General features: G+C 38.8%; 6 protein-coding genes and 3 pseudogenes across 9 annotated transcripts; 5 read left to right on the top strand and 4 right to left on the bottom strand.

The window, feature by feature from the left end:
- Positions 1 to 7564: 7564 nt before the first annotated feature.
- Positions 7565 to 20208, bottom strand: brms1la (BRMS1 like transcriptional repressor a). Of its 3 annotated transcripts, XM_088354282.1 has the most exons (10): positions 19753 to 20208; positions 19610 to 19660; positions 18440 to 18593; positions 18276 to 18366; positions 18080 to 18207; positions 17929 to 18008; positions 12018 to 12114; positions 9945 to 10034; positions 8136 to 8200; positions 7565 to 8055 (listed from the first exon to the last, which is right to left on the bottom strand). In XM_088354282.1, the coding sequence occupies exons 3-10, from the start codon at positions 18576 to 18578 to the stop codon at positions 7957 to 7959; spliced, it is 789 nt and encodes a 262-aa protein (XP_088210408.1). In that variant the 5' UTR covers positions 18579 to 18593; positions 19610 to 19660; positions 19753 to 20208; the 3' UTR covers positions 7565 to 7956. The 3 variants fall into 3 exon arrangements, with proteins under 3 accessions (XP_088210408.1, XP_088210409.1, XP_088210407.1); XM_088354283.1 differs by lacking the exons at positions 19610 to 19660; positions 19753 to 20208 and adding an exon at positions 19403 to 19561; XM_088354281.1 differs by lacking the exons at positions 19610 to 19660; positions 19753 to 20208 and adding an exon at positions 19395 to 19560.
- On the bottom strand, positions 15417 to 15562 carry LOC148351415 (5.8S ribosomal RNA; annotated as a pseudogene).
- ralgapa1 (Ral GTPase activating protein catalytic subunit alpha 1) lies at positions 19861 to 148799 on the top strand. The gene is made up of 47 exons (XM_088354277.1): positions 19861 to 20264; positions 23951 to 24061; positions 27193 to 27242; positions 27994 to 28051; positions 28133 to 28176; positions 28264 to 28441; positions 29636 to 29751; positions 30055 to 30193; positions 30272 to 30480; positions 32271 to 32594; positions 32718 to 32888; positions 34149 to 34220; positions 34311 to 34459; positions 34652 to 34775; positions 34902 to 35048; positions 35168 to 35258; positions 36319 to 36483; positions 40119 to 40265; positions 43264 to 45015; positions 48843 to 48967; positions 53966 to 54200; positions 55861 to 56028; positions 56102 to 56272; positions 58461 to 58654; positions 58726 to 58824; positions 60347 to 60502; positions 60598 to 60726; positions 61065 to 61190; positions 62240 to 62298; positions 62701 to 62809; positions 67380 to 67490; positions 67579 to 67647; positions 67745 to 67882; positions 69502 to 69685; positions 69818 to 69936; positions 71554 to 71673; positions 72635 to 73238; positions 73331 to 73446; positions 79665 to 79789; positions 88378 to 88449; positions 88547 to 88670; positions 89063 to 89218; positions 101351 to 101509; positions 102282 to 102409; positions 135197 to 135321; positions 141968 to 142076; positions 144523 to 148799. The coding sequence occupies exons 1-47, from the start codon at positions 20159 to 20161 to the stop codon at positions 144608 to 144610; spliced, it is 8271 nt and encodes a 2756-aa protein (XP_088210403.1). The 5' UTR covers positions 19861 to 20158; the 3' UTR covers positions 144611 to 148799.
- Positions 113251 to 113375, top strand: LOC148351413 (5.8S ribosomal RNA; annotated as a pseudogene; the record flags this gene model as incomplete).
- Positions 123690 to 123835, top strand: LOC148351412 (5.8S ribosomal RNA; annotated as a pseudogene).
- A 672-nt stretch (positions 148800 to 149471) lies between the features above and the next one.
- insm2 (insulinoma-associated 2) lies at positions 149472 to 160265 on the bottom strand. 2 transcript variants are annotated; one of them, XM_088354278.1, is made up of 2 exons: positions 159190 to 160265; positions 149472 to 152128 (listed from the first exon to the last, which is right to left on the bottom strand). In XM_088354278.1, the coding sequence occupies exons 1-2, from the start codon at positions 160233 to 160235 to the stop codon at positions 151678 to 151680; spliced, it is 1497 nt and encodes a 498-aa protein (XP_088210404.1). In that variant the 5' UTR covers positions 160236 to 160265; the 3' UTR covers positions 149472 to 151677. The 2 variants fall into 2 exon arrangements, with proteins under 2 accessions (XP_088210404.1, XP_088210405.1); XM_088354279.1 differs by having other exon boundaries at positions 159310 to 160265.
- Positions 160266 to 184597: 24332 nt separating this feature from the next.
- nfkbiab (nuclear factor of kappa light polypeptide gene enhancer in B-cells inhibitor, alpha b) lies at positions 184598 to 198166 on the top strand. Its single transcript, XM_088354280.1, has 6 exons — positions 184598 to 184919; positions 193278 to 193383; positions 193492 to 193702; positions 195968 to 196056; positions 196143 to 196397; positions 197873 to 198166. The coding sequence occupies exons 1-6, from the start codon at positions 184696 to 184698 to the stop codon at positions 197906 to 197908; spliced, it is 921 nt and encodes a 306-aa protein (XP_088210406.1). The 5' UTR covers positions 184598 to 184695; the 3' UTR covers positions 197909 to 198166.
- Positions 198167 to 200912: 2746 nt separating this feature from the next.
- Positions 200913 to 228851, bottom strand: prorp (protein only RNase P catalytic subunit). The gene is made up of 10 exons (XM_088353727.1): positions 228210 to 228851; positions 227980 to 228118; positions 226907 to 227141; positions 226529 to 226815; positions 224063 to 224110; positions 223812 to 223944; positions 216576 to 216686; positions 213540 to 213688; positions 213268 to 213466; positions 200913 to 206802 (listed from the first exon to the last, which is right to left on the bottom strand). The coding sequence occupies exons 1-10, from the start codon at positions 228613 to 228615 to the stop codon at positions 206674 to 206676; spliced, it is 1836 nt and encodes a 611-aa protein (XP_088209853.1). The 5' UTR covers positions 228616 to 228851; the 3' UTR covers positions 200913 to 206673.
- Positions 228852 to 228996: 145 nt separating this feature from the next.
- ppp2r3c (protein phosphatase 2, regulatory subunit B'', gamma) lies at positions 228997 to 248303 on the top strand. The gene is made up of 13 exons (XM_088353728.1): positions 228997 to 229195; positions 229260 to 229384; positions 229624 to 229728; positions 231748 to 231857; positions 240197 to 240294; positions 240944 to 241014; positions 242336 to 242468; positions 242735 to 242790; positions 243462 to 243537; positions 243645 to 243781; positions 244822 to 244959; positions 246015 to 246074; positions 246145 to 248303. Exons 1-13 carry the CDS (start codon positions 229129 to 229131, stop codon positions 246343 to 246345), a joined length of 1377 nt encoding a protein of 458 aa, XP_088209854.1. The 5' UTR covers positions 228997 to 229128; the 3' UTR covers positions 246346 to 248303.
- The last annotated feature ends 1385 nt before the right edge of the window (positions 248304 to 249688 follow it).

Here is a 249688-nt window from a genome sequence, read left to right as displayed (position 1 = left end):
TCCAGACGATTACAAATCAAGCCTTTTATTAATTCAATATTGCTGATTCTATCTTTTATGATATCCTAATACCTTGAGATAGTATATTGGAGTTTTGCCATAAACTGGAATACTAAACTACAAACTACGGAGAGTCAAAAGCGACCAATTTTTCTTCTCATATTTTGATGTCAGCTCCCTAAAGGCCAAGGTCACGTGACATAACATAACATTTATCCATTAAAAAATGCATGAATTTTACTTTCCTAATGTAGCATTTAAAATACTAGGAGGCGCTAAAAAATACAAAATGACCCCTTTAAGACAATAAAAGAATTTCCAGAAGGTAAAGAACTTTATCACAAAATTCAGATGATATGAAAAGGCCATGTATAGACATCAAAGACATGGTTGTTGTGTGTCCCACAAATGAAAATCTGACAGGCACCACAAATAAATTACATACCCGGAATGATACCTACAGTGGCTTGAGAAACTATTTGGCCCCCTTGAACTTTGTGACCTTTTGCCACATTTCAGACTTTGACATCAAGATATAAAACTAATTTCTTGTGAAGCATCAACAATAGTCAAGTCAAGTCACATTTATTTAGGGTACATAGCCCTTAATCACAAAAATGTCTCCAAGAACTGCACAGGATTACAATTACACCATTACCTGATCTTAAACCAATAAGTGGGACACAACCATGAAGTGGAACACTCTTAATTGGATATTTTAAACTTTTTTAACAAATAAATAAGTTGGTGTGCAAAATTATTCAGCCCCTTTATTTCAGTGCAGCAAACTTTGTCCAGAAGTTCATTGAGGTTCTCTGAATGATTCAATGTTGATCTAAATGACTGACGATGATAAATTTAATCCACCCGTGTGTAATGAAGTCTCTGTATAAATGCACCTGCATTGTGATAGTCTCAGAGGTCTGTTTCAAGCAGAAAGAACATCATGAAGAACGAGAAAACACACATGGCAGGCCCGAGATACTGTTGTGGAGAAGTTTAAAGCTGGATTTCGATACATAAAGATATCCCAAGCTTTAAACATCCCAAAGAGCACTGTGCAAGCAGTAATATTGAAATGGAAGGAGAATCAGACCACTTCAAATCTACCAAGATCGGGCTATCCCCCTAAACTTTCAGCTCATACAAGGAGAAAACTGATCAGAGATGCCAAGATGCCCATGATAATGCCGGATTAACTGCAGAGGTCTACAGCTGAGGTGGGAGAATCTGTCCATAGGACAACAATCAGTCGTATACTGCACAAATTTGGTCTTTGTGAAGGGTAGCAAGAAGGAAGCCATTTCTCAAAGAAATCCATAAAAAGTCTCGTTTCAAGTTTGCCACAAGCCACCCAGGAGACACACCAAACATGTGGAAGAAGGTGCTCTCCTCAATGAGACCAAAATCGAACTTTTTGGCAACAATGCAAGACGGTATGTTTGACGTAAAAGCGGCACATCACCCTCAAAGCACCATCCCCACAGTCAAACATGGTGGTGGCAGCATCATGGATTAGGCCTACTTTTCTTTAGCAGGGGCAGGGAAGATGGTTAAAATTGATGGGGAGTTGGATGGAGCCAAATACAGGAACATTCAGGAAGAAAACCTGATGGATACGGAGGGACGGAGATTTGTCTTCCAACAAGACAATGATCCAAAATATGCGGCAAAATCTATAACGGAAGGGTTCACCAAAAACAACAAGGTATTGGTATGGCCAAGTCAAAGTCTAGACCTCAATCCAATTGAGAATCTTTGGAAAGAACTGAAAACTGCTGTTCACAAATGCTTTCCATCCAACCTCATTGAGGTTGAGCTGTTTTGCAAGGAGGAATGGGCAAAAATATCAGTTTCTTGATGTGCAAAGGTGCCAAGGTCACAAAGTTCAAGGGGGCCAAATAGTTTCACAAGCCACTGTAAATGCATTCTCCCCAAAACACTAATGCACTATGATATATGATAAAAAAATTATACTAAGATTATTCTAATTTTAATTATTTTAATTGTATCCATCGCGGAGGAGTGTATTGTCACTGCCTAACCGTAATTATTATAGTATATTATTGAAAATGTGTAAACCTGCAGGACATTGGATTTTAAATGATTCTGAACCCGAATGGATTCTTATAAAGCAGGATATGACTTCCCCTTCAAGCCAATCGAATACCTTTCAGAAACCTCTGAAAATAAGGGAAAAGGAACCCTCAAAAATGATTCGGCCTGGAAGTACACAAAAAAGCTGTATTCTGTCTTCAACCTCTTCCTGGAGAGGATCATGTCTGAAGCTCGGGAGTAGCATGAAGGTACAGTCGGTATTGAGGGACACAAAGTCGCTAACCTCCGTTTTGATGGTCATATTGCCAGATTGGCAGGAGATAAACAGTAATTTAGAGATCTGGTCAATTGCCTGTATAAAGCGTCAAGACAGAATAGGATGGAAATCAGCACAGAAAAAAATAAAGATAACGACCAACAATCCCTGAGGTATCACCACAAATATCACCATTAACTACCCAGAGCTTGAACTGTTAGGAATTTAATATATTATAATGTACCATTTACCAAATTGTTCGAATTAGTTATCTGACTCCATTAACCAAACACAACCTTCATTCACCTAACAATGCGTGCTCGTTTCTTGATGTGAAAAGATGGACAATAGACCGGCATTTCCACAAGGGGGCAGATTTCATTTCTTAAATAATTTAACTAAGTGAACTCCATCGAATTAGCTGAATTAGTGTCACTTGAGTCTCCGTCAAGCCTCCTCTCTCGATTCTCCCTCTCGATCTTCTGAAGTTCTTCTCTCGACCCACGTCTCTCCGCCAGCTGGTGTGCCGGCTCCTCCCATGGGCGTGCCGGAAAAGCCCCCTTGCCTCGATGTCTGGACCCCGAGCATCTCTGCGTCACCAGGGCCCCTCTTGCGTCGAGAAGTGCTGATTATCATATCAGCCCTTGTCCAAGTTCCCGATGTTTCTGTAAACATCATTCTTCACAAGGTTGCATTGACCTCGCCCCACAGCTCAGCCAGTGAATATCTTTTGCATTTAAATGTAATTTTGTATTTGATCGTACAAAATCCTTTATAGTCAAATGTATAAAATCCTTCAGAACCCATCACCAAATTTAAATATCTTGGAGCTGTCATACTAGAAGAGGGGTCAGAACCAGAAATTATGGCCAGGATAGCTCAAATCGCAGCCGCACTTGCCAGACTTAAACCCATCTGGAGGGACAAGAACATAAAAGTGAAATCAAAGATCAGCCTCATGCAAGCGCTGGTTACTTCCACCCCCCTCTACGCTTGCAAAACATGGACTCTCACAGCAAACTGGAAAAGAAAATCAAGGCCTTGGAGATGCGATGCTCCAGGAACAGTCAGGATTGGGGAGTAACCAAATACATGTAACGTCATTACGTAATCAGCATACCAAAAAATTGAATTGTATTCTATTACAGATATTGTCAGAACCAGAACCGATACAGGACCCAATCACGTGACGTTCTCACACAAGCCTTTATTTTACGGGAAATGGGAAGTCATGCACGTTAGGAAGCGGGTCTGGCGTGGAAGGACAGGAAGCCAGAGACCGACAAGGATAACGAAAATAAACAGGAGAAACTACACGGGAACGAAAACTGGAGAAAATATTAAACAGGACTAAACAGACGGAAACTAAACTGGAACCCGAAATTAAACAGGACATCAATAAACGGGAACAATACCGGACTGGAAATATCACAGGAAAACAGGACCAAGTCAGAACCCGTGTCTTGTGGGGCAGAAGTTCGTTTGACGGGCTGACCCTGAAGCAAGAGAGTGCTGAGCTTTATATAAACAGAAAGTCAATCTCTCAACGAGCCGCAGCTGGCACCACACGGGCGGGGCCAATTGGGAAACATGGCAACTGTGACACACATGGGCGGGTCCAACTGGGAACCATGGCAACTGTGACACACACGGGCGGGGCCAATTGGGAACCATGGCAACCGTGACACACACAGGCGCGGCCAATGGGGCGCCATGGCAACCATGACAGATACAGAAAAAAAGACAAACTCAAATTACACTAAAATTAAGTTCAAATGAGGATTACGTTGCAGTATTACAATTCTATCCAAAACTATATTTCGTATATACAATGCCTTGATAGACGAATCGTTTCATGATTTAAATCTCTGACACGAGAGAGACAGAGAGAGATTAGGTTTACACACACACACACACACGCACGCACACACACGCACACACACACACACACACACACACAGGAACTAAGTGCACAAACTGTGTCTGTAATGCACAGATTGTACAGACCGGCATTTTACCAACACTAACGCGTGTTTGTCAGAGTGTGTTGCAGTGAACTGAGCGAAGTTGCTCGCTCGTGATGCGTTCAGGGACATTTAGTAAATACGATTGATTATCTCTTTTTTTTCCAGTTGATTGGGGTTCAAAATTACTATAATATACTGTATTCTTACACGGTGAGAATGCTTTACTTAGACTAGTGAATGTAAAAATTGTCAAGAGGTTTGGCATCCCCACTTTAAACAAGTAAAATATGAAACTGAACACGAGACATCCTAGAGTGTGATGGAAACAATATTTGGTTCTTAAAGTGCTCTTAATGTCTGCCATGTAAAAGATAAAATTATCATTTTTCTTTGAAGGGAGTGTGTAATATTTAGTGCCTCCTAGCGGAACAAAAAAACTTTCATCCAGTAAAAAAAAAAAATCAACAACATTGATCTGGATACTAGGTAAAAATACATGAACTATCATACCTAATGTCATCCATCCACCCATCCATTATCTTAACCGCTTATGCTCAGTAGGGTCGCGGGGGCGCTGGAGCCCATCCCAGCTACCTTCAGGCATTGGGCACCCTGGACTAGTTACCAGCCGGTCGCAGGGCACACAGAGAAAGACAACTCAGTCGCTCATTCACATCGAGGGGACAATTTGGACCGGCCAATTAACCTGACATGCATGTTTTGGGGAATTTGGGAAGAAACTGGAGTGGGGAGAACATGCAAACTCTGCCCATGACCTCAAAACTGTGCCGCACATGCGCTAACCACTGTGCTGCCGTGCTGCCCACTGCCATACATGTTATTTATTTGAAAAAAAATCACAAGTGGATTTTTTTTTTCTTTTTTTTCATCGTCTCATTGTCTTATCCTATATTCCTTCTTTTAACCAGTCATAACATATTTCAAATGACATTTTAATTTTTTTTTAATCAACTATACAACGTGGGTAAAATTTCAGCACCATTTTGTAGGACTGCAAGCAACTACCTAACTTTGGGTGTCCTCCAATTCTTTTTCAAGGTTACATTGTTCGTTGATGTCAAACACAATTTTGTAATTTTATTTATATGGTTTTGTCTTTTATCAGCATATTTGTTATTTGGGTAATCCAAAAGTAATCCAGTTACATTACTTTAATATTACAGTATTCAGAATACGTCACTGATTACATTTTTGAACAGGTAACTAGTAAATTGTATCGGATTACATTTTTAAAGTAATCTGCCAAAAGTAAAATAAGATTACATGGGCGCCGTGGAAAATAAAGCATACGGTCTCTTTAAAGTCACTTGGGGGTTGTTAACACATACTTAATAGAGAATGGGACAAGGCCATACAACCTAATGCCAGCTGCAGTTAATCCTGAGGGGAGAATCGCAATGGCAAAGGGAAGCCAACAGAAAGCCGTGTCTGCGTCATTTTTGAGAAACATGGCAACAATTTCAAGCATTTGCAAGCATGTCACCGAAAATTCAAGCACTCTATAATTCTTGAAAACCGAACATTAACCAGTGGACGCCCGAGCGTGCATCTTTTACGTAGGGCGTACCAGGTACAAAACGTCTCTTTTTTTAAGAAAAAAAAAAATTATATATATATATATATATATATATATATATATAAAAAAATTTAAACAAATAAAACTTTTTATTCCGAACTCTTCGTTCCTTTTAATGAAATTTGGGTTCGTTTGGGAAATTTGCATACTCAGCAGCCAATCAGAAGCCTGCATCAAATAACTTCGTGCTTCCGGACTTTCCCGAGCGTTATAAGGTCGTGCCTTTGCATATCATTTTCCAAAGTAGACGCACAGAGAACACAAAAAAAATGGATAAGTGGTTAAGACTTCGGGACTTCTCCCCTCCATTCAGGACATTGGCCAGAAGCGCTGCCTATCCCAAGCCAAGAACATTATCAGGGACCCCTCTCACCCCCATCATGGACTGTTCACTCTGCTAGCCTCTGGGAGGAGGTACTGCGGTGTGCGGTGAAGGACCACCAGGGTTCACAAAAGTCTTGTCCCCCTGGCCATTAGACTGTTAAATGGTCAATCAAACACATAGTAAATCTAAACTGCTGCTAATCTGTACATCTGTTGGTTTTGTTTGACTTTTTTGCACTACTGGCAGTTCTTTATAACTAGCCACTCCTTGCACATCTGTTCTCCTCTCCTCGTACTACAGTGTTATTGTTACTGTTTACCTGACTTGTTTACCTGACTGCCCATTTTGCACATCTGGTTAGCTGCTCCTCTTGCACTCTTTGCACTACTGTAAAATACTATACATAGCCATAATTATTTAGTATATTATTAGCACTCAATACTCCAACTAAATATAACATTTATATCTGTACATTCAAGGAAACTGTGCGGGTCAGATGTATCGACATTTCGTTCTGTATACACGTGTACTAGAATGACAATAAAGTAGATCTGAATCTGAAGAATTGTTAAGATTTGTCAATTTAATAGCGCTCTTATGTGTGACTTCATTACGCACGCACCATTTTTCGTTCTGCTAATTGTTGATCACCATGTTGTATTGAATGGAGCCGTGTTTTTATTTGCTTGCTGTTGAGGAATAAATATGCTTAAAGGCTGAACCACAATGTCCTGCTTATCTTCTCCCGCATGAGGAAACTGCACACTCTGACATATCCTTACCAGGAATCAAGCCAAAACCTCTGCCACAGAAGAAAGATTCAAACGAAGCTAACAAAATTTATGACGCTACAAAACATAAACGTACATTAAGAGCATCGTAGAAAGAGGAGTTCACGTGGTCTGTAGCAGACGACGCAACGCAAACATTGCATGAATGAAGATGAGTAAATACAGGTACATACTGATGGAAAACAGCGATGTCATATACATGCAATGAATGTTATAAGTACATTTATAATAAACTTAAATTTAAAGTGTCATTCTCTTATATATTCTGATTATCAATCCTTAATACTTTGTAAAAATTGTTTTTTTTTGTGATTAGTCATCTTATTGTGTTTCAAGTTGTGAAAAATGGGGCAGGCAACTTTATGGTGTCCGGTAACTTTTTGTCATGAGTTTCAGACACTGCTTAACATTCAAGAATTTTCAAGGATTTCCAGCACCAGTATGTACCTTGATTATTGAGGCAAGCGTATTTTCATTCATAGCACCCATCTGAGTTTATCAGTGGTGAGTTGGTTCAGATGTAATTCTAAATTCACTCAACTGTTCAAATCAATCAGTTAACGCATTCAATGCCAAAGATAAAAAAACATTTTATTCCTATTGTTTGTAAATAAATGTGTTGCGCTTAGAAAAGATCCCTTATCATCATACGCTACAAATGTAGGCTTAACGTTAAAGCATAGTCATAAAAAACAAACCTAAATACAGTATTTTGCGTTGACATTTTTCTTTTACTGATCCGGCCCACCTCAGAACATAAGAATCTTGATCCAGCCCCTGAGCCAAACACAGTTTGACATGGCTGATTTACCCAAAAGAAGCACAGACGTTCTTGTCAGTCTTTTCTGTCATCTTCAAAAGTCCCAATGACAAAGTTGAAACTTATACAGTTCAGAGGTTTACACGGTGTTGAGCCTTGCTTGTGATTTCAAGGTTGGCCACAGGAGGCATCGTAGCAGCTCTCAGCAGTTGAGAATGGGACGGCTTCTGTCTGGTCTGAACGGAAAAGCGGAGCCGTCAGCCTCTGCTTTTCCTCTGTGAGGGCCAATGGTGGCGACAGCCTGGGTGACAACACACACATGCATAGTTGCTGAAGTAACACTTAAAAGAAAAACCTTTATTAAGTTATAAGCAACACTACTTTTCTGATCGCTGTCCAGTCTTCTAGGATGTCCAAGTCAGGAAGCATGTAGACAATATAAGGGCGTGAGAAAGGTTAAGGTAACACAAAGGGGTCATGAAAGGCAATTTCATTCACTTGTAGCAAGTGCTGTCACAATTAGGAATTTCTAGCCGCGATTAATCGTCACACACAAAAAAAAATCACAATTGACAAATACACTGTCAATTTTTCCCCCTTTGCATTATATGCTACAATTATAAGCTTAATATTACACATACTGTTCACCTTAACAGCTATGTACAGCTATGTAAAGACCAAATAATCAAGAAATCATTAGTAACTAAACATTCGGTTCCTTTTATTAAAACAACTGCAAACGTGCAGGATTTCAGCCTGTTAGGTCAAAACCTTTGAGGAACAAGGCACAGGTTGAGGTTAAAGGCCTTAAGGTGCTTGACTCAACTTTTCGGTAATAAAGTGCAAAAATAATTTCCACACTCCCACTTAAAAGTGAAAAAAGCAGCAGAGCAGATAAATGTCTCTGTGCTTCGTTTTAAGTTTTAAGATTTCAACACATTTAAAGTGAATGTAACAAACAGCAGCGGACAAATTCCTCTTTTCTATGCTTCAAGTTCCAAGGGTTTGAAAACAAAAGACTGGTACACAATAAAAGAAGATATGGAACCATGTAAATATCCACTTTCTCTTAAAAACTTTTAAACAAAAAAAAATTACAGCTTAAGCTCTGTTAACATGACATCAACTTGAAAACAAATTTGTAAACTTAGGATAGGATATCGGGATCATACTAATATTTTATTCCTGCAGTCCAAATTCTTAAATTTGGATAATTTAGTAAATTTTTCACTTCACAACTGCTATTTAAGGTAAACAAAAACACATTGCCAGAAAACATCCAAAAATGATTCACTTGGAAAGAGGGAAGTTATAACTTAAGGGGCTGTAGTAAATTCAAAATCCCAAAGGTGAGAACCATCAGGAAAAGTATGTGTGTGTCTGTGTGTGGAGTCAAACTTGGAACAATTTACAAGACGGGATAAAACAATGTCCAGCTATTCACGTGTTCAAATATAAATACAAAAAAACATTACTGGCAGAATACAGAGATGAAGAAAATGGCGTATGAGTGATACTCAAGATTGGAAATACTGCGTTTACAACTATAGTTAACCTTGTTGTTATTGTTACTATTTTTATATCAAAACTGTTATTATTGCTATTGTTGTTATTATCATTGGAGTCAAAATGATATTTAGTGACAAGTAGCATTATAAAGTTGATAGTTAGGTACTACGATGACTAGTTTATAAAATATGTGACTATTATTATTATTGTAATTATTGATATCTGACACATGTAATATGTATATCCATGAGATTTTGTGATATTAGACACAAGAGGAGCTATCTGTAAAATGTAATAGGGAAGATGAAGGTGTAGGGAAAAAGCGTTCTTACTACCCATATGTTATGTTAACATTATTTTTGTTGTTGAGTCAATGTTTTTGTCCTGTTTTTATTTTATAATGTTTGAAATAAAGTTTTAATTCATTCATTCAAAAATGCTCAGGCTTAACAAAAATATATCTTGTCCTTTTGGACTCAAAGCTCAGTGTAATAGCTCTGCATGACAAGGACATTTTTCTCGCAAGAAAACGTGAATAGAAATTGAAAACAATTGGTCAAAAAGGGGGTTGGAGAATAAAAAGAAAAATATTCTCAAATTGATGGATGTCACATTCGTGACAACCCTTCTTGTAGCAGCAGAAAAAAAAACGTATTTTCACAAAAAACAGCCAAAGGATATCAGACACAACTGAGGGCCGTCTTCTCTTTTTGTCAAGATTCAAAGCGTCTCTCCTCTTCTTTCTCCCTGAAAGTTCGTCATTCCACAACTCTAAATGAGGAGCACACACAAAAAAATCCTTTGATTACAAGGTTCCACTTTACCTCTGACAAAAAAAACAATTTACTCTGCACACAGAAGATAACTGAAATTGAAATATTATCTCATATAAGCCAATTTTAAAGCCTATTTCTAATTCTGGTTTGTACAGTTTCACCAAGACACGTCTTTTCATCCCGAGGCCATCACAACCTTAAACAAGCGCGCAAAACTGAGAAAAATAATATCTTGCCAGTTGCATTGAGAAATGTTTTGGTATAGAAAAGAAGGTATTCATTTATCGAGCTATTTGGGAATTTTGTTGCTGCTGCTGAGAACACTATTTTGCATTGTGCTATTGTTACGATGGACTATTTTTCATTGCACTATTATAACAAAAGTAATTAGCACTTCGAAGTTAGGGCAGTCTCCTAGCACTATCTTTTAAATATTTTTGCCATTTTATCCGGCCATTCTATAATATTTTTCCTTTTGAGTCTTTATTATGTGTTTATCCTGGAGTGCCATGTCTAATCTCATTGCAAACAAAGTTCACTTGGTTGTTTTCAACAAAGATAAAAGCAACTTTATTTTGTTTTTTCCCCTTTTGTTGAAGCACAAAAGCATGTTATTGTGCACAAGAGCTGTTCTTTTGTGTAATGCATGACCGAGGCATGCTACAAATAAGAGGAGTTCAGATTGAAAAGCAAACAAACATTCGCCTAGTGCAGGGGAGGTTAAACTGACATGCTGCCATGCACGATTTTTAATCCGGCCTTTCCAAATAAAACTGGTTAAAATATCATGACAATAGTAAATAAAGTGCTATGAATAAAACTTTTTTGGTGCCAACTTTGTCTCCATTGTCCCTTTGAGTGTACACAACTCAAATACTACTACAGAAATACTACAAAACTAAGTAACAAATTTAGTCGTTAAAAACAGGGACCTCATATAATATTTTGCTTTCATTTAAAAAAAAAAGAAGACAATACTACAGGATCATACTAGAGTAAGATTACAACTTAATGACTACAATGATACAACCACAGTAATGTTACAAAAATACTAAAGAAATACTATAATACACACTACAATGAAAACACTACAAAGATACGTCAGAAATACAACAATACACCCACGGTAATATTAGAAACATTGTAAAGAAATACTACAATACATACTACAAAATTACTACAATATAAATACGACAGAATAATACTAGAGAACTATTACAAAAATACCACTACAGCAATACTATAACAAAAATATACCACTACGTAAATATTACGAATTACCACAAAATACTACTACAGAAATATTTTGACAGAAATGCAACAACAGAAATACTACAAATATACTACAAATATACTGATATGGAAATACTACAAAAATATTACAGGAATACTAAAGAAATACCACAAAAATAAAACAACAGTAAGACTACAGAAATACTACAAAAATTCGAGGGACGAATACTATAAAATACAAAAAAATAACAACTACAGTAATACGACAAAACAAAATATTAATTTAAGTGCTTGAAACGGGGAATTTAAATTTTATTTTACTTTGATTGTGAGTGCTTCAAAACACTTTGATGAAACTATTCTATTTAAAAAACAAATATAAAGAAATATTACATGTAGATATCTGCATGTATTATTCATAAATGAGAAAATCGGATAGGTTTTACGGATCGCCCCCTGGACAACTTTTTTAACCCAATGTGGCCCGTGACTCTAAATAGTTCCCCACCCTTGTCCTAGTGCAACATTTGCAGGAAGAGGATATTGTGCAGTCATATAAAGAAACTGTTCCCAGCTTAGCTTAAAGTTACAATCAGGTATCTTACTCATTTTGGCTCTTACAAGGACTGGATATATGAGGCTAAAACTTAAGTCACACCAACACAAGTGATGTTGGGGCTAGCCACACTTACGCGGAGCTACAAGAATTTGATCAAGTTTCATGAGCCAGTGGAGACCATTTTACCTGATGTTATGTCAATGCTGTGTCTGTCCTCCTCCAATCTTCTTATTTTCTCCTCAAGTTCACTTTGAACTGTGTCAAACAACAGCAGCTTCTCACTCTGTAGGCACATACAGTAGACATGAAAATCAATTTCAGAATAACTTTTCATACATCTAATAAGTGATATGCCCTGCGACTGGCTGGCACCAGTACAGGGTGTCCCCTGCCCACTGCCCGAAGATAGCTGGGATGGGCTCCAGCACCTCCGCGACCCTACCGAGGATAAGCGGTGCAGATAATGGAAGGATTGATAATAAGTGATGTTTCCATTCACTACAGTACAACGCAAAAGCTGTCACCACTATTGTAATCTGCATTCCATTTTTCTTGACTATGCCAGTGAATATTTCTAAAGGGGGAGTTCACAATTAGGGTGGCATGGCAGATGACTGGTTAGTGCGTCGGCTGACTGTTAAATACAACCCACCCATCAGTGCAGAGGTCCTGGGTTGGATTCCAGCTACCAGCCAGATGCAGAAAGCGATGTGGTGCAAGTCAATTACACTGAAGACCTGATTCAGTAGAATAATTTCCTCCACAGATTTTGTCTCAATCCTATTACCCCCTCCCCTTAATTTTACCCTTTATTGCAGCAAACAATGCTGTTGTATATTTTGTTGTTGTATTTTTTAACAATTTTTTTTCTAAACTACTTGCACTGCATATCAATATTTTTTTCATTTGTTATTTAAATGTATTTAAATTATTGAATTACAATTATGAAATTACTAATCAACAAAATAAACAATCATTTGACATGTTCCTCCTTGCTGATAATTCATTTTGGAATTTATCATGGCAAGTTTTATCGGTAGGTTAATATTGAGCACTAATTCAATTCTAATAAATGTGAACCCTCCGATAGTGAATTTAACAGCAATGAATCAATTATTTTTTTCAATTTAAACTCCAGTAAACTTGTATCAATTTGGCGCATTCGAAGCGATACCTAGCTGTTGCTGAAACATCAGTATTTTCCAGAAAAAAAAGAATGTATTAAATGAAATATAATGGAAAATACATAAATAAAACTGTTCAAATAAAAAAATCTAATCTAGCAAACTAAAGCAACTGAAAAGCTACCAAAAAAACCCCAGCAAAAATAAGTGTTGCTACAGCAGGAGACATGGAAAGTCGTGCATATCCCCGCCAAGGGCAAAGTCTCATCGGCCCCACTAGCCAATATGTCGCCTCTGGCATAATCCCCCCAAAATCCACCTGAGCCTTGTTTAAAGTCTGCCAGATGGCAAAAACCACCACTGGTCTCACATGCCTTAGCCTGGGGTGGGGGGATATGAAGCCAAAGGCATCTGTGCACGGACGGAGTAGTCACAAGGGAATTGGACTGCCCGTGAGGCCAACAACAATCTGACCAAGGGCTGGGAAATAGCATCCATACGACATTTAAGATTTCAAAATGCCATACTACAGTAATTTCAAACTTCCGAGTAAGTTAACTCTGAATAGTTATGAAACGCATCTTAAAAGATTAAAACAAAACAACAACACAAGCGTACGGGATCAGGTCTGTATGAAGGGGAAATGCACGTGGTAACTGGCACAAACTGATGCTGGAGATGACAACACTTGGCCATCTAGGGGCAGCGTCTGGAAATTCTCATTACTTGGATTTAGAATCACATAACTCATATTTCTCGTATCTGGAGTAGATTGTATGTAGAGGGGCCACCAGGGTTAGTACACCCCTTTCATGGCCAAATTCAAGCACTTTCAAGGCCATTTTTTCCAGTACCTTCAAAGAAAGAAATCCAGCGCCAATCAAAAGAACGTTTTTTTTTTGCTGACTTTGATGACTGAAATAAAGTCGCTACCTTGCTGATTGCACATACTCAGTGCTACAATATTTTGAGATGTTCCTATCTATGATTTATAATATTTTTGTGTCAATGGGCTGCTATAAACTGACATGAATTCTGCCTCAACAATGCCTGTGCAGTTTCAATTTGTCACACATGTTAACAAAAAAAAAGGGTTCTATAGGTGTTTGGTGTTATTGAAGTTCACTATGGAAGACAAAAAAAAGAAAGTACTGTCTGTATTGTTTAAAAGCAAAAAATGAGCCACATTTGGATTCATTTTAATGACATTGATTGCACTGAAGCCGAGCACATTCATTCTTTCAATCTTGGAGACTGCTGATCTTTTGCCTTTTGTTTTACTTATTTTCATTTATATTTATTCTGTGTTTTTCAGAAGATCTGTCTAAATTGGTTAAAATAGAATTGTAAATATTTTTTTTTCATTATATAATTTCTTTATAGCACCGAGTAGTTAATATTTAAAATTTGTATCTTATTGTTTTGCATTTTCAGGGATGTTGTGTCGTTGTTTGACTTTAAATCTCTTCAGTGTTTGAAAAGCTAAAATAAAATATTTTACTTTTTTTGTAGATCTGTGAATATTTTTTCAGGGATCCCCTGCAAAACATACAAAATTACTTATTACCAAATAATTTGGTGCAAAATGTTTTATAATTATTTAGGAAAATATCAAAAAAAGAAAAAAATCTGAGGAGCTGTTTAGGAGCCAAGCCGGTTTTCTAAATACAGTAAGACCTCGGTTATCGTGGCTAATGGGGACCAAAACAGCCCGCGATAAATGAAAATCCACGAAGTAGCGGTGCACCTTCAAAATAAGTAAATAAATATATATATATATATATATATATATATATATACAGTAAGACCTCGGTTATCGCGGTAAATGGGGACCAAAACCACCCGCGATAAGTGAAAATCCACGAAGTAGCGGTGCACCTTCAAAATAAGTAAATAAATATATATATATATATATATGATTGCTGGGATGGGCTCCAGCATCCCAGCGACCCTACTGAGGATAAGCGGTGCAGCTGATGAGATGATGATATATATATATTTTTTTAATTATTATTTTTTAGACCGGGCAGCACGACGGCGCAGTGGTTAGCGCATGTGCGGCACAGTTCATGTCATGGGAACCTCCTGCGTGGGTTCAAATCCAGCTCCAGACTTCCTGTGCGGAGTTTGTATGTTCTCCCCGTGCTTGTGTGGGTTTTCCTCCGGGCACACCGGTTTTCTCCCACATTCCAAAAACATGCATTTCAGGTGAATTGGCCTGTCCAAATTGTCCCTAGGTGTGAATGAGCGAGTGAGTTGTCTGTCCCCGTGTGTCCTGCGATTGGCTGGCAACCAGTTCAGGGTGTCCACTGCCCGGAGATGGCTGGAATGTGTCAATGGGCCCGGTTAATGGGGACCAAAACCACCCGCTAAAAGTGAAAATCTGCGAAGTAGCGACGCCCCACAAAAATCTCATCTCAATATCTGCACTGCTTATCCTTATTAGGGTCGCGGGGGGGCTGGAGCCCATCCCAGCCATCTCCGGGCAGTTTTCAGGGGACACCCTAAACTGGTTGCCAGCCAATTGCAGCTGCAAATCACATTAGTTCTCGCAGCTAGCTGCGTTCTTCATCGACGCACGAGCCGAGTGATCCACCACTAAGAGTCGTACAGCTGGGCGATTTTACGTCCGCCTGGGACGATCGGAGACAAATTCACGACAGGGTTTTTACTTGAGGGCACCGCGGGTGCCGTTCGGGCGCTCCCGCGAGCAAGCCCCTAACCCGAGGCGTGGGTACTTTCGGGCGCGATAAGCATGACACCGACAGTTACGGGGGTCCCGCGCACGTTCAACCCCCTTTTCTTGCGTCACGCCGTGTGATGCCGAACTCGCTCCGTCGCGCGGCCCGGGAGTGACCTCCGCCGACTCCCCCATCCCCCCACCCGTCCCATCCAGCCGGCCGCCTTATCCCGCGTCCGCTGACGTTCCGCCGAAAAAACCCGCAGAAAGTGAAAATCTGCGAAGCAGCGACGCCCCTTTAAAAAAATAAATAAATACAATTTTAACCATTACAGACCGCGAAGCTCTGAAGCCGCGAACGTCGAACCGCGAAGTCCCACTGTACAGCTGTCCTCTTGGGTGCCACCAGTAGGGAGCAGTGACTCCTCACATGACAACGCCATATTGACGAGCCACCAGAGCAGGCATTGTCAGCGTTACTTTTTTTTTAAGCACCTGTACGAACCCTGAGCCACTGTAATTATATAATAATAATTAGGTTCTAATTATTAGAACAATACCTGCACTATTACCCAACTCTTGCCCGGTTACTGATACACAAAAAGACAATAAAATAGGTTCGTCTCCGCCTTAAATTTGGTTTCTATACCTGCATGTATTTTAGTCTTTTTTGGTTCGTTTGAATGGGGCACATGGCGCCTGGGTTGTTAGCATGCAGCCCCACGGTGCAGAAGTTCAGGATTCAAGTCCAGCTACCGCAACCTCCCTGTCTGGAGTTTGCATGTTCTCCCCGTGCCTCCCACATCTTATGCGACCCTACTGAGGATAAGCGGCGCAGACAATGGATGGATGGATGGTTTGTTTTAAAATCAAAAGAGAACTAAAACAATTTGCAGGTCAAGAATTTTTTGTTCAAACAATACTTTAATCAGTAAATATAATTATTGAAAAAGGTGAACTTTTTAGTTGGTGTTTTCTTAATGGTTAAACGGACACTTTTATGTTTGACCAATAGATATCGCTGTAATGTGTAGTGCAACCAAAAACAAGTGCTACAAAGTACAAGGAACAAACAAACTATGGGAACTGGAACCTAATACAAATTTCTCGACCTACGGATATCCAACAAAATAATGTTTGTGTGATAGTTCATGTATTTTTGCTTATTATACAAATCAATATAGTATTTTCTTTGTTGAATTAAGTTTTTGTTCACCACTAATAGGTGATAAATAATACACTATGTCACTTTAAATAACGAATTAAAAACGTATTCAAAACTCAAGTGGCGGTGCATTCATTTTTCTCTAAATTCTAATGAATAAACTACCATAATTTCTGAACTACAAAGTGCATTTGATTTTAAGCCAAACCAGCTACTGGTAATCCACAAAATAAAAATAGAGTAGAGCAGGGGTGGCCAACCCGGTCCTCAAGAGCCGCATGTCCTGCATGTTTTGGAGGTTTCTCAGGTGATGCAAATTTTAAGATTGTTTGCAAGCTGTGCGGGAGCTTAATAATGACCCAGGTGATTGGGATCACCTGTATTTGAACAGAGAAACTCCCAAAACATGCAGGACATGCGGCTCTTGAGGACCGGGTTGGCCACCCCTGGAGTAGAGTTACTGATATCATAGAAAAGGACACAATACTTTGGTGTCAAAGAAATACAAGTCAAATGTGCATACATGTTGGGATCAAAAAATCCCCAATAAACAGTAGGAGGTATTTTTCAAGAAATATCAATATAGTCAAATATAGCAGTTTTAACCTTTATACTAGTTTAAGTTCCTATTCCTGTTCATAAATTCCCTTACTGCAGTATTGATGCCTTAACATTAGGATTGGTTAAACCATAATTTTACATTATATCTTGAATTATCATTCTGGATTTTAGATAACATAATTAAATGCAGAGGCCTGGCTCGTTTCCGAAGAGCGGAAAGACGCTGGGGAAAAAAAAGAAAAAAAAACATGACCAGATGAAAAAGGTGCCGTATTAGAGTAAAATCAGGAGGCTTCTTCTTCTACTAGTAAACATGGATTCTAGTACTATCTGTTTCATTTGGGGGAGCAAAAACCCATAACCCGAAAAATGGCTTTAGAGGGATGGGCGCCACCAGGCTGTACTTGCCCAAGACACACTACATGAAGTGGTGCCCCAACGACACAGGTGGTTATGGGATCTGTAAACCGTGACTTATGGTAATCCGCATCATGTAATTTAGACGCTTTAATGTACCACATAAATGACAAGGTAAAAAAAAAGGTGTGAGTGTGTCTTCTCTCTAACCTCCCAATGTTGGCAGGCTGCCTGGATCTCACACTTGTATTTATTCTTTACAGACTCCAAGCACAACTCCTTGTAGATGCCTGACAAGGACAGACAAATTGGTAATATACATACACAGGTTACTGCAAAACAATACCTATCGACCTATTACCTGCAACTTTAGTGCGGACTTGCATGTTCTCAAGCAGCACGGCCAGCGGATCCAAATACTCTGCCGCACGGCCGGCCTCCACCTCCGCAAGCTTGCCACTCACCTGAGTGAGACGTTCCCGATACAACCTACCCAGAGAAAATATTTTTTCTTCAGTTACCGGACAAAATATCCTCCTTGAAAAAAACGGTCTTACTGGTCTTTTAGATCTGTGAACTGTTTCTCCAGAGTTGACATTTCATCCAAACACTCAACCCTTCTTCGCTCACAATCCTCCTCGTCCATTTCTGTGAAATACAAAAGTAGAAAACGTATTAATTTCTTGTAGTGTTTGTGCACAACCCCATCAGATATTATTACCAGAGCTGTCTCCATCTTCAGAGACAGAAGAAGTTTCAGAATCTTCCTCTTCTGAACTAGATCCGTCTTGCTCCTGATCCTCAACCTCCATCTCCTCTGCTGTGCTCTCCTTCTTCTCTCGGTCACGATGCACTGGCATGGCAGCGAATACACTCTGTTGGAAGTGAGAAAAAGTTTCTTCATATTGTGGTTCACCCCAAAGAAACATTATAAGGATAACTTCTCATTTTAAGTACTTTGGCTACAAGACTTCGGTAAGGGTTATTTGACTTTTTTTCATTTTCCTCACCCCTGCCACCACCTATTTAACCAGTTGCCTCCCAACAGGCGCTAAAAGTCCCTTAAAACAAGGACAAACAGGCTTAGAGACAATTTCCTTCAAAAGGGCTATAACCACACTAAACGAGCACGCAAATATATTAAAATATATATTGGGATCTTGTGACTTTTGGGCAATTTTTGTTGCTGCAAAACGTTGTTGCACTACTTTTCATTGCCCCAATGTCGGGATGCACTATTCTCTAAACACTGGGGTGGGTCGATCTCTTAGCCATTAGGGTCGTATGGGCACCATTTCCTGTGGTGTGTCTTGGGCAACTACAGTCTGGTGGCGCCTATCCCTCCCTAGGCCAACATATTTGAAATTATTTTTGCCTATTTATCCTAACAAAATTTATTATCTGACTCTTCTCTTAAAACTCTTTATTACGTGTTCAACAATGCTTCACAATTAAGAATGCAATTCAATACTAACATCAATGCAAACTGTAAACATATCTTTTGTAAACTCTCGTTTCTTGAGATAAATTCATACGCAAGCATTCTTTTCAAAATCAGTGTCTGGGAAAATATAAACGCGACAACAGATAGCGATGTTAGCCTCTTAGCACGTTTAACAAAACAAACTGCAATAGAGGAACTTGTTGAATAGTTCAATATTAAATGTATGACTTACACACGTACAGGCAGTTAGAAGTTTGTTTTGCAGCGCTGCTTGCTTTCAAAACTTTAAAGTAAATTTAGGAAAAACTCTAAACTGCCGCTCAGAAACCGAAGAAATGCTAAAAACAAATCTCTCTGGGACTAACTCAACGGTGATGGGAAATGTAGTTCTCAATGTAATTAACGAATCGTTCAAGGTTTGACAAACGGCAATCTTTACTACGTTACCCATGATTCAGTAGTGTTTCAGGGTGGTGGGAAGGCGTTACCGTTGAGTCGCTGTAAAAATGAAAAATCGTTGCAGACAAAACATTGAACATAATTGTGTTATATAACTTAAGAACATCATTTAACAATAAAACAGTACTTACCACTGAGTGTGTTTGTAGTATTTTTACAATCGACATTACTTTCCTCCTCCCTGTTCCGCCATGATGTTTTGTAAGTGTGCGCTAGCTAGCTACCTAAGATTACTAGCTACATGAGCCTTGAGGCTGCAGACTGTTGGGGAAAGGAGATGCAATGGATGGATGCCACACTCGCTGCATTACACTAACCATGAAGATTAACATCAATAAAAGATGTCCATTTGGACACAGGTTACTATCAAGTCGCGCCAGTGCTCAAACCGCAGCGCGGTGTGCGTGATTGCGTGAGGAAGGAGGAGACGCTTCATTATTTGAAGATTAACGCTAACCCGAGCTGTCCAAATTGCTACATTCTGGAGCTAGCTCCGAACCACTTTTGCAAATTGAAAACGAGACTCGAGCCTCGGGAATGTTTTCCAAAAAACCTCATGGGGACGTCAGAAAATCAACACTCAAAGTGTTAGATCCGAAGAAGGACGTCTTAACGAGGCTCAAACATCTCAGAATAGTCATAGGTGAGTTGAAACTCCTCGTTGAGCAGCTTAATGTTCATTTTACTGTGTGACAGTTTTGGAAAACTATCCTACTGAAAGTAACTGGTGTTTAACGGTTTATATGATATTTCATGAATGGATTATTGCCGTTACCAGATTGTGCTGCACCATTTATTCTGTTTCAATGTTGACAATTTGATGCTGCACAGTTTTTAGACATACATTCTCATTATATCTTTCTTATTATGAAATGATGGGAAATATTTATTCCATATGCATTTTTGACTTACTTTCAGGTTTAAGGACATTGTTTGTATTGTTTATAACTAAATCATGCCAACAAACAGGAGGGAACCAGGTAACATCCCTTCTATCAGGAAAAACAATTGTTTTATAGGAATAACTTAAAATATTCAACATTCTTTTTATTTACCGGGATTTTGACATTCTTTTTATTTGAGATTCCTGATTTTTAGATGCCATATGGAAGGCAGATATTAGCCACCATCATAATAGCACGAATATTAATTTGTTTATAATATGCAACGACACTAAGGCCTAGTATTGGCACCCGCCCATCCCCAGTAAATACTTAAATGTGGGGTGCGTTGTCTAAGGTGTCCTTAAAATCTTGAAAGTATAATATTTTCTCTATTCAGTGTGTTACCAATGCCCAATTGAGTTCAAAGAGCCTTTATAATTTTTTCCCACGGCACCCATCTGCTATTATCTTACCTTAAACAACGCTGTTCTGTGATGTGCAACACATTAGATAAAAGGGAAGAAGGGGAAAGGTTGGAAAGTGACTTTATGCTTGTCATCGCAGTTTTTTTTTTCAGTATTGCATAAATATAATGAACCTAAGAAAATACCTGTTTCAGATTAAGGAACGACGATGTGGGTTTTTTAGGACAGATTCCGAAACGTATGAGCATTTAGAGGAGGCCGATGACCGACATTTGGAGCCAATATTAATATCCTTTAAAAGCCTAAAAATTGGCGTAAGAAAATTTTAACAATTCAAAAAGAAACAAAGAATATTTGTAATGAATTCAGATCAAACTTTAATAGCTCTCTGAAACATTTTACGGTAAATGAATTAGAATTTCACCACAACTAACATGATTTATCTTTCATTTCAACTAAAAAGCAACAATTCTTATAAAGGTACATAAAAACTTCTATTATAGCTCCCTTATTATTAATATTATTATATTATTTTTTACAATAAATAAATAAAAATGTCAATTCAACTAACATGGCTTAAATTAACTTAAAACAAAAAGTGCATCGAAATTTTAGTGTTTTAGAGGCAGGTTGACAAACTATTGTGCTGGTAACAGCTAATTACTCAGCCTTCCACTTAAGCGTGCTTTTTATACTCACTCTCAATCACAAACACACGCTTTATTGGTGAACTAATGTTATGACAAGAGCTAATTGACCAGTCTCCATCTGAACCTGCGTCCCTAAAACATCCATCCATCCATTATCTGCACCGCTTATCCTCATTAGGGTCGCGGGGGTGCTGGAGCCCATCCCAGCCATCCTCAGGCAGTGGGCAGGGGACACCCTGAACTGGTTGCCAGCCAGTCGCAGGGAACACAGGGACAGACAATTCGCTCGCTCATTCACACCTAAAGACAATTTTGGACTAGCCAATTAACCTGACATGCATGTTTTTGGAATGTGGGAGGAGACCGGAGTTCCCGGAGGAAACCCACGCAAGCACGGGGAGAACATGCAAACTCCACAAAGGAGGTTCGATCTTATGACCTCAGAACTGTGCCGCACACGCGCTAACCACTGCGCCGCCGTACTGCCGTCCCTAAAACAAGTTAACAATTTTTTTTGTGCTATATCCTAATCACACACACGCTTTTCCATCACTGACTTGTTAAAATCTCAATATCATCAGCGGTCTTGATTCACAGGAATTTCGGGACGAGTTAGCAGAGCTGCTTCTCTAAGATTATTCTTCCTGCTTCAGTGGCTCAGCGTGGGGTGGGTAGGAAGAGGGAGACTGAGGCTCGGCTGCATCTAAGCCTAAATAACAGAGCTTTAAATATATTCAATTGGCTTGTCGAATAAATAAAAATGGCCAGACCAACATCTGTCAAATTCTTAAATAACAGCGCCGATAATCGTTCTGCATCATGATCGACCTTTATTTCAAATACAGCACCAACCCAAACTCATAAAAGGTTAAAGAAAGAAGTGTCTATTCAAGCACGTCTTAAAAAAATGCATTTACTTGATGAATGAGCTGACTAAAGCTGCGATCATGACTTTTAGCCTTGAAATGGCGGCATAGAGTAACAAAGTTTTGAATTCCAGGCAGCACCTTTAACTAAGACAACTGCCTTTTTCACGTTTTAGGGGTACCAACAGACTGGATTGCAAATTATGTTAGCATAACTGATGGCTGGACCAGAGTTCTCGCGCATGTGCGATGTAACTTGCAGACTGACTGAAGAGGAAAAGAACTTTGAGTATTTCCCCTGTACAGTAGCCCGACTTCCTTTTTCCATTGTTAAGTTTGCCACTCACTCTCTGTCCCTAGAAATAAGGGTGTGTCCCCTTGCTCTTTAAGGAACACAAAACATCGCACTGTAACACAAGCAGACACTAGGTCACAATTGCTTCAAAATGAACTCACGGACATACCAATATTCACATGCATAGGCAGTGGAACAGTCATGGTGTGATATCATTTTTGCAACAAAATTCGCACAGGCCACATAACAAGTAAGGCCGCAGGAAACGATTCAATGAGTCATTATTCTGTCAATTTTTTTTTCAATTTATTTACAAAAGTTATACTTTTGATCTGATTCAATAAAGGTTAAAAGCAAAAAAAACCCAGCAATAAATACACACCATCCATTTATTGAATATAGTCACATTTTTGGTTCGACCATGTTTAATTAAATGATATAAATACTAGAATAATAAAGTATATAATATTACAATACTACAATATAATACAACTAAATATATATATGTATGTATGTGTGTAATATATTTTTTGTAAATAACGTTCAGAATTATTTCTCTTGTGTGATGAATACCCTATTAGACTGTTTTGAATACATGATTTGATTTATGTGAAAAGTGTTTGGACTGTCAAGGGGACGGGACCAAGATAAGCTTTTACTGCCGGCCCTTTTTTTTAATCTGTTTTGTCAATTGTTTATCAAAGTTGTTGATTTTGAATTCATTTTAACCTTGTATTTAACGATCAGTGGAAAAAAAGGAAAAATGTAAATCAATCAATAATAATCGAAACACAGTTTATGATGCACATTGTCTTGATCTTTCAGACACAGATGTTACTTCATTTACAAGATTTATATTTAATCTGTTTCATGGCTAAATTCTTCTTCAGTATACTCTTATCATAAATACATTGTCCCATTTTTGCAAAGCCATAACACAAATTTGTGTTTCAGTTTTCACAAACTGTATATAAATCTGAAAAGTGAATGTAAAGAATAATGGTCCATGTGTCACTTCATAGTATTGTGAACATCTCAGTTCTGTCTGGATTTAGGGGGATTTATTGTTATAATTTATCCCAACTGATAACCCAGTATACTCATTATGAAGACGAAGTAAATGAATATGAATTTGTTGATATTCTAGGGTGGTTTTAGAGTGTCTCTGTAGTCATTGAAATATCAGCCTCATTTCTTTTTTCCTTACAGAAAATGCAGAGCCACCAGAACTGAAGCAGTTCTTTGACCTAAACTACTCGCATATCTACTATGTTTTCTTTGAGAATTTCGTCACCATTGAGGTCAACCTCAAACAAAAGGGTGAGTCAAAATGCAGTAGTACTATTATTTTTATAGTGCCACTGTTTGTACTTTCAACACCAAGAAATGCATTAGCATACTTACAGTGCCGTGAGAGTTTGCCCTCTTCCTGATTTCTGTGTTTTTAAAATTTATCACCCATAAAGGTTTCACATCATCAAACCAATTTCAATACCACACAGACATGACCCGAAGAAATACAAAACACATTTTTATAAAGTTGATTCCATTTATTAAGGAACAAAAAATCAAAACGTATCGGGCCTTATGTGAAAAAGTAATTGCGCCCTGAACCTAATAGCGAGTTGGGCCACCTTTGGCAGCGAAAACAGAAATCGAACATTTACGATGAATAGTAGAGTCTTTCACAACGCTGTGGAGGAATTTTAACCCACTCGTCATTGCAGAATTTTTCAAATCTGCCGTATTGGAGAGTTTTCTAGCATGATCTCTGCGTTTAAGGTCACATGACTGCATCTCAAAAGGATTTCAATTGGGACTTTGACTTGGCCAATCCAGAACCTTTATTTTGTTTGTTTTGAGCCATTCAGAAGTGGACTTGCTAGTGTGTTTCGGATCGTTGTCCTGATGCATGATCCAAGCGCACTTGAGTTTGAGGACACGAACTGATGGCTGAACGTTCTCCTTCAGGATCTTCTGGTAAAAATCAGAACTTACTATTCCGTCAACCACAGAAAGTTGTGCTGGTCATCAATCCAGCCCCAGTCTAGCAGCCTGCCACCACCATACTTTACTGTTGGCATAGTGTTCTTTTTGTCAAATGCTGTGCCATTTTTACTCTCGATGTGACGGGCTGTACAACCTCCAATAATTGTAATTCTTAAACCATCAGTCCACAGAATGTTTCTCCAAAGGTCTTGAGGATAGTAAATATGCTTTTTGGGAAATTTGAGACGACACTTTGTGTTCCTTTGTGACAGCAGTGGTTTTTGTCTGGGAACTCGCTCATAGATGCCATCTTTCTTTTAGTGGAGTCATGAACTGAGGCCAGCAAGGCCTGCAGTTCCTTGGAGGTTTTTTGGGGTTCATTTGTAACCTCCTGGATGAGCCGACATCAGAGTCTTGGAGTAATATTAGTTGTCCGTCCACTCCTAGAGAAGGTTTTCCACTGTTCCCAGTTTTCTCCATTTGTGGAAATGTCTCTTGACAGTGGTTTGCTGGAGCCCTAAGGACCTAGAAATTGCTTTTTTACCTTTTCTGGACTGATAGATTTCAATCCCTTTTTTTCCTTATTTTCTTTGGGATTTTTGGAATGTAGCATGTCAATTGTGTACTTGAGATTTTGTAGCATACTTCATTTTGTGGGGCAGCACGGGGGCGCAGTGGTTAGCGCATGTGCGGCACAGTTCTGAGGTCATGAGATCGAACCTCCTGTGTGGAGTTTGCATGTTCTCCCTGTGCTTGCGTGGGTTTCCTCCCACATTCCAAAAAACTGCATGTGAGGTTAATTGTCCGGTCCAAATTGTCACTAGGTGTGAATGAGCGACCAGTTCATGGTGTCCCCTGCCCACTGCTTAAAGACAGCTGAGATGGGCTCCAGCACCCCTGCGACCCTACTGAGGATAAGCGGTCTAGATAATGGATGGATTTTGGGTGCGGCCTTTGGAATTGAACTCCGCTTTCCCCAAATTATGGCCAGTCACAGTTACTTTGTGATTTAACAACGGGGAATTACTTTTTTACATAGGGCCAGATAGGTTTTATTTTTTTGTGCGTTGATAAATGGAATTAACATTTCAATATTGCATTTTGTGTTTCCTTGGGTTGTCTATGTGTGTCATTAAAATTGATTTGATTATCTAAAACCTTTGTGAACATGCAAAAAATGACAGGAATAAGGAAGGGGACTAATAATTTTTCACTGCACTGTATTCAGTGATCTTGGGAATTCTTTAAACTCTTAAACGACATCAAGCGCAGACTCTAATCAGAATTTCTTATGCTCATAAAAACATATTCCCAAAACATTATCTATGCAGCAATTTAAGACCAATTATGTTTTTTCTAATACATTAAAGGGACATTGTGTATTATTCAGCACCTCCTTGTGTTTAAAAAAACTTTTCACTTGAATAATAAGCAAAAATAAGTTAACTATCATATCAACGTTCATTTTTAAAATCGTCTTAGGCCAAGAAATTTGTATTAATTAACTCTTTTGATTTGACATGCCAAGCCTGCCTCACACTAAAGCCTTCACAAATGGGTCTTAGCCACTTGCAAGTTAGCAGGCCCATTAAAAATGCATCGTGCATTGTGTTCTGCATTCTGATAAGCTAAATAAAAAGTCTCACGAGTTATTATTATTTGACGGTACAGTAGTAATTTGTAAAGAAGAAATTAAAAGATATGTGTAGAGTGTACTTTTATTTGTTAAACAAATGCTTAATCCTATAAAAGGGTTTGTTATTTGGTGTCTGTGTATAATAGAGCATTTAAACAGATAGATAGACAGATACTTTATTCATTCCCGTAGGGAAATTCACACTTCCAGCAGTATCCTTGTGTTGAAAATAAAACAATAATAAAGTTAAAGGAATATAATACATAAATACCCAATTTAACGTGTTGATATAGAGTATTTAAAAAGTGCTACATAAAATACACACTGTAATAAATAGGGTAATATGCAATGTGGGGGTGTGGTTTAATGTGGGCTTTTACTCCTCCGGGTGGAGTTAAAGAGCCCATGGCATGAGGAAGAAATGATCTCCTCAGTCTGTCCGTGGAACAAGACTGTGACAGCAGTCTGTCGCTGAAGCTGCTTTTCCGTTTGGTGATGATGCTGTGTAGTAGATGTGATGAATTCTATAATTGACCGCAGCTTTTTCAGTGCCCGTCTCTCAGCTACTGTTGTCAGGCTGTCCAGCTCTGTGCCCACAACAGAGCTCGCTTTCCTCACCGGTTTATTAAGACGAGAGGCATCCTTCTTCTTGGCGCTGCCTCACCAACACCCTGCCGCATAGAAGAGGGCGCTTGCCAAAACAGTCTCATAGAACATTTGTAGGAGCTTTTTGCAGATGTTGAAGGGCACTGTCAACTTTATTCATCCTGCAGTTTGGTTGTATGAAATGAATCCATATTTTTTTTCTCTGCACTTAATATTTTAGGTCATAAGTCTCAGAGGGAGGAGTTGGACTCAATCCTCTTTATTTTTGAGGTATGGTACATTGATTATTTTTTAATGCATTAATGCAGGAATGTTTTACCTTGCTGACTGATTCATAAGGGCAACTGATTTATAAAGCTAATACTGGGCTCCTAAATCCCAATTTGGTATTTGGTTGACACCAATGAATGACTGTAACTATCAAATTAACTCAAACAAGTTGCTGATAACCATGTTTTTGTTTTTTTAGTCATATAAATTCGAAGTTTAAATAAATAAGTGCACTCAAATTTCCGTACAATGTCTTAAATTTCTGTTACAAGGTCAATTTTACTTATTTTAAAATATGTTTAGCAGACCCTCCTCCTTTTAAGCTACGGAACAGATTACCTGTTTAGTTTTAATTGGCTTCCTTCAACTACCGTAATTCCCTTTAAATTGTTGCCATAAGGCCTTGAATAGACAGTTAAATAACAACAAACTTTTTTTTACAAATAAATATCTAAGATGGTTTTAATATTGTTAACTAGTGTACCGATACATTTTATAGTTTCATTTAAGATAAGTGTGATGAGAGTTAATGTTCATATCTACTTGATATTAACAATGTACGGTATGTACCTGGTAACTCAGATTGGGCCAAATTCACTCATACTACAGTTTTCGTTTTTTAAACCACATTTTGAGGCATATTCATGTATTCCATCCAAAAACTGTTGTTCTAATGATTAAACATGACTTTATCAGTAATGTGATGGCATTATTTAATATGTTTGTATCTTTTTCTCTGTTTTTGTTTCAGAAAATCCTTCAGCTCCTTCCAGAGAGAATTCAGAGCCGATGGCAGTTCCACAGCATTGGTAACAAATGCTTGTCAACTGTCTAAAAGTGTGTCTTTATTTCCATACGACTAACTGTCTGGAAATATATTTGTTTTCCAGGACTGATTTTGAAGAAACTGCTGCACACTGGTAACTCTTTAAAGGTATTTAATTTAATCAATCCAAATCAAGACTACAATCCTTCTCTCTGTTTTTGACACACGTTTATATATTTCACATATGCACTCCAGATCCGGCGAGAAGGTGTGCGCTTGTTCCTCCTGTGGATGCAGGCGTTACAGAGTAATGCTCAACGTGAGCAACTCTGCATTTTTGCCTGCCTCATTCCCGGCTTCCCAGCTCCCCTCTGCCATGGGACTCCACGAACGTTGGACACTCTGATCAATCCGCCGCTCAGTTTAACTGAAAGTGAGTAGAAGGGAATTGCTGTTGTGATTATCTAGGTTCCGATATACTATGTTTTTTTGTGTGTTGGATATGAACCAATTCCTGTTCAATCAACAGTTATTCCATCATTTTTGGGTTATTTGAAGGTTTAGAACTCTATCGCTTCCCCAACCACATTCTGCTTCTCTTTAAGGCTTCTTTTTCGAAAACCATTAATACCGACGGTGTTCTGATCAAAGGGTTAACAATTATTTATAGAGAGAGAGCGCGCGAGAGCTTACGTTGAATTGTCCTCTATTGTCGTATGTACAAATTTATGCTCCTAACTATAATTACCAGATGGGAGATTGGAGCCCAAACATTTGCTGAATTTATCTTGGACAGACGATCAGAATAAAAACAGACCTCAATTCTCTTTTAAGTGTGGATTTTAAAATGTTCAAAAGCTCTAAAAGTTAGATTTAGCCAGATACAATATGTCTGTTTTTTTTTTCAAACCAGGACAGTATTTCAAATGATCACTGCAGAGAAGTGGCTAGCTCTTCAGATTTGTACATTTTCAGTCCATTTTAATGAAATTATAATACAGGGTTTGTACAGGTGCTTGAAATCCTTGAAATTACTTGAATTTTAAGGTTCTGTTTTCGAGAATTGAAAATTGCCAAAGAGGACATTGCATTCTACACTTAAACAGGGCACTATGAAATGTCTATTGGCGCAAGGATTATGTATCAATTATGGACATTTATTTTGGGCCATGATAAAAATTAAGTTACGGAAAATGTTATCCAGTGGTAGACTGTAATGGAAAGAACTTCCTGCCACTGAAAATGTAAGTTACATAATTTACCCAACACCTATGTGGGGAGAGATTTGTCTCCAAAACATTTACCCACATACTGTTCAGATACACAAATGTATTTGCGATTTACTCAAGTCCTAAAGATCCAATGTCTTCAAAAATGGACGCACATGATTAAAAACGCATATGCATATCGCAGATATATTTGTGGCTCTGCAAAATACATGATTAACTCAAGATTTCGTCTTTTATTGGTACTGGTGGAATTGAAACATTTGAAAGTCCTAAAAAGTTCTCGAATTTAGCCATGAAAAATGTGTACCGACTGTGATAATTGATCAGTTGTCTTGTAATAAAATAAACACTGCCCCTCTTAATGATCGTTTGTCTATAATTCAAATTCTTCTATTTAGCTCAAGTCACCCCAGAGGAGATTACTCCATTGGTTCACCCTCAGTCAGGTGACAAGAATCAGGATGATCTTACTGCTTACTTTTTGGAAGCACTCCTGAAATACATGGTAAACCAGGTATTATCATTACTTTTTACTAACACAACTAACACCATATAATCATACAATATGACATGTATTTGGCATTGTTTGATCAGAAAATATTATTTATTAACAAAATGTTCTAAAAATCTAAGGCCCACGATACAGGCAAAACTAACATTTTATGCTGTTCTTATTATCCCTCAATTAGTCTTTGCATTTCCCATGTACCATCTTAAAACACAAGAACCTCAGAAAACAAAGAAGTTGTTCTCTACCCTACCCCATTTTTGTCGGTGTACAAAACAAGCTTGTATTGTGTTTGTGTCTTCCGACCAGGCCAAATCTCTCGAGTGGCGTTGTAAGGAGAATCACGAACGAGGTTTCAGCTTCCTATTTGGTCACTTCAGAAAATTATACCTTCCTCACATTTTTCCCAATTTTGCTTTGGAAACCAGTCTTTACAACCCCATACTAGGTCAGTAAATGTACATTAACTAATGTATTTTTAGGTGCGGCATCTGCATAATATTTAAACCCATCCTATTTATTTTAGACGTTCCTCCAATGCGTTCAAAGCCCTATTACAGCGTAGTGCGCAAGGAGCAAGATGGTGGTGAAGTTGTCTATTGTACCAAGGAAAGTTTCCTTCAGGCCCGAGTCATCTTCATCCGCTGGCTGGTTTCCTTTTGGGTGGAGCCACGACCCAACACACAGACATTGATTCCAGGGATAGAAGGTGAAAATGTCCCCAAGAACATACAGGTAATGCATGAAATTATCATATGCATCAAATTATCATATGCATCAAATTAAAACAATTTTTTGTAAGACAAAAGTATGAATACCCAATGTTATGATATTTATTTAGAGGTTTCAAAGTAAGTAGTAAAAAAAAAAACTTACTAGAGATGAAAGCGCCTGGCAGTACATGTCTCTGCAGTAGTGGTGTTGGATCTGTCCATGGGGATTTTCTTTGAAATGATTGCATTTTTTATATTGTCATTGATAATAACGTAATAAACATTGTCTGTTATGAGGTTAGTCATGGCACTCCAAATTTTTGTTGCTGCTAAATGTTCTTGCACTTATTTTTAAAACACTATTCTTACCATGCACTATTATTTTTCATTGCACTACTATTATAACGTAGGCCAGTCTCTAAGCACTATGTTAAAAATATTTTTTGCCCATTTATCCTGAAGTTTTGTTATTTGTGCTGTGTAAACCTCGGGAATTGCGTGGTAGTTAGTCATTCTTAAGGCCCTAATAAATCCGTTAATCTTTTACATTTTTGTTTTCTGAACTATAACAGCTGCCTGATTCTGCTCTTTAAAAGTCCGCAACAGCTTTGTTGTTTTTGCTGACTGAAGTGGGGTGTCCCTTTAAAATATCCCATCGCCCTCCTGCGAGAGAAGTTCCTTTAACCAAAACGAACCTCGTGCATTCTTATTCTGATACATTATTGGCAGAGACTTCTCAAAAATGGGGAGCAAAGCAAATGATGAAGAAAAGCACCAATGCACTCATGTCCTTGACGGGTTAAACCAGTGGTTTGCAACCTTTTCTGCACCACAGACCGGTTCATTCTCCGACAATATTTTCATGGCCCATGCCAAGGGCAGCATTAGACTCATTCTAAAATAACAATGAAGATAATAATAACAATTATAAATTTATAATGACAACGGAATTAATAATAATATTTAATGAGAATGAATCCCCGTGTTGTCATGTGAACCATTTAGATGTCCTCGTAACATCCCGCCAAAATCACATTCATTAAATTTCCGAAGGAGAGTTGTTGGGGTGCCACTCAGTCCATGTTTTTAGAATGTGGGAGGAAACATGGGGTGCCTGAGGGCATGGGCAGAACATACAAACTCTACACAAGGTGGTCGGTAGCTGGAATTGAACCTGGCACCTGTAAACTGTGAGGCAGACCTGCTAATAGCAATACACTCCGGTCGCTATCGTAACATTTAACATCAAGTTAATCCGCTTGCGAAGTAATTAAAAATGAAAGTAACCGAAAGAACTCTCACCGCAAAAAGCTTGTTGGTGTTATGTGGCCTCTGTGTTGTGTTTTTGACCAAGAGATCAATGCATCCTCCAAATCTGTTGCCAAAGGTTTTTCAACAGCAGCAGGTTTATTTATCACGCCATAGTTGACCATTCTCAACGATGATTGGCTAAAAGCGTAAAAGTTTAGTTTGATTCATCCTTCACTATATCTTCGGCAGGTTGAAATCCTTATTTTAATTGTTACAGTTGCGCCGCACGACAGGTATATGGGCCTACCTGTGCGAACCTCACTAATATAAATTCAAACACAACACTTCAAAGCCCGGTTCAAGTTCTGTCCAAAACGTATCAGTGTCAGTAAAACAACAATAGGTGAAAATAATTAACTTATTTTTCTCTCTTTGCAGCCCGGTACTGGTCCGTGGTTCGGTGGTTGCTGACCACTTGGTTGAACTAAATTTTGTTGTGATTGCACTTATTTGTGTTAACATGCATTCAGCAAACAACAACTACTTTGGTTTCATTTACAGCGTGCAGCAGCCGGGCTTGCTTCTCGCTCTACTGGCAGCTCAGAAGATGGCAGTATCTCCGGTTTTCGGACTGATAACCATCTGGAAGGGAACGGAAGCTCATCTGGTGGAGGGGGAAGCAGCACGGGGCTTGGTGTAGGTAGCGGCCCTATCGGGGAATCAGAGCAGTGCCACTCCAACACATCCACGTTAACAGAGCGAGAGCCCAGCTCGTCCTCACTGTGCTCTATGGATGAGGAGCAGCTGACTGACATGGAGGTGGTTAGGAGAGTTCTGACCAGCTCAAGAACCAGCATCAACTTCATCACTGAGATCTTCAGACAGGTGAAGAAGCAATTTTATCTGCAGTGACTGCATCACAGAACAAAGTCCTTGTTTTTTTTTTTTTTTTTATAAAAGCTACACAGTTATCATAGTTTTTTTATACTACTCTCGCCATCACTCTAGGCATTTCTCCTTCCAATGTGTGAAGCTGCAGCAATGCGAAAGGTAGTCCGTGTTTACCAAGAATGGATCTCAATGGAGGACAGACCAATATTTATGAAGGAGCCAGAGGAGGGCCCCTACCCTATAGGAACAGCCAACAGTATGGACACTGGCTCAGAGAAGGATGATGAGGTGAACTGAATCCGATAACATCACTCCTGAGTTAATTATGTATTACTTATAATTTTGTTCACTATTGTTTTATAATTCTCTAATCCTACAACTGTTTTTTTGGTGACCGATATGGAAACGGCAATATCAAATGGAAAATTATATTACTATTTCGTTAATTGTATGCAAGTAACATTGCACAATATTATGCAGTATTTATCAAAAAAGTAAAACATACAAAAAAGTAAACAAGGTACATTATGTATGTAATAGTTAAATCAATTGAGGGTTAATTTAGTTTTGTGGGACATAACTCATTTGGCATGACCCATCAATCCTAACTGAATCATCCATCATGATTGGTTTGGGAATTATTAAAAAAAATGCTGAAATGTCCAAGAGTACAATTAACTATAGATTTTTTTAGTTAACAACAAATAAAGATAGGACCGCTGCATATCTATGAAAACAAATGTTCTTAAGAATTCTCAAGACCAACTGATCATTATGCAGGTGTTAAACCTTTTTAAGATTGATGCACTTTCTTGTGCAAAAAATAAATAAAAGGCTGTGTCCCTGTATTCAGCAATCCCACATGCATTTATCTATAATGAAGATCTGATTAAAGCCGGTGCTCGAGGTATTTTAGCCACTGAAATCAAGTTGAAGCCGATAAAGCATGTAACAAAGAGGGGAATCCTGTAACATGTGCAGTCAATAAAGTGTACTGCAAAACACCCCTTAGGAAAATGTCCTTTGACCACCTTATATACATGCTTCTTCATAATGTTATACTATTATCCTGCAATCCTTTTTTTTTACAATTCACCTCCAAAACACCGTACTGTACAAAATATTGTGTTATATACACTGAACAATTTAACCTAATTGACAAGGAAAAGGACACCCTTATATTCAGAGTCCTTTTCTATACATATAACATTCGATTTATGACTGGTATCAATTCTGACCAACTGATCGCAAATCCATTGTATTGGCGGCATCTGCTCCCGAGACAGTATCTGGTTACTAAGTGTAATGGTGATATATTTTTTTGCCGACTCGCTGACAAAGTTGTTGTACATGTTGCTGGGCTGCTATGTGCTGTGGTGCTAGACATTGATTAAAAAAATAGCATGTGCAAGAAAAATACACATCTGCCATGTTTGTAAGTGTCTGTGGATGTGGGTCGATGAGCAGGTCGTAAGTCTGATTTGGCCTGTATACTGTTATCAGTATATTACTGTATTTTAACTTTTATGCCATGTTTTCTCTCTTAAGGGAATAAATAAAATCATCGATAGTGAATTGCTGGAGTATAGTGTTCATGCAGGAATTCAGACTACGCTACAGGTAGGAGTGTCATAAAGACATTCTTAGAAGGACCTCATTGAGCAAGGCACGGTGGCTTCTTACCAGCTAATATGTTTGTCTTTTTTGTAGGTATTTATTACCCATTCCGCCAATGTTTTCTTAATGGAGCCAGCCAACGATATCAAGTTCCTTTTGGAGGAGCATGTCGACATGTGCAAGCGAGTCTTAAATATATACCGCAGCCTTGTCATGCATGAGACCATGGATCAGAAAACATGGTAAGATACACAGATAAGAAAAATGGCATATAAGTATATAAAATGTACAGCGACAACTAATCAGAATAATGAAATGTTTATGCATTCATTCATTCGCCATTAGGCTTAAGATCCTATCTTGCGTCTCTGTTAAAAATACTTTAGATTTGTAATTAGCTTATTATGAAATAACATATTCAATATTTTTTGTAGGGAGCAGATTTTACTTGTTCTATTGAGAGTCACAGAGTCTGTAATGAAGCGGCCACCATCTATTATGCCCCAGGGCAAGAAGATCCACACACTGTCAGGAAGGTTGGCTGGTCCTATCTTTCAGGTACAGATACTCGGCACAGGTTTGACATTAAACAATGGTTCCAGGTTTAATTCTTGTCAGAGTAATAATAGTCACTACTTCTTCTGAGAAACGGTAATATTATTTCTCACCTTTCACGCTACACAGACATTGATAGTAGCCTGGATTAAGGGGAACTTAAACGTCTACATCAGCAGAGAACTTTGGGATGACCTCCTCTCAGTCCTGTCTTCTCTTACCTGTTGGGAGGAGCTGGTAACTGAATGGTCCCTCACAATGGAGACCCTTACAAAGGTAAAACAATGTAGAAAATAATCAATGTATCATTCATTCAACACAAGGTATAACCCAAATATATTATTGTCTTCACATTGGATATACGCTTTAAATCTGGGCATTTTTTTTTTGTTTAGGTTTTGGCCAGGAACCTTTATACTGTTGATTTGAATGAACTACCACTGGACAAGCTCAGCGAGCAAAAACTGAAAAAGCACAAAGGGAAAGGTAAGTTTACCCCTCAGAGGCCCTGTTTTGTTAAAAGAAACAATGAGGTAGCATAATTAGATTTTTTTTAATGTTTAACGAATCTGTAAGTCAGGAAACACCTTAGTTTATAATATTTTATACTGGATAAGTGTATACATCAATAGATTTTAGGGAACTCAACCCTCAGATAAGAATTTCCAACGTGTTCTGAAATCCCTCCCCAGAAGGCTTTTTTTAAATGAGATCTACTAGGTTACAAAGACGGGTGAGGGAATTAAAGAACAGCAACATGATTGATCGATAGTGAAAATGATGTAAACAGTGCATAATAGTCATAATAACAAACAACAACTGAATTTTGTATTTTTTGGCATATTTATCACTTACAAAGATCTCATCTCATCTCATCTCATCTCATTAGCCGTACCGCTTATCCTCATTAGGGTTTAAGATCATCCCCCAAAAAATTGAATGTCACACAGACACAACCCAAGGAAATATGAATTGCAGTTTTGGAAATGTCGATTCCATCTATAAGACACCAAAAAAAATCTCACTATTAGGTTCAGGGGCATGTCTTTTTCACATAAGACCAGATAGGTTTAGATTTTTTTTGTGACCTAATAATGGAATTGACTTTATAAAACTGCATTTTGTATTTCCTTGGGTTGCCTCTGTGTAATATTAAAATGGTTTTGATGAGCAGAAACCTTAGTGAGTAATACATATTATGGAAAAAGCACAGATTTTAGGAAGGGGGCAAATACTTTTTCACGGTACTGTTATAGGCAATAACAAATTGCCATCCTATGCAATCTCCTTTGTTGGTTTCCATTAAAAAAAAACGTATCAATACTATTTAAAAGAACTATCAAAATTTAAATATTACAGGGTATTTTAAAGTTAGCTCAAACCCATAATGCCACAAGATGTCACCAGATGTTTACTGGGCGCCATCTATTCATTCAGTGTTTCAGAAAAAAGATAAGTTCAGTGATTGAAGTTTTCAAGCAACAAGAGAGACATGTTATTCCAGTTTTTAAAGATGTACATTCTTATACTTCTCACTCTTTTTTAGGTATAGGTTCAGAAGGCCAACGGCAGATAGTGGATCGTTCCTTCTCCAAAGGTTGGAGTAGAGACCAACCAGGTCAGGCAGCTGCCATGAGACAACGCAGTGCCACCACAGCTGGTTCTCCAGGCATTGAAAAAGCCAGAAGTATTGTTCGCCAGAAGACTGTAGGTGAGTACCCTCACTTGTCGGATGAATCTCCTTATCTTAAAGTTTTGTAGTGGTCTGATTCATTGCAGAGATGCCCAGATCTCTTGATTTTTATTTTCACGACAAACATTTTCATTCAGGCGCTGATAATTTAACACTGTAGGCTTTTAAGAGAGTTGCTTAATAATCATTGCACGTTCATAAATGTTAAATAATGTCTGGCCAATAATATTTTTCTGTTATTGGAGTGGAAACCTTTCTGTAATGCCAGGAAATAGGAAATAACTTGCCTTGTTTTCTAGTAAACTTTTTGTCTCGATACAACATTTTCCTATCTGATACTGATACTTGGCCAAGGCATGAATCGATAGATATTGATCCTTTGGTTGGTTGGTTGGTTGGGCACCATTTCCTGTGGTGTGTTTTGGTCAAGTACAGCCTAGTGGCGCCCATCCCTCTCCAGGCCAAACATATGTTTCCACCCGGTCTTTAGCCGGGGACCTTTTGCACTGATCCTTTACAGATTTGTCAGCCAAAGAGTTAGTAATTAAGCAATTCTCCTCCACATTGTTATGGACTGCTAGGTTTGTGTTTAACCAAGTTATAGTTTAAATGGCTTTGACAACCGCAACTGCAGTATGAATACGACCATTTGCCCGTTTCCCATTGGTTTTATGGTGGGAAGGAAGCTCAGAACACAAAGAACAATTGCCAGTTCAACAAGGAAACGATTGCAACATGGCAGCAATCATGTCTGAAGAATAATGAACGTAAAATTGAGAATATGACATTGTTTTGATCAATGAATTTGATAAGATGCTTTTTGTGATATAATTCACCCTAATTGAGCCATCCGTAGATTGGATCATTCTTTTTTTCAAGTTCGCTAAGGTAAAAAATATGTGCATTTTGTGAAGTACATTCAGTGGTCCTCTGCAAAGGCTGCAAGAAAAGAACCTTACGATTCTCAACAATTTGATATCAAACGGTTTTAAAAAATGGCGTTTTTCGTTTGTTTTCCAGACTGCATGCATCTAATTTCAAATAACATTGTCAGGCACAGTCTGGCATAACGCTCAAGTTGTATTTGATAGTGAATTTTACGCATATAAAATGTCCAATGCATGCCATTACAACTGTATTGGCTTGAATGTTACTTGAATCTTACTGAGGCGAGTCGGACTTCTTTTTGTTCAACTGTCCGACGTGACCTTTAAATTTTCCAGGGTCACCTAGCTACTACCATGATACACAGGCAAGGTCTCTTGCAAACTTTGCAAATAGTCTTTATGTGTCTCTAGGCTTAAATGCTTCAAATCTTTGAGTTTTGGTATGTTACTTAACGTGCAGGCCACCATTTTTGCATGTTTAAGTTACCACTTGAGACAAGATAGGCTATTGCCGTGAGTGACTCAGCAGAGATTCTATTTATGTAGAGAGGCCTCACTCTCTAGTGAAAAATGTTTCTGGTTACAATAGTTGACAATGTATTTCATTCTTGACTATTTCTAATATCGAGTTTTGTCGAGAATGTCGACTAATCGTTGCAGCCCTCAGTAACTTTGTCCTATCCTAAAATGTACAACATCCATGATAGAAATTAAAAAACTGTTTTGCTTAATAAATATATCAGCATGAACTCAACAGACCCTTTCATTAATATAACAATGAGACAAAGATTAATTTTATAGTGTTCAACATTTTTTATTTGTTTGCAAGAAATAAGAGCAGTCAAATACAATGGTGCATGTGAAAGCGTTGAGTTTTCATTTTAAATCTCTAGAGCTTTCGCTGGTGATCCCAGCTGTTGCCTGCAGGCTAGCAGCTGAATCCAACGGGCACCATAGCAGAGGAAATTTGCCAGAATGTTTGGGTGTGCACCCTCAGGCGTCACCAGGCGATGTCACCCGTTCCAAGCAACTTACTTCCTGTGCACAGCTTATGCACAAACACAGTGCACACTTATGCAGTGTATGAAAACAGAATATCCGAACCAAATTTTGGCATCGAAAACATATTCTAGCCTTTTTAAAAAATTGTCACGAAACCTGAATAAGTTAGCATAAAAAAAAAAAAAAATCCCAAGATTATTTTTGGGGAGTTCTGATTCATGTACTCATTGAGTGAAAGTGTGTACTTGGCCGCCTGCCGACTGCTCGATATCGATAACAAAGCTCGTTAATAATGTCATCCAGTGCCCATCTTGAAACAATAAGAATTAATAATATAAGTTGCATTCTATCTTAATGCATTTTAAAAAATCTTATAAAAGATAGTAGTTTGTTTTTGAATGAATAATTTAGTATGTCAGACAAAGTTATTCAAAACATTTTTCAGCTAATAGTGTAAGTTGTCAGTACAGTACGGGGTCGCGTTTTAAAAAGGTCCTGCGATACTCAAAATCCACGAAGTAGAAACCTTTATTTATTGACCAAAATCTGTATTATACAAAAGAATAAACCCAATTTACAGGCTCAAGTATTTGTCAAAAAAGTACTGTATTTTATACAGGTTTTTTTTCATATTATTTCTGTACTGTGAAATTATAATTTTAAAAATAATCTTACACTAAGGGGTGGAAATTATTTCAGGACTCTACGATTTTACTTTACATTATACTTTGTGGATTTTATAGAAAACTGCATTTACATTATTTTAAAGCAGGGGTCAGCAACTTAAAATGCTAAAAAAGCCATATTGGACCCCCAAAAAAGCCTTAAATAAGGAAGGAAAAACATACTGTATCTATATTCATGGGAAAACGTTCAGAATGTCTTCTTTTTGAATTCTTACATAAACTATATATTTTACCATTATCAAACTTTTTTTTAAAGCGCCATGGAGAGAACCAAGGAGCCTTATGTGCGGCTACAGAGCAAGTTTAGCAGGTCGAGAAGTCCAACTTTGTTTTGGTTCAAGCCGCCGGTGCCTTTGTCGGCCTAATGTTTGGTTGAAAGAATAACTTTTAGAGGAAGTTGAAATTGGATTGAAGAATCACGCAAACGTAATGCAGGTTCGTCAAGTTGTTTTGTTTTTGTACAACTCAGACTGCAAAGCATTTGATGCAAGGGCTGACACAGGCAAAAAAAGAGTGGCTTGACTGTTTAGCTAATCAGAAAGCAGAATACAATGCATGATGAAAGTGGTGAAACTGCGATAAATAAACCACGATACAGCAAAGGATTGCTGTACATCACTCATAAAATATTGTGGTTTCTTGTTTGTGAGGGGGGGTTCGAGTTTTCGAATGACTCATATTGATTATGAAAGTGTTCTTTTTTATAAGAAAAATATTCCCACTAAGACTTATTTTGACAGATGTACTAACACACTTTTTCAGGTATAAAGACACTACCTTTATGTGATTTGACTTGACTGCATTATTTGCACACAACTTTACTCGGTTTTCAGAGAAAACAGCATCTCGCAGATGCTTTTCGTTCTTGATGCTACAGCTAACTCTTCACTTTCCCTTTCGCTTCACGTCACTCTCCTCCTTTTTCTTTTCCTTTGATATTCCCAAACACATGTACATCTATTGTACATCCACACTACGTTTCTTCTCACTCCCTCAAAACTTCCACTTCCTTGTTTTTTTTCTTCTTTGCTTATCCTATACCTTGTATTTCTTCTCCGTGTTCTTCCTACCTCTTCAGCGCTGCGTAGCTGTTCTACAGGGGACTCTCTGCTGTCCTCAGCCTTTATCCGCAGTGCCAAGAGTGCTCCTGCTCTGGCTCCACCTCTACCTGTCCTCCTCCACCACCACCACCCTTTACTACCCCCCCTTGCCGACCAGCTGGCAGGTACACTATCTTTGCACCCCGTTCTACCTGCTTTCTGCCTGCTTTGTGCTTGGTGGAGTCGTCACACATCGGTCCAACAAATGTTGAATATCTGTCATCGTCATTTGCATGAAAAAATCCACAGACTACCAATAGTCTATTGCAAAATTCACTTTGTAATTTGTTTTGTGAACTTTTTGAGGGAATTAAGACAGTGCCTGCTCACTTTGATGCATGTTCTCACATTTGTTTTTGTGTGATTAACCACATTTTTGTTTTGCGGATGTAATAAGACATCTTGAAAAATAATTTTACGGTTGCTTCTTTGGGCAACAATCTAAAGATTGTGTTGGTGACTCATATGCACTTAATCCAATAACAAGTTGATGTTAACTAGGGATGTCTTGACCCTATTTCCGACTGTCAGCTGATCGGTATCAGCCAAAGAGAATGGGACAAAAAACCTTTGAGAGTAACAAAGTTATAAAATTAAAGACATAAATAATACTATATTATGTTTTAACAGTAATACCTTCGTTTTGTCTTGCTTGTTGCAGGGCTGCAACAACTAATTGATCAAATTGATTATTAAAAGTGTTGGAACAGAAAGTGGTGCAGAATTAAGGAGAAAAAAATACTAAATAACTGAATAAGATAAATGAAGTAAAAAGTTGAATTGCAATAATGACATGTTTAGCTCTACACAAGGGTCAGATTCTTAAGCACATTATATATTATTTTCATAATGGGAATATTTATCAGATCAAAAGATCCATCCCAACAAACAAATTTGTTGATAACATTTTGAAAAGGGGGTTTCCATTTTTTATATATTTTTTTGTGGATTAAAAAAATGCTACACATCAAATATTTTTTTTCCCGTTTTTTTTTTATGATAAGACGAAATACAATATGAAAAGGAAAAGAGTATGTTGCATATTTGCAGGTGTATAGCATACATTTGTATGTATCTTTGTTTATCGTCAGGCTTTTTGATAAACACTTGAATTTAATTTAAAAAAATAATATATATATATATATATATATATATATATATATATATATATTATAGAATATTCTGTGCACCATTTTTCTATCCGTCCAAAACTTAAATATTTGAATAAAGAGGGGGAAATTAAAAATGTCTTTAAAAAATCCAATTAATTGGTTTATGAAAAGAATAATCGACCCATTCATCACATCAATTCTGAAAATAATCGTTAGTTGCAGCCCTAGATTATTGTTATGTTTCCAACCGTTTTTACATTTAGTAAAGGCGCTGTGTGTAGCTCAAATAGTTAAGTTAAGGGATTGCTCATCAACAATCTTCAACGATAGTTCTGATGAATTCAATCAATTTGTGGAGAAATTCAAATATGATCCATTCCCTTCTATATGGTGATTGTGTTGGACCTAAACATGCCTTTGAAAATTAAACTGCACTACACAAACACAGTCAACTATTTAAAGAAAGTAAAGTACTTCAATCTTGTTGAACTTCTGGTAATTCGGATCAATTCAAAACATTTTACTACAGAATGTGAAAAAAACACTAAGCCTGTCTTCTCTCTGGGTGCCATTGTGTTTAACTAAGAGAAAATTTCTGTTATGACTCATTTCACACAGTGTCATTTTAATCTCCTTTTTGCATAGTGTTGTTTAGGCCCCACAATTGCAATAAACTTTCAAGTTGGGTATCGTGAAAAAAAATATCCCTCTGTGACCTTTTGGAATTTGAGGCAGTATTGCTTTAAAATAATGTTTAAAGGTAATTCTGAGATATTTTGACAGTTGTACAATCACCTAAAATAACAATATGCCATTCAATTTTAAAAGAAGTTGAATATAATTTCTTCTAAGAGTCAGCATAATGGCTATTAAAAAAAGGTACTTAATGATTTGACCGTATGCCTCCCAATTTTCCACCGTGTATGTCAAGTTTGGAGAAGGCATAGATTGTTTTTACTTGCAAGTAGGACAGGGGTGGTAGACCTCAGATGAGTGCCCGTTGTGAAGCCTCCCCCGAATACCTTTAAGTACATCCTCAATGTTACAAAAAGCAGATCAGCTCCTAGGGGTGTGGAATTCAAAGCAAGGCAACACGATTGGACAATAGTGAAATAGCTCATAGCCTTGGCAACCACCTTTGAGTGTGTAATAGACAAAACAATGAACATTAAATCGTGAAAATAATATAAAGCCTTGGCAACCGCCTTCTTTGCAAATGTAGTAAAAACGTAATCGAGCAGTGGTATAGAAGCAAAGCAACACAATAAATGAATTACTTAACAGTGGAGTAAAAACAACTGACATCGTGCCAGAAACAGTGCTTGGTCTTGACATTCAACTTGATTTTACAATATGACAACTCATCTTGTTTTTTATGTACTTTAAGTTTTGTGTGTGTGTGTGTGTGTGTGTCGTGGGGTGTGTGTGTGTGTGTGTTTGTGTGTGTGTGTGTGTGTGTGTATACCTCTAACACTAAATTTTGCAACTTCTACTAATTCTGCTACGACCACTACTAATAATGCTACTCCTACCTATACTATAGGTCCTATACCAATACAGTACTACTCCACCTTTTGATACTAAGACTACAACTACTAATGATATTTGAATAACGGTTCTTTATGGGACTATCCTGCCAAATTGATGCATGTAACTGTTGCCTAATGAACATCAAACTGCAACTTTAATGATATTTTTACTTATCCCAAGCTTTTTATTTTGTATTTTTTATATTAAGATTTGTATTTATCATTTATTTAAAAAATACCCCAAACAATTTTGGATAGCAAACATTAAAATGACAACTTGATTAATATCTGGGTACACAACGGTAAGACTGAATTTACAGTGGTGTCGATCCACCCCCTCTAACTCGCGCAAGGAGCAACAGTGCCCCTGACATCTCTGGGTTTTTGTTATTTCTTATAATTGTTGAGGTACAATTTGTTTTTCTATTCTTTGTATATGTTTTATTCTTGCACTAATTTGTCGCTATTGTCCCTTTTCCCAGACCTTGAAGACCCGCCAATCACGCTGACGTCCCACCCATCTCGTATGCGCCACTCGTCCCAGAGTGATGAGAACCCTCTGACATCTTGTTCCGAGGTGTTCCAGGGAGGGGTTTGTGAGCCAGATAATCCACCCCCTTCAGCTCTCGCAAGGAGCAGCAGTGCCTCTGACATCATGGAGCCTTTTATCGCTGAACGGATCAAAGGTGAAGAGCCACAGGGGGATCTAAGCACCATTCCAAACCCCTGTCACCCCACTGATACTACCTTAGTTGCAAGTGATAGCCACGTAGCTCCACCACTCCCATGTATTTTTCACTCCTCTTGTCCTACCCCCCTTTCCCTCCCCAATGGTGTAATTTCCTCATCCTCTGAGGGACTCAATGATCCGAGTGAGTATGGCCACTTAAGCTGTCAAAGCAGAGGTTCAGGCTCCGATTGGGTAAGGGACTGGAACTCTGCCTTTGCATTTTGCTCTGATAAGGAGAACGATGTTGAGGAAAATGAAGTAAGCACTTCAGCAAATGACGATGATTTATTTTCCTCAATTAGGGACTATTTTACGCATAAAGCAGCTGAGAGAAATGAGGCAGCTAGGTTAACAGGAAGTCTTGCATTAGAAAGCAAAATTCACACTTCTGTACCAGTGAAAATTGGGGAAACGGAATCTATACAAGATGTACAAAAGGTGGTCAACAGACAGATTTCTAAGCAAGATAGGCAGGTGAGTCATTCAGTTCGGCACTGTAGTGTTGACTCCACTGAAGAGATTGAGGCAGAACAGCGTAGTATTTACGAGTGTCTTGAAATGCAGTGTCAGTGGCCATCACTTGGTGTGAGAGGAAGCTTAGAAGATCACAATGACGAGAAAGGAAAAGGAGGAAATGCAACAGAAGTAGCCGATTGGGAAGGACGAGGTGAATATCTGGGAATAGAAGCGGACAAAAATGACAAAGACACAGCCACAAGCAAAAAGCCCTTTTTAACCAGAACCGAACCCAATGTGGCAGAATCTTCCAGTGGAGCATCTCAAACTCCCCAAACTTTAGATTCAGCCAAGCCCAAGATTATCCGTAACATCAAAAAACATCACTCTGGTGGTGTCCACGTTAGCTTTAGGCCTTCCACAGAGTCAGTCCAGTTCCACAACCCCCTCGAAAACAAAGAAGCTCACTGGAAAGCGAGGCTGCGCCGGCTCAGTCACTTCCACACTCATAGCCACTCAGCTGGTGAGAGACCGGGAGCCGGGACGGGAACAGGAGGGAAGCAGGGAACAATCAGTGCAGGTAAGTTTGCACACAAAGTTGGGGGACAAGAGAAACCACCAGATGTCGCAAGGGCTCATGGTCCATCAGTTGTTGGAGACCTGGAAAACAAGACAGCCACCAGAGCAGGGGAAAAGGACAAACAGCTTCCCGGCTCCAGTTCAGTGAATGAGACCCACTTTGAAGTTTTACCAAGTAGCTCAGGTGTGCGAGGCCGATTGGGACGGTCTGCTTTGCGTTCCCGGGCTTCCCGCTCTCGCTCGCAGGAGCCCGGAAGCTCTGTCTCCCGGAACCATCAAGGGGCTCTTCTCGGTGGGGTCTATAAGACCGTTGTTCACGCTCTCTCTACCAAACCCCGCCCCCGGGGTCAGGGTTTATCCCAAGGTTCGTCGCCACAGCGGCAAGGGCGAGCCGCAATGGGCGACGCTTCCCTAAGAGACCTCTACTCCCACGTCCTGGGCTACTTTGGACGAAAGTCGACCACGCCAGGTGAGGATCTCGGCGGACAGCGTGCTCACTTTGGGCACTGACACCAGAGAGGGAAAAACTCACAAAACACAAACATCAACAACCATTCTTTCCTTTGTGGCTGTTTAACTGGTTTCGTTATGATGGAATGACTTTTTTGATTTGGGCTGAAACTCATCATCTTGCTGGACTGAAAAGTGTTTCCTCTTGAACGTGAGCCCCTCCTACAGCCTGCCACCTTCTGAAGACCCCTGCTCCTTCCATAACTTTCCACCTATTCCCCTTATCTCAGAGGCCCTTTCGTCCTCTTGCTGTGCTCCTCCTCAGGGTTGTGGTATTTCAATGTCCTCATAGCTTCCCCTCGTATTCCCCTGCTCGCCATAAATTTGCATGTGACCTCTTTTGTTCACACTTCACCTTCCAGGATTCCCTCAGCTCCACAGAAGGAAACAGCAGTCTACTTGTTTATCCCTCCCAAAAATACAATACACTTTTGTGGTCCGCAACCATTTCCTACCACAAACCAGTTGAGCGCCTGGCTATATTTTCGTGGCCCTGCCCAATAACAACATAAGTAATTAATAACAACAATAATACTGATAATAATAATAATAAAAATAATACTAAGCCTAAATCTCCTAAAAAATCACTAGACATGTAGGGATCTAGAAGACATTGGAAAAGGCATTCAACTTTATCACATCATTACACTATTTGTACTCACAGTACCGCGCAGTACAACATTGTTTTGTCTGAAGACTTTCCATAATGTTCCATTACAACCATGTACAATGTAGCACTGTGAGTAAAATAGTGTGATGATGACATAATATCTACCACCTTTTCACATGTAATCATTAATCCTACTGACCTGTGGTTAGGAGTCGGCGCTCTCACTGAAACCATCAGTGTTCGATACTTGTTGCATCACATGCTGAGCGAATGTAGTCAGCAACTTTTTTCGACTGATCAATCATTGCTCAAATTTGTTAATATCCCACCCTAAAACCTTGCTATACCGCACACCCAAACACTGGGTTCTTTTTTGGGTAAAATAAAATATAAGTGTGTGCACAAATACATGTTTTATTTGCTGCCTGGTACCAAACAACCCACATCCCGGTACCAGTATGCGTGCCGGGGGTTGCCAACCACTGTTATACAGTACATCCTACAACTTTTTCATAGTGTTTACATCTTTGCGATATATGCCAGTTTTTTATTCAACAGTCAATGGAGGGTTAAATGTCATAATAAAATGTTATTAGGTCCCCCTCAGCCACTAAAATGTCGCATACATCTTTATATTTATCCATACATTTGAATTATATTATTTTCAGTAATTAAATATTCATAAAGAGGAAAGTTGACCCCACATTTTCTGAATAATATTGTGCCGCGTTACGATGTATTAATATTTTAAGTACAGATTCCTTATAAATAGTATGTGTACTATAAATTAAAAATAAACGTTGTTTAGTTTTTTACTTTACCTTGGAGGTGGAAATTATTCCACCGCGTCCAAACAACTTCTCTGTTTTCTGAACCTAAGCAATGATTGATCATTACCTCACGACCTCTCAGGCTCATCTTGACAGGTAAAATTATTGCACCCTCAGATGGATCAGGTCAAAATTACTGCAGATCTGAGTCACTGGTCCCAGTGACAAACAGAATACTGCTCATGTAAAAAATTAGTTTGCTGACTTCCACTTTAAAAAGTAGATGGTATGTTTTTACGCAGAGAGATTTGTACGTCTCTCTATGATATCCTCAATCCTTTGTTTCATTTTACCTTTAGGTTTTATTTTACATGTGCATGATGCCACAGTGAATTTCATTCTTGTTTTAGTCACTTATAAGTTGTTTTTTCATGTGGCTGTTTGGCCTTTGGCTTTGTTTAATTTCTGTGGCTTCTGATGGTTCAATGAAGTCTAGCAGTAAGCATCATTGCACTCACATTTGCATGATTATTTGCTAATCAAATTCAGTTCGCTGGTAACAGGCCATGTCCCACATACACACTGTATGGACAAAAACGTTTTTTTTTCCTGCCCATGAAGACATGTTTTGGCGTACTATATTCCATACTTCAATGCCATCAAAAATTTGTGAGGAATCTGTCTACCTCTGAACTGTCACCTTGCAATTGGCAATAGATGACTTTAAAACGTTTCAGCCCAAAGAATGAAAATAAAATAAATCTTACTTTAGTCTATGAACATTTTTGTCCATATTGTGTCGATGTGTGATTTTAAATTGGGAGAAATCACGACTGGATTCCCCCTTCAATGTGGTACTAACATACAAGTTTCTCCTAATGCTGTGACTTATACATTTTTAGGGAATTAATTATACATTGCCTACTTGCCACACGCCTAAGCAGAATTAAAGAAGATATTTGATCAGTCCTGAACACAGGAGATAAAAGTATTATTTGAAGGTGCCTGATTCAGTAAAAAGTGTCTTTATTGTTGGTTGCCTGGGTTTCCACTACAGGATTCCTAGACTTGTACTGTAAAACCATTTTGTTGGGCACATCTTCTGGGCCTTGGATAGTAAAATGATATTTTGTAACAGCTGTTAATAGTATCTTGAAAAAAGAAAACATCATAACTATAGATTACTTAGCTGTTTAATTATTTTGTATCCATTAATTAGCATTTGGGTTTCAGGAGGTGACGTGCTATTCATTGGTGGGCAAAAATAATGCCGAACATGTGACACTCAAAAAATTAATCCTGGAAAAGTTGTTGAATTTATTGTTTACCCACCTCTTAAATGACATTATTGAAAATGTTTTTGAATATCTGTCATAATCTCTAATTCTTCATTGTAATTTTACTTATAAATACGTCAAGGTGGCCCTTAACCACAACGAATAGATTTACACTCCCTCTAATTAGTTGTATTTTTTGTTAGCCTTCATAATTAGTTTGATAATAATGTAGTGATTCACATTTTTAAAGGACTGCAATTGTTGGCTTGTTTTGCCAAGATCAGCAGTGTATGGCGTTCAACAGTAACAACAAACTTTATTAGTATAATGCCGTTATACATTTTCTAAATTTTGTTTTTTAGTAATGTCACGTACTCTGGTTCTTTTTGCATGATGGGTGTTATTTAACTGCAATGCTTTTCTGGTGGGGTTGCTCGCTGTGTCGTGGCTTTTTTTTTCAACAAACGGTCATTCACTTACTCAATGGCTTCCCCCTTGCACATACATTAGTGTTGTTATGACATGCTATGTGCATGTTTAGTGTCAATGTAACATAACCTTTCACTCTACAACTCACTAGATCAGGGGTCTCCAACCTTCTTTAAGCTGAGAGCTATATTCTGTTATTATTTAGCAAAAATGGCACCCAGTTCATAATCGTAATAACAAATGTAATTTACATGTATTTTCCCATTATTAAAGAATAGTTATATTTTATAATAATAATCATTGATAGTTAAAAATCTTATTTAGCATATTTTACATGTATTTATTTTACTCTCCCCAAAATAATATGCATTTCCAAAAATAAAACTTATGATCTTATTACCTACTGTTATTACCGGGCTATTTTTTGGAAGTAGGGTTAAATAAACTCAGTCAACCACTACAAATATAATTTTATTAGAAAATAACAATGACTAAGCACTGCCCAGCTATTTTCAGAACAGACCCGAGGGCACTTCAGCTGTCCTCAAAGGGGACCCTGGTGCCCCGCGTTGGAGACCCCTGCACTAGATATTTTGAGTCTTCTCAACGGTATCTATTATAAGCATCTTAACTGAAGCGTAAGTGTAACAGATAATCATGATTTCATGCTTTAAACATCCGTTTCTCTCTTTGTGTGTAGCCAACAAAGAAGAGGTGCTGCAGAAGGCACGGCCAGTCTCGACTGATGTTGGAAACAGCAACCCTAATTTCTCTGATCTTATGGATGAGTTCATTCAGGAAAGACTAAGAGTGAGAGGAACAGTGGTTAGTACCCAAACGTGCACACACAAAATATCCCGTTTGTGCGTATGTACAAGATTCAGTTCAATATAAAGAAAGTGAACAGTGTGTGTAATTCAGTGCTATCGAGTGGTAAAAATATTTGATCAAACAACTATTAGTTTAAGTGAAATGCAAACATGACATTTAAAATAATCATCCTTGATAAAATAACACAGTATTATCTTTTTTATCTATCATGCTGTGCAAAGGAGAGTATTTGCCACAAGTTGCAAACCTACCTCCACGAGCCACATGCCGCCCTTTATTCTTTTAATACGGCTCGCCAAACAAAAATGGTAAAAGTATAAAATGTATATAGTATATATAAAATGGTTAAAAAATGAATAGTCTTGTCCCTTTGTGTATCTTCCCCTGCACAAAATAAATATATTTTTCATTAAATATTAGTCTGCGCTGCACTCAATGCCGACTTTCAAATAGCTGTCTAAATGTTAATGTGCTTGCTATTTTTTAAATTATATATTTTTTAATATTTAGATATAAACACTTATGTGCTCGCCATATTGCATTTTAATTTTTTTTAATGCGTATTATCCAATTTAGTGCTTAAGAATAACACCGTAAAATCCGGACTATAAGCCGCTACTTTTTTCCCACATTTTCAACCCTGCGGCTTATTCAGAGATGCGGCCAATTTATGTAATTTTTTTAACGGGCCGCCAGCGGCGCTCGAGTATGAGAGGTAAGACTTAGACCGGTGGAATATATGTGCCGTGGAAGATCACAACTTATGAGCGTAAACATACCCTCATCGTGCAATTTGCACAAAACAAGGCTCATGACACAGCCACCATGTTAAAAGCAAACGGGCATATTGCTGGGGTTTATTGAAGTAAAGGAGCGTGGAACGACGTAGTCATGATAAAATTTCTTTCAGACATTGAGAAAGGCAACATAGATATCTTTACCAAGGAGGCAGAAGTAGATGGTCTGCCGTGATGCTTACAATTACATCATTTGTTTCCCTAAGGGGCCGGTCACACAGACATTTGCGGCTGAATCACGGCTAAAATTTTGCGTTTTTTTTTTGCCCGTGGTTGCCCGGGATGGAAAATGCGCAAAATTTGACAACCCGCCGTTCGTCTGTGGTATGGCCGGAAAAAAGACGCCAGCGACTGTTCCGATTCCTCATGGCGTCATTTCTGCGTCATTTTCTCGTGTGGACCACGGGTATAAAAGCTCCCGAGCCGGTGTTGTGCCCAAATCCGACTCCTACGCAACACAACCCCCACACCCTCGCGTGAACGCGCATTCTGCTGCGATCGCTTTTGACCTTTTCATCCGCGTTAACAAACGCATTTTGTAGAATACGATCGCACTTTATTGTTTAAATAAACGCGTTATATAGACTAGGATCTCCCAATTATTATAATTAGCTCGCTTTATTGTTTTAATAAGCGTTTAATATAGAATACGATCGCTTCTGATGAAAGCGCAGCAGAATGCGCGTTCACGCGAGGGGGGAAGGATTTACCGTTCGATTACGTTCACAACAAAAATAAAGACGGAATGGACTATGTTGTATTACATTCCCAACGATTGCAAGACGAAGTGAATTTGGTTATATGTTCGCCATTACATTTCCTATAAGTGAGGTAAAACGAGGTTTAAATAGTTGGAGAAGCGAGGAAATGCAAATCTCGGCAGGAATGTATTTATCGGGCTGTAAAATTCATTAACGCTCTAGACACAGTCCCGTGAATATCAAGATTTCAAGCTATGGCATCATATTTATTTTATTATCTTGAAAAGACATGTCAAGAAATAAATATGGGTTAAGACGAGACCACTACGCTGACGGGGAGGGGTTTATTGAGGGTAATTGTTTTATCTATTTTCTAATTATTCATTATCGATCAGTTCATAACACGTTACAAAGCTTAGGAGCCAGGGCTCTTACTCTCGGCCAAAAGGCCAAGCTAAGGACCTGGCATCAAAGCCTTGCTACGACCATTGTTGATGCACCGAAAGATTTATTCGAAATGAAGAGAAACTACGCTGACGGTGATCCATGTTCACCCCCTTGACGTCACGAGCACAATGGTGTGCTCGGCAAATCGCGCTGTATATACGTGGAGAAAGGCGTTTGACTGTTACACGCGTAACACGCTAATTTCACGTAATAACACCGCAATACAGGCGCAGAACATGCTATTACCATGCTCCGCCCACGATTACCCGCTGAAATTTCCCGTCCTACCCATGTGTAACTACGCCCTGGCCGCGGCCAGAGCACGTCGTTCCGCGTCATTTCCGCGTCATTACCTCGTGTTGACCACGTGTGCGGCACGCGGTTTAACACGTGCTCAAACTTTTGAGCAGCTCAAAAGTTTTGAACGCGGCCAACCACGTGAAAATTTCCGACCGCGAGTAAAGCACTGCTCTATCTCGTCTATATGGCGGTCTCAAAACGTCCAACAGCGCCCAACGACATCTGCTTCACGGCCAGAAGTATACGGCCGTGGTCCAACCTCGATAAACTCGTGAAAGGCTGTGTCCACGCGCTCTCAAGAATTGAACAGCGCAAAATTTTTTCACGCTGCCACCCACGCGCAAATTTCCGACCTCGTGTTATGCACTGCCGTAACTCGTCTGAATGGCGATCTCAATGCGTCCTATGGCGTCCGCCTCAAAGTCAGAAATTTCTGGCCGTGATTCAGCCGCAAATGTCTGTGTGACCGGCCCCTTAGAGACTAATTTGCAGATATGCGAGCCTCTTGTTAGTAGCGTGAGGCTACCTCCCAAAGGCATGGTTTAGGATGAAAGTTATATTATTATTATTAAAGCTTTGAAAACTCTCTCGATGTACCGTCTTTCTTTGTAAATATGTGTAATATGTATTTACAACTGTACATTTTTGTAATGTGTTTATTTGTATTTATTTGAGACACTTATTCTGCACGTGCAAATTAAAAAAGAGGGGTGGAGCAAACGCCAACGCTGATGGGAAAGTGGGGACCGGTAAAGGTGAGTTTTGTGGACACGGCGGACAATAATGGATATATATTTTTCCCACCCTTACCTTTGGAAATATACACTTTTTTTTCCTTGGATTACTATAAACGGGCACTCAGAATCTGCAGGTCTGCAACAAATTTTAAGTACCTATATCATTTTACGTTCAATTTGGCGGCTGTGATTTTTAGACTGTGTGCCTCAATGAAGGACATTTAGTTTCAATCGCTGGACTTGAAATTTGGCTTGGATTAAATTCTTGTTTGTTTGATGTGGGTGCGTGCGGCTTATATACAGGTGCGGCTTTTGTATGGACAAAATCGGTTTTCCCCTTAAAATGTGATGGGTGCGGCTTATAAACAGGTGCGCTCTATAGTCCGGAATTTACGGTATATTACTTATGAATTGTGAGTGTTTACAAGCTAATTTGATGAATTGGATCTATTTATATATATATATATATATATATATATATATATATATATATATAATGTTTGTATAGATGTCTGTGTGTATATCAATTCATGAATATAAATGAGAAAAATTGGGTAGTTTTACCATATTTTCATCCTTATATTTTGCAGAGGTATCGGATTTGAGACTGGAGCAGAGGACACAAAAAAATTCTATTCAATCAGTCAATATTTTCTTTCCTCCTGGCCCCCTCTGCCATAATTTTAAACCCAATGCGGCCCGCGACTCATAGTTTGCGCACTCCTGCATCAGAGTAATATAAAAAAAAAATAATAGTGTCATGTAAAAGTAAGAAGTAGTCGTCAAAAAAAGTATCTAAGTAGTTAAAAAGTATTTGCTAACTCAAGTACTGAGTTTCCTGGGTTTACTTGCTTGGGTCGTAGGAGCACGACTTCCTGTGGTGTGTCTTCGGCAAATACAGCCTGCTGGCGCCCATCCCTCTTCTGCCTGTTTTTTTGTTTGTTTTTTTTTTGGGTAGGGGTTTGCTCCCCCTTATTAAATAGATGGTACTGGTTTTCATGGTTACCAGTAGCAGGAGAATGCTCCTGATTTGACTCCGATACAGCACTTTCATCATCTGGTCTCTGTTTTTTTTTATGTAAAAGGTCCTTACGGCTCGTCAGATTTTTGGATTTTTTTGTGACGTATCATCAATATTAATATTAAATAATGCACTTATTAATCACTAATTTCAAATGTTTTGCATGGGATCCCTAAAAACACATGAAATATCAATTAGAATATTCACAAATATACCAAAGAATTGTGAAATACAAAACAATTTTAGCTTTTTACACAGTGAACAGATTTAAGGTCGAACAACAATACAACAATCTCGAATATACTAAACAATAAAATAAACATTAGAAATATTGACTCTGACTATAAAAAAAGATACAATGCCCCCCAAAAAACTGTTTGAATTTTTATTTTAACCAATTTACAAATCTAAATTAAATAAGTAAAACAGAAAGCAAAAGATCAGCAGTCTCCAAAATTGAAAGATTGAATTTACTCAGCCTCAGAGCAATCAATATCATTAATATGAGTCCAAATTTGGCTAATTTTTCTGCTTTTTATACATACTGTATTTTCTTTTTTGTCCCTGGTATTGATCTAAATTATCACACAACACCTATAGAGCCTTTTCCATGTTTGTAAACAAGTGTGATGTATTGAAGCTGCGGGTACATTGTTGAAGCAGAATAGAAGAATTCACGTCAGTTTTTTGCAGCCCATTGACACAAAAAGATCCTAGATAGGACATGCTCAAAATAGCATGAAGTATGTGCCAGCAGCAAGATAACAACTTTATTTTAGTCATTAAAGTCAACCAAAAAAGAAGTGTCTTTTGATCGTCGCTGGACTTATTTCCTTTGAAGGTACTGGATAAATTGAAAAATTTGCCTTGGAAGTTCTTGAAAAGTACTTGAATTTAGCCATAAAAAAAGGTGTACAAACCCTGATATTTAATTGTCTAATTAATGTTTATTAGATTTAGTTGTAAGTAATCTGCTTTATTTCATATAGGAGCGACGTGGCAGCAGCCCAGGTAGTCTAGAAATTCCACAGGACCTACCCGATCTACTTGACGCTGGCCACAGTCCGGGATCTCGGCCCCCAGATGACCTCAGACCAATTGACGATCCAGGCGTTCCTTCAGAGTGGACTTCTCCTGCCAGTGCCAGTGGCTCAGACGTTGTCAGTTCCGACAGTCAATCTGACTCCTTTAACGCTTTTCAATACCCCACCTGCAAGTTTGGTAGTGAGTAAACTATATATATATATATATATATATATATATATATATATATATATATTTATTTTTGAACAATTCAACTCAAAATGTATGCAATTGTTTCGTAATAAAGATGTTAATGAGGAATGAAATGTAAACCCCACAAAAAGTAATAATCCCATTCTGTGTTTGTAGATAAATGCGTGCATTTTTAAGGCAGAACGGAGGAATACATGGCAGTTTATACCAGCCAATTGACAGAAAAATACCATGGATTGTAGATAGTAACATCTGAAAAAATAAAATATTTGCAGGCAGCAAAATAGCGACTTTATTTAAGTGATCAAAGTAAAAAGAACAAAACAAACCTTTTTTTAATCTGCGCTACACATGTATTGCGCGAGACACTGTCAACCCCTGTCCAAATTCTGTATGTAGTGAGTAAAATACCTTTTGATGCCAGCAAGTGAAATGGATGACAGATGTGGCACAGATGATAAATTTGCTTTTACAGTAAATTACTATACACATAAGTTAAACTTGTACCCACCTTCACTACATTGTTAGTTTTCGTGGGGTCAATAATACGATAATTCATCAAAAACTATTAACAATATTATAATGTATTATTTTTTAATATATACCACATGGATGATACATTAATCATTATATCAATAATGTTATGATTATTGTTATTATAAAAGATCTACTAGCTAGCACCAATAGTAGGAAACTTACTCTATAGTAGGCATTGGTAGCAAACACTTAGCATTTCTCCGACACTTATCCTAACTAAACCTACAAAGACATTTGGCATTCAAATAAACCTACACCAGATCGCCACAATAACTTACAGAAAATGACGTTTTATCTTCAGTACGTTCATCTCCCATTTTACCCGTTGATGATTTGACATTTCATTTTGTCGTGATAAGCTTCATGGTAGAGCACATTACAGTTTTTAATACATGTGATATTGAGAGGACTACTGTTTAGAACACTTGGTTAGCACAATAAAAGCAGCTCATTTACCTAGTAAGAATTGGCAATGGTGAGCCACTAATGTAGCTAGCTAGCACTAGCTGACCTATTTTATTGAGTGTCTTTGACTTGTACCTATTTAACATAAAATTGCTCGGAAATGCATCAAACGTACCTTTGTCAAAAATGTTCGCTGCAAATCCTGGAATACTTGAAGGCTGCCAGTGTTGTACCTCGCCACAACACCAGTCCCTCCGTTTGACTGCAGATGAATTCTGTCTTCATCAAAATTGATACAATTCCAACCTGGGCTTAGAAGCCTGCCCATCACACAGGAATAAATCACCATGGTAAAAGGTGGTGGTTATATTCTTCTTTTGTGGTTATTGGTATTTTTTCAACTCAACTGTCTATTTAACTCCCGTGCGCTCAATGGCGTCTTGCCGTCCGTCCGTCATGGCTCTCATTCTGCCAGAGACGGTAAAGTGACGTCACGTGCAAGACAATTGAAGTTGGAGGCCGAGTCTTTAACTCATGTTTATCCAATTTTTGCTCATGTTGTTCAATTGAACTAAAGTGCTCATTTCCCTTTTGAGTCTTTACACTTTTTTGATACTGTTAACAGTTCAACTCTTTTCCCAGGTGACCAGCATTTTTAATTTGAAAATAAGAAGGCTTCTACATAATGCTTTTTCCTTCTGTGTAGATTTTGCTTTTAATTCAGAACCCTGTGGTAGTGGAGACAGAGGAAGCTCATTGGACCAGGACAGCCTGGGGGGTGGAGTTACCTGTGATGAGCATGAAGTAGCAAGTTTGACTACACTTCATATTGACTCCGAGACCAGTAGCCTAAGCCACACAGTCACTGTCACTGGTTTGTTAATTAGCAACTACTTGAAAAAAATTTGTAGCATATTGGTTCTGAACAAATGTCTTTTTATGTGAAGGCTCTGAGAGTGCATCACCCATGCATTCTCTTGGGGGTTCCCGTTCCCAGACTCCCTCTCCAGCTACGTTGACAGCAGAGCACATTGCTCGAATACATTCTCACACGCACGCACATTTGCAGCTGGATCAAAAACTTCACAACTCAGTGCTGCAGACTCCTGATGATCTTGGTAACAATACTAATACACAAATAACACAACATATATGTAATATATTATATATACAGTGAAGAAAATAAGTATTTGAACACCCTGCTATTTTGCTATTTCTCCCACTTAGAAATCATGGAGGGGTCTGACATTTTCATCGTAGGTGCATGTCCACTGTGAGAGAGTTAACTAAAAAGAAAAAATCCAGAAATCACAATTTATTTGTGTGATACAGCTGCAAATAAGTATTTGAACAACTGTACATAATCTAGAATTCTGACCCTGAAAGACCTGTTAGTTTGCCCATTAGCGGTCCTCCTGCACTCCATGTATCATCCTGAATCAGATGCACTTGTTTGAGGTCATTAGCTGCATAAAGTCATCTGTCCACCCCATACAACATTAAGACTTTAACTTGTAACATGGTGAAGACCAATAAGCTGTCCAAAGACACCAAAGACCAATCCACATGGCTGGAAAGGGCTACAGAGCAATTGCCAAGCAGCTTTGTGAAAAAAGGTCCACTGTTGGAGCAATCATTAGAAAATGGAAGAAGCTAAACATGACGGTCAATCTCAATCAGAGTGGAGCCCCATACAAGGTATCACCTCGTGGGGTAGCAATGATTCTACGAAAAGTGAGGAATCAGCCCGGAACTACATGAAAGGAGTTGGTCTATGAACTGGAAAGAGCTGGGACTACCGTTCCCAAGGTTAATGTAAGTAAAACACTAAGACGTTGTGGTTTAAAATTACGCATCGCACGAAAGGTTCCCCTGCTTAAACCAGTACATGTCAAGGCCCGTCTTAAGTTTGCATATGACCATTTGGATGATACAGATGATTAATGGGAGAAAACTTTGTGGTCAGATATGACCAAAATAGAACTTTTTGGTCATAATTCCACTTAAAGTGTTTGGACAAAGAAAAATGAAGGGTACAATCCGAAGAACACCATCCCTACTGTGAAGAATGGGGGTGGTAGCATCATGTTTTGGGGGTCTTTTTCTGTACATGGGACAGAACGAGTGCACTGCATTAGAGGATGACTATGGCCGTGTATTGTGAGTTTCTGGGAAACAACTTACTTCCCTAAGTCAGAGTATTGAAGATAGATCGTGGCAGGGTCTTCCAACACGACAACGACCCGAAGCACACAGCCAGGAAAACCAAGGAGCGGCTCTGTAACAAGCATATCAAGGTTGTAGCATGGCCCAGCCAGTCTCCAGACCCGAACCCAATCGATAATCTTTGGAGAGAGTTCAAACTCCGTGTTTCTCAGTGACAGCCCAGAAACCTGACTGCAGATATGTGTGGAAGAGTGGGCCATGATCCCTCCTGCAGTGTGTGCAAACCTGGTGAAAGACTACAGGAAACTGATCTCTGTAATAGCAAACAAAGGCTACTGTACCAAATATCAACATTCATTTTCTCAGGTGTTCAAACACTTATTTGCAGCAGTATCAAACAAATTAATTGTTAAAAAATCATGCTTTGTAATTTCTGAATTTTACTTTTTAGTTTATCTCTCTCACAGTGGACATGCACCTATGATGAACATTTCAGACCCTTCCATGATTTCTAAGTGGGAGGCATATCAATATAGCAGGGTGTTCAAATTCTTATATATTTTTTTCGTTTTGTGTATATATATATATATATATATATATATATATATATATACAGTAAGACCTCGGTTATCGCGGTTAATGGGGACCAAAACCACCCGCGATAAGTGAAAATCCGCGAAGTAGCGACGCCCCTTTAAATAGAAAAAGGGGGAAAAAAAAGAAAAAAAATTAATTATTTTTTTTAGACCCGGTTAATGGGGACCAAAACCACCCGCTAAAAGTGATAATCTGCGAAGTAGCGACGCCCCTTCAAAAAAAAAAAAATCTCATCTCATCTCATTATCTGCACCACTTATCCTTATTAGGGTGACGCCGCGTCCGCCGCACTCGCTCCGTCGCGCGGCCCGGGAGTGAGATATTTAGTTTCTTTTGTCTTCTATTAGCATATTTGGTATTGGAGTATTCCAAAAGTAATTGAAAGTAATCCAGTTAAAGTAACCCTACCCAACCCATATATATATATATATATATATATATATATATATATATATAATGTGTGTGTGTGTATATGTAATGTATTTTTTAATGTTCCAGGTAAAATCACTATTCGTAACTTACTGGCTTGTTGATTTGTTTTAGAAACCACTGAGTTCCCTGGTGAGGACTGTAGTGTGATGGCAGGTGGATCTCTCACCGGATGGCATGCAGACGTAGCTACAGTAATGTGGCGGAGAATGCTGGGCATCTTGGGGGATGTTAATAGCATCAAAGACCCAGAGATCCATGCCCAGGTGTTTGACTACCTTTGTGAACTGTGGCAAAACCTTGCCAAGGTGGGATGTGAAACAGATGTCATTTACCACCCTGAAATGTCTGTTTCAAATTTGGTTGTTGGCATTTTCAGATCAGAGATAATTTGGGTATTTCTCATGACAACCAGTCATCTCCCCCACCTCCTGTTCTGATCCCACCTCTTAGAATCCTTACACCCTGGCTCTTTAAGGTAAGTAAGGAGAAGAAATACCTGTCACCCTCAGCCAATTGCCTCTCCTTTTAAATGATTGCAATTCCTTTTATGAAGGGATAATAAACCTTACAAACACAACACGGTGCCTATTTAATCACAGCAAGACTGGCTATGTGGAATAAAAAGAAAGCTTTCTCTTGTAAGCACATTTGTTTACTTAGAACAACACAAACAATAACTTCAGAATCTTTTTTAGTTCACTTGCTGTAAATTTAGTGTCGCTTATACGTAGCAGATTAGAGCTGAAATGGGCAAAACAGGATCTGTCTAACAACAAAATATTTTATTTTTAAAAACATTTTTAACCATAAAAACATTGTATACAGCATACTCAATTCGACATAAACAAAAACATATAAAATAGAGGGAAAATGCATAGGTTGAGAGGAATCACTCACTTCAAACAATTTTAAGAAAAGACGCTCACAAATTTTCCAAGATGCATTACATGTAAAAAAACGAAAAGCCACCAAAACAGATGCTTTTTCATAAAGATATGCAATCCTTATATTAGGTCAGTATAAGAATAGGAGGATTATTTACAAAATTCCCTAAACTAGGATCAATTCGCTTTTAAAGAACGTCAATGTTTTACATTTGCCATCTTCGCATTATCACATTTTTTTCTAAAGCACACTTCTGCTAACTATTCAATACATTTGCCTTTTGTTATGAGTGTAAAGACATGTGCGGACAAATAATGCCATAATGCAATCATATCCTTGGCTGTTATAAAATCTCTAATACTGCAGTGGAGGCAACAACATTATACAGGACTGCTCGCATCCCGGCCACTACCTCTTTGACCTGCTACTTTCTGATAGGCGCTACAGGTCCCTTAAAACCATGACTAGCAGGTTCAGAGATTTTACCCCAGGGCCATCACCACCCGAAACAAAAATTTCTATATTGCCTATGTATAGAAAAATGGGTATTCATATTTAATGTATTGACTTATTAGGAATGTTGTTGCTGCTTAATATTGTTGCACTATTTTTTTAAATTTCACTATTGTTCAGATGCACTTACAACATAGGCCAGTCTCCAAGCACTACCTTGAAAATATGTTCGCCCTAATTATCCTGACATTCTTTTCATCTTATCTTTTCTATTAAGCCTTTAGTAAGTGTTTATCCTTAAGTGCCATGTTGAATATCCTTGTTGTGAACAATGTTCACCAAGTTGTTATCAATGAAAATAAAAACTATTCCAAGAAAGAAATTTAAAATCCAAAATGCAAATTTTTTTCCTTAGTCGACGTTCTTCTCAATTTAGAAGGAGCATCAGACCTAGTTTCTTTAAAAACAAATATAAATGGCTTTCAAATAAATTCTTTGGCACTTAGTGAGCTATCCCATAAAATAACGATACTATATCTGACCTTTAAAAGGTTCAACCACAAAATAGAATTCAGAATCCTTATCTGCTTGCATATAACAGGCCTGTTCAGGATTTACCATCATCATTTACACAAATCTGTGTGCTATTTTCAACACAGGCCACCATGTTGACTGAGCGCTACAAACAGGGAAAGCTTCATGCCTATAAGCTTATCTGTAGGATTATGAAGAGACGTCAAGATGTTTCCCCAAACACAGACTTTCTCACTCACTTCTACAACATCATGCACCAAGGGCTGATGCACCAAGACCAGGTCGCTTAAACAATCTAATTGGCCCACTTTAAAATAAACATTTTGAAACATTAATCTGTGCAAAAGTAATATTTTGTAATTTTCTTTCAATGTAGGACATAGTGAACACCATCATCAAGCACTGCAGTCCAAGGTTCTTCAGTATCGGCCTTCCTGGAGCCACCATGTTGATTCTTGATTTTATTATCGCAGCTTCAAGAGTCACCTCTTGCTCATCATTGAATGTAAGAAGCCTAAAACTCATGCAATTTGACATGTTAATTTTGTACATGATGTACTGTAAAATTCGGACTATAAGCTGCGACTTTTTTCCCAAGCTTACATTCCTGCAGTTTATGCAATTATGGGACTTATTTGCAATATATGTGTCAAGAAAGATGCAAATTTAATTTACTTTTGTGCTTGGTATATAAATAAAACTAGCATGAACAAACCCACCCAATATCATGGAAAATGTGTCAACCGAAAAAGGAGGGCTAACTACTACTGTATATTGGCTGTATGATATAACCTATATCAGCAATACTTATACATCTAATTGTTTCTTTGTTCATTTCCTAAGGCGCCAAGAGTCGAAGCCCAGATCCTTCTTGGGTCCATTGTGTGTTTCCCAAACTTCTACGGAGAGCTACCTGCCCTTCATCCTACTACAGCTGATGTAGCACTTAGAAAGTTCCCTGATGTCAAGGTAAACCAATAATTAATAACTTTCAAATTGGTCAACTTATTTACCGTATTTTCTGGACTGTAAATTATTTATTTCTGAGGTTTTGAACCAGGCCTATACAATGATGCATCAAACAAATGGATTGAATGGGGCGTCTGGATTAAATGGCACCAGCAACACTAAATTAAATGAATATACATAATTTGCAATTTCTTGTAATACTTTGAGCACATATCTGCTAATGCACGGACAAAGAAATATAATTTAGCAAGGAGTTTAGAGTGTTTCCCAAACAACTTTGACCTGCAAGAATCTCGCGAAATATTAAAAGTGGCCAAAAATATACCCATTACAAATGGAACGCAACACACAAATTGTCTACCAAAGGGGGCTTTGAATACACAAACGTCAAACTAGTCCTTTTAACAATGCGGCTCTTGATGCCATGATATGGCATGTTTCTGCTGTGTTACTGCCAATTTACAGACAATCTTTTGTATGTTATTAAACCTTAAAAACGTTTTTTTCTGTAAATCTCGTGTCACAACATGGGCGCCTATGTCTTATTATGTACAATATATACAGTATAAAGTACAGGGAGCAGATTATAATCATGTCCTTCCTGTAGTCGGGACGTTACCTTAATAGAATATACTCGCAAAATTAAGCAGAAAACAAAATCCAAAATTGTTTGTATTAAGCAAACTGAGGTAGATGCACACCTTTTACAAAACATGTTCTGGCTTCACTGGTGTCACGCTAATAGTTTAATAACTTATCAGCCATTCTTGTGATTGTCCATACAACCAATGGCAGTAATGTTCTTTCCGTATAAACTGTCATTGTTATGCAGGGCTGCATCTCAGGGTTGCTCAGTCCTTCTGGAGTAAGCAGAACCAGTTTGAATAACTAAGCGTCCATTATCTCTTAAGAGGCAGATGTTTTTTGTATGTGTATGTGTGTAATATTAATGCATCATAAAGGTGTTTGTGCACTCTTTTCTTCATTTTGTCATATGTAAGATGATCTTGATATATTAGATACTAGGTTTTTTTCTTTCTTTCTTTCAGGAGCACATCATCAAAACAATACTGACCTCTGCCAGGGATGAACCCTCTGCTCCTGCTAGGTAAGTTTTCAAATTTCAAATGCTAATTGGATCTTTGCAGGACTATGAAAACAAATCCTGAAATCACAAATAGGTGCATTTTAATTATTCATTAGGGATGCCTGATAATTTAGACAGACAAAAAGTGGTATAAAAACACAACCAAAGTTAAATAAATCATTTTCTTTCAATAAATACTTTTATGAGGTTCCATTCGTCTCAAAAAAAATTATTTTTGTTTTTCAAAATAAAAGAAAATTGCTGGAGTCAAGCTGAAAGCATCTTCTTACAAAACTAATTGCTTTTAAGAGGACCTCCCCCACCAAAAAAGTGTAAATTGAAAAGACAATGCCCATATTAAGGATTTTTGAATAAACAAGAAATGTTTGCTGATGGGATTGTTGTTTTATTTTGATCTGTTAGGTGTGTAGCTTTGTGCAGTCTGGGGATCTGGATATGCGAGGAGCTGGCTCATGGAACTCAACATCCACAAATCAATGATGCTCTTAACGTCATCTGTGCAACTCTAAAGGTTGGTCAAGTGTTGTTTATTTGTTCAGCCCTTAATCACAAGAAGTCTCAAAGTCACGATTTTGTTTTATCCAACTACCAATTTGATCTAAGTAAGTGAAAACAATCTTGTAGAAATACAGGACTGTAGGATGAAATTTGAAATGAAAAACATTAGCTCCACGATCATGAATTCAATAAATCAGTATTTGTGGATAACAGAGGAATATTTTGATGTAGATTTGGTCCGATTCAGTACCTTCTAGGGGTCAGAAAGTTATGTGACCTACGATTTACAACACAGAATGATTCACAATAGGGAGCAGTGATAAATTTAATAATTATCAGTGTTGATTGGGAATTAAATATGTCAGCATTATAAGACGCTATAGCTCCATGTCTTAATTCTTTTGGTGTCTGCTGGAATAAGAGTTGAAATGCAACGCACCGACAAAAATAATGAACCTCATTTGGAAATTAATTGTCGTTGTTCTGTGAAAAAAAAAAAAGGTTCAGTTTTTTTATTTTTTTTGAGCTATTTTCAGAACACATTGGCAGGCAACTCAACTGTCCTTAGGGGGCACCCTTGTGCTTGTGGGCACCTCGTTGAAAACCTTGGCTTACAGCTTAGGACTTGGATTTAAAGTGAGGAAATGGGCTACATATTGTAATGTGGAAAATCAAACTGAAGGTCATTGAATTGCACCAGCGCTCTGGCTGAAACCGAAACAGCTGGATTGTCTGTGGCTATTACATGCCAGGCTACATAGAGCCAAGGTATGATGGAAAATCTTTCTGGAAAAGATTTTTGGTATTGGTGAACCTGCAGCAGATGGTCTGTAGAGACGAAACCATCTGAGAATACTCCGTTTCAGTCCAGCAGACTGGGAGGCCTGTACATCAGAGACGCTATCCAAATTGCATCCTGTCATCCATATCCAAGCAGACTCAAATACACACACGTACATACCTTTCCCACCTTGGAATCCCTTGCTTGTGTATCGGCAGCCAATAATCTACTCGAGCCAGTGCTTCCGAACACACTTGCATTCACTTGCTCCTGGGAGCGAACCCTGTACTGTCAATATGTTTGGTCCTTCTTCAGATAGGAGGCACCTCCAGGGGGGATGCTGCAAGCTCTGTTACAAACACACGTACGCTATCAGGCTCACACATCTTGCCTACTTTTGCCTTCCTACCGTCACCATCAGCCAGTCGGCCCAGCTGTGGGCTCTGTGACATCCGCCTGCACACACAAAGCTTGAGGGATTGTCATTTTTCCATACACTGCCACTTGCTTTATTTCTCATTCATGTGCATCCTTTGATCTGCAGAGATGTTTCCTTTGTAAATGATAATCCTATTTAACGCTTCAATAAAAATGCTCTCCTATTTTAAACAAAAGTTTTCATAGAGCCCTACTCTATTATATAAAGCTCTCCTTAGTGATTAAACAATATTATTAAAGGTGTTGTGGATCCTTTAAGGTATCCTTAAAAAGTTTAAAGTTAAATAATGTCTCTGTTATGTGTTAACAATGCCCAATGCTTTATTTTCCTCCATGCCTAATAGCTTTTATCTTACTTTTATCAAAGTGGTTCGGGGCCGAACACATTAGGTCTCAGTAAGGGGGATTGGGGAGAGTGATGGAGAGTGACTTAATTTTGTTTATTTGTTGTTATAGACTGAATAATGTTAAAGTAAGAAAGCAAGTGTCAAGTGCCCAAACGCTAACCCTAACCCTAAGGAAGAAAAAAAAAAAAAGAGTTTATTCAAGCGTGCATCATTATCAAGATGACCGAGGCGGAAATCTTGACTTCAAGCCGAGAGATGGCGACAGAGAGTAACACAGTTTCAACTCCTTAAAAAATTACACAAAACAAATGTACTATCACACAAACATGCAGGTACTTTTGTGTCTAGAAATTTGTCATTACAGTAACTACATGTTTCGGGGCATTTTTCCTACTGCAAGAATGACAACTTTGCCAATTAAGTTTCTGTTGCATTAGCACTGATTTAAGCGCTAGTTACCATCCCTGCTGGGTATAAAGTGGTCCCCATTTCTTTAGGATCTGTGTTTTTTCTCAGCTCTGACCAACTCCAGTCAATCAGTCTTTTTATGGCTCCTGGTACTCTAGCTCCCTGTCTTTCTTGTCAAGTTAAGGTAGCCCTTAATCACAAGAAGTCTCACAGGGCCGCACAGTCTGCAGACTATTACACCATCCCCTGATTTAAAACCTGCCAAGGAAAAGTTCAAAAACTTTAGCATGAGGAAATTATGAAACCTCGAGTATGAGTCGCACATCAGTTAATGCCCCCTCGAGGATGACCAGGCTGCAATGGATGTTGCAAGGGAATCATTAAACAATACACAGACATCAACATGAAATATAGGTCATTCATAAGCTATTGTATTCTTGTGGGGATTCACACCAGCTTTCGGGAGCTGTTTCTCAAAAAACGATTATTTGCTAACTCAAAAGGATATTTAAAAGTAGGATTGCGAATTTGGTGAAGTAAAACCTATATGGCAGGGGTTACAAACTCAATATACTTGGATGCCTGCTTCATCTTGTGTCTGGGTGGGGGTTGCCCAAAAAGTGCTGAGAAAATTCTTAAATATCTTTTAAAAAAAAAAGATTCATATTTATATACAAAATTAGATCCAAACATAAAAAAAAAACATTCAGAATTAATGTGAAAATCAATCGATCAATCAGTAATAAATTAATCCAATATCCAAGTAGGCTGCACTTGGTGTTTAGTTAGTGCCTCCTTGCGGTAAAAAAGAAGCATTAAAACACAACATTATTGATTTAAATAATGAGCTAATTAAATTGACTATCATAAGTGAACATTTTATTAGATACTTGTAAGTTTAGAAATGTGTATTTGGTGTCAGCCATCAGGCTCCTGGGGTATACGAAAAAACAAAATCTCGTGGGCAATAAAATTACAAATATATTGCACGGTTTGGTTAAGTCTCTGTAGATCTTATTCTTCCTTGTGCTTTTTAGTACTCGTTCGGTTGCTTTACACAATACAGCGATATCTAAAGGTTGAATGGTCAAGTCATGTTTATTTGTATAGCCCTTAGTCAAAAGGAGTCTCAAAGGGCTGTACAGACCACAGATTATTGCAAACCACAGATTGTTATTACACCATTCCCTGATCTAAAACCTACACCAGGGCAAGGAAAAACTCAGAAACCTCAACATGAGGAACATGAAGAAACCTTGAGAAGGGACTGGACCGCACATAAGGTAATCCCCTTTCAGGCTGACCAGGCTGCAACAGATGTTGCAATAACAAATAATACACAGATATTGTCAACATGAAATATATGTCATTCATAAGCTATAGAATAGAAGTGTGTTTTAAGCCTAGATTTAAACATTTCCACTGAGGTTGCTGATCAAATCTCAGGGGGAAGAGCATTCAACAGCACCGAGGCCCGAATGGAGGACGCTCTTGAACCGGTTCTCTTCTTGGCTCTTGGGATCACTAGTAGACCAGCATTTTCAGAGCGAAGGAACATTTTGGGAAATTAAATCTGAAATATATGAGGGAGCAAGTCCATGCATGATTTTGTATAATTCCAACAGAATCTTAAAATTACATCTTAAGCTAACTGGGAGCCAATGCAGGTTAGCTAAAATCAGGGTAATGTGATCAAACTTTCTTGTCTTAGTCAAAAGCCTCGCTGCAGCATTTTGTACCAGCTGCAGGGTCTTGATTTTTGACTTGGGGAGACCGGAGAGTAGTGCATTATAGTAATCAAGACGGGAGGTAACAAACGCATGAATTATAATCTCCGCATTCGACTGAGACAGCATAGGGCGAATTTTAGCAACGTTGCGAAGATGGAAAGAAGCTGTTCTTGTAATATTCTTAACGTGTGTTTGTAAGGACAGATTGGGGTCAAACATGACACCTACATTTTTGACTGAGTAACTCTGGGTGATATTACATTTGTCAATGTTCAGAGCAGTTTTTGGGAGCAAATGACGGCATTTAGATGGACCAATAACTAACATCAGTAAGGCAGGCCTCCAAATTTCCACAGTTAAGTGTGGCAGATTCTTCCCTCGGAAGATATAGTTGAGTCTCATCTGAATATTACACAATACCTCTTTAAATCTGTGTTATGCTTTCAGGTGCATCTAGGAAATAACACTACATGATTTACCTATTTTATTAAAAAAAAAAAAGCTATACCGTAAAATGAAAGAACAGGGGCATAAAAGAAAGGATATCTGGAGGACGAGTTGCACGATACAATACAGCAAAGTCCAGTGGTCAAATACTACACGCTGTCACTTTACTTTCATATTTAGGCGGGGGCCTCATGCTATATCAGCCTGGGGGTCGCTATTGGCCTGTGGGCCGTGAGTTTGTGAATCCCTGATATATAATCTTCTGTAGTGCGACTTACTTGAATGTCCATGTCTATTCTATGACAGCAACATTTCGTGGCCAATTATTTTTTTTATTGTCACGTAATTTTATATCAAGCTTATAAAAATGAATGCTCTCCTTTTGAGTATTTAAGCATGAATGCTGATAAATAAATACTCGTTTTCCTCCAGTACCCAAACAAGAACGTTGCACTGGTGGCATCAGACATCCTTCACCTTTTGATCAGTTATGTCGATCATCTTCAGAAATTTCCCGTGGACACTCCAAAGAAGATAGTAGAGGTAATATACATTTTCTACTGTGTGTATTGCAACTCAAATCTCAATTGAAATTTGTTCTATTGTGTGCATTTAATCCCAATCCTTTTAGATTTTGATTGCCACCATAACACACTTGCTACCTACTACTGAGTCCTCGCCTCACGAGCTGGATAAGAGGGTAGCTTGAACATATACACATAAGCACAGTCTAGGATCATTTATGTGTGATTGATTATATATAGTCAAGCTTAACCATTAAACCACATGTGTTGCAGCTTGTTGTGTCCCTCCTGTTATGTCTCTTGGACTGGGTGATGGCTCTCCCCCCAAAGATTCTACTTCAACCTGTTCAAACTCGCAGCCCCCAAGACAAAGACCAGGCCCCAAAAACTCTTCTAAGCTGCATTTACAAAGTACGTATTGTCCTCAAAAGATGTTGCCAAAAAATATGTCCTGTATACCAGAGGGACCAGTACAGGTGCTTGAAATCCTTGAAAAGTCAAGTCATATTTATTTGTAAAGCCCTTAATCACAAGGAGTCTCAAAGGGCTGCACAGATCAAAGACTATTGCAAACTATTATTTCAGACTATTTTGACACATTCTATTTTTTTTTAAATTTATTATGATTTTATTTCAACACAAGGTACTGCTGGAAGTGAGAATTTCCCTACGGGTATGAATAAAGTATCTATCTATCTATCTATCTATCTATCTAAATTGAATTTTAGCTTTGTGTGTTTATGGGTCAGGAAATTTAAACACAGATCCTCTGAAAAACGCGCAAAAAACATAAATTAAAATAAGCAAAACAAAAAGCAAAAGATCAGCAGTCTCTTTGATTGAAAGAACCCAGCTTCTGAGCAATCGATATCATTAGAATGAGTCCAAACTTGACCCATTTTTCTGTACCGGTACTTTATATATACAATACATTTTTTCCTTTTCGTCCTTTATGTAATGAACCTAATATTACCCAAAATCAAAGCGGCGCTGCCACGAGCGGCTGCCTTTTCCAGCAGCTGCCCAATTGTTTTATTGTCTGCTCCTATCTTCGGTGTTTTTTTCTTCCCGTTTTGACAACTACACTATGGATTACTTTCATCCTATGGACATGGGTTTTAACGCACAAGAAATGCGTGTATTTCAACTCCTTGCCCTGAGGAATTCTCGTGCCGGCGTGATGAAGGGGCCCATGGTGGAAGAAAAGCCGAAGCTAGCGAAGCGGCTAGCGGTGTTATAAGTCTTCGGTACCATCCGTAATCATGGTAAATGCGAACTCACGACCAAATAAGATCATCGAGTGCTTTTTGAAAACATCGAAGCGCACAGGGAGCGCAGTTGCTGTGTTTTTGCGGAAACGTGGCTCACGTTTAGCATTCCGGACGCTAACGTGTAGCCACCCGGAGCCACCTGGAGAAATCCGGCTTCAACGTCGCTAAACAGAGACATGAAAGCCGGGGGGAATCGGAGAGGAGGCGGACTTGCACGAGGTGGTGTATCCCTGGATTTTCACAAAGAAAAGATTTCCATCTGCCGCAGGAATGTCGAACTTTTGGACTGGCGTGACGTCATCCACTCCGCTACAAGCACCCTCGGGCATCATGTTAATCTGTTAATAAACAACGGGGTAGACTGCTGGAAGTGTGAATTTCCCTACGGGGATGAATAAAGTATATATCTATCTATCTATCTATCAAAACCTCTAGAGCCCTTCCTGTGTTTGTAATCAAGTGTGTCATGGCCAGGCTGCGATTGCAGAATTCACATCAGTTTATAACAACCCATTGACACAAAAAGACTGTAAATAATAGATAGCAACAACTCAAAATAGCACAAAGTATGTGCTAGCAGCATGACAGTGACTTTATTGTAGTCATCTAAGGTAACAACCAAAACGTACTTTTAATTTGAAGGTACTGAGAAAATAAAAAATGGCAATAAAACTGCATGAAAAGTGCTTGAATTTGGCCATGAAAAAGGTGTACAAACCCTCCTACCAAGATAATTTTTTTTTATTTTTTTTCTTCAAGGTTTTGCATGGCTGTGTGTATGGAGCACAGTCTTTCAACAGCCCCAAGTATTTCCCACTGCAGCTTTCTGATCTGTCAAGTGCAGATTACGACCCGTTTTTACCGTTAGAATGCCTGAGAGAACCAGAACCGCTGCACAGTCCAGAGTCCGAGCGCTCCAGCAAACTACAACCTGTTACTGAAGGTAATTTGCTCAACTGCAGATTTGGTACATTTTGAATTATTGTATGTAAAGAACTCCATCTTGTCTATTTTTAGATATTTCACACACTTTCACATCTAACTTGTATCCCCCCACCCCCCCTTCTCTTTGTAGTTCATAGTCGTATTCAGCATGGTCTGGTTTCCATTGCAGCAAGGACTGTAATCACCCACCTTGTCAACCATCTTGGGCATTACCCAATGTCTGGAGGTCCTGCTACGCTCTCGAGTCAGGTACTGATATTTTAACTCGAGTTTCTGTCTTGACATTATTTTCTACAATAAAAAGGTGTGCGCGCTGAAGGGATGAAGGAATCCTTGGGGTACATGACTGACAGTTGCTCAAAGAAAAAATGTGTTTTTAAAATCATGAGTGTTTGATAGGTCTCTCACTTTATATACAGTATTTGCAATAACCCTTTCATTCTGCTGCTCAGTTTTTCAAAACATACCTCAAGCTTCTTTGTGCTGTCGATGACTCAAAGAGCAGAGACAGTTTACAAAAGTATTGTTTAGTGTTGCCAACTTAGGGAGTTAGTTATTTTTTCTGTAGGACAAGAAATGAGTCAAAAGTGATTGGTCGCAACACGTTTTTACAATGTGTGTTACGGGTCCCAGATTACCCCGGGTACCACACAATAATAAAGATTTAAAGTGTCCTAGGCCTTTCCCACCGGGTTTCTGTAAAATAAGGAAACTGTATGTTGGAATGAGGCTGTGTGAATCACCCTTCTTGAATCCATTCACTTATCTGTTCCATTTGTAATAAAGAACATTCTCCATGGACAAGTCAAATATCCAAACAAAGTAGCCGTAAATAAAATACATTTCCCTTTGTAATGTTCCACGTTCATGTATTGCATTTTTATCCTATTACAGGTGTTCAATAGGATAACCAATAGTGCACACTGCACACTCATCCATCATTTCTCTTTCAACCTCTCAACTTCAAAGTAACACATAAGGATAAAAGGACACACTCTATACAAAAGTATATATATATATATATATATATATATATATATATATATATATTGATCAAAGACACACATGGGAATGAGGTGAAACTGAACTGGCTACTAAAACCGATTAAAACTCAAAATAAAGCACTCATTCTCAGCATTCAGGAATTACGCTACATACATGTCAATACTTGTGGTGTAAATTGTGAGTGTTAAAACAACAGCTCAACCTGTTAAAAAAAACCCATTGTGTGTTGGAATGAGGCTTCTTGAATCAATTTACGCATCTGATTTAGGCCAAAATGACTCACAAAGGTTCCTACCCCATGACATTACACTGCAGTAATACTGTAAATTCTCTTTCCACATGTAGATAAACAATAGTACAATAAAAATTATGTTCAATACTTTTCCAGATGAGATGAGCTCTCCCACTCATATATGAGTGTTTCACATGTGCTCCATTGCAATGGTTTGCAAAAGTGGCTTAAATTGAATTGGAGTTTGACACAGTTGGAACGTTGAGGGGTTGTTATATTATGATTATTTCTTTCAGTCATGTTGCCAGCTAATTGACATCGCCTTGTTGTCCGGTGCGCCTTACATATGTAAAATGTATGTTGAAAGACTATTTTTTGGGCATGTGCCTCATAATCCAGTGCACCTTATAGTGCGGAAAATACGGTAAATGCATTACTTGCCTTACTTAACCTTTGATCCTCAAACACTACTACATTAGGCTTCCCGCTGTTTGACTGTGAAGCTCATCAAGGGGGAGTTGAACTGAAAATGAAGGCCTGCAGGATAATTTTTACATTTGTGTTGTTTTTATTTTTGTGTCTTTTTCATATGTTTTGTGAGTTGATTTTTTTACGTTTTACTGTCCTAGGTTTGTGAAAACCAGGACAATCCATACTGTGAGAGTGCCGATCTTGGACCGGAACTCTTCCACTCGCCAAATCTACAGTTTCTCTCATTAAATGGCTCCACTCTTCTATCTGTGCTTCAGGTAACTTTTGAAAAAAAATATTATTCTTACTTTTTTTGTTAAAATAGCACTTCTTTTTTCTTTTATTATTGATCTAGCCGTAATGAGCTTATTGAAGTATTTTATGTAGTGTAATAAAGGCTAGAAAAGGCAACACCATTTACTGCACCAAACATTTTTTGTGTCTGTTAGTTTTTCTTTTATTTTGTGTTATCGTACTTAATAATGTAAAAAATTGTCAAATTGTGTATACTAAGGGTTTTCATCTTGTTGCCCGCAAGCACCAGGGTACCCCCTAAGGACAGCTTAAGTGTGCCCGGACACGTTCTGAAAACAGCTCACCAATGCTGGGGCATTGTGATTTTCTAGTAAAATAAAATGTATTGTGGTTGACTGAGTCTATTTAATCCCTACTTCCAATAATTAACCTGATGATAAAATAGAACAACATTGAGGTTGTTGATTCGGAAATGCATATCATACTGGGTTCCGTTTGAGCTAATTAGTACAAAAAGTAGCTCTTGGACTCGGCTTAAAAAATGTTGGAATCCCCTGGTGTACGCCTTATAATAATTTTTGGACAGGAAAAAAGGAAAAAAATATCTCGTTTAGCTCATTCTGGCTCTAATCCAGAATGTTTAATTCACTGGTAGCAGATGAAAACATCATTGTAGATGTCAAATAAGGATGAAGTCTGCATTATTCTCCACTGGTAAATATAAGCAAAACACAATTTACTGCAAGTAGGGAAGGAACCAAGAACGACGATGAAATAATAGTTGTGTTGCTTATTTGGTAATTAAAATAAACTTGTTTACCCAAATTATCTTTTTATTCTACATAGTCTGTCTGGTTGTGAGTAAATAGGTGCCGCGTTGTGTTTGTAAGGTATAATTTTGCTTAATAAGGGGATTTGCAATCATTAATAATAGGAACAATTGGCTGAGGTTGACAGACAAGTGTTATTATCTGTTTTTTCCAGATTCGGTCAGAGTCTGGTGTACCAGGAGGCGGAATGACAGCTGGTCTGTCCTCTGCTCCTGCTTGTGTTCGCGTTATCATTCGGGATGTAGCTGGAAAACACTCCTGGGACTCTGCAGTCCTCTATGGGCCTCCTCTCTGCTCCCCAAGCAGCCCTACACAAACCGTATTGACACATACACAGCCCCCACATGATGGAAACCTCAATTTAAGCACCCCACACAGAAAGATCATGGAGGAACAAGGAGAAGTTACTCAAGAAGATACGCATGATGAGATAGAGGATGGAGAAGGTACAACAGAGGGTCAAAGTCCTGAGCTGGAATTAGAGATGGACGAGGACAAGGAAGACAACATTGTAGAACAAATAGGTCAGGAGGAGGACAGAACATCAGGTGAAGTTGAGGAGAACCAGGATCATGTCATCAATAGGGAATCAAAAGGGATTGACGTGGGCTTTGAGCTCTTTCTAGCCCCACCACTTGCAAAGCGGGTATGCCGAGAGGTGGTTCCAGCCTGGGATACCTTAACAGATGGAGATGATGCTCTGGATGAAATGCTGCAGTACCTTGGATACTCCAGTCCTGAGTGTCTACAGAGAGCAGGTACTCCAAAACGAACATTCATCAAAGAAAAATAGAACAAAGTTGAATAAAGCCACTCAAGTCAAAATCTTCATTTTCCTATTGCACCACAGGCATGCCGCTTAATATTCCGGTACCACCACCAGCTTGTGTTTCAGAGAAGCAGGAAAATGATGTGATAAATGCCATCTTGAAGCAAAGTGCAGCTGAGCGAGAGTTTGTCCTTCACGTGAGTTATTATCACACAATGATGAACCTATTCATAAAATTGTGCAGGTTGGTTTGGTTTAAATTCTAGAATACATAATGCTAATAATGTGTAATAATTTACAACCTACAGTCTCCAAGCACTACCTTGTAAATTATTTTTTTCTATTTATATACTGCCATTCTTTTTATTTTATTTTTCTCTTAAAGCCTCAGTGTGCAATATTTGACCTCTAGATGGCACTGAAGACCAGTGCCACAGAGCACAGCTTAACAGCAAGTTGCCAGACAAACATGGCGGCAACCTTAGGTTGGGTAAAAGAAATACAGATTTCTCGACCTATGAGTTTTCTAATGGAAAATAACATTGGTATGATAGATATTTTTGCCTGATATTCAAATCAATATTTTGATCTATTTATTCTTTACAGAATTAAACTTTCTGCACCACTAGAGGGCACTAATTATCATACACTGTCCGTATGAGTTAGAGGTCTCAGTTTACCTAGGGGGTTCCAAAACTAGGGTTTGGGTAGGGTTGGTCCAAATTGGGTTTTCTACAGAAAAGTTAAGATAAAAACAAATTCCAGGAGTTGTCATATATCATTTGTTTAACAATTTTAACGAAAATCAATTATTCGTTGATACATGAATCCATAATCAGCTAAGGCTGCACTTTAAAAGCACAGTATATGTTTTTCAGTGCCTCTTAGTGGCAAAACAGTCATTAAGAAAAAATAATGTTGATTTAAATAACTACCAAAAGGACTATCATACAATTGTGCATTTTCTTTTAGATACTTGTAGGCCCATACAATTCTATTTATTTTAGATAACATGGGAAATTACATCATTTTCTACTATCTTGCTGCTACAGGTACCCAAGAAAAATGTAAACTTTGTGAAAGGTTGGGCAAGAAACTTGTGCTTTATGGTCACTTTGATGTTCCATAATTTTTATTCTTACTTGTGATTTTAGTGCTCGTTTTCGGTTTACACAACAGAATACTACAACATCTAATGGTCAAATAATACACACTGTCTCTTTTAAGTTGTGTTGTGCCGTTTAAAGTGTCAAGTTGAAAGTACAATCGTTTTCTATGTGTTGACAATGCCTATTTGAATTCAAAGGGCCCTCATGCTTTATTTCCCCCCGTGCTTATCTGCTTTTATCTTAGTTTTAGCACAACTGTTTTCGGGGCGGAACACAAAGTTTCCAGGAACAGGTGCTGGGGTAGTGCTGGAGAGTGACATCATGCTTGTCCGTAAGGGTATTTGTTTTGATTTTATATGGTAATGTAGCATGAAAATGGTGAAAGTAAGAAATTAAGTAAGGCCACCTTCAAGTAGAGTCTAAATACCAACTCAAAGCCCCAAAAAATATGAATTAAAAAAAACGTATTTGAGAGCGCCAAAGACATGCCCGTACTAACACGCTCATTACGAACGATTTGACTGAGGCTCCCATGATCACATAAGCCATGAGATAGCGACGGAGAGTAACAAAGTTCCAAGTACAGCTCTTTTAACTTTCTTATGAAGGCCGGGACTGTGAACTATCATCCTAAGGGATGCAAAGAGCCTCTAAGCCAGGGGTCGGGAACCTATGGCTCGCGAGCCATATATGGCTCTTTCTATGACTATCTGTGGCTCAGAGACAAATTTGCGTGCAAAAGTTCTCCATCCTGTTCAAAACTTGAGAAATCTATTCTACTCAGGTACACGCAAAGCCAAACCAATATTAAACACAAGTGCATTACTTCGCAGTATATATAGGGCACGTTTTTCACTACAATTTACAGTCAAGGTGTCACACAAAAAAAGGGGGAGAAAAACTCGTTTTGGCTGTACAACGCTAAAGAATCCTTTCTATAAAAGTTCTCTATATAATCTGTGTTCAGTGTTCAGATACCTTAAGATGAATCCACAGAACTGTAAATACGCCAAAACACCGGAAGAGAACTTAGTCATTTGATTGGGTGAGTGGGAGGGATGGGTGGAGCTATGCAAAAAGTGCAAGCACTCCCTCCCATCTCTCGCCCCACTCCGTATGCGCCAAAAGTAAGCACACCAGGCTCCCTGTTTGCAGAATGTTGTCACGTTTTCACAAAACAACTGCTTGCATCTGGTTTTGAAACCAATATGTATGAAAAAAAAGGGTCAAAATGAGTTTAACCGATCTTGAGTAATTGCAAGAAAGAGACAAGTTTAAAGTGGTATGTTTGTTGATTTTGGGACAGGGTCTCTGGCATTATTCTCTTTTCATAATTTTTATCAAATCATCAAAAATAAATGTGCTGAAGACTAAGCTTTTGTCTGGGGCGCGGGTTTAGCAATTTAGTAAATTTGTCTCATAATATATGGTGTGGCTCTTTCCCAAAATAAAATTAATATTTTTTGCTTTTATGGCTCTTTGAGTCCAAAAGGTTCCCGACCCCTGCTCTAAGCCATGAGTGTGAGACCCCTGCCTGTATTAGATAGATAGATAGATAGATAGATAGATAGATAGATACTTTGTTCATCCCCGAAGGTATTACGTGGTTGTCCTGGAATTCCATGTTAATCTTGTGGTAAACAATGTTCACTCCATGGTCATTATTGACAATAAAGGGATTTTTAAAAACACCTTCTTTCACAGTTGGAAATCTAAATTCGACCAACCGCTCAGTGTAGTTAACGAATTTGAGCATGATTATCAAATGAGCACCAGGGGTTGCTGTTAGGTACTAGTTTTTTGCCTGGGCCATAAAACTTTACTGACAAAAGAGACTATTGAGAAAGGTGCTTTTCAATTGGTGGGTCTGGAACTAAAAGGTTGTCGTGGACCCGTTTTTTAGTAGGTAATGCGCCTTTGCCTTGGCAGAGTAATGCTAAGAAGAAGCAGGGTTCGTACAGGCGCATGAAATCCTCAAAAATGCTTGAATTTTAATATTGTGTTTTCAAGGTCAGGAAAATGCTTGAATAAACGGTGAGGTCCTTGAAATGATTGCTATTGCCATGTTTCCTGGCAGTCTGACTTGATGGACCACACTTGTAAATGAAGATTTTTTTTTTTTGTGCATAAAAATGACGCCGATGGAGGGTCCAATCCTCACTATCGACTTGTCGTGTGAATACCCCCTATTGTCGAATCCAAGAGGACCGGTTTATCAGTCATGGGAATTCCGTCTCTTTTTTTGAGAAGTTGCTTTTTCGGCTCGGCTCACTAAAAGCTTTTGGCTCCAAACTGGCTCTTTAGATTTTTATTTATTTATTTATTTCATCAATAATAGTAATAATAAAACATTATCCACCAAATTATTTAGCACTGTTACAGAAATCAATGTATTTACAGATCGACAAAAAAATTGTAAAATACAAAACATTTTTAGATTTTTAAACATGAAACAGATTTGAAGTCGAAAAACAACACAAAATCCCTGAAAATGCAAAACAAAAAAATATAAGTTAAAAATATTAACTCTTCAGTGCTATAAATATATAACAAAATGCAAAGAAATGAACTATTTCCAATTCATTTTAATCAATTTAGACAGAGATTTTCTGAAAAATGAGCAAAAAAGATGAGCTAAAATTAGTCAAACGAAAAGCAAAAGATCAGCAGTCTCTAATATTGAAAGATTAAATGCACTCTGCGTCATAGCAATCAATATCATTAAAATAAGTCGAATCTGGCTCATTTTTCTTCTTTTTATACAGACCGTATTTTCTTTCTTTTTTGTCTTCGGTATGGAACTCCCATTACTGCACCCATAAACCCCTTTCCGTGTTTGAAAAAAAAAAAAAGTGACGTATTGAAGCTACACGTGTATTGTTGCAGCAGAATGACAGAATTAATGTCAGTTTATAGCAACCTGTTGACACATAAAGATCTTAGATCATTTATCGGAGCAGCGCAAAATAGCACGCAGTTTGTGCCGGAAGCAAGATAGCAACTGGATTTTAGTCATCAAAGCTGCCAAAAAAAAATATATTTTTATCGGCACTGGATTTATTTCCTTTAAAGCTACTGGAAAAAATGAAAACTTGGCCTTTAAAGTGCTTGAAAAGTGCTTGAATTTGGCCATGAAAAAGGTGTACGAACCCTGAAGAAGAAAAAAATGGAGGGTCAATAACTCTCTTTTACATTAGATGCAATAATGCCCTGCTCGATCTCTTCTACCTGTAGTCGACAGGGTTCCTGTGGAAAGGTCTCAGAAGGCATTTAATTGGCATTGAAATGTCTTAAATACAATTTTTAAAAGTCTTATAAATTTGAAAATATTAATATAGTTTAAATTTGTTTGAACTAAAAGCTTTTATTAATATCTATCGATCCTTTCATTGGATACATTTCAGAAGTGGAATTTTGATCTTGGTTGGGTCACAGCTTGTCATTAGGGTGGGATGGTGGGTCCTTAAGTCAGACTAGTTGAGAACCACTGATTTAGAACACATCTGGGCAAGGCTATGCCTGCAGGCTGCATGCAGCCCTCCTGGGTCTCTGTGAGCTTTATAGAATCAAAATAAAATGTCAATTATGCCTGCTATAATCAGGGATCAGAATTTTCCGCGGATCCGCGGATTTCCGCTGTTTTTGAACCCCAAAGGCATTCCGACTTTTTCACTTTTTCTCTTGCGTAGCAAACAAATTCAAAATCCGACTGTCTCACTCTTTCCTTTATTGCTCTGGCGCACCCTGGCGGCCGTTAGAAAAATTGGCCGCATTGTCGCACAAGCTGCAGGGACTGAACTGCATTTGAACTTATCTTGCAGTATTTACAAAAAAATCAGTTATGTGGGCAAATTATTTTAATCTTCTAAAAATGTTACTTAAATGATAAATATAAGCATGGTTTTGGACAAGTAAATTGCCTAAAACCCAAGTTTGGGGGGGTGGGGGTGGCGGTGGGGGGGGCTCCGCCCTGGTTTATTCCTGGACGCTGGCTATTTCAGCTGAAAATGAAAATCTCCATTCTGATCCCTGTATAATTTTGATATGCCCACCTGTTGTCAACTGTCCCCAAAAAAGCTAGTGTTTTTACCTAAAAATAGGTTTAGTAATCAGATATTCTTGTAATAATAATCTAGTAGCATATAAATATTTGCCTATTTTCCCTTACTTATTCTCTATCTATCTTTAAAGCCATGTTTTCCATGTTTATCCTGGAATGCCGCATCAAATGTTGTTAGAAACAATGTTCACTACGTTGTTATAAATGACAATAAAGACAATTCTAGTTCTAATAATATTTGCACCATCGCAGACTTTGGTTGTCATATTACCAACGATCATATATTTTGGGACGGTATAGGCAGTGTTCATACAGGTGCTTGAAATACCTGAAAAAGCTTGAATTTTAATGCTGTGTTTTCAAGGTGAGGAAAATGCTTTAATTTTGAGTGAAGTGCTTGAAAACACTCGAAATGATTTCCATTGCTGTGTTTCTGACTTGGTAGACCACGATTTTGAATGGAAAAAATAAAATAAAAAAGTGCGTAAAAATTACACTGATATTGGCTCTAGTCCTCATTATGGGGTTGTCACCCATAGACCCCGTACCGTCTATGGTTTACTGGGTTCTAACTTTTGTTTAGTTTTTGTTTTGTTTCTATTAAAATAAAAACATAATTAAAATCAGCAAAATTCTGTGCAATATTTTTGCTTTGATTTATTTTCCCATTTTTGTAGTGCAGTCTTAAACAGCTTCATTATGATAAAAGTAAAATAAAAGCAGATATGCGCGTTGGATTGTATAAAGGCTCTTTTAACTCAGTCTGGCATTGTTAACACATACTTAATAGAGAAAATATTCTACTTTCAACTACTTAAGGACACCTCAAACGACGCACCCCACTTTTAGAATAAGCATACGACTAAAAATCAAACTCATCTAGATATTTGTTATAATTTTGTAAATTCACCATGAATCAATTTAAATTATTCGTCAACCTGCTTGGATTGATTATTAACTTTGTTTGTGTTTTTTTGTTTGACTGGATACCAGAACAACCCTTTGTACACAACATGGTTTTCGTAAACTGCAGTATATAAAAAAGGTTGAATTGAGGTAATTGCCGATAACGTGGCGAGCTCCCCTCCCCCCCAAAAAAAATGCAAATATATCCCTTCTTGCTTCAGACCCAGTGGTTGGCTAAATGTAACTGAAAAACTGTTCTTTTTTTTAAATCTACGTCTTATTTCATCTACTCTGTTTCAAAATTCTCACTTTTGCCCTTAACTGAAATGGTTTGTTTCAGAGAGGCGAGGAATTAAACATGAAAGCAACGGAACAAAGCGAACCAGAAACTCAGACGCCACAGTCAGCCTTCTACTACTGCAGGCTACTAATAAACATTCTGGGGCTCAACTCCTGGGAGAAAAGGTGAGATCCCTCAAAGCCACGTTTAAAGACTCTTTGTTGAAATGACCTTTACTTGTTGCCAGTAAACAAAAAGAAAATTAAATAAGAGTTTAACTTTTGGGTGGGTGGTGGAGTGACGTCTTCACAAGGAGAAGTACTGTATTTCATGCACTTTAAGACACATTGGATTATAGGGTGCATGCCAAAAAAGTGTCTTTTATCATTTACACTTAATACCTCACCAGACTATAGGGCACGTGAAATTGAGACCACAGTAAGAGGTAGTGTGTTTATACATTCGTGCAAAAATAATCAGTTGATAAATATCGCTGATTGAAATTGTCAAACATTGTTTGCCACGGGGATTGAACCCAGATCGTGGCTGTGAGGGCGCAAGGGCTGTCACGTTTAGGGATTTCTGAGACGATTGTCACACAAATAATCACGATTGACGAATATATTGTCCAAAAAAAAAAATCCCTGTTGCATTATATGCTACTATGATAATCAGTTTAGTATTACATCTAATTACATATTGTACACCTTAATACAGAAGAGCAATGTCGTGGTCAAGACATCAAGTCAAGAAGCAATCAAAAAAATAATTCATGACGAAACATTCTGTTCCTTTTATTAAACCAAATGCAACAGTGCAGGATTTCAGCCTGTCAGGTTAAAACATTTTAAGAAACAATCCACAGGTGAGCTAACAGGTCTTAAAGTCTTTGACTCAACTTTTCAGTAATCAAGTGCAAAGTGGAAGTGCCATATGAGGTGAACTTATGAGAAAAAATACTGTAATTTCAACACACACACTTTATGTGGATGCAACAAACAGCAGCAGACAAATGTCTCTTTGCCTGAAGTTCTTAAGGCTTTAAAAACAAAGACTGGAAAACAGTAAAAATAGGTATGTAACTAAGTAAACACAGTTTATCTTAGCAACTGTAGAAAGAAAAAAAATCACATCTTAAGCTCTGTTAACATGACATCAACTTGAATATAAACTTGCAACTAATTATTGTTTTTCCTTTTGGGTCGTACAGCTTACCAAACGGCAGCATGTCAGTCGCAATGTATCGTGTAATACTGTTAGCGTGTACAATTTTACACTGTCGCTTTTGTATGCCATGGCTAGTGTGTAAACCGCGCATATATCTAAATAACAAGCTGCAACCGCTGCAGTGTTTGCCATTCTTCCTTAGAGATTGGATCGGCCAATTGTAGTTGTGTTGGCTCCTTTCACTGGCACCTTCTTGAAGCAAAGTTTGCAGAACGCTTCTCTTTGTTTTTGAGCTTACCACTGGCACTGGGTATAAACCCAAAATGTGCCCAAAATACTGGAGGGGTGCGTGGTTTTGAAACTAAAAGTTGCTCCACCATGATGACCACATAACAGAGTGATGACGTTGTTTGCCACCGCGTGTGTGTCGCTACGCATGGACGCCATTCCCTCAACATTTCTGTCAAGGGTGGTCACAAGAGGGGGTGGAAAGAAAAAAAGACGGTAATCGCAAATGTGAAAGTTCTTCCAAACATGTCAAATATTCGCGATTCGCCGAATATGTCATATTTGCGACAGCCTTAGAGGGTGCGGACACTTTATCACTAGACCACCTGCACAGGACATACGGTAAGCCATTAGAATAAACACAGATTTGCACAGTGCATTTTCCACTTCTTTACCTGTGCGTCAATAACTTTAATATGTATACGTACGTAAAAGAGCTTGTATATATAGTATTACTTTGAAAGATTTTCTGTTTTCTGTTTCTGTCTTTCGCAACGTCATTGACGCACTGGTGAAGAAGTGAAGAGACTGACTGCACTATGCAAATCATTGTTGGTGGCACTATGGGTAAAAACAGTCTGGTAATTAGATTAGGTCAAATGTCTTCATTTTTCATCTGTACTGGTCTAGTGGTAACTGCCACACAAAGTGTTGCGGGTATTGTCCAGCGATGATTATTTATGGATCAAACATTGCTAAAATACGGAAGTATTCGTAGAATGTTATGTAGTAATACACCACTATAAATGCAGTATACATTTCGAATTAGAAGGCACATTAATACATTTTTGGTCTATTTGGGTTTTTTAAGTGTGTGTTATAGTCAGGAAATTATGATACATGCTGCTCTAAAACATCTATTCTGGAGTGTTTGGTGTTCATATCCCTTTTCAATAACTTAATACGCATATTCATGCCAAACAAAGGTGGTAGAATCCATTGTTGTATAATCTTAACAGTGTTCGCATCAGAGACTAAAAGCCGGTGTAAATTGTATCAGGAGTCATCTATTTTTGCAACATCCTAACTCCAAATACTATTCATATTAACTGATTTTAAACATCTTTTATGTATTAGTCTCATATTATTTCCATGTATGCAAAACTAAAGAATACAGAAGAGGCTGTTTCTCCTAAATGTGTGTTATTCTAAACTTGAAACTGCAAAAATAGGTTCCATCCTAATTAAACAGTTTTGTCTTCCTTTTTTCACTTCTCCGTTCAAGCGGTGCATCAATTTCTCGTCTCAGTGACGCTGAGCTTAACTACACAATGTTAAAAGTATTAGTATAAATGTGTCTGGCCCACTAATGGATGCTCATTGCTCTTTATCCAGGAGAATTACACCGTCTGCATTCATCCGGCACAATAGACTTCTTAAGAGCGCAGCGTGAGCGTGCGTATTTGTGAAGCAGCGTTGTAATGAGCCTAGGAGGCCATTGATCAAAATCCACCCATCTGGAGCTAGAATAAAAGGCGGTGCTTGAAGATTAGAATGGCGAGTGGGAAAAACAAACCTGAAAACAGGATGCGTAAAACACTTAGAAATCTAACAAAAGAATGAAACCTAGCCCAAATAATTTGTAACCTTAGAAAATAGCAAATTGGTTAAAACAACAAATATACACGTAAAGAAAGTCTAATGTATACATATATGATTTTTCAATCAGATTGTCAACTACTGATAGTAACTCTTGATGTTTTTTCTCAATAAAGCGTAAATGGAGTCTTTGAAAGCATTGGATGAGGCCATTACCACATATCAGCTAAATAATGAGTAAATTGCTGGCTTTTTGGTTTGTCACTATCTTTTGTATTTCTTGTTCCTCACTCTCTCTCTCAATCTCTAGAAGAGAAATGAAACGTGTGTCATTATGAGCCCATTTCAAGCATCATCTGCTTCGGTCCTGGTTTTGGATCATTGCTGTTAAAATTGGTGGCTGGTCTCATAGGGCATTTTGAACGATCTCTTTATCTATCAGGTTTCAAAAATTATTTGTCTTGATAAAAATAAGAATCTCTTTTTTTTTTAATATCATCCAGGAAGCAGAGATAACACCAACCATCAAAATACTTTGGGGATAAGAAGATATGTTGCTATCTATAGGATAATGTTACCCAAACCCACAACTATGTGGTTGTCTGGTGTCGTGGCATAAATAGGTTTTTGAACCCAATAATTACTTGCTTCTCAACTGTTTTTGAATGGTACCCACTTGTGATGTTATTTTCATCCTAATACCGTTAACAACGCAAAGTTTTTGGAGGGGTTGGCACTATGAACATTGTAGTGAAAATGATTTAAACTGTTTTATTACAACCTGTGGCTCAACAAACTGAACAAACTGCTTAGCTTGGTCACTCATACAAACGCTCATTTTGTCCATTATTTCCCGCTTTCATTTAAATAGACTGCATCTTCTTTTTTCTTATCAGAAAGCAAATTTCCAAACTCATAGCTAGGGTGTCAAAAAAAAGCCACACTCAGGACATCCAATGCGATTAAATAAAAAAAATAAAGAAACTCAACACAAGCGGGCGGGATTAGTTGACAGGAAACAAATGCACTAACTGGGACAAGCTGAAATGTCGATAAGTGGTCTCAAGCAGTCTCTAGTGGCAGCAACTGGAAATTCTTTGGATTTTCCTTCAGGTTGCTAAAGACGTCTCATATCTCGAATTCGTAGTAGGTCGAGTAGCTTTTACGGGGAGAGATCATTGTACAACATTTTTGTCTCAAAGAGCCATAAAAATTTTTTTACTTTTTTTTGAGAGAAGAGCCATACCATTTATTTTAAGACAAAACCCAACAAAACTAAACCCACTCTCCAGACAAAAGTTTGTTCTTCCGCACATTTTATTTAATTAATGATGTTTGATGATATGATCAAATATATGAAATAATAATTGTATGTTCTCCCCGTGCTTGCGTGGGTTTCCTCCGGGCACTCCGGTTTCCTCCCACGTTCCAAAAACATGCATTTCAGGTGAATTGGCCGGTCCAAATTGTCCCTAGGTGTGAATGAGCGAATGAGTTGCTGTGTGCCCTGCGATTGGCTGGCAACCAGTTCAGGGTGTCCCCTGCCCACTGCCCGGAGATGGCTGGGATGGGCTCCAGCCCCCCCGCGACCCTAATGAGGATAAGCGGTACGGCTGATGAGATGAGATGAGAATATGCCACAGCCTGTGTCCCACACCAATATAAATATACTACTTAAAATTCTCCTTGCACTGTCACTTTAATTTGTCAAGTTTTTTTCTGTCCTAAATAATGGTTTTAAAACTAGTTTTGTAAACATGTCGCAAAATACTGCAAACGAGGATACAAACGTATTATCTTTTAGTGCAGACAGCGGTGGGTGAGAAGGAGCAGGAGTGTGAGCGCCTTGTGTATAGCTCCACTCATTCCTACCGCTCACCCAATCAAACTGCTCTACGTGCTTTGCTAAGAACATCTAGGTGTTTAAAGTTTCTTATGTGGCTTTTAATTAAGTGTCTCAACAATGAACATAGAAGAACTTCCATATAAATAATTATTTCGTGAGGTCTATTAGTCTGACACACTGACTGAAAACTGTAGTGAACATTGTATCGTATATATATTGTAGGCAGTCAGCATTTTCTCGGGTTTGCACGTGCAATAATTTTCTCTGTATGTAACCATAAGTCAAGTCATTGTTAGTTTATTATTCTTTGCGGAGGATCAGCGCAATGGATTTCGTCCCCTTTTAGCCCAACGCTAGAAGTGTGCTCGTGCACGTGATTGGCCTAACACCTAGTTGAGCCTGCGGGGCTCTCGGCCAAGCATTGTGCAAAAGGGGGACTGAATCCATAGCATATCATCCACAAAGGAAAATAAACTAAGAGCAATGGCAGACGCGTGCCAACCATAGATAATTGAAATGAAATGAAATGATCTGCATTTATATAGCAATTATCACGACTCTCGCTTGCTGGTGATAAATGGTCTGCATTTTATATAGCGCTTTTCAAGTCAATGAAGACTTCCCAAAGCGCTTTACAATGTGATTCACACTTACCCACACACTCACACACCAATAGCGGCTGTGCAGCCATGTAAGGCGCTAACCTGCTTGTTGGGGGCATTAGGGGTTCAGTGTCAGGACACTTCGACATTAACACGGAGGAGCTGGTATTCGAACTGCGATCTCTTGATCCCAAGACGAGCGCTCTACCTCCTGAGCTACTGCCGCCCAAGCTATCTTGTTTGTTTTTTTTTAGCTTTCTTTCTTGCTATTTACTCTTTTTGCAAACTAACCCGCTTTTAGACTTTTACCCGTTTACCTTTCTAGCTACCTCGCAAGCTACCCTTTTGGCTATTTAGCCATCTAGTTTAGTTGCTATTTTAAAAATGCATATCAAACTAGGTGCCTTTAGTGCTAATTAGTAACAAAAAAGTAGCGCTCAATGGTTTTTTAAGTCTTTGAAAGAGTAATAAATTCCTAAATCTTTCAATAATAAATATGTCAATGCGTTCATGTAAACTATATATACAGTGAACCATCCTTCATTGTGCAAGGCAAAATCCGGGAAGTAGAAAACGGATTTTTTTTTTTAACAAATAGTACACAATCGAATACTCTATTGTTAAATCAAACAACTTCTTTTAAAGGCCCCAACACTTGTTTAATAAATAAATATACTGTATACTGTACCTGTAAACATTTATTGATTTCTTTTTACCAATAGCTACACTCTTAGGGGCTTTTTTGCCAAACAGAAGCCAGAACACAATGCATGATGAAAATTCATGGGGAAGCGAGACAGTAAAAGGTGAAACATGTTATGGTGAGGGATTATTGTGTGATAGGTTTGGGGGGAATAATTGTGATTTTCATCCTGCTGAAAAAAATAAAAAACTGTGAACCTTTTTTTCACAGAACAACGACAATTAATTTCCAAATGCAGTTTTAATGGTACCACATTCTTACAATGAGATTCTCATGGGTCCATTTGAACCCAACTGATGTGTAAATGATCATGATATTTCTGAGCAAAAACTATCTGTATCGATTCGTTATTGATCAAACGACACTGTATTTACTTGGATCGGCTTGATACAGAGGGACTTTTTGAAAGTGTGAAAGTGTGTTGAAGGGATTTTTGATACTAAAAATCCCGAGATCACCCACCCCACTTTTTTTTATTTCAAATTTTATCCTACAGTCCTGTATTTCTACAAGATTGTTTTCACTTACTTAGATCAAATTCGTAGTTGGATAAAACAAAATCATGACTTTGAGACTTCTTGTGATTAAAGGCTGAACAAATAAACAACACTTGACCAACCTTTAGAGTTGCACAGATGACGTTATGGGGCCGGTCACACAGCCATTTGCGGCTGAATCACGGCTAAAATTTTGCGTTTTTTTTTTGCCCATGGTTGCCCGCGATGGAAAATGCGCAAAATTGGTCAACCCGCTGTTCATCGGTGGTATGCCCGCAAAACAGACGCCAGCGACTGTTCCGCTTCCTCATCGCGTCATTTCTGCGTCATTTCCTCGTGTGGACCACGGGTATAAAAGCTCCCGAGCCGGTGTTGTGCCCAAATCCGACTCCTACGCAACACCCGCACCCCCCCACCCCCTCGCGTGAACGCGCATTCTGCTGCGATCGCTTTTGACTTTTTCACCCGCGTTAACAAACGCATTTTGTAGAATACGATCGCACTTTATTGTTTAAATAAACGCGTTATATAGACTAGGATCTCCCAATTGTTATAATTAGCTCGCTTTGTTTTAATAAGCGTTTTATATAGAATACGATTGCTTTTGTTGGAAGCGCAGCAGAATGCGCGTTCACGCGAGGGGGGGAGGATTTACCGTTCGATTACGTTCACAACAAAAACAAAGACGGAATGGTTTAAGTTGTATTACATTCCCAACAAATGCAAGACGAAGTGGTTTTGGTTATATGTTCGCCATTACATTCCCTAAAAGTGAGATAAAACGAGGTAAAAGTGGTTGTAGTAGCGAGGGGATGCAAATCTCGGCAGGGATGCATTTCTCGGATAACACCGGGCTGTAGAAATCATAACCGCTCAGTCCCGTGAAGATCAAGATTTCAAGCTATGGCATCATTTTTATTTTATTATCTTGAAAAGAAATGTCAAGAAATAAAAATGGATTAAGACGAGGTCACTACGCTGACGGGGATCCATGTTCACCCCCTTGACGTCTCGAGCACAACTGACGTGTGCTCGGCAAATCGCGCTGTATATACGCGGAGAAAGGCGTTTGACCGTCACACGCGTAACACGCTAATTTTACGTAATAACACCGCGATACAGGCGCAGAACATGCTATTACCATGCTCCACCCACGATTACCCGCTGAAATTTCCCGTCCTACCCATGTGTAACCACGCCCTGGCCGCGGCCAGAGCACGTCGTTCCGCGTCATTTCCGCGTCATTACCTCGTGTTGACCACGTGTGCGGCATGCGGTTTAACACGTGCTCAAACTTTTGAGCAGCTCAAAAGTTTTGCGCGCGGCCAACCGCGTGTGCATTTCCGACCGCGAGTAAAGCACTGCTGTATCTCGTCTATATGGCGGTCTCAAAACGTCCAACAGCGCCCAACAGTGTCTGCTTCACGGCCAGAAATTTCTGGCCGTGGTTCAGCCTCGATTCGCTCGTGAAAGGCTGTGTACCCGCGCTCTGAAGAATTGAGCAGCGCAAAACTTTTTCGCGCTGCCACCCGCGCGCGAATTTCCGACTGCGTGTTAAGCACTGCTGTATCTCGTCTGTATGGCGATCTCAAAGCGTCCAATAGCATCCGCCTCACAGGCAGAAATTTCTGGCCGTGATTTAGCCGCAAATGTCTGTGTGACCGGCCCCTAAGAGCATCATTGATTTGTGGATGTTGAGTTCCATGAGCCAGCTCCCCGCATATCCAGATCCCCATACTGCACAAAGCTACACACCTAACAGATCAAAATAAAACAACAATCCCATCATCAAACATTTCTTGTTTATTAAAAAAATCCTTAATATGACCCAAATTTCGGTTCAGGCTCGGGTCTGGCTTGGGCTTAAGATCTTACCTCTAAGATAGATTTAGGTATGTTTGACCGCTACAAAAATAAACATGGGGAAATACACCATTGGTAGAACAAATTGAATATTCCAGAATCCACATTTAAAGGTAATCAGAATATGGTGTCTAGATTTTTTTTCCCCGATTGTGGGTCTCTAATAAGCCTCCAGGATTGTTACACATTATAACTAGGTACCAAAACTTCCCCCTTGTTCTACAACTACAGCAATGTTAATCTATTAGTATCATTTGTTTCTTCTCAGGAGTAACTTCCATCTATTGCGGAAAAATGAAAAACTATTAAGAGAACTGAAAAATCTGGACTCCAGGCAGTGGTGAGTTCAGCACCCCTTGTGTGTTTTTTGTGTACAACCCATCTTTTTTCATGATGTTTCTCTTACATTTGTGTTCCCTTTTTTCTTTCACCTCTAGCCGCGAGACCCATAAAATAGCAGTTTTTTATGTAGCTGAAGGTCAAGAGGACAAACACTCCATACTCACCAACACTGCCGGAAGCCAGGCATATGAAGACTTTGTTTCTGGACTGGGATGGGAGGTATAGAAAATTTTGTGTTTTAATTAATTGGTATCACTAACAGTTTAATTAAGACTGTGAACTGAAGGTTACTAGCTACTGGTCTGTCCAGCCTTTGTCTGAAAGACAATTGATGGCTTTACTCAATTATGGACACTTCAAATATTTATTAACATTTATTTTTGCAGAGAGCTTACAAAAAATATTGAATTTTTTCCTCCTCAAGGAAGTCCCTACAAAAAAAGGATTCCTAGATACGACTGTAGTTTGTGGTGCAACTGTTAAATATATGACATACCAAGGACATGTTTACCCTTGAGTGCCATGTCTAATCTCGTCACAAACAACGTTCACTCCGTTGTTATCAATGGCAATGAAGACAATTCAATTCAATACAAATGTTTATTCCTAAGGTGGACCTCACCACTCACTGTGGTTTCATGGGAGGACTACAGAGGAACCGAAGTACAGGCCAGAATACACCTTATTATGCCACGTCTACCACAGAAGTTATCTTCCATGTGTCAACTCGAATGCCCCATGACCAGGACCACAATCTCACCAAGAAGGTTACAAACTATCAACTCTTTCTTCTTTTTATTCATGACACGTTAATTAAGGTAACCAGGTTCTTTGGACTCTAATCGCCTGCCATTTTCTGAAAAGAGGATGTACCTTTGCGGGTTTTCTAATCTGTTAAGGCCAGTGTTGTTACTAAAAATAGCAAATAGTTACAGTTATTAGTTACCTCATTTACAAAGTAACTCAGTTACCCCGAAGATTACTGACACCAAAAAGTTGCGCGTTACTCAGAATTTAACTATTTAGTTACAAATTACTGGTTATACTCTTATATAAGCTTACCTTCTAAAACTACTTTAAAATAGTCACATAATAAAATAAATGAAACAAAGGTGTACACCAACCTCTGGAAGCAGCAGACCCTTCCTATTTCATGGCTTGTGCAATCTTGAAGCTTGCAAATAAACACTTGGCTAAAACACTGCATATCTATTTTGTCTCGGGGTTTCAAACCACACAAAGATCTTCTCCATTTCTGGGTACTATCCAAGACATCTATTTTTTCTCCAAGCATAGTGTTTTGCAAAAGTATTTCAAGTCAAGTCAAGTCATTTTTATTTGTATAGCCCTAAATCACGAAGAGTCTCAAAGGGCTTCACAGATTATTACACTATATTACACAGACTATTTTTCAGCCGACGAGAAGAGTAGGTTATTCATATGCTATGGAGTAGAAGTGAGTTTTAAGGTTAGATTTAAACATTTCCACTGAGGTTGCAGATCGGATCTCAGGGGGAAGAGCATTCCACAGCACCGGTGCCCGGATGGAGAACGCTCTCGAAACCAGCAGAACACTTCTTTGCTCTTGGGATCACCAGAAGACCGGCACTCTCAGATCGTAGGCTTCGGACCGGGACATAGGGGCAAATCAGATCTGAAAGATAAGAAGGAGCAAGTCCATGTATGATTTTGTATAATACTAAGAGAACCTTGAAATCACATCTAAGGCTAACTGGGAGCCAATGCAGGTTAGCCAAAATCGTTGTTATGTTATCGTACTTTTTTGTCCTAGTTAAAAGCCTCGCTGCAGCATTTTGTACCAGCTGAAGAGACTTGATTCTAGACTTCGGGAGACAGGAGAGTAGTGCATTACAGTAATCGAGACGGGAGGTAACAAACGCATGAATTAGAATTTCCGCATCCGACTGAGACAGTATTGAACGGATTTTAGCAATGTTACGAAGATGGAAGAAAGCGGTTCTAGTAATTTTCTTTACAAGCATTTCAAAGGATAGATCAGGGTCAAATATGACACCTAAATTTTTAACTGAGTCACTCTGTGTGATGTGACATTTGTCAATGTTCACAGCAGTTTTTGAGAATAAGGCACGGCATTTAGATGGACCAATGACTAACATTTCGGTCTTTTCAGAGTTAAGAAGCAAGAAATTGAGTGACATCCACTCTTTTATCTCAATGAGGCAGGCCTCCAAATTTCCACAGTTCAGTGTGGGAGATTCCTCCAACGGAAGATAAAGTTGAGTGTCGTCTGCGTAGCAGTGGAAGCTGATATTGTACTTGCGAACGGCCTGAAGTCGTTGAGTTCCTCAGGTCTTTATTTCTTTGGGACTGGGATGATGCAGGATGTTTTCCACAGCTGAGGGACCCTCCCCTGTTCAAGGCTTAGGTTTAAGATGCGCTGTAGAGGGTCTCCCAGCTCAGACGCACAGGCTTTCAGCAGTCGGGGGGATACTCCATCTGGACCAGCTGCCTTGCTGGTTCGCAGCCTTCTCAGCTCTCCACACACCTGGGCTGCAGTTATTTTTAGTGGGGGGATGTCTTCCATGCTAGTGTCCAGAGGGGGAGGGGAAAGGACAGCTGCAGTACTCAGGGGCGAGGATGAGGCGGAGTGGTCAAACCTGTTGAAAAAGTTGTTCAACTGGTTGACTCGCCCCACATCTACATCCACAGCCACACCCTGCTTGGTGCTGCAGCCAGTAATTCTTTTCATCCCTTCCCACACCTCCTTCATGTTGTTGTTCTGCAGCTTTTTCTCCAACTTCCTCCTGTACTGCTCCTTCCCTTTCCGGAGCTGGACTTTGAGCTCCTTCTGTACTCGTTTTAGCTCTGCTGATCACCATTTTTAAAGGCCCTCTTCTTTTGGTTCAGAAGGCACTTGATCTCGCTCGTGACCCAGGGCTTGTTGTTGGCATAGCAGCGTACAGTCTTTATAGGAACAACATTGTCCATGCAAAAGTTAATGTAGTCAGTAGTGCAGTTTGCCATCTCCTCAATGTCCCCACTGCTGGACCCTAGCAGGACATCCCTGTCTGTACGTCCAAAGCAGTCTCTCAGAGCCTGCTCTGCCTCGGTGGACCATTTTCTAAAAGAGCGTGTGGTTGTTGGTAGCCTCCTCACTTTTGGTTTGTACTGTGGTTTAAGCAGAATGAGGTTGTGGTCTCCTTTTCCAAGGGCAGGCAGTGGTTTTGCACTGTATGCATTTTTGATATTTGCATACAGAAGGTCAATAGTCCTATTTCCCCTGATCTTGCAGTCCACATACTGGACAAAAGAGGGCAGTGTCTTATCAAGAGTCACGTGGTTGAAGTCCCCAGAGATTAACATTGCAGCCTCCGGGTGTTGTGTTTGTAGCTTTGCCACCGCGGAGTGGATGACGTCACACGCTACTTCCGCATCAGCGCGCGGTGTGATGTAAACAATGACAGCAATAGCGTGTCCGAACTCTCTGGGCATGTAATAGGGACGCAGACTTACGGCCAAAAGTTCGACATCACGGCAGCAGATAGAAAGCTTTGTTTTTACATGCCCGGGGTTACACCACCTCGTGTTCACGTAGATAGCCAGTCCCCCTCCTTTGCGCTTCCCACTGACTTTTGTGCCTCTGTCAGCCCGAACAGCGCAGAAGCCGGTTAGCGCGATGTTAGCGTCCGGGATGCTAGACGTGAGCCACGTTTCCGTAAAGCAAAGCAAGCTGCACTCCCTGTATGCTTTGATGTCTTTCACAAGCACAGCCAGTTCGTCGATCTTATTTGGTAGGGAGTTGACATTCCCCATGATTATGGACGGTACCGTGGGCTTATATCGCCACTTCGCCGCTAGCCGCTTAGCCTTTACCTTAGCACCGACTCTGCACCCCCGGTAGGGTCGCCTCACCTCGTTAGGTAAAAGGGGGACCGCGCCGGCTCGAGAATTCTTCAGGTCGAGGAGTTGATTTCTTGAATATACGCATTTTTGCGCGTTTAAACCCATATCCATAGGATAGAAAGTAATCCTAAGTGCTACAAGTGTTGCAAGGCAGCCACTGAAAAAGTAAGCAAAAAAACAAAAACAATAAATCACAAAAGTAGCGAAAATAACACGGGAGCTGCTGGAAGCATGTAAATGCTGAAAAGAAGGGGGCCAAGCACTGAACCCTGTGGAACACCACAGGTAACATTAAAGGGCTCAGATGTCATTTCACCATATTTAACACAGTGCGTCCTATCTGAGAGGTAGCATCTGAACCACGAGAGGACGGTTCCTGAGAGACCAATCCATTTTTCCAACCGTTCTAGTAGGAAATTGTGGTGCACTGTGTCAAAAGCAGCACTAAGATCCAGCAGCAGCAATAGTGATGAAGCGCCAGAATCCATTGCCAGTAGGAGATCATTTGTTACCTTGATCAGAGCTGTCTCAGTAGAGGGTTTAGCCCTGAATCCTGATTGCATAGATTCAAAAAGGTTATTCTCGGATATGAAATCATTCAGCTGCTGTGCCACTACTTTTTCAAGTACTTTAGAAAGGAAAGGTAGGTTTTACACAGGTCTATAATTACTTAAGATTTCTGGATAAGGTTGGGTCGTTTCAGTGTGGGTTTAATAACGGCGGACTTAAAAGCTGCTGGAACTACACCTGAGGAGAGTGATATGTTTATAATATTTAGAACTGAAGGTCCAAGGACGCCAAAAAAACTTTTAATAAGTGAACCTGGGAGCGGGTCGAACTGGCAAGTTGTCGGTTTGGCCGCATTCACCACCTGTTTGAGATCATCAAGTGTCAGTTCACTAAAACTGGACAATTTCCCTGGACAGCCCTGTCGTGCATCTGTAGATTTCAACCCTTTAATATGTGTGGTATTAATACTGTCTTTCGCGATTTCTTCCTGTATGCTTTGGATCTTCTTAGTAAAGAAGACCATTAAGTCATGAGCAGAGTGCGTCGAACTATCTGCGATAGTCTGTTGCCTTGTAAGCGATGCTACAGTGTCAAAAGGGACTTTGGGATTAATCTTTTGAGACGCAATCACCTTCGAAAGGTAGGGAGATTTTGCAGAGGCAAGGGCCACTTTATACTTCACACCAGGTTTGATGGAAAACCTCAAGCTTGGTAGCGCGCCATTTTCTTTCCAATTTCCTGCATTCTTGTTTAAGGGTTCTAGTTTCATCAGTAAACCAAGGCGTGCGTCTTTTAGCTTTATGGGCGCTATTGAATCCAGGACACTAGTCAGGGTAATATTGAACTCATTCATGAGTGAGTCAATCGAGCCATTGTATGAAGGAAAGGACGCAACTGCTCCAGGAAGGAGTTCAAAGAGCTCAGAAACTGTGCCAGTGCTTATATTGCGTCCGCTAAATCCTTCAGCTTTTTTAACACTACATTTAGCTAACACCTCAAATGTAACTAAATAATGATCCGAGATAACGGTAGTACACGGTAACACCATAATGTTTGAGGTTAAAACTCCTCGAGTCAGAACCAAGTCTAGCGTGTTTCCATCTTTATGGGTTGGCAAATCAACCAGTTGATTAAAACCAAATGCATCAATTAGAGACCTAAACGCAATAGTAAGTGAACTGAGTGGGGAGTTCATATGAATGTGAAAGTCCCCCATAATTATAATTTTGTCTGCATAGGTTACTAGTTCAGACAAAAGTTCAGCAAATTCGTCTAAGAAAGTTGTGTATGGCCCAGGTGCGCGATAGATAGTTATTACATAAATTGACAATAGAGAGGACCGCATCACAAGAGCCTCAAACGCCTTGTAATTATTAGAGGTACGAGGATTAAATTTGAACGATTTTTCAGAAATGAGCGCGACACGCCACCCTTTTTCAACGTGCGTGCTACATGGTTACTCGCGTAGTCAGGGGGTGAAGCATAATTTTGCACTAAATACTTATCCGGGCGTAACCAAGTTTCACAAAGACCCATACAGTTAAGTTTATAATCACGAATAATGTTATCAACAAGTAAAGCTTTAGGAGCAAGCGCTCTAATATTTAAAAGACCAAATTTTAGCTTTGCTGAATCATTTGACTTAGCTGAAGTCTTTGTAGTCTTTGTAGAGATCGTCAAAAGATGCCGCCGTTGGGGCCGTTCGTGAGCGTTGAGTCTAAAGCGTCGGTTGTCCGGCGAGGAATGAATGGTGGAATTAGTCACATCCTCGCGTCCTTTTTGCTCCTTAGACTTTGCACGCTTCACACATCTAAAGAGACCAAAATTCAAGTTTACCTCAAATTCTATGCTTATGTTTGTCCTATTAATTTCCGGTCGGTATGTTGTTCCCTCTACACATGCGCTGCCAACCAGAAATGTACATATAAGCTGACGCCCTATTATTCAAACGGTTCCCTGAACAGAATATGGTCTTTGGATATAACCCTTTATTTCAATGAAATTTAATCAAAGTAGTTCCCCAAAACACCCACTAGGTGGCAGCAACCTGCCACAATGTATTATCTCTCAGGCATTGTTACACATGCATCCATGTGTGGCAACCGTCAAATCACAGGCAAGAAATGATCTGTATGAATGCGTAGCAAAGCAGTGTTGGCGGGTTTTTCAAAAATCAACGGGATCATTTTAAGGCTGCCCGTCATTTTGATGGGTTGAAAATTGGGCCATTAACCACAGCAGAAGTACATCCTTAAGGGTCCGGTGCGGACCTTTAAGAGAAAGGCAGAGTGACAAAGAAGAAGAATGACTGCTGTATAATACAATTTAAAAAAGGCAGCGAGATAGAAGCCCTGCCCAACCCAAACATAACAATTGACATCTTACCTCTAGAGCAGAACCACAAACTGTACTTCAAAAATTCTGTAATGGTAAACCTAACATTATTAGAGTGCATATATCACGATTATGAGCCCGATTGTAATTTTAATGTTATTGAAATGTTGCTTCTGTTGCTCTAAATGCCCTTTTGACCAAAAAGCAAAGGGTTAATTTTAAGTTCCCTTTTTTTTTTCTTTGAATACAATTTATGAAAGATTTGTCTCAGGCATTCCAGATAAGAGTGGGCCACATGTGCACAGACCCAGTTGGGTTATTGTTTCTCAAATGCTCCAATTTGACATTGATTTATTGCAATGACATCTGTATTTGCGTATGGTGTTGAATTAGTGTCACAGCAGGCGGGTTTAGTGTGCTTGAGATGGTGTATGTGTTTGTGTGCACACCTGTCAACCCCCAGGCACCGGCACTCTGCACATGGCTGTAATGTCACTTTAATCAGATCAAACTTCCTAGTTTTCGGCCTATCATGTCGCCGCAGGCTTTTGATTGGATTATCGCCGCCTGGTGCAGCACCATCCATTTCACTGATCAGCTGATGGCTCTATCAAACAGACATACTCATGGACATGCACATGAACACACACATGTACAGATAACACAAGGACGCTACGGGAGGTCAACCGGCTACACTAAAGAGGACACTTTTTTAATTAGAATTTTGTATATTTTTATATAAGAAAATTGTAGTGTTGTTAATTTTATGTAATTTTTAAGAGACAGTGTGTAAAACTGTATGGCTCTATATATGCGTGGGTATTTAAGCAGCAATATCTACCTGTATTTAGTCCAACAAATGAATCTGCCATTTTAAAGATGCTGTTGAGTGATGATATCACTAATCTTTTGGCTTCAGCTAATAACCAATCGTGGCTTTCAATTACTGGCAGCCCATTGAAAATACTATTTTCGGCAAATCCCTTAAGTTGACTGGATTAACTTTGATTATATGATTTTCCACCACATTTTACTCGCACCTAAATCCTCAAAATTATTTTTGTGGAGACTTCACCTTCTGTGTTTTCTGAAATGCAAAGTGCACCTAAAAACCCCAAATTTGCCAGTGCGCCTAATATACTGAAAAACTGATACTATTGGAATTTTTTTATCATTACAACTAAGAGATACTGCATACGGTAACTGCCTTTGAGACATATATACAGTAGAGTGGTGTTCAAGTTCCCTTTAGTGATTATACTGTAATACTCATTGAAAAGTGTCTTTTGTTGTAGCTTTGGACAATAACTATCTGGAAGTATGAAATTTATTGAGATAACTTTTTTATGGTAAAGAATGTATCTTTATATTTGGCAAGCTTAAGGAACTTCTTTTGTAAGTTGTTTTTAGTTTTACTGTGACCTTATAAGGGTAATGGTTGATGCCATTGTCAGAATAAACAGCAACTAAAGAAAATAAGTCTGGTTCTTTGGGACATCATTCACTAGCTGTCTAGCTGGCAAAAAACGTGGTTCTTCGGAGTGAGGTAAGCACAGTAAATCAAGAACTCTTAAGTCAGCTTTTTTGGCAGTTTTCACATCTGGGGTAACCTACCTAACTGCCTGTAACCGATAGTGTTGATTTTCAATGTCGATATGGCCTGGGATAGTGAAATGTCTTTCTGGAAGAAATGCTGAGTCAGCAAAACCAAAAGTGTTGAGTCTACTTTTTGGGGGCAACCCTTGTAACTGCAATACATTGTGTCAGAATTGAATGTTGTTCTTGCCTGTAAGTGGGAAATGTCTTTCTGAGAAAGCTACTGAGTCACCAAATTTTGCCAAGTCAGCTTTTTTTGGGCCGTTTTCACATATGGGGTAACTTACTTGACTGCCTGTAATTTATGGTGTTGATATTCAATGTATATTCAATATAAATACTTAGATCCCAAAAGAAAACTCTATCACGACCCTTGCTTGCTGGTGATAACCAGATGACCGAATGTTAATTTATCTTCTGTGAAATAAATAATTGTAATTTAAATGGATTTAATTTTAATGCAACCCCATCTTTTACTTTTGTTTTTATTTCGTTTGCTCTATATTCCAGTGTGCCTTACATTTGAAAAAATATATTACATAAGGGTTACATTTTGGGGTGCACCTCATCATGCGGAGAATACGGTGCATTCCTTGTTATCAAAGCATTTGATTACGAGGGGCTGTATAACTGCAGCTACTTCAAGCGTATGACGCTTCAGACAAATGGGGAAGTGTTTGTGTCAGAGGACAAAGTGGATGGTATATTTGACATTGAGGTTATTGTACACCTTGTGTTTGCGAATGCATTCATACAGCCACACACATTCGGCAGCCCTTTTTTTCTGTCTCTTGTCCATACTTCATCTTTCCAGACGTTCACTCCATCTCCCTGTCCCCTCTTCGTCTTCACAAGTCCACTCAATCACTTTCAGGGCCAAACACTTTGCACACACACACACACACACTCTCTCTCTCTTTCTCTCTCTCACACACACACATAGATGAATGTATACACAACAAATTTAAAACCTTGGGTGTTTGATGGATTGATAGAACTTATATACTGTAGCTCACTGTTTGCTTCCACTTGAATAGGTTGATGCTACACAAAGTTCTTAATGTGTTTTGTTCTAATTACAGAGCAGTATTAGAGGGGATGTCAACCACCCAAGATTATTTATCATAGTTTATTCTATGGAGACCTCCTGCCTTCTGTCAACACAAAACAAAAGAGTGTTACATGCAACAGGGTCCCAGTGGATCCTTGAAGTCTTAAAAAGCATTGAATTCAATAATCTAAAACTAAGGACTTACTTGGCATTAAAATGTCTTAAATCCAATTTTCTAACGTCTTAACAATGTGAACACATTGAGAAGATTTATATTAGTTTGAACGAAAGAGATTGAGTAAAGTAATTTTACATGCATCGTGATAAAAATGCTTCAATAATGTAGTAGAATTTGAATTACCGTAAAATTCGGATAATAAACTGCACGCAGTACATTTTAATGGAAAAAATATTTTATACATACATAAGCCGCACCTGACTGTAAGCTAATTTGCCCACATTGAAATATGAGACATTTACTAAGAAAAACGGTACACCGAAAGATTTTTGATATTCGTCGGTGACGATTAGCCGGACGTTTGATGAACAAATACTCGTCTTTACGATGTCATCTGTCACTGAAATACGTCAAGCCACATATCATTGGAAAGCTTAAACTCTTGCATTTCAAGAGATTGTGACTATTTCAAAGTACAGACGCTGCCCTACTTACGAACGAGGTTCCGGACGATCGTTCGTAAGTTGAATTTGTGTGTAAGTTGCTCCTGTGCTATATTTTATATGGAATGTATGTTTAAGATTTATATAAGAATGTTTAAGGCTTGTGTAAGTAACCTGTATTGTTTTGAAACTGAAAAATAAGCGTTTAATAAGATATTATGCTCTATCACGTTACGAAGCAGGCTGAATGATAATGCATAGTACTGAAAAACAAAGCTACACATTAGGTGTTGACATTCTGTGACTTTTGTGGTTAAGGGCTATACAAATAAATATGACTTGACTATAAATATAGGTAAAGTTAAGTTGAACTTACTTTTGGAAGAGTTCGGTGACCCTCTCATTCCCCCTTTCGATTCACACCGTTTTCATGATGAAGGGTCGTTCATGCTAGTTTTATTCATGCACAAAGTGTGAAGTTAGGTAAAACCTGCGTCTTCCTCTCACCTTTACTGCTTGGATGCCCCTGGTGGCTGTTAGAAAAATATACATGAATTATCTGCATTATTGCATAGGCCGCGAGGTTGATCGATTTGGGAAAAAGTCGCGGCTTATAGTTCAATTTTACGGGTTTTAGATGGAAAGTTTTCAACTGGAAAATGTGATTAAAATTGAAAAAAAACAGCTACATTTGTTGTTAAATTCATGTGTTTTTTTGTTTTGTTTTGCTTGTTTCAATGGGTTTTTTTGGCGACTTGGTTTTAAAGTTGATTTCAAAAGGCATCAAATCCGCCTTAAAGTTATAAATTTAACTTGCCTTGTGCTTTAGGAACCCTGACATGCAGGGGATATTCAGTTAAGACCAAAATTCAGGTTTTGGACCAAACTGAATAAACTGCTTATATGACTAGTGATTGAATGTATTAGCTGTGTTAAACAGGCTTCTCGGAATAACTTAATTGGAAGGGGGGGAAATGAGTGACTAACTGAGCAAATATGTGCCGTTTCTGCTTGGTGCCACACAACAATAATAATACTTATCCATGTCACTCTTATCAATTATATTTTTCCTCCTCCAAAAGTGCTTAATTACTGGTGTTGTGTGATATGTATGTATTGTTTAAACCAGGAGTCTCCAGTGTAGTGCCCCATATTGACAGCTGAGATACCCCAGACATGTTCTGAAAATAGCTCATCATTCTGATTTTCTAGTAAAAAAAAATTTTTTAATTTGTAGACTGAGTCTATTCAACCATATTTTTAATAATTAGCTTGGTAATAACATAGTAATAATGTAGTAAAAACATATTGTAGTAAATTGTTCATGGACAAGCAGAATAGAATGAGAATATAGTCATGTATTAAACACATGTATTCATCGGTATTTGTATTTTTAATGATTTATTTAAACGGAAATACAACAAACTGAATTCATATTTATGGGTTTTATAAGTCGTATGGGAAAAAAAAAAGTGCAGCTTTTTACCTAGCTACCTTCCTACATTTTTAGCTATTGAGCAAGCTAACTAGCCTTTTATATTTTTGCAAGCTATCTTGCTAACATTTTACATTAAGCCAAATTTTGGCCTCCTTTCTGACTAGCTATCTTGACTTTTACTTTTTTACCCAGCTATTTAGCTCAATTTGAGTTTTTTGCCTGTTTACCTTTCTAGCTAACCATCAAGCTATCTTTTTAGCTATTTAGCTAAGTTGCTATTAGAAATGCATATAAAACTGGGTGCCCTTTAATCTAATGGGTTAACAAAAAATAGTTGTGCGCTTGAAAAAGGTTGGAGACCCCTGGTTTATGCTCTGTGTGTGTTTTTTTTAATCTTAGTGACAGAAAATGTAAATAAAATGCCAAAGAGAAATCAACATCTTTTCGAGGGTTATTTAGCAACTTATTCCGTACATATTTGTTTCAAAACTACAAGGACCAAGAGTCCTTGCAAACAAAGTAGAATAAGAACACGAAGAATAAATTACGTATGCGCACAATGCTTCCGTTAAATTAAGCCTGTTTCTTTGAATGTGAATCCTGGTTTAAAAGAAAAAGCGCAGCTGTCGTTATGGGTTTATTAGAAACCGAATAGCAGCAGGGTCAGTTTTCTGTACATGTTTTATGTGGCTTTGCAAAAAGAAATGATCATCAATACTCTAGTCTAATATTTAACCAAATACAATGGCCCTTTTACATACAAGATTAATTTTTTCTCAAAACGAGCTTGAATCTAGAATTTCTCGCATCTCTAACAAATTTTCCAGAGAACAAAAAACCTGAAAACCCACAATTCCGTTCTGGCCTCCCGAAAGCATTCTAATTAACCCTTAACTTAAATGTGCTTGTGTTCTTTACTTTGAAGTCACAAATTGCATTAGCAAACAATGCTAAGGTTAGATGATCTTTCATTGGCTTGTGGCCAGGCAGCTTTTTTCTTATCCTTTGTAAATTAGTGAAGAGAAGTTCTGTGTAAACTCTTCCGTGACTTTAATATCTGCACTCGCTGCCGCAGAGTGTATGCTATTCTATTTCGATCACCCAGTTCTCTAGTGGTAACATCTGGAATCTTTCGTAATTCGGATTTTCTCTTGTATGTCAGGCAAGATTAATTACTAATTTCTCTTAGCTAGAGTAGCTCGTATGTTGATGGGCCAATGAATTGAAAAAGTGGTTCCTGTATCCTCTAATTTAATTAAACAACTAATCACAGCTCAGCTTAAAAAAAAAGTCCAGAATTAGTCATTAACTCGGCTTTTGGGTAAAAAAAAAAAGCAATATTAAATCACATACCCTGCTAAAATCAGTACTGCATTTAACATTTTGTAATGAAAATGTATACGTATGTTTATTTTTGGTGTTCCTTTATTGATATGTATTGTCTTGTTCCTGTGCTCTTTCCAGCTGAGGCACCTGGGTAATGACGAGGTCCATATTGTTTGGTCCGAACATTCCAGGGACTATCGGCGTGGCATCATCCCTACAGAATTTGGTGACGTGCTAATCATCATTTACCCAATGAAAAACCACATGTATTCGATCCATATCCTGAAAAAACCTGAGGTAATTGCAGGAAAACGATTTTAAAATATATAATTTCAAATGATTTGTTATTAAGCAATGGATACGTTTTATGTTTAACTTTAGAACCCTAGCCATTGATTAATGAGTAATATAAAAAAAAGGTTAGATGAGTTGTTTTAAAATTCACGCTTTTTGTTCAAGACTGTTTTTTGTAACGGCGTACGATCACTTCAGACAACACAGACATGCTTCAGAATTGTCTGACAATCCATTGAGACACTGCTCTGTTTTGTGTATTGTGCTCCAGCACAAACATTAATCGCATAACACTGATATTGTAACTGTATTTTGAGCAAGAGTAACATAATAAAAGTATTTTCTCTTCTGACATAGATACCACTGCACTAATGACGTAACCGTCTTCTGTTTCATTCATCCTTCAAGGCAAATATTGAATTACCATTTATTTGAAAGCAAGATGGATACGTATTTCTGCGTCGTTGTCCCGAAAGCACTGTTTTCAGTCAGGGAGCTGAGGACCTGGTTTTAAAATTGATTAAATTAAGGGTTAAAAAAAGTATTATTTTGGGTGGATTCCTTAAGCACCATATTACATTGAATCTGAAAGGAAACACAGCCTCAATTTGTATGTCATAAAACCAACTTCCTCCAAACATAAACAGAATTTTCAGGACTGCTAAATGGATTATCTCTCTGCCAAACATCAATGAATTCTTTGTCTTATGTTATACCACTGCAATAGAATTCCTTATTTCTATTGCATATGTCACAACACAGTTTTTCATTGTAGGTCCCATTCTTTGGTCCTCTGTTTGATGGCGCCATTGTGGACATGAAGATTTTGCCAACAATGGTCAGAGCCACAGCTGTCAATGCTAGTCGAGCACTGAAATCACTCATCCCCCTCTACCAGAACTTGTATCCTTTGAAAACTGTACTCCAAAATGGAAGATCTGGATGTTGAAATGTAAGTTGGCCTATTGTTTTCCACTTTTATGCCACACGTTGCTATATATTCAACTTTGCATCATACAAGCTGACGGGTACGCAATACCAACCCTGCTGTTTTGGGGCAGAGGTTTAAAGTAAATGGTAAATAGTTTGCATTTATATAATGCTTTTCAATTCACTGAGACCTCCCAAAGTACTTTACAGTGTGCTTCACACTTGCCCATCCACACACACATTGGCACACCAAAAGCGGCGACAGCCATGCAAGGCGCCTACCTGCTTCAATTTATGATTATTGTATTTACCTTATTACTGTATTTTCATATCCAATCACTAATTAAATGTGTTTTTAGTGATCAGGAAGATGTGTTTTATAGCCATTTAAGGTTAACTTAGATGCTTTTAGGAGACCAGGAATGAATTAATTGGTTTTCTGTCATTTCTTATGGGAAAAATTATCTTGTGATACAGAAGATAAAAGCACAATCTGGTAACAAATTCAGCTTGTGTGTAGAGCTATCACTTGATCATACAACAGAAAATTAATTTAAATTACTGTAGTTTGGGCGGTACCCTTCTAGAATTTAGGTTAAAAAAACATATATTTTGCAAAGTAGAAGTACTTTAAATCCCTGAAGTCAGAAAAAAACAACATTGACATAATATGCTCAATGAATTGCGAACCAACATCAGCAAATGTTTTATGTTATAATTGATCTTTTATACATTTTTAAGACCATTAAAAGATGGTAAATATCTAACCCAGACAAGAAATTCAAGGATTTAAATCAGAGATAACCAACCTTATTAAAGCTGAGAGATACTTTTTTAAATTATTATCAGGAAGGGCTAACAGTTTGATATTTCTTTCTATAATAAGTTAATTTTTTTGCTGTGTGGTTAATTTGTCATTACCTGATTGTAATGATTAGAAGTAGGGTTGAAATACGCTCGGTCAACCACTATTATATCATGCTAATTAAAAATCACTTTTCTAAGAAAGTCACGATGACCCATCACTGGTGAGCTATTTCCAGAACCAGTACACAGGTTACTCAGATGTGCTTAGGGGGGGCCTACCTGATGGCAATCCCTGATTTAGATCATTTCTAATTGAAACAATTACATGATTATGATAAATATAGTTGTCAATTAATTAAATGAGTCATTTGTTTTGTATTAATTGATTTGTTGTCACACCTCTAAGTTTCAGTGCAGTAAACTGTTTATTGATTATGTAACATAAAAAGACACTGTAATGCTAGTTACAGCAAAATCATCAACGATTTAGATGATACAAAAAAAAACAGAACCGCATTTCTACATTGTGTGTAGAAAATCGTGCAAGAGACTGAAAGACCGCTGCGCGTTCAGCCCATCTCTATGATCGTAAGTGATGGCAGTTTCATCAATTGTTATCGATTTCTTTTCTTTGAGTTTCAAAATAAGTGTCCTTGCACTCTACACTCATGCAGTCATCCTCTTTTTGGAAAAAAAACAGCCAAGTGCAAAGCTCCAAGTATGGTTAAGAATTTTAAGTATTTTGCACAAGGTAATAAGGACTGTGTCTGTTCCATTTGAAATATGTGATTTTTTTATATTTTGATTTATTTAAAATATAAATCTGTTAAATACCATTATCTGGAACTTGCTGTATCTGCTGACATTTTGCAACACGAAGCTTGTCATTGCTGTCAATTGGACTTTTTGCAAGATTATGACCTATGCTTTTTTATGTTGCCTTGGAACATCCATTGCAGCCTGACCACCTGCGACATCTTCTCAAGGTTTTTTAATTTTTCTCATGCTTAATTTTTTTTTCCTTGCCCTCATGTAGGTTTCAGATCAGGGGATGTTGTAATGGTGCAGTCCTATGATGAATAGGACTTGACTTAAAATAACTTCTCTAAATGTAAACATTCTTTATGAGGGTCTGATCTTTTATCACACATGTCAGAAGTGTTTCATTTAAATTTAAATTTAAATCTTGTTAGGTGTTGAGATCATTGAATCCTCAGTCATGGCATTGGAGTTCGTGCTTGTGCCCTTGGCTGTTGGGTGTGGTCACTTACGCTTCTTGTGAAAAAACTAATAGGTAAAGTTGTAATCTGAGCAAGTTGGATAAGCATTCTGGAAGCAAGGGGGTAGGTTTGCTCTTGGCTTTGTTAGGGACCAAATCATAATACTTTATTACTTTTACCAGTGTCAGCAGTATAAGGTTCGTACGGGTGTTTCAAATCCTGGAAAATGCTTGAATTTTAAAATGTTGTTTTCAAGGTCAGGAAAAACCTTGAATTTTGGGTAAGTGCTTTAAATTGCTTTGCAGGGGATCCCTGAAAAACACATGAAATACAAATTAAAATATTCACAGATCTACAAAAAAATGTAAAAATACAAATCAATTTTAGCTTTTTACACACTGAACAGATTTTAAGTTAACCACACAAAATCCCCGAAAATGCAAAACAATAGAAAACAAATTTGAAATATTCACTCTTCAGTGCTATAAAAGAAATTATAAAATGCAAAAACATTAATCAAAAATCCTATCTCAAAATATTAGAATATCATGAAAAAGTATACAAGTAGGCTATTCAACTAATCACCTGAATCATCTAATTAACTCGAAACACCTTGCGAGGGTTTCCTGAGCCTTAAAAACACTCAGCTTGGTTCAGTAAACTAAATCACAAGTATGGGGAAGACTGCTTATCCGTCTGCTGTCCAGAGGACCATCATTGATACCCTCCATCAGGAGGGTAAGACACAAAAAGAAATTTCTCAAAGAGCAGGCTGTTCACAGAGTGCAGTTTCAAAGCATATCCACAAAAAGTCTGTCGGAAGGGAAAAATGTGGCCGGAAACGCTGCACAACCAAGAGAGATGACCGCAGCCTTAACAAAATTGTGAAGAAGAGCCGCTTCCAGAATTTGGGGGAGCTTCAAAGACAGTGGGCTGAAGCTGGAGTCCAGTTATCAAAAGCCACAGTTCACAGACGTGTCCGGGAAATGGGCTACAATAGCCGTATTCCCATGGTCAAGCCACTTCTGAACTCAAGACAACGGAAGAAGCGTCTGACTTGGGCTATGGAGAAGAAGCACTGGACAGTTGCAGAGTGGTCCAAAGTCCTCTTTTCAGACGAAAGCAAGTTTTGCATTTCATTTGGAAGTCAAGGCGCCAGAGTCTGGAGAAAGGCTGGAGAGGAGCAAAATCCAAGTTGCTTGAAATCCAGTGTGAAGTTCCCACAGTCAGCAATGGTTTGGGGAGCCATGTCAGCTGCTGGTGTTGGTCCACTGTGTTTCATCAAGTCCAGAGTAAATGCAACTGTGTACCAAGAGATTTTAGAGCACTACATGCTTCCATCTGCTGAAAAGCTCTATGGAGATGAGGATTTCATTTTCCAGCATGATCTGGCACCTGCCCACAGTGCCAAAACCACCAGTAACTGGTGCACTGACCATGGCATCACTGTCCTTGATTGGCCTGCTAATTCCCCTGACCTGAACCCCATTGAGAATTTGTGGGGTATAGTTAAGAAGAAGATGAAAGACACCAGACCTACTAATGCAAATGAGCTGAAGGCCACTATCGAAGCATCCCGGGCATCAATAACACCTCAGCAATGCCACAGGCTGAATGCCTCCATGCCACGCCGGATTGATGCAGTAATCCGTGCAAAAGGATTCCCAACCAAGTACTGAGTGCATCAATGGACATTTTCAAATGTTTGATTTAGTTTTGCTGTTATAAAATTATTTTTTTACTTGGTCTGAGGAAGTATTCTAATATTTTGAGATAGGATTTTTGAGTTTTTTTTCAGCTGTAAGCCAAAATCAGCAATATTCAAATAATAAAAGGCTTGAAATAGTTCAGTTGATGTGTAATGAATCCAGAATGTATGACATTTTTGTTTTTTTATTTGCATTACAGAAAATAAAGAACTTTATCACAATATTCTAATTTTCTGAGACAGTCCAGTATATATATATATATATATATATATATATATATATATATATATATATATATAAAATGGTCACATAAGATTGATGGGGGACAAAACTGATTGCTCGATATTGATGGGTACACACACGTTCCCTTTGCCCGTGGGAAAACTATGCTTTTTGGTGCAAGTATTAAAGCATTAAGGGAAGTTCTAAGATCTCCTCTTTGTTTTGCTTCCAAGAATTGAGACATAGTGGAGCGATACTGAAACTCCCGTTGAGGGCTTTACCTCAAAGCTGGGACTTCCATAGCAATGTGTGTGTGAGCAAATGCCGTTGAGGTTTCTTCCATGTCTGTCTTTTTTAGCGGTTTACTTTCATGCGGGTGAATATTGCGCATGTTTTCGCAACGGTAGATTTGTGAGTGTGATGTCACGTGCCACATACTGGTTTCGAAATATTTGTGTGTCTGCTGGTGTTCTGGTGTGTATTGATCGTTGGCAGCAGCAGGTCGATGCTTCTGACAGCCTGAATTACAGTAATCGGTCATTATTGACTCTGTCTCTCTACTGCACACACGTCTTTCTTCCTCAGAGTCTTTTCATCTGTCAGTTCTTTTTGGGCTTTTTCTCCCTGTCCCTCAACATTTCTGCGAATCATCCTCATCTTTGTCTGCATGCTTCATTATTTTTTTGCTTGGTTATTATTCCAACATGCCCTTCTTGCTGGGCTCACAAGGAGTTGGATGTTAGAAATGATTTCCACTTGGACCAAACAACAAGCTTTGGTAGTTAAACTCATTTTTGATCTTATCACCAGAGTTTTTAAACCAACACAGATGATAATTGATTTTCAATTGCTTACATAGCTGTTGTATTTTCACATAAAAACATCTAATAATTGCCATTTTACTATTTGGAGACAATGCAAAAGCTGTTCTTGAAATAAATTGATTGACTGATGGATGGACAGATGCTTTGTCAGATAAAAATGAACTGATGTATGGAAGGTTGAATGGATAGATAAACTAATGGAAAGATTTATTTATGGTAAAATCATTTTTTGGAAAGGTGTATGGCCTGATTGAGGACTTGACTTGGCTTCACTTCACTTCACCGGACGTGACCTAACCGCACCTAACCTGACCAGATTGGACCTGACTGGACTTGATTGGACTGGGCTGCACCGGACTTGATCTGACCAGAAATGACTTTACATGACCGCACATGACATGACCCGACCCAACCTGACCAGACCCGACCTGACCCGACCCGACCAGACCCGACCTGAGCAGACCCGATCTGAGCAGACCCGACCTGACCAGACCCGACCTGACCAGACCAGACCCGACCCGACCCGACCCGACCCAACCCGACCTGACTGGACATGACCTGACCGGACATGACTGGACATGACTATATGACTGATCAGCTCAGGACTTGACTTGGCGCCAAACTGGACAGGACCTGACTTGAACTGACTGAACATGACCGGACATGACATAACTTAAACGGACCGGACTTGACTGGACCCGACCCATCCTGAACTGAACTGATCGGACCTGACCAAAACAGACATGACTTGACCTGACCGAACATAATATAACCTAAGCGGTCATGACTTGATTGTATCAGACTTGACCGTATTGGACGAGAAAGGACCTAACCTAGTGTTCAATGTCCAGTCAAGTCCGGACCTGCCAAACATTACTAGACCTGAAATGACATGACTGGACCAGACTTGACTTCCGGACCGGACAATGAATTGATCTTGAGTAAGTCAGGCAAAACAAATATAAAATATAATGTCCAGCATAGGTTTAGTCACGTTTTTAGCAGTCATCCGAATACATTGGTTTAGGTAGCGTTTTATGTAGTGTGCTTGATTTCAGCAAAATAAATGTGAAATCATAAAAGCTTTTGTTTGCAACAAGTACGGTACTCATATGAGTAGGAAGATGAGAAGAATGCAAAAAACAAGGATAGTTAAATCAGGTAGTGGTTGATTTGAACCGTCACATTTAACATTTTGTGCCCAGCTTTATACAGATCAACAATTCTTGATCTCATGTCTTCAGTCAGCTCTTTTGACGAAGCCATGGCACACTTAAAAAAATTCTTCTCTTCTAGACCATTCTTACCAGGTGTGAGCTAATAGTTGGCATTGTTGCTTTATGACCCAAATTGGTGATTAGGCACACAGATGAGTTAAATTGCTTGATTGAAATTAGGTTCACTTGGCTCCTCCTTGATCTGCTACCTTATCGTGGTGGAGGAGTTTGTGTGTCCCAATGATCCTAGGAGCTATGTTGTCGGGGGCTTTAAGCCCCTGGTAGGGTCACCCATGGCAAACAGGTCCTAGGTGAGTGGCCAGACAAAACGCAGATCAGAAGACCCCTAATGATGAGACAAAACTTTGGTCCTCGATTTCCCCCACCCGGACGCGGGTTACCGGGTCCCCCTTCTGGAGCCAGGCCTGGAGTTGGGGTCCGCTGGCGAGCGCCTGGTGGCCGGACCCTTACCCACGGGGGCCGGCCGGGCACAGCCCGAAGGGACGACGTGGGACCCTCTTCCCATGGGCTCACCACCTGTAGGAGGGGCCAAAGGGGTCGGGTGCGCAGAGAGCTGGGTAGCAGCCAAGGGAAGGGTCCTTGGCGCGACGATCCCCGGCTACAGAAACTGGCTTTTGGGACATGGAACGTTACCTCTCTGGCAGGGAAGGAGCCCGAGTTGGTGCGTGAGGTTGAGAAATTCCGACTAGATATAGTCGGACTCACCTCTACGCACGGCTTGGGCTCTGGTACCAGTCCTCTCGAGAGGGGTTGGACTCTCTTCCACTCTGGAGTTGCCCGTGGTGAGAGGCGCAGAGCCGGGGTGGGCATATTAATTGCTCCACGGCTCGGCGTTGGGGTTCACCCCGGTAGACGAGAGGGTAGCCTCCCTCCGCCTTCGGGTGGGGGGGCGGCTCCTGACTGTTGTTTGTGCTTATGCACCAAATAGCAGTTCGGAGTACCCACCCTTCTTGGGGTCCTTAGAGGGTGTGCTTGAGAGCGCGCCCCCTGGGGACTCCCTCGTACTGCTGGGAGACTTCAACGCTCACGTGGGCAATGACAGTGAGACCTGGAGGGGCGTGATTGGGAAGAACGGCCCCCCTGACCTGAACCCGAGTGGTGTTTCGTTATTGGACTTCTGTGCTCGTCACGGTCTGTCCATAATGAACACCATGTTCAGACATAAGGGTGTCCATATGTGCACTTGGCACCAGGACACCCTAGGCCGTAGTTCGATGATCGACTTTGTCATCGTTTCGTCGGACCTGCGGCCGCATGTTCTGGACACTCGGGTGAAGAGAGGGGCGGAGCTGTCAACTGATCACCACCTGGTGGTGGGTTGGCTTCGATGGTGGGGGAAGATGCCGGCCCGACCCGGCAGACCCAAGCGTGTTGTGAGGGTCTGTTGGGAACGGCTGGCAGAATCTCCTGTCAGAAGAAGTTTCAATTCACACCTCCGGCAGAACTTCGCCCATGTCCCGAGGGAGGCGGGGGACATTGAGTCCGAGTGGACCATGTTCCGCGCCTCCATTGTCGAGGCAGCTGATCGGAGCTGTGGCCGTAAAGTAGTCGGTGCCTGCCGCGGCGGCAACCCTCAGACCCGTTGGTGGTCACCGGCGGTGAGGGATGCCGTCAAGCTGAAGAAGAAGGCTTATCGGGCCTTCCTGGCCTGTGGGACTCTGGAAGCAGCTGGCAGGTATCGGCTGGCCAAGCGGAATGCGGCTTTGGCGGTTGCCGAGGCAAAAACTCGGGCATGGGAGGAGTTTGGCGAGGCCATGGAAGCCGACTTCCGAACGGCTTCGAGGAAATTCTGGTCCACCATCCGACGTCTTAGGGGGGGGAAGCGGTGTGCCATCGACACTGTGTATAGTGCCGACGGGGCGCTGCTGACCTCGACCCGGGACGTTGTGAATCGGTGGGCGGAGTACTTCGAAGACCTCCTCAATTCCACCGGCACGTCTTCCTCTGGGGAAGCAGAGCCTGAGGACTCTGGGTTGGGCTCTCGTATCACTGGGGTTGAAGTCACAGAGGTTGTCAAAAAACTCCTCGGTGGCAGTGCCCCGGGGGTCGATGAGATCCGCCCGGACTTCATTAAGGCTCTGGATGTTGTGGGCGTGTCATGGTTGACGCGCCTCTGCAACATCGCGTGGACATCGGGGACAGTGCCTCTGGACTGGCAGACTGGGGTGGTGGTTCCCGTCTTTAAGAAGGGGGACCAGAGAGTGTGTTCCAACTACAGGGGAATCACACTTCTCAGCCTCCCTGGTAAGGTCTATTCAGGGGTACTGGAGAGGAGGGTCCGCCAGGAAGTCGAATCTCGGATTCAGGAGGAACAGTGTGGTTTTCGTCCTGGCCGTGGAACACTGGACCAGCTCTATACACTCTTCAGGGTCTTTGAGGGTGCATGGGAGTTTGCCTGTCCGGTCTACATGTGTTTTGTAGACTTGGAGAAGGCATTCGACCGTGTTCCTCGGGAGGCCCTGTGGAGGGTGCTTCGGGAGTATGGGGTACCGCACAGTCTTATCCGGGCTGTGCGGTCCCTGTATGCCCGGTGCCAGAGTCTGGTCCGCATTGCCGGCACTAAGTCGGATTCGTTCCCGGTGAGGGTTGGGCTCCGCCAGGGCTGCCCTTTGTCACCGATTCTGTTCATAACTTCTATGGACAGAATTTCTAGGCGCAGCCTTGGCGGGGATGGAGTCCGGTTTGGGGGCCTCAGCATTGCGTCACTGCTTTTTGCAGATGACGTGGTGCTGTTGGCTTCCTCAGGCCGTGATCTTCAGCTCTCGCTGGAGCGATTCGCAGCCGAGTGTGAAGCGGCCGGGATGGGGATCAGCACCTCCAAGTCCGAGGCCATGGTTCTCAGTCGGAAAAGGGTGGTATGCTCCCTCCGGGTCGGGGAGGAGGTCTTGCCCCAAGTGGAGGAGTTCAAGTATCTTGGGGTCTTGTTCACGAGTGAGGGTAGGATGGAACGGGAGATCGACAGACGGGTCGGTGCAGCGTCTGCCGTCATTCGGACCCTGTACCGGTCCGTCGTGGTGAAGAGGGAGCTGAGCCGAAAGGCAAAGCTCTCGATCTACCGGTCGATTTTCGTTCCTGCCCTCACCTATGGTCATGAACTTTGGGTCATGACCGAAAGAACTCGATCCCGGATACAAGTGGCTGAAATGAGTTTCCTCCGCAGGGTGGCTGGGTTCTCCCTTAGAGATAAGGTGAGAAGCTCAGTGATCCGGGAGGGACTCGGTGTAGAGCCACTGCTCCTCCGCGTTGAGAGGAGCCAGTTGAGGTGGCTCGGGCATCTAATAAGGATGCCTCCTGGACGCCTCCCTCGCGAGGTGTTCCGGGCATGTCCCACCGGCAAGAGGCCCCGGGGGCGGCCCAGGACACGTTGGAGAGACTATGTCTCTCGGCTGGCTTGGGAACGCCTCGGGGTCCCGTCGGATGAGCTGGAGGAGGTGGCTGGGGATAGGGACGTCTGGGCTTCCCTTTTAACGCTGCTGCCCCCGCGACCCGACCTCGGATAAGCGGAAGACAATGGATGGATGGATGGAGGTTCACTTGGTCTTTGTGTTTCCTAAGGCAGAGGGTTGAATTACTTATTCCTCACCCACTATCTTTTGCACGCTATCCTCATTAAATTATGAAAACCTGTTATATTTGGCTAGCTTTAGTTAACGCAAATTGTTGTTGGCAATCACACTGTCATTTGGTGTTCGGGTAATGTCAGAAGCCACAAGTGAAATTTTTACGCATAACAGCTGATTAGGTGCGAGAGTCATGCGCTGTCAGTATAAAACCAGAAAAAATATAGAATTACATCCTCACAAATATTGATCGAGCAAGACATCACTGATAAGATACTGATTCTCTGCTTCTTCCTTGCAGTATTTCTGCTGCTACTGTTGTTAGTTGGTCCGATGACGTTAAGAGACTTTGTACTGTTTGCTCTTTAAGTTATCTGCTGTTGCAAACATGGAATTGATGTACTGGTGGCTTACATGTCCATTTCCTTGTTTTAAGAGTGAAGCATTGTGGGTAAGGTAATATAGCTGTACTGGTTGTTTTTTTTAATGATCGAAATGGTGTCTGTAATGCAGATAATCATGTGAAAATGTTATTGTGGCCAATAATATTCATGTGCATTATCTTTTTTTATCTATATACTCTTGCTTAATTAATGTTTCAAGTGAATGCCTAGCTTATATTTAATATATATATGGATGTCTTGATATTTGTATTTATTAGCACTTATATATAAATCAAACAATTATAGCATTACATTGGTCTTTACTTACAGGTGTATACAGTAGGACCTCGCTACTTCGCGGTTCGACGTTCGCGGCTTCAGAGCTTCGCGGTCTATAATGGTTAAAAAAAATAATGTCTTTTTTTTTTTTTTGGAAGGGGCGTCGCTGCTTCGCAGATTTTCACTTTTTGCGTTTTTTTTTTCGGCAGAACGTCAGCGGACGCGGGATAAGGCGGCCGGCTGGATGGGACGGGGGGGGTCCCTCCCGGGCCGCGCGACGGAGCGAGTTCGGCGGACGCGGCGTAACACGGCGCGACGCGAGAAAAGGCGGCGGCCGTAATCGGGCTACCCCTGTAACTGGGGGGAGCCCGCTCGTCCGATGACCCTAGTAGTGAGGCGCGAAAGGCGGCGGACGTGCGCGGGACCCCCGTAACTGTGTCGGTGTCGTGCGTATCGCGCCCAAAAGTACCCGCGCCGCGTTAAAGGCTCGCTCGTGGTGCGGCGCAAGTAAAAACCCTGTCGTGAATTTGTCTCCGACCGTCCCGGGTGGACGTAAAATCGCCCAGCTGTACGACTCTTAGCGGTGGATCACTCGGCTCGTGCGTCGATGAAGAACGCAGCTAGCTGCGAGAACTAATGTGATTTGCAGCTGCGATTGGCTGGCAACCACTGCCCGGAGATGGCTGGGATGGACTCCAGCCTCCCCGCGACCCTAATAAGAATAAGGGGTGCAGATAATGAGATGAGATGAGATTTTTTTTTTTTTTTTTTTTTTGAAGGGTCGTCGCTACTTCGCAGATATTTACTTTTTGCGGGTGGTTTTGTTCCCCATTAACCGGGTCTAAAAAAATAATAATAATTTTTTTTTTTAATTTTTTTTTTAATTTTTTTTTTTTTGAAGGTGCGCCGCTACTTTGCGGATTTTCACTTATCGCGGGTGGTTTTGGTCCCCATTGACCGCGATAACTGAGGTCTTACTGTATTATCAAATGTGGACATGGAAAACAAAATAAATCAACCTATTGGAAATATTTTAATTTGTGTCCGACGCTAGCTCACTTATCACCCTTTTCGGCGGGTAGAAACAGTTGAAGCTGAAGACAGACACAGCTATCTCAACTGTGTGTTTTATTTTGTTTTTGTTTTTTTTAAATGTGGGAAATTCGAAATGGTTCAGAAATAAGTTTCCATACCGCGGCAGTTTCACGCCAGCCAATTGACTTTAAAGAAGAACGGACTGAATGTCACACACAAAGTAGATGTTTGAATTTACTATACTCGACTGTAGTAAGTTAGCGTATTTGTGTTAGCTGAAGTCCGGCTCGCCTTTAATCAAAAATGTGGTAACAGAGGGGCAGCCTTCCTACAAAAACTGTCGTTTTTTTTAGATAGCTCTAAATGCTACACAGCGACATAAAATACAGAAAGCGCCCAATACTATATTCCAAAATGTCTCCAGTCTAACAGTCTTTTTACACTAAATCCTTAAACACAACAAACATAGGGTCTATAAGTTGCAATGTAGGCTGCAATGAAGGCCACTATTGAAGGAGACTTTCGCTTGCTACACATTTCTATTCGTCATTGGCCTGCAAATGTATCCTCCTGAAGGATGCAGGCCATGGAACGAGAATCTGCTATTGTGAAGTTGTGATTCACAAAGGAGGCCGTTTATTTACACAATGCGGGAGTTTGGGTTTTCTTTCGCTCTTAAGTACTCTTGTGCTGTATGTATCTGATTTACTGTTGATTCGTTGAATCAAAATGGTCAGACTCAAGTCGAGAGGCTGGAAAAGAAGAGAAAGGGACTAAAAAGAGGATTGGCATGGCTTCAAGTGACAGTGGTTTACTGCCCCCCAACCCCTTGTCTTTCACTCTCCGGTTTTGTTTTGTTTTGTGTGCGTCTCACATTTTGTTTTTGGCCCTCGGGGCAGTCCATCTGCCTTCCAACTCGCTCTGATCATTCATTTACCATGACCGCAGAACCCCAAAAGCGCACAAATTCTCCAGCCATGTTGCCGGGGCAGCCACATTAAGTACCGTATTTTCCGCACTATAAGGCGCACCTAAAAGCCTTTATTTTTTTCAAAAGCTGACCATGCGCCTTATAATACAGTGCGCCTTATTTATGGATCAATTTTAAAATTGCAAAGTTTTCCAACTAACTTGCAGCTTCCGACTCGATTTTCCCCCGAACGCCAAGTAGTACGCGGTGTATGCTGTGATTTATTTACCGGCGTTTCATTGGCTAACCAATGTGTCAATCATCATTTGAATTGATCACTATTGGCTAAAGTTATTCGGAGGTCAAGGGGTGGATCCTTTTTATCATTTACAGGCTGGCATTGGCTTAAACGGCAACACAAAGCCTGCAATTGGCCAAAACAACGGTGTATGCTGGGATTTATTTACCGGCGTTTCATTGGCTAACCAATGTGTCAATCATCATTTGAATCGATCACTATTGGCTAAAGTTATTCGGAGGTCAAGAGGCGGATCCTTTTTATCATTTACAGGCTGGCATTGGCTTAAACGGCAACACAAAGCCTGCAATTGGCCAAAAAAGATGAATGTTTATGGCTCGTGGCTGACGGCATAGAGAAAGCATTTTTTTCTATTCTGTATTTGAAATTATTTTATTCTCCTGGATTTACTACCCTCGCGGATATAAGAGGACATTGGCTGCACATTATTATGAACACAACGACTTCGGTGAGCTACTTCGGGTTTTATATTGTCCCTGTATCTTGTTTCAGACTGAACTCGATGTTTCTGTGATAAGCGGTGCAGATAATGGATGGAATGGAGTGTCTATTTTTAAATTAAACTCAATTCCAAGTGTTTATTGTCATATGCACAGTAAAGTTGCGAGCGAAAAAGAAAATAGAAACTCAGGAATGGTTGGCATTTCTTGAATCCCAAGACTTTTTAACCTTCCGAATGATGGAACGATGCATTTGAGTGACATCGTACGGACACCGCATCCGCACGTGTTCTCGACACGTATTTGCGTCTTTGCAAGCTTTGGGAATGTTAAGGGGGTAATAAGTTGGACTTAACTATCTGACTGTTTTGTCCACGTTCCCATTGTAGCGCCTTATAATCCGGTGCGTCTTATCTATGTCAAAAATTGGACCAAAAACTATTTTTTCGGGGTGCGCCCTATAACCCGGTGCGCCTTATAGTGCGGAAAATACGGTACATATCTCGCGGCATCCTGCAGTCAGGGCCTTCTAGGCCTTCTCTGCTTGCCCATTCATTATCAGTAGCACCGACCTCATTTGCAACTTATTCGAAATCGCAGTGATTTATTTGCAACACTCTTTTGTCAATATTCTGTTATGCAGCTTCCGATAGTGTTTTTATTCAATTAAATAGCAGCATCTGTGTGTTTCCATTGAAATAATATCTGCACAACACCATCACAATCCTGTCTGCTGTACAGATTGATTTGATTAGATGTTTGTTTTGTTTTTTAGAGGGGAGGAGAGTGATTTCATGCAAGTATTTGTAGTTTCCTTTTATTCCAGGATGAAAATTGTGAAAGTAAGAAAAGGACTGTTTCAAAAGCAGTCCAAATGCCAAAACAAACCCTAAAAAAGATGAAAAAGGACGAGTTTATTTCAGAGCATCTAAAAAAAACAGAATGAGCTTGACATAGGCTGCAATGATGATTACAGCAAGAAGATGGTGTCAGCAAGTAGAATATTTAGAAGTTACGAATACCACCTTTAAAGAATGGAAAAAATAAGAAAGGCCTAATTAACAAAATAAGCTATAAGCCAAGGACTGGACTGATTGAATGTTGAGCAATTTTTTAACCTAATTGACCCTAATTGAACCAACTGAAAAGCTAACTATTATTTTGTTCTTTTTTTCCACGAAGACAACCAAATGATGTCAGTAAATTAAATTAACTAATTTCTCTGCATTTAAAAAGCAACAAATAGGCTAGGTCTAGTACGACAAATTTAGGATGAATTTGCTTTTTGCTCTTTATGAAACTGGACAGAGAGTTTTCTGAGTCATTGCTTCTTATGAATGCATAACTATCCTGTCAAGTCACATTAGCAGTCAGACTTTACACTGCCCAACAATTGCACCAAATCTTCCACAGTAGGTATTTGTATGTGCTGGTGCGGGTTAAAGAGCAAGCTATGGCCATTCTCCATCTGGTCCAGGATGATTGCGCGACTGTGGAAACAATGCTGGAGGGAGGCTAGGCAATACACCTGCAAAAACAGACGTATACCCATCTTGAGCAATTTTAAAGGTATTTTTGTTTTCAAATGGGTACAGAACATGTAGTGTTCCTCCTCACAATTATGCAAATGTGTTGCGAAATATTCCATGTCCCCGGGGTCATGGCCTTCATGGGGCCCTAGGCAAAATTAGATTTTTGGCCACTTGATCATTTGCATACTTACTAGAACTCATTCCATGTTCTACTCCAGGGGTGGCCAACTTTTTGGAGTCAGGGGCCGCATCGGGTTGAAAAGTTTTGGCCAAGTGGCCGATCTTTTTTCATCTGGGAATAAATAAAAATGCATACATTTACATGGTATAGTTCTTTTGAACTAGATTAGTCTCCTCAAATTGGTTTTGAAACAATCACATTTAAAGCAAAATAATTTTTAAGGTCCTTGTTTTAAGCACTTCATTTGATATTTAGTTATCAAGCGTTACAGTAGTTTTACTTTTCTAAAAGTAGTTGTTAATATTTCCGTAGTCTGATTTCAGTTGAATTTCAGTATTTTTTTTTTTGAAGCATTACTCTAGTTTGATTTTTGCGCTATTTCTGCAGTCTTTTTTGGTAGTTTTTCCATAGTCAGGGATCAGAATTTTCCGCGGATCCGCGGATTTCCGCTGTTTTTGAACTCCAAAGGCATTCCGACTTTTTCACTTTTTCTCTAGCGTAGCAAACAAATTCAAAATCCGACTGTCTCACTCTTTCCTTTATTGCTCTGGCGCACCCTGGCGGCCGTTAGAAAAATTGGCCGCATTGTTGGGGAGTGGGGGGGGGGGGCTCCGCCCTGCTTTATTCCTGGACCCTGGCTATTTCAGCTGAAAATGAAAATCTCCATTCTGATCCCTGCATAGTAGTAAATTCTTAGAATTAATTTAATGTTTTTGTTGTATTACGATAGTAGATTTTTTGTAGGGTGTCTGTAGTATTTTTGCATTATTACAGTTCTTTAATGATTTTCGTGTTTTTGTCAAAATCTTTTCGTATTTTTGTATTAATTCTGTTGTATTTTTTAGTTGGCGCTCGTTGACTGCCTATCGTGTGTTGTTTGGCCGGCTAACCTGGCATAAGCACTGGTTTAGCCGTGTTTCTCGTTTTATTTCCGGCCAGCTTAGCGTTTATCACCAAAGCTAGTGCAGCTTTTCGTTGTTGCTGCCCATTTAGCCTGGCTGCTTACGGTGTGTTTTTTGGTCAGACAGAGACTGCGGCCGCCTGTCGTTGATCAGTCCCGGGTAACCCCGTGTTGGCAGCTCTCCCTGTTTTTTTTTTTGTTGTTTTTTTTTTTTTGCCAGTTACCCCATTTTGGGTGATCACACTTAGTTGTACCTTTACAGCATCCACATGCAACACAACATCTCTGCATTTACAACATAATCTACCAAAACCTCACTTAAAACACAGGTAACGGGTTCGACTAATTAACACGTAAAATAATACAGGGACTGGCTTGCTAGGTTGCCGGTGGTCCTCCGATGATCTCACAGCTCAGGATGACAAAGACAAGACGTGCTGTCTTCAAAATGATTATCTCGGTAAATAAGCGTAATATACTGATGAAATGTATTTAGACTTTAGGCAAAAGCCATGTACTATTTTGAATGTTTAAGAATTTGGGATTACCTTTAAGACTTTTTTAATGGCTGGATTTTGAAATGTATGTTATCTATGTGGTGTCATTTGTATGTTTTTACTGTATGTAGCGGCTTCACTCGTCCTGGATTAGGTCTATTGTACGAGTGAGAGTGCATGTGTTGTGTGCACGCAGTTGTTGATTGGCAGGGATAGCTGTAATGTGGCTGGGGTCAGCATATGGCTCAGCGTGATAGCACAGTTGTTTGTGTGTTCATGTATGTGTCACCGCTGTTCCCTCTCTGTCACACTGTGTTCCCAGTGAAATGATGGCAGCTTTGGGCATGTAGCGCTATTATCCCCTCCATATCCACACACCCGCACACACACACATGCACCGAGAGCAGCCAAACGCTAGCGGACTGCCTGGCTTCTCTTTGCCAGCCCCCTCCACTAAGCCCATTGTCCCAGTAAGACTCCAATCTGCAGCATGTGACAAGAAGAGTGTGTACCTCACAATGGTAGAAAGGTGAGGGCACAACCTCACAAATTGACGACACTTTGCTGTTGCCAAAGCCGAAATCGGGTCAGGTCATCCTTAACCCTCTGTGGTCCAAACACTTTCAATGATAAATGTTTATAAACACATTTTGGGTGGTCTTTGTTTTTGCCCAAATCTTGTTTAATTGACCGCGAAGAGCCCAAAAGAGACACATCATTTGACAATATTCCTTACGACAGTATGTTACCTCTGCATACAACCCTAATTTGTTCTAGGATGGTGCTAGTGTCTTGTAATGCTATTGTAACAAGCAACTTTTCCTGAAATGAAGTAATTAAAAACAATCTGATCCGTTCGCGGCCTCCTAAAAGCAAACAAGTTGACCACAAATATCAATAAAACACATATTCCTGATCATTTAAACACATTCAAATAGCAATTAAACATAAAATACATTAATAAGATAAATAAGAAGACCGGAACAAAATGCGAGATTATTATGAGCCCGTCCCATGGAAGAAATTGCCGCAACGAAAGTGTATACGGAGTGCAGCGGAGTGACAGATCAAGAGAGACTGTATATGATTCGTAAGCACTTACTGTACACTTAAAATTAAAGTTACTGAAAATTTAATTGAAACAAAATAGTCTCATTCCATCCCTAAAAGTAAAAAAATCTCATTTTCAGCCTTGTCAATAACAATTTTGATCAGTTATGACCAACAGGGTTCATACGCGTGCTTGAACATGGTTGAATTTGAATAATTGTGTTTTCATGAATTGTATAGTGCTTGAATTTAGGGTTAAGTGCTTTGAAAGTCCTTAAAAATTGCCTAAATTTTGCCATGAGAAATGTGTACGAAATTTGAACCATTATAACCCTTTGTACACACATTTTTTATTTAAAAAAACAACAGATTTGAAATTGCATTTAAAGCTTATGCATAAAACAATAACTTGATTAAATTTCACAATTCAATGATTATTGTTTCTAAGTAATCTGCACCAAGTTTTTGTAATTAAAAGTAAACACTTAAATAACTTTCCACTTTTAAAAGGAGAAATTTATTTTATTTTTGTTATCGTCCATTCCTGTTTTCTCATGAGGACTGTAGATAAAACCAGATGAACAGATCACAAATACATGCATCCCAAAAATGTAATTTAAAATCCTGAAAAAGGCTAATGTTATAAACAGTTACCTGAGAGCCATTGTGCAGCTAGATAAAAAATCATGTAGTCAAAAATAACAACTTTATCATTCATGTTTCATCATGTATTTTTCATTTAATTCCATAAATGTTTTAGTCATGTAATGATTGTGTCCATGCACTTCTTGTACCAGCGAGCTGTGAGTGCAGACCCATAAGATCAAGCCATCAAGCCTTTGCATGAGCAGACCTCCCTCTGCGCCATAAACAATGCAGGGCTGTTCTGCACCAAAGTGCAAAATAAGACATTTTGTCACTCTGTGTTTGAATATATGTTTAGTTGAAAAGGTGCTTGCAGTAGGTAGGAGTTGTACGGGTAGGGTCATCATATGACATAAACTTTAATGCAGTTTTCCTCCAGCTTTTTCAAGTAAAATTATTAAAATTCATGACTGCCTGGTGAGTTTTTTGTAGGGGTCGGGAACGTATGGCTTGTGAGCCAGACATCGCTCTTTTTGTGAGTACAGTTGAAATTAAACAAGGGCCATAGTAATCTCTGTAACTTTCCAATTTTAGTGTATGAAAATCGTATTCGATTAATCCCAAAAAATAATTGACCGAGCCATCGATTATGAAACTAATGGTTAGTTGCAGCCCTAAAATCCACTAATGGTCTACTAATGATCCCGAGAGCCAAGAAAAGATCAGCAGGTTCGAGAGCATTCTCCATTCAGGCCCCGGTGCTGTGGAATGCTCTTCCCCCTGAGATTCGATCTGCAACCTCCGTGGAAATGTTTAAATCCAAGCTTAAAACACACTTCTATTCTATAGCATTTGAATAACCTATACATCATGTTGACACTCTCTGTGAAGTATTTGTTATTGCTACATCCTTTGCAGCCCTGTCATGCTGTAAGGGGGATTACCTCATGTGCGGTTTCTTCTCAAAGGTTTCTTCATTTTCCTCATGTTGAGGTTTTTGAGTTTTTCCTTACCCTCATGTAGGTTTTAGATCAGGTGATAGTGTCATAATAGTCTATGGTTTGCAATAATCTGTGGTCTGTGCAACCCTTTGAGACTCTTTGTGATTAAGGGCTATCCAAATAAACATGACTTGACTATAATATGTGGTGTGACTTTAAAAAAAAACAAATATTTTGCTTTCACGGCTCTTTGAGTCAAAAAGGTTCCCGACCCCCTGGATCATTTCTTCACCCTTAACCGTGTGAAAAAATACAGCCAAAGCTTGAATAAGAATATATATTTTTGGTGATTATGTTAGATCGTAAGTCGCATCGCCCCTCTTGTGAATCTATCACTAGGCCAGCCCATCTCCGTTGGAGGTGGATGCGGGCACACACGCAGACAAGTAATGAAATCACAAAGCCTTCCATATCATTGCTATCACAGAAAGATATAAACCCATTAGCGTGTTCTTTTGGGCACGGACATACACGCATGTACACACAGGTTTATCATTACACGCTGTAAAGCTTTTCGAATTGTATTATCCGTCTGATGTGGTTCTCTCTGTTGTCTGTTCCAATGCCTCGGGTGGAGAGGACAGATATGGGGGCGGCATGAGATGCCGAATGAGATACTGGCGCTTGCTTCTCGGGGGCAGTTTAACCTCACCATGCGGGGCAATGACCTAGTTGTATTTTAATTAAAGGTCCAAGCATTAAACAGACATTGAAATTGATGATCAAATTAAAAGACAACGATCATATCTATTCGTGTGTCACACGCACCCCTAATTTTTGTCTATAAAATTTACTTTCACTCTTTCTCAGCTCAAACTAAGCATTGTAAGTGACAAACACTGAATATGTATGGCTATGATTAAAATAATTCATTAACAACTTCAAGTATGAAGACAATAGCAACATAAAATGTTCAATGTATTTACATCATGTCATTCAAGATCTGATTCATTATCAGATGCGCCAAAAAGTAATTTTGTTCTTTGTGCATTTTTGCCATTATTAATATCTTTCAGGACGACTTTCTGTTTTCGCATTCTTTAACATAATAATTTTGGCCTGACTGCAGTAATTTGTTCTTTACTTTGAAAAACAATAATGGACATTTTGCCTATTTCTGAACAGTAACTCAATTATCATAAATGTACAGCTTCAATGTTTTATTTCCCTAAGCTTATGCATGGATTGGAATAAAAATGATTTTTAGTTTATCAGAAAAATACAACAATATAATTGTTTAATATAAAAGAATGTCTATTGCTGTAGCCCTAAACTCAACATGACATTTCCCATGTAATTGTGATTATATTTAGTTTGTTTTATCCATGTAAGATTCGATTACTTTTTGTTTTTTAACAAGTACAGCATTCCCTCGTCTTTTGTAGGGCTTGGGCTCCAAAAAGTACCTGCAAAAGAAAAAAAAGAAAAAAACAATTTACAAACTACCCTGTTCATATTCCTCGAGAGGGGGGACCGACAGCAAGACAAACACATACACAAAAACAAAGAAAAGGAAAAAGTCGCAAAAAACACAAAAAAATTGAACAAGGCCAACCCAAATACCCAAACAAGCTAAGCACCTCAGCACCCAAGTTAGCCATGCTTTCTTCCCTCCAGATGAAATGGGACACAAGAAAGCGGCCATGTCACTTGGGTCAGGGTGACACAACACACTCTTCTGTTCAACAGCAGGGCCCGACAGCACTGGTTTACCCCTGCCACATCATACGGGTGCCCTGCCCATCCCTTAGAACGCGTCGAAACATCCCACCATCCTTTCACAACACCTCTCCACTCATTCGAATAACAAGACCTCTAGCTTCCACTACATTAAGACCTCTTTCCTCCAGTGCACTCATAACACCATCCATCTTCTTCAATCGCGGCCTTCCTCTTAGTTCCTTCCATTTACTTCTGCTATGTAGATCCTCTTCAACATTCGCTCCTCATCCATCCTCGCCATGTGTCCAAACCAACCGAGTACAGTGGGACCTCCCTACTGCGCGGTTCGACGTCCGCGGCTTCGGAGCTTCGCGGTCTGTAATGGTAAAAAAAAAAAAAAAATATATATATATATATATATATATATATATATATATATATATATATGTTTGTTTTTTTTTTTTTTTTTGGAAGGGGCGTCGCTACTTTGCAGATTTTCACTTTTTGCGGGAATCCCCCTCGGCCGACGACCTTAGCACGGCGCGCCGTTCTCGTTTCCCGGCGCGCGGTTTTGGTGCGGCTTCCGCTTCACCGCCCCTCCTAACCCCACAGGTCCCCCCCAGCTACCCCTTTCCCCCGCGGCTGCCCATCGAGGGCCGTGTAGCGCCATGTAGAGCCATCGCGGCCCAGGCGGAAGACGCCGGCCTCCGCGCCGAGCACCCGACCCGGTCGGCTTGTCGCGGTGTCGTGCGTATCGCGCCCGAAAGTACCCGTACCGCAGGTTAGGAGCTCGCTCGCGGGAGCGACCGAACGGCACCCACGGTGTGGCATAAGTAAAAACCCTGTCGTGAATTTGTCTCCGATCGTCCCGGGTGGACGTAAAATCGCCCAGCTGTACGACTCTTAGCGGTGGATCACTCGGCTCGTGCGTCGATGAAGAACGCAGCTAGCTGCGAGAACTAATGTGATTTGCAGCTGCGATTGGCTGGCAACCAGTTCAGGGTGTCCCCTGCCCACTGCCCGTAGATGGCTGGGATGGGCTCCAGCCCCCCCGCGACCCTAATAAGGATAAGCGGTGCAGATAATGAGATGAGATAAGATTTTTTTTAAATTAATTTTTTTTTTGAAGGGGCGTCGCTACTTCGCAGATTTTCACTTTTAGCGGGTGGTTTTGCTCCCCATTAACCGGGTCTAAAAAATAATAATTAAAAAAAAAAAGACTTTTTTTTTTTTCCTTTTGAAGGGGTGTCGCTACTTCGCAGATTTTCACTTTTTGCGGGTTGTTTTGCTCCCCATTAACCGGGACTAAAAAAACAATAATTAAAAAAAAAAAAAAATATATATATATATATATATTAATATATATTATTTTTTTTTTGTTTTTTTTTTGTTTTTGTTTTGAGGTGCGCCGCTACTTTGCGGATTTTCACTTATCGCGGGTGGTTTTGGTCCCCATTAACCGCGATAACCGAGATCTTACTGTACTCTCCTATCCACACACTTGCCTCAGTTCCAATACTACTCCAGTTCTGTGTCTCTGTTCTGTATTCTTTTGGCTTTATTATTGTACTGTTCTCAGCTCAGGGATGCTGCTGGAAATGTGAATTTCCCTTAGGGGATGAATAAAGTATCTATCTATCTATCTATCTATCTATCTATCTATCTATCTATCTATCTATCTATCTATCTATCTATCTATCTATCTCACAATTTCATTTCTCAATCTATCCAATCTTTTCACTACTAACATACTCCTCAAACACTTCATCTCAAAAACATTTCATTTAATTTCCTTCTTAAATCTGCCTTCAGGCTCCAAGTCTCTGCACCATACGACATTCGGCACGATCACACTCTTATACAGTCGTATTTACAATTTTAAACACAAATCCTCTTAAAAAAAACACGCAAAAAATATAAATTAAAACAAGTAAAACAAAAAGCAAAAAATCAACAGTCTCTACGATTAAAAGCGTGAATGCACCTAGCTTTAGAGCAATCAATATCGTTAAAATGAGTCCAAATTTGGCTCATTTTTCTTCTTTTTATCCATACAGTACTTTTTTTGTCTTCTCTATTGAACTCAACTATTACCCAAAGCTTATACAGCTTTTTACGTATTTGTATACAGGTGTGATGTATTGAAGCGTGGCGTACATCTTTGAAGCAGAACGGCAGAATTCATGTCAGTTTATAGCAGCCCATTGACACAAAAAGAAAGCTGATCATAGCGAGGAACCGCTCAAAATAGCACGAAGTATGTGCTACCAGCAAGAAATCGACTTTATGTTAGTCATTAAAGTCATGAAAACCGTTCTTTTGAATGTACTTCAGAAATTTAAAAAAAAGTGCTTAAAAAGTGCTTGTATTTGGCCATGAAAAAGGTGTACAAATCCTGTATATCAGAATAACTTTTTACAAAAAACACACAAAAAAAATGAAAACTTAAAAAACTGACTTCTCTTTGAAGGTTGCTGCCAACTCTACCAGACTTGATTTTTTTCAGGAGTGCATACGACGAGTCAATTTCGACATGACTTGCTGCAGTCCGCTTGGCTAGCTGAGAGGAGTGTTATTGATTACCTCCGAGCAGTTTCCTAGGTGCTGTCAATAAAGCAGTTTGTAGGCTGTTTGCACAATTTCCATCCATGTCAGAGATAGGCAGGTGCTTTAACTTCGTATATTGGCATTCCGTTCTCTCTTTCACTGACCGAACTTTTGATTGGGCGCTGCATATTATCAATACCATATATATGACTCTTTTGGGGATCGTGAAGACAAGCTTTAGATACTGTAAACCAGGGGTCTCCAACCTTTTTCAAGCAGAGAGCTTTTGTTACTAAGTAGCACAAAGTGCTCCCAGTTTAATGTATAATTCTAAAAAAAACTTATTAGGTTTAAGGGTGGACCCAAGTGAAGGAAAGAAGGTGCTGAGACAGGTGTGCTCAAAATATGAAGGGTATTTGATAACAAGACCAGGAACAAGGTTACAAACAAACAAACGGGTCCCAAAACAAATGAAATGTCCAAACAAAATCATACCTGACAATGTCCAAACCAAACTGCCACCTCCACTTCCTTCTGAGCTCTCCACTTCTTTCGCTCATTTCACTTCCTCACTTCCTCACTTAAACCCGAGCTGATGACACCTTGCTGTCCTTGGGATCCCTATACTGAAGGCCCTCTCTAGTACGTGCCACCTTGAACTCAGTGAGCCCGCTGAAGGGTAGCTGGACGGTGTTGCCTGTCCCGTACAAAGCAGCGCTGGTAAGGCTGTGGGGAAGTCCCAGCCACTTCCGTAGAAAGCCACTGTTTTTCCTTTCGAGGATCTCCACAGTTGGTAGCGGTACTGCCTAGACCAGACCTGGGCACTCCGGTCCTGGAGGGCCGCATGTTCTGCATGATTTTTGAGGTTTCTCTGATCCAATACAGGTGATTCCAATCACCAGTATCGTTAACGAGCACTTGCTAGCTTGCTAACGAGGTTATAATTTGTATCACCTGAGTTAAAGAAGAGCAAACTTCAAAATCTGGCAGGACGTGCGGCCCTCCAGGACCGGAGTGCCCAGGTCTGGCCTAGACCAAAAGAGGCCACAAGAATCTGTGAATAATAGATGTTTCCTTTTAGATCCAGGCTTCAAATCCACCAGGCAGGCCGGACTTGTCTACCTTGGTGAGCCACATTCCCAGTTGTTTACCAGACTCAGGGATGTCAGCAGAGTCTTTCAGATTCGAGTCAAAAAGTTTCCACAGACTCTTAACTGTTTTTTCCAAAATGGTTGGGATCTCAGCTCCAGAGATCGAAAACCTGAACTTATCCACCACCTTCCCCCTCTTCAGAACCATAAATCTTGACTTTGACGGCTTGAAGCTCATCCTCGCCCATGATGTGCTTCAATAACAAGTGGGCGTAAAAACTAGCAACATGTCCAAACAGTCACAATAAAGGGTCAGGATAATTAGTGACACGTGTGTTGTGATTGGACACAGTTGTGCCCAGTTCCAAACCTGGTTGGCATCTTCTGGTGGAAGGTGGTGTACCAGATCATAACACTTAATCCTATTTTACTGTGTTTGTACTATCTTATTGACAGGTTATTAATGAAAGTAGGGTCAAGTAGAATGATAACCATAAAAAAAAATATATACTAAAATCAAAAATATAAAAAAATATTTTACTAAAAAAATAACGAATGACCCAGCACTGGTGAGCTTTTTCACAACAGGTTTGTGGGCACCTCAGCTGTCCTTATGATGAGACCCTTGTGCCCCGGGCACCATGCTGGAGAACTCTGCTGTACACTAATCATTGACCCTGCAAATCGTCATTAAAGCAAGTTTTGGAGAGCAGTGTGAGTTAATGACACACAAGTGTACTCTGTTTTCATTGTTGGTCATTGGTGTTCTTTGGTCTGCATAATGTTGTCTCTTCTCCGGAGTCTCTTTTTCGCAGATCTCTGAGCCCATCACACAGCATATGTATTTAAACTGAGGCTTAATGCACTCTGTTTGTCATTGTTAGTCATTTAGGTTGAAATTTTATTATTTGCTAGCTGAGACGCTAGGAGATCAATATATTTGCAATGCGTACTTTTCACTTTTTTATTTGTTAACACATTATAAAATGTTGTATTAATTTGGTATCTTTTCCCGATTGATTCCCAGATGGTTTTTATTTTTAAAAATATTTTGACTTTTTTATCTTTAAATTTGAAACCTTAAATATGGCAATATGTCAAAAAAGTATTGTGGAAGGTGGAAGGAGGTGGGCAATACTTTTGTAAGCCACTAAGGAAGCAATGCTTTGAGTTCATTTATATAATGGGAAAGGTATTTTGATAAACTTTCCATTTATATACATTAAAAAATAGTATATATTTAATAACACAGGTTCATGAGACTCTGGCGGCCCGTCACAGACTTTGTATGATATGGAAAAGACCGAAATCGTAGGACGTATCGATTAGGCACTGCAGTCTGAGCATGACCACCGTTGACACCTTCCATTGCATTTGTAGCTAGACTCCTTTGACACACAAACACAACGCACACATTGACACCCTGCAGTGGCGGTCCGGGCTTCTAATGTGCTAACAAGGCCTCTCTTTGCCCCGCTCGCCTCCACTCTCACTCTTTTGCAAGCGATCACAGGAGTGGAACAGCACCACAATGACTTGCGCCACAGGAGAGAAAGGCAAAGAAAAGGGGCAAAATGGATAGACACGGAATTGTCACTCTTTTCTCTCATGAAAACCCCACGAAAGAAAATGAGCTTCTAACCAGACACAAAAGAGACATTTTATTAGGTCTCTCTCGTCTACCCTCTCCCTTTTCTCTCTTCCTTTTCTCCCTCACCTGCATCTCCCATCATTTCACTTATTTCTGTCTTTTCCTGGCAAAGGAGGATTTTTTTTTGCTAATGACTGAAAAGAGCTTCAATTATACTCTATTTTCTAAGTATGACTGTAATCTGGGTGGGTGGGAGTTTTGTTTAGGGGATCATATTATAGCTTTCTATTTTTATCCTATTGTTCGCAACTATTGTAGTGATGCCAAGGATCGATCCTTCATTTACCTATTTACAACTATAACAATGGTATTTGCAATACTTCGGAATGTTGTACAATTTTTGTGGTAATCTTTCTGTAGTAGACACACAAAGAGACAATGTGGCATATCTGGCATCAAAATTGTTTTTGCCATCAGTACTTTATTTACTATTATTTACCATTATATATATATATATATATATATATATATATATATATATATATATATATATATATATATATATATATATAAATTGTCATGATTCTTTTACCATTTTTTGTTTGGGAGAATATATTAAAAAGCCTGACTTTTCTTGAGATTGCAGCCAGCTCTGCTGTGATTTTTGAACACGGACAACTAGAGGCCTCAGACAGAATGGCATGCTCTGTAAATGACAGTTGAAGGCACATTCAACAGGGTTCAAACAGGTGCTTGAAATCCTTAAAGATGCTTGAATTTTAAAGTTGTGTATTTCAGGTCAGCGAAATACTTGAATTTTGGGTGAAGTGCTTGAAATTGTTGCAATTGCCTTGTTTCTTAGCAGCCCGACTCTATATACCACACAATGAATTAAGAAAAATTCAGAAGTGTGTGAAAATGATGCCAGCACGCCTGCTTTGGTTCCTTGTCATTATGCTGCCCCTAATGGTCGCACCAAAGAGGGCCACTCTATTTAGAAAGCCGGCTCTTTTGGCTCTGCCTACTGAGAAGAGCCGGCTCCTTCAGCTCCACGAATGGCTCCTCAGATCTTTTTGTTTTTTAATGATCTATTATCAATAATATTAAAACCCTGTGCACCAAAATATTAAGTAATTCGCAATTTCATATGTTTTGCATGGATCCCTGCAAAATTTGTCAAATATTGGCAGATCTACATTTTTTTCTAAAATACAAAACACCTTTAGCTTTTGACACACTGAACAGATACAAAGTTGAACAACACAATTCCCTAAAAATGCAAAACGATCAAATCTAAATAAAAAATATGAACTCTTCAATGCTATAAATGATAAAATGCAAAATAATAACTAGTTACAATTCTCTCTACCCAATTTAGACACGCCAAAATATAAGTTTGATAAGTAAAACAAAAAGTAAAAGATCAGCAGTCTCTAAGATCAAAAGTTTGAATGCACTAAGCTTCAGAGCAGTCGATATCATTAAAATGAGTCCAAATTTGGCTATTTTTTTGCTTTTTTACATACAGCACTTTTTTGTCTTCTGTATTGAACTCAATTACTACCCAACACCTACAGACCCATTTTTGTAAACAAGTCTGATGGTTTGAAGCTGCGCGTGCATTGGTGAAGCAGAATGGCAGAATTCATGTTAGTTTATGGCAGCCCATTGACAAAAAAAATCCTTGATAGAATAAATAGGAATATCTCAAAGTAGCACAGAGTATGAGCTTAACAGCAAGTTAGCGACTTTATTTTATTCATCAAGGTCGACAAAAAAAGACATCCCTCTTATTGGCGCTGGATTTCTTCAAAGAATTTCCTATTTCCCCTACAAAGGAAAATTATCAGTTTGTAGACCCTTTCCTCTGTCATTACATAAAGTAGAGTTCATTTTTCCATAGTTAATGTGCCTTTATGCACTCTGACAATTAGCGCCACAACCACCCACTGCGGTGTATGTGCAATATTTTTGTGCAGTCAATATAAAAAAATCTACAGACCTTTGTTCAAATATTATGCTCTATTACTTTTAGACAATCAATAGATTATTTGACAACCACATTTTGTGCCAGGTTTGTCTTGGGAATGGCTGCAACAAATGGAAAGGACTTGTGTGGGCTTGTACAGATTACAGTTCTTTGGTTTGTCACTGAAAAAAAAGCAAAGATACTGAAAATGGCATGCTTTTTGCAAGGATGAAATTGGGAAATTTCCTGCAGTACACTAGACAAGGTTTCACTGTTCTCTCATGTGACCTGCACACTGGTTGAAAAACACTGGTATATAGCGTATATATACACATACACTGTAATGCACTATCATTTGTCACCCTCCCCTTTCACATTTCTACACATTGATGTGTGATGCAATGGTATAAGAAAATAGTCAAATTCCATGTGGAGTAAATTACAGATGCATATTTTGAAACCGTGTGATGTGTACTGAGTCCACGCACGCACATAAATTTTCACTTAGTTATATCACTCTTGCGGTTTCACTTCGATCTCTTTTCCTTGCCTATGGATTTTCACTTATGTCTTTTATTTCATCCTTTCTGGGCTTCTAATGCACACATGTGCTCCAATCACAGAATATATCTGTCTTGACATCCTCATTAATTTTGTATAAAAGAGTGACGCTCTGAATGCTTGCGATGCGTGCACGAGGAACTGTTAAATATTTTGGTAAAAGTAGTGGTACATGTGCAGAGAATGAGACCAGTAAAAAGAGAATAAAAGTAAATTGACCCTTTACACCCTACACCCAAATTTATTTGTTTTCATTCTCTTTTTTTCCTGAACACTGGTCACTGGAAATTTTGGTTTGATTTCTTCTTTACATCACTTGTTTTTCACTGATTAGAAAAAAAATAACAAGGATTTTTTTTTTTTTTTTCCCTTACCTGTGGTTACGTCATTCCACTTATTCTATTTTGATGAATAACTCTCTGGGAGTAGGTGCGACTTCCCTGGTCAATATTTTAATGAGATCCTCTTTTGACTGTCTACCATTAGCACTTGGTTATTGATATTTTACAAACGTAGGATGTTTTATATACAAATATACTGTTCAGTTGATTCCTTTAAGTCTTGTAATGTTTTTATTTTTCAGTATACTCCAACTGAATTTTCATGAAACATCTTACAGGTTGCTGTCAACGCAAGGGTAACTTTTAGAATCCTCTCATTTATCTGGGGAAGTTCCTCAAAAAGTGTGCATTCAATATATACAAATATAGAGTATTTTATGTACTAGAATGGCTGTGCACTTTTAGAGCATCATCCGCTTAAGACGTGAAACCATTTTTGGGGGGCATTTTCCTTTTTTTAGCGGAGTCATTGGCACATGAGGATGTAAGACTCAGTCCAGATGGAGACGACAATCCTGAAATGGGGTACGAACAGCCCAAATATATTATTGTGCTCATGTATATTGTTTGGAAAAGATTAACATCAAGATGCAAAGAATCCAAGGAGAAAACCAAACAAAAAGTGCTGAGTCAGCTTCTTCAAGATTTTTTTTTTTACATCCAGGGTAACCTACCTGACTGCATGTGACCTGACTCCACTGGTCTGAAACTGACATGCAGGCACAGAAAAACTCAAAACCTCAACCTTAGGTAAAATAAGAAAGTGGTAATCCCCCCTTCCAGGATGATCAGGCTGCAATAGATGTTGCATTGGGTAAAAATAAAATAAAAAGCATAGTCAATATTTAAAGAAAAACATAAGTAATATGTACTATTGTCGAAAAATTCCACGGCAGCAACGACTCTCAGACAGCTGGTCGATGCCGATGATGACTTCAGGGCAAGGTGCTGGTCCGCTGACTCATCCCGATGTGTCTTTCTCCCTCAATTTACCACCAACCTGGCAGCCGGAAAGGACAGTAGAAGAAAAGTACGAGGTTTGCATAAATCATAAGCTGTAGAATAAAAGTGTATCTTAAGTCTAGATTTAAAAACTTCAACTTGGGTTGCAGTTCTTATCTGTGGACACAGAGCATTCCACAGCACAGGGACCTGGATGGAGAACTCTTTCGAGCCTGCATATTTCTTCTTGGCTCTTGGAGTCACAAGTAAACCAGCATTTTCCGAGCAGAAGCCCCATGCAAGAACACAGGGGGAAATCAAATCAGAGTGATAATATGGGGCTAGTCCATGCAAACATGTGTATATTAATAGAATAACCTTAAAGTCACATTTTAAGCGGACCTGGAGCCGGTGCAGGTTAGCTAATATTGAGTGATATGGTCAAACTTTTTTGTCTTGGTCAAAAGTCTCGCTGCCACATTTTGAACCAGCTGCAAAACATTTGCTGCTAAACATTGGAAGACCAGAGAGCAATCAATTACAGTAATCAAACGGAGAAGTAAGCATTGTTAAATATATGCACAAACAATTCCAGATGCAATTTGAACCCTTTTTTAAATGTTAAACAGCAGGTTTGCAATGGATCAAATGTTATGAATTACAATTGCAGTCTATGGTAAAATTGTTGATTCCCATGTTGTTTCTATAAGCACATGCTGCCCCCATTTGCATTTAAAAGAACAGTATGGGGCTTTTTAAAAAATATGCCCTCTTAACAGAGTCAAGCGAAATATTAGCTTCCTAGTGGGTTTTTTTTAATAAAAGAAAATACTTAGCAAAATGTGGTTATTTTGCAAAATGTGGAAAGAATTCTAAAAGTTCCTGTCATTCATTATTGACAGAAGTAAACTGACTTGTAAGTATTTGAAAAAATGCAAATTCAATCACACAGAAGTGACACCACTTAGTGTTTGTTTGTGCAGGCCACTTTTTTTTTGCATTGTTACCCTTTGTAGCGGCCGTGGAGTCTTTCCATGACCACAGACAAAACTTTTCCTTTTTACCCGTAATATTCTTCTCTTATAAGTCTGCTTTCCTTTCTCCATTCTCCTTCCCCCCAGCACTGTCTGTCTCTCTGCTTTGAAAGAGCCATGTTATTGTTATGATGATTCCCTCTAACTGGATCAGTTACGATTAGACCTGAATCCCTCTGCTTTTGAAGCCCTTAGACCGTCCATGTAACCCAATAGAAAACCCATGGGCACCATTGTAAATGGCTCGCCGGCCATTCACTAACTCACACAGAGGTACAAACGCAGATTTCATTTTGAAGATTCATTGGCCTGCCCCCCACCCGCACTCAAATTGGGACACACGCACTTACGTATACACGTTTTCCTGGTCACAATAAATCTCATCATGTGTAGTGGTATCACACACACACACAAATATGTCTCCTCTCATTGCAAATCATTTGTTATTGGAGCCGGGAAAGTAAATGGTAATACTATATAGGGAGATGTGAGTGTGCGCTTGTCATGACTATAACAGCTGCGCCTGACTGTCATTAGAGTTGGATGTATGACTCGTTTCGAGGACAAGAGCGTAAATGTCATTCTATCAATGAGGTTATCGCTAATAGATGGACAGTTGAAGTCCTGGTTTCCATTTACACTCCCGAGTCTCTGCACCGCTTTTGCAGTCCGTAGCTGAAGGCTGTAATACAAGTGATGAATTGTTTTGAGAATGGTTGGCCTTTTTCTAAAGCCGCAGCATCTCATTCTTTTTCTTTCGATCTAATATGGATTTATACCGGAAAGCATTTACAGTGTCTGAATACGTGCTCTTTTTTTCGGAGCATCAAGCGTTTTTTTGTTTTGTTTTTCACTTAAGCATGATGATGATTTGTTATAGTTTAAAAAAAAGTTTTTAACAAAATTTAATTTGAAATTTGTTTTCAACTCATTCAACACCAGATGTTTCTCTCAAATGGGACAGCCAATTTTTTGCCATCTTGATTAGGCCTACAGAAAATTCAGTACTTTAGCTATGTAGGCATAGGACATAGTAAAAAGAAAGCTTTAACAATCCAGGATATTTGCACCCACTTGTTCAGAGACTTATTCTTCATGAGATGGTCAAGTTCTTTAAAAGGTCGTTTGAGAAGTAAATCATACATACTTGCTCTCACATATTATACTCTCACACAGACACAACCATTAGAAAAAAAGTATATTTCTAGCTTTTACCATTGTTGAGCATTTTTAAGTTTCTTGAAAATTCTCATTTCATGAAAAAAAAATGTATTTTTGTGAAAAGATGCATTTTAAGCAGAACTTTCACTTAGGTGTTTTTTTTTCTTTGCATTTGTGATACCTCTAATATCTAAACAATGCTTTTCATAAGCACGAGGGCACTTTGCTTGCAAATTAACATTTTATTGGAAGACCACTGAACTTAAGCATGAATAATGATTCAGTGCCCAAAGTGATCACACGATTTCGGTCACCATGGCGATCGTGCTCCTACAGACTTGGATGAAAGATCATCCATCTCTGACCCGAGGATAATGAAAGGAATTCCTCATCTTTTCTAGAAAGAAAAAAACCTCTGTCTGTACTTATTCATGTATTCACTTCTCTCAAACACTGCTTTACTAGCTACCTGCCATATGGGGCCGCCTCACAGTTCAATCGCTGGATACAGGAAGCAACACTAGGAAGCGGAGGCTCCCTCGTTGTGTCCAAAGATCTGATTACAGCCACTTCTGCCATCTAATAGCGATTTATCAAACTGAAATTATTCTTAAAGGCTTGATACCTACAAATGAGCAGCACCAATCCCATTGAAATATTTTTGGGGAATAAAAAACTTCCTACGTTTTAGGACTCAGAGACAATGCTTCTGAAAACATATTTATACATTACGGCAGTGAATGACTTAATAATGAACCATTTCACTTTTTTTCATAGTGACTCACAAAAGTATTCGGCCCCCTTGAACCTTTTAACCTTTCGCCACAAATGTTTTTTTTGGCAAGTAAGTAACAACATGTGAGATACAATTTTGAGGTAAAAACAAAATTAGTTAGTGATTGTACACTTTGTTAGCTATTAAAATACTTAAAAGTGGCACTATCCGTATTATTTACCTCCTCTAAAGTCAGTGCACATAACTCACTTCAAAAGTTTAGTTAGGATCTCTGAATGATTGATAAGTTTATAGTTAAGTAGACACTTAAAATAAGGAGGGAGGACCTAAATGAAATGTACATGGTTTAGTGAAGTTGCAAAACAAAAAGCACATTGTATTTCCTTTTTAAGTACTTTGATATGTTGAGTTCACCTTAACATTTGACGTCAGTTATGAGGAGCGTGCCCGATATTTGGAAACCATCGTGCAGCACCATCAGGAGCCCACCACCTTTGAGGATTATGCTGCTCGTGTCTACAGTCCTGCTCCGTGCACTCATCTGCCTACAGACACAGGTACGACAGTGCCAGAATTCATTTTACAGTGGCTAACATTTTGAATATTGAAATCACAGAACCTGGCTGAAGTCAAATTAACTATTGTTTGTAGTATCTATTCATATTGTGGCCACTAACAAGTGTAGTGTTTAATCCGTGTCATATTGTCCAGTAACGAGATTGCAATGCAAATAATAGATGACAGTTTTCCATAAGCCTGCTTTATAATGATAAAAACGAAGTAGCCACAACATACTGTTCAACACATCTGTTTGTGTACCCCAAACGATAATCTCATTTTTTTATTAATCTGTTGATCTGTTTCCAAGTAATGCCAAATATATCCAATTTTGACATATAAAAGTTTTGGCTTTGACGTCAGCGGAATGCTTTACTTTGATTAAACACAAGACATCTATAGTGGAAGACACTAAGAATCTGTGACTACCTACTGCTATTAGTTTGACGAATTTCATATCCAAAATAAGTTTTAAATATTAAAATACTTGGTATATAATTTAATGATTAATCCTTGGTCCATTATCCGATTAGTTCTTGCTTTTGTGATGCACATACTGATTCAGCTGTAAATTCAATAGGGGTGGGCAAACCTTTTCGGTCACGCATTAAGTTAAAATATATGGCATGGGGACTAGAACAGGAGCAGAATAAAATGTATTATTTTTGTATCTGCCGATCCAATACATCAGCAATGCACAAGGAAAAAAGATAACGTAGATATAGCCAATTCTTCTTATTTGCATCTAGGGTTAAATACACATGCATATACCTACAGGTAGATTTTCATTTTATATTTGTTTATTAATCTATTCATTAAGTAAAGCTAAATATTATATAGAGTCCTTGTTTTAAGCCCCAAATATGATCATTTGCGTTTGAAAAACTCAAAATGCAAAAGGGATAGCTCAGAAGTTAAATATCTTTCTAAATAAAATAGAGACATGATTATAAAAATTGCAAGTACAGAAAAATAGAGACAACTATTCGAATGTTGTACTTGAGCGCTGTGCACATTAATGCTGCATGAAAAATATATTTGTTATGGGGGGTACACGAAGGGACACTAGGGACAAAATTGTCATGGAAACATTTTCTTTTAGATTTAACACTACTTATAGTAACTATTATATATGTAATCTTCCTTATGATTTCTCAATTTTTGGCATGCCATTTTAAAAAGCATGACGGGCTGCATGTAGCCAGCGTGCCATAGTGTGCCCACCCCAGGGTTAAATGCTTTCTAAAATTCTGTTCTGTCATTCATAAACTATTTACAATTTACACCCACAAAATAAAAATTCACGCAAATATTTAGCTATGCGGTACTTACTGTATGCATTTGTGTATAACACGCACCCCTAATTTAAAAAAAACAAAAAAAAACCGTATAAAATATTGTTTCACATTTTCTCTGCTCAAACTTTGTGGTCGGAGCAACAGGAATGGAACCTGGGTCGCGGAGATGAGCGGCGAATCCGAACGAATGGACCGCCAGTGGAAAAAATGACATTTGATCTCATTATCACACTATTTCTAGTCACTGCACACGAGACAAATGCTAATTTGTTGTGCATTTCACATGTTACAATGAGAATACATTTGTCACTTAGAATACTTTAAATAAAATAGAAGAAAATGTATTGTCTTTATAATATGTGCAATTGATACGGTGACTAAACTAAATGTGATAACATAAAACATATTTTGTATGTCATCTTTATCACTGGGTATCCAGTTGTTAGAAGCCAGCGCTCTCATCACCATTTCTGCGGTTTAATTTCCGTTGCATCTAATATTTTAGTAATAGTGGGCAAAATTATATGTAATCCGCCCACTGACTTTGAGTTCTTTTGTAGGTAAAAAAAAGTGTGGTGCACATCTATACATTTTTTTGTGTTGTCATTCAGTTGTATGTCTAATTTTCGGGTCTTTCATACTTGCACACCTCGCCAGCTATTGTGGCTTATTATATTAATGATATTAATTTGAGGCTGAATGTCATGCAGGGTAACAAAGTGGATCCCATTTTTGGGTGGAATGTACTCATGCTAGCCGTACTTCACTTTGCATTTAACCGCCCCCAATCTAAAGTCCGTTCTGATTGGCTGGTGTGTGTGTGTGCAAAATGTGAGTTTGTCCGTCGCTGGCCATCATCAACTGCCACAATATCGTCGTTGTTTCGTAATATTGAAATCCGATTTAGATTTGTGCAATTGCATTACCTTCTAGTTTTCACTTGTACAGTTGTACTTGAAATAGGGATGGTGCGTCCACCTTAGTGTAAAGGAGGTGTCTGGAACCTATCGCTCTTTTCATGAGTATACTTTACTTGGGGATACTTGTCCAAATTTCTTCTGCAGCGTTCAGATTCTGACGCGCTCAAAGTCAACTTTGGTGCATGCATACCCAAAGCAATATGAATGCTTTCGGTTACCGACATTTTACAGTCATGGTGTCACACCAACATATCTCGTTTTGGTTGTACATCGCTAAAGAATATTTTAAATGGAAGCTCATTAAATAATGAAGGTTCACTGTTAAGACACTTTATGATAAAAACCCACAGAACAAACTGTAATTACCCCAAAACGCTAGCCAAGCACACAGAACAGTTTGATTGGGTGAGCGATAGGGGTGGACGGAGCTATGAACACAAAAACTTGCCCACTGCACTGAAGGGAAATACATCCAGAAACTTTACAATTGCAGTTTCTTGTGACATTTATTTAGAATTTGTTGCGCAATCAGTGTGCTGTGAAACTTTGTCCAATTTCAGCTAGTTTTCCTATTTTTAAATATTGTTTTCTTATAAGAAAAATATTTTAAAATCTAGTAAAAAATTTAAAAAAAATAAGTACAAATAAAATAAAGGAAAATAAAATCAAACTCCTTAGTCATGGCTGCCACAACTAACAATTCTATTGAAGACACTTTGATGGGAACTATTTTATACACTTAAACCTTTACCGACAATTTCCAGGGACACTGCGTAATATTAGAGCTCAAGATGTTGCTGTATTGTGTAGTGAAATCAAAAATGAGTGCTACAAAGCACAAGGAAGAATACAAACTAACTGACCAAATAACGCAATTTTTCTTAGTTTTTTTTTGCCCAGCCTTTCATAAGGTTTTTAGTTTGCAGCAAGATTTCAGAAAATGATGTCAGCACCCTTTAAGTCAAGTCAAGTCAAGTCATGTTTATTTGTATAGCCCTTAATCACAAAGAGTCTCAAAGGGCTGCACAGATAAGACTTTAGATGAGACCCCCATGTTATGTTAAATAAATAGATATTTCTCGACCTAGGAGAATTTAAAAAAGCATGTTTGCTTGATAACCCGTGTATTTTTGTTTATTATTCAAATCCATTATGTTTTGTTTTTCAATAATGAAGTTTGTTTTTTTTACCAGTAGGAAGTAATAAACAATGTTCCTCTAATCGTTTACTCTACTGGTTTGTGTGCCTCAAGTTTTTTGTTTTTAAATGTGCAATGCCTCAAAATGGTTGAAAAACACTGTTATAGACGAAGCATGAACAAAAATGCGGATTTTTTCATCACTGCTGTTGTTTTTAAAACTGTGTTGAAGTGAACATATGTCTGTGTGTGCGTACACCCAAACGAGCAACCATGCTTTTGTGTTTGTTTGCGTGTCGCTCAGCCTCAAAATCTTGGTACTTCAGAGCACAGGGTGACACATTTAACAAACATTAAGATACATTCCCGGATTGAGCTTGAATCGAGAATTGCTTGCATCTCGAGCGAATTTTCCCCATAAGAAATAACCGAAAACCAATTAATTTTTTCCCGGTCCCCCGAAACCATCCAAGTTAACCTTAAATAGCTATAAAACGGGTCTTGCTGATGACAAAATCATATTGAAATCGTATTTGAACATAGAATTACAGTAAGAAGATAAATAGGATGATGTTAACAAAATAAAATGTGCTTTTACTGTTAGCACCTACCATAGTGGAAGTTGGCAGTTGCTAAAGTAACAAAACTGTATGTGTGCCGGGCAAAGGACCACAAGAAACTCTTGATGATTCCTTACTGTACACCTAAAATTGAAACTACTGTAATTTTAAATTAACGTAGACACAACAATTTTTTTTTTGTTGGCCTTTTTACCGTTTCTGTTTTTCTTTTCCTCACGTTTTGTCCTACAAGCTGGACTCGCAACATGTTGACTTTTTAAAGGTTTTTCTGAAGAAAAAACTCTGTCTCCTTTTCAAAACGTTAACAGAAATTGCGTGAGGCAAGTGTCATTAAAAAGAGCTGTAGCACGACCAGTTGCCACTTTTTTCCTGGTTTCAAGCGGTCTCTAGTGGTAGGGTCTGGAAATCCTTCTAACCTGGATTTTCTCTCCGATGTCGGGCAGGATTTTTCCTCGAAAGACAACTTGTATCTCCAATTTTCATATCTCAAATTTCTTCTATCTCGTGTAGGACGTGTGTAGAGACGCCACTGTACAGTAAAACAGCTCTTCCTTCACTTACAGATCTTTCTGTGATTTAAGTTTACAGGCATCCTGTGCTCTGAACTAAGTTCCTAACTGCTGCTTCTTTTAACAATGCAGTGATCAAACATTCTTCTCGTTCTTTTGGGTTGTTTTTTGACCCCCGCCCCTTGGTTGATTTACTTTTATCCTTATCTTCATTTGTTCTATCTTTGTTTTGGTTGCTCTTTGTCCACGTTTTCTTCTTCTGTTCCTCCCTCCCTCCCCTTTTCTTTAGATCGTATTGTCACTTGCCTATAGCTAAAAGGTAAGCCCGGTCACATGATTGGTTCTCCCGTTTTACTTTGTGTGGCATTTTTTCTGTTTTTGTTTTACTTGTTTATATATTTCACTTTTCTTTTTTCTGCCTATCCTAAACCTACAGGTCTGCATGTGTGCCGGCAGTTGTTATTCCAGGAGGAAATGTCATTTTCAACTCATCTTTTATGTGCAGTTTGGTGTAAAGCGTTAGCATGCACTGCTAAGAACCCTGTAAAGTATCAACATCGTGCTAGATAGCAGCAGCCTTATATTTATGGAGGACCGATCCTGCCCTATGTAGAAATAAACGTATAAACACCTACAAATATATGCCATATAACTAAATTAACATATACATAAATCAAGTAAAACCTAAATGTATGACAAACGCAGTTTATCCATTTGTTAATGCAGCTCATCATTTTTTTCATCATTTACTTTGTCATATATTTTATAATGTGTTTTGTTGTGTATTTTTTCGGGTATTTTCTCAAAACTAAATGTTATTCAATTGAAGAGGCGGCCCAGTTGCTTGTGCTTTTAGCCTATTGGTTGATTAGTGATTGGCTCAACCAATAGGTGAAAAACTCAGTATGTCCCGCCCCCTTGTTTACGTAACACAACAAAATTTTATTCAAAAGAAAACTCAGCCCTGTTGCCTGTGCTTGTTACCCAATGGTTGGTTGATCAGTGCGCAGTTGATTGACGCACTTGTCAATCAACCAATAAGTAAAAAGCTCCGCTTATTTAGCCCGCCTCCTCGTTTGAATACGATTTTGTTGTCATGTATTTTTTAAACGTAAACATAAAAAAAAATAAACGACAAAATAACGAAATAAATGACGAATACAGGACAAAATTTGCAACACAATACCCGACAAGACAACAAAATAAATGTCAAATTACACAACAAAATACAAGGCAAAACATGAAAAACTAAATAAAAAAGTACACAACAAAATACACGACAAAAAAGATGAAATGCCAAAATACAAAACAATATTCACTACCCAAAAAAAAATACCAAAAACTTGACAAAGTAAACGACAAAACACAGCAAAATAAATGCCATAATACACATGGATACATGAATAAATTGCATTTGTGTCATATGTTTTGGTATTATATGATTTATTAATGTGTTACATTATTAATATTGCATATATTTGTATCTATTTAATGATTTACACATTTATTTCTAATAATCACTCACTATAAGAAACAACCAACTTCAATTTTGAAAAAACAAACTGCACTCTTGGGTGGACTTGACATTTTCTTTTCTTCACCTGTGAAGAAAAAGTTTGATCCATCAAGCTGACTTACTAACACTTTAACTCGACTTTTAATACTTTGTCCCTCACCTCATGTCTATTCCTCTCCTTCTGTTTTTGAAGCACCATAAAACACCGTCCCTGACGCAACACAGTCCAAACACATTCAGCCGACTGAATCGAGTTGAGATTTTGCTAACGGTTTCAATTTGTAAAGGAAAAGGATAGCGGATGAGTTTAACTTTGAAATTTTCTGCTGGAGTTTTCAGGATAAATAGGTCCAAAATGACTTTCGTGCCCTAAACAAATCGGTTCTTGATCAGCCAGCCACTTCTTTCATTGTCTTTTCTCTTGTTTTTGGCCTCTTTGACTTACTCTCATTTTTCATATTTTGCTTTTTCATCTTTACTTCTATCCTTCCTTACTATCCCTACCAACCCTCATACTTAACCTTTTTATTTATTTGTACTTCCTCTACTTTTGTTGTATTTTACTCTTTTGTTTTCCCTGTTTTGTCATCCTTCAATTTTTCCATCCGTCTGTTTTCCTTTGTTTATTTCACTCCATTCTTTTATCCTTCTCCTGCGTGACTCGCTCTATCCCCGTCCCTCAGAGGAGCATAGTGCCTTGTGTCTAATGGTCCCCAAACCGCTGGATAGTTTTCGGCTAAGGGTAAAAAGCAAAGGTTTGAAGCAGAAGGTTCTTCACGCCAGCTGTGAATGGTACTGTGGAAAAATAGAATAGAATTTACTTTTATCGTCATTCTTTGTAACCATGCACACAGAACGTAATGTCGATACACCTGACCTGTATAAACTGTAACGAGCGGATGCAGCAGCAGCCGAACAGGGCGCCGCCATTTTAGACCCAACTGCTGTGTTGGGAGTCATTAGGTGACCAAACCCCCCAATTCCAGCCCTTAATGCCGAGCGCCAAGCAGGGGAGGCTATGAGTACCAATGTTGTAAGTCTTAGGTATGACTCGGCCGAGGCTTGAAGCAGCGACCTCCCAGTCTCAGAGCGGGCGGCCTACCATCTAAGCTACCGAGCTGGTTAGAAACAGCAAAAACAACACAGTGATCTCGATTATCATGGAGCTTATGTTAGAAAAAGAACCCACGATCCGCAGAATCATGAAGTCGAAAACCTTTATTTTTACTGTTAAATGTTAAACATTGTAATCAGAGCACAAATCATTTTTACAGGCCAAAGCCACTTTTTAACAAATCAATTTGCTCTATCCTGTACCTGTAAACATTTAATTATTTTTATTTTTTACCAATACTTACTCTCTTAGGGACGTTTTAGCCAATCAGAATGAAGAACACATTGCATAATGTAAAGCAGCGAGACCATGAAAGGGGAAGTGCGTTATAGCGATGGATTACTGTATTGTGAAAAATTCAGGTTTCCGTAAAATTCGGACTATATGGGTGTATCTGGTTATAAGCTCAACTTAGTTAATTTTTAAAGGAAAAAACATTCTGTACATACATAAGCCGCACCTGACTATAAGCCGCATGTGCACGCATTAAAACATGAGCCATTTACAAATGAAGACTGCACACAGAAAGAGTTTTAATAATATACAATACCTTAACCCCTTAAAGTTCTGACGGCCTGCCAGTGGGCCGCCAGACTTTTGATAAACAAATTTGTGTCAGTACGATGTCACCAGTCAATGAAATAACACATACTACGTATCATTGGAAAGTGCATACTCTTGTAATTCAAGATATGATGACCATTTCAAAATATACTCATAAGAGAAACATCACGATCAGTCTGAAACAAGATACCCTAAGACTATAAAGCCTGCGTAACTCACCATTACGTCCCGTGGACTAATCTTGAAGTTTTTGGAATGTCCGCAAAAATGGCTTCGCTACATCAGGGACAATCCATAGAATCCAACCGTGTAATATATTTTCTCCAAAACACATGATAACGCCGACAGATAAATAAGAATCTTGCTTCTGGTAATCTGTACGTTTCGCCACATTATTATGTATATTCGACCCTTAGACCTATTGTTTTTTCCGAATACACGCACACACACATACCTCCACTACTAGTTAGCCTCAGGAGCTAGACAAGAAAATTATGTATTTCCCGTTTGACTATATATCTAAAACAAGAAAAAAAACAAGCATTATAAAAGTACTTGCATAGAAGTACCATATATTTGGACTATAAGGTTCATCTAAAAAACAGAATTACCAGAAATTAGAATGTGCGCCTCATAATCCAGTGCACGAAAATACAGTGAATACAATTATATTATTACAAATGTAGTAATAGTAATAATAATAATAATACATTTTAATTCAAATCACATTTCAGGGCACCTAAGGTTGCTGTACACAGAATATCAAACAACAATAAAACAAGCAAGTACAGTGGGACCTCGCTACTTCGTGGTTCCACGTTCGCGGGTTCAGAGCTTCGCAGGTCTAAAAAATGATAATAATAAAATAATAATTATTTTAATTTTTTTAGCATTTTTGATGGGGCGTCGCTACTTCGCGGATTTTCACTTTTCGCGGGTGGTTTTGGTCCCTATTAACCACGATAACCGAGGGATTACTGTATTAAATATCATATAAGAGTTCAGAAATTGAGGCGGTATGTGAAGCAGATAATTATGACTAGACAAGTCTGAAGAGGTGGGTTTTGAGTCCACATTTGAAGGCGGACGAGGTGGCGGAATTCCGGAGGTCAGGTGGTAATGAGTTCCAGAGCTGGGGGGCGGACCGGCTGAAAGCGCCAGCCCTGAAATTTGAAATGATTTACATATGGTAACCATTAATGAATTAATCAGGTGTGCCTTTATAGTCCCAAAAATACGGAACCTTCTGATACATTAGTGTGTGCATAATCATAATTTTATCTATCGGTTTTTCTTAACACACGCACACATTTTTGTCGAACCTTTTCACCTTTATCTGTTGCTCTTGATCTGTAGTGCCTTGTTGTGTGTCTGTCTTTTTAGAAATAACTGTTGTGTTAGGTGGAATTTGTATAAACCTTGGTGTATACGTGTGTGTAGATAACAATTTTTTTTGCCATTCCCCTATCATCTTTGTCCTCCATCTCCCTTTAAACTTCACCTCTCCTCCCCTACCCATCATCGTATTACCCATCCTCCTCCCGTCTCCCCGAAAAACAGGCTCCTGCCTCGAGATTCTTCGGTCCGAAAGTCCGGCACTTGGGGAGGCAGGGAGCGACTCTGCCTCCCCCATGTCTCTTCGAACTAGCAAGACTCGCATGTCCATGAAGCTCCGGCGTTCTTCTGGATCGGCCAATAAAACTTGACGACATCAACATCCAAACTGGACTTATAAAAACGCAAAATAGTTTGGACTTCAAAGTCACACACTCCAAGAGAAATTTGCTGTAGACCAGATCTGGGCACTCTGGTCCTCAAGTGCGGCAAGTCTACACATGATTTTGTAGGTTTCTCTGCTCCAATATAAGTGATTCCAATCACTAGGATCTTTAAGAAGCTCATACTAGCTTGCTTACACGCTGGGAATTTGTATCACCTCTAAAATCATGTAGGGCGTGCGGCCCTCGAGGACGGGAGTGCTCACCTCTGCTGTAGACTGTGCTACTGTATTTGTGGAAAACTATACTGTTACTATATTTTGAAATTGTGTGTTAGATTATACACACAATCCAGGATATTTGCACCCACTTGTTCAGAGACTTATTCTTCATGAGATGGTCAAGGTCTTTAAAAGGTCGTTTGAGAAGTAAATCATACATACTTGCTCTCACATATTATACTCTCACACAGGCACAACTATATTCTCATACGAACACATCCATACAAAACACTACTGCACTCTCAAATACACACTACTACACTCTCACACATACTATTATACTCTCATGCACGCACACTACTGTTCTCACACGTACTACTATATACTCTCATACTCGCAGAATTATGCTTTTGCACGAATACCTTCACACACACACACACTACGGTAAACCCTTACTCTAACTTTTACTCTCTCACCTAAACTACTATTCTCCCTCATACATACTACTATCATAATGATAATTATAATACATTTTATTTCCAAGCGCCTTTCATGACACCCAAGGTTTCTGTACACAGAATATAAAACATCAATAATAGGCTCTTACACCCAACAATACTCTCACTCGCACACACACTACTATAGACTCTCGCACTAATTATTCACTAATATTCTCTCACATTCTACTCTAGTCTTATACATACATGGACAAACTACAATACTTTCACACACATACTACTTTAGGCTCTCAAACACAACTATACTCTCTCACGCACACTACTGTTCTACTATTCTTTCTCACATTTAATTGAGCGTGTTTATGACGGTATCGTAATATGTGTAAGGGAGAGTATAGTAGGGTTTCTACCTTAGTATAGTGATATGTGTTAAAGAGCATATTAGTGTGTGTATGAGATTACAGTTGCATGTGTGAGGGAGCATAGTAGCGTATATGAGAGTGTAGTATCGTGTATGACAGAACATAAAAGTGTTTGTGCATGGGTATGACTGTGTCTGTATGAGAATACCGATACAGTTGTGCATGTGTGAGAGTATGACATATGTCAGACCAAGTATGATTTACTTCTTAAATGGCCTCTCATAAGTCCTTTGGATATCTTGAGAAATACTGTACAAATGTATAATTTGAGCGGAAAGTTGCATGAAGCTATAAAATTAATCTATTTTTGTTCTCCGTGCAGTGTTCAAGACAGAGGTTTCTAAGTGGTCCTTTTAAAATGTAAATAGAAAGTAAAAACGTTTTGCCAACAGTATCAAAACCTCACGCCAATAAACAAAAATGTTGTGTAAATTGAAAGGTCAAATAGAGTAGGTGAGTCTTTGAGATTTTTGCTGTAAAACACAAGCACTGATGTTTGTTTTCATTTGTTTCCATTCAGTTTTATTGTTCCTTATTTTCCATTAGTTTTATCTGCGCTTTAGCTTTCATTATTCTTCCGTCTACATCGTTTATATCATCTATATGCATGTCTGTAATGGGACGTTTGTGGCGAAAATTTAACGAGGATTCACACCGCACCATTTTTTGGTTCTCAAGACTTCCTCTTATTAGAAGATTTAAAAAACACCTCTCTTTCAAAATCCAAGTGAAATTTGAATAAGTACTACACAATTTAATAATGTCAGCATTATATCTGGAATGAAAAGTTTGTTGTTGTGGATCACCGTTATATCTTGTAAACATTTGGAAAATCAAAGTGCCTTAAATCATATTGAAATTATAAGAGGCCACTTGTGTCCTCAAAAAGTGATTCCCGCTTGAGATATTTACTGGCAATATTAATGGTGCAGGTCCTTAAACTCACCTCGAGTCATTTTTCTTGCGCTTAGGTTACACAATGAACATTGCTGGTCGTGTTATTATTTTTGTGCTGCCAATTACTGTTTCACTGCTTTGGCTCAATCTGCTGTTACAATTTACTGGTTTTCTAGACCAGTGGTCGGCAACCGCTGGGCTGTGGACCGCTTGCGTGCCGTGGGTCGTTTGGCACGGGGCTGCACGGAAACGATAATTAGTTGCATTACATTGCTTTTGCTTAGATTGTATTTATTTGTGTACACACACAATATTTTGTGATACTATTAACCTATATTTGGGAGGTTATCTGGTTTTACATTTTTGTATTGTTAATAAACCAACAACTGTCGTTAATCACATATACTCAACATTTAGATGCAATTGGATTTAAGCCTGGACCACGGCAATGAGAGCACCGTTGATGACATGGAGAAAGGCAGCAGGTATTTTCTGATCAACACACTTTTTGTACCCACTGTACCACTTTGTCTCGCCTTTTTCTATCTTGAGGGTGCATATGATCAGTCAATGGTTGTACAAGAGTAGTCTTGCTGAATTAATTCCTATAATGCTCTATACTACATTTTACAATGTGGCATCGTAATTGCGCAATATGAGTTGAGCCAAAATAAATTTTGTCCAATGATATACAAGCACGTGCGCCTTCAGGATAAAAAGGAGCATTATGAGAATGAGTTCAGCCAAAACAACTATTGCACAATGATTGATCAATCTCGTGCGCCTTCAAAATAAAAAGGAGGCAAAGTGGTACTATGAGTAAAGAGTGTGATGGGGGGGATCAAATCCATGCCTCTTCCAATGTCATTCAGATTCTTAGTGATCAAGTGATAACACACCAACTTAATATTATTTTTAATATTGGTAAAAAAATTGTATTGTGACTAATGTTTTTGTAGGGCCGGGCCACGAGAATGAGATCAGACATTAAACCAGTCTGTGGTACAGAAAAGGTTGCCGAGCACTGTTCTAGACCATAAAATATTATTTCAGAAACAGTGTAAAGGTGTTACATTTCAAAATATGCTGTTTATTTGGTTTTCCTTTTGACCATTTTGCAGTAATAGATGCAAGGTTTGCCAGTGCTGATAATCTTAAAACAATTCTGCTTTAAATTTTTAATCTGGCCCTCCCCTACAAGTAATATCTCAAATGTATCTTGGCTCCAAAAACAAACGGTTTAATTTACTTTTAGTCAGGGGTGGGCAAACTGCAGCTCATGAGCCACATGCGGTCTTGTCAGGCTTTTTCATCCGGCCCACCAAACGAAAATTCAAAATATAATGACAATATATTGATTAATATACTGTATATAATAATAAATAAGAGTACTATGTAAATAAGCACAAAGTATTTTTATTTAAATTTATTTGTGCCAACTTCGTCCCCGTTGTCATTGCTGGTCTACAACAATACTACAGAGATACTGTACTACAATATTACTACCAAACTATTTCTTTTTTTTTTTTGCTTAAAAACAGGAACCCAATATTAATTTGCTTTTATTCCTAAAAAATTACTATAAAAATACTACGATATTAATAGAATATTAAATACTACTACAGAATTATTACAACAGAAATACTACAAAATTACAACAAAAATACTTTTTAAGAAACACTAAAAAATACCACTACTGTACATCTCCTATACAAAATATTACTACAGAAATAGTACGCAGACATATGCCTAAAATACTACTACAGAAATATGACAGAAAACAAAAATAAAACTACAGTAATACAATGAAAAATCTAAAAATGGAAATACTACAAAAATAAAACTATGGTAATACTACAAATATACTACAGTAGAAATACTCAAAAAATACAGAAATACCACAGAATTCCTACTATGAAAATACTACAAAAATACTAATATGGAAATACTATAAATAAACTACTACGGAAATATGACATTTACTACAAAAAATACAACTGCAGTGATCGTACAGAAATTTTACTATGGAAATTCTACAGAAATACTACAATTGAAATCTTTTTTTTAAATCTACGATGAAAGTAATACTACAAAATACCTCAGAAATACTAGAAAAAGGACTGCTAAAATACTTCTAAACTAGAAAAAAATTACAACTACAGTAATACTAAAAAAGTAAATATCAAACTAAATGGTTGAAACAGAGAGAGACCTAATGTATTATTTTGCTTTAAATGTGAGCATTTATTCAATTTGATGAAACTACTATAAAGAAATATGACATGTAAATGACTGCATGTATATTTGTTCCTAAATTAAAAAATTGGATAGGTCTCTGGGTTCGGCTCCTTGGCCACATTTTTCAACCCAATGTAGCAAAGAGTTGCCCACCCTTGCCAACTATGCTGATTATATTTTTCTGGGCCATGGAATTTTTAGAACGAATGGCAACATGCATTGATTTTAGAGTACTTTACTCTAAATTTTGTGTGCATTGTCACTATAATTCTTTTGACATGAGCACCTAGAAAAAAATGATCAACCTTGACAATTTTTGTTTTCCTACTCGGGAACTTGCTCATATAACGGGTCTTGTACTACTGCATGATAATAGCCAAGTTCAATATGCGCATGTATGGATCATTTAAACAAACTTTTCACAAAAATGTTTGTCGATGTGTATACTTGTGTAACATATGCAGTGAACACGCAAAAACAGCATGGATGTGTTGATAATAAACTGTTGATAATATTTAGAATTGTGTGTAAAACTGCTTAAAAAGAAAACAATCCTTTTTCGGCTGGAATATTTATTGACACATAGGATACTTTGAACATTGAAATATAGACACTGCATGAATCACATACACTATTTATTGGGCATCTGGATACTCTAAAAAGTAATTTTTACTGCTTTAATATTTGACTATAGGGCGTATTGTTCATTTTCCATTTCTGTATGAAAATAATTTACACCATTGTACAACTGCCACATTTGAAAGAAAAGGCATCATTTACAGTCCAATGTTGTGTTCTAAAGAAAATGACAAATGATGTGATAACATTACAAGTTAAAAAAAATAAAATAAAAAAGTGATGTTTAACACGCTTTTGCATGTAAAAAAATAAATAAACCAAGGGCGTAGGTTTGGTCTTGGCCCAAGTGGGGACATAGAGAAGTGATCACATAATATTGGGGACAAAACAATAATTGCTCAAAATTGGTGGTAACAAGTACCCTGCGTCCGTGTCAAAACGACACCCTTGTAATAAGTACATCAACAAAAAAGGGGCAAAAGTCAAATACATCATAGGCCATGTTCCTTCTAAGCTGCACACGTGCGCAATCGTTCACTGGCCAGACCTTCTCTGCGCTCAAGAAAACTTCTGCGCACAGAAATCAGGGCTCGTCATTGTGAAATGAATTCACAAGCAAATTCGGCCAGAATTACAGTGCATGCAGACAAAAACTTAAAGGAAGTTAGATATATAGCTGTAAGCGTAAAAGGCCAACTGAATAGCCAGATAGCTAAAAACAAAGCTAGATAGATGTAAAATGGAAAATGTTAGCTAGATAGCATGCAAAAAAATGTTAGTTAGATAGCTTGCTATATAGCTAAAAATGTAGGAAGATAGCTTGCTAAAAAGTAAGCCAAATGGCAAGTTATAAAAATGCACATTTTCGGCTCATTCGCTATATAATATCCATTCATTAGAATTTAGTTTGCTGTATTTCCCGTAGATTAAATCAATAAAAGGATGAATAAATGCATTTGTTTAATACACACATAGATTATCATTCTACTCTCGTGATTAATTGCTTAAAAATATTTAGAAATGCTTGAAAAGATTCTCTTTTGTTCATGAAAACCATGAACTTGAGTTTATTTGAATTTCTAAAACAAATTAACATTGTTACCATGTTTTGTTAATTCTTGAAAATAGTGTTTAAAGACTCACTTAACCAATAAAATCATTTTACCATAAAATCACAATGACCCAGCACTAGCGAGCTCTTTTCAGAACAGGTCCGCCCGCACCTCAACTGTTCTTAGGGGGCACCACGTTGGAAATCCTGCATAGACCAATCTTGTCTTGCCCATTTTGGCTTTAATATAACAGTCTTGGTCACTGGTAGCAGACGACAACTTCATGGTAAATAGCTAAAAGCTAATAAATTAAGAAGTGCATTTGGGCAACATTGCTTTCCACTGATGAAAGAGATTTACAAAGTTCTGCGTTGTCTCCTCACTCCAATGCCAACAGAGAAATTACATTGAGTATGGAAAGACAATTTGTTGCAAATTAAACTAAACTGTGACAGTTTCTGTTACTGAGTAAAAGCATCAGCAGAGCCGGTGATGTCCGCACTGCTATGTACAATAAGCAACATATTTACTGCAAGTGGGGAACGAGCTAAACAGCAAAATATCTGTTGTTTATTTGGTACATTAAAATAAAAGTTGTTTACACAATTTACCATTGTTGTTATTTTACAGAGTCTCTCTTGCTGTGAGTAAATAGATTCTGTGGTCTGTTTGTTAGGTTTCTTATTACTTAATAGGGGAATTGCAATCATGAATAAGGGGTATTGGGTACACAATTAGGGGCATCACAGTTCTGAGGTCATGTGATTGAACCTTCCTGTGTGGAGTTTGCATGTTCTCCCCGTGCTTGCGTGGGTTTCCTCCCACATTCCAAAAACAAAAGGGGGGTAACAAAAGAAAAATACCTCAATAAAAAAACTTGCAAAAACACGAGAAAAGGTTTTGAGGGTCTCTTTGCTCAGTATAATACTACTAATAATGTTGTATTCTTCACAAAATAATTGAATACGTTTTTTTAAAATATTCTACTAAATAATGTGCATTTTTTTAGGTAGTAGACTCGTGTCTGACAACAGCCCTGGATTAAAGTATTAGTTTCAACCTTCGAGAAAAGTTTATTTTTGTTTAAATGTGGAAAATTGGTAGGTTTTGTTTAAAGGTAGCAGGCTATTTTAAGGGGCGAAAAGCGGCAGTCTCACGCGTAAAGCGCTAGTACTGTCTCCGGGGTGAGATTTGTCCATGTGCCTCGCGAGCCCCGAAGAACTGAGGAAGGTGGCGGGGCACCGTTTACACCCCAACGGCTGCATCTCCTCGCACGCCCTGTTCACCGCACCGTATCCCTCCGCCACGAAGCCGTGTCCACCTCCAGCGCCAAGGAACTCGTCCCTCACCGCGTGCCACACGCGATGCTTGTCACGGATGTCTTCCGATGGGAAGCGGGCACCGCACAGCTGACAAGCGAACACCATCTGTCGGCTTGAAGTCGGCGGGGACACCGTTGACATTTCGTGGGTTGCCATGTGCTTTTTCAGGTAAGCTTGCCGCCGGAACTTCTTCCCGCAGTAATAACATTCGAACACCTCCGCGTCGTTGTCGTCCTCCTGGACTAACTCGTACGAGTTCCTGAAGAAGACAAGCGATAAAGATGGCTGGGTCGATCCAAATATCGATACTGAGGCAGGGTTCTAGAATTCAGATTACTTAGGGGCCGCCAGAGCAAGGGTCCATGTGAGCTTGGGCCAAATGGGGTTTTCAACAATAAAAGAGCTGATAAAGCATTCCATTGTTTTTAAATAACTTTTAAAATAATTATATACATAATTCGATTTTTTTTTAAATACGTAATGCCAATCATTCAGTCAGTAATAAAATAATCCATAATCTGCATGAGTTGCACTTTAGGTGGTAGTGCGTCGTATTTAGTAACTCCTGTTGGTCAAAAAACTTCTTGTTGAAAAAAGACTGTTAATTTATATAATAACCACAATAAAGATACACGAACGATTTTATAAATGCAGATTTTTTTAGATTACTCGTTGGTTGGGATATGTGTATTTATCAAAAACAGCAAGAGGCTTATCTAAAGGGAGCTAATTTTATTGTCGGCTATCTTGCTAACCCACCCCGTTCCCCCCAATAAAAAACAAACAAGAACCTGTTGTTTTTTTCTTGCCTTTTTGCTCTTTTACCTTTTCCTCCTTTATTTTCTCCCTTTATTTGTCTTTTTATTTCTTCCTTTTATGTTTTTCACAGTTCCTTTATTCTTTTCTTCTTGTGGTTTTCTTTCTTTTTTTAACTTTTCTTTTTTTCATGCCTTCTTTTTTCTACTTATTTCTCCTCTTTTTGAAAGTAATAAGGCTTGATTTGGTCACTTTGTGTCTATATTATCCTTTGTCACACTCTTTTTGGTTGCACTGCTTTACACAATACAGCAACATCTCGTAGTAAAATAACACACACTGTCCCTTCAACTTGCATATTAAGGTGGGGGCCTCAAACTATCACCCTGAGGGCCTAAATTGTCCTCCGGGCCATTAGTTTGAGACCCCTGTCTCACAGGGACAGTGTGCATTATTTACAGTGTTGGGCACATTACTTTAAAAACGTAATTAGTTATAGTTACTCACTACTTCTTCCAAAATGTAACTGAGTTAGTAACTGAATTACTCTAAAGTAACTCGTTACCAGGGAAAATAACTATTTCCATCACTTTACCAGCTCAGTAGCCTAGATGGTAGGGCGCCCGCTTTGAGACTGGGAGGTCGCTGGTTCGCGCCTCGGCCGAGTCATACCTAAGACTTATAACATTGGTAAAATGGCGGCGCCCTCTGTTGGCTGCGGCTGCATCGGCTCGCTACAACGGGTCAGGTGTATCGACATTTCGTTCTGTGTACATTGTTACAAAGAATGACAATACAAAGGAAATTATTATTATTATTATTATTTTAAAATACGTTTATGTTTGTCAAAGAAATTGAAATTTTCTGAGTGGTATTTGAGACAGTTGAATATAAAAGAACAGACAGGTAGTTGTGTTATAGAACCTTGCAATATTTATTGCACCTCACCAGCAACCGATTTATCCCACACTTGAAGTGCCACAAAAAGAAACAGTAAACAATATCATAAAATAACAATCAGCATGTACATATACACACACACAAAAATGTACATAAATACGCACAAAACATACGTTAACACACACAAAAACGTATCTAAGTACACACAAAAATGTACATAACCACATACAAAAACATACGCAAACACGCACAAAAATGTAAGCGCACACAAAAAAGTGTGTAACCTTACACAAAAACGTACGTAAACACGCACAAAAACGTACGTAAACACGCACAAAAACGTACGCAAACACACACAAAACGTACGTAAACACACAAATAATACATAAAAAGATAAAATGTACTTAACACAAATCGTACGGTATACAAACACATAAAACGTACATAAACACGCAAAACGTACGTAAACACGCAAAACGTAAATAAACACACAAAATGTACATGAACACAAAACGTAAGCAAACACACAAATATTCATAAACACATATAACATACTTAAACACATAAAACGTATGTAAACGTACATAAACACGCAAAAACGTACGTAAACACACAAATAATACATAAATACATAGAACGTACGTGAACACATAAAACGTATGGAAACACATCAAACGTACATAAACACATAAAAAACGTAAATAAACACACACAAAAACGTACGTAAACACACACAAAAACGTACGTAAACACACACAAAAACATATGTAAACACACGCAAAATTGTAGGTAAACACATAAAACTTTCCTAAACACAAATCGTACGGTACGTAAACACATAAAACGTATGTAAACACACAAAAACGTACTAAACACACGCAAAAAACATACGTGAACACATAAAACATACTTAAGCACAAATCGTACGCTACGTAAACAAATAAAACATGTAAACACACAAAAACGTTCGTAAACACATGCAAAAACGTACGTAAACGCACAAAACGTACTTAAACACAAATCGTACGTAAATGCACGCACGAAAACGTACGTAACACACCGCTTTTGACAGTCAGTAATGGTAAGGACGTTGTAACGGCAGAAAAAATGAGTTAGATTACCTAGTTACTGAAAATATAACGCAGTTATGTATTCGACGCGCCCTACTGCTTAAAAGAAACTTCATTCATTAAAAATATTGATTTGGATAATGAGAGAAAAAAAATATGTGACTTATCAAGCATTTTTTAAATACTCATAAGTCAAGAATTGTGTATTTATTTTCCAAAACATGCAGCTCACATAAAGGCGGCTGACAGGATTGTGCGCCATCTTGCTGCTCTGGGAACCCCCCAGAAAAATAAAAATCTTGTGTTTTTTCCTTTTCTTTTTTTCTTCTTTTTCTTTTTTAAAAATCCTATAGCTATCTATCTTCCTTTTTTCCTGCATGCACTTCCTTTCTTTGCAAATGGCTGTGCCAAAAATAAGGGGAAAAAGTGCGGTTAGGTCACTTTGAGTCTACATAATTTGAAATCTTACTCGTCTTACTTGCACTACACAATACGGTGGCAACTAGTTGCCAAATATTAAACACTCCCTTTAAGATCAATTCCATCTTCTTTTTGTATTTTCTGGTTTCTTATTTCTTTTAAATCATGTTGCAACAAATATCACATTACAAAATAAACAAATCACCTAAAAAGAAAAGGGATGAGTAGTTTAAAGTCAAGGGATTATAGGAGACCCCTCCCCAAAATAACATGTTGGCTGCGGCTGCATCGGCTCGCTACAACGGGTCAGGTGTATCGACATTTCGTTCTTACAAAGAATGACAATACAAAGGAAATTATTATTATTATTATTGGACGTTTTTAAATTATTATTAGAATAATAATTTGTCGCAGCACGGCGGCGCAGTGGTTAGCGTGTGTGCGGCACAGTCCTGAGGTCATGAGATCGAACCTTCCTGTGTGGAGTTTGCATGTTCTCCCTGTGCTTGCGTGGGTTTCCTCCGGGCACATTTCGGTTTCCTCCCACATTCCCCCCAAAAACATGCATGTCAGGTTCATTGGCCTGTCCAAATTGTCCCTAGGTGTGAATGAGCGAGTGAATTGTCTGTCACTGTGTGCCTTGCGACTGGCCGGCAACCAGTTCAGGGTGTCCCCTACCCAATGCCCGGAAATAGCTGGGATGGGCTCCAACACCCCCGCGACCCTACTGAGGATAAGCGGTGCAGAAAATGGATGGATAGATAATCATTTGTTAGTCCATTTAGAAATAATTACATTGTTTGAATCACAATAAAATATTTTACAGTTTCTGAGATGTTTTATTTCTTATCCCATCCTTTTACTCCTTACTCTTTAACAGTATGTGTAAAAACTGAGACGAATAGGCATTTTCCCATTGTAGCTATCAATATAATATTGCTGTCATAGGATTATACATACATTCTAACTTTCAAACTAGATCCAATTGTGGTTACACTTTATTTGCACAACTGATTTTATATGCAATATATTGTGCAATGAAAGGTACTGTATTTTCTGGAATCTAGGGGGCACCTTATCATAAGACGCACCTTCAAAAATATACCCCTGGAAAAGATTTTCTTTCATATATAAAGCACATCGAATTGAGATTAAAACAGAAGGTAACATATTCGATAGATAAATATTGGGAAATCTGGTTTCACAACTGAAATGAATTATTCATTCATAAATGGTTAACATATGTAGTAGCATTTTGATGCATTGCCCAATTTATAGACCATATTTCCGGCTCTAAAAAGGGGCACTGGTTTACAATGCATACTTTTAAGTCTCAAGTAAATTTGGGGTCGCCTTATAGTCCGAAAAACACGGCGTTTTGCTTGTGTTATTGACATTTTTATACCGTATTTTGTATTTTTGTTACATGCATGCTTTTTTGGGGTTTAACTAACGAGTTTCGTCTTTCAAGTTTACATTTTTCGCACTTGGACTTCATTTTCAAAATATTGTGTAAGGGAAGGTATTATAGTGGTCATAATGACTTTGTTATATTTGTATTTTCGTTGCATTTGCTTTATTCGGTATGACTCTCTAGACTTTTGTTAGGAAACAGTTGTAGTAGAAATAAAGGGTGTTTCAAAAAACTTTAAACTCTTTGAATATTAATCATTAATTATGATAAGTACATGTACTTCCTTGTACTAAGCAGATATTTAGTATTTATATAAAAAATAGTAATCTGCTGTAGACTGTTACCCAAGCTATGTCTGTCGGTGCGCCTACTGAACATCCGTGAACTCGTCCACATAATCCACATGCTTTTGAATTTCTCATTCGCATTTGGGAAAAATTAACGTTATGATCTTCAACATTAAAACTTTTTGATTTTATTTGCCTTGAACATGTACTCTTTGTGCTATTCATATCTCAAAGTATATTGGACTCTTTGAAACACCCTTGTTTTCATCGGGATTTTTTAACTGTTCTGTTTGCATTTTATTTATCTAAAGAAAACATTTTAGGCTGATTTTCAAAGTAATGATAAATTAATTCAAGAAGGGATCAATTATCAAAAAATCATGAGATTTCCATCGACTGACACTACCGTGTATTTACTTGGATCTTATCGACACCAGGGCCGCAACAATTAATGGACATTTTGGACAAAAATCAATGATAGAAATTGTTGATAGACAGGTGTCTACTTCAAGTACATATACAAAAACTTTTCAAGTTTGGGAGCATTTTAACCTGGATGCACTAAATGTTCTACTGCTTCTAGTGAGCCTGTTCTTGGTTTGGTTGGTTGGTTGGATCCCTTAACCAGTAGGGTTGTAGGGAAAACCATTTCCTGGGTTGTGGCTTGGGCAAGCACAGCCTAGTGGCACCCATCCCTCTCCAGGCCACTTCTTGGTTTACAGGGACACAAATATGTTTACTGTACTTGATTTCAATGTATTGTTTCAGGGTTTCCTTAGATTCTTAAAAAGTCTTAAAAGGCATTAAATTTATTATTCTAAAAATAAGGCCTTAATTGGCATTAAGATGTCTTAAATCTAATTTTTGAAGGTTTTAAAAATATGAACACATTATTAAGATTGATTCTTGTTTGAACTAAAAAGAATTAGTAAAAAAAACTAATTTTTTTCAAGCATCATGATAAAAATGCTCATGAATGGAGCAGAAGAGTTCTATGGAATTAGTAGTTATCTGCCCGTTTTGACTGAAGAGCCATGATGTATTGTAATCACCCTTTTATTTATTGTTTTCCATGTCTAAAACTACGTTTTTTTCGGATGGAAAGTTTTCAACTGGACAAAAATGTGATTTTAAAACAAATTCAAATGAACATGTGTTTAAAATTGCCTTTAAATTATGAGGTGTTTTGTCTGTTTCAATTGTATTTTGTATTTTTGTATTTTTTTTTTGTCGACTTGGTGTTAAATTTGATTTCAAAAGGCATTTTAAAAGTATTTAATTTAACTTGCCTTAAGATATAAGTACCCTGTATTTATTTACCTGTCCCTAAAAAATGGACAAAAGTTTATTTATGGATTTGTCTTTGCTGTCCGAGCACTGTTCCTGGGTGTTTTTAGATTTCTATTTAGATGTTGTACAAATCTGCAGTTTTTTATTGTACCCAGTTTTCTCATGTTTATAATCATTTTCCACATAATTATGTAAGAGGAATGAATAATTATGCTGTTACATACCTGTCAACCTGTACGTTTTTGCCGTACAAAGTATGTTTATTATGCATTTTAAGATGTGTACGACGTACAAGAAAATCTGTATGGAAAAACGCAAATTTGTCTATTATGGGTACCATCCGGTATACACAGACTATCACGAAACAGCAAATCAATCAAGTCAAACGAGTTTGCCGCTATCTCTGTATAGTTTTTTTTTCGTTGCAAACGAGGCGAGCAGTTTGGTGGTACTGTGCGCATGCGTCTGCGGCCTCGGAATTCTTGTGGTAGTTATGTAGTGAAAGGAAGTCCGTTTCTTCTTAGAGAACCAGCTTTTTCGGCTCAACTCATTAAAGATGGCCGCCCCTTGCTCTCCCCTGCTAACACCTTTGGTCCACGCTCCCCTCTCAAACGGCTCACTTGCTCTGATGCATTATATTACGAATTATTATGATGTATAAAGAAGTTAAAAAAAAAAGGAAGTATAAAAGGAGAAAATGAAAAAAGACAGGTTTGTGGTTATCCCTTTTATCAGTATATTACCAACAATACACTATTTCAATGCAGAAAATTAATTAATAATTTGAATAAGAAAATGTATGATTCTCATTAATTATATTTGCATGTAGTTTTTCCTTCTACGGTAAACGTCCAAGATACTTAATTTTTGAACTTTTTTTATAATAAACCTCATTCATGTCGAGCAACTCAGGATCTCACAAAATGTTAATTGACAATATATATGATATAACGAAACACATGTACACTATAACATGTTAAACTACATAAATAAACACATTTGAAAAAAAAATGTTTTGTATTTTGTAAGGGAAAATACAACATTTTGTAAGGGCATGGAGCCGTGGAGGTTGACAGGTATGCTATTATTAGAATAATCGTTTCAATAGCCTGTGCCGACTCTTAGGTTTTAGCTGTACCATTATTATTTCCTTGGATCGGATCGATACCAAAAAGACCAATACCTGTATCGCCCACCCTTAGCAAACAAACCCGGCGGGGGGCTGCGTTGCGGGTAAAGCGGCAAAGAGGGGGCGGCGGGCGGCGTGGAGCTCTCCCGTTCCGCTTGGTGCTGGTTGACACACCTTAATTCGTTCTCCTTTCCGTCTGCGTCGAGCTTATTTATGGCTGCCCGGTTTGGGTTGGTGAGGACCGGGCGCGGTTTGTGCCAGCGTCGGTGCGAAGCGAGGTTAGCGGGACAGCTGAAAACTTTGTCGCATTCGGGGCACCGGTACTCCACCCGGACGATACGGGAACACTTATGCTGGGCGAGGGACAGAGGGTCGGCGTATTCCTCTTTACAAAGCTGGCAAATGAACTCCCCTAGCGGCTGACTAGACGACTTGTCGCGGGGTGGTCTTCGTGCCCATTCCGGGCTTTCCTTCTTGATGCGAAGCCCCAAAACCGGTGAGGTTGTTACTTCGTCTACGAAAGCGAGTTTCCGGTTCGTTTTAGATTTGTTGGGTCTGTTCGCTTCCGGGAGTGGACGTTTTCTCGCACCCGCCTGTTGGTGGTTGATAAGCGACGGGAAGAGGCGCGCGATGTCGGCGTCGTATGTCGGAGAAAAGTGGGAACCGGCGGCGTCGACCCGCATCGAAGTCGGTGTAGAACTCGCTAAAAACGTCTCCCCGAATAACGCCGGCTTTTCTCCCTCAGTTCTCAACTTTTCGGTTATAAATGGAGGTTGAAAAAAACAGCAAAAGCCCCCTGCAGGGGTTTCTGGTTCCGGCAACTGAGCGCTTCGGTCTGCCTCTGCCTCCAAAGCAGACTCCACCTGCAGGTTCCACGCTTCTGTCACACACGTGGGGTTTTCGCGGGGCGCCGGTGGGACTGCAACATCAGGGGTCGGAACTCCCAATACGGAGCTCTCTTTTGCGGGTTCGAGATCGCCCACTTTAGCTTCCATGAGGAAGTTATTCTGGTCATCGCATAAGAAAGATTTGTTGTTTTTTCGCACCCGATAGGACGACGAGCATCGCCGGGTCCTCTTGACTAAGAATCCTCGAGGCATGCCGGTGCTGATGAGAGTGATGAAGATGCTCGTGGCACCACCAGGCGATAAAGAGTGTGCTTGCTTGTCTGGGGCCACTTTCAAGAAGGGTCGCTAGGGGTGGGGGGGCGAAGAAGGGGTAGTAGTGAGCTATTTGCAGGTGTACTGCCAGTCAAGAGTACGCCCATAGATAATGCGGTTCCTAAATTTTATTTTATGCTTTTGTATTTTTGCTGCTAAAGGGCGACTATTTTAATACCTGACTCGACATCTATTAGAACGGTTAATTAAATAATCAGATGATTGTTATTTTTCTTTTGATTTTAGCATGAAGTTGATTTAATGATGTCAAATATGATAAGACAGGAATAATGGGTACAATGAAAATTACATAATTTATTGAACATTCTGTGGATTTGTTCAAAGCTAAAACCAGTATAAGCACTGTACTCGGTCAGTAAAGACATAAATGCATACATAAACCTCTATCCATTTTAGGGACATGTAAATATATAATCAATTAAAACCTAGTAAACATTTTTTTATCCCTGTAAACCTGTGGTTCTCAGGTAATGGGGAGGTGGTGGGGTGTGAGGCTCCATCAAGGGGAGCGTGGACCAAAGGTGTTAGCAGGGGAGAGCAAGGGGCGGCCAGTTACCACCCAGGGACATGCTCTGCCCAAAATTGGATATAGGGGTGACAGCAGTCTGAAAAAATGAAAAGAAAAAAAGACAAACAAAAGAAGGAAAAAATAAAAAAGTGACAAATAAAGAAAACATAACAAAGTAAGCAAAATGAAGGAGAAAAAAGCGGAAAAATAAGATAACTACGAAAAAAGAAAGTAAGAGCTAGGGAAAAAAAGGAAGGAAGGAGAAAAAAAGAAGAAAACAAGCAGGGAAAAATTAGAAAAAGGGGAAAAATCAAAATATTTTTTTAATAAAGTTAGGAAAAAAAGAGACAAAAGTAGAAAAATAAAATTATGAAAATGGGTAATATAAGAAAAAGCAGAAAAATACCCATTGTTCAGTATATTACTAATAATAATGTAATTTCTCAAGGTCTGCTTGGCAAACGTTGCGAGTGATTTTTTTTTTATTGGCCAATTCCCAATAACGAAAGAACTGGTCTCTGCAACTTTGTGGATGGAACAATGTCATTTTACATAGACATAAGAATGTCTTTTTCAGTGTACAGCAGCACGAAGGCCTCCAAATGTCCCGAGACAGTGGGCTTCTTAGCCTAGTTCTCACACATTTTAAAGCAGAGATATTCTGCTTGCATGCAACCTATGTACAGGAAAGGGTCAACAGGAACTTATATGCCTGCCAGACCAATTATATTGTAGGTATCTGTTAGGGGGTTATATTGTAACCTGCTCCATTCTTTTTTACTTCGTCTTCCATTTCCATTCTTCTTGGGAGCTGAAAGACCTGACTCTTTTTAGTGAGCCGAGCCAAAGAAAGCTGCTTCTTGAAAGAAAGACGGAATTCCCCGTTACTATGGGCTTATTTGAGTGATAGAAGCTACTCGCTAAAGGCAGTTAACTGCTAAAATCTGCAAACACGTAGCACAACACTCAACCGGGGACACACAGGCAAAAAGTGCAAGATGAGTGAAATGAATGCAGTGTTCATTTTACCTCTGAAAAGTGATGCGTCTTGCATGCTCAAAATTCTATGGGTCCCAACAGAGATCTAAGGGTCCCCAAAATTTAGTCTAATTGAGGTTGAAGTTGTAAATCAGCGACAAATATATGATAGAAATCTATATTTTTATTCAGTTTTAATCATCACCGTTAATTGGTAATACAAAGCAGTTATCCCTTCAAATTTTTCAGTTCACAACAAATTGTACATTATACATAATAATATTGCTGGAATGTTAATCTATATTTTCATTCCGTTTTAATCATCACAGTTAATTGGTAATTCAAAGCAGTTATCACTTCAGATTTTTCAGTTCACAAAAATATTGTACATTATACAAAATAATATTGCTGAAATATTAGTCTACATAATCATGCAGTTTTAATCATTACAGTTAATTGGTAATACAAAGCATCACTTCAGATTTTTCAGTTTATATATTCTTCGTGGTTTGCTGTTCCGCCACAGTTGTAACGCCTTTGCAAGGTCCGATCCATTATCATCCTCCTCATAGCGTAACCAGGAATACAATTTAGTCCATTTTGTTCAGAAAAAGTCCTTTTCTTGCTAGGAGTATTCTTTTGTTTATTTTCTTTCGTCGAATCGTTCGCTTCAATACACTTGTTTTCCTAGCTTCCGCGATCTTCCGAAGACTCTCTCCGCCATTTTTTCGTGCCGGAATTATTGCCATTGTTATCACTTTCTGCATTATGTTTCAACTTATTACTGAGACTGAAGAAATTACCAATTTTGTGTTGATTTTCACCTTCCCTCGACGACAACCACCACAACAATGACTTAATCTCGAAGCAACGAGATCTCGTTGGCCGAGATCGGCGTGCAGACAAAAACTCGAACCGCGAGACCAAAACAACAATGGCGGATCTGACTGACAAAAAGTTTGGAGTGCGGTAAATCTTTGTTTAAAAAAAAAAGTAATCGATTAATAATGACAATTTTGTGTCAAAAAAGTTGCGTCCCGGGGACGCACGTTGATTTGACACTATGCGTCCCCAGCAAAAAGTATGCGTCTAGGACGCAGGGACGCGGGCAAATGAGAACACTGTGAATGATAACAGTCTTTGTTTCAACTCGTTTCATTTTTTTCCTGCCTTTTGCGGCCCTAAATATCACTTTTCCGTACCTGACTAATATAATTTGCGCTGTTCTGTGTTAATTTTACCGCTACAGAAGGGTGGTGGTGGGCCAAACCTACTTCAAATTTGGGAGGGGATGATGTTAAAACTCGCCTCATCTGTTACACTGAATGTAGCCAAACAGCTGATTAAAGAATGAATGCACGAGTACGTTTAGACAGTGCAAGTGACAGATTCATGTTAAAATGATTTTTCTCATCCAGCCAGCCCAAACTTCACCTTGACCTGAGCTGGCCCTTATATTTGCATTAATATAGCGCTGTTCAAGTCAATGAAGACCTCCCAAAGCGCTTTACAATGTGCTTCACATTTACCCATTCACACACACACTCACACACCATTAGGGAAATCTCCCGTTCTTCCAGATTAGCCACTCCGGCATTGCCTCTTTCTGTTGGAAAACCATGTACGGCGACAATAGTCCACAATGAAATTCATTGTATAATTCATTGTGGAGTATTTCTCTTATTGATTTTGACTAATCGTTGCAGCCCTATTATATACTGGACTGTCTCAGAAAATTAGAATATTGTGATAAAGTTCTTTATTTTCTGTAATGCAATTAAAAAAACAAAAATGTCATACATTCTGGATTCATTACACATCAACTGAACTATTTCAAGCCTTTTATTATTTGAATATTGCTGATTTTGGCTTACAGCTGAAAAAAACTCAAAAATCCTATCTCAAAATATTAGAATACTTCCTCAGACCAAGTAAAAAAATAATTTTATAACAGCAAAACTAAATCAAACATTTGAAAATGTCCATTGATGCACTCAGTACTTGGTTGGGAATCCTTTTGCACGGATTACTGCATCAATCCGGCGTGGCATGGAGGCAATCAGCCTGTGGCATTGCTGAGGTGTTATTGATGCCCAGGATGCTTCGATAGCGGCCTTCAGCTCATTTGCATTTGTAGGTCTGGTGTCTTTCATCTTCTTCTTAACTATACCCCACAAATTCTCGATGGGGTTCAGGTCAGGGGAATTAGCAGGCCAATCAAGGACAGTGATGCCATGGTCAGTGCACCAGTTACTGGTGGTTTTGGCACTGTGGGCAGGTGCCAGATCATGCTGGAAAATGAAATCCTCATCTCCATAGAGCTTTTCAGCAGATGGAAGCATGTAGTGCTCTAAAATCTCTTGGTACACAGTTGCATTTACTCTGGACTTGATGAAACACAGTGGACTAACACCAGCAGCTGACATGGCTCCCCAAACCATTACTGACTGTGGGAACTTCACACTGGATTTCAAGCAACTTGGATTTTGCTCCTCTCCAGCCTTTCTCCAGACTCTGGCGCCTTGACTTACAAATGAAATTCAAAACTTGCTTTGTCTGAAAAGAGGACTTTGGACCACTCTGCAACTGTCCAGTGCTTCTTCTCCATAGCCCAAGTCAGACACTTCTTCCGTTGTCTTGAGTTCAGAAGTGGCTTGACCATGGGAATACGGCTATTGTAGCCCACTTCCTGGACACGTCTGTGAACTGTGGCTTTTGATACCTGGACTCCAGCTTCAGCCCACTGTCTTTGAAGCTCCCCCAAATTCTGAAAGCAGCTCTTCGTCACAATTTTGTTAAGGTTGCGGTCATCTCTCTTGGTTGTGCAGCGTTTCCGGCCACATTTTTCCCTTCCAACAGACTTTTTGTGGATATGCTTTGAAACTGCACTCTGTGAACAGCCTGCTCTTTGAGAATTTTCCTTTTGTGTCTTACCCTCCTGATGGAGGGTATCAATGATGGTCCTCTGGACAGCAGTCTTCCCCATACTTTTTAGTTTACTGAACCAAGCTGAGTGTTTTTAAGGCTCAGGAAACCCTCGCAAGGTGTTTCGAGTTAATTAGATGATTCAGGTGATTAGTTGAATAGCCTACTTGTATACTTTTTCATGATATTCTAATATTTTGAGATAGGATTTTTGAGTTTTCTTAAGCTGTAAGCCAAATTCAGCAATATTCAAATAATAAAAGGCTTGAAATAGTTCAGTTGATGTGTAATGAATCCAGAATGTATGACATTTTTGTTTTTTTAATTGCATTACAGAAAATAAAGAACTTTATCACAATATTCTAATTTTCTGAGACAGTCCAGTATGTGCAATTTTTGATTGCAATTTCAATTTCCAGTTTCTTTAATTGCCATCATGTTAACAATATGCTCTGGACCGACAAAAGCAGCAGAAGGCAGAGGACGCTGACAAAATTGGACGTCTCAACATGCTAAGGGAAAGTAAAAGCGATTTCACGCCCCATTTTTTCCTAATAACATCCACATGATGGCGACAAAATATAATTTGAAGTTGAGTGCATAGTTTGAAATCTTCAGAATTAAGCTTGAATTCCATTTAAATACAGCCTACCAAACAAAACTGGCAAAAACATAATGATTATATATCATGACACAAATAACAAAAATGCATAATTTATTTTTGGGAGCCAAATTGAGGTTTTTGCGTCAAAAAGTTTTCCATAGAAAGCTGCTCTATCTGCACATGTTCCCAAGTCGATCAACCAATCATGTTTCAAATAACCAATTAATAGTGCAACATAGCAACAAGGTTGCATTTGAAACTTAATTTGACAGTACAGAAAGTTTGTTTAAATAGTTTATAAAGGAAAGTACTTTTATTTGTTGTTTTGAATGTTCTTTTCACAAATTTTGTTTTCCAATAGATGATCGCGACAAAATATAATTTGAAGTAAAGTCGATCATGTCCTGAATCAGTACGTAGTGCAAGAAGCAAGCAATATTAAAACTTGACAGGAGAGAATTTATAAGTAAGAAAAAAGTTTGTTGAGCCTGTAATTTGGGTTTGTTCTTTGGTTTTCTATGTATAATAGAGTACAGGTATTTTATGATTTATTTATTTTTTAATTTTAAGAGGGATTACTGGAAATGTAAATATGTTAGCATATGTTTCAAAAAGTAATACGAATAAAAATGTTTTGTTGTTTTAGTGCCTCTCCTATCCTCATTGTTCCTTTGTTTGCTGCTATAAAACTCATTTTCATTGTGCTCACGGCCAACATTCAAATAACTGGCTACATTTTTTTCTTTATTTCATCATAAAATATTTATCGAATGTCATGAAAAAAACGAGCCCTATTGTATTTTGTCTTCAAATTCAATCACAGTCGGTGCTTAAAAATTGAGATTATATTCATTTTTTTCAATTGCTTTCAATTAGATAGATAGATAGATAGATAGATAGATACTTTATTCATCCCCGAAGGGAAATTCACATTTCTAGCAGCATCCCTGAGCTGAGAACAATCGAAAAATCGAAAATAACACGGGAGCTGCTGGAGTGGCTGCCATTCGTGACGGCGCCGGAAGAAACGATTCAATTTGAATCATGTACAAACAAACAAACAATTGAATCATGTATGGTTCATACCGGCCGAATATGAACACAAAATTAAACTTTTCATACATAAATAAATACATTTTATTTGTTGCACTAAACCAGGGGTTGGGAACCCTTTTCACCCAAAGACCCATTATAGCAAAATATATGTTTTTATTATTATTTTTTTGAGAGAGAGAGCCTTACTTTATTTTTAAAAACAAATTTCAGCAAAAGCTGCCAAACTCGCTCTCCAGACAAATATATTTTGCAGTGCATTTAATTTCGGTGTGTTACGTACAAATATTTGATATATGAAATAATAATGTCAGAGCCTGTGTCCCATCCCATACCAACAAATATAAAACTTTAAAATTGTCCCTCCAAAAAGGCTCATTTTGACCTTCATCTTTTTCATAAATAACAGTTTCATAACAAGGTAGAAGCAAAGTTATTTTGTAAAAATGTCACAAAATACTGCAAACGAGGATACTGACTTGTTTACCTTCGATGCAAGAGTGCGCTGGACAGACAGAAGTGTGTTGCGTAGATTGCTCTGTGAGCTTGGCTGGCGTTTTGGCTAGTTAAATTTTTTTCTATGGGTTTTTATCATAAAGTGTCAAAGTAAACCTAAATTGCTTAATTTGCTTCCATATGAATTTTTCCTTACTGATGTGTAGCCAAAACCGGGTCTTTTGATGTGACCCCTTGACTCTATATTGTGGACTAAATCAATCTGTACTAGAGCTAAGATTTATGGCCCGAGCCCGAACCCGAACCCGAACCCGAGGCAATTTCGGGCCGGGTCGGAGTCGGAAAAGGGCACAACACGTCGTCAACACCCCCTCAATGAAAGTGCGCTAAAATCTTAAGGACGTACTACTACTGCTGCTGTGGATTATGGCCCAATGATCAAGTCGTCAAAATGACGGACGCCCTTAAATGTTTTCGCTACCTCGAAAAAAAAAACGTCAATGACAGATTGTCGCTTAATGTGACATCTGCAGTGCAGACACAGAAATATAAAAGATGTAAATGTTTATACAGTTTTATTTAACTTAGGCCTAGATGTTGTAACAAAAGGCAGAGTTTAATTTGTTATCATAAATCACCCCTCCTTATAAATAAAATATGTAATTTCGGGCCCCTCGGGCCGGGCCAGCAAATCCAGTTAATTAGTCGGGCTCGGTCCGGGTCGGGTTTATTACCCCTCGGGCCTGCGTCGGGCTCGGGTGCTTTTTTTGGGCCCGATCTTACCTCTAATCTGTACACTGGTGCTTGGTCATCGCTATTAACTCAATTTTGCGCTTGCAAGATTTGGAATGCTATGGATTCGATTTGCATCAGCATTATTTTATATCCGAGCCATTACTCATTAAAGGAGCTATATATGGCCCGTGAGCAACGTCTCATACTCAAATATTATACAGTATTTTTTTTTTACTAGGCAAACATGGGAAAAAACTAATTTGAATTACTGACAGAGTATGAAAATAATATACGAATGTGTTACTGATTCGATACAGAATCTAAAATAGCCTGTTGGTCAGCTAAACACTGTGCCTTTATTGTCTTTTCAAGATTGTTATAAACGTATTCATATTGTTGATTGGTCATAGCATCAAGTGTTTGTTATCAATGCTTGTGAAATTAATCGCAATTATAAAATAATTGTAAACTGTCTCTAAGGATCCGGCTCTGCCTGCCTCCTTCATCTGGTTGAGATAAGTAAAACAGCACCCATGGGACTCACAGATACAGATCATATCTGTAGAAGAATACTAATGACGGTCTGCGTCCCATTGAAGGCTATTTATTGGTTGTGGGAAGAGCTTGGGAATGGATTTCCCTTTGCGTGGTGTAACGCCCCCTGCATGTGTTTTTGTATGTGTGTGTGAGCGGGAAGGGGAGGGGGCAGCTGGTTGTTTTGGGCAATGATCATACCAACCCCCCGCCCCCTCCCCCAGCAGGAACTGCTAGGGATGATAAGAGATCGGAAGGACATTCATCCGTCTATCCAGCCAGATCCCTACCCCCTCCTACCCCTCTCACACTATACACGCCAATGCATTTCATCCACCTAGGATCATCCTCCCTGGGAATCAATCATGAGAAATGAGCGTGAGAACAAGTTCAGGTGTCAAGCTTTTTTGTATAATGATGATGATCATCGTCAGAATTTGGTCGTCGGGGCCCCACTAAGGACGCAACTATGGACAGCTTTCCCCACTGCTGACGGTTCTTGTACTGTTTTCGGACCATACAGGGCTCCCCCGAGGTCTTAAAAATTTGAAAAAGTCTTACATTTGAAAACTGCCAATTAAAGCATTAAAACGTCTTAAATTTGTCTACATGCCTTAAATGTAACTCTGAAATGTCTTAATGTGTCCCCGTGTTATCTGCATGATAGAGCTAATAACTGTATTATAACTAAACTAACAAAAGTATGGAACGTTGTGTAAATGTCTATCCATCCTTTAACTGCACTGCTTATCCTCAGTAGGGTCAAGTGGGTGCCGGAGCCGATTCCAGCTATCCTCAGCCAGTGGGCAGGTGACACCTTGAACTGGTTGCCAGCCAGTGGAGGGCACACAGAGACAGACAACCATCCACTTGCTCATTCACACCCAGGGACAATTTAGACCCGCTAGTTAACCTGACATGCATGCTTTTAAAATGTGGTAGGAATTAACCTGACATGCATGTTTTTGGAATGTGGGAGGAAACCCACGCAGACGCTGGGAGAAGATGTAAACTCCACACGGGGAGGCTGCCGTAGCTGGACTTGAACTCTGAACCTCTGCACCGTGGGGCTGTGCGCTAACTACCCAGCCCTCATGCTGCCAGTAGGGTCGCGGGGGTGCTGGAGCCCATCCTCATGGAGTGTGCAGGGGACTCCCTGAACTGGTTTCCAGCCAGTCACAGGGCACACAGGGACAGACAATTAGCTTGCACATTCACACCTAGGGACAATTTGGACCGGCCAATTAACCTGACATGCATGTTTTTGGAATGTGAGTGGAAACCGGAGTGTCCGGAGGAAACCCACGGAAGCACGGGGATAACATGACCTCGGAACTGTGCCACCAATGCGCTAACCACTCAGCCATGTGAGTATGATAAGTTGTGTGAATGTATTTTTCTTTTTCTCCGTCTTTCTGACCGAAAATGATGTGTAGGTCAACAAACATAGATATTCGCGTTTTCGAAAATGCAGCAGTACGTTGGAGCGTTACGTACAGTCAGTCCCTAACCTGCTGTGGTCGACGGAGTAACTTTGGGATGGTAAAGTTTAGGTTTAACCTGTTGTGGTTGAGTGATTTGAAGTTCACCAGGGAATGAGTGGGAGGTGTCGCCCAGCCGACACCCAAACGCTTTGCGGTAGATATGGCAAGGATAATGGCGCCAGTCGAGCACGGACATCTGTCATGGGGTCGCCCGGCTGACGTCCCGAACTCGTTGCAGCGGCGGGCCGATCCTCCACCCTGAACGGTTCCAGTTCGCACCCACACAGTCATCCGCCTCCGTGCCAGGAGCATAAGAGGACTGGGACCGCATACAGGTTTTAGAGGTCAGTGCGAGCGGTCGCCCCGAGTTCGGTTTTACCACTTGGTCACCACGGTCAAAAAGTTGGCAATGGTCCATTTTTTGATTTTGTCAGCCCAGTTCTTTTTTTGGTCGACCTCTCCTCCTGCCTATTTGGACTGTGTCCTGGAAAATGATCTTGGCGAGTCATGATAATCTTGTGAAATGACCATACTGCTGAAGTTTTTGTCTGTAACAGTTCTTCGTTGGGTCCAATGTGACTTCTGATGGTGTTGTGCACTGTTTTGTTTGTCACATGGGCTAAGGAGCTGATGCCTAGAAGTTTCCTGTAGAATCCCATCTCCTTAGCCTGGATGTTCCTATCATAAGTCTGATCTTTGATTTACTGCTATGTTCTCTTCCCCTCAGATGGGTTCAATTTAGGCAGTATGTAACACAAACAAATGATTCGGACTTGCCAGTCCAATACCTTTGGAAATTGATGACAATATGTCATCTTCTGTGCCTTGTACACATTCCGGTTAGCCTATCATTATGGGAATATAACTTTGTTTTAAACGAAGGGTCTTCTGAAAATGAAAGTGTCTCACAGGTTTCCATCCAAATGCGCTATGAACCGAATAGTTACCCACACTACTGAAAATGACTATTGATTGACCTGTGTTGTGCAATATTGTACAGTAGAGCTGTCCAAATTGATGCAAGATGCCTCCTCTATAATGAAACTTACTTTTTTGAATGGTTCCATAATCATAAAAGTAATGATGCATATCTGAAGCATACGGGTCAGGGTATCCTCATTCAGTGCCATGGTCGCACAGTTACTTGTTTTCTTTCAAACTTCAGCTTGAAGCAAACATGAGTGACGCTAAGTGAAGAGAGTAGACCAATAGATTTTGAACTTATAGTAGAACTGGGGAGCCCAAACCTCCACTAAAAAAGTACAACCTGTTCTAAAGGCCCTCCTCTAAGCCTTTTCTTGTGGAAATCAAAGAACAGCAACTTAATTGGCCGATGACATTGATGTTAACAGTTCGTAATAGTCAAAACAACAGTGTGCAATGTTAGTCAAAATAATGAAGTGGCATCCTAGACAATCTCCTTTTCAGTTGTCAAATATTATTATTAGAAAACATTTATCAGACATCATTCAAAATCAAGACAGATTTTATTTGTTTCTTCACAGATATAGTCCTTTCCTTTATTCCCTTTTTTCAAAGGGACACGTTTTAATAGTTGACCACTAGATGTTGCTGTATTGTGTAGTGAACCATACCATTTTTCTTTCACTAAGGTTTGTTAATTTGGGGGTACTCTCAGAATCAAAATGGCGGACAAGCATTTCAGCTCTCTCTAGGTGAGCCTCCTGTAATATAAAATAAAATGAAAATGCTTGTTTTTTATAGTTCATGTGTTTTTTTTGCTTGAATTCAAATCCTTTTTTTATTAGGGATTTTTTTCCCCACTAAAAGCCACCAAACATTCACAGGGCCCAGACATCAAAGTTGAATTTTGTGTCTAAAATAAAAGCTACAATGTTTTATAAATACTTTTTTTGTTATGTACTTTTATTAAATAAATGTGTTTAAAATCAATCATTTGCTTTATGTGTAGCTTCACAATAATTTAAAGTAAAAATCGACCCATTTGTCTATTTAATAATTTGAGCTTTTAAACTTTTTGTCCTCTAAAAAGTTTAGAGTCTCCTTGTGCTTGCGTGGGTTTCCTCCAGGCATTCCGGTTTTCCTCCCACATTCCAAAAACATGCATGTCAAGTTAATTGGCCAGTCCATATTGTCACTAGGTGTGAATGAGCGAGTGAGTAGTCTGTCCCTGTGTGCCTTGTGACTGGCTGGCAACCAGTTCAGGGAGTCCCCTGCCCTCTGCCTGTAGATAGCTAGGATGGGCTCCAGCACCCCCTACAAGCCTTGTGAGGATAAGCTGATGAAGACGTCATGATGATGTCTCCTCAAGGTGTCTTCATTTTCCTCATGCTGAGGTTTTGAGTTTTTCCTTGCCCTCGTGTTGGCCTCAGATCAAGGGATCGTGTAATGGTAGTCTGTGCAACCCTTTGACATATTTCTTGTGACTAAGGGCGTCACAAAGAAACATGACTTGATAACCTAATACAAAATACAAATGGGCCGTCAAATCCAGATAGATTGTACTCTGTCTCTATCTAGTGGACAAAAGGAGAAGTTCCATTTTCACCCCATCTCCGTTGTTTTCCTACAGTCATCACTTTGGTTTTAGCCCGTGGCTGCTGTAAACAAAGTTTCTTTTTTGTTTGGTTGTTCTTGTTTTTTTATGTGTGTGTGAACAATGTATCAGATAGCATAACGTTCTCCCGGTGTTCTCCAGACATGTATGTGATGTCTATAGCAATTTATGTTCTATGGCACAGTGGTTTTTAACCTCTTTAGTATTGTTATATTTGGTATTCCTATTTTATAATCTTTCCCTTGATTATTGTTCAAGACAATTCTGGTGCTTCTAGATCTCAGTACCTTCTTTGAAACAGTTGCTCGCCACATTTTATTATATTGATTCGGACCCCTGGTGAGCATCTCTTGTACAGTTTTGAACTGGTTTCATTCCTACCTCACAGACTGAGTTTTTTTTTAGTTATGGCTGCATGTTCCACCAGAATCCATTAGTTAGTTAGTTAGTATTAGTTAGAGTTAAATGTGGGGTTCCCCAAGTTTCAATTTTAGACCCGGTACTTTTTTATCTGTATATGCTTCCCCTTGGGGAAGTCATCAGGAGACATGGAGTCAATTTCCATAGTTACACTGACAACAATCGGTGCTAAAAAGCACGAGGAAGAATACAAACTACGGAGACTCAATGTGACCGAAATGCTTTATTTCACTTCTGATTTATTTTTGCCCGGCCTTATTCAGTTACCCGCAGCAGCAATATGTCTGTCAATTATGTCAGCCCCCTCTTAGTGTGGCTCTTGTTATATAAAATAAGTGCTAATTTATCGATCTATGAAATTTTAAAGCCTGTTGTTATGATAGTGCATGTACTTCTGCTTATTTTTTGAATCAATATTGGGTTTTTTTTTTCAATAGGAAAATTGTTTTAACCACCGGGAGGCGCTAACTAATACACACTGCCCCATTTGACTAAATATCACTAGTCTGTCATCGTTATAGATCCTGCGGTATTTATGTTCAAAAATCTTTTTCTAGGATCCCGTGCTCATATAAAATAAAAATAACATTTGCATAAATAATACCATTTTCGACCTTCGAGTATTTAAATAAATGCACCTTTCTAGGAAGTTCACGTAATTTAGCTTATTCAAATCAATTTTGTTTTTGTTTTGTTTTTAATAAATGAAGACTTTTTTTACTATTAGCATATGCTAACAGCCACATACTGTCCCTTAAAGACAAAGCAATTCCACATAAGAAAATATTGATTCACACAACAATGACAAAAATGATACAACGATTTTATGTAAAATAAATACACATTCTTCAACCTTTGAGTATTTAAATAATGTTTTATAAGATATTTCATGTGTTTGACTTACTATTCAAATCAACATTGTTTTTCAATGAGAAGATTTTGTCCAATTGGATGCACTAAATGATACATACTGTCCCTGTAAGAAAAGCTTCGCATAGTGCCAGTGAGCAAAAAATGAAAGGTAAAAGCGGTGAAATCTGTGAGAGCTTTTTTTTATATTCTCTAAAAAATATTCCTGACATCACATGGAACACTGTGACCGAACATGAAGGGGGGTACTGTCACGGTCCGTACGTTTTGTACTGTCAATTTACTCCAAAACCTGGGTCAAATAGAAATCGGATCTTACTCTAGTGATTACATTTGTGTATTCATACATCAATTTTCTGCACCGCTTATCCTCACCATGGATGCATATTTAAAATCAGATTTAATAAAACAAACGTTATAATAGCCAGGGTTTGCACTGCAGCTTAAAATACCTAAAAAATGCTTACATTTTAACGATACATTTTCGAAGTGTGCTTAAATTTTGGATGAAGTGCTTAAAATTATCGCCATGTTTTTAAAAAACTCTGCTTAAAAATGACGCCGACACTGCTCCCTGGTAGCTCCGCTTTGCCATTGCATTGCTTCTTCCTTTGTGATGAACTGCAGCAGGCATTAGTTTGTGCGGCATTGCCTTATGAAGCCTCATCGAGGACAGGTGCATGCTACACCTAAACAGGGCATTATAAATGGTGCATGAAATACATATGAATTATGGACATTTATTATGGGCCATACAAAAAAATGGATGTGATAGATTATAATGGGAAAAACAGTTTACAACTGAAAATGTAAACTAAATTATACTTCATTTTACACAACTATATTGAAATAAATTTGTCTTTATTTATTCATGAATTCTTCTGATTCACAGGTGTATTTTTGATTACCGGTACCTCAAGATTTAAAAATCATTTGTCTTGATAAATGCACACGCAAGTTTAAAATTGGAAATCTTAATTGCAGATATAGTTGTGGCTCTACAAAATACATGACTCACACTGGTTTTATTCTGGTAAAGGTTCTACAAAAATTGAGAAATTGACTTTGAAAGTCCTTAAAAGTGCTTGAATTTGGCCACTTTTACAAACTCTGAAAACACAATTGTATGTAGTACCTGATTCAAATAACATTTTTTAGTTTGAACAATTTTATTGACACTTTTAACAGCAAACAAACAATGTAAGGTTTGAACAATTTTTCTCGACACTTTTAACCGCGGGCAGCACGGCGGCGCAGTGGTTAGCGCTTGTGTGGCACAGTTCATGTCATGGGAACCTCCTGCGTGGGTTCAAATCCAGCTCCAGACTTCCTGTGTTGAGTTTGTATGTTCTCCCCGTGCTTGCGTGGGTTTTCTCCGGGCACTCCGGTTTCCTCCAACGTTCCAAAAACATACATTTCAGGTGAATTGGCCGGTCCAAATTGTCCCTAGGTGTGAATGAGCGAGTGAGTTGTCTGTCCCTGTGTGCCCTGTGATTGGCTGGCAACCAGTTCAGGGTGTCCCCTGCCCACTGCTGGGATGAGCTCCAGCCCCCCCCCGCGACCCTAATAAGAATAAGAGGTACGGCTAATGAGATGAGATGAGACTTTTAACCGCAATTAGACATATTCACAATTTCATTATATCATATTATAACAATATGAGGTTTTATCGACATTTTTAACAGCAATTAAATACATTCACAATTTCATTATATCATATTCTAACAATATGAGGTTTCAACAATTTATCTCGACACTTTTAACCGCAATTAGACATATTCACAATTCCATTATATCTTATTATAATATGAGGTTTTATCGACACTTTTAACAGCAATTAAATGCATTCACAACTTCATTATATCATATTCTAGCAATATGAAGTTTGAACAATTTTTATCGACACTTTGAACAGCAGTTAACCAATGTGTAAAGGGCAAAACTATTGTGCAGGGGCACAGCTCTGTCTTCTCAAGTGGGATTTCTCCCCACCCTCCCAAGCAGCATATTTGGGAAGAAGGAAGCAATTCATGGGCGAGGTGAAGCTTTTGACTTTTGACCAAAGCCAATAAAGGCACGGGACAGTCACGTGACTCATTCAGTGTTGACTTTGTTTCCCTTTTGTGTAATTTGCTGTTTCATGATGACTGAATCTCTGTCAGCTCATGTCCAGAAGGTCCCAGGATTCACACCACTATAAAGTCTTTCATTGTGTTTTCGTCTTCTCAAATCTTGTATCCTGTTTAGATTGAGGTGTAACATTCTAAACAAATTAAATGTTGACATTGGCCTTTGTGTATATTTTTGCCAGTCATCTATGTAGTTTCTTTTTAAAATGACCTTTATTTTTTTCATCTGTAATCCTCTCTTTGCTTGGAAAATTAGCCAGGTCTTTTCGGTTTGATAGTAGGTGGACCCATGTGGGGGGACAAGAACCGGAAACTGGGGTGCTTAAAACAATGATGTCATTTATTTACAAAACCTGGACCAGAGTTACAACTGTACAAGGACGTACAAAACAAATGACTTGTCCTAAAAACCTGCTGTGTTGGTGGAATGAAATGACACATGAGGATGACAGAAGAACTCAAAATGACACAGCAAAGTTTGCTGATCCAAAATGTACTTTTAAAGGGTTCGAGATAATAGGGTACAGGTGTGTGATAATAAGACACACTCGTGCCCAGTTCAAACCCTGGTCGGGGCCCTCTGGTGGTAGGTGGTATGTCAGACCCTAACAAGGACTCCCAACGGCCTGAACATTTTTAATTAGGACTGCTTTAAGATTTAGAATGATCTCTATTGTCATTGATAATAATGTAGTATACATTTTTAACAACAAACTTAGAAATGACACTCCAAGATAAACACATTATAAAAAAAGAGAAAGAGAAAATGAAGATCAAAGAATGTCAGGATACAGGAAATAGTCAAGTCAGGTTTATTTGTATAGCCTTGAATCACAAGGAGACTCAAAAGGCAAAAATGTTTACAAAGTATTTCTTGGAGAAGGGCCCAAGTTGTTCGTACTTTGTAGCAACATACTCACCAAGAGTACCACTTAACGCATTAGACTACAGCTTTTGAGTTTTAGGAAAACATCTACTGCTTTATAAAAAGTAAACAACAGAAAATCTTCACTTTATTCCACGACAGCTTTATTGCATTACAACATTCATGCTCTATTCCTGTTTTGGTTTTAACCCATGGTTGCATAAGTGGGGTCCCAAAAGGACCCAACGGGTAGTTTTTCTTGAAAATCTTTAAAAATAGAAAAGTTGTAATATTGTCATTTTCCAGGTATTCCTCTTGAAGCATGTTTACAAAATGATGCCATAAGTATTTTTATTCATTTTCCCCACAAATTTTTGACTCCACTCATGGAAGAGTGTATGTGCTGGCAGACGATGCATCCAAGAGTTATATAAGCACGCTTTTTAAAATATTCTGGAGAGAAATAGTGCACATACAGTGTTTAATACAATATACCACTTTTAATGTCAAAAGGTTGGCATATATACTGTATGGTAACTATATAGAGTAGAGAAAATAATCCAAAATATTTTGTTGCAACAAATAATAAATAAACAAGATTTAAATATCCATTTTTCAATACAACTGGGAAGATATCTATTTTTCCAAATCTTCTTAAGGGTGGTTATGGCCCTTGGGAAAAAAAACTGTCTCTAACCTGTTAGTCGTAGTTTTAAAGGAACGTGTGTGATATTTGACCAGGAGATGTCAATGTGGTCTTTAGTGCAACTGAAAATGAATGTTACAAAGCACAAGGAAATTAAACTACGGAGACTCAAAGTGACCAAACTACAACATTTTTATATTTTTTAAACATTCAGTAATTATTTCAACAAAATCATAAGTTGTACTGCAATTTTTTTCAACATTTAAACCGAATTGCCATTTTTGCTAGGGTTTGGGTCCTTGGGTACGCGTAGCAGCAAGATGTCGGACAATTATGTCAGCTCCTTCTAGGTGAGGCTCATGCTATGTTAACTAAATATATTTTTGGGGGGACCAACGACTGTTTAAATAAAATCCACTTTTGTGTGATTGATCATGCTTATTATTCATGTAATATTGTTGTTTTTCTGTGAACCTAGTTTTTTTTTACCACTAGGAGGCGCTAAAAAATACACAATGTACTTTTAAGGCAAGTGTGGGGAATTATTTGGAGTCACGGGCGGTATTAGGGTAAAAATTCAATAAATATACATACGAACATCTACATGTTCTATTTCTTTACATTTGATTTTAAATAGATTAGTTTCATTAAATTGGTTTTCAAATGTTCACAATTAAAACAAAATAATATATTTGGTCCCAGTTTTAATTACTTAATTAGATATTTGGTTTTGTAGTATTACTATAGATGGTCTTCAACTTTTTTCAAGCATTGAGCTACTTTTTGTTACAAATTAGCGCAAAGTGCACCCAGTTTGATATACATTTCTAATATAGCAACGTACCTAGATGGTTTGCTAAATAGCTCAATTTAGCTTGATAGTTAGCCAGAAAAGTAAACAGGTAAAAAACTAAAAGGGAGCTAGATAGATAGCCAAAAGAGTAAAAAGCCCACTAAATAGCCAGAGAGAAATCTAAAAAAATGTTAGCTAGCTAGCTAGAAAGGAGAAAACACTTTGGCTTGATAACTAGCCCAGAAAATTAAAATGTTGGCGACACAGCATGCAAAAAATGTAAAAAGCTAGCTAGATAGCTTGCTTAATAGAATAAAAGTGGAAGATAGCTAGCTACAAAACTAAAAAGGTAGCCAGATAGCTAGTTAAAAAAATGCATTTATTTTGCTCATTCGCTTTATGAAACCGATAAATTGGAATTTAGTTTGTTGTATTTCCTATAAAATAAATCAATAAAAAGATGAATAAATTTGTTTAGTACATGAATGTTTGCTTATTTTATTATCTTCATGAATATTTGAATAAATTTCTTTTAGTCCATGAAGCCCATTAACTAATGTATAAAATTAAATTTTGAAAATACCAATACATCATGCAATTACTATGTTATTACCAGGTTAATTATTGAAAATAGGGTGAAATAGACTCAGTCAACCCCCCAAAAATCATTTTACTACAAAACCACAATGACCCAGCACTGGTGAGCTATTTTTAGAACAGGTTCGCTGGCACCTCAACTGTCCTTAGGGGCACCACCCTGGTGCCCACGGGCACAACGTTGGAGACCCCCTAGCCCTAATGAACACTATAGAAAAGACTAAAGTCTTCATAATAATAGTGTACACTTTACACACAGAACCTTGCTGTAGATGTATTTTTTTATTATTTTTGTAGTTCGGCACTTGAATTTTTAGGTATTTTAGTTGTACTTTTGCAGTACTACTGGAGTTTTATATCTGTAGTATATTTATGTATTGCGGAAGTAGTATTTTTGTAGTATTTCCATCGTGGTATATCTGTGGTAATTCTGTAGTTGTATTTTTTTAATAGTTCTGTCGTCACATTTCTGTAGTAATATTTTTGTATTATAGTATCATTGGTGCATGGCGGCCCAGTGGTTAGCGCGTATGCGGCACAGTTCTGAGGTCATGGGTTCAAATCCAGCTACCAACCTTCCTGTGTTGAGTTTGCATGTTCTCCCCGTGCTTGCGTGGGTTTCCTCCGGGCACTCCGGTTTCCTCCCACATTCCAAAAACATGCATGTCAGGTTGATTGGCGGGTCCAAATTGTCCCTAGGTGTGAATGAGCGAGCGAATTGTCTGTCCCTGTGTGCCCTGCAACTGGCTGGCAACCAGTTCTGGGTGTCCCCTGCCCACTGCCCAAAGATAGCTGGGATGGGCTCCAGCACCCCGCGACCCTACTGAGGATAAGCGGTGCAAATAATTGATGGATGGATGGATACTATTACTGGTATTTCTGTAGACATTTTTTTGAAGTATTTCCCTAGTAGTAGTTTTGTAGCATTTCTGTAGTAATTTTGTAGTATTTTCATAGTCATATTTTTTTACTGTAGTTGTATTTTGTAGTACTGTATTCATGGTGTAATAGTCCTGTATTATTATTATAGTATTATTAATGTGGCATTTCTGTAGATGTATTTTTGTAGTATTGGTACATTAGTATTTTTAAGCATTTATATCATAATCGTGTAGCATTTCTATAGTAAAAATGTTGTAGTATTTTAGAAGTATTTTGTAATATTATTGTGGTTGTATTTCTGTGGTTATATTCTTTTAGTAGTATTATTGTATTATAGTATTACTGGGGTAGTTTTTTTTTGTAGTATTTCCAAGTATTTCTTTATTTTCTGAATATAAGCAAAATAATATATTAGGTCCCTGTTTTAAGCACTAAATTTAATATTTATTTTGTAATATTTTTGTTGTGTTCCTGTAGTAGAATTTTCCTTGTAAACACGCGAAGGGACAATGGGGACAAAGTTGCCATAAAAAATCATTTTTATTAGTAGTACTTTATTCACTATAATATATATTGTCATTATATTTTGACAGTTTTTGTTTGGTGGGCCAGATGCAAAAGGCTGAATGGCCACATGTGGCCCTGGGCCGTAGTCTTCTGTGGTATTGCAACTCGGCAATGTCCTCCAGACTGAGCAGGGAGCAGACGATGATTTTCTGGGCAGGTTTGATGACTCTCTGTACGTTTTATTTTCTATTTGCGAATGCTCAAGGGAAAATTCAATTCAAATCCTCACACACGGAGGCTTCGTGAGAGTCAGCGATAATAATTTTATCCATGAAGTGCTCAAGTGAAATTTATTTGATTTTTCTGTGACTGATAAATTCACAAATGAGGTTATTACATATAAGTAACAAAATTATCCAGATATAAAAACAGCTCGAGGTGTTCTTCCTTCTTGTTTCGGCTGTTGAGGTTTACATAACTTCGTTCTGGGAAGGTCATGTGACTTCAAATGTCTGATTGATGATTCACACATTATTTGTATAAAACGTGTTTTGTATTCAGTTCCTTAAACAAATAAGATGAATGTTTTTCCTTGAGTGTGACGCTTTTTTGATAGCTGTGAAACTAATTTCCTCACTGCATTCCTCACAGCTTCATGCCGTCATACAAAAGTTCAAACAGAGGTGTCGTACACCAAAGATGACCCATCCCCATTATTCTTTAGTTTCTGATTAATAATAATGATTCTTTTTTTTTAAACATATTCCCTTCCCATTAGCTCAGGTGTGTCAAAGTCAAATAGACACAAGACCACATTAAAAAAAATATGGCTACGAGCCGAGGGTCGGACTGATTGAATGTTGGGCAATTTTAAAATGATACGTATGGTCGAGTGAAACTACTTGAAACTACTGAAAGCCTAAGTATATTACATATGATTAGATAGGATAGATCACTTTGTACTATACAAATAAACCCTCCAATTTCGTTTCACTTCTGCATGATGACAATAAAAATTATTCATTCATACATAAAGCAAAATTTTCTTCCGGCCCTGTCAGTAATCTTTCATTTTCAACGGGCACAAAAGACGAATTTCTTTTATACAAAAATCCCCACAACATGAACATTAAAGTAAAGTACCCAATGTTATTCAGGCACCATTCTAATTTAGCAAAAGTGGGCTAAATTTACTTCAAAGAAAAACAATGCAATCTTCAATCAACCAAAAATTAAATATTTAAAAGATTTAACTGGATTAAAATACAATAAAATAGTGCAAAAACGTATTAACCAAAAACAAAACTTTCTTTAAGGAGAAGTGATTTGTTATAATTTCAGGTGGACCAAGGGAAGGGCAGCAGGAACTGAGGCAGGGGTGCTCATAATAAGGGTGGTATTTAATAACAAAACCAGGAACAAAGTAAAAAAAAACACAGGATCACAAAACAAATAACATGTCCAAACAAAATTAAACTTGCCAATATGTAAACCAGAAACAAAGATCGAACCGGAAATGGAAATCCAAGGAACAAAGTGACAAACAAAGAAGGGGTCACGAAACAGATAACATGTCCAAACAAAATTAAACTTGCCAAGATGTAAACCAGAAACCAAGATCGAACTGGAAATCCAAGGAACAAAGTAACAAACAAAGAAGGGGTCACGAAACAGGTAACATATACAAACAGTATCAAACCTGATAATGTCCAAACCAAAAACAAAGATCTAAATGTAGGGATGTAGAAATTTAGATTACCCCAACCCCATGTGCTGTCCAACAAGTCATTATAAAGGGACAGGTATGTGAAGATTGGGCTCAGGCGGGCCTTGCCCACACCCAGTTTGTAATTATTTTATATCACATGAGTCTCACCTATAGGAAGCTGACATGAATAAAATATTAATCAAGATATCTTTGTCTTGGCTTACATTTGGGGGTTTGGCTGGCATTTACATCCTCGGTTATAATTTTATCTTGCCATTGCTCTCCTTTTCCCTTTTGCTATTTTGATATTAAAAGTAATTTATAATCTGTACAGCCCTTTGAGACGTCTTTTGATTAAGGGCTATGTGAATAACCATGACTTGACTTAACTTGACCCGGTTGGCGCTCTCTGGGGGATCCAGACAGTAATGTACAGTAAAAAAAAAAAAAAAAAAACATTCCTGGTATATGATTTGGGATCAGCTTAGGGGCTGTAGAAAACCTTCTTGAGGGCCACATCCGGCCCGCGGGCCCTGAATTGATATATGTGCACTACAGTTTATTTAACTCTTTAAAACTCATGCTAACTGTAAAGTCACAAAAATAGCATAGAACACAAATTTAAGTGAGAATGATTAAAATGATTAATTTAATGAGTTGTCTCTTTCTGTTCATTTTTTATTTTTTAATGAAAATGTTTACCTGAATTTGGGTTATTTGCATTTGTACTTCATATCTGTTTTAGAGAGGAGCTAAAGCGTATTTAATCTTTGCAAAAGATTCAGGTGCTGTATTTTGATTTTGTAGTTTTTAATTCAGATGCTGACAGATGATTTACAATCACTGGGGGTAAAAAGCGTAGTTTTGTTGCAAAATTTGCGATTAAGAGAGACATTCACGCACCACACAAAAGTGCGATTGTTTTGCCTTAAACTACTATTTTTAGTCAGTAACATCAGGATGGACGTTTACCTCCAATGACCTACAAATAAACAGATGCTTGCCTCAATTGTCATACTGCTTTGAAAAAAATCGAAACGAAATACAAAGTAATAGTTTTAGCAGTGAACGGGCAAAAACACCAGATACAACTACCAGGCTGAGAAAATACTGTACAATATTGTCTTTTAACATGATAATAAATCTTATTTTGAATGATTTGTGTAAACAAGTGTCATGCCATCACGCAATTTTCCCATCTTTCTTATTGCACTCCCGCAGTATACTTGCTGCTGCTGGCTCCCGAAACTTAGCATAATTTTGTCTTCACAAGTGCATCAATATGAGTTGTCAAATCCTAAGTAGCAGCACATTTAACAATGTCATTCTGGCGTTTGTTTGTTAACTTTGAGACCTGCTTTGTTTTATTATTGTTCACCATAGAGAGCACCTGTTCTTAAAGACAAGTACGGTACTCCCAAACATGGATAGAACCTTTGCAGTGAGAGTGGGGCCGGATTAAATCATTCCGCGGGCCGTATGTTTAACACCCCTGGGCCATATGAAGAAATGTGACTTGACTTGGCCAGTGGAAAGCACACGATTTAGTTATAGTGCCACGGGTTAATCGATACCAGAGGGCCAACGCAACAGTCGTCTGTTTGTCGGAATCACAAATATGACATGCAAATGGCTCACTAGAAATCCCCACTCGTTGCATGGCCATTGATGGCGGCGTTATTTTAGGTGACTGTTGAGTGGAAATCCCCCGCCTAGCGTATTTAGCTCCACCTCTGCACAGTCCGGCCATGAGTGATGGGAATTTCGTCTCTTTTTGGAGAATGGCACTTTTGGCTTCTCTCACTAAAAAGAGCTTGATCGTTCGGCTCCCAAACGGCTCTTCGGATTGTTTTTCTTGCTTTCAAACAAACGCCTTTCAAAGAGGGGAAGAGGGATACATTAAAAAAAGAAAAAAAACACAAGATGGGAAAAAAGAAACAAAGGGAAAGAATAAAAGAAAAATGGAAAAAGGATTAATTAAGAACATTTAGAAAGTGAAAGAGAAGAAAAAAAAACAAAAAGGTGAGGGTTAAAGAAACAAAAGAGAAAAATAAAATAGTAAAGGGGGAGAAAATGAAGATAAAAAAGCAACAGAAAGAAGTAATGAGCAAGTAGGGGAAAAAGGAGAAAACATTTGAATAAAAAGCCAAAAATGTAGAAAAAAAACAAGCATAAGGACATATAAAAAAGAAAGAAAGTAGAGAAGGGATTAAAAGAAAAAAGTAGAATTGTAGGAAAAAGGAAATAAGAGAAAACGAGAAAAATGAAATACAAAATTGGGATGAAAGTGGAAAAAAAGAAGTAAAAAGCTAGGAAAACATTAAATAAAAGAAGAAATGGAAAAAGCAGAAAAAACGTGAAGGAAACATAGTAAAAAAAAAGAACAAGAGGTTTTAGGAGGGGCCCTTTAAAATGTATATTACCAATAATAATGTAACCTTATGCAAAGAATGAGTTAGTATATTTTATCTATTTTTCTGGTTTGGATCCCTTAACCACTATTGCTGTGTAGGGCCACCATTTCCTGTGGTGGGTCTTGCCCAATACAGCTTGGTGGCGCACAATCCACTCCAGGCCAACATGTGTTTCCACCCAGTCTTGAACCCGGGACCTTTCGCGTGTTAGGCAAATGTCTTAACCACTAGGAAATTGTGATTGCATTTTTTTTATTTCTCTTTACAATGAACTCATTTCAGTTTTGAACCTTTTATTCTGAGCAACTTAAAGTCGTGCAATTTAGAATCTCTAAAAAAAAGCTATTCTCATAACATTATCCCGTAAAACCACAGTAAATATATATATATATATTGGAATATTGAGAAATCTACAAACAAAATACAAAAACTTTATCAAACATTTTATATATTCACTCACTTATATACTACTTAAATGTCAACAACACGGAATCCAAAGAAAAAAAATGCATGTATTCCAATCTCAAAACGCAAACCGGCTCTTGATAAGTATGGGGTCGGTTTGAAGACCCCGTTCATAAAGCCGTATCGTTTGCAAACGACACCTCACTACCTCCTTGCGTGTTTTGCTCCGCCCCTAACCAGTCCAGACACACGCACGCGCACTCGCCCCCTCACACAGAAGCCCCTTACAAGGCAAGCTAGCGGAGCTAACAACAAGCGGGCTCGACAATGGCCCTCCACAGGACCACCGTCACCAACCAAATGGATTACAAAGAAGGCAAACCGTCGACGGAGGAGCGGCTGGATAGCGGCGTCGACTCCCTCAAAGAGGAGGACTACCAGGCGGTGGCGGACGAGATATGGCGCCTGCAGCTCGAATGCCAGCCGTCGCAAGACAAGACGAACTCTGAGAATGAAGAATGGAAAACACAAGTCACTGAAGATGGAGACACGTAAGTCCATTGAAAGCCGTGTGTGCCTAGCTTTGATAGTCTGTTGACGGGCCTGTAGAGTAATTCGAGCCCCTTCCTGTGGGAAGCGTCCCCCCCCCCCCTAAAACCTTCCATTAAAATCCTCATTTTTTTTTCCAATCCCTCTCTGTCTTTTCATGATAGTTGGGCACTGCAATGGCTGTCTATTTTTATTTATAATATGTGGTTTAGTTGCGGCCTCCACGTAAACAAAAGGCCATTCTCAAAAGGAATCTACTATGGCCGCGAGTGAGACTGGGAATTTCCCCGTGCGCACTCCCGCACGCCATTAAAAAAAAACGAGAAATGGTCTCAAGTGGGGGCACTTTAGTACAAAGCTGGACTCAGGGATCGTACATGTTCTTGAAACCCTTGAATTTTCATGTTTTGTTTTTCACGGGTCGATAAGTGCTTGAATTTTGGGTGAAGTACTGGTAAAAGCTTGAAATTGTTGCTATGTTTTTCAAAAAGTGCTTAAAATCCGTGCTCACACTGCTCTCTGGTGGCTAAGCTTTGTCGTTGCCTTTCTTCTTCCCCGTGATTAACTGCCGCTGGCATTAGTTTGTTCGGCATTGTCCTATGAAGCGTTATTTCCCCCTATGATTCACACCCAGGAGTACAGGTGCATGCAACACCTAAACAAGGCACAATGAAATGTGTGTTAGTGCAAGGATTACATTACAGGATCACAACAATGAACATGGCGGCGCATGGATACATGCTTGCGGCTCGTTGCTCTCCAGCTAAATAACATGTCCAAACAAAATTAAACTCGCCAATATGTAAACCAGAAACAAAGATCGGACCGGAAATGGAAATTCAAGGACATTCAATTATGGACATTTATTGTGGGCCTTGCTTAAAATGAAGGTAGCATTTCCCAGTGTTTAATTGTAACGGGAAGAACTTTCGGCAACTTAAAACGTAATTTCCTCAAGATTTCGAAAACTCTTGTACACACGCAATATTGTGTAAATTGCAGATGTATTTGTGACTCTGCAAAATAAACGATTGGATTGACTGGATTTCTTCATTTCATGATACTAGATAAATTGGAAAATGTGCTTTGAAAGTCTTTAAAAAAATGCTTGGATTTGGCAATAAAAAAGGCGTATGAACTCCAGTCCAAAACTGTCTAATCCTTTTGATTCGCACGACGCATTAGATTGGGTAAATAGCAAAATGGAGGAAAAAATAATAATACACAATGTCCTGTTATTGCAGTGGTTCTCAACTGGTCCAACTTCAGGACTCGCATCAAGAAAATAATTCTCAAATTTATTAAATTAAATAATGTGTAGTTTACCAGAAAATAAATTCTATTCATGCTTTTTAAACAACATGACCAGCAAAATGTATTTTTAAAACCCCATTAATACTCAGTTAGCTGCCTTTAAAAGAAATCCAAAACGATTCACTTGGGTGTCTTCATCCATTTTTAGACTTAACATACACAAATGTGAGATGGAAAAAGTGCAAATACTAAGCTAAATCTATTTTAATACAGCTCAAATTGTGTACTTTTAGCACAGAACCCCCACTCACTGAACCAAAACACTGCACCAATTTTCTCTGTACCGGCATTTAGATTCAGATTCAGATCTACTTTATTGTCATTCTAGTACACATGCATACAGAACGAAATGTCGATGCATCTGACCCCCACAGTTTCCTTGAATGTACAGATATAAATAAAGTTGTATTGTATTTTGGCTACGTATAGTATTTTACCATAGTGCCGATAGTGCAAGAAGAGTAGCTAACCAGATGTGCAAAATGGGCAGTCAGGTTAACAAGTCAGGTACACAGTAACATTAACACTGTAACAATAACGCTGTAATTACCATAGTGCAGAGAGCAATGTGCAATGAGTGGCAAGCTATAAAAAACTGCCAGTAGTGCAAAAAGTCAGATTAGCAGCCGTTTAGATTTAAGTTAACTATATGTTAGATTGACCATTTAACAGTCTAATGGCCAGGGGGACTAGACTATTGCGGAGCCTGGTGGTCCTGCACCGCACACTGCAGAACCTCTTCCCAGAGGCTAGCAGAGTGAACAGTCCATGATGGGGGTGAGAGGGGTCCCCGGTAATGTTCTTAGCATGGGATAGGCAGCGCTTCTGGCCAATGTCCTGAATGGAGGGAAGTGTAGTCCCGATTATTTTCTCTGCTGTCCTCGTTACCCTCCTCACACTACCCCAGTCGGTAGCGCTGCAGCCTCCACACCACACAGAGATACAGCTGGTCAGGATACTCTCTATGGTGCCCCTGTAGAATGTGATGAGGGAGGGTGGGGGCAGGTGGGCTCTCCTCATCCTCCGCAGGAAGTACAGGCGCTGCTGTGCCCTCTTAACCAGTGATGCAGTGTTCACGGACCAGGTGAGTTTGTTTGTAATGTGCACCCCTAGGAACTTGATACTGCTGACAACCTCCACAGCCTTGTTGTTGATGCAAAGTGGGGCATGGTTGGGCTGGTTTTTCCTAAAGTCGACAATGATCTCTTTAGTTTTGTCAACATTCAGGACCAGGCTGTTGTCCCTGCACCAGCCCACCAACTGCTCCACCTCCTCTCTGTAGGCTAGGTCGTTGTCATCCCTGATGAGGCCCACCACTGTTGTGTCGTCAGCATACTTCACGATGTGGTTTGTGGCGGACCTAGGGACGCAGTCGTGTGTCATCAAGGTGAACAGCAAGGGGCTTAGGACGCAGCCTTGGGGGGAGCCCGTGCTGAGGTAGATGACATCTGAACTGTTCTGACCTATCCGCACTGATTGGGGTCTGTCACAGAGGAAGTCCAGCAGCCAGTTCCGCAGGGGGGTGTTGAAACCCAGGAGTCTCATTTTGTCTACCAGATGTTGTGGGATGATGGTGTTGAATGCTGAACTGAAGTCCAGGAACAGCATCCGCACATGGGTGTTCTTCTCCTCTAGATGTGTCAGGCTCAGGTGAAGCGCAGAGGAGATGGCATGCATTTATCCACACAATGCAAAATTATTCAAGTACACAAAAATGAACTTTTATTTTGATTAACCTATCAATAACTAATACCAAGAATAACTTTGTGCATCGGAGATTAGGTGACCCCAGAGTTTTTTCTTGTGACGCAGGCAACATCGTCATTTGTGATACCGACGCACACGTCACATTATAAAAGTGGGATACGCAGTTAGAGGTGTCCCAGCCATCTCCGGGCAGTGGGCAGGGGACACCCTGAACTGGTTGCCAGAAACGTGTTGTTGTTATTTCTCTTTCACTCTGTGAGCCGCGTAATTTTTGCGAATGATTGGGTAGTCCCCGTCACCTTCATTGTCTCCCGAATGTTGGTGTAGAACTTGCGTTTTCATTGCATTAGCGCCACGTTTTTTCTGCTGTACAGGTGTAGTTATTGTTCAAATATATCGACTTTTATTGAATGTTATAATTCACTGTGGAAAAAATTAAATCCCTATGATTATCGTTATTGTTTTATTACCCGGATAAGTCACTGTCCCACAAATGCCTGGCGTAGACAGCTAAAACTGTTTAGTTATGTCAAATACTTGTCTGACCATGTCCATATCTGCCAGGCCGAACTGAATACCTCATTAATTCTTCAATAAAGATGTGAAAACAAAATCTTGCCGACACTTCCTGGCTAGCGTGAAAAAAATTGTGTATATTGTTCTTGCGTAAATTTCTGAAAAATGTTGGACATTTGCCTGGAAAAGATGTATGCCATGCTGTGTGTGCTTCTAGTCTTTCACTACAGAAGATAATGTAAATTGGCATGCCCTGTTAAATTCGCATAAAATCCCAACCCAGCACGTACTCAAAGAAAATTGAATGCTGTTCTTAAATGGTTGGAGAATATGGACGCTTTCGGTCTCTCTTGAAAGGTAACACTCTAAAGTGGTTTGACCGCCACGAAATAATCGGTGCAAAAGCTACTAACATTGAATAATCTGAGTCAGAACACACATAGATAGAAGGTTTTTATTCTCGCTTGATTTTTTTTTCTCTCTCTCTTGTGCCTGCAAAAGAGTGTTGCGTGGGCATCGTATCTGGAAAAAAGCTCAGACCATAGCATGAAGCCTTACTTGGTCCCTAGTTAAATTTGATCACAATCTGAGCAACTAAACAAGGTATTTAACACATTTTTATAAGGGTAGGTTTAGGCGTTTTCCAAAAGGGACCATTAGGAGACGACAAGTGCCCAAAAACATCTTCAACCGTTTATTTGACTTTGATCAATTCTTTGACATTGTGAAAGAGTTGCAAATGTTTCACTTTTCTTTCCGCATCTCTATCACTATTGTGCACACTTGCGCGTAACAAGGGTCCTTAGAAATGAATCACGAGTGATGGTACACACTGATTGTGCATAAGTTGATGTTGGGAATTTCATTGGCTAAACAATGTGTCAATCATTTTCTGAGCTTTATGATATCCAACTGGCCCGTATAGGCTAATGCCGGCTGTGGACCGTGAAAAAAAGCCTGCAATTGGTGGAGTGTAGTGTCAAGTTCAGAAGCGAACTGCCATACTGGAAATAATTTTGCAAGTCTGTTTATTTGTAAATGGGGCAAAACCAATGGATTGCAACAAGAAATGTTGGAATGCTTTTAGGCGGATTATATGTTTTATATGTAGGCACGATCGTGTGTTTTGGAGCAAATAGTTTTTGCGATTGGATTTTCTGGACTCTCGTGGATACAAGACCATGTTTGCGGGGAATTGATCATGAGATGACTACCAAAGGGACGTTATTGGTGAGATATACTGAATATGTAGTTTTGGGGTATCTTTTTTTGGACTGATCGTGATGTGTCTGTGAGGTGTATATTTTGAAATGGTTATCATATGTTCAACCCAAGCTTTCAAATGATCTGTGGCATGATAAGTTTAGTGACTTGTGACATCGTACAGACATGTATTTGCATCTCAAACACTTAAAATATTTGGAGCAAAACCGCTAAAGTCTAGCAGAGCTACCAAATACCATCATCTTCCGTAGTTTACAATGCCAGCAAATTACGAAATAAGGAATTTCAACAAAGAAAAATCGAACGTTGTTTACCTTTTCTCTGTAAGATGGTGCTTTTTTGTTTAAATATATACACTTTCAGTGCATCTTTAAAGGTGTATTGTGTAGTATTCAATGCCCTCTAGTAGTAAAAAACGTAATTCATTTAAAAATATGTATTTGAATACTAAACAAAAATATACAAACTAACATATAAACATGCATTTTTAACATACTTGTAGGTCAAGAAATTTGCATTTATTTGACATAATATGGGGCTCACTGATGAGGAGCTGGCATGATTGCTTGTTGGGGTACCCCAAAAAACAAAACCTTTGTGAAAAATTTGGCAAAAGAAGTAGGATAAGAAAGAATTTCTTGTGCTATTTCGCACTCGTTTTCAGATGCACTAAACAATACAGCGGCATCTAGTAGTCAAATATTGCAGTGCTCATTTAAATAAAGACTTTCAATTAGAGGAATCACTCCATATCACACAGTTGTCTTTTACTATTAACATTTGATTCTTACAAATATTGAACCGTTATATTTCTACCAAATATATATACAAGAAAGTTTTTAATGGTTGCTAATTTGCGTTTTTTAACTTACAACATTGTCTAAGAAGAACTTTCAACCTAAAAATGGCACTCCTAAATGCTGGAAATAAAAATGGTCTCCCAAATCTGAAAATTCTCTTGATCCCTTTTCAATATTTGACAGCTCTGGGATAATATTTGCAATGCCGATCATAATCCACTGCTTTTTTTTTCGAGGACTCTTGCCCATTTTATTGGTACAATCTATTACTAAATGTATTAAAGAACAAAAATTACCTGGTTATTTTTTGTTAAAAAAAGACCCTGTCTCCGACAGGCGCTAAAACTTCAGCACAACACAAAAAAACACTACGGAAATGTTAGGATACTAACACGAAAGCCTTTTGAATGATGACCAAAATATGACAAGCAGTTACCTTTCCACTGCCTGAGGGAAACTGAGGCTTGTCATTTACCTCGAGATTTTTTTTTCTTCTTGTCATAGTCTGGAAACACTTGAAAGGAACCGTGACATGTTAAATGAGGCTAATGTGGTGCACCTAAAGAGAACTTCACGGCATCCATGAAATGTTTTAATTAGTTTGACGCGCGCTTTTGAGCAATGTCCAATTGCAAGTGCCAAGCATGTTTGCCACTATTCTTAGTGGAAGTGTTTTCTCTTGAAAGGAACAGCGTGTATTTAGCGACTACTAATGTAAAGAAAACTTGCATTCATTAAAGATAACTATTGACATGAACTTTACCCATGCTTTATTAAAATACTCGTAGCTCAAAAAAATAGCACACATCTAACATAACATGAGCCTTGCCTAAAAGGAGGGGACATAATTGTCCACCATCTTCCTGCTGAGGGTACCCAAAAACCGCCATATAGGCCGTGTGGAAACAAGAAAAGTAAAATGGTGTTGTTTGGTAATTTTGAGTCTCTGTAGTTTGTGTTTTTTTCTCGTACTTTTCATCACTCATTTTTAGTTAGTGACATTTAGTGCTCACAGTCAGTCTCACTGTCCTTCCAAAATGTTTACAAATTAATTCTTGGCAACACTTCAATGGTTTTATTATCCATCCATCCATTATCTGCACTGCTTGTCCTCAGTAGGGTCGCGGGGGTGCCAGAGCCCATCCCAGCTATCTTGGGGCAGTGGGCAGGAGACACCCTAAACTGGTTGCCAGCCAGTCACAGGGCACACAGAGACGGGCAACTCACTCGCTCATTCACACCTAGGGACAATTTGGACTGGCCAATTAACCTAACATGCATGTTGGAATGTGGGAGGAAACCGGAATGCCCGGAAGAAACCCACGCAAGCATGGGGAGAACATGCAAACTCCACACACGAAGGTTCGATCTCATGACCTCAGAACTGTGCCGCACATGCGCTAACCACTCCGCCGCCATGCTGCCATGGTTTTATTATAATGTAGCCTAAATTGACAGTATAAAGTGTGTTCCTTTTGGTTAACCATTGTTATGTATTTGGGGATTTGACTTTATTTCGTCTTTGTTTTTTAGAAAAAGGACTATTATACAGGGATGGTGTCATAATAGTATGTGGTTTGCAATAATCTGTGGTCTGTGCAACCCTTTGAGACTCTTTGTGATTAAGGGCTTTACAAATAAACATGACTTGACTTGACAAACTAGCAAAGATGGTCTGCTAGACTCTAGCAGCTAGAGGAACATTTTTTTCTACTACATCTTAACATTGTTTTAAAGTAAAATAAAAGGAATTATTGCAGGTTATTCTCCATGTTCTGTCATTTGGGATTTTACTATATCTTTAACCGATTTTTTTTTCCTTTTCAAGTTTTACAGTGTTTTAATCTTGTTTTTTATAGACAAAATACAAAAAGCAACGATATCTGCCAGGAAAACCAAATGTAATTTGACCATATTTAAATGCTTTACTATTGTCTAAAATAAGGAAACAAATAAGGGAAACTGAGTTTTTTATTTCTATTTTTTTTTAGCAGTCCAAGCTTAAACAGTTTTATCTTAACAAAATAAGTTCTTAAATACATCTCCCTGTACTACCTCACGAGCTGATATCTCGTATTTAAAAAGAAAGCAAAAATGATCATCTGCTGCCACTTATTGATATAGATTTCACAGTTCAGCAGCAGATCACTAGAGAAGAAAGCAAAGCTTTTGGAAAGAACAACATTGGGTATTTTTCTATAAGCACATTAAACAACAGCACACTGGTTGTAAAATCACTGTTATGGCTCATTAAATATATTTAGATAAAAATCTAGTAATTCATTTATTGATTGCCCTTGAGAAAATACAATGCAATTTCTATTTAAAAGAACGCCCTGCGATTTGATCGAAAACAGTATATAATGAGTGGGAAATTGCACATTAACACCACCATCACGTCGTATTTGCTACATTTCTGACCAGGGAGAGCTTCTTAACTTTTATGATGGCAGGGATCATAATTGGCCAGAAGCTTAACCGTGCAATAATAACTTACTAAATTATTCTCTATGCGATTGTACCTACTGTAGTTTTACAACTCATTTTACTACATTTTCATTAAGTCTTTCTGTAAAACAGTATCCCTTTTAAAGGTCATTTCCAATTTGTAAAGGTGTGTGTAGTTTGTGGTGTCCTTAAAAAGTCGAATTATTTCCCCTATCGGAGCCATTATTCAATTTTTTTTAATTCTGCACCCGACACATTCTGTGACTAACTGAGAAAAAAACTGTTAAGGAATACCTTTAAGAAGTTTTTCTGTGTGGATTTTTTAATAGCTTTTCCTTTTTGGGTCTTCAGGCTCCTCCACTTGGCTATCATCCACGAGGCGAAGGACTACATTGGAACAATAATCGAGCTTTCCAAGAACACAGACTTTCTGGACGTGCAAAATGACCAGCGACAGGTGCAGGATTTGTTTTGTTTATGCCTGTGGAAGCCCCTTTAAGCCCCGCCCCCTTTCAACAGAGCCATCGAATAGACCATCATGTCGCTCTCTATATTTTGTTTTTAGACGGCGCTGCATTTAGCAGTCATAACAAATCAGCCAGACGTTTGCCAGCGCCTCTTGGCCAACGGATGCGACCCCACACTGGTGGATGACGGAGGGGACATGGCCGTTCATATCGCTTGTCGCCACGGAAACCTGCCCTGCTTCAGCGTCCTCACACAGTTTTGCCGTGCGGCGCATCTGCAAATGATGATGGCGGCATGCAATTACCAAGGTAAGCTAGTTCACAAGGTTTGCGTTGATGATGTAATGCAGAGCTGCCAAACACTGCAAATCGTATTTCAGAATGGATAAAGGACATTTTTCAGATTTTGAAAATGTTTTTTTGTAGCATTTAAGACCACCGTTTTAAAGTCAGGGTTTTGTACTGGTGCTTGAAATCCTTAAAAATGCTTGAATTTTAGTGTTGTGTTTTCAAGGTTTGAAAATGGTTTGACTTTTAGGTGAATGCTTGAAATTGTTTTTTAGGTTATGTGTTGGGCTAGGGTTTGGGCGTCAAAAATTGTTTTAAACACATCAAAGAAACAATGGTTTAGGCTCCTTTATTGGGGTATTAAATTGAATTTAGGGTTCTTAAATAGGAATGGGGCAAGGGTTACAGCAAGTTGCGTGTAGGTTTTTGTTTGGGAACTAGGATTTGAGCTCCATCTGGGGTTCTAAACGGAATGTAGGATTCCAAAAAGGTTTAGCGCTAGGGTTACAGCTAGTTATGGTTTTAAACAGATGTTAGGGTTATGAAATAGAGTTAGGGTTTGAAAGTAAGGTATAGGCCCTCAGCTGTTGGATTTTAAAAAATAATTTTATTAGGAAAAGTGTAAAATTGTCTTTAAAAGTCCTTAACTGCTTGAATGTGACCATGAAAAAGGTGCACAAACCCTGAGAAGGGGTCCTTCGACAATGTTATCATTTAAAGCTGGCTAGAACTCAATTTACTTGGGGGCCGATGGAGTTACGGTATGGGTTTGGGTTTTCCACTAGAAAAGCTCCGATAAGAAATGTTTCAGTGTTCTCAAATACTTAAGTAAAATGTGCTACACAAAATGATAGTAAAAATTATTCAAAAACATTGTAAAAATAAAGCATCTGTCCATCCATTATCTGCACCGCTTATACTCAGTAGGGTCGCGGGGGTGCTGGAGCCCATCCCGGCTATCTTCGGGCAGTGGGCAGGGAAAACCCTGATCTGGTTGCCGGCCAGTCGCAGAGCACACAGAGACAGACAACTCACTCGCTCACTCATTCACACCTAGTGACAATTTGGATAGGCTAATTAACATGAAAAGCATGTTTTGGGGAATGTGGGAGGAAAACGGAGTCCTTGGTGGACACCCACGCAGGCACGGGGAGAACATGCAAATTTCCCCCAGGAAGGCTGCTAGCTGGAATTAAACCCATGGCCTCAAAACTGTGCCACGGACGCGCTAACCACTCAGCGACCGTTCCGCTCGAAAATAAACCAGATACATACAAAATATCTTATAAGATGGCAGACAAAGGTCGGCTCCTTCCTAGCTGAGGTTCGTTGTATAAAATAAAAACAAATTTCTTAATCTAAAAGTACAATATTTCCCAAAAAATATGTTTATATGATAATCATGTATTTTTGCATATTTTTGAAATCTATATGTAGTGGCTTGCGAAACTATTTGGCCCCCTCGAACTTTGTGACCTTTTGCCACATTTTAGACTTCAAACATCAAGATATAAAACTGTAATTTCTTGTGAAGCATCAACAATAAGTGGGACACAATCAAAGTGGAACACACTTCATTGGATTTTTTAAACTTTAACAAATAAAAAACGAAAAAATGGGCGTGCAAAATTATTCAGCCCTTTCACTTTTAGTGCAGCAAACCCTGTCCAGAAGTTCAGAAGGGATCTCTGAATGATCCAATGTTGATCTAAATGACTAACGATGATAAATGGAATCCACCTGTGTGTATTCAAGTCACTGTATGAATGCACCTACACTGTGATAGTATCACAGGTCTGTTTAAAGCGCAGAGAGCATCATGAAGAATGAGGAACACACCAGGCAGGTCCGAGATACTGTGGTGGTGAAGTTTAAAGCTGGATTTAGATACACGGATTTCCCAAGCTTTAAACATCCCAAGGAGCACTGTGCAAGCAATAATATTAAAATAGAAGGAGTATCAGAGCACTGCAAATCTTAAATCTGAGCAGTTGGCTTCTAATCAGGTGCACCTTGTAGTCTGGAATTTGCGGCATACACAAATGTATTTCATCATGTATTACTTGGGCAAAATACCGTAACAGGCAGAGGAAAATGTTTTTCTGAAAAAGATCAGAAACTAATATATATATATATATATATAAGTTGGCCAATTCATTTCTAGACAAGATCCAGAGCGTTTGGGCTTACGTCATTTGGCCTCTTCCTGATAAGTGGAACTGCCAACACGATGATCTTTCTGCAGCGGTGTCAGATGTTTAATTGCTTCTTTGGCTTGTTCGACAGGCCAAAACTGCCTCCATTTGGCCGCAGTTCACGGTTTCCTCTCGCTGGTGGAGAATCTTGTGGATCTGGGAGCTGATGTTAACTCTAAGGTACAGTACAGAAATGCTTAATCACCTTTTTCAATTTAAAACGTTCTATGGACTAGATTTTTCACAGTTTTCCCTCCGTCCACCAGGAGCAGCGCAACGGCCGCAGCGGGCTTCACCTGGCCGTCGACGCGCAGAATCTGGCACTTGTGAAACTGCTACTAAAAAAGGGAGCGGATCCAAATCTCTTGACTTTTGGTGGCCACTCCCCCTTCCACCTCACCTACGGGCGCCCCAACGAAGACATCAAAAAGGAACTTTCGGCCGTGACGCTCCCTGACTTGAGGGAACTGCCAGACAGCGAATCGGAGGACAGCGAGGAAGATGAAGACTCCGACGAGGACGTGAGCGAACATCTTTTAAGATTTTGAGGACGGATCTTGAAAAATCTTTCAAATGAATGTACAGTGAACTAGGGCTGCGCGATAACCCGAAATCGAATCGATGTCACAATGTGACGTAGTGCGATTGTGTAATCGTTTTTTGTTTTGTTTTTTTTTTTCCCAAGAATTTCTAGTTTGTCATTTGAGTTATTTAGCTTTTGGCCAACTAGAGAGGTGCTGTACAATAGCGCACACGTGCTGGTGTTTTGGCTTGTTTGCTTTTTTCCTCTTCTCACTCACAATATGAATTATTTGACTTCTAGATATTGCTGTATTGTGATGTGCAAGGAAAAATACAAACCAAAATGACCATATGGTATTTCTCTGAATAATCTTAATATGTTACGTCATTACTGAAATTAACAGGCATGTTAAACATGTTACGTTTGTATACTGTTCAAACTTATTCAGCCCGTTGCGTTTGGCTAGTGCCATTCGAACCTGCTTCCGATTGGCCGGCGCTGTTAATTCCCGAAAAATTGACAATTCTTGTCGGCCAAACACTCTTACCACCTAAATAACAGACTGGAAGTATGAATCCTCTGAAAAAAAAAAACGATTTCACAATCCCACTACGTCACATCGCGATATCGATTCGATTTCAGTATATCGTGCGGCCCTACTAAATACCCCAATAATCAAATGACAGAATAAATACTCCATTAAATGATCAAATATGCCACGAAATAAATGGCAAATGCGTAACAAAAAAACATGACAAATTCAATATTGCAATTAAAAAATAGGGGACAACATTCTTTACAAAAAATCATGAAAAACATGAAGAAACACGCAGCAGAAAATAAACAGGGATCAGAATTTTCCGCGGATCCGCGGATTTCCGCTGTTTTTGAACCCCAAAGGCATTCCGACTTTTTCACTTTTTCTCTTGCGTAGCAAACAAATTCAAAATCTGACTGTCTCACTCTTTCCTTTATTGCTCTGGCGTACCCTGGCGGCCGTTAGAAAAATTGGCCGCATTGTTGCTCAAGCTGCAGGGACTGAACTGCATTTGAACTTATCTTGCAGTATTTACAAAAAAATCAGTTATGTGGGCAAATTATTTTAATCTTCTAAAAATGTTACTTAAATGATAAATATAAGCATGGTTTTGGACAAGTAAATTGCTTAAAACCCAGGAGCTTGGGGGGGTGGGGGTGTGTGTGGGGGGCTCCGCCCTGCTTTATTCCTGGACCCTGGCTATTTCAGCTGAAAATGAAAATCTCCATTCTGATCCCTGAGTAAATGACGAAATTCGTAAATTTATGAATACATTTCTCTGAAGTATTAGAAGACTTTTGTGTTCATTTATTTACACGGGATGTATTTGTATGAATTAATTTCTACATATGGCAGAATTAGTCCTCCTTACACATTTTTTCCTCCACGTTTTAAAAGGCACAATTCTGACGCATGAACTCGTTTGTGTTAATTAGGTGGCTTACGACGACATCCAGTGGAATGGCCACTAGCAGAAGACGAAACGTGATCGAGATGAAACGGTCAAAGTATCTGGCGCAAAGAAGGAGAGAAGCTTAACCGGCGAAGAGACTGGCAGCCTGATCCAATAGCAAGACTGTAAAAGGCACAAACGAGCAACTCTCTTGTATGATATTGTAAATGTTGTGTATACAAAGATGTCTTTTCTATGGAAGCTGTGTCTGTGTACAGTAGGACAATTTGTAAATGTTTGACACTCCATTTAAATTAAAACTCGTATTTAACACTGATGACGCTTTGTTTGGGAATCAACTGAGAAGAGAAGGTCTCGTATTATGGGACAAGTACTGTATTTTACGGACTATAAGAAATTGTCCTTTTGACAACCAATGTTCCCTCTAAGCTGCGTGTGTGCGCAATTGCGCACTACCCAGAGCTTTTCCGCGCACAAGAAAATCTAGCCAGTTCACAAAAATCAGGGCTCGAAATTGCTAATTAAGAAGCAAATTAAGTCAAAGTTACAGTGCATGAAGGTAAAAAATACAAGGGTTCCCCTGACGTTGTGTTCTAAATGCGGTATTTTGAAGTCAAGATCGAAGTAGAACGAAGTTGAGTAAAGTCAGTAGAGTTTTTCGAGAACCGGCTCGGGTCCTAAACGGCTCTTCAGGTTGTTTTTACTTCTTTCATCTCTATATGACCTAATATTATGTAAAATTATGCACAACATGACTTAAAGGAAGGGGGGGGGGGGATGGAACAAAAAAGAAAAAAATTACCAAAATGAAAAAGTAGTGAAAAGCTGAAAAAAATGAAACAAAAGGAGAGAAATGGAGAGAAAAAAGAGCAGGAAAAATTCAGAAAAAAAGCCAGAAGGAAAAGCAAATAAATGGGGAAAAGGTAATAGAGAACAAAAAAGCTAGGAAAAAATAAACACAATGAGATTTTTTTAAAATGAGTAAAAAACAGGGAAAAAGATGAACAGTTGCATTCAAATAAATCCCAATTATATCAAGTTGATCTTGTTGCCAACATTGTACTGCCCCTAAAAAAATGTAATTAAATACAGTTCTGTATTGTGCAACCAACTAAATAAACCCCCCAAAATTTTAGTATTATGCGACAAAAGATACCAGGAATAAAAGAAATGGAAATCTTGTGAAAGAATTGTAAAAACAAATGACGTTTGCCAGCCCTGCAACCTTTGCAATCGTCTCATCTCATCAGCTGTACCGCTTATCCTTATTAGGGTCGCGGGGAGGCTGGAGCCCATCCCAACCATCTCCAGGCAGTGGGCAGGGGACACCCTGAACTGGTTGCCAGCCAATCGCAGGGCACACGGGGACAGACAATTCGCTCGCTCATTCACACCTAGGAACAATTTGGACCGGCCAATTCACCTGAAATGCATGTCTTTGGAATGTGGGAGGAAACTGGAGTGCCCGGAGGAAACCCACGCAAGCACGGGGAGAACATACAAACTCCGCACAGTAAGGCTGGTAGCTGGATTTGAACCCACGCAGGAGGTTCCCACGACCTCAGAACTGTGCCCCACACGCGCTAACCACTGCGCTGCCGTGCTGCCTCCTTTGCAATCGTACATTAGTCAATTCATTCAAAAGTGTTTTTTTTTTTTTTTTTTTTTTTTTTTGCATTGCGGGAAACTCGGCAAAATGTAACGTGATGTCAAGTTTTGGACATGTTTGATAACGATTTGGTTGCCACACTTGGGGTTGCTGTTGCTCACTGTTGTTTCAAGCGTTTCTCACCGACTTTGTATGAACGCTCAGACCCGTGGAAAATTAGAGGGAACATTGTTGACAACTAGTTTTCATACATAAGGCACATTGGACTATAAGGCACATGGACCGAAGAGCAATTGTGTTTATTTCTCTATTACTGTTAGGTTCTTTACAAATTTACGGTATATAATGATGCAATAATTTATCCAGAGATAAGGGTCGCTGATTAAAATCACTGAACATTGCAACACGGACACTCTAGGAGTCAGCAATGTGGCCCTTTGGTGCTTCAGAGTGTCTCCATGGCGCCTTTTCAAAAATATTGGATACTGGAAAATAAGATAGTATTGTTCCCGGAAGGCTCTTTTCACATTTTGGGCTGCCAACACCTGCACTAGACCCCCCCAATGGTACAGATAACATGCGAAAAACCTTTATAGCAGATATTCTCAAACCAGGAACCCTAATTTTCAAAGTGCATTTTAATCGGTTAAACAGGCTCTCAAATTCTTCACCTGTGCACCAATAACATCAGAGTTTAATATGAATGCGTTCACAAAAGAGATTGTATCGTTTTTTGTTTAAAGACTTTTCTCCATTTTCTAACAATCATTGAAGCAGAAAAAAAATCTCTCTGCATATCAGTGTTTCTGGCACCATGAGTAAAAATGAGATTACCTCTAATGCCTTTTCATTTATCTGTACCACTGGTGGTGGTGTGGTAAAGTGTCGTCGCTATCACTGCCCTGACCAGGTTTGTTTTGGTGACTTTTGTGATCAATCATTGCACAAATATGGTATAACCTCGGAGTAACACACACCTAGGATTACTTTATGCCTTTTCTAGTCTTATCCACTGTTTTCTGCGGCCTCTGAGGCACACCAGGTGATAATCAGGGTTAGTACAGGTGCTTGAAAATGCATACATTTTAATGTGTTTTGAATTTAATGTGAGGAGCTTGAAAATGTGTGAAATACCTGCCATTGCCATGTTTTGTAGCAGTCTGACTATAGAAAATTTCATTTTTTATTTAAGCGCATGAAAATGACTACACGCCTGCTCTGGTGGCTTGTCATAATGGCGTAGTGTAAAGCGTCACTGACCCCTACTGGTCGCACCCAAGAGGACACCTCTTTTTAGAAAACCGGCGCATTTTGCTCAGTTTACTGAGAAGAGCCAGTTCTTAAACAGCCCCTGATACTTAGTTGTTTAATGATATACTATCAATGATGATAAAACATGCACCAAATTATTTAATTATTAGTGATTTCATGTTTTTCAAAATGTTCCCTGAAATACACATGAAATAATTTATTCATAAATCACCAAAAATAATATACATTTTTTGTACCTTTTTACAAACTAAACAGATTTAAAGTCTAACACCACAAAATCCCTGAAAATGCAAAACAATAAAATAAAAATGTAAAAATATTAACTCTTGCAAAAAATATTCAATTGTAATCCATTTCGATGCAGCTTGTTTGAAAAGGACGCAATATAAATTAAAAACAGTAAAACAAAAAGCAAAATATCAGCAGTCTAAGATTTAAAGATTGAATGCACTCTGCTTTGGAGCAATTAATTTCATTAAAATTATTCCAAATCTGGCTCATTTTTCAGATTTGTATTCATACAGTACTTCCTTTTATTATTCTCTGTATTGAACTCAATTATTACCTAGCACTTATTGAACATGTCAATAATGTAAGCACATGCATTGTTGAAGCAGAATGGCAGAATTCATGTCAGTTTACAGGAGCCCGATGACACAAAAAGGTCGAAGATCACAGGTAGGAACAATTCAAAATGGCATAAAGTATGTGCTAGCAGTAAGATAGCAACTTCATTTTACTCAGCAAAGTCAACAATACAAAAAAATTGATCAGTGCAGCATTTCTTCCTTTAAAGATACAGGAAAATAGTCATACAAGTGCTTGAATTTGGTTATGAAAAATGTATACAAACCCTGTAAAAGACGCACATTCAAATTTCTGGCCAATTTCAAGTTTGTAGGTGTGCCTTTTAGTCCGGAATATACGGAAATCGCAATAAAACGGAATATTATTGACACGGGCGATAATGAGGAACTTTACCACACTAAGCGCGGGGAATTTTGTTTGCAGGATGAGGCTGCGTCAGGCAGGGAGGGGCTGGGCCAGGAAATTCCCTACAACACTCAGCTGTTCATCACATTCTGTCCTCTGGTGCTCGAAAGAAGGGAATCTCAGCCCAACAGGATGTTTCTGTCCAGATGAAAGACGGGACTTTCGAAAATTTCGCTTTAACGGCAATGTGCATTCCCACTTGAAAGGAATGATTTAGTCTGATCTTTACAAGGGATTAGCCTATTTTACACATTATAAAGTGCACAGGATTATAAGGCGCGTCCCAAAAAGTGGTCTTTTGTCATATAATCCGGAAACTATAAGGCATCTAAAATCTAAGCCCCAAACCCGGCTCGAAATTTAGGTCAGGCCAGGCTTCTCTCTAGTTGACTCTTTTTTTTTTTTTTCCACCTATCATTGTTCTTTGTTCCTTTTTCTTTGTGGAGGATCTGCACGCTCGTCTGCGGCATTGTCGGACCAATAGAAGCGGGCGTGCGGGGTGGGTAAGCAGAGTAGGCCAAAATCCCCATTTCTCCTCCCGAGTCCTCACAAATAAAATATGGGAATTCGAGTTTGCTTCGAGCTTGGTTCCTCACATCAAGTTAATTGTGTCAGAGCTTGGGCTGGTTCAGGCTTTAACACTGCAGGCCCAGGTCGGGTCGAGCTGAATTTTTTAGGGCCTGATCTTACCTTTAATTTGTGTAAAATCTTTGCACATTCATATACTTACGGTATACACTCGTGAAATAATTGATCAGTCCAACACTGTATGCAACAGGTATCGAATCCGGGTCATGGAGGTCAAAACGGCCTTAACACTAGATCCACAGTAAGCAACCGAAAATGTTGAAAGAGCCATAACAGACAAACTACAATTTCTGGATCTGCAAAACAAATTAAATCCTCATGTAAGCCTATTTTACATAAAAATAAAATGGGATTCATACACACAAGTAACCAATATCTATTCTAAAAATGTTTACAGTTTTGAACATCTTTTATTTGCATTTGCCCCTTTTTCAAGCGTCTAGTTACTTTTTGTCACCAAATAGCGCAAAAAGGCACCCACGTTGGTATGAAGTTCTTAAATAGTAAATTAGCTATGTGGTTTGCAAAATATCTATAAAGGTAGCTTGGAAGTTAAACAGGTAAAAAACTAAAAGGGAGCTAGATAGCAAGCTTAGAGTAAAAAAGCCAACTAAATATCCAGATAGGAAGTTTAAAAAAAGCTAGCTGGCTGTCTAGAAAGGAGGCCAAAATCTAGCTTGATAACTACCAAAAAAGGTAAAATATTTGCTCGAAAGCAGACAAAAAATATACAGAAAGCCAGCTATATAGCTTGCCAAAAAGGTGGGAAGATGGCTAGCTACAAAGCAAAAAAGGTAGCCATATATAGCTAGAAAAAAGGCAAGATGGCTAGCTAGAAAGGAGACCAAAAATTAGCTTATAACTACTTTTTTCTTTAAATGCTAGCTAAATAACATGCAAATAATGTAAAACGCTAGCTGTATAGCTTGTTAAATAGCTAAAAAGGTAATAAGATAGCTAGCTACGAAGCAAAAAAGGTAGCTAGATAATTGGCTAGAAAAAAGATAGACAGCTAGCTATAAAGGAGGGCAAATTTTAGCCTGATAACTAGCAAAACATTTTATCTACATAGCATGCAAAAAAAATGTAAAACGCTAACCATATTGCTTGTTAAACAGCTAAAATGATAGGAAGATAGTTAAAAAGCTAGACGGCTACTTAGAAATAAAGCCAAAATTTAGCCTGATAACAGGCAAAATAGTTTAAATGCAAAAAATGTACAAATCTAGCTAGATAGCTTGCTAAATAGAAGATGATCGCTAGCTACAAAGCTAAAGAGCAGAAAACGACTGCACTTTTTTTGCTACTTTGCTGGATACAACTCATACATTGGAAATTAGTTTGTTTTATTTCCTCTCAAATAAATCAATAAAAACACAAATAAATGTGTTTCATATATGAATAGATTCTCATTCTAAAATAATTAGCAATGCTTGAATTGTTTTTTTCTTCCATGAAGCCCGTGAACTGGAATGTATTTATTTGAATTTCTAAAATAACAAGTTATGTTATTACTATGTTATTACCAGGTTAACTATTTAAAATAGGGGTTACATAGACTCAGTCAACAACACACAATGACCCAGCACTGGTGAGCTCTATGCAGAACAGGTCCAGGGGCACCTCAACTGTCCTTAAAGGGCACCAAGTTGGAGACCCTTGCCCTAATGAATACCAAAGATTAATGTCTTCATAATATTGTACACTTTACACACAGAATCTAGCGTTCCATACCCATTTCTTTTATAAACAAAGAAAATCAGCTATTTTGCTAAATCTTTCAAGCTAAAATCCCCAATTATTAAATGTATCAAATTGTCACTAAACGTTACGGACATAAAATGAAAAATATTTCAATCATCGTTTAGAGCAGGGATAGGCAAACTACGGCCTGGGGGTTACATGTGGCCCGCCAAAGGAAAGCAGTCAAAATATAATGAAAATATGAAACAGTAAATAAAGTGGTGGTGGATACCTTAGCCACACGGGTCGTAGGGGCACCATTTCCTGTGATGTGTCTTGAGCAAGTACAGCCTGGTGGCACCCATCTCTCTCCAGGCCAAGTAAACAAAGTACTACTAATTAAAGCATTTTTTGGTTTCAACTTTGTCCGCATTGTCCCTAAGTGTGTTTCAAACAAAAATGCTACGACAGAAAACTACAAAACTAAATATCACATTTAGCCATTAAAAAGACCTAATATATTTAGCTTTCATTCAAATAAAAATACAGTGGAAATAATATAAAAATACTAGTACAGTAATACTGTAATCCAAAAATACTAATAAAGAAATATGACAACTCAAACACTACAAAAATATAATTACAGTAATGAAACCAATATACTAAATAAATGCAACAAAACACTACAATAGAAATACCACAGAAATTCTAAAATACTACTACTATGGAAATACTTCAAAAATAATTATACATAAATACAACCAAAAAAACCCTTCAGTAAAACAACAAAATATTACGGAAACAACAAAAATGTGCAGAAATATTAATAAAAATATATATTTTTATACAACTACAGTAATACTACAAAACTAAATATCAAATATAATGTTTGAATCAGGGACCTGATATATTATTTTCTTTAATTACAAGCGGCTCAAAACCAATTTTATGACAAATGATCTGTTTAGAAATAGAAGTTAAGAAATAGAACATTCTATTGTTGGAAAAAAAGAAAAAAGAAAAAAATTGGCTAGGGGCCTAGGATTGGCCCCTTGTTCAAATATTTTGACCCAATGCGGCCCCCGACTCTAAATAGTCGCCCACCCCTGCTTCAGAGTGAACATTCAATTTTTTCTTGACCAGATGCTCTTTAATTGGAATAATCAGCGTTAGTGCGGTTGCTTGAAATCCTTGAAAATGCTTGCATTTTGATTTTGTATTTTCAATCTGTACATTCAAGGAAACTGTGCGGGTCAGATGTATCGACATTTCGTTCTGTATACACGTGTACTAGAATGACAATAAAGTGGATCTGGATCTGGAAATGTGATGGAATTTTGGGAGAAGTGCTTATAAATACTTGAAATTGATGCCATATTACTCGGCAGTCTGACTTAATAGGCCACGCATTAAACGAAGAAAAATACAGGTCTGCTTAAAATGACGCCAAATCTGCTCTCTCGTGGCTGTTTTGCCATTGTATTTCCTCTTCCCTAGTGATTAATGGCAGCTGGCATTAGTTTATACGGTGTCATCGCCCCACTAGCGTCGCTGTTTAATAGCCAAAATCTGCGCGCATTGTAGAGGCAAAATGGTGGATCTTATGTCAATATTTACCAGCCCTGCTAGGCTATAAACATACTTTAAAGGGACACTGTGTAATATCTGACCACTAGATGTCACTATATTGTATAGTCCAACTGATAGCAAATGGTACGAAGCACAAGGAAAAACTCCAGAGACTCAAAATGATCGAACTGCATCATATTTTTAAATTTCTCTTTTTGCCCAGCCTTTCAAAGTTTTTGGATTTTGGGGGAACCCGGAGCATAGCAAGATGGCGGACAATCGTGTCAGCGATATCTAGGTGAGCCCAGTGTTATGTAAAATAAATACAATTTTCTTTACCTTAGAGTACTAAAAAAAAAAGCACCTTTATGTATTTTTGCTTGTTATTCAAATCAATACGTTTTTTTTTTTACAACTAAAAGGCGCTAAATAATACACAATGTCCCTTTAAACTACATTTTGAGAAAAACTGAAAACAAACAGCATTTGCACGTCGCCACAGATTTTTATGTCTATGTTTGAGAATTTCAACTTGTCGGTGGTCCTCGAACGCACCTAAAACAGATCTACCTCAATTGACTTGATTTTGTGAAAAAAACGTATTGATTTGAATAACAATGTAGAATGTTCTATGAAGCAAACACGAAATTTTATATCCTATTTGAGAGGACTTGGGAGGAGGAGAGTTGATAACAAATTAAAGCCTGTCTTTTGTAACAAAATTCAAGTTACACAAGCCCGTATAAACATTTACATTTTTTTATATTTGTGTGTCTGCTGAGGTTACTTTAATAGACAACTGACAATGACAGATTTTTGAAGAGTTGACGAGAGAATTTTAAGGCTTGAAAATTGGGCCATAAATCACAGCAGCAAAATTTAAGCATTTTACTGACCTTGAAACACAACATTAAAATTCAAGTATTTTCAAGGATTTCAAGCCCCTGTATGTAATACACAATGTGTCAATAAAAACACTACACATGATGAATATTTTGTGTCCATTTGATAAGTGGAGTTGATTCCAACCCAAATTTGGGGCAATCTGAATGCTACGGCAAGTGGCTGCATTCATTTTTTGTCTTAATCCATTACCGTTGTGCATGTTTTCATGAATTTCTTTTAAGGCACAGCCATTCTTGAGGCACTTCATTCATGCTCCGATCTTCTGTGTCGTCATAAGGAATGTGCCAGGTGCCTCCTGTAGTCTGCACAATGGTGTCATGGCTGGGAATTCCCTGAACACACAAACATTTAAATTACCATAACTCCCGTCTACAGGGCACACCTGATTAAAAGACGCATTTTCTGTACAACCCGCACCAGATTTTAAGCTGCACCCTAAAATGAAGTAATTCACGTCCATTTCTTACATATTACAATTCTCATTGTGAAAATGTTGAGTACAGAAAGGAACACATTATGCTGACACTTGTTTGTAAATCTTATTGAAAATTCAATAGACAATGACGTATACGCAGGAGTGCGACAAAAACATTCTCAAAACAAAACTAAAGCACTGTACTGACTAAAAAGAAAAAGCATACAATCGCATGCGACCGATCTTAAGTTCCCCCATCCCTTGCGCACATGACAAAAGTGATAGAGACCAAATATTGCCAAGACTACATAAAAAAATCCTTATACAGTGGAACCTCGGTTCTCGACCATAATCTGTTCCAGAACCCTGTTCGAAAACCGATTTGTTCGATCACCGAAATCATTTTTCCCATTAAAAATAATGTAAATCGTTTTAATCTGTTCCAACACCATGAATGTTTACCTTGAATTCAAATAGAATGTTTAACGTAAACATAAGGCTAACCCAGGCTAATCGTACGTTCGCAATATCGTAATCTTCAGTACGAAAGATTACGCTAACATGAACATGTAAAAATAAAAAAATCAGGTCGTTTACAAGTCATTTAGCACCCGGGTCTCCACAACAAGTGGTGAGCGGTTCATTGCAAAGGGGGCTGCGTCCCAACACCCTGAATGTTGGGCTCCGTTCCAACACCCTGAATGTTTAACGTAAACATGAAGCTAACCCAGGCTAATCGTACCTTTGCGTTATCGTAATCTTCCGTACGAAAGATTACGCTAACATGAACGTGTAAAAATAAATAAAAGGATAAAGAAAAGAATTATGCATAGGATTTCTTACCTTTGTGGTGGTCAGCAGAAGGCGCAGGTGGACGGTGGGGAGAGGATCAGACACTCGCACACCTCCTTCATATTTTGCTATTTCTTTCTTAAATGCAATAGTTGTACGCACTACTTTTCTTTTTTCACCTGTAACAACTTTGCTGCTTGCACTGACTTTCTTCTGAGGCATAATTAGGGGCTAAAACATTTTGTATTATATATATATTAAAAGGGAAAGCAAAACGAAGCACGTTGGTCACGAAAAGAGCGATCTACACTCGAAATTTTTGGTCGGACTCCAATTTTTTCGAAATGAGAGGCGTTCGAAAACCGAGGTTCCACTGTATAAGAATCCTTGGACTCTTCTATCAAGTAGTGTTGGCTGATTGAATATTTTAGTGTGGCAGTAGGTGACTAATTATCTATAGGAGAACATTGCCATCGGGCTGAAAACTGACATCATATTAGGCTGTGATCAGTCTGATAATCATTAGCCCGATAATTATTGTGCACCGCACCTTAGTTAATAACTTGTGTAAGCATGCATAAGTTGTTGTGATTGTACAGGCTTCAGAATGTTAGTCGGTACAGGACATTGAGTTTTGTTTATTACCCACGAGCAAAGCGAGGTTGGTGAAAATGTTTTCGATTGGATCTATGTATATCTGTTCATTTGTGTGTCAGTCCACGAAAGAAAAAGGAAAGAGTCAAGATACCCCCACTATCTTCACATCAGTCGGGTAGATTACCCTAGATGTGGAAAAATGCCAAAGAAAAAGCTGGCTAAGCATTTTCGGTTTTGTTGACTCAGCATTTTTTCTCAGAAAGACATTGCACTCTCCCAGGCCGGAACGACATTGAATATTGACACCGTCTTTTACAGACAGTCACCTAAGTTATTAACCCATATGTGAAAACTGCCTAAAAAAGCTGACTTGGCAATTTTGGTTTTGCTGACTATGCATCTTTCCAAGAAATACATTCTACTCTCACGGGCAACATAATGTCTTTCAGATGGTTAGAAGGGTTGACCTATAGGAGTAAAATGCACTTGGAAGTCTTCTCAGAAATTTGGTTTTACAAAATCTGCATTTTTTGGGGGGGGGGTGACATTCCAGGTGGCATGGCATTGAATATCATCACTATATTTTTAAGCAAATCAGATAAGTTACCAAAGATGTAAAAACAGCCCCAAAAATCTGACTTGGCATTTTTGGTTTTGTTGACTCAGTAACTTTCCCAAAAAAACATTCTATTCTCCCTGGCCAGAACAAATTAGTCAGGATCACAATCATTTACAGGCAATCAGGTACGTAGGTCACTATAGAGCAGGGGTGTCAAACTCATTTTACCTCGGGGGCCACACGATAGAACAAACATTCTCTCGGGGGCCGGACTAGTATATTAGAGAGAAAGAAAAAGAGAGAAAGAAATAATACAAAGCGAAGGAGAGAAAAAGAGAGAGGGTGGGACAATGAAAGAAAGAAAGAAAGGGAGAAAGAGAGAGAAGAGAGAGGGAGAGAGAATGTGAAATACAAAAAAAGATATAAAGACAAATAGTGAGAGAGGGGGAAAGAAAGAGAGAGAAAGAATGATATCCAAAGAGAAATAGAAAGTGAGAAAGAGGGAAGGAGAGTAAAGAGAAGGAAATAAAGAGAGAATGGGAGAAGGAGAGAAGAGGGAAGCAGGAGAGAGCGAAAGAGAGAAAAGGAAAAATCGAAGAGAGAGCAAAAGAAGGTAAAAAGACACAGAGATAGAAAGAGACAAAGGGAAACTAAGAAAGAGAAAGAGACAAAGAAAGTGAAAGAGAGAGAGACACAGAGAGTGAGAGAAAAAGGGAGGAAAAGAGAGAGAGAGAGAGAATGTGAGAAACAAAAAAGATATCAAGACAAATTGTGAGAGAGGGGGAAAGAAAGAGAGAGAAAGAATGATATCCAAAGAGAAATAGAAAGAGAGAAAGAGGAAAGGAGAGAAAAGAGAAGGAGAGAAAGAGAGAATGGGAGAATACCAGATACCGGGCAGAGTCAATACACAAGTCTTGTGGGTGCAGAGGTTTGTTGACGGACTGACAAAGGGTGAGTGAGAGCACTGATCTTAAATAGGAGGGAAGCCAATCAGGCAATGAGCTGCAGCTGGCGCCAAATCAAACAGAGAGAGACACAGAGAGTGAGAGAAAAAGAGAGAGAGAGAGTGTGAGAGAGAGAAAAAGGGAGGAAAAGAGAGAGAGAGAGAGAGAGAGAGAGAGAAAAAAGAAAGAAATACAAGTACAGTGTCTTTGTTCGAGGCACCTGGCTTTGGCAACATCAAGTTGACATATTTCAACCTGCAGCTTGTTTTTCTCTTGCACTTCTCTGAGCGTTGTCTCGCGGGCCGGATTCAATCCCTTAGCGGGCCTGATCTGGCCCCCGGGCCGCAGGTTTGACACCCCTGCCATAGAGGGAAATGCCAGCCAAAAATGGTTTCTCATCTCAACGCGGGTGTATATCTATAATGGCGCACAGCCATTCTAGATTGAAAATGTTTTTGTCGCACTCCTGCATATGCGTTATCACCAAATGTAAAAATCGGCTAAAATCCCAATCCATGAACCGAAGGTAAATTCAAAGCCGTTCTTTACCAGTTTGGAGAATACTGATTTGTTCGCTTTTGAAAGGTAACACTTGGAGTTTTGAAATAATCACAGCAAGTGCTGCTAACATTGAGTTGGAACACACAGAAATACAAGGTTTTATTCTCGCCTGATTTTTTTTTTTACAATCACATACATGCAGATGAGTGTAGCATGGTCATCTTAGCTAGAAATCAAGTGAGATGAACACTTGAAGCCTTACCTGTTACCATCTTTAATTTGATCACAGTCTGAAAAACTAAACATTGTTTTTTACACATTTTTAAGGGTAGGTCTATGCGTTTCCAAAAGTGGCCATTTAGAACGAACAGTTTACAGCCATAAAATCTCTGCGACTGTGAATTTTACTTTGGCAATTTTTTTAGATATTTTGAAAAAGTAAATGTTTCACTTCTCTTTCCAGAAGTCAATCAATGATTGTGCACAGTTGCGGATAATAATGGTGAATTACGCACGTTTATATTGGGGTCTAATAAATGTGTAAAAAAAATATCTATCTTTCTATCTATCTATCTATCTATCTATCTATCTATCTATCTACCTTGGTCATATCCCTCAAGAGGGGCGACCGACAGGAAGACAAACACATACAATAACAAAGAAAATAAAAAGGGGAAGAAAATGGCGAAAACACACACAAACATTTTTGGACCATGGCCAACCCAAATGCCCAAACACCCAAACAAGTTTGGGACCTCGGCACCTAAGTTGGTCATGCTTTCGTCCCTCCAGATGAAACGGGACACAAGAAAGCGGCCATGTCACTTTGGTCAGGGTAACACGACACACTCTTTTGTTCAACAGCAGGGCCCGACAGCTTTCACTGGTTTACACCTGTTGCATCATACAGGTGCCCTGCCCATCCCTTAGAACACGTCTAAACATCCCACTATCCTTTTACAACACCTAAAAAATTTACATTGGGAATTTATTGGCTAATGTGTGAATCCACATTTGAAGCAGCCCCTATTGGCTAAAGATTTTTGAAGCCGAATGGATTATGTTTAGTTTTTGTTTTCTTAAAACAGGCCGTCATAGGCTGTCACGGGATAAAGGCCGTAAAAAAAGCTTGGCTAAGAGCAGTGTCAATCAAAAGGTCAGAGGCTGACGGAAGTATTGAAAAAAATCTGACAAGTATGTTTATTTTGAAAGGGGAGTAATCAAGCCAAACAGACGGATTTCAACAAAAATCGTCAAACACTGAAGAAATGCTCCAAGGCTGATATTTTTTTTAATCCATCAGCATTATCGTGTGTTTTGGAGTAAATGTTTCAGACGGCTGGATTCACTAGACTTTTGTGAATGAAACAACACCATATTTTCCGGGAATCTCATCATGAGCTGTCTCCCAGATGTTATAGGTGAGCTTTATAGTTTTCGGGTATATTGTTTTAGATTGATGGTGAGTTTTCTGTGTTGAGTATATTTTGAAACACTCATTATATCTTAAATACTAAAAGTTTCAGCTTTCCAATGATATGTGGCATGACATATTTCGGTGACTGGTGACATCGTGAAGACACAACCTGCTTACCCAGCGGCAGGCCGTTAAGGGGTTAACTCATATACAGTGCATCCGGAAAGTATTCACAGCGCTTCACTTTTTCCACATTTTGTTATGTTACAGCCTCATTCGAAATTGTATTAATTTAATCTCTTATCTCAAAATTCTACACAAAATACTCCGTTATGAAAATGTGAAAAAGGTTATTTTTTTACTTTTTTTGAATTTATTAAAAATAGAAAACTAAGAAATCACATTTACATAAGTATTCACAGCCTTTGCCATGATGCTCAAAATTGAGCTCAGGTGCATCTTTTTTCCACTGATCATCCTTGAGATATTTCTACAGCTTAATTGGAGCCCACCTGCAGTAAATTCAGTTGGTTGGACATGATTTGGAAAGGCACACACCTGTCTATACAAGGTCCCACAGTTGAGTGTGCATGACAGAGCACAAACACCAAGCATGAAGTCAGGATGGTCTTGAGGCACAAATCTGGGGAAGGATACAGAAAAATGTCTGCTGCTTTGAAGGTCCCAATGACCACAGTGGCCTCCCTTATTTGTAAATAGAAGAACTCTTTGGTGTTAATGCCAGGCGCCATGTTTGGAGGAAACCAGGCACCGCTCATCACCAGGCCAATACCATCCCTACAGTGAAGCATGGTGGTGGCAGCATCATGCTGTGGGGATGTTTTTCAGCAGCAGGAACTGGCAGACTAGTCAGGATAGAAGGAAAAATGAATGCAGCAATATATAAGAGATATCCTGGATGAAAACCTGCTCCAGAGCGCTCTTGACCTCAGGCTGGGGGGAAGGTTCATTTTTCAGCAGGACAACGACCCAAAGCACACAGCCAAGATCTCAAATGATTGGCTTCAGAACCACTCCGTGAACGTCCTGGAGTGGCTCAGCCAGAGTCCAGACTTGAATCCGATTGCACATCTCTGGAGAGATCTGAAAATGGCTGTCCACAAACGTCTCCCATCCAACCTGATTGAGCTTGAGACTTATTGCAAAGAGGAATGGACAAAACTGCCTAAAGATAGGCGTGCTAAACTTGTGGGATCATATTCAAAAAGACTTGAGGCTGTATTTGCTGCCAAAGGTGGATCAACAAAGTATTAAGCAAAGGCTGTGAATACTTATGTAAATGTGATTTCTTCGTTTTCTATTTTTAATAAATTAAAAAAAAGGAAAAAAAAAACTTTTTCACATTGTCATAATGGAGTATTTTGTGTAGAATTAAATTAATGCAGTTTGGAATGAGGCTGTAACATAACAAAATGTGGAAAAAGTGAAGCGCTGTGAATACTTTCCGGATGCACTGTAGACTGCTGCGCTAGTTGATTAAGATTGACAGCTCTGCCCGCAAAAAAGTGTTTTAATAGTGGCACAATGTGTTGTTTTTGTGCCGCTGCTTACCTTAAATTGGACCCTCTTCCCGGCCTCGATATAACCATGCACGACGAGCTGGTGGCCCCTCTGCCATTTAAAAAAGAGACGCCGGGTGGCTTGGTCTGGTAAGCAGGCCTTGTGGTCCCTCATCAGGTCCTTACTCACAAAGTGACAACTGTTACCAGAGTGTAACGTGGCATATAGTAAGAAAGGGTCGTCTTCAGAACTGTTGGAAAAAATGAGGGGAAAAAGCTTGAAATGCAAGTTTGTACCAACATTTACCATACAGTATTCCTTACATGTTGTCAGTAAAAAAGCAATGCGCTTTTTGTTGGATTACGTTCATGTTGCGTCTCTCCCAAGAAGGAGAAGGTCGCAGCATGTGTTTTCTTCCCAGCACCAGAACAGTAAGACCTTGTAGCTTTAGCTCCTCCACCACCGCTAGCAACTGAAACACATGGCCACAGTAATTAAATACCCACTCTGAGAATCTGCAACACATTTTGGTCATTGGACATACAGTAATTGGCCAGTGGCCTGTAGTTGGTGGTTGATTGCATAACTTTTCACACAGCGACCCATTTTTATTGCATAGTTTACTCTTTATGGTTCAAACATGTCCAATCCCATTATGGAATTTACACGATAAAATGTTTATTTGTCTCAGGTTTTATACAGGTTTGTATTGTTGTTAGAGAGTAAGTAGGAGATGTTTATTAAATCATTGTTTCTCAACCTTATGTGAACTAAGAAGCCTCACCTAGAGGGGAGCGATTGGATATATTTGTCTGCCATCTTGCTGCTACTGATACAGAGAAAAAAAACCCGAAAGATTTTGCGAAAGGTTCAGCTAAAAAAAATGGGAAGAAAGATGATACAATTTGGTCACTGTGAGTCTTAGTAGCTCCTATTTTTTTCTTATGCTTTTAGGCATTTGTTTTAGGTTGTGTGGCAAAATACAGCGACATCTAGGAGCAAATAATACGTATTGACCCTTTATATTACCATAATATGCTTTAAAAAACAAAAAAATATTTTTTGGCAGTCATTTTAGAACTTAAAACATTTTCGCTAGACAAAATGAGTAACAGCACTGCTCTTCTTAAGACAATCAAAAACAGCGATCTGCTCCCACCTCACAGTTATGGAACAATATTTTTCTGTTGATTACTACAAGCACGCACAGGACTTAACAATTACACAGTTTCTGGTTATACGTATTAATTTACTCTCACTGATTAGGTGAAATTTGCTGCGTCACACCAGATAAGGTTGTATTCTGCAGCACGCTGGTAGAGAAACACTGAATTCGATGATGGATGGATGGACTAAACGAACGGATGAAGTTTTGTACTTCACATCAACCCTTTTGGATCCATTCACACAATCAAAAAATAGTGTTCATTTTACCTCTGAAAAGTTATGGGTCCCAACAGAGATCTATGGGTCCCCAAAATTTAGTGTTATCGGGGTTGAAAATTTAAGTTGGCGACAAATATATAATGTAAATCTATATATTTAATCAGTATTAATCATCACAGTTTATTGGTAATACATATAAGTTATCACTTCAGAGGGTCATCAAAACAGCCCAGAAAATCGTCGGTTGCTCTCTGCCCAGTCTGGAGGACATTGCCTGCTCTCGCTACCACATCAGAGCAGAAAACATCATCAAGAACTTTTCTCACCCCGGCCACCACCTCTTCGACCTGCTGCCTTCCGGCAAGCGCTACAGGTCACACAAAGCAAAAACAAACAGACTCAGAGACAGTTCCTTCCCCACAGCCATTACCACCCTAAATAGACACCGCACAAAAAACTGAAAAACTCTTGCAAAAACACTACCTCACACGAATGTAAAATGGTTCTCACGTCTATGTTCTTGCACATGTTGACTGCACTATGTTTGTTTACTGCTCAAAACAGACACCGCACAAAAAAAAAATGAAAAACTTGCAAAAACACTTCCTCAAACAAATGTAAAATGCTACTCATATTTATGTTCTTGCACATGTTGACTGCACTATGTTTACTGCTCACCTTGCAGTGTGGACCATTTTTTATTTTTTTTTGTGCACTATGATGACTATGTTTGCACCAATGCATATGTTGACTTTTTTTTTGCACGATGATGACTTTTGCACCAAATGCAAAATTGCACAACTCTTACGATACCAACTGTATTACGATACCAACTGTATGTAACATCCTACATTTCTTGTGTAAATATTATGTAAATTATAACTATAGCTTTATCCTCCTTGTTTTATAACGTTATCTTCTCTGTTCCTTTATCTTCTTGGCTTTTTACCTCACTGTGAATGTGTGACACTGGAGTGTCATGCCCAATTTCGTTGTCACAATATGTTAACCCATTTTGTAACAATGACATAAAAAGGTATATTCTATTCTATTTTTCAGTTCACAATATTGTACATTATACAAAATAATATTGCTGAAAAATTAATCTATATATTCATGCAGTTTTAATCATTAGTTAATTGGTACTACAAAGCAGTTATCACTTCAGATTTTTCAGTTCATATATTCTTCGTGGTTTGCTGTCCCGTCACAGTTGTAATGCCTTCTCAAGGTCCAATCCATTATCATCCTCCTCAGAGCGTAACCCGGAATATAATTTAGTCCATTTTGGCAGAAAAGTCCTTTTCTTCCTAGGAGTATTCTTTGGTTTATTTTCTTTCGTCGAATCGTTTGCCTCAATACACGTGTTTTCGTAGCCTTCGCGATCTTCCGGAGAATTTCTCTGCCGTTTTTTCGTGCCGGAATTATTGCTGTTGTTATCAGTTTCTGCATTATGTTTTGACTTATTATTGACACTGAAGAAATTAACAATTTTGTGTTGATTTTCACCATATACTAACTGTTTTTTCGAAGGCATACTTAGCCTTCACCTTCCCTCGACGACAAGCACCACAACAATGACGTAATCTCGAAGCAACGAGATCTTGTTTGCCGAGATCGGCGTGCAGACGAAAACTCGAACCGCGAGACAAAAACAACAATGGCAGATCTGCCTGACGAAAAGTTTGGAGTGCTGTAAATCTTTGTTTAAAAAAAAAAGTAATCAGATAAGAATGACAATTTTGTGTCCCGAGGACGCACGTTGATTTGTCACTATGCGTTCCCAACAAAAATGATGCGTCTAGGGCGCAGGGACGCGAGCAAACGAGAACACTGAAACAAACAGATCTAGGCAGGCAAGACTGACCTTATAATAAATGGTGTGTTACAAATTTGCCTCATGTATGCACGTTTTAACAAAAGGTCAATTGTCTATGTGCAAAATGCTAGAAATATTACTTTTTGTTCCTCACCATCTCTGATTGCTTGTTTCGGTCCATGTTGATATTTGCCACATTAAGACCATCCACAACGACATCGAAGACTGGCTTCTTCCTCACAAACGACTTGAACCTTTCCAACTCCTGAGGTGACACAGAAATACAATGAGCATGTGGAAAAAAACGTGACCATCACCCTCTTTAAAAATAACCCTGCAATTGCCTGACAACACCATGAATAGTTGAGCTTTCCGCAAGTAAATAGGACATCTGCAGTCAGCGAGTGATATATTTTTTCTCTGTTTTAAATATTGGATACCTGCAAAGGGGACCGATAGGATGCCAGTTTATTTTGTCTTATACACCTCACTATGAAATGAAATGGTCTGCATTTATATAGCGCTTTTCAAGTCAAGACTTCCAAAAGCGCTCACTACTGTTCCTTGTTTTGACTATTATGCACCGTTTAAACTATTGTCACTGTTTTCCAATCATGTTGTTGTTGTTTGATTTCCATGCCCTTTAGGGTGGATCTGCTTTTTAACCTAGGAGATTTAATTATAAAAAGGCCCAGGGCAGTGTTAGGAATTAAATATTAAAATGTACCGTTTTCAGCAGGCTGTATTAAAACTAGCCATTTTGCCCACACCATGTATTTATATATTTAATGCTGCTTTGTTAAAAATGTGTTCCAAGGCTGATATTTTTTTTAATCCATCAGCATTATCGTGTGTTTTGGAGTAAATGTTTCAGACGGCTGGATTTACTAGACTTTTGTGAATGAAACAACACCATATTTTCCGGGAATCTCATCATGAGCTGTCTACCAGATGTTATAGGTGAGCTTTATAGTTTTCGGGTATTGTTCGAATGAGTTATCTGACTCTATTAACCAAACACAACCTACATTCTCCTAACAATGCACGCTCGTTTGTTGATGGAAAATGAACAAGAGACCGGCATTTCCACACAGGGGCAGATTTAATTTCTTAAACAATTTAGCTAAGTGAGCTCCATCGAATTAGCCGAATTAGTGTCGCTCGAGTCTCCGTCAAGCCTCCTCTCTCGATCTTCTGCCTCCTTCTTTCGGCCCATGTTTTTTCCGCAAGCTGGTGTGCTGGCTGCTCCCATGGGCGTGCCAATGAAAGCCCCCACGTGGGGTCCACCCCCTCGCCTCGATGCCTGGAGTAACTCAAAACAACACCGAGAGTTTATCAAAACAATGCCTGACGTCCTTCGTCAGAGTCCTGTTATCAAAATTCCCCAGCCACAACATTCTGAATTTGGAACAGCGTGACATGAAGCCCACTCAGTGAAGATCTTCATTGCACTCGATAAATTTAACTTGTTCTTAATCGTATAAAATCATTTATAGTAAAATGTATGAAATCCTTCAGCAGAGATATAATCTAAAATTTTCTTTCTGAGGTTTGGGTCCCTTCCTGTTCTTTCAAGTTCAAAATCCATTTGTCTTCTCTCATTATATTGACTGTCTACTAAACTATAACAACTTAACATCGAGGAATCCCAAAATGTTTGTATTTGCGTTTCAAACTCTCCCGGAGATCAATGAAATCCACTGTGGCAATTACACGCTCCCTGCAAACACTGAAGTCTAGTTCAATAAAGGAATTTTATTTCCACATCATGCTGCCGTAGATCTGTATTCTATCTTACTTGCATACAGTACTCTGTTTTTTAATAATGAACACCTGCTAAGGAGATTGCATAGGATGCCATTTCATTATGTTGACTAGTACGATGAGACTGATTGTTGCTTGGTGCATGCATTTTGAGCCATCATATTGGCATTTGAAACTGATGTATATCATCATATAGAACTGCTGAATCAGTCAAGATTACACGCCAGGAAGCAGCCAACTGGACATTTCTGTTATTACCTCCATTTCAATTTGATGTTTGTGTATTCTCTGTGGATGCTCTTCGCCATCCATTGCAGCCTAGTCATACCTTACATTCTCATGATTTCTTTGTTTTCTTAATCCCAAGTTTTTTCCTCGAGCAGGTTTCAGATCAGGGGATGTTGTATTAGTGGTATGTGCAGTCTTTTGAGACGTTTTGTGATTTAGGGCTAGACAAAGAGTATGACTTGACATGACAATTACTAAACAACTGCTCTTTATTTTGGCTATCAAGCAATGTTTATATCATTGTCACTAACGTGTAGCTACCTGGAGCTATCCGGCTTCAGCGCTGTTAGACAGAGACACAAAAGCCTGCAGGGACGTCGAACTTTTGGACTAGCGTGTGACGTCATCCACCCCGCTGTGGCTAAACTACAACAAAGCACCAGAGGGCATTCTGTTAATCTGTTAATAAACAACAAAGGAGACGGCTGGGAATGGAAATGGGAATTTCCCTACGGGGATGAATAAAGTATATCTATCTATCTATCTGTCTACTATCGGCCAATAATGTTGCTGTTCTTTGATTCCACACCCTTTTGATCTGCTTTTCCTAACCTAGGAGATTTAAGAAGAAGAAGGGGGTCAGGAAAGGACTTTTAAATCCGATTTGGAATTTGGCACTGTTAGAGTACAGTCCTCTCCTGTTCTCCTTGCAAGTTCAAAATACATTGATGTATTTTCTCTTTATTTTAAGTGTCTACTAAACCATAAACCTGTCATCCAGCTTTTAGCTTGCAGTAACACCGTGTTGTGCTCCAGCTTGGGAACATTTTGTGTGTTTACTTTTGGGTGAAGCGGTGTGAAAATAGACCTGTGTGAATTCCCCTCATATCAAATCCTGGCGTGAAAAACTGAAAATTTGTTGCATCAATGCAAATATGGAAGCCCAGGATGTCGCGACACCGAAGTTGACAAAGTGATAAAGACATCTTAAAATAACCTTCCAACTTGGAGCGTGTTTAACTAAAACTGTATCAGATCTAATTGCTTGGTTGTAAATCCATCAACTAAAATGGGAAGTAGTGAGGACAGAGGAGGGCAGACCAGAGACAGCCAGTCTACTCCCAGTGTCATTATCCAGGGACTTTCCGCGGTTGATATGTGAGAGCAGCTCATTGTGCAGCGGTGGGTAAGATGACAGCTTCTGACACACGTGTTCGTGCATACTGCCTTGAATACATTTGCACTCATGTGCATAAACTAGCACTGTGGCTTTGTAAAAGGATCGACGTTTTTCCACATTATACTGGCTTACGTTTCTTTTTGTGGAAAGACCGCTGCCATCGAACAGGGACTATTTCTGCAAGATAACGCAGTCACGTTCTGCACGTGTTACAACAGCTTGGTTTCATGGTAAAATAGCCTTAGAACTAGAAGGGCAAGCCAGCAACTTTGAGCAGTATTCTATTCAAAATGAGCTGCATGAAGAGATATAAAAAAAAAAACACAAATGATAATTGAATTTGTATAAAACGATAAGTGTGGGCACAAAATCCACTTACTACATAAATCCTGGCAATATTCATTCAATCATTTCCTGAAACCGCTTATTGTCAACAGAGTGTTAGAGGTAATGGAGCCCATTCCAGTTGACAATGGCCAGTGGACACCCTGAACTAAGAGAATAAACTTATTTTAGCTCAGGGGCCACATGGTAGAAAAAAAAAACCTCTCGCAGGGGCCACATGGTAGATAAAAACACTCCCGCAGGGGCCATAGGACAGGGGATCTTTTAGCGTTTATGAACTGTACATTTAAAAAAAAAAAAAAAGAAATTTAATTACCCCAGGGAAACTCATGCAAATTGGAAAGGGACCAAAATATGAATGAATGAACTAAAACATTATTCGAACATCAAAATAAAAAACAGAACAAAAAAATAATAACTCAACAACAAAAAAACGTTACATGATATGTTCGAAAGGGGTAGTAAGAAGCAAATGCTTATATTACCTATCCCTTCATCTTCCCCACCAATGTACCAAGGATATAACAACAAATGTAATGATATTAATAATAACAGTTTTGATTTAAGAATAGCGACAATAGCACACAAACACAAATTTAAGTGTGAATGATTTAAAGGAATGGTTTAATGATTTGAAAGTCTCTCAATGCTTTGTAATTCATTTTTTTCACGAAAATGTTTATGCGAATCTGGGAACTTCACTGTTAGATTTCGTATCTATTATAGAAAGCAGCTATAACTTCTTTTTATTTTGTGTTTTTAATCCTGGTGCTAACCCATATTTTTCAATCACTGGGAATAAAAGCATAGTTACCACCACACGTGAGTGCAATTGTCTTGCCTTGTGTCTGTGACTTCTATTCTAGGTAAAATAACATAGTGATGGGTGTTTCTGCAAAAGTTCCCTGGTTGATAAACGGTCGTGACAAAATACATCTATAGTGGGTGGTTTGCTTTGGGAGTGGCGCCTTGATTGGCGACATCTAGTGGACATATTTCAAACTACAGGTCATTATGTGACATGATGCAGCCTATTTTCTTTTGTGCTTCTCTCAGCACTGTCTCGGGGGGCCGGATTAATACCGTTAGGGGGCCCAGTCCAGCCCGCGGGCTGTATATTTGACACCACTGGCTGCCACCCAATCGAAGGGCACACATAGACAACGACTCACACGTTCATTCATACTTTGAGACGCTTTGGGATCACCAATCAACCTGCCATGCATGTTTTTGTAATGTGAGAGGAAACCAGGGTGAAGGGGAAAAACCCTACAAAGGAATGGAGAGAACATGCAAACTCCACATAGTGATGCCGTAAGCTGGAATCGAACCAGGGAGCTCTGAACTATGAGGCGGACGTGCTAAACCAGTGAGTCATCCTGTTGTTGTCCTGGCAATATTTTATTAATATAGAAACATTGTGATGGGAGGGGCTGATGAAATTAGAGACAATGTTCTTTTTGGTCAGCAGCAGTTTTCATCTTGGTTCGCGGTTCACATCCCTTAACTGTCAGGGTTGTGAAGGCACCACTTCAGATGTGTGTCTTGGGCAGGTACAGACTGACGGCACCCATTTCTCTCTGGGCCGTTTCTTGGTTAAAAAAAACAAGCCTTCAACACAACTAACGATTCTGAAGAATTTACAGTATTTAGGGATCAGAATGGAGATTTTCATTTTCAGCTGAAATAGCCAGGGTCCAGGAATAAAGCAGGGCGGAGCCCCCCCCCTCCTGGGTTTTAATAATAATAATAATAATAATTTCCTTTAGGCAATTTACTTGTCCAAAACCATGCTTATATTTATCATTTAAGTAACATTTTTAGAAGATTAAAATAATTTGCCCACATAACTGATTTTTTTGTATATACTGCAAGATAAGTTCAAATGCAGTTCAGTCCCTGCAGCTTAGCAACAATGCGGCCAATTTTTCTAACGGCCGCCAGGGTGCGCCAGAGCAATAAAGGAAAGAGTGAGACAGTCGGATTTTGAATTTGTTTGCTATGCAAGAGAAAAAGTGAAAAAGTCGGAATGCCTTTGGGGTTCAAAAACAGCGGAAATCCGCGGATCCGCGTAAAATTCTGATCCCTGAGTATTAATTGGTGTACAACGCACACTCACGCATAATGCGTACCCCTGATTTTTGGTTAAAAATAAGTTTCAAATTTAGTTGAATCATTTCTCAGCTCTAAGCATTGTAGATGAAAAATGTTGTTGAATACGTAGGGTTATGTAATCAAATTCGACAACGTAACCAATAAAAACAATACCAACATAAAACTGACAGTGTAATAATTTAATGTCCTTCAAAGTCCAATTCATCATCAGATACACCGTAGAGTGGTTTTCCCTTATCATGCTTTTTTGGGTTTATTTCTTTCTTTCGTGATGACTTTCCGTTTTCTTCATTCTCTAACAATAGTCTCTGGTACCATGGCTAAAAATAATATGCTAAAATTAAATGCCTTTTGTATATCCTCAATTTCCCTCTTGGTCTAGTGCAGGGGTCGGGAACCTGTGTATATATGGCTCTTATCATGAGTACATAAGTCCTGGAGATGAACTTTTACTATTGCACATTTCTCTATGACGTTCCAAAAATGGGTGATTTTATCCATGTTTAGGTATATGCGAAGCGGAAGCATCACTGAATAAGACATTTGTTCAGTCCAGTATATATAAGGCACATTTTCAACTACAGTTTAGGTCAGAATGGAACACCAACATGCCCTGTTTTTGGCAGTAAGTCGCAAAAAAAAAAAAAACCCTTTGAAAGGAAGCTCTTTGGACTATGTATGTTGAGATGCTTTATAATAAAACCCCACTGATGAAACTGTAACTAATAAAAACGCCAGAAACCTCTTTAGAGCAATTTGATTGGGTGAGCGGTGTAGGTTGGCAATCTCTGCACACAGCGCAAGGCACTCCCTACTCACTCTTGCGTAGTAAAGTCTGTGCAGAAGGTAAATACGACGATATCCTTATCGTTAGAGGTATTTTGTAACATTTTTATAGTAGAACTTTGCTCGCACCTAGTTTTAAAACCATTATTTAGGACAAAAACGAAGGCCAAAATGAGCCTCAACACTCTTATACAGTATAACTGTAGGCGGGAAACAAATTTTAAGAAGTATATTTAGAGTTATGTGGGACACAGGTTCGGGTATTAATACTTTTTTATAGATTTGATCAAATCATCAAATTACAAACAGTGAAATAGTGTGTAAGTGTGCTGAAGAATTATCTTTTGTCTGGAGAACAGGTTTGGCATTTTGATTAAATTATGACTTAAAATGTATGGCGTGGCTCTCTAAAAATGTTTAAAATGTATTTGCTTTTATAGTTTTTGGGGTCAAAAAGGTTCCTGACCCCTAGGCTAGTGATTAATATATGGCGCTCTCACCACCGAGACCCGGGCTTGATTTCTATCGCTTCCAATGTTTTGCGATTGTGGTCAGCGATATACTCTGACTGATCAATCATTACACACATTTGGTAATAAACTACCTATAAAACCTAATGTATAACACGCAAAAAAACTTAAACAAATTTAGTTTAAGGTTAAAGGGTTGCATGTTTTACATGAATATATACAGTATTTGATCTGGAGTATGGGGCAACATAATATACTGTGCTTTATTATTCTATTAGTAAAATGAATCACCTGATTCAGTGATATACACTAAAACACATTTTTAAAAAAACAGCATTAAATATATAATTACATGGTGTGGGCAAAATGGCTAGTTTTAATACAGCCTGCTGAAAAAAAAGTTTAAAAAAAAAGGGTTTTCAACTCACTTGAGTGTTTGCCCACCTGTGTACTATGATGTTCCAAAATGACAAGCATTACCTGTCCAATGAATTAAACTGACCTCTGGTGTGGTCTTTTTGAAAACATCCCGTCCATGGATTATGTGAGTCATGACACTCTGCCGCAGTGCTTGGTACTCCTCACCAGTCAAATGAATAGATTCCAACTCTGTTCCACAACTCTTGCACACACCACTATACCCACAACATTATACAGATATTAACAATTGAGGTTTTCATGTTTGTTAAGCTCTTCAATTGTTAAAAAAACAGTGAACTGTCTTTCAATAAAAGATAAAAAAAAAGCAGTTACCTTGGTGATGCTCTGCTCCAAGTTCCTCTCCACATTTCTTTTGGAATACTGAAAACAAGGAAAGGATAGGAAGAGAAATTAAGTCAGAATGTGACTTTTCCTGTCTGTCTAATTACATTGTTTTAATAATCTTGACAACAGTCTAAATTGGATCGATTACATTCAACTTACTTAAGTATGTGTTTTTGCTTTATCCATAAAGTTAATTAGTCACACTTTAGATTTACAGATCAGCAACACATTTTCAACTCAAGTGTTCAAAGTCATTTATCCTTACAAATTAAATCTGTAAATAGGTTGTCTTGTGTTACAGTATGCAATAATAATAATGATAATAATACATTGTGTTTTGAAGCGCCTTGCAGGACACCCTAGGTCGCTGTACATATGAGTAGGACACAACAATAAATGGATAGTAAAACAAGCAAGTAATGAAAAGACAATAAAACACATTATAGTTAAAAGGGGCTGTGTGTGTTGTGGAATGTGGATAATAACTAATGATAAGTATGTAGGCATCTGGTGAAGGTCGTGGGATGACGTTGTTGCAGGAGGTCACAACAACATCATCCCACAACATGTGTGAGGCATATGATTAGGAATAGGCAAGACTGAAAAGGTGAGTTTTGAGTCCGGATTTGAAGGTGGACAGGGTCGCAGAATTTTGGAGGTCAGGTGGCAATGAGTTCCAGAGCTGGGGTGCAGAGCGGCTGAAGCCTCTGCTCCCCATGGAGCTGAGGCAGGCAGGGGGTGTAGTGAGATGGAGGGAGAAAGGAAGATGATCTGAGGGTGAGGGATGGCGTGGCAATGTGAAGTAGGTCGGAGAGGTATGGAGGGGCAAGGTTATGAATAGCCATGTAGGTGTAGAGCAGGATTTTGTAGTTGATTCTATGGTTGATTAGGAGCCAATGGAGTTGCTGAAGGACAGTGGTGATATGATGGCAAGAGGGGGTTTTGGTGATGATGCGTGCAGCAGATTTATGGACCAGCAGAAGTTTATGGAGGGACTTTTGAGGTAAGCCATTGAGGAGGGAGTTCCAGTAATCGAGGCATGAGGTGAAAAGGCTATGGACGAGGATGGCTGTTGTGTGTGGGTTAACCAATAAAGTAGTAACTTGGACAAATAATCATAATTTGGTGGTCAATGTGCTGAAAACCAAAATTCACCGAAACCACTGTTTAAGGCTGTCATTTTGTCCTAAATACCATTTTTAAAATTTGTATTTCCAGTAAAATGAAAATAATTGACAAATGCCAATTTAATCTTCAGAAAAAGTTACCAAAAATGATACTTGTACTGCCTCCTGAGCAGTTAACTTTTCTGATTTTAAATTATTATTTTTTTTACAAAGAAAACAAATTAAAATCATAGTAAATGAGCAAAGTTTTCTGACTAACACATGGCAGGCAACTTAGCTACAGATAACTAAAATGTTGCGCATTTATCTTTTTCTGAGTACAGGTACATTTTTGGAGATGGTCTTTTTGAAGTGCATTTGAGAGGAGGTCCTAAATCCAGAATACAAAGTATTGTTTGCTGTATTGCCTTACCCCAGAATTTTTCCTTCACCGTTACTAATAATTTGACTTTGGTCTGGGTTTCAAGGTCCAGTTTAAAAATCCAGCCTTGTGTTGGAAAATATTACTCCTTGCTAAGTACAAAACAAATAGAGATCTGCTGCCCCCTACATATAAAGAAGTATATCATAGTTGGTAAATGTAATTAGGTGTTAAGTTTTTTGTGCATAATTGACAATTTTTGTAACCAAATAAATGGAATTGGGTACTTTCTGCTGGTTCACCAGAATAGGTCTCCCTTGTGAATAAAAAAATTGCACAAGTTTTAGCTGTTGTGAAATGTCACATGACCACACCCAAAAAAACAGGTAAACTTTGAATTTCGAAAGTTGTTCTTTTCTATTATTTTCTTTTGCAGATGACATTGCTGTACATTTAACTCATAAATTTAAAACTGCCCCTTAAATCTTTTTTGTTATCTTTTTCTTGGACATTTCAATCTCTGTCTGACCCACAAAGCCACCAGGATTGCAAGTGACCCGACCCAGTCATCTCACACCCTATTCATCCTGATGCTGTCAGGGAAAAGTCTACTGAGTCTCTGAGCCAGAACCAGCAGGCTCAAGGACAGCTTCTTTCAACAAGCTGTTAGGGCCCTGAACTCTCTTCCCATTCTACCTCCTTTGACCACTCTGCTTTCTGCCAAATCAATGGAAAACTGCTCTATTTAGATTCCGGCTTACAGTTTGCCCATTTTCAGGCTAAAACTTATTTATTTTTGATTGCATACTTTTGTTTTTTACCTTCGTATTTGTTATTTGTATTGTGTCGTTTTTATTGCATGTCTGCACGCAGGAAGTGGAAATAATTTCATCTGTGCTGTATGTTGTGCATTTGGCATATATTTGACAATAAATTTGAAAGTTAAAATTCATGGCAAACTTGTACCTTTCAAAATAGGCCTTGATGCTGTTCGCCAGACTCAGGTCCGGGTATAACTGATTGCTTCTCATGCACTGCAAAATTTCCAGAAGCCTGTCTTGTTGCTTGTTAAGAAAAATTGCATTTTCCTCCCCACCACTCATGCTCTTAAACAGACTGGTCCAAGTCTCGAAGTTTGGGTTCAAGCCTCTATCAAGTAATTCTTCATAAAGCTCCCAGGCAGTTTTTGGATCACCATTTTGGATGGCTCCGACAATAACGTCACCGTAGTTCCGGGGTGATGGCGTAATAACCTGAAGGATGACAACATTATGTGATGGTTATACAGCTGAAGTAATGGGTTTACCGAAATTCAGCAAGAACTTCTATTATAAGATACCTCACCTTCTTAAGCTGTTGTAGGAGGCTGAGAGCTTCTCGCCACCTTGCTGTGCGGCCGAAGGACTTAATAAAGAGTGAGTAAGCGCCAGTATCCAAAGAGGGGAAACTCTCACGCATGATATTGTAAACATCATAGACTTCGTTGTCATGATTGCCACTCACACAAAAAGTCAGATATCGCAATAAGAGTATGTAAGAAAGTGTTCCTGTGTCTGTGGCAACAAATGACAGCAGAGATCTGCAGAAAAGCAGAAGAAATCAGAAAGTTTGTTAGGAATCGTTGAATGATTGATTGATTGACATTTGATTTTTTTTCTCTGTTAATGAAATACAGTTACTCAAATTCAACTTTGACAAAAAATTGAGAAAACAGAAGGAGGAAAGGGCTAAATTGAAAAAGCTTGATCTTATCTTGGTCCCGTCTGTTTGACAGTCCAAACACGTTCCCCATCAATCAAGCAACCATTTATAATGACAAGGTATTACATCTAAAATGAATCACACCTTATCATCATTCAAAGAAAACAATAATGAACACCTTTTATAAAGTCAGATAAGAAATGTTGGATTATAATTTCGTATCACACCATTTGATTCAACATAGTTACACACAAAATTTCACTGACGCAATTTGGATAAATGAATGTGAATGTTTTTGTTTGTTTATTCATTTTTTATTCATTTGTGGTTAAATTTGAACAAGAAGAACTGTTTATGAAGGGAGTATTTTTTTCTTGAAAGCTTGAAGTTTTTTCAAGTCATTGTCAAAGTTATTCCACAATTTTAGTCCATTGCAAGTAGTGGAGTAGGATTTGTGCGTTTTTCTAAGTGTTTTTTCGGATAGTTTGTAATATTCACTCATATCATATCTTACTTGTTTTCTCTGAAAGCAGCATTGTAAATTTGATTGTAAGTTTCTTTTTGCAGCTCTATACACCATCTAAGCACTCTGATATCCAAACAAATAATGTAACTTTAGGAGTTTGCCTCCCGGAATAAATTATGTGTTCCAAATTAACTAACTAACACTAATCAGAAAGTTGATATGTCACGTAAAACCATTGAATACTTCTTACTTGGCAATATCTAAGTCAGCCCCAGTGCTCAACAGCGTAACCATCATGCGAGTGTCAAATTGTTTTGGACTTCCAAGGGACTCGTCCAGTTTCTTCCATTCCTCAACAGATAAAGGGCGATCAGGAGATTGCATCTTTTCTAGACACATCAAGAGAAAAGTACATTGTTGAAATTATGTCAGAAATACTAGTAAGAGTTCTGCAATTCTTAAAAGTTGAATGAATCTCACTTTTCCTCCAGTTTACCCCGCGGCCAGGCTCCTCGTGACTCTCCTCCTGTGAGAAAATCCCTTCTTTCCTCTTCAAAATTGTGGCCGTCCTCTTCGCCGTGCCAGCAGCAAACACAGATTCGGGGACGGAAATTCTTTGCCGCGGAGTATTTATCCTGCCACTGCCATCGGCTGCGCAGTCTTCCAACTGATTTCTTGTCTGTCTGATGGTGCTAGTTTTTAATTTGCCCTGCAAATTGTTCGGTCTACAGTAGTTTTCGCTCAATTCTGGACCGCATCTCAAGTCCCTAGAACACTGAAAGTTAATTGTGTAAGGTAACACCAGTAAAGTTGAAGAGGCTCGATTAACTAAATATATAGTAGATCTTAGGTGTGGTTTAAAGGTTAACGTAACAATGGAGCACATGGTGACATTTACTCATGAGTAATGGTTAAAACTAAAAATTGCCTCTAAATCTCAAAATTTATAATAATTACTTATGTTAACAAAGTGTATGAAAAATTATTTCGCAGCATAACACATAGTGAATCATTAATTTAACAAGTTTCGACACACAATACTTAAAGAGCGTGTTTTTAGAACAAATAGTTACGACATATAAGTGAATACTCTCAGAACCAGAAATGATAACTTCGACAATGACGCCGTCGCACGCTTTACGTCATCAAAATTCGACAGCTAAAATCATTAACCGGAAATCCGCAACCCTCCGATTGATTTCACAACAATAAAACTTCCCTTCACTTTGCCTCGCTTGTTCTTAAAAAATTATGTTTATTTTGAAAATATAAAATCGAATAGGAAGCAACATTGGAAGCACTTCCTACAGTAATGTCATAACACAACGTTTGTCTCATTCTTATCATTTTAAGTTATTAAACGCAATCTATGTAGTATTACAGTATTTTGGAACTAAATATGGCTAAAGGAAATATGACTGATTGGCCAGGCATTTTAAAAAGGAGACTAGCAAACTCGAAGAAGGGTAAGTTTTCGTGTTTACTTCACGGTTCAAATCGATGTGCGACAAGTCTTTTGTTTCTCTCTAGACGGAAAAAGACCAGAAGAAAATAAATCTGAGGAAATGCAGCTTTTCAGCAAATACTATTCAGAATGGAAAGATGGATGTGACAAAAACAAATCCCTCAAGCACATTCCTCGATTCTACTTTAGGGTAATTATTGCTCACATTACCTACTACGCGATTACATTTAACTTGGATCTTTACATCTATGCTCACTTCGGGATTTAACTAATCATATTTTGTAAAATTGTAGGTGATTAATGTACTTAAGTCATACTGATTTTATATTTCCTAAATGTGATGATTGTTAACAGCTGTGTATAAAAATAACCGATTTCAAGCCATTTTTAACAGCATTTTATTTGAATATTGCATTTTTTTATTGACAGCTGCCAGGTGAGGATGAAATTTTACTCACAAAACTAAGGGAAGAATCTCGAGCGGTCTTCCTACTAAGGAAGAGCAGAGAATTGTTGGATCACGAGGAATTGCAGGTAGCACTCATGCACTTTTCTGATAAAAGCATTTTAAAAGGAAAATATGGTATTTCTGGACTGCTTATTAATTATTGAGTTCTCTTAATGTTGCCATTCTGAATTCTTCATTGCTTTATTTTCCCTGGATAATAATAGGTTAGGATAAGCAAGGTCCTTATCACTGCTGCTTTGCATTTAACTCAAATTTTTGACCAAAATTTAAAAGTAACATTCTGTTATCGTATGATTTAAATTATAAAATGTATGAGAACGTTCAGGCATCCCTGAACATTTTCAAGATTTTCATTTATAAATCAATGGCTGTTCGGCTCCACAATTTCAGTTAAATATATCATATAGCTGACAAAAACTGTAATGTTTGTGAATTTAAATGGTGTCTTATAGGATTTAAAGAAAGTGTGCAATCATTATTTACCAGTAATCAAAAGTAGGCAGGTGCATACATTTGGGTTCTTTTGTTGTTTTGTTCATGACAATACATTTAGTCCTAATTATTGGAGCAAAACATGTTTGGTAATGAGAAAGGGAATGGATGGTTGCAATTTGTTCTTCGCTGAAAATTGGGAATGTGGGAACCTCAAAACAACTGTCAAATGACCTGAAAAAAATATTGTTTAACAACATGGTTAAAGAAAAGAATACAAAGACTAGCTCATAGATTTCAGCTGTTAGTTTCCACTGTTAGAAATAAAAGCCCTTCAGACACAGTTCAAGTTAATGGACCGAGTAGGCCAAGAGTTATCTGATAAGCAGAGGTGCAAGATAGTGAGACAGGCAAAGACAAGACCGTATTTAAAGACATACAATCTGATTTGACTGAAAATGGTGTCACTGTGCATCATTCAACTATTCAGCGCACTTTGCACAAGGAGATGCCTTATGGTGGCCAACGCGGCAGAAGCCTTTTCTGTGAACATGCCACAAACAGTCGCTTCTGGTATACTAAAGTCAAGTCAAGTCATGTTTATTTGTATAGCCCTTAATCACAAAGAGTCTTAAAGGGCTGCACAAATCATAGACTATTGCAAACCATTTTTACAGACTATTATGACACCATCCCCTCATCTAAAACCTACATGATGGCAAATAATACACATATTATCAACATAAAATATAGATTATTCATATGCTATAGAGTAGAAGTGTGTTTTAAGCTTAGATTTAAACATTTCCACTACGGGTGCAGATCGAATCTCAGGGGGAAGAGCATTCCACAGCACCGGGGCCCGGATAGAGAACGCTCTCGAACCTGCGGATCCCTTCTTGGCTCTAGGGATCACTAGTAGACCAGCGTTTTCAGAGTGAAGGCTCTGGACCAGAACATAGGGGGAAATTAAATCTGAAAGATATGAGGGAGCAAGTCCTTGCATGATTTTGTATAATACTAACAGAACCTTAAAATCACATCTTAAGCACTTTTGGAAGAGTCAGATTCATTTTGGAATATGGTGCTGTGGACCATAAAATTAAAATTGAGTTAATTTGGACGTAGCACGCATTCCAAGACAAACATTTTCTACCCAAAGTTAAATTTGGTGGTGGTTCCATTATTTTCAGTGCAGGTAATGTCCATGCTCATAACTATCAAACCTGACTGAATTGGATATGTTTGTAAACAAAAATGGTCAAAATACCATCAAACAGAATCTAGAACCTCATTGTAAGCAATAGGAAGCATTTAGAAGCTGCTATTTTTACAAAAGGAGGACTTACTAAATATTGATGTAAGTTTTCTGTTGGGGTGCCTAAATGGTATGCACGAGCATACCTTTGTTTAAGTTATTATTGCATGCTTTCTTGAAATCCCACAAACTTTATTTCACTACTCATGTATCGCCATGTTTATCTGCTAAACAACATATTTCACGGAAATTGCTGATCCAACCAACCAATGGTTTATGAAGAAAAATCTTAAATGATCAGGGATGACCTAAACCTTTTCATATGACTGTCTACTGTTAAAACTACCGTCATAGCTCTTTTTCTTGTTTTAATTGTCCATCTATCTCTCTGTAGAATCTTTGGTTTCTACTTGAGCAGCAGGTGCCTCCATCTAATAGTGAAGAGGCCATGATCAACTATGAAGCTTATCTGCAGGTGGGGGAGCTGGCTGGGCCCAAATACAAGTAAGTGCAAGGAAAGTTTAGTCGCATTTGAGGAGGACACAACAATTCGAACCGACCAATTAACCTGATATGCATGTTTTTGGAATGTGGGACGAAACCGGAGTGCCCGGAGGAAACCCACGCAAGCACGGGGAGAACATGCAAACTCCACCCAGGAGGTTTGATCCCACAACCTCAGAACTGTGCCGCACACGCGCAAACCACTGTGGCGTTGTGCTGCCCTGCTCTCTGAAACTTTTTACAGTAAATAAATTAGAATGTCAACAAAACTAACATGATTAATCTTTTATTTAAACAAAAAACTAACAGTGCAGTAAATGCAAGTAGAGCCAGATTGACAATGTTATGGTGACAGCTAATCTCTCAACCTTCCACTTAAGCATGCTTTTTATGCTCACTCTCATTCACAAACACACACGCTTTGATTGACGAACTAATGTCAAGATAAGAGCTAAAATATCAGTATCCACTAAAAGTAATGTGGGTCGGGCCCCCTCAAGCCACCCTGGACAGTCCCTGCTTAGTCCCTACTTCCTTCTGGAGAAGCCCTCGTTTCCATGACTATCCATGGAAATGAATGGGCCCATGTATTCCGGATGGGAGACTCTCAAAATACATTAGAGCGGATGGGGACTTTTTTTCGTCTCAGGAGGTAGAGCGATCGTTTTAGGATTAGGGGATCCCAGTTCGAATCCCGGCTTGTCCGTGTTACATGTCGAAGTGTCCTTGGGTAAGACACTGAACCCCCAATACCCCCAATAAGCAGGTTAGCGCCTTACATGGCTGCACAGATCACGGCCGCTATTGGGAAATGTGAAGCACAAAGTAAAGCGCTTTGGGAAGTCATTGACTTGAAAAGCACTATATAAATGCAGATCATTTCATTTCACTATATGCATCCCCTGGCTACTATAACCACTTTTACCTCGTTTTATCCCACTTTTCAGCAATGTAATGGCGAACATATAACCAAAACCACTTCGTCCTGCATTTGTTGGGAATGCAAAACAATTTAAACCATTCTGTCTTTGTATTTGTTGTTAATGTAGTCGAACGGTAATGCACACCGTATATAAATCACTTTTGAGCAGGTAACATGTTTATTTTGCCTTTTTTCTACTCAAATCGCTCGTATTAAAACTGTTATGCACTTTACCATAACGCTTATTTCAGCATAATAAGCTTTATGGTAGAGGACATAACAGTTCTCAAAAGTGATTTATATACGATGTGCATTACCGTTCGATTACATTCACAACAAATACAAAGACGGAATGGTTTAAGTTGTATTACATTCCCAACAAATGCAAGAGGAAGTGGTTTTGGTTATATGTTCGCCATTACATTCCCGAAAAGTGATATAAAAGTAAAATAAAACGAGGTAAAATTGGTTATAGTAGCTGGGGGATGCATAAATGCAAAAAATGTCAATACCAAAAATGAATGAATAACTTCTCGTCTTGTTTAATATTTTGTGAGCATTAGATTTGACACTCAAGACTAAAATGGATTCTACTGCTACTTGAATACACTATTAAGAACATGAACGCATCAATGCAACGCTATCACGATACATTAACCAATTCATTTAATTGTTGTAGCGTTAGCCAGATGATCAATGTGGCGAGAAACAAGATTCTTGACCCTCACATGATTTCACAATCCCGAACAGTAATGCTCGCTGTCCATCTATGTAGCAAAACATATAAACGCATTGTTTAAAATTCGCCAATATTAAAAATTATTACCGTTGGTTGAGTCTTCAACCCTGCTAGGACTGCTAACTTCAGCATAAGCGGGGAACAGTGCCATGTTTGTGTTACTCTAACATACAGGTCGCAATGTAATGACGTCATATAACATGCGACGTAAATAAACACCTTCTGTTTGTCATTCGGACAGCCCAGCAGAGAATCTCAATGATCTAAATTTAAAATGAGCTACATGACGATTTTAGTGCGTCCATTTTGCATCTACAATAATAACATATTTTGAAAATGCTATTTGAAAGGAAATATATATAAACGCGGTGTACCTGTCCCACCAAAGATCCACATTCACCCTGGACTGGATGATGAGGTTTTTATTACAGTTGCTGCAGATGAAATGAGTCACAACACGTGATTAGCTTCTCTGCTGGCTTTGATCTCTTTGATCTCGTTGGCAGCTCGCTCTGTAGACTGCCCAAAGCATTTCAAAGAGCTTTCTTTTCAATTTACATAAAATACATTTGAGAATATCACAATACATTTTTACATCCATTTTAACAAGATACTTTTAAAAAGAGATCGTATAGTGTTTTTTTAACGTTTACAATGAATTCAACATATTTTTCTTTAGTCTGAATTTTAACCAACATCATCCTTTTTATATATATGAGAAAATAGAAGTAAGAACAATAATGAGTATAAAAACGGGTACAATTTACCTGCAAATGAAATGAGTCACAACACGTGATTAGCTTCTCTGCTGGCATTGATCTCTGCGAAAATCAATCCAAACAGCTTGACAACATCAATCACATTACTGTACATGTTGAGAGATTTGTCAGCTGTGGTTATAATGTTTAAAATTAACTTTTTTTTTTGGAGCACAAAAAAGATGTGTCTTATCGTTGGCAGCTCGCTCTGTAGACTGCCAACTAAACCCCGCCTTCCGGTCACATGTGAAAAGCCAAAACAAACCCTACCCTATACGAGCAGGTGGCACTGTTCGACTCATCATTGCAGGACACTTACCAAAAACTATACACATATTTCAGCAGGAATTTCAATAAAACAAAAGTTATATTACACCCATTACATATGTATACCAATAACATGTTGCAGCACTGAAACACAAATGGCTCCAGGGTTATCTAAAACCCTTATTAACGCAAAATTGCGTTGGTGTGTTTGCGAACCCACAGTGATTAATGTATCATTAGAAAGAATATTATTATACCAGTCTAACGTTCTATAACCATTTTAGGGGGGATACATGCATTTGTAAGTGTAACTTGTATTAATTACCGTATTTTCCGCACTATAAGGCGCACCGGGTTATAGGGCGCACCCCCAAAAAATAGTTTTCGGTCCTATATTTACCATACATAAGGCGCACCGGATTATAAGGCGCTACAATGGGAACGTCGACAAAACAGTCAGATATTTCAGTCAAACTTATTACCCCCTTAACATTCCGAAAGCTTGCAAAGAAGCAAATACGTGCCTCACACATGTACGGACACAGTGTCTGTACGATGTCACCAATCACTGAAATGCATCGTTCCACATATCATTCGGAAGGTTAAAGTCTTGGGATTCAAGAAATGCCAACCATTTCTTAGTTTCTATTTTATTTTTCGCTGGTAACTGTGTGGACAGCAAAGTAAGATTTTTTTTGTGCAGGGAAACGTGGTTCTTTACTATGCATATGACAATAAACACTTTGAATTAAATTTAGTTTAAAAATAGACTCATCACAGAAACATCAAGATCGTTCTAAAACAAGATACTGGAAAAATATAAAGCCGCATAGCTCAGCTAAGCCATCACGTTCAATAATGATACGCAACCATGGTCTTCTTACAACCGTGAGTGTAGTAAATCCAACCATGTCAAATATTTACAAATACAGAATAGTAAAAAATGTTTTCTCTATGCCGTAGTGCAACCCAACGTGTGATTCCCATTCATCTTTTTCGGCCAATTGCAGGCTTCGTTTTGTCCCGCTTTAGCCTATGCAAGCCTTTAAATGATGAAAAGGGTCAGCCTCCTTTACCCCCGAATAAGTTTAACCAATAGTGACTGATTCAAATGATTATTCACACATTGGTTAGGAAATGAAATAGATAGATAGAAATTCACATTTCCAGCAGCATCCCTGAGCTGAGAACAATCGAGAACAATCGAAAATAACACGGTAGCTGCTGGAGTGGCTGCCATTCGTGACGGCGCCGGAAGAAAAGATTCAATTTGAATCATGTACAAACAAACAAACAGTTGAATCATGTACAAACAAACAAACAAACAAAATATTCATGTTTCAATAAGTGGAGTGTTAATAAAATGAGACATATTCCTTAATGGGGGTAACAATGCACGGGCTTTCTTCCTATTTCTTTGTTATCTCAAGTTTTCTTTCCATTGTTATCTTCTTGCTTCTGATCTTAAAGAATGGTAATTGTTGGAGAAAGCTCAGATAATAGGTTATCGGCTTCTTCATGATACTGTGACCAGCATTTTATATGAGAATGACCAATAGTATAAATGCTGGTGTACACAGTATATATCCCAACATACACCGCGCACTACTTCGCCTTCGGGGGAAAATCTAGTCGGCGGCTGCTTGCCTTAGTTGCAAGACTTTGCGACTTAATATTGATCCATATATAAGGCGCACTGTATTATAAGGCGCATGGTCAGCTTTTGAAAAAAATAAAGGCTTTTAGGTGCGCCTTATAGTGCGGAAAATACGGTAAAACATTTTTAAAGCTACTCGAAACAAAGTTTAATGCTTCTACTCAAGTCTAAATCTAGAACTCTGGCTAATATTGTGTATTTGAAATATGAATCAAGCAACACAATCGAACTGTTTTAAATCAACAATGTGTAATAATTAGTGCCTCCCAGTGGCAAAAATAAATTAACTCCCATACCAAAGTTGTTTTTATAAATATTCATAGGTCGAGAAACTTGTTCTACTTGACCATATTGTAATCCATACTTAGTAATCACCGCCATGTTTGCCTGACAACTTGCTCCTACGTTGTGCTTAGTGGCACTGGTTTTTGTTCGCATTAGAAAATACAATTACATCTTTTAGTCTAATATTACACAATGTAATTTAAATGTCAAGATAAGAGCTAAAATATCAGTATCCACCTGAACGTCCTTCCCTAAAATAAGTTAACTAAGCCTTTTACGCTATCTCTTACTCACACACACACACGTTTTCCTCCACACACTTTTTAAAATCTCAATATCATCAGCAGTCTTGACTCACAGGCATGTCGGGACTCAGAAGTTAGCTGTTTACTCAGCTCTACCTTTATTCTTCCTGACTTAGTTGCTTATCCAATCAGATGGCATGGGGTGTGAGACAAAAAAAAGGAGAGTGAGTGAGAAAGGCCCAGCTGTATATGAGCTTAAATAATCAGTCGTCTAATAAATTGAAATGCCTTTACCGATTTTTGACAAATTCTCAAATATTGGTCCCGATACTCGGCCCGCCTGATAATCGGTCAACCTTTAATTTTAAAACACACCAACGACAGTAATCAAAGACTTATTGTGGAAAAAAATTGTAGTTTGGAAACTAACTTGCTCTGAGTCAGTAAAACGTATTAGTCACCAATGATACTTTTTTTTTTTTGCCATCCATCCATCCATTATCTCTGCTTATCCGGGGTCGAGTCGTGGGGGGAAGCAGCCTCAACAGAGACTTCTTTCAGCTCATCCGACAGGATCTCGAGGCGTTCCCAGGCCATCCTAGAGACATAAACTCTCCAGTGTGTCCTGGGTTGTCCCCGGGGCCTCCTGGCGGTGGGACATGCCCGGAACACCTCCCGAGGGAGGCGTCCAGGAGGCATCCTTATCAGAGGCCCGAGTCACCTCAACTGGCTCCTCTCAATGGAGAGGAGCAGTGGCTCTACACAGAGTCCCTCCCAAATGACCGAGCTTCTCACCTTATTTCCCATAGTTCATGACCATAGGTGAGGGTAGGAACATATATCGAACAGTAAATCGAGAGCTTTGCCTTTCGGCTCAGCTCCCTATTCACCACGACGGACCGGTATTGGGTCCACATGATGAAAGATGCTGCACCGAACCATCTGTCGATCTTCCGCTCCATCTTACCCTCACTCATCTTACCCTTTTCCGGCTGAGTACCATGGTCTCGGACTTAGAGGTGCCAATCTTCATCCAAGGCGCTTGACATTCGGCTGCGAATCGCTCCAGTGAGAGCTGAAAATCACGGCCTGAGGAAGCCAACAGCACAACATCATCTGCAAAAAGCATCGATGAAATGCTGGGCCCCCCAAACCAAACACCTTCCTTGCCAAGGCTGTGCCTAGAAATTCTGTCCATAAAAGTTATGAACAGAATCTGTGACTAAAGTCAGCCCTGGCGTAGTCCATCTCCCACTGGAAACAAATCCGACTTACTGCCGGCAATGCAAACCAGACTCTGGCACCGGGCATACAAAGACTGCACAGCCCGGACAAGACTGTGCGGTACCCCATACTCCTGAAGCACCCCCCACAAGGCTTCCCAAGGAACATGGTAAAATGCCTTCTCGAAGTCCACAAAACACATGTAGACCGGATGGCAAACACCCATGCACCCTCAAGGACCCTGCAGAGTGTGTAGAGCTGGTCCACTGTTCCACACAGCTCCTCTTGAATCCGAGATTCGACCTCCTGACAGACTCTCCTCTCCAGTACCCCGGATAGACCTTACCAAGGAGGCTGAGTTGTGTTATTGACCTGTAGTTGGAACAAACTCTCCGATCCCCCTTCTTGAAAAGGGCAACCACCACCCGAGTCTACCATTCCAGAGGTACTGTTCCCGATGTCCACGCAATGTTGCAGAGGCTTGTCTACCATGACACGCCCACAACACACAGTGCCTTAATGAACTTCGTTCGGATCTCATCAACCCCTGGAGCCTTGGCCACCAAAGAGCTTTTTGACCATCATCAGTGACTTCAACCCCTGAAATATGAGAGCCCACCTCAAAGTCCCCTGGCTCTGCTTCCTCAGAGGAAGACATGTCGGTGGGATTGAGGAGGTCTTCGAAGTACCCTGCCCACCGATTCACAACGTCCCGGGTCGAGGTCAGCAGCGCCCCATCGCCACTATACACACTGTTGATGGCACACCGCTTCCCCCCCTAAGATGCCGGATGGTGGATCAGAATTACCTCAAAGCGGTTCAGAAGTCGCTTTCCATAGCTTCGCCAAACTCCTCCCATGCCTGAGTTTTTGCCTGGGCAACCGCCAAAGCTGCATTTCACTTGGCCAGCCAATACCTGCCAGCTGCTTCCAGAGTCCCACAGGCCTATAGGGCCCAATAAGACTCTTTCTTAAGCATGACGGCATCCCTCACCGCCAGTGACTACCAACGGGTCTGAGGGTTGCCACCACGGCAGACGCTCTACCTTGCGGGCACAGCTCCAATCAGCCGCCTCAACGATGGAGGCGCGGAACATGGTCCACTCGGAATGAATGTCGCCACAGGTCCGATGAAACGACTATAAAGTGGATCATTGAACTACGGCCTAAGGTGTCCTGATGCCAAGAGCACATATGGACACCCTTATGTCTGAACGACGTGTTCGTTATGGACAAAGCATGACGGGAACAGAAGTCCAAAAACAATACACCACTTTGGTTTGTGTCAGGGGGGCCGTTCTTACCAATCACACCCCTACAGATCTCACTGTCATTGTCCACGTGCGCGCTGAAGTCTCCCAGCAGTACGAGGGAGTCCCCAGGGGGCGCACTCTCAAGCACACCCTTCAAGAAGGGTGGGTACTCTGAACTGCTCTTTGGTGCATAAGCACAAACAACTGTTAGGAACCATCCCCCCGAAGGCGGAGAGAGGCTACCCTCTAGTCTACCTGGGTTAACCCCAACGTTCAGGCACTGAGCCGTGGCGCAACAAATATGCCCAAACTGGCTCTGCGCCTCTCACCACGGGCAACTCCAGAGAGGAAGAGAGTCCAACCTCTCTCCAGAGGACTGTTACCAAGAGGCCAAGCTGTGTGTGGAGGTGAGTACGACTATGTATAGTCGGAACTTCTCAACCTCACACACCAACTCGGGCTCCTTCCCCACCAGAGAGGTAACATTCCATGTCCCAAAACACAGTTTATGTAGCTGGGGATCGGCGCGCCAAGGACCCCTCCTTATGTTACCCAGCCCTCTATGCCCCTTCCACAGGTGGTAAGCCCATGGTAAGAGGGACCCACGTCGTCCCTTCGGGCTGTGCCCGCCCCGACCGCGTGAGCAAAGGCCTGGCCACCAGGCACTTGCAATTTTTTTCTTTCTTTTTTTCTTGTCGTTATGATAATAAACAGAAGCCAAATTAGCAAAATTCAATATATGTGATTGTATTAAAAAGTCCAGCAATAGTTCTGGACTCTTTTGTTTCCCCTTCCCAAAATTCAATTTTGTATGTTTTAAAAAAGGTGCATAGTCCAGCTAACTGTTGGACGATTTATTGTTTTATGAAATAAAATACCGCACGTCCCAGTTGCTATTCATGCTGCTGACTATTACGCTGGAGTTATTTGATCGGTATACATAAGAGTGTTGCACTGAAAATTAATCATCTCTCCTTTTCGTTCCATCAGCAAGTTCTTCACAGCCCGAGTGTATGCTAAGCTTCTCCACGGTGACCCATATGGCAGGATATCTATAATGCAGTTCTTCAATTACGTTTTGAGAAAAGGTTCGACCTTCTTATGGTGGCTTTGTTTTCATTGTACTCATTTAATTTTTGGTATTGATCATAAACACACTGCGCTTTTTGTTGCCATCAGATTGTAATACAATGAAAGGAAACTAATTAATTTTAATGCAGGGTGACAACAATTTAATCTGCCAAAAGTAATGTAACTAGATCAAATTTGTCATGATTGTTTCAAGCCTTGCTCAAACATACATGTCAATGCAAACGGGGCTCCAAATACTTTGTGCCAAATTATTAAGTTGTTTCGTTTAAAACGGTTATCATCATCATTATTATTCCTGAACTGTACATTTTGTGATTGGGGCACAAACAAAACAAAATCTCAAATAATGTCTCTTTTAAATCTTGTTCAATTACTCTATATATTAAATATCAAAATGATGAGTGAAAATTATTAAATTCCCAGGCATTTTGCCAGTGTTGAGCAATTATATCTATGCCAAAAGACATAAAGTAGAGTGGCAAAAAAGATGATCGTATTGTGTTTATTGTTCCTAATATAGATGATACAGTACTGGTTTCTGTACTCGGTGCAACCTTATGATAGTTGGTTTAAGGAATACAAGAGAAAGCTAAAGGTGAAAAAATGCTTCCTAAAAGTTGGAAAACATATTTTGTTTTTGTATAGTGTGGCGGCATCAGACCCGAATTGGCCTTAGCCTTTATGATGTGGCGGGACAAGGTTACCTCAGAGAGTCGGTAAGTTTTTCTAATCATATGACACAGCACCACACTACACTGCGTGAGCTATATTGCTTCTTTTATCACAGCAGGCGCAAGAGATTCACCCCCGAAAATGTCTAAAAAATTATTTTCAATTTTTGTGATGTATGGATGAAATGATACATAATAGGATAATTGATAAGGTGGTGGACGGAAGGACAAATTGATTTTAAGGGAAAAAAATGTATCGTATGGATGGATGGGTGGATCGATCAAAGACTAGTCTAATAGATGGACAAATAAATGTATAATTGGTTTGGAATGACAGACGGGTGGATGAGTGGACAGTTGGACGGATGGATTTAAATGGATTAACAGATAAGATTGATGGGTTTGATGATAGAGTGGTCAAAATGCATCTATGGATGACTGTTTGGATCGATTGATGACAACTTAGTTGGCTGGATTGGTTTGGATAAGAGGAAATCATTAAGTCGGGCTTCTCTCTCGCAGTTTTTGTTTTTGTTCATGGAGTATCTGTACAGCATGCACACTGTTTGGTGCACTGACTTTTACTCAAGTAATTATTTGGATGACTACTTTTTACTTCTACATCAGTAATATAATTTTGAAGCAAACGTACTTTTACTTGAGTAACACACTTCAGCGCTGCACTTCGATGCCGTAGCGCACACTTAATTTCAGGGACCGGGCCCGAAGGAAACACGCAGCTGCGTTTCCGCGCTGCGCGTACTTCAGCAGAGGCCTGCACTTCGCCGCCAAAGTATGTTTTGGATTTTTTTAGGCCCAATCTTACCTTCAGTTTGGACTGACTGATGGTGGAAGGATGGACAGTTAAATGGTTTCAAATGGATGGATGGATGGACAGTTAAATTGTTTCAATCTAATGGCGAGATGGATAGACTGGTTGGATAATGTTTCAATGGATGTATGGATGATGATTTGGGTGTATTGATGACAGCTTGGAGGAATAGATCAGTGGACATACAGATGAATGGGTTGGATGCTGGAGTAGTTCGATGGATAGATGATATGACTAAAAGATGGATCGCAGATTAGTTGGATGGGTTTGATGGATGGATGTATGCATGAATAAAATTATAGTGAAAGGAGGATGGATAAATGGTAGATGGACAAAAAAATGAAGGGATGGACAAATAGATGGCCTGAGTGGGTTGGACAAACGAATGGGTTGGAACTTGGATAGAAGGATGGTGTTTGTCAGATCGATAGATGGATGAATAGGTTATAAACGAAAATATACATTGTTGACATAGGTGATGATAGAAATGGTAATGATAATTTAAGAGGGCAGATTTTTTTTTTTTTTTTGTAGGATCTGGATAACTATATCTTGGAGTTAATCCCAACCCTATCTCAACTGGACGGACTGGAAAAGTCTTTTTACCCTTTTTACGTCTGTACTGCTGTACGCAAGTTTTTCTTTTTCCTGGACCCGCTTCGTACCGGTAAGGCTTAAGGATTTGTCAGCACAAACAAATTTTAAGTCACTATTAGGAAAATTCGAAAATTTGCTGTCAAAAAATAATTGTCAACATGTTTTCTTATTTTTTTCATGTAACTCATTTTCAGAAAGATACTAAATACTGTACCAAATCCATTTTGAAAGCATTCCGAGGATTTGGGTTTAAGGAGCAAACAATGGCAGTGATTAAAGAAAAACTGTTCAGCTTTTATCGCCATATCTGTAGGTACTGATATTTTTCTCTTTCAGGAAAGATTAAGATCCAGGATATCTTGGCCTGCAGTTTTCTGGATGATTTGTTAGAGGTACATTTTTCTTTTGGCTGTTACATTACATCATTGTTTCTCAAATAGTGGGCTCTGTCAAGGGGGGCGCGGGCGCTTTTGACTTCAGGGAACATTTTTTTCTCCCAAAACCAAGTACAATTACAAATCCACTACACTAGGGGGTTGTGGCGTTCTTAGTGGCAGAGTATATGTGTTGAATATGAAGTGAATCGTGACCCCATGAGACGCAGATGCAGAGACAGGCGAAGAGAGACTGGGTAAAGAGACAAACAAAAACCTCCTCCCATACCACTTCATTGCGACTTTGGAGGGAGACGAGCAAAGACGTGTGCTTGCTTTGTTAAAAACTTTGGCTGCGAACAGCATGAAGCCAAATAAATTAAGCTGTCACTTAAAAACAATGGAACCTAAATACGCTGACAAGACGCTTTAGTTATTACTCTTTAGCAAAAATGTGCTGAAAGGTGTAGATGATGGTGATGTGTTATCATCAATATTTACAATCTTTGTTTTGTCACCACCAATATTATAATTACTTTAAAAAGAAAATATCGCGAGAGGTTTTTTTTTCTTTTCAGACAGAAAATAATTAAGAAGCATTGCATTATATTAAGTAATCTACAGTATTTTTCTATTTAATGTATTTCTTAATAACTCATGAGTTACCCACTGTCATTCTTTATTTCCAGTTACGAGATGAGGAGTTGTCTAAAGAGAGTCAAGAGACCAACTGGTTCTCAGCACCTTCAGCACTCAGAGTCTATGGTGAGTGAGCATCAGCCCTCATATTATTGCCAATCATTTGCCTTCAGTGATTCAATGGGCACTTAGGATGTACTCACTATCCTGTGATTTGTGCTTCTTGGCGGCAGGGCAGTACCTCAACCTGGACAAGGACCACAACGGCCTGTTGAGCAAAGAGGAGCTTTCACGTTACGGCACGGCCACGCTCACCTCAGTTTTTCTTGAAAGAGTGTTTCAGGAGTGCCTCACTTACGATGGAAAAATGGTACACACGTTTTGTCTTTTGAGTGTCATTGTATAAAATCACAGCTGGCTCTCAAGAGTACATTCTGATTGATTGATGTTTTTCCTCATAAACAAGGTTACAATAAATTGAAAATCAAAAACTTTGAAAGACAATTAACATAACAGAAGGGGGTAAAAGGGCAGACAGGAAAAGCCGGATCTTGATCCTGTCTTCTTGACAACCAAAACACATTTCACATTTTTCTAGTATGTAATTCTAGTCATGTAATCAGATAAATGTAAAATCTAGATTAGCGTAATCATATTTAGCACTATAGGACGATTTAATGTATGCCTTGAAATCTCCTCCACTTATTTTTTTGTTCCCCCAATTTGGTATTTGTTTGCTTTCTCCAAGAATAGCCAAAAGTCGATCTTGAACTGATGCAACCAGTTTAGCTGGTCCTCAAACTTTTCGAGCGCGGTGTTCTGCTCGGCGAAGCTGTTGGTCATGATGGCATCAGTGCGTTGAAGTAAGACCACAGTTGCGCCGGTCTGATCTCTGATCAGTAAGTCAGACATTTTCTTCAGCCATGTCCACAAACTTAACAAAACTCGCCAGCAAGAATTCCTCTAAATAGAATTAAGAACAACAGTTTCATGTCATCAACGTCTTTGATGTCCAGTTGTGTTAAACACACTGATTCTCAATCATTCCAGAAATTTTGATAGTACTTGCTAGGGTATATGCCTTTTGGCCAGGGGTTTTTTCATACTCGATCTGCTCTGAAAAATAACCAATGTATTTTTTAAGGAATGCTTCAAAGACAACCATGTGAAAATATTATTACTCGCAGATGTATGGATATATAAACATTGCAATTAAATGTTTGCCACGTAGGAAGAAAATTGAGTTTATCTGGGTGTTTGGTTGGTTGGTTGGATCCCTTAACCACTCGGGTCGTACGGGTACCATTTCCTGTGTTATCTATTCTCATTAAATATAATTTATTTAGTAATGGGTCTGTTGTTTTTTATTTTTATTTTCATTAATATTGGTTTTCATCTTTCCATTTTCAGGATTACAAGACTTACTTAGACTTCGTGTTGGCCTTGGAAAACAAGAAGGAGCCAGCAGCCTTGCAGTATATTTTCAAACTTTTAGACATTGACAACCAAGGATATCTCGACGTTTTCTCCCTCAACTATTTTTTCAGGGTAAATGTCTCCTATTTCATGATGGCGATACCGACTGTCAATTGTGGACTAGAAAATGCTTCTTTTTTGCTACAGTTTAAACACTGTAGCTTTAAATACGGAGTGGCTTCTTTTTTTTCTGTGGCAGCACAGAGGAAAATGGCGAGCTGCTCTTTTCCATAACGAATGTGCACCGAATACAAAATATTGATGTGACGTCTGGAAACATTTATGACGCCGTTCGAGAAATTAGTCTAGGTTTTTGCCAACTTTATCTATATATTACATAGCGGGAGCCAAAGAGGATGTTTGACACAATCGTACTTCATTCAATATTTGCAACGTACTCATCCAAATATTATACATCCAAATTGAACAGCATTGGAAATTATTTATTAAATACGCTACACTTCTCTTTCCATATCATCGGCATCATTGTCAGGTCGCTAATGTTTCCTTTAACCTTCAAGGAACGATAACAAGCAATTGCAATTGGGTACAATACCACTGCAACCACCTATGCCAACGGAAAAAGAGCAGGAGAGAAACCTTTAGATCGTAGTAACCGATTCAAATGATGATTGACACATTGTTTGGCCAATTAAGTTCTGAGATGAACTATGTATTCAAATTAGACCCCACTAGTGATTCGATTTTACGCACCATTGTCACGCGCAAGTGTGCACAATCATTGACTTTTTGAAAGAGAAGTCAAACATTTCTAACTCTTTCAAAATGTCTAAAAAATTGCCAAAGTCCGATGCATAGTTGGAGAGATTTTATAGATTTAAACTGTTTTAAATGTCCACTTTTGGAAACGCCTAGACCTTCCCTGAGATAAATATCAGATTGTGATCAAATTTGACATGGTACCAGGTAAGGCTTCAAGCTATTATCTTACCTGTTTTCCAGCCTAAGATGCCCATTCTTCACTCATCTGCAGGTCTTTAATTGCAAAAAAAAATCAGGCGAGAATAAAAACCTTTTTTTTCCTGTGTGTTCCTACTCGGATTTTTCAATGATAGTAGCATTTCCAAAACTGTAAATCGTTTAGTAGTACTTTGTTTTTCTGCCAGGCCATCCAGGATCAGATGAAAGTGCACTGCCAAGCACCTGTCGCTTTCCAGGATGTCAAGGTAACCCCGTGTTTTGTAACATACTTTTCCAGTCTTAGAGGGATTGCCAAAAGTCCATGTGTCTGTCCAGGATGAGATCTTTGACATGGTGAAGCCTAAAGACCCATATAAGATCACCCTGCAGGACTTGGTGAACAGTTGCCAGGGGGACACGGTCACAAGCATCCTGATTGACTTCAACAGCTTCTGGACGTACGAGATTAGACAGCTGCCTGTGGCCAATGATGCAGACAGCAACGGCTTAGCGAGTAACGAAGAAGATGATTCCTAAACAAAAAAAAGAGTCAACAAAGATTGTCACGTCATCCGCAAACTCAAAGCACCACACTTCCTGTTACTACTGTACTAAAGCATTGTTCAACCCATCCTCCTGTACTGCTCCCCAAGTTTTTTTTTTACTTACACAGGAGCTAAAATCATCAGCCTACCCGCACCCAACCTGTCAGACTTAAATAATAGGTCCGGCATCCGACTTGGCAAGCACAATAGTCCAGGTTATCACTTACCCACCGATACTTCATCCCACTACCATCAGGGAGCTGATACAGGACAATAAGATTAATGAAGGCCTGCTTCTGGAAAAGCCTGATGCCCGCTGCCATCACTGTTCTAAAAAAAACCAGTTCCTGCTGACGCATCCACTCAGTCTGCCCTCGTTGTCCCACTATCATATATGTTTGTCATTATGCTGTTTTTGTAATGTAATGCCTGTTGTTTCCCCCAGTGAACTTCCTTAACGGGACCAAAAAATGTAATCTAATCTAGAGGACCAGTGCTCCCCTACCAACAGACTTGGGGAGTAACGGAAGACTTGAAACAGCATCATGAAATTAAGATACAAAAGAAATGTGGTGTTGGTGATGCGTTTAGGGACATTTAGTAAATTTGTAAGATTATCTTTTTGTATTTTGCAGTTAAAAGTTGTTTAAAATCTAATATTTGATCACTGTATTGTTGTAAGAATCATTAACTTATCCTTGTAAACCTGAATACTTTCAAGATGTTTTGCGTCCCCACTTCTTTAAAAATTTAGTTAGTGGACAATTAATGTGTTAAAAACAATGTAGGGTTATTAATGTAAACTAAAACAGAGCATATCTCGTCTGCCATGTGGAAAATAATACTGTAATTTATTTTTGCTTAATAAACTATACTACGTGGTTAAAAATTGAGCACTTTTTTTGCAGGACTACAAGAAAATACCTAACCTTGGTTTCCTCCATTCTTTTTAATATTAGATTTGTTAATGTCAACCACAATTTAGTAATTTGATTTATATTGTTTTTGTCTGATGTTAGTATATTTGGTATTGGAGTATTCGAAAGTAATCCAGTTACACTACTTCAATATAGTACTCGCATTACGTTACTGTTAGGATTGTATAATTATATTTATCCTACAGTTGACATTTAATATGTTATATGTGTTCTCAGCCATTTTGAAGAGTTCTCAGCCTGTAAGCTGCTCTTCAAGGCCATGAGTTGTTTTTGATGTGCAGCCTGTCTTTTGTCTCACATACCAATGGATACACCCTGACCTGTTCATGCCCATAACTCAAGTTGTTTTTCTCCAAGAACCTGAATATTAGAAGGGAGGTTTCGGAGAAGTCTTCAGAGCCCAGCTAGCGAGCGAGCAGAGCAAGCGAGGAGGAGATTCGTAACAGCTCGATCTCCGGGGCTCTCATAATGATGATTAATAAAGTAACTAATTCTAAATAACCGATTCTCTATGCCTTCTTTTATTTCAGAGTGTTTTATTAAAAATGTTGGGGACTTGAACCTTATGTAACGGGTGTAATAATAACTTTTGTTTTATTGAAATTCCTGCTGAAATATGTGTATAGTTTTTGGTAAATGTCCTGCAATGATGAGTCACAACATTAGCTTTTTCTGCTGGGTTTGATCTCTTTGATCTCTACAAGGGGAATTAATATTTAGTAAAACAGAAACAAAACAAAAATAAACCTAAACAGCTTGACAATATCAATCACATTACTATGCATGGTGAGAGATTTGTCAGCTGGGGTTATAATGTTTAAAATTAACTTCTTTTGTGGAGCACCAAAAGATATGTCTTACCTTTGTAGTTCTCTCTAGTAAGACTAACAACAAACCCCGCCTCCTGGTCACATGTTAGAAGCCAAAACCAAACCCCACCCCATACCAGCAGATGGTAATGTTGTGACTCATCCATTTGCAGAAACTGTAATAATAAAAACCTCATCATCCAGTCCAGCGTGAATGTGGATCTTTGGTGGGACACGTACACCGCGGTTACACTAACAGTTACTGATCACATTTTTTATCAGGTGGGAGCAACCAGATTGTACTTGCCCAAGACACACCACAGGGAATGGTGCCCCTATGAGCTTAGTGGTTAAAGGATCCAACCAACTAACTAGTAACTGCATTAGATTCCATTTTTAAAGTAATCTTCCAAGCCCTGGCCTTAAACAGCGGCCCGGTGACTTTTTTATAACATCGGACCATTCTCTCTGCAAATTGATGCTAAAAAAATTTACTGAGGGTCATTTACACCTTTTAACAGTAGACGGCGAGAAAACTCTGCAAATGCGAGTTGACACGCGCATAATAGAAAAAAAAGATTGGTTTTGTTTTTTACGCATGTTGAGTAAAGCCTAACGGAGACAAAGCTGCTCAAGTGAAAGGTTTTTGATTTCATTTAAAATGCAGTTAATTGAGCATTAAAGGGATATTGTGCAGTTTTTTGACCACTACTTGTGGTTATTCATTCTATTAGTAATAAATCAATCTATACTTTGCCAGGCGTGTTTTATTGGACCACTAGATGTCGCTGTATTAAGTAGTGTACCCTAAAATGACCACTACAAAGCAAACGGATGCATACTAACTACGGAGACTCAAATTGACCAAAATGCAGTTTTTCTTCTCATTTTTCGCCATTTCTTTTGCAAGCTTTGTTTTGTTTTTATTTTGATTACTTATAGCAGCACGATGGTTGATTAACTCAGTGAGGATTGTGTTGTATCAAATAAATGCAAATTTCTCAACAATTAGTTTTTTATGCATGTTTGTAAGGAGTACTTGTATTTTTGCGTATTATTTGCTGGTTTAAACTGCAGGATGTTTTTTTTTTTAATGTGTGAATTTGTGTCGTGACTTGTAATCAGGGTGAGATGGTGGGCCCTGAAGTGAAACAAGTTGAAAAAATCTGAACTAGACTATATGTTTCATTTCTTAAAAACATTTAACATTTGATCAGTCTTAGCTTGTGGACATTTTTTTATTTGGCTCCCTGTACTTTTGACTTGGACACTCCTGCTTTAAAGGAGCTGTATGGAATTTTGAACTTTTTTTACTTGCAGCTGCCATTTCCTGGCTTTTGTCATCATTACACCCCGTCAGCTCATTCATGATGCACGTGCAAGTATGTGCATTTCTTAAACCACTGGAAAACATTTTTTCTTTTCATCTTTCTCTGGGTTTGGACTGTTCTTGGAGGAGGCCTCTTCTGACTTTCACCATTTTTCTAATAAAAACAAAAACCAGCAGGGACAAGCATAACGTCAATCCCCAGAATTCCCCCAACCCCATTTCTCTTGTTCCTGAACAGCTTTGATAAAAGATAAAAGG

This window comes from Urocampus carinirostris, chromosome 15, assembly GCF_059441175.1.
Source record: "Urocampus carinirostris isolate Australia breed hairy pipefish chromosome 15, RoL_Ucar_1.0, whole genome shotgun sequence".
In the NCBI taxonomy this organism is placed as follows: Eukaryota; Metazoa; Chordata; class Actinopteri; order Syngnathiformes; family Syngnathidae; genus Urocampus; species Urocampus carinirostris.
The sequence above is the reverse complement of the archived record's forward strand: the minus strand, read 5'-3'. Positions and strand labels throughout refer to the sequence as shown.

Coding starts and splice junctions, on each gene's coding strand:
- insm2 (XM_088354278.1), bottom strand. CDS start 160,235: ATGCCTCGAGGATTCTTAGTCAAGAGGACCCGGCGATGCTCGTCGTCC. Junction 152,129..159,189: donor GCTAAGGGTGGGCGATACAG/GTATTGGTCTTT, acceptor TGTCTTCTTCAG/GAACTCGTACGAGTTAGTCC.
- ralgapa1 (XM_088354277.1), top strand. CDS start 20,159: ATGTTTTCCAAAAAACCTCATGGGGACGTCAGAAAATCAACACTCAAA. Junction 28,052..28,132: donor ATGGCAGTTCCACAGCATTG/GTAACAAATGCT, acceptor TTTGTTTTCCAG/GACTGATTTTGAAGAAACTG. Junction 69,686..69,817: donor ACTACAACCTGTTACTGAAG/GTAATTTGCTCA, acceptor TTCTCTTTGTAG/TTCATAGTCGTATTCAGCAT.
- nfkbiab (XM_088354280.1), top strand. CDS start 184,696: ATGGCCCTCCACAGGACCACCGTCACCAACCAAATGGATTACAAAGAA. Junction 193,384..193,491: donor TGCAAAATGACCAGCGACAG/GTGCAGGATTTG, acceptor TTTTGTTTTTAG/ACGGCGCTGCATTTAGCAGT. Junction 196,398..197,872: donor ATGAAGACTCCGACGAGGAC/GTGAGCGAACAT, acceptor TGTGTTAATTAG/GTGGCTTACGACGACATCCA.
- prorp (XM_088353727.1), bottom strand. CDS start 228,615: ATGTGCTCCATTGTTACGTTAACCTTTAAACCACACCTAAGATCTACT. Junction 226,816..226,906: donor TCCTACAACAGCTTAAGAAG/GTGAGGTATCTT, acceptor GTCATCCTTCAG/GTTATTACGCCATCACCCCG. Junction 213,467..213,539: donor TGCTTTTTTACTGACAACAT/GTAAGGAATACT, acceptor TTTTTCCAACAG/TTCTGAAGACGACCCTTTCT.
- ppp2r3c (XM_088353728.1), top strand. CDS start 229,129: ATGGCTAAAGGAAATATGACTGATTGGCCAGGCATTTTAAAAAGGAGA. Junction 229,196..229,259: donor ACTAGCAAACTCGAAGAAGG/GTAAGTTTTCGT, acceptor GTTTCTCTCTAG/ACGGAAAAAGACCAGAAGAA. Junction 229,729..231,747: donor TGGATCACGAGGAATTGCAG/GTAGCACTCATG, acceptor ATCTCTCTGTAG/AATCTTTGGTTTCTACTTGA.
- brms1la (XM_088354282.1), bottom strand. CDS start 18,578: ATGCCAGTGCATCGTGACCGAGAGAAGAAGGAGAGCACAGCAGAGGAG. Junction 18,367..18,439: donor TGAAGATGGAGACAGCTCTG/GTAATAATATCT, acceptor TGTATTTCACAG/AAATGGACGAGGAGGATTGT. Junction 18,009..18,079: donor AGTCCGCACTAAAGTTGCAG/GTAATAGGTCGA, acceptor TGTCCTTGTCAG/GCATCTACAAGGAGTTGTGC.